The sequence below is a fragment of the Budorcas taxicolor genome, chromosome 8 (assembly GCF_023091745.1).
Source record: "Budorcas taxicolor isolate Tak-1 chromosome 8, Takin1.1, whole genome shotgun sequence".
NCBI lineage: Eukaryota > Metazoa > Chordata > Mammalia > Artiodactyla > Bovidae > Budorcas > Budorcas taxicolor.
Genome location: NC_068917.1, coordinates 72686714 through 72975071, shown reverse-complemented (window position 1 = coordinate 72975071; position 288358 = coordinate 72686714). Strand labels below are relative to the sequence as shown.

General features: G+C 48.9%; 1 protein-coding gene across 1 annotated transcript; it reads left to right on the top strand.

Annotated features, from left to right (window-relative positions):
• Nucleotides 1–52273: 52273 nt before the first annotated feature.
• On the top strand, nt 52274–273158 carry PEBP4 (phosphatidylethanolamine binding protein 4). Its single transcript, XM_052644724.1, has 7 exons — nt 52274–52418; nt 52504–52640; nt 59083–59209; nt 157524–157622; nt 257226–257271; nt 259551–259664; nt 272866–273158. The coding sequence occupies exons 2-7, from the start codon at nt 52510–52512 to the stop codon at nt 273018–273020; spliced, it is 672 nt and encodes a 223-aa protein (XP_052500684.1). The 5' UTR covers nt 52274–52418; nt 52504–52509; the 3' UTR covers nt 273021–273158.
• Nucleotides 273159–288358: the final 15200 nt, after the last annotated feature.

The following is a 288358-nucleotide window of genomic DNA, read 5'->3' as shown; positions in this document are numbered from 1 at the left end:
GTTGGTAACGAGTGAGCGACTTTCACTTAGAGCTGGATTAGAGATTAAGGATGATCGAGGGTGCTGTGTCAGAGGTCACTGTATCACAAAAGAGCAAAGCATGGGATCTCAGTATGGGTGCCAGGTAGGGGGTGGGAAGCAGGGTATCTGACACCCTAGTCCCTTTCAGAGCAGCCATTTCAGAGCACCAGCCTGTTGGCTTCACGTTTCACACATCCCGGCAGCAGGGACAGCCCCAGTGCAGCACAGAGCAGGAAAACAGAACTGACCTCTACTCAAAGTCAAGGTGCTACAGGGCCAGCAACTATAGAACCAATGCCCTTTCCCTTTTGGGAGAAAGAGGCACCAGATCCCAGCTTCTTCTCCTCATCAGGGCAGTTGAAGATTCTCAGCTTGAGAGGTAGTGCACTACCAAGTCCCAGCCTTCAGCCTCTGCCTTAACTGGCCAATGCCAGATCCTCCCACCCAACCCTGGCCTTCAGTTCACACCTCGCAGCTACTCAAGACAGCCTCGAGATGTTGGTTCCCAGGCCAAGGGTCTGGCTACCAAGTTTGCTTCATCTTTACACAGCCTGCCAATGCCAGAATCCTGGAAAACAGAGCCATTCCCTGAGGCTGGGTCCCCTCGCCAGCAACCAAGGAGTTGTCAGCGGCTTACTTTGAGCCCTGTCCCAGGCCCCAGCTCCTGGCCCTTGGCAGCATTTCATACACAGGCCGCCTCCCCCTTCCCCTCCCCCTCCCCTTGCATCCTGCCCACCCTAGCCCTGGATAAACCATTTTCCTGACTTCGGATTACAATCATTCCTTTGGATCCACCAGAGATTGGTTTTGGGAGCCCCCCTGGAAGAGCAAAACCCTCAGATGCTGAATGATGAAGTTCAATGAATACAGTTGGTCCTTCCTGTTCTCAGGTTTCCCTGCAGTGTTCTTGCCTGGGGAATTCCATGGACGAGGAGCCTTTTGGGCTACAGTTCATAGGATTGCAAAGAGTCTAACATGACTAAAGCGACTTAACATGCATGCATGCACACGGATGCAGAAACCCGTGAGTAGGGAGCCCCAACTGTGTACATATTTATTGGGGGAAAAAATCTGCCTTTAAGTGGACCTGCACAGTTGAAGCTGTTGTTGTTAAAGGGTCAGTGGTACTTTTCGAGTCAAGCCTGAGTGGGAAGTTCTTCTGCTAAAGTTCCTGGCCTCTTTTTCTCTCTGCCTTTTCCTTTCTTCTGTTACACATACACACTGCCCCCCTCTGCCTAGTTCCTGCAGCTTGGAACCACTGTTTGTCTCTTCAGAGCACTTCAGAAGGGGCTGCTGACTGCCCTACATCACTGGCTGGCTGCATGTCAGCACTGCCTTTCTGCTGGTGGCCCAAGCAAGGACGTGCATCACTGGGCTTACTCACCCTGTGGGGACACCGCCTGGCCACAGCCTGAGGGGCTGCTAGCAGCTTGGAGGTAGGTTCCATTCTAGCTTCCTGCCTCGCCATCGTCTCTTCCCTTACCACAGCCCCCTTGTGACTCCTCCTGCCTGGTGACATAAACCCCTTGAACTTGTCCCCCAAAGTCACCCTCCACCATCTATCTCTTTAACCACCCTCCTCCAGGGCACCCTGCGCTGTTGTTTTCCTGAAGCTCAGGAGCACGAGGCTGGTCTGGGGAGAGAACTCTCCATCACTTCTCAGGTAGGCACCCCTGAAGCACCAAACCCTCCTCTCCCTGTGGCTCTGAAGGTCCCTCCCCTGTGCCAGCCCAAGCTAGGCAGACCCCACCCACTGTGCCCTTCTCCAGCTTGCATGTTCCATTTGCTTCCCAGGCAGCTTCAGCCCTTCAACTGCTTGCTGGCTACTAGCCTTGCTTCTCTTCAGCCCTCGCCTGGAACACTCAAGCCTTTGTGAGGCCCACCTCACAGACTTTTTGACTTGGGATGACTCTCTTCCCAGGCTTCCCAAGTGGCGCTAGTGGTAAAGAACCTGCTTCTCCATGCAGGAGATGAAGAGATGTGGGTTTGATCCCTGGGTCAGGAAGATCCATTGGAGAAGGGAATTGCAACCCACTCCAAGTATTCTTGGAGCTTTCCTGGTGGCTCAGATGGTAAAGCATCTGTCTGCAATGAGGGAGACCTGGGTTTGATTCCTGGGTTGGGAAGATCCCCTGGAGAAGGAAATGCAGCCCACTCCAGTACTCTCGCCTGGAAAATCTCATGGACAGAGGAGCCTGGTAGGCTGCAGTCTATGGGGTTGCAAAGAGTTGGACACAACTGAAGCTTCTAAGCATAGCATGACTCTCTCCCCAGCAGTGTTCAGTGGGCCTATGCCATTGCCACCCTGTTCAGTTCAGTTCAGTTCAGTCGCTCAGTCGTGTCCGACTCTTTGTGACCCCATGAATCACAGCACGCCAGGCCTCCCTGTCCATCACCAACTGCCAACTCACTCAAACTCACGTCCATCGAGTCAGTGATGCCATCCAGCCATCTCATCCTCTGTCGTCCCCTTCTCCTCCTGCCCCCAATCCCTCCCAGCATCAGAGTCTTTTCCAATGAGTCAACTCTTTGCACAAGGTGGCCAAAGTACTGGAGTTTCAGCTTTAGCATCATTGCTTCCAAAGAACAACCAGGGCTGATCTCCTTTAGAATGGACTGGTTGGATCTCCTTGCAGTCCAAGGGACTCTCAAGAGTCTTCTCCAACACCACAGTTCAAAAGCATCAATTCTTCGGCACTCAGCTTTCTTCACAGTCCAACTCTCACATCCATACACGACCACAGTAAAAACCATAGCCTTGACTAGATGGACCTTTGTTGGCAAAGTAATGTCTCTGTAGGAGAGCAAAAACAGGCTTCTCAAGATGCAGAGCCCCTGCAGGGTGAAGGAGCTGAATCCGGAAGCCTGGAGTCTCTCAGTCTTCTTGCCCAAGGCTCAGGAGGTACCTCCAGGTCCCCACTAGGAAACAGGAATCTTCTGGGCCTTTGCTCAAGGGATTCCCTAAGCCTGAGCACCCTTTCTCTTTCCACCCTCTTCATTTGGATATTACTCACTCATCATTCCAGTCTCAGCTTTGATGTCACTTCCTCCAGGAAGTCTTCAGTGAGTATCCCCTACAAAATCTACATTCCCAACCCTTCCTCTAGACTCCCCTAATAATATCAGTCACCCTGCTGTATCATTGGTTCTCTCTGTCCCTCACAGTACTGAGGACTCTTACGGGAAGTTGTTGTTCAGTCTCTCAGTTATGTCAGACTCTTTGCGACTCCATGGACTGCAGCACGCTAGGCTTCCCTGTCCGTCACCATCCCCAGAGTTTGCTCAAACTCATGTCCATTGAGTTGGTGATGCCATCCAACCATCTCATCCTCTGTCACCCTCTTCTCCTCTTGCCCTCAATCTTTCCCAGCATCAGGGTCTTTAACTGTGCCTATTCAAAAGAGGACCCTTCATGCTCCTCTAGCACCAAGCAACAGATACTCAAGATACTCTATAAATCCTTGACAGGTAAAGAAATGCTTGAGGTGAAGAAAACAATGGCGAAGGAGTTGACATCACCCAGTGGCTACTCACAGGCTGTCCATAGAGGACCTCCTCAGGTCATACTGGCCTTTTCTTCCAGCTGCCATTGCTTGGTGCTTGCTCCAGGCTCACAGCTGGGCTGGATGGGAAGGGGGAAAGAGAGGGGAAAGGAATGAGCGCACAGTGAGGAAAGCAAAGAGGCAGCAGCAGGTCAGTCAGCCCAGAGGATCCTTCTCAGGGCCACAGCGCGGCTGCTGTTGCCCAAGCCCAGTAGGCTGAGGCACTCAGCCCCAGGGCCAAGAGAGAGGCCATCTCAGAGAGTCAAGGGGCTACTTGAAGGGCAAGTCCTGGGGTCATGGGCCATCCCATGCTGCGGGCATCTGCACATTCTAGTCTGGTGATTTGGAAAGAGGGATCCACTGGCCATCCAGAGGCCTGGAATCTGTTCCTACGCAGCCGTGTGACAGACAGTTCCTGGGCCTCTCTGAGATTCAGCTTCCTCTTGTACAGGGATTGGATCAGGTGGCCTTCGACGCTCATTCCAGCACTGACATCTGATATGAGTTCCTAGCATGGACGGCCTATATTTTATTAGCTGTTCTTTTCACTGGAGCAGCTCCTGACCCAAATTGGGACTCAGTAAAATATTAGTTGATGGCTGCCAAGGCCAAGTACGGAAGGAAGCTTTTTGAAGAGGAGGGCAGAGGAATTAGACACATGGTAAGAGGCAGAGAGAGAACCCCATTCTGCCATCATCCCCACTTGCAGCTTTTTTTTAAATGAGCTGTCATCATCTGGAGCCAGTTCAGTCAAAGAAAATTTGAGAACTTCTGGAGAAATAGGGAATGATTGAGAAAAGGGGTTGGAAGGCCTCCCTGGTTGGCTCAGCAGTAAAGGGTCTGCCTGCCAGTGCAGGAGACATGGATTCAATCCCTGGTCTGGGCAGATCTCACATGCTGCAGGGCAACTAAGCCCATGCACCACAACTATTGAGCCTGTGCTCTAAAGCCCAGGAGCCACCAACTACTGAAGCCTGAGCACCCGAGAGCTGGTGCTCAGCAACAAGAGAAACCACCGCAGTGAGAAGCCCATGCTCCACAACTAGAGAGTCGTCCCTGCTCACCACAACTAGAGAAAGCCCATGCAAAAGCAATGAAGACCCAACACAGCCAAAAATAAATAAATAAGTAAAAATTTTTTTAAAGAAAAGAAAAAAAGTCGGGCGTGGGGAGGAGGTGGTTTGGAGAGGCCAGCCATAGACCTCTGGAAGTGTCTTTAAAGGATAATGGAAGGGCATCTCTGGGATGACTCCCCAGGGGCAGGGGTGTCAAGACAGAAGGAAGCCAAGGGAAGAGGAGGGCCCCCCACAAAGCCCACTGAGGGCAGAGATGTGGACCACAGCAGCCCCAAGAGCCTAGAGTGAATGAAACCAAAACAGAGAAGGAGCTGAACTCAGTTCTGGTAGCCCCTCCATCATGGCTGTGTGACTTTGAGCAAGGAACATATCTCTCTGATCTCCCATCGAGGACAACAATGTTTCTTGCCCAAAGTCAAGGGGTTGCTAGATGATCTCGTCTTCCTGGGCTGAGATCAGAGACTGTGTGACCCCTCTAACTCTTCCTCCACTTTTGCCTGCTCCCCATCACGGCCCTATGCTGGAAAGGAGGGGCAGTCACATGTACACCCATATGCCCCCGGGCTGCCTATAGAGTGCAGACAGCACAGGAGCATGAGGTTTGGATGGGCGGGGGTGGCGGAGTGGGGGTTGGGGGCTGGAATTCTGATAATCTGACCTACCAGGGTTGGAAAATTTCAGGTCTACCTTAGCCCAGCGTCTGGTGGCCCATGGGAGTGGGGGGAAGCGGGGATTGGGAGGATGCACAGGAAGATCATGAGAAAATGAACAAAGTAGGTGAGTAGTGAATTCTGCCCAAGATCCTCCAAGCCCAGCCAGCTCTTGCAGCTTTCCTACAGCCACAGTGTGGAGTGGCAGGGCTGCATCCAGCAGGAACTAGAGTCCCCTCCCATTTGGGTCAGGCTAGGCTACAGCTTTGTTGGTGGACATCTGAGCATGCAGACCTCTCTGCCCATCCACCCAAGCCCCCTACCCAAACCCTGTCTCCTGCACAACCACAGCTGGCTGAGGCCACTATAAAACATATACTGCAGCTTTGAAATTGTTCTTCATTCAGTAGGGAAACTTGAGCACTCATAGGTTTAAGTTTTTAAAGAGCTGCAAGGACCATCAGCGTGAATGCAATGATCTACGCTGAGTATTCTGGGATGTTCATTTCTCAGGACAGTGTACTGGAAGTCACTGCTAGAACAGCCAGAAGCAGAAAGAAACTAGATGGTGTTACTTCTGCCCTGCTTTCTAGGCAAAAAAGTGACAAAAAGAGTACAAAGATGCATCCCCTACAGACTTCCTTGGTGGTCCAGTGGTTAAGAATCCACCTACCAATGCAGGGGATGCAGGTTCAATCCCTGCTCAGGGAACTAGGATCCCATGTGCCATGGGGCAACTATTGAGTCCATATACTATGGAACCTGAGCATCACGATGAAAGATCCTGCATGCTGCAAGGATGAAACCCGCCGCAGCCAAAAATAAATATATAAATATGTGCATATAAATATAAATATGGGGCTTCCCATGTGGCATTAGTGGTAAAGAAGCTGCCTGCTAATGCAGGAGACATAAGAGACACAGGTTCGATCCCTGCGTCAGGAAGGTCCCCTGGAGGAGGAAATGGCAACCCACTCCAATATTCTTGCCTAGAGAATCCCCATGGACAGAGGAGCCTAGTAAGCTGCAGTCCATGGTGTTGCAAAGAGTCAGACATGACTAAAGCGACATAACTAAAGCAGCTTAGCATGCATGCACACACACATATATAAATGCATCCCCTAGCCAGTGCATCTGGGCCCAGAATTCCACACTTTAGGTAAGCTACAGTACTTCTGAGAGAGGGCAGGCCCATTCCTGGAGTCTGTGGAGCTGCAAGTGAGAAGCTCTGAGGAGGCTGATCACCCCAAAATAGACTTGTTTTTTTTCACAACTTTTTCATGAGGCATTGCAGCACACACATAAAAAATAGCCCCAACTGTTAACAAATAAAATTATAAAAAGCCCCAACTGTTCCCCATGAGTTTCCATGTGGCTGCGGTATTTGAGAGAGGGAGAGAGGGCATGGAAAGTGTGTATCCAGAGGGCCCCAATCTCCTATCTTCTGACCCAGTTTTCTCCCTCGGTATCTTGTTGTGCTAGAGCTTACAGAGATAATAACTGATGGTAGGGATGGGAACGTTTTCTATTGCCCCTCAGAAGTGGTCTACTGTGAGCGTGTATTACTGCCTCCAGATAAAGGAACACATGGCACAGAATGGAGCGTCTTGAAAACATAATCGCGTGGCAATAAAGCTGGGTTAAATTTGGCTGCCCTACTCAGAGCACCATTGGAGAAGGGAATGGCAACCCACTCCAGTACTCTTGCCTAGAGATTTCCATGAGGAAATTGGTGGGCTACAGTTCACAGGGTAGCCTGTGTCTGTCCACAGAGTTGGACACGACTGAGCAACTAACACACACTCAGAGTACAGGGTTTGTTTAGTAAACACTCTGAAGGCTCAGTGTTCTCCTCAAGGGCATTTCAGTTTAGTTCAGTCGCTCAGTCTTGTCTGACACTTTGCGACCCCCATGGACTGCAGTGTGCCAGGCCTGCCTGTCCATCACCAACTCCCGGAGTTTACTCAAACTCATGTCCATTGAGTCAGTGATGCCATCCAACCATCTCATCCTCTGTCGTCCCCTTCTTCTCCTCAAGGTCAGTTTAGCCTAAACTTGTAATCTGCCTTGACCATTGCTGCATGTTGGTAGCCAGACTTGAGTCTGGGGTTGGAGCTGCCCTTGGCCAAGGTTAAAGGATTGTGCAGGGCTATTCAGGAAGGGACTGACCTAGTCCTCCTTTGCACCCTGAGTTTCCTCCAGAGGCACCCTGCATCTTTTGCCCCGGCCCTGGAGTCTTCTTGATGCTCGGACTCCCACAAGGCAAGAAAGAGAATCAGGTGGAGGCCAAAGCTAGATTCCCATGCCGTTGGGGTTCTGGTGGCTCAGTGGTGGAAGGTCTGCCTGCAATGCAGGAGATGAGGGTTCAATTCCGGATTGGGAAGATCCCCTGGAGAAGGAAATGGCAACCCACTCCAGTATTCTTGCCTGGAAAACTCTATGGACAGAGGAGCCTGGAGGGCTACAGAGTCAGAGCAACTGAGCACTCACACATAGTGCCAGACATTGCTAGAGACTGTGAGGATTATAAAATGATAGTGATGCCATCAAGGGATTTAAGCTTAATTATAATGATTAATAATAATAGTTTATTTTTAAAATTTTGTTTATTGGCCACACCACACAGCATATAGGATCTTAGTTTCTCAACCAGGGATTGAACCAGTGGCCCCTGCAATGTAAGCTGGGACTCCTAACCACTGGGTCACCAGGGAAGTCCCAATAATAATTTACGGAGAGTTTATTACATGCCCACTATTGGGCTACATCTGCTACTTCATTTAAACTTCAAAACCATCCTGTAAGGAGGTACTATTATTATCCCCACTTGGTAGATGAGGACATTAAAGCATCAAGGAGTGACGTGAATTGTCAGGGCAGCACAGAACAAGAATTCTATTCTGGAAGCTAGCTTGGGGCCTCTGTGAGGAGATGGCACAGCCCCTGAGCCCCTTACAACCTCATGCCCTGATTTTATTTTACTTTCATATTTATTTATTTGGCCACACCAGCTCTTAGTTGTGGCATGAGGGATCTAGTTCCCTGACCAGAGATCGAACCCAGGCCCCCCGCATTGGGATCAGAAAGTCTTAGCCACTGGACCACCAGGGAAGTCCCCTCATTCCCTGATATTAGAGCATTGACACATTCTTCTTTCACTTACAAATAATCCTCCTCACTTACAGATGTGAAAACTGAGGCCCAGAGCAGAAAACAGCCCAGGAAAGTCACCCAGAGAGCTTGTGGCCACACCAGGCTCTGGCCCCTGCACCATGCTTTCATCTCTGGGCTTCGGTCTCCTCCTGTGCGGGAGACTAGTTGGGGCTGTGAGATGAGGTTCCCCAGTTTGGAAACTCTGTGTGTTGTTATCACATGATGTTTTTAGGGAGACAGAAAGCAGAGAAGCAGGAATGGACCAGCTGAAACTTGTCTCAAAGTCCTCCTCCAGCCCATACTTATCCCAGATTGCCCTATAGGGTGTCAACAATATGGAGACATTTTCATGCCTCAAGGCATGGGTTTTTAACTCAGCTGATGGGATGCACATGTATGTGTATAAATATATATATGTATATAATCTCCAACAGCAGAACTGACAGGTTTTAACAGCTAGAGATGAGTAAGTATGCCCTGAAGCCTAAAGGTCTGGTAACACAGAGAAGACCTAAAATTGCTATGCCTTAGAACCTCGGACAAAGGTTAACTCTAAAGATGATCAGCTGAATCCTTGAATGGTTACCTCACATAGCTCCTCTTAGCCAAGCTGTGCTCATACGTGCTCAGTCGAGTCTGACTCTTTGTGACCCCTTGGACTGTAGCCTGCCAGTTTCCTCTGCCCATGGGATTTCTCAGGCAAAAATTCTGGAGTGGGTTGCCATTTCTTTCTCCAGGGGATCTTCCCAACCCAAGGGTGGAACCTGCATCTCCTGCATTGGCAGGCAGGTTCTTTACTGCTAAGCCACCAGGGAAACCCAGCTGTGCTCACCTCCACCTTTCCAGCTTACCAAGGCTCATGGCCACCCATGGGAGACCTAGCCCCTTGCCTGAGTCACCACAGCCCACACACCCATGGTCTTAGGCTAGTTGCTAAAACAAAAGGTCTCCCTCACTCTTCTGCTCCTTTGCAAGGAAGCAACAGCAGGTTAGCCCAGGGATCTCTGCTGCCCTGAAGCAATTCCTAGAGCAAGCCTGAGATTTCTTATTCATGGGCAACTAGAAAAAAAAGAGCCAAATTGGGTGAGCTAGAAGTCTGAGAGGATGAAAATGGGGTTAGGGATGTGTTTGGTTTGTTTTTGGAGAAATGGATCCCACTGCCTAAAAAATTGGAGTGCTCCTGGAGTGGGGAGGAGGCCATTAAGGGGTCACAGAGGGACTGGGCTGAGATGGAAGGAAAGGCCAGGCTCAGTGTAACTGGAGGCGTTTCTGGTATCGGCAGCGACCTTTCAGGTAGGAGAGGGGCAGAGACAGAGTAAGCCTGAGGGCCACAGTGGCCCCAGAATCATAGGCTGTTACAGCCATCCTGGCCAGTGGCTGCTTTGATTGATAAGCATGAAATGGGCTGCTGTGGGGGCTTGCCTTCCCTGCTTCCCTTTTCCTCCTGGCTAGGTTCACAGGGAGAGAGTAGGATCCAGGCCACCTGTAGACATTCCCCCCACTTCCTGCCCTGACACTGGCTGCCTCGGGTTTCTGGGCCACACACAGTCAAGGGGCTACTGCGCCTTGATGGGTAAGATTCCTAACCCACCTGCCCTTCGAGCTGCCTTCACAGCTCTTCCGCAAGATTACATCGTGAGAACCCCACATTGTCCTGAGATTGGGACAGGTGAGCACAGATAGGGAAAGATGGGGCTTGACACAACTCTTGTCTTTTCCCCCAAGCACAGAGAAAGATGCCCAGGGTGGTCTTGAGGCCAGTGAGATGTGAGTGATGGACTTACCTGCCGCCTCTTCTCTGGGGCCTGGCTGGCTTGCCACTATTCCCCGTCTGGAAGCAGTGTCCTGGGCCAGGTCAGTGGGAGGGAGGGAATGAGTGAAGAAACAACCAGAGGGATATTTCAGGGCTGGGATCCAAAGGCCAGCCTATGGGGAGCCAGGTGAGGGGCATGGTCACTGTATCCAGGGGTGGGACTTACTGGCAGGCCTCCTGGTCAGTTCCCGCCCTGCCCAGACTTCAGAGAGAAGCTACTTGGCCAGGAATGCATGATCCCATCTTTGGGCAGGTGAGCATTCCAGATCCCTCACCCAGCCCCTGACCCCAGGGCTCTGTGTGGGTCTGCCCTCAGACTCTCATTCTGATTTCTCTCTGGTCTCTCCTCCTCCCCCACGGTGACTCACACTGCTTTGGAATTTCACTCACTGGCTTTTTCTGACGCACATCCTGGGAGTCTGGCTTGGAGCCAAGGAACAACACTATTGCTCCAACCCCACTGGTGATTAGTGTTGGCTCCTTGAGCTAAAGGCTATATAGACTTGTGGTAAGGGAAGCCAGGCTGGAGAAGCAGGGTGGGGAAGGGGAGATTTGGGGGCGGGGGGCAGTGTTGCTGCTAAACAGAAAGGCTTTCTTCCTGTTTCTGCTCATCTGCATACAGGTAGAACACAAACAGCAGGAAAGCTATGGGCTTGTCATGTTCAGACATACCCAGCTGGGCAGCCAGGAAACTCAAGAAGATGGAGTAAGAAAGTTTAAAACCTGGACTGACCTCTGTGCTTTTTAGATTTCTGCATACATCCGAAATTGCTTCACTAGTGTCTGACTCTGTGAGACCCCATGGACTGTAGCCCACCAGGCTACATGGGATTCTCTAGGCAAGAATACTGGAGTGGGTTGCCATGCTCTCCTCCAGGGGATCTTCCCAACCCAGGGATTGAACTCTTATGTCTTCTTCATTAGCAGGTGGGTTCTTTACCCACTAGTGCCACCTGGGAAACCCTTTTGGATTTCTGGATCTCAGTTTACACTTTTGTGAGTCTTAAAGGTTTGAGCTTCTCTGGTGGCTTAGTGGTAAAGAATCTGCCTGCAATGAGATGCAGGAGCCATGGGTTCAATCACTGGGTCGGGAAGATCCCCTGGAGAAGGAAATGGCAACCCACTCCAGTATTCTTGCCTGGAAAATCCCATGGACAGAGGAGCCTGGCCAGTTACCGTTCATGGGATCTCAAAACGTTGGACACGACTGAGCAACTAAACTGCTGCCAGCAAGGTTTGACAGCCCCTGACTTTAAATGCTAAGCACAACAGCCTGGTTACTTCTTTGATGGAAGGTCCATATGACTCCCAACAGCTTGAACTCCCTTACCTCCCCCACTTTGAATACTATGTAAAAGGTTGACTGTGGGTGGGATTGCAGAGAAGAAAAGGAAAGGTTGTCATGACAGTGCCCTGGGCTGGAAACTGAAGATCTGGATTCATTTCCAGGTCAGCCATCACCCCATGAGGGAAAAAGGAGAGGATTCCCATGGTGATAGCACTCCCTTCCTGGGAGTCCCTCTTGTGTGTGGCAGGAGCTCACAGTGGCTCCTTGATTTTGTGTATCTCTCTTACCTCCACTCCTCCATAAGGCAGTTGCTTTTCCCATCCCCTCACTAGACTGCCCTGACTTCCAATCTCCTCTCACTGCCCCAGGAATCACTTTGCCACCCTGGCCCTTCCAGCAGTTCAGCTGAGAAGTAAAGGATTGTGTGTCTGTCTGATAACCTGACCCCTGGGAGGAGTGCAAGGCCAGAGGAGGCCCTCAGTATACTCAGGAAACAAAGCTCTCACCCTGTTATTCACCCTCAAAGAATGACTTCAGGTTCAGGGGGTTGCCCTGTCAGTGAAGATGATAGCCAGTGCATGCGTGCGAAGTTGCTTCAGTCGTGTCCGACTCTGTGCAACCCGTGAACTGTAGCCCACCAGGCTCCTCTATGGGATTCTCCAGGCAAAAATATTGGAGTGGGTTGCCATGTCCTCCTCCAGGGGATCTTCCCCACCCAGGGATTGAACCCATGTCTCTTAAGTCTCCTGCACTGGCAGGTGGGTTTTTTACCAGTAGTGCCACCTGGGATGCCCAGAGGTCTGTCCAATACCCTACTGTGGTAGGGTAGGTCTGGTCTGCAGGGAGCCCTAAAAAAGCAGGCCATCAACTCTCATTCCACCTCCTCCCTCTTAACCACCCTCAGGGACATGATCATTTGGGAAGATGCTAAGGAGCAGAGAGAGGGAATAAGGAAATGAATCTGTGCCTCAATCCCCATGCCATTGATTATAACCAGGATTTTTTTTTCTTTTTTCAAATTAAAAGCACCTTTAATAAGACAACAATACATCATGACCAGACGGATCTAAGAGTTTGTGATCCCAGGGACTTCCCCTGGTGGTCCAGTGGTTGAGAATCCATCTTCCAAGAGGCAGGGGATGCAGGTTAGGTCCTTGGTTGGGGAACTAAACTCCCACTTGGCAACTAAGCCCGCAAGCCCTAACTGCTGGGCCTGATGACTCTAGAGCCCATACTCTGCAATAAGGGAAGCCTGAGCTCCACAACTAAAGAAGCCATCAAGTGCCACAACTGGAGAAACCCCACTTGCAGCAACTAAGAGCTTGTGCACCACAATAAAGACCCAGCACAGCCAAAAAATAAGTTTGAAATCCTGAGTCAAAACTCAGTTCGTATCAAAGGAGTTCCACTTACAGGCTTTGGACATGCTACATGTTTCCTTCTATAGTTGTGATATTTTTAAATGATGTAATATACAGTATATTGAAATGTTACATGGCTTCCCTGGTGGCTCAGTGGTAAAGAACCTGCCTGCCAATGCAGAAGACATGTGTTTGATTCCTGTGTGAGGAAGATCCCCTGGAGAAGGAAATGGCAACCTACTCCAGTATTCTTGCCTGGAGAATCCCATGGACAGTGAGCATGGCAGGCTACAGTCCTTGGGGTCACAAAAGAATCAGACATGACATAGTGACTAAACAACAATAGCAGAACAAAATGGTACATATAGCCAAGTCATAAGATACAGTGAGGACCAAGACAACTGTGAACCCCTTGCCAAATTTAAAAACTATAATACAACCAATACATTGCGTGGTTGAAGCTACAAATGTGTAACTCTCCAATCCCACTACCTGTCTTTTCAACAGAGTACCCCTAATATCCATTTTGTGTTTGTCATTTTCTGGATGATTTTAAAAATTTTCTATCGTATTGTGTGGGCATTCCTAAACAATATGCTGCTCGGGTTTGCTTGTTTCAAAACTTTGGGAAGTGGTGCTATATTGTGCATATATCATCTTGTTGGGCTGGTGTTTTTCTCAGCATTATGTTACTAAGGGGCTTCCCTGGTGGCTCAGAGGGTAAAGCATCTGCCTGCAATGCAGGGGACCTGGGTTCCACCCCTGGGTTGGGAAGATCCCCTGGAGAAGGAAATGGCAACCCACTCCAGTACTCTTGCCTAGAAAATCCCATGGACAGAGAAGCCTGGTAGACTACAGTCCATGGGATCTAAAAGAGTCAGACATGACTGAGCGACTTCACTTTTACTTATGTTACTAAGACATAGCCATACTGCTGTGTGTGTAGCTGGCTTCCATCTTTTTCACTGCAGCGTCATTTCCAGGGCTACAGCATATTTTTCTCCTGTCTAATTTCTCGCTATTATAAAAACCACCTCTGAGTATTCTTGCACTTGTTATTTCATACACACGTTTGAGCACTTCTCATTGGGTAGGTAAGTAGAATTGGAATTGCTGGGTTATAGTGTATGTACACGCTGAACTTGACAAGATCACACCAAGTGTTTTCCCAAGTGGCTGAAACACCAGCAGTGTAGGAAAGTTCTTAGTAACTCACATTCTCATCACCACTTGCCTTTTCAGACTTGACCTTCGGCTCTTCTTTGTTGGATGCATGATGGTATCTCTGTGTTACTCCGATTACTGACGAAGTTGAGCAGTTATCTTCATACATTTCGGTATGTTTATCTTTCTTCTCTGAGGTGCCCAGTCATGTCCTTTGCCCATTTCGGGGACACCAGCATTAACATTTTTTTTGTTTATTTTTTTGGCTGTGCTGGGTCTTTGCTGCTGCATGGGCTTTTCTCTAGCTGGAGTGCTTGGACTCCTTACAGTGGTCTCTCCTCTTGCGGATCACAGGCTCTAGGCTCTTAGGCTTCAGTTGTTGCAGCTTCCAGGCTTTAGAGCACAGGCTTAATAGTTGTGGAAAACGGGCTTGGTTGCTGTTAGGCATGTGGGATCTTCCTGTATGGACCAGGAATCTAACCAGAGTCCCCTGTGTTAGCAGGCAGACTCTTCACCACTGAGCCACCAGGGAAGCACCCCCCCCCCCCATCATTTTTTTTATCATGAGTGATTTGTTTGAGTTATTTATAGATTCTGGAATTAATATTTTTAGTAATATAAACATTATATATCATACAGTAGTATATATCTTCAATGTAGAAAAAAATATTTCTACCAACTTTTTCAGCTGTATATGTGACAATTATTTTTTCCAGAAATATTTCTTATTTTATGAGTCTTTTTATGGTGGCTTTGGGTGAACATGCATTCTTAATTACATTGCAGTGGAAGTTATCAAGTTTACTTTCACAGCTAGTGTATGTTATGTCTTGATTTAGAAGCACTTCCCTAGCTTAAGGTAATGAATAAAGTCGTCTGTATTTTTTTTCTCAAACATGTTAAACTTCCTTTCCTTTTTGCATATCCATCTGTAATTCATTTTTGTCAAATGGATTTTTTCGCTTGTTTTGTTAAGAAAGAAATTTTATTTAAAAATTCCTGGTTCTGTAATTAACAAATTCTCATGAATACATAATAATTTCAGAAAACTTGGAAAACATGAAAAATGTAAAGGCACTAAAATTTTCACTACCAGTAGATATAACTATAGAAAGTATAACTCCAGGTATATAGCATTATATTACTTTTTATGTCTTATGTTTTCTAATCATACAGGTTCATTTAAAAAGTAGAAAATAAATAAAGGAAAAACTAGTATGTGTTTCCCCCACTTTGAAAGTATTTGATGTTACTCTCAACATCCCGACTGGTTATTCAGCAGCAGAGTTCTCCACTGGTGAGAAGATTCCAGATCATGGCCATCACTCCCACATGAACAGACTTTCTAGCCTCATCCTTCATCAGGAAGAGACTCATGTGCAGCCCCTGGAACAAGCATATTGTGAGGGGGACCATCAGCAACCCAACATAATTTGAAATGGGCCCACTCAAATTCCACAAAAACAAACTGTACTTTTGAATATCTAATGAAACCATCCAAAGTATGTGAAAGCAGTTATTTAAATGATAAATAAGTCAGGCCTCTACCAAAAACATTTCTTTTTCCTTAAGGTAGAAAATAAAAACATGGATTATGATCAACACCCCCAAAACCAAGTATTTTTCCCACCACCACATTTTACTCATGCTTTATTATGGCCGAAAGTCTCAGCCTTGGACTTTCAGCCATGTTTAGCCCTTTGAACTTGATTTCATTGGACTGGTATACAACGTAGTGTCCATAATGGTGCAAAATGCTATGTGTCACCTTTATTCCCATCTAAGCTTGTGGCAGGCAGAGCAGCTAATCAGCCATGTACCCACCATGAGGCCGGAAAGTGCCTTGCAATCCACAAGAAAGACTCCCTTTAACAATGGCTTGTACTTGGCCCCAAAATCTGAAGTCTGGTTTGCTAGGTAGTTCCACTTTGGTACACTGGAAAGACTCAAGAAAGAGAAGGAGGAAGCAGCAGGCAGCTCGGAGGAGAGCAGAGCCCTCCCTGGCAGATGGAGAGGCCAGGAGGCTGGGGTTGTTCCAAACAGAGGTCGCCATTTATCTAGACGTTGCTCTAGACCTTCTGCTGCTGGCGCCTCTGCCTAGTCCCTTCAGTAGTGTCTGACTCTGCCACCCCACGGACTGCAGCCCACCAGGCTCCAGTCTGGAATTTCCCAGGCAAGAATACTGAAGTGGAGTGGGTTGCCACTCCCTCCTCCAGGGGATCTTCCCAACCCAGGGATCAAACCTGGATCTCCTGCATTGAAGGCAGCTTCTTTGCCGCTGAGCCACCAGGGAAGCCTGCCCTAGGCATACATGATGGAAACAGGCTGCCTCCAGGCTGTAGCCTCACATTTTTCCTGCAGGTAGGTTGGGTGGAACGGTGAGAGCTAGGGGCAGTGGAAGGTTTCTTTCTTCTAGTTCTGCTGGAAATGTCTGGGCAGATCCTGGTGCTTTAGCCGAGAGACAGACATCACCTTTTATAGATTGGGGCCTGAGATCCCGGTGGGGAGGCTTGGGGTTGGGGCGTGGGGGAAGGGGGTAGCTGCACCTGAGTGTGAAGTGGTCTGGCTATGCGGCCTCTGGGGCTGAGCAGCATGGTGCCACTGCAGTGGAGCTCAGCTGACTGGGCTGGAGGCCAAGTTTAGGCCCTACACTCCCCTGCAGAAGCCAGCATTGCCCTGTAAGGACGTTCCGGCTAGAGGGGCTCACTGCTCATTTTGCACCCCTTGGAGGACAGATGGTGTTGCTTCAGGGGCAGATAGGAGGAGGAAAGGTCTGCAGAGGGTACATCTCTTCTGTCGCCTTTCACCCTTATCGCCCCTCACCCCCACCCCAGTTTGAGAGGAAGAACCTGCTGTGCCAGCTGTGAATTCCTGGCAGGGATGTGGCAGCTTATTCTCAAAGCTCAGATCTCAGAACCAGACTGCATGCATGCATGCTAAGTTGCTTTAGTCATGTCTGACTCTTTGTGACCTTATGGGCTGCAGCCCTCCAGGCTCCTGTGTCCATGGGATTCTCCAGGCAAGAATACTGGAGTGGGTCGCCCTGCCTTCCTCCAGGGGATCTTCCCAACCCAGGGATCAAACCTGAGTCTCTCAAGTCTCCTTCATTGGCTGCTGGGTTCTTTACCACTAGCGTGGAAACTGGGAAGTCCTAGCCTACCGGGAACCATCTCAAGGGGTCAACCCTAGGAGAGCGTCTCGTGGCCCCCACAAAGTAAGGCGTGAAGGTGGGGGAAGAGTGGCCATTACAGCTCAGGAGGACGCCACGGGGAAAGCAGCACGTAGCGCCCCCAGGTTTGTCCGAAGATCCCTTTGTTTCTGTCAGTGATATAATTCAGCATAATTTTGAAAATAATCATCTCCGCCAACCAAGTTACAGAGACGTTTTACTTTTACCAATGGTTGAGTCGGTTCCAGTCAACATGATCAAACATTTATGGAACTAGTTATAGCAGCACTGTGCCAAGCACTGACAATTTGCCTTTAAGATAGGAAATGAGATTGTAAGGAAAAAATATATTCTGACAAGCAGACCTGCTTTTATAGATACTGCAGTAGAATTCCAGAAAATACATTTATAAATCTCAGAGGAAGGTCGGTAGGTGGTTTAGAATTGGAAAAATTGTGACCAAGTTCTTTTGCTTTAATCTCTACAAACAGACAATGGATCACCCTTGAAAGAAGCAGCTTAGAGTGGTACAGTGTTTTCTCTTGATTGGCTATGGCTAAACAGGAAAGTTACATATAGGAGATTTGACCAAATTAAAAAACATTATTTTGGAGTCATAGCTATGGAATGAAGTGCACTTAGTGTAATCAAGTGAAAACACAAAGTTGTAATTTGGGATTGCTGAGGTATTTGAGACACCACACAAAGTCATTGGAAGATTAGCCTCCATGGAATTTGGAGCATTAATTTTAAATGCCCACAGAGTTTGTTTTTTAAAAAAACCTGGTGTTGGACTTCAGTCCAAACTTTCACTTTGAAGATATCTAGGATAACAATCAAAATTGTCCTGATTAAATAACCTGACCCTTCTGTTTCTCAAAATTAATAAGGAATTTGATGATTAAATGAATTCTTATTTCTCTTCACACTGGTAAGATAAACACACAATTTTTTCAGTCCACTCACATAAATATTCTAATGTCACAATTGAGTATTTAAGATCTGAAGGATTTTAATGCATTAGTAAATTTTTTAGCAAATAAAAGTAGGTAAAAGAGCATGCAAATATAATTCATTCAAAAAGGAAATAAATAGGGAAGCAAACAATTTTTTCTAAGACTTAAGCTCAGTGATTTTAAAAAATTGAAAATTAGACCAATTTTAATTTATCAAATCAGTAATGATTTCTAAAAATTTTAATATTTGACTCTGTTTGCTTTGTAAAAGTATCAATTAGTAAAAGAGTCCTGGAAAATAATCAGATAATACACATGAGGACCCATTCAGAATCCAGGAGTTGATATAAAAATTATTTTAAGCTGAAGACATTTGAAATGCAACAGATATAGAAAGAAGCTTCTTGGAGATCCCTGATCTGACTAAAAGCAGAGATTTCTGGGAAATAAGTCTACCATAAATTATTTCTTCAAGGTAGATTTGTTCCCCAAAGAGATCAAATAATAAAGCTTACCCCAAATCCCTTTTCTGGGGAATCTGTATGGCCTTGAAGGAAACAGAAATACATCTGATGAAATAAAATTTATATTTTAAGGCAGGACAAGAAAAACTGAACATAAAATTCTCCCTGCATGTTGTTTGGGCCTCCTCTTTCTCTCCCTAACACGCCTGCATTACACATTAACCAGAGCTCCTCGACGATGGCAGTGCCTACTCAACCATCAGTTTAGTTCAGTTGCTAAGTCGTGTCCAGCTCTTTGTGACCCCATGAATCGCAGCACGATGGGCCTCCCTGTCCATCACCAACTCCCGGAGTTCACTCAGACTCACGTCCATTGAGTCAGTGATGCCATCCAGCCATCTCATCGTCGGTCGTCCCCTTCTCCTCCTGTCCCTAATCCCTCCCAGCATCAGAGTCTTTTCCAATGAGTCAATTCTTCGCATGAGGGTCCAAAGTACTGGAGTTTCAGCTTTAGCATCATTCCTTCCAAAGAAATCCCAGGGTTGATCTCCTTCAGAATGGACTGGTTGGATCTCCTTGCAGTCCAAGGGACTCTCAAGAGTCTTCTCCAACACCACAGTTCAAAAGCATCGATTCTTCAGCGCTCAGCCTTCTTCACAGTCCAACTCTCACATCCGTACATGACCACAGGAAAAACCATAGCCTTGACTAGACGGACCTTAGACAGCAAAGTAATGTCTCTGCTTTTGAATATGCTATCTAGATTGGTCATAACTTTCCTTTTAAGGAGTAAGTGTCTTTTAATTTCATGGCTGCAGTCACCATCTGCAGTGATTTTGGAGCCCAAAAACATAAAGTCTGACACTGTTTCCACTGTTTCCCCATCTATCTGCCATGAAGTGATGGGACCGGATGCCATGATCTTTGTTTTCTGAATGTTGAGCTTTAAGCCAACTTTTTCACTCTCCACTTTCACTTTCATCAAGAGGCTTTTTAGTTCCTCTTCACTTTCTGCCATAAGGGTGGTTTCATCTGCATATCTGAGGTTATTGATGTTTCTTCCATAAGGATCATTGTTTTTCTTTCTTCTGAGGCTACCAGTGGAGCTTCTTAGGAGAGTAGCATTGACATACATACGCTGCCGTGTGTGAGATGGTTGTTGGTGAGAACCTGCTGTGATAGCACAGGAAGCTCAGCCGAGTGCCCTGTGATGACCTGGAGGGGTACGATGGGGGAGTGGGAGGGTCAAGAGGGAGGGGATATATGTATACATATGGCCGATTCATGATGTTGTACGGCAGAGAGTAACACAACATTGTAAAGCAATTATATTCCAATTAGGGAAAAAAAGACTGTTCTTTTCGGGCTTTGTAGGGGATCATGGTGACTTACTGTTCACTTGGTACCTGTTTACCTATCCTTGGTGAACTTTATGTAAAGTACCAGTATATCATTTTGATGTATGATTCTTTGTCTCAAAAATATATATGACTATACCTTTGACTTCTGACAGGCACAACAGCTCTCAGAGCTTTCTAAGAATCTGCTCCCTGGGTTCTAATCTTCAGTATGGCTCAAATAAAATTCCCTTTTTTTCCTTCTTGATAGTTAATTGAATTTTCATCTACCTGTATAGACAAATATCATCACAAACTTTATCTCTTGTTTGTTCTGAAAATCCATTTATCCCACCCAAAAGAAGCCTATTTATTCTTCCCATAGAAATATTTTACTCCTCTCTTTCTGTCCCCTACTAAGTTAGGTACATAACCCTTTAACTTTTACCATTTAATGAACCTACATATATACTAAGAGGAAAAAAGAATTAATATACTTTGATCCAAGAAAATATAAGGGCAAAAAGAGTCAGGAAAAGATATACATATAGGATGTTCACGACACTGGAAATAGGGGAGAAATTAAGAAAAAAAGACTAAGTATCTTTGTCTATTCAGGTTGCTATAACAGAACATCATAAACTAGATGGCTTATAAGCAACAGAAAAATATTTCTGACAGTCTGGAGACTGGGAGATCAAGGTACTGGCATATTCAATACCTGGTGAGAGCCTATATCCTAGTTTATAGACAACTGTCTTTTCCTGTGTCCTCATATGGCAAAAAGAGTGGAAACCTCTGAGATCTCTCCTATAAGGATACTAATCTTGTTCAGGGAGGCTCCATCCTCATGACCTAATCACCATCCAAACACCCCACCTTCACACACCATCACATTGGGGATTAGGTTTCAAACATTCAGTCTATTGCACCAAGTGTCCAACAATAGTGGAAGGTTTAAATACATGATGGTGTATCCGTAAGATGGAACGTGTGTAGCATGCTCTCGCTTTCTCTCTCTCTCTCTCACACACACACATAATACATGATTTCTTATCAGTATGACCTCAATTGAGAAAAACTCACACATGAGATAAAAGATTAAGAAATATCACAAAATGTAAGCTGGTTTTTTCCTAAAGGTTGAAAATAAAGGTCTTAAAATTTTCTTTCTGTTTATTTTAATACCTTCTAGATTTTTAACATATGTGATATCTTTTGATTGGGGATGGAGGGAAGAGAAGCACAGAAGGTAATTATTTACCAAGATAATAACTTAATTTGAAAGGAAGGAAAGAAACAAGAAAGGAAATGTTTTGCCAGGTCTTTTTTTTTTTCAATTTTAAAATGTCACTAAAGCAATAAATTTGAGTGAAATTTTTTCCTTAAGGTACAATTAGTATTTTAATTATTTTATTGCATCCCATAGGTCAGTGATAAAAGAAAATGTAATGTAACTCAAGTTGAAACATAGAGTTGAAAGTTGGTATGTTAAACAATTTGGCATAAAAGACTCTAATAAGGTAAAGATACATACATATATGTGTATATATCATAAAAATGCACAAAAGATACACAAAGTTAAGCAGTGAATTGTTTCTTGTACATAGCTTTTAAACTGTCTTCTTCCATGATTTCAACATCAGACTGGCAATTATTTTCAGTTCTTCTATCTCCATGCTATACATTTTTATACATTTTTTGCTTTTTTACTTACCAATCATAAAAGATATTACATTTTCTTATCTTTCTTCTAGCCTCATGTTGTATGGTGTCCATTATGTTTTTAAACTTTTTAACAAATACTTGCAACATATAAATACTTGCAAACACACAGAAAAAATTTTTAAAAATAGTGAAATAATAATCTCATAATCTCATTATCTCGACTTAACAATTGTTAACATTCTTCTTGTATGCTTTACTTTTCCACTAAAAGTTTTCAAAATTACTTGTAGATGTTATGGCTCTTTACTCCTAAATAATTTAAAATGCATTCCCTCAAGAAGGACATTTTTTTTTCACAACCACAAAAGCATCGTCACCCTTAAGTAAATTAATAAAAGTTTCCTAATATCACACACTACCTAGTTGTTATCATATTTCCCAAATTGTTTCCAATATCTTTTATACTTATTTTCTTATTCAGATCTTTGAACAGTTTCCTAATATTACCATCACAGGATGAAATTCACTATTTCTTCTAGAGTTGAACTGCAATTATCAAGGAGCTTCTTTCTTTGCAAAGTTGTTCTCTGAATAAGTGTTTATTGAATACCTATTGGCTTCCCTTGTGGCTCAGCTGGTAAAGAATCTGCCAGCAACGCGGGAGACCTGGGTTCGATTGCTAGGCTGGGAAGATCCCTTGGAGAAGGGAAAGGCTACCCACTCCAGTATTCTGGCCTGGAGAATCCCATGGACTGTGTAGAGCATGGGGTTGCAAAAAGTCGGATACTACTGAGCGACTTTCACTTCACTCCTTTATTGAGTACCTACCATGCACAGCAAAGTGCTAAATGCTGGAATTAAAGTCACAAAGTGGCATCTTGGGGACTCTGGGGAACTCTGGTTTCATGTCTCAGCACCGAAAGAATTCAGTAAGCGGCAAAGTGATAAGTAAGAAGTGATTTGTTAGAATAGGATGCTTGACGGCTTACAGTCGGGTGGGCCAGAGGGAGCCACTTCCTGAGAACTTAGTGAGGCACAGTTTTATAATCAAAGGAAAAGTGGGGAGGGAGAAAAAGACCACTTTCATCCTCATTCTTAGGTACCCATCAAACTTTCATCATCAGCTCCTCCTTCAGGATGGGCAGAGAGTTTTCTTATCCCTACATGGTCAGGCTAAGACTGTCATGGCACTATGGAAAAATTATTTCAGGTCTCGGTACAAGAGAGTCTTTACTTTGAAATGTCACCTTTGCATAAATGGTTGTTTTTTAAGTGTGCAGAGAGCATGTCCTAGGAGTCATGAACTTAGTGAGCTCACCAGGTAGGGTGTGGTCTCAGGCATTTGGGGGCATGTCTCATGCTTTTGTTGAATGGTTTTTTGCTAAACAGGGCTGCTTGGTTTCATGGTTAAGCAAACCTGCTTTTTTTTTTTGAATGATTATTAACTTATAGGGGTCTCCATTACATTTTTATTTACTTGCAATCCCACAGTGGGATTAACTATTTAATCACATACTTTGTCCCTTTGCATGTGTATGTGCTAATTTGCTTCAGTCATGTCCAACTCTTTATGACCCTATGGACTATAGCCTGCCAGGCTCCTCTGTCCATGGGATTTTCCAGGCAAGAATACTGGAGTGGGTTTCCATGCCCTCCTCCAGGGGATCTTCCTGACCCAGGGATTGAACCCTGGTCTCTTGCAGATGGGGAAACAGTGGAAACAGTGTCAGACTTTTTTTTTGGGGGGGGGGGCTCCAAAATCACTGTAGATGGTGATTGCAGCCATGAAATTAAAAGATGCTTACTCCTTGGAAGGAAAGTTATGACCAACCTAGACACCATATTCAAAAGCAGAGACATTACTTTGCCAACAAAGGTCCATCTAGTCAAGGCTATGGTTTTTCCAGTAGTCATGTATGGATGTGAGAGTTGGACTGTGAAAAAGGCTGAGCGCCGAAGAATTGATGCTTTGAACTGTGGTGTTGGAGAAGACTCTTGAGAGTCCCTTGGACTGCAAGGAGATCCAACCAGTCCATTCTGAAGGAGATCAGTCCTGGGTGTTGTTTGGAAGAAATGATACTAAAGCTGAAACTCCAATACTTTGGCCACCTCATGCGAAGAGTTGACTCATTGGAAAAGACTCTGATGCTGAGAGGGATTGAGGGCAGGAGGAGAAGGGGATGACAGAGGATGAGATGGCTGGATGGCATCACCGACTCGATGGACGTGAGTATGAGTGAACTCCGGGAGTTGGTGATGGACAGGGAGGCCTGGCGTGCTGCAGTTCATGGGGTCACAAAGAGTCAGACACGACTGAGCGACTGAACTGAACTGAACTGAACTGAACTGAACTGAACTCCTGCATTGGCAAGCAGGTTCTTTACCATAGTACCACCTGGGAAGTCCGCTTTGTCCTTTTACTTTGTCTCTATCAGAATGATGGGTTGAAAGTCATTTTCCTGCCTTTGGGTAGCATATGATCAGTGGACAAGGATACTTTTCTCTCATTGGAACATTTCTAAATTAGCAGAAAAGGGGGAGGGAAACTGAGTCAAACAATGGGAGTTTGCATCTTAATATGCGTATTATTGTCATTCCCTTCCCTAATCCCCACCAAAATGTGTTCATGATGGGTAGAACAGAAACAATGCTTTCGTCATTTGCTCCAACTGGAAATGACAATATCCACCCTTTTGCAATTTCTCCCTTTTTTTAAAAAATTGTTTTCTGTTTTGCTATTTCCTTTAACAAAAAACAATATGGCCTTTTCTTTGTCACTTAATGATCAAAGTGGATTTTTCTTCCCAGGTCCCTCAGTTACCTCTATTTGCTACATTTCTGTGGTCCTTTCCTTTGATCCTCTGGTTGCAGCATCCTCACTCCCAGAGCAGGCCTGCCCCTGGAGCAGAGGTGGCCTTTCACAAGCATTTACTGCGGGGGGAGGGTAGGGGAAAGGGGGAGAAGGTGGACCTGGGAGACTGGGATTTGCTGATTGACTAGGAGACCCAGAGTCTTGTCCGCAGCCCTGTCTACATTGTCTCAAGTATTTCACAGCTTCCACACCCCCCACCCCCAGAGTCCCCACAGGGTGATGGGCAGCTAGCACTCGTCACACTAAAGAGAGTGGGGAGAACAGGAAACAAGGAAAGGAAGGGGGCCACCAAGCTGGAAGGACCACCTTAAGCTGATTCCATCTTTTTCTCCTAACCCACCCTTCACCACAGTACTGCGTGGCAGCGGTACTTTGCCTTACTCTGCTCCTCGCTTTCTTAGGGCTGTGTCCCTGCCTAGAATGCACTACCCATCCTCTCCTCCAACCACTCCTCAAGGCCAAATTCAAGTTTTTAAAATCTCCTCTCACTTCTGCTCTTTGCTCTCTCCATCCTTCCCTCTCCTCCCCAACACAGCAGCATCAATTCTCCCAGGGGAGACTCCTCCCAGATGCTTCCAGCCAGCTCTGGTGGGAATCAGATGTGCAGGACAAACCCAGTGCCTTGGTGTGTGTGTGTATGCATATTCAGTCATGTCTGACTCTCTGTGACCCCATAGACTGTAGCCCACCAGGCTCCTCTTTCCATGGGATTCTCCAGGCAAGAATACTGCAGTGGGTTGCCATTTCCACCTCCAAAGGATATTCCTGGACCAGGGATTTAACCCATGTCTCCTGCATTGGGAGGCAGATTCCTTTACCACCAAGCCACCTAGGAAGCCGGATCCTAGAGATAGCCTACTTAAGAGAGGCAAATGGGGTGCTTAATGGGTGAATCACTCCTTTTGTCATTTTGTCCACAGGTTGTCATTCTGTCCACAGGCCCTCTAAGTGGTGGGAACTCTGGATAGTACTTGTTTATGCACAGTACCTGGGCCAGTGGGGAGCTTCCCAGGTGGCTCACTGGTAAAGAGCCCACCTACCAAAGCAGGGTACTCAGGTTTGATCACTAGGTCGGAAAGATTCCCTGGAGGAGATGGCAACCCACGCCAGTATTCTTGCCTGGAAAATCCCATGGATAGAGGAGCCTTGCAGGCTACAGTCCATGAGGACACAAAAGAGTCAGACACAACTGAGCGACTGAACAACAACCTGGGCCAGTGGCTCCCAGCAGCCCTTTCTCTCCCCCTGCTGGTCATGTGATTTAATTAATATCTCAGGAAACATTTCCCTATGGAGGCAATTGATGGCCAATTAAAACTCTACTAACTGCATTTCACAGGCCCAGCCCAGGGACTCAGCCTGTCCTGGCCTGGAAGATTCGAGGTCTGCAGGGAACTTAAGTTCCTCCCTGACCAGAGCTGCGGTGACTCAGGAATTCTCTGTCAGCAGGATCTCCAGGGGGAGGCTAATCAGAATTGTGAAGTGGGGCAGTGCTAGTTACAGGTGAGCTCTCTGAGTCTAGAGCTTTCTGTAGCTTGCTGCCCCAGGGAGGCCCATGGGCCCCTTGAGCTCAGCTCCCAGGCCGAAGGCACTGGCGTGTCTGCTTCCCTCACCCGTGACACTAAAAAAGTACCAACAGCAAGCAGGCCACCCTGCACTCCATGACTTGCCTCTGCCTTGTGACTGTGCTTAATATAGGTCAAATGGAAACAGCTCCCAAAATAGACCTTCTCTGAGAGGCAGCTGCACTTGTGAAAGGCTCCACAGAAAGGGAAAGGCGTGGGTGACAGCAGAGCGTGGTTCTTCTCAGGTGTTACGTAACCTGGGCTTGAAAATTGGGGCCAAATAGCTCCGGAGAAAAAGCCAGTGTGCCCCTGCCCCTGCCTTTCCCCTCCCCCCAACCCCTTCAGGCCCAGGAAGCAGCCCAGCTGTACATCAGCAAATTCCAAAGGAGCTGGTTGTGTCCTGGATGACAAGGTCACCCCTCAAAGCATCACTCTGGGGTAGCTTGTCACGCATACCAAAGCAATCACATGACCTCACCAGGAGTGGGGAGGTGACTCCCCTGGGAGAGCTGGTGCAGCATGTGGGGCTCATCTGACCCAAGCTGTGAAGTGGGGGAGGGACAGAGAGAGGTTGTGGGGGAGCGCTGCTGCCTGGGCTGAGGGGAGCAGGATGAGACTGCCAGCCCCAGGGGGTGGCCGCTTTCATGGGTTCAGAGCCACAGGAAGAGCCCCTCCTTCTGTAGACACAGCCTCTTCACCTCTGTCCACATGAGCTGCCAGTGTGCCCCGTTCACCCCTTCAGGGCCTCTTCGTTTGCTATTTTGCCTCAGCCAGGAGGAGGGATTTCTATGATTAGAGAGTCATCTCCCCCACTGTTCACTTCCCCATCCACATATTGGAGCTGCCTGTGAAGGGAGCCAGGGAGAAGATCAAGACTTCTTGAAGAAATGAATTGAGAAGAGACAGCAGGTTAAAAGGGGGCTGCCTAAGCAAGGGAAAGATGTGTACGGTGTCCAGGCACAAACAAAATACGAGCAAAGGCCCGCAGGGGAGAGGAGAGCCTATTTCCGTGAGAAACCACAGAGTCACTGGACGGCAGATTCAGAAACGCACAACGGGCGACTTCCCTGGTGGTCCAGTGGTCAAGACTCCATGCTTCCACTTCAGGGGGTTTGGGTTCGATCCCTGGTCAGAGAACTAAGATCCTGCAAACTGCGTGGCATGGTCAAAATGAAAAACAAATAACAGCCAAAAGGAAAAAAAAAATGTACAAGGGGAGATGAAGCTCCTGAAAGGAAGGTTGGACTTCATCCGAACAGAACTGGAGACTGTGAAAACAAGGGTTCTTTAACGTGTGGGCAAGTTTGGAAAGCGGGTTGTTGGGCCTTGCCTCAGATCTACAGAATCAGGAGCTCAGAGCTGGAGGCCCTCCATCTGTGGTTTAACAAAGACATTCACATGATTGTGAGTCACCCTGAAGTTAGAGAACAGCAGAGACAAAGGTGTGCATGTCTTTGCAGCAGTGGAGAGAGTGAGGAGAGGTTGCCCTTCCAGAAAGTCTGGCTGTGAAGGCAAGGAGAGCGATGGGTGATGGCTAGCGGGGCTTGCAGAGTGTCTTGGGTCAGGACCCTGGGAAACAGATTCTGAGACGGAGGTTTGCAGGCAGGAAGTGTCTTGAGGAGCACTCCTGAGGGTAGGGGCACACTGTGTGAAGGAGTGGAGCGAGAGGTTGGACTGTGATGCAAGGATCCAGGCTCGGCAGAGCCCTCTGGGAGATGCGGAGCTAGGATGGCCTTTCTGAATTGTCCCAGAATCGAGTTAAGGGGGCTTGGCCCTTTACCCCCTGTATTAATGCCATTTTTTCTTCTGTATTTTCTGATGTTTTGACATCTGGAGCCTTGCTGATTCTGGAGAGTCTGCCCCTCCCAGGACTAGCTAATTCTAGAGACAGAAAATGACTCCCCTGTAAGCATGACTTTCCTGTGCAACTCAGAATAGGAATCCGAGTCCATTCAACCCCAGCCCCCACCCCACCCTCCACCAGCCAGCTCCTTTTTTCAGGATCTTACACCTGGGTCACTAGCCACCTGCCCCAATCATCCAAGTGTCAGGCACCAGAGCTACATACCCTAGCGCCCATGAAATTGCTCTAACTGGCCAGTCCTAAACCTGCTTACACTGCCTTCCTCGTGGAAATTATAATAACGGTTTTCACATGTTCGCCTATTCTCCCCTCACTGCCTCTGCCTCCTGACCAACGCTGGTGCTTCCTGGTGTGTCCCTACAGGGCGTGCCATACCTCCTGTTCCTAAGGATTGATGAGCACAAACCTCTTGCTTCATGACAGTCATCTCTAGGTCTGCGTGTCTTAGTAGTAATAGTACTGTAGTTGCTCAGTTGTGTCTGACTCTTTCCAGCCCAATGGACTGTAGCCTACCAGGCTCCTCTGTCCATGGGATTCTCTAGGCAAGAATACTGGAGTCGGTTGCCATTCCCTTCTCCAGAGGATCTTCCTGACCCAGGGATTGAGCCCAGGTCTCCCGAATTGCAGTCATGTTGTTTACTATCTGAGCCACCTGGAAAACCCTGTCTTAGTATACCTGCTTAAAACAAATCCCAAGTACCCTTATTTTAATACCCCAGCGCCAATCAGCTGTAGGGTGTAGCCTGTCCTGGAGAATGGGGGTCACTATGGACAAGACTGTAACCTATGGCAGTTCTCAGAGGGGGTTTGAGCTGTGAGCTGTCAGCAGCCAATACTCCTGGCAGCTAGAAGGATGAATGTCTCTGCCCAGGAGGGGAAGCTGGGTTATGCACGACAGCATCTACTGCAGAGAGATCTTTTAAGGATGGAAGAAACATAAGCATGTTTTGGTGCTGGGAGGAAGAATCAAGTTGAAGGGGAGGAATTAAAGAAATGGGAAAGGAACAACTGATGGGCTGGGTGAGGGTGAGAGGAAGAAGACTGAAATCTATAAAGAGGGATAAGCGTTTGATTTCGGGAGAAACACCTTTCCCGTTATGTTGACATGGAAGCAGAGGTATTCAGGTAGTCTTTGTCTCAGCTTTTTTGGTTGTTGTTTGCTTTCCTGTAAAATCATTATACGGGACTGATGGGTTTCATGTGGCTGAGAAATAGTTTTAAGGGGAGGAAGTTGGTGAACGAGAGAGCTGGAAGCATAGGGCTGAAAAGGGATGTGAGATCTCTGATAGCAGAAGTGGAGCAGAGTTCCCTGGTGGTCAGTGGTTGGGAGTTCGCCTGCCAACACAGAGGACACAGTTTTGATCCCTGGTCCGGGAGAATTCCATGCGCCACAGGGCAACGAAGCTGGTGAGCCACAGCTACTAAGCCTGTGTTCTGGAGCCTGGGAGCTGCAACTACGGCAGCCCACACACCTAGAACCTGTGCGCTGCCATGAGAGAAGCCACTTCAATGAGAAGCTCACATACCACAACTAGAGAGAGAGTAGCCCCTGGTCACTGTAACTAGAGAAAACCTGCACACAGTAATGAAGACTGAGTGCAGTCAAAAACAAATCAACAAACTTTCTAAAAAGGAGAAAAACAAGAAGTTGAAGCAGTGTGCCCTGGGGAGAAGGTAGCAAAAACCAAATGGACTTAAAGATCTTAGAAGATAAAATAGTCAAAGAATTGAGAAACCATCTTGTTGGATCACTCAGACTTGTGATGCTAAATTGACTTACAGAAAGTTAAGACCTGAGTAGAGAAGACAGTGAGCTGGGTTTCAAAGCCCTTGGGGAATGAGGAATTGTGACTAGAAGGTCAGCACATGGCCTCCAAGGGGAAGCACAGAGAGCAGAATATCATGAGGCTGAAACAAGACCCTTAGAAGTCAGCTGTGATGCCCTGCAAGGAACTGACTTTCCCCAGTCCCCTTCCATGTCTGTACTGTTGATTAAAGAAACACACAATGTGAGAGTAAAAATGAAGTTTTATTTGGGGCAAAATGAGGACTGCAGCACAGGAGACAGCACCTTAGATAGCTCTGAGAGATTGTTCCAAAGAGATAGTGAGGGAAGGTCAATATATAAGGTTTTGGTGAAGGTAGAGTTTAACACAATCAAGCACTGACTTTATAAAAAGTTTTCTCTTAGTCATGAGGAGCTAATGTCACCATGAAAGGATTTAGTTTTTCTAGATACGAGGAGATGCAAGGTTTGGGATCATTAAATCAGTTCCTGAAAAATCTCTATCTAAAGACCTGTCCCACCAGCTTACCTGGAGCACAGAGTGCCTCACTCTGCACTCTGAACTCCCTTCAGGGTGTGTCAAAGGTCAACAGCTGCAGTAGCGCAGGGTTCAATCTCCACAGAAGCATATAGCAAATGCCCTTGGCAGGTGCCAATTTGTAGTTGACACTTCTGCCTCGTCTTGTTACCAAACTCAGGTTCAGTTGCTCACTGTTAAAAAGCCAATACTCAGGAGAAGCGTTAGTAGGAAAGGAAAAGTTGCTTTTTTCAGAAGGCAGCAACCTGGAGAGAAGGAGAACTCATGTCCAAAAGCCAACTCCTAAGATGCTTGATCACAAAAGTTTTTAAAGGGAAAATTATGTGAGGAGGAGATGAGAGTCTTTCTTATCTTCCACTTTGTGCAGATTATTTTCTCTGATTGGTTTGTGGTGAGGTAACAAGGAATCTTGCGCTCAACCTGAAGTTACCATCCTTCACTGGTAGCTCAGTAGTGGTAAAGTATCCACCTGTCAATGCAGAAGACACAAGAGACATGAGTTCAATCCCTGGGTCAGGAAGATCCCCTGGAGAAAGGAATGGCAACCTACTCCAGTATTCTTGCCTGGAGAATCCCATGGACAGAGGAGCCTGGTGGGCTACAGTCCACGGGGTCAAAAAAGAGTCAGACACAACTTAGTGACTAAGCAACAACAAACTGTTAGTTAATGTGGGGGCTTTAATTCCTGCAGAATAACTCAAAGGTATTGTTATGGTATTCCTTGCAGAGGAGCCAGGATACTGCTTTATCACTGCACTATTGTTTCTTGACTGCTTCTCCTTTGTTTCTACATGCCCTCCTTTCCCTATTTAGCAACTGTATGAATCTGTCCATTGGAATTTAGGGAAGGCCTCAGACGCTGTGCACACTAAGTTGCTTCAGTCATGTCCAAGTCTTCGTGACCCCAAGGATTGTAGCCTGCCATGCTCGCTGTCCATGGGATTCTCCAGGCAAGAATACTGGAGTGGGTTGCCATTTCTTTCTCCAGGGGATCTTCCCCACCCAGGGATTGAACCCACGACTCCTGAATTACAGGTGGATTCTTTACCACCAAGCCCCCAGGGAAGCCCCATCAGAACTCTTAACCTGCAGTAGTAGTCATGAGACTGAAACTGAGCAGGACCCTGTGGTGCTCTCCATGCATGAATCTTTGCCATGTTCCTTGTTGCTTGTTTGCAAGAAATAGGCTTCATTCAGCCTCTGAGACACAGGGGACTCAGGTCGATCCCTGGGTGGGGAAGATCCCCTAGAGAAAGAAATGGCAATTCACTCCAGTATTTTTGTCTGGAGAATTCCATGAACAGAGGAGGCTGATGGGCTATAGTCCATGGGGCCGCAAAGAGTCAGACACAACTGAGCACAAACACACATACACACTCTGAGGGTCAAGGTCCATTGGAAGGAAGTCAACTCGTCTGCCATCTTGGATCTGGTTGATTTTAATCAGTTTATGTCTAATCCTCAAGCTATGTCATTCTTTAAAGGTTGGGGCCTGCCCCATTCCTGTCTGATCTGTGCCCTTCAAATTCACTCTTTCTTTATCTGCCCTGCCGTTTGGCCCAGAGGCTGGGCTGACTGTGGAGTAGCCTTGCCCTCTGGCTTCCAGGTAGGTCTGGGGAGAGGAAGCCTTGTGGGAGATACGAGGATGGGAAGAGAATTAAGAGCATTTATCTCAGATAGTCTTTCTGTGGGGTCCCCTTGGGCTGCCTCTGGTACCCTATTGAAGATCACTGCTATCTCCGGACAGCTTTCTCTGTAGGACTCCCTTTCCAAGTTCTGTTAGTAGCTTCTTCCCCCAAGGCCAAGGCTAGGATGGGGAGGGAGGTGCCTGCAATGCAAAAATATAAAGGCACTCACTCTCATTTGCACAATCCTGAGTGAATGGGTCCTTAAGTTTTTCAATCTAGGTGCCTCACTTATCTCACCCTAGTCTCTGCCCTGCCTGTACTGCATGCCTGGAAGTCAAGAGACATTTTGCTGTGACTTTAGTCCTGGGTTATTTCACTACCTGTAATGTTTCTCCCTGGGCTTCCTTGGTGAGTCAGTGGTAAAGACCCCACCTGCCAATGCAGGAGACGTGGATTCTATCCCTGGGTGGGGAAGATCCCTTGAAAAAGGAAATGGCAGAGAGTATTCTTGCTGGGAAATCCCATGGACAGAAGAGCCTGGCAGGTTACAGTCCGTGGGGATGCAAAGAGCTGGACATGGCTTAGCGACCACAAGAAACAATGTTTTTCCCTACATCCTGCCTTCATCTTTGTAGGTAGCCCTTTGATTGCTTCCCGATAAGTTTATCCCAGGATGAGTGTACCATCAAGCTCCTCTAGGAATGCTGACTGCTATGATTGTGTACATCTTTCTATGTCGCTTAGCATTTTTACAATATTTTTAACAGTGTGCCACCTACATTTTAGTGGTAGTTTCCTCTGTATAAAATGTTATCATTTTAAAAAAATCTAATTTTCTCTTGTTAGACTTATATGATTTCCAGACTATTACTATTAGAAATAATACAGCAAATATATGGGCATTTCCATAAGGTAAATTCCTAGCAGAATTTCAGGTTTAAACTGCATAAACATTTTTAAGGCTCTGATAGTTTTTATGCATTAAAATGCACCTAGTTTCAATTTCCATTCTTCAATTGTTAATGAGATAGAACATTGTTTCAATCATATATTTATTTCTTATTTTGTGAATTATTTGTTCAGGATCTTTACTCATTTTTCAGTGGAATGATACTTTTTATATTGATTTATAATGGCTCTTTATAAATTGTGAATATTGGTCTTTTGTCACCTGTTATAAATATTATTTCCTAGTTTGTTGCTTGACTTTTATCTTTTCTGGTAGCATTTAATAATTTTATGTTTGTGCTTGTGCATTCAAAAATTTCAGATTTTTATCTCTTAATAAATATGCATTTTTTTGTTTTTTATTAATATTTTTTCTTTGTTTTTAATCTTAGCAAGGCCTTTCCCCAGTACTGTATAAATATTTTATATTATTTTCTCATTCTTTTATAGTTTTGCATTTCATATTTAACTAATTGAATTGTCTGGCCTTCTTTTTTCTGAATAATCAACTGTCCTAGTCTCTGTACTCTCCTCACTTAAATCCCAATTTTATCATATATTAAATCTTCACTCACACTTGAATTTGTTCCTGGACTTCCAGTTCTGTTTCACTGAGCTGTGATGGAGCCACATTCTTGTGACAGAACCATGTTTTACTTACAGTAGTTTTACAGGACAAATTAAATAGGACATGCTCTTCTCCCCTCCATACCCCATTAACTTTTCCTTTCCAAAGAATTCCTGGCCTATTCAGTTACACTGATTCTTCCAAATGAAGTTTAGACTTTCTTTTTAACTTGCATTAAAAATGAAAAAATTTTTATGTGAGATGCTTTATACCTATAAATTCATTTGAAGACCATTGATATTTTTAAACTATTAAATTGTCCCAACTAGACATACAGGTATCTCTCCATTGATTCCATTTTCTTTAATGAACATTTCTTCAATATTAAAATTTTATCATTTTCTCCATATACATCTTTGAGTTAATATAGATCTTATTTGTTTAGAGAGAGCTGCCTATTTTATCTTGACTCTGATGTGCTTTTTTGTTGTTTTAATTTTTAAAAATTTATTTAAACTGTAGTAAAATAATGTATCATAAAATTTGCCATTTTAGCCATTTTTCAGTGTACACTTCTGTGTCATTGAGTACATTTACCCTGTTGTGCAACCATTACCATCACCCATCTCCAGAACATTTTTCACTTTGCAAAATGGAACCTCTGTTCCCCGTACTCCCCTCCCCTCAGCCCCCAGCAATCACTTTTCTACTTTCTGTCTAACTGATTTTGACTATTTTATGTACCTCATATGAGTGAACTCATACAGTGCTTATCCTTTCATGATTGGTTTATTTCGCTTAGTATAATTTCTTCAACGTTCATTCATGCTGTAGCATGTGTCAGAGTTCCCTTCCTTTTTAAGGCTGAATGATATTCTATCCTATGACAGAATATGTATCTGTATAGTATGTTGACCATCCATTTATCTGTTGACATCCATTCATTTACTCTGTCTGGGTTGCTTCCACCTTTTGCCTATTGTGAATAATGCGTATACAAACATCTCTTCAAGGTTTTGCTTTCAATTCTTTGGGGCATATACCCAGAAGTGGAGTTGTTGGACCAAATGTTAATTCTATTTTTAATTTTTTGAGGCACCCTGTACTGTTTTTTATAAAAAGATGCACCATTTTATGTCCCCACCAGCAGTGCCCTAGGATTCCAGCTTCTCCACATCTTCACCAACACTTACTTTTGGATTATTTGGTAGTAGCCATCCTAAATGGTGTGAGTTGGTATCTCATTCTAGTTTTGATGTGCAATTCTCTGATGCACTAGTGATGTTAACTGTATTTTCATGTGCTTAGTGGAATGTTTAAGAGTTACTGAAATTCATTTATGGAATATTTTCATGGAGAAAGAAATGGCAACCCACTCCAGTATTCTTGCCTGGAGAATCCCAGGGTCAGCAGAGCTTGGTGGGCTGCCGTCTATGGGTTCACACAGAGTCGGACACGACTGAGGTGACTTAGCTTAGCTTGGTGGCCATTGATATATCTCCTCTGGAGAAATGTCTACTTAAGTCCTTTACTCATTTTTGAATCAGGTTTGTTGTTGAGGAATAGGAGTTCTTTATATTTTCTGGATGTGAATTCTTTATTAGATTTGTGATTTGAAAATGTTTTATCCCAATCTGTGAGTTGTCTTTTTATTGTTTGTAGTCTCTTTTGGTGCACAACAGTTTTTTTTTCATTTCCAGGAAGTTCACTTTGTCTATGTTTTCTTTATTTTTCTGTGTCTTTGGTATCATTTCTAAGAAATCATTGCCAAATCCAATGTCATGAAGAATTGCACCTATATTTTCTCTTAAGAGTTTTGCAGCTTTTGAGCTTACATTTAAATCTTTGATCCCTTTTTAGTTAATTTTTCTATATGGTGTTATGTAAGAGCCCAACTTCAATTCTTTTGCATGTGGATATCCAGTTCTCCCAGCACCATTGGTTGAGAAGACTGTCCTTTCCCCAACTCAGTTGTCTTAGCACTCTTATTGAAAGTTATTTGACCATATGAGATCATAAACTTTGTGTTCTCCATGGTTTCATCTATGTTCATTGATTCATAAAGTTTTCTTGAATACAAAGCAGAATGAAAGTAACTTCTTTCTCAAAAATCTGACTCTTGAAAATCGTGCACTTGGCATTCAGGCTCTGTCTTTCCAGTAAGGTAAAACCTGTCCTGAAACTCAAAGCTGAGCAACTCTACTTTCTTGTTCTACCCATAAAGTGGTGAAGGATGGATGTTGAGTTTCTGGGCCAGTAGGAGAAATCAGGAGCTACTTTTAATGAAAAAATGCATCCCTAATGTTAAATAAAATATCCTGCAATTTTAGAAATCATTTTATCATAAAATCACCTGGATCTAGTATATGTCCAAAAGATAATTCTTAGATCACATTTTCAGTTTTTCCATTGTTATTTGTCTCTTTGTTTTATTTTTTGTGAATTTGAACACCTTACATATTCTGAAAAGCAATAGGTTTTATCAATGTTTTCACATTGATTAACACAGTTTATATGTGTTACTCATTTCAAGAATATCTTTTTGTATAATTATATCCCTTTCCTTAACTAACTGGTCATTTCTCTCTTTGACCTGCATCTGTCAGGGCTCAGTTGCAGAAAATAAAGTCCTTCTAACTGGGGTAAGCAGAAAGGAAATGATGTCAGTGTGATAAATATCATACAGAATAATTGGGAAGACAGAAGAAATAGACTTAAGGTTGAACTCTCAAAGACAACTTCTAAAGACACACATAGAACTTAGTGAGTCCCTATTATGTATCCCGTCTCCCTCAACCCTACTTTTTAAGCACTTTGTAACAGTCATCTCAATGGTGTCTACCCCACAAGGTAGAACAAAAACAGACCGTTGAGTTCCTGGTTTCCATGGTCACCAACAGTCTTAAAGGCAGGGGACCAGTGCCTGACATAACTGCAGAGACCAAAGCAGAACTGAGATGTGCCACTAGCTCTTGGTGGTCCTTGCAAGCTGTTGCCTAAAAATTCAGGACCATTCGGTAGCTAATAACAAGAACCAGAATTCTGGACTGAACATCACCCTGGAACTGAATTATTTTCTTGGTAGGAGAAACCTTAATTTAATTCTGCTCTATAAAAAGTTTAAATGGCCCTAAGATGTGGGCTATGTGACGGAGACTCATGCATAGCGGGAGAATACATTATGGCTGGACAAACAGGGTGGAGACCCAGGAAGCATGTCTTGGTGGCCTGGATATCTCTCCTACAGGGCTCAAGAAGGATGAAAGGTGGATTCCCAAATCTGGAAGCCTGACGGGGTCTCAATTTTCTTCATATAGAAAACTGACCACTGCTGGTCTGGCTTGGATCTTGAGGCCATTCAAGACACACATATGTGTACCATGCCCCACTAGCTGCTGGTCAGTGTGGTTACCAGGTTTGTGGGATGTTAGCCTTCCCGACTGGGGGCCATCCAACCTAGAGGGGTGGGATGTGGAGGGAGGTGAGAGGGAGGTTCAAGAGGGAGGGGGCATATGTATACCGATGGCTGATTCATGTTGATGTATGGCAGAAAGCAATACAATGGGTACATGCATGCTCAGTCGCTTCTGTCGTGTTCGACTCTTTGTGACCCTATGGACTGTAGCCTGCCAGGCTCCTCTGTCTATGGGATTCTCCAGGCAGGGACAGTAGAATGGATGGCCATGCCCTTCTCCAGGGGATCTTCCCCACCCAGAGATCAAACCCTGGGCCTCCGGCATCTTCCGCATTGCAGGCAGATTCTTTACTGCTGAGCCACCAGGGAAGCTCAACCACCACAATATTGTAAAGCAATTATCCTTCAGATGGGGAACACATGTACACCCGTGGCAGATTCCTGTCAATGTGTGAGAAAACCAATACAATATTGTAAACTAATTAGCCTCCCCAAAAAATAAAGTTTTCTAAAAAATTAAATTAAAAAAAAATGAAATAATGTAAACGTAGCCTCCAAGCATGTGTATTTCAAATCTATGGCCTCTTGAGTGACAGATTTCAGGGTACAGAGTCCAGCTTCCTTACTTTGATTATTCATATGAGCTCCTTCAAGTTGCAAGCTCTCCTTTCTCCACCCTATGCCTCAGTTTATCTACATTTTAAGGAAACAAAAAAGCTCATATGTACCCTAGTATACATCCTCTCCTCCTCCCAGCTTTCACTTATCTGAGATACAGAAGACTAACTTCTTCAGGCTATCTTCATACTTAAAGCTGCTTCCAGGTCCTTATCATATTTTATATATTCTGTTTCCAGCTGCCTGTCTTTCTAGAGCTTTGGAGTATCCTCAGTGATACCTCCAACCTTTGGTGAGGGGCAGACACCCACGCAGCACCAGGTGAGGACAGCTTGGCTTCTTTGTGCTTGTGGGCAGTGGACAAAAGGAAAGAACACATACTGTACTTTCTCAGTTGAGTTGCCCTGCAGAGCTCATGCTTACCATCAGAAGTTATCAGTCTTATGAAGACAATGCAAGTGTGCGTTGAAAAAACAGTCCAAGCAAAATTTAATTAGAAACAGGATATTTGCATAATCTCTAAGTCAGTTCAGTTCAGTTGCTCAGTCGTGTCCAACTCTTTGCAACCCCATGGACTGCAGCACGCCAGGCATCCCTGTCCATCACCAACTCCTGGAGTTCACTTAAACTTATGTCCATTGAGTCAGTGATGCCATCCAGCCACCTCATCCTCTGTCATCCCCTTCTCCTCCTGCCTTCAATCTTTCCCAGCATCAGGGTATTTTCAAATGAGTCAATTCTTCGCATCAGGTGGCCAAAGTATTGAATTTCAGCTTCAGCATCTGTCCTTCCAATGAATATTCAGGACTGATTTCCTTTAGAATATACTGGTTGGAAAGGGACTCTCAAGAGTCTTCTCCAGCACCACAGATCAAAAGCCTCAACTCTTTGGCATTCAGCTTTCTTCATAGTCTAACTCTCACATCCATACATGACTACTGGAAAAACCATAGCTTTGACTAGATGGTGCTTTTTAATATGCTGTCTAGGTTGGTCATAGCTTTTCTTCAAAGGAGCAAGCATCTTTTAATTTCATGGCTGAAGTCACTCAACATCTGCAGTGATTTTGGAGCCCCCCAAAATATAGTCTGTCACTGTTTCCAATTGTTTCCCCATCTATTGCCATGAAGTGATGGGACCAGATGCCATGATCTTCATTTTCTGAATGTTGAGTTTTAAGCCAAAATGTGATCCACTGGAGCTGACAAAACGTGGTCCACTGACAAAATGTGGTCCACTGGAGATGGGGATGGCAAACCAGTATTCTTGCCTTGAGAACCCCATGAACATTATGAAAAGAAAAAAAGATAGGACGCTGAAAGATGATTTCCCCAGGTCGGTAGGTGCCCAATATGCTACTGGAGATCAGTGGAGAAATAACTCCAGAAAGAATGAAGAGACAGAGCCAAAGCAAAATCCCTAAGTATTTCCTCATAAAGATGTAATAATTACAAAGGGAAAAATAGTGAGTCTACAGTAGAGAATCCTGACAGAGACCACCTAACCCAAGTGATCAAGGTCAATATCAGCAGTTACAGATCAACATCCATCACATGCCCCCTGATCTGAGGCACTGAGAAGGGGGCGCTCCGCTGCCATCTCCTCAATAGTGTTGGCCTCAGTCTAACCATGAGAAGACGCTCTCCAAAATATCTGACCTGTAGGCTTCAAAAAATATCAAAATCATGAAAGACAAGGAAAGACCAAGTGTCTTAGTCCATTCCGGCTGATGAATACCAGACTGGATGACTTACAAACAACAGACATTTATTCCTCACAGTTCTGGAGTCTGGGAAGTCAAAGGTCAAGTGGCCAGCAAATTGGGTGTCTGGTGAGAATCACTTCCTAGTTCATGATAAGTGCCTTCTCATTGTGTCTTCACATGACGGAAGGGGTGAGGGAGTTCTCTGGGGCCTCCTTTATAAGGGTTCAGTTCAGTTCAGTTCAGTTGCTCAGTCGTGTCCGACTCTTTGCGACCCCATGAATCGCAGCACGCCAGGCCTCCCTGTCCATCACCAACTCCCGGAGTTCACTCAGACTCATGGCCATCGAGTCAGTGATACCATCCAGCCATCTCATCCTCTGTTGTCCCCTTCTCCTGCCCCCAATCTCTCCCAGCATCAGAGTCTTTTCCAATGAGTCAACACTTCGCATGAGGGGGCCAAAGTACTGGAGTTTCAGCTTTAGCATCATTCCTTCCAAAGAAATCCCAGGGCTGATCTCCTTCAGAATGGACTGGTTGCATCTCCTTGCAGTCCAAGTGACTCTCAAGAGTCTTCTCCAACACCACAGTTCAAAAGCATCAATTCTTCAGCCCTCAGCCTTCTTCACAGTCCAACTCTCACATCCATACATGACCACTGGAAAAACCATAGCCTTGACTAGATGGACCCTAGTTGGCAAAGTAATGTCTCTGCTTTTGAATATGCTATCTAGGTTGGTCATAACTTTCGTTCCAAGGAGTAAGCGTCTTTTAATTTCATGGCTGCAATCACCATCTGCAGTGATTTTGGAGCCCAAAAAAATAAAGTCTGACACTGTTTCCACTGTTTTCCCATCTATTTCCCATGAAGTGATGGGACCGGATGCCATGATCTTCGTTTTCTGAGTGTTGAGCTTTAAGCCAACTTTTTTTCACTCTCCACTTTCACTTTCATCAAGAGGCTTTTTAGTTCCTCTTCACTTTCTGCCATAAGGGTACTAATTGCATTTATGAGGGCTTCAGCCTCATGACCTAATCACCTTACCAAAGGCTCCACCTGCAAATACTTCAGGGATTAATTTTCAACATATGAATTTTGGAGTGAGACAATTATTTAACTGTAACATAGTTGCTAAGGAGATATGACAACAAAATACATCATGGGACCCTGGAACAGAAAAACGGGGTTCATGTGAGAACTCATAAAATCCAGATACATTCTGTTGTCTAGGAGTATAGTACTAAGGCTAATTCCTAGAGTTAAAAAAATTAATTTCATTTTGGCTGCATTGCAGCATGTGGACTTTCTCTAGTTGCACTGAGCAGGGGCTACTCTCTAGTTACAGTGCCTGGGCTTCTCATTGCTGTGGCTTCTCTGTTGCAGAGCACAGGCTCTAGGGAGTTCAGTAGCTGTGACTCCCAGGCTCTTGAGTGAAAGCACAGTAGTTGTGGTGCACGGGCTTAATTGCTCCAAGACATGTGGAATGTTCCCAGATCAGGGATTGAACCTCAACTCCCCTGCATTAGCAGGTAGATTGTTCTTAACCACTAGACCACCAAGGAAGTCCTAATTCTTAGTTTTAATAAGTGTTCTATAGCCATGCAAGATGAAGCTGGATGTGGGGTAGACAGTATATTCTCTGTATTACTTTTGTAACTTTTCTGTAAGTATAAATTCAACTTAGAAACAACCTGCAAAATCACAGGGGTGGGTTGAGGGGCTGCTCAAAGGAGAGCACTGGTGGACCCCAGAGCCCTTCCTTGCATTTGTCTCCATCTGGCAGGGCACCAGCCTTGATGGTTAGTGTTTGGCTCCTTCACCAGCCCTAGAGCAGGAAGCTCTGGAGGATGGTCTCCCTCCATATTCTCGGTATCTGGCACAGAAGGGCACGCAAAGATGTGTTGAATGAATGAGTTGAATGGGATCCTGGTATCTGAAATGGAAGCAGAATTGGCCTCCACTTCAGAAAAACTGACCAGGTGGGTCAGCCTGGTGTCCTGAGGAACCTGGGCATGGAGCCAGAGTGAAATGCAATTGGTTCTGAATGAATCTCCAGGTTATGCTGTCCCTCTGGGCTCCTTTGGGTGGTTGGAGGAGCTAGTGCTCATCTGAAAGACATCAGAGGGGCCACTGGAGCACAGCTCCCTAGAGGTCTGTGCTCCGAGTTTCTTCCTGTAGTTTTCCCCTCCTCTCTGCTACCTTATTGTTTGGTTTTTTTCTGATTTGATTTGTGTGTGTGTGTGTGTGAGTGTGTGTGTGTGTGTGTGTGTGTAGTTGCTCAGTCACGTCTGACTCTGACCGTTTGGGCTATAGACCGACAGCCTCCTTTGTCCATGGGATTCTCCAGGCAAGAATACTGGAGCATGTTGCCATTCCCTTCTCCAGGGGATCTTCCCAACCCGGGAATGGAACTGGCATCTCCTGTGTTTCCTGCACTGCAGGTGGATTCTTTACCCATGGAACCACTGGCGAAGCCCATTTGATTTGTAGAAGCTCTTTATGAACTCTGAATAAGGAGACTTTTTTGCCTATATGCAATATTTTATATCAGGTTCTCTTGATGAAAAAAAGATTTTTTTGTTTTAAATATAATCAAGTCTATCCATCTTTTTCATAGTTTGTGTCTTTTCTGTACTATTTCCTTCCACATCTTAAGTCATAAAGATGGTCTCCTGTATTTTCTTCTGAAGGTTTAAGACTTTTCTATTTTAAATTTCATTTTTAATCCACCTGAATTTTGTTCTGGGTAAAGTATAGTGTTATAATCTAATTTTATTTTTACAAACGGAAATTCAGTTGTCCTGGCAGCGTTTATTGGATAGTCTGTTCTTTCTCCATTGACTCCAAATGTCACTTCTGTCATGTAAGGATGTTTGAATAAGCAAATAAGATTACTGGGTGTCTGCCATGGAAGATTTCTTAGAGCACACTCTTGGTTTTCTGACATTCTGCCCCTTTCATGACTTGGGCTATGTTTAGAACTCCATAAACTGTAGATGATGATGTAGATAACTAAAAACAAGGCTAAATAATTCTCATCTATAAACATAGAAATAAATTCTGGATAGTGGAAGTTCATTTGATTTCCCTTGCCCATTGCATGTTCATTTCAACATTCCTGACCTATGGATGTATCCATTCTTTGGCTTGCCTTTGAACTGGTTGTAAGGTCTTATCAACTCCTTTATTAATAATGAGTTAAAATAGAAATTTTAACATGTATTTGTATCTGTGTGAGAGTGATGGTTTTCCTTTTCTAAAAAAGTATTCTTTATATATCCAAGATATATAGCTTTAAGAAAGCCCAAAGATGGGAATTCCCTGGTGGTCCAGTGGTTAGGACTCCATACTTTTGCAGTCAAGGGCCTGGGTTCAGTTCATGGTTGGGGAAATAAGATCCCACAAGCCACTCAGAGACCAAAAGAAAATAATAATAATAAAACCCAAAGAGAAACCATTGGTAGGTAGCAACTACTCACTTATACAAGCTCTTCCCATGTGAGCAGTTACAATAGGATACAATTAATAAGTGTTTAGACCCATTTCTTTAGGATCACAGCCCTAAGTTCAGAGGCATGTTTTTTGCTTATGACAGTGCTTTGGGTAGGGCTTCCCAGGTGGTGCTAGTGGTAAAGAATTCTTCCAATGCAGGAGACAGAAGAGATGCAGGTTTGATCTCTGGGTCGGGAAGATCCCCTGGAGAAGGAAATGACAACCCACTCCAGTATTCCTGCCTGGGAAATCCCGTGGACAGAGGAGCCCAGACTGGGCTATAGTCCATGGGGTTACAAAGAGTCAGGTAGGACTGAAGCAGCTTAGCACACACACAATGCTCTGGGTGACTAGGGGAAAAAGCCAAACAGAACACATATTCTGATATGTCTCATAAGCCTTACAAGGAAACTTCCCAACATTGAAATAATGGTAGAATGAACACTGAACATCTGGAATGAAGGTACCTGATTCAACAAGGCAGAAGATAATGAAGTTTCCAGAAGTTTCCATCACCCATACCTTCCTCAATAAATATTTACTGAGCACCTGCCAGTGAAACTGTTGGGTGGCATTTTGGGGGCACTCCGAGGAGCTCCAATCCTTTATGCCTCAGCACAGAGAGAATTCAGTGAGAGAAAAAGTGATAACTAAGAAATTATTAATTAGACTAAGACATTTGTGAGGCTTATAAATGGGTGGGCTAGAGGATGCCATCCCCTGAGAAGTTACTGGGCTAAAATTTTATAATCAAAGGAAAAGTGGGGCAGGGGGAAAGACCACTTTCTCCATCACTTTTGAGTAGACATTATGCCTCCATCATCAGCTCCTCCTTCACTGGGCAGAAGTTTTCTTGTCCCTACATGGTCAAGACAAGACTGTCATGGCACTATGGAAATATTATTTCAGGCCTCAGTACAATGAGGGCCTTTACTTTGAAATTCACCTTTGCATAAATGATTTATTTTTATATGTGCAGAGAGCATGTCCTAGGGATCATTAACTTACTGAGCTCACTGGGCAGGATGTGATCTCAGGCCACTATTGTTTTAATGTCTGGGGGCAAGTCTCATGCTTCTGTTGAATGGTTTTGTTGCTAAGCAGGCCTGCTTAGTTTTGTGGTTAAGCCAACCTGCTTTCTTAAATGATCATTAACTTACAAGGGTCTCCCATATTTTTTCTACTTATAATCCCCCAGTGGGATTGTTTAATCGCCTACTTTGTTCCTTTACTCTGTTCCTATCACAAGTGCTATGCTCAGTCTTAACGCAATAAACCAAGAAGTAACAGTCTTTTCAGTGGGTTGAAACTAATTTCCTAATCCGAAGTGGAACTTACCCCCTCCACCGCCCACCCATGAACTCTACAGAGAGATATGACATGAGAGGACATGAGAGACGTGACTTGGATCTGAGCAGGTCAAAGAGCCAGTTGTGCTGCCTCCTGTCCCAGCTGCAGAGACAGTGAGGGCTTGTACCTCTCCCGCTGTGGGCCAAGGACATGTGGTCCCTGCTGGCAGAGCAGAGTTGGTGTTCTTTCTGCCCCTCACCTCCACCCCTGTCATCTGTGAGGGCTCCTGGAGATGTGACTGACTGACTGTGCTACCAGGAACTTACTTCCTTGGCCCTTGGGGAAGGCCTGGTGTCATTTGTTTACCATCTGCTGCTGCTACTAAGTCGCTTCAGTCGTGTCCGACTCTGTGCGACCCCAGAGACAGCAGCACACCAGGCTCCCCTGTCCCTGGGATTCTCCAGGCAAGAACACTGGAGTGGGTTGCCATTTCCTTCTCCAGTGCAGGAAAGTGAAAAGTCAAAGTGAAGTCGCTCAGTTGTGTCTGACTGGTAGCAACCCCATGGACTGTAGCCCACCAGGCTCCTCCCTCCATGGGATTTTCCAGGCACAAGTACTGGAGTGGGGTGCCATTGCCTTCTCTTTGTTTACCATCTAGCACCTGCTTATTGTTGTTCAGTCACTCAGTCATGTCCAGCTCTCTGCGATCCCATGGACTGCAGCAGATCAGGCTCCTCTGTTCTCCACTACCTCCTGGAGCTTGCTCAGATTCATGTCCATTGAGTTGATGATGCTATCCAACCATGTTATCCTCTGTTACCCCCTTCTCCTCCTGCCCTCAATTTTTCCTAGCATCATGGTCTTTTCCAATGAGTCAGATCTTTGCATCAGATGGCCAAAGGATTGAAGCTTCAGCATCAGTCCTTCCAATGAATATTCAGGGTTGAGTTCCTTTAGGATCAACTGGTTTGAGCTCCTTGAAGTCCCAGGCACTCTCAAGAGTCTTCTCCAATATCACAATTTAAAAGCATCAATTCTTTGGCACCTCTGCTTAATTTAGGAGATAACTTGGTGACCAAAGACAGTCTCATCACCAAGTGGTATTTCCCCAGGGAGCCCAAGCCCCTCAAAACGTAGTTTTCCCAGGCTTCCCTGTGGTCTAGTAGTTAAGAATCCACCTTGCAATGCAGGGGACACGGGTTCGATCCATGTTCTGGAAAGATCCACATGCCATGGAGCAACTAAGCCTGTGTGCCATAACTATTGAGCCTGAGCTCTAGAGCCCACAAGCCGCAGCTACTGAGACCTGCACAACTTAGAGCTTGTGCTCTGCAACAAGAGAAGCCAATGCAATGAGAAACCTGCACACTGCAACTAGAAAGTACCCCCTGCCCCCCGCAACACACACACACACCCCCGGCCCCTCTCTGCAGCTAGAGAAAATCCCCGTGCAACAGTGAAGGTCCTTGCAGCTCCAGACTGTTTGTTTCTCCCTGGTCTTACATCTCCTCTCTTCCCTAATTAGCAACTGCTTGGATCTGCCCGTTGGGACTCAGGGAAGGTCATGGAGGCTAAAGGAAGTCTATTTCTTAGAATCAAAGAAATGGGGGGGTGGTGCAGCACAGAAAGGCTTTGTGCCTAGGAGCCCCACAGGACTCTGCTTAACATAATTCATCTGCCGAGTTGAGTTTATGATTAACATCTTTATTCAAAATAGTTGTTTCCTTTTCTCATCCGACATCTGTTCTTCTTAAGACTGGGGAGTACCGAAGAAAAGTGGGGGCAAGCAGTGGCTAATTAGGGAAGGGAGGGGATGCGAGACCAGGCAGAAACTGTCAAGAGCAGCTTTGGAGCAAGGTCCTTGGGGCATTTTCCATCAACAGAGACACACAACAGTCTCTTCGAGCTGTTTTGCAGATACTGAGGGGCTTCCCAGGTGGCACTAGTGGTAAAGAACCCACCTGCCAATTCAGGAGACACAAAAGATGTGGGTTTGATCACTGAGTTGAGGAGATCCTCTGGAGTAGGAAATGGTAACCCATTCCAGTCTTTTTGCCTGGAAAATCCCCTGGACAGGTTGGTTATAGCATCATACCAATGAAAATCATAAAAAAATCATTGGCATCATACCAATGAAAATCGAACAAATATGTCAGCTTGAGTTTTGTAGGTCTGAAAGAGTACTTGAGAAAAGCTTAAAGAAGGAAAGGGCCAATGGGCATTGAAGGGAGGTCAGATTTGAGAGTAGGGTGAAGGGAAGACATTCCCAGCAGAGAGGAGAGTGGAGTCCCTGGAGGGGACTTTGAAAGTGGGACACAGAGCTCAGCCAGGGGAGGTGAAGCAATGAACTTCTGCACAGCTGTCCTCACATGCTGTCTAGGAGAACCTAACAAACAAAAACACCAAATCCCAGGCCCTAGGTTTGGAAAGAATGGGTTAGGAGCCTGTGAAGGGAAAGAACAGAGGCCTACAGTCAGCAAGGCTGACTTCAAATCCACCTCTCCTCAGCCAGCAAGACCAGTAAGATGTCAAACCATCTTTAAATGCCTAAAACAAAATATATAATTAATAGCTGCCTCTTTACCCTAGCGATGCTTCTATGGCTGAATTCATCACACTGTTGACAATTTTGTGATTGTTGTTTATTTGGAGGTTTATTGTCCTTGTTCAACTGTGAGTTTATCAAGTTAAGGCTCTGCATCTCATGCATCTTTGTACCTTCGGCATCTGTAGGGTACCTGCCCCCAGTCAGGTGCCTGGCTGCTCTTTAAAATCCCATAAGCAGCACTTAAAAATGTGCTCTCAAAGATTCCAACTTATTCATCTGGAGTGTTTAAATGTCTACTGACTCCTTGAATTTCCTGGAAGAAATTTTCCAGAAGGAAACTGAGGCTGTCCACCCAGATGTGGTCATTTAAAGCACAGAAAGAAATCCAGGTCCTGCAAGCCAGGGACTTGGCCTGTTATAGGAGCATCCACTGCCCATTTTGGTAGAACATTGCCTGCTGGACACAGTTGGTAGGCCTGGCAGCACTTGACCTTGAACCAGTGTTGTTCTTCTGTGGCTCCGGGCCACACTTGCTGGGGAAGGGGGCACTTACTCCACCCCAACCAAGGGTCCCAACCCCACCTCTCTCCCATCTGTGTCTATGAGCCTTTTGCTCTAAAGCAGTCAGGCGCTATTTGTCTCTCTCAGGAACTCTGGTCTCTATGGTTTCCCTCCATTCCTCTGCAGCTCTCTTGCACATTCATAGTGCGTCTTCAGTAGGCTTTACAGTGTAAAGGTAAGAGAATTGTCTATGTGATTCCCGCAGCTTTCTGTAGAGTCCTTGGAAGGAGGAATGCCAGAAAACCCACCCAGTCTTCTTTCCTATTCTCACCCACTCTACATATTAGCTCCTCCCTGGAACTCCCTAGAACTTTCTCCAACTGCCTCCCCAACGACCAACCGTTGCCTCCTCTGCTGGCAACTCCAGGAGCCTTCCCTATACTCTCCGTTGCTCAACACTGCCAGACTCTGATCGGGCCTTAAGGGCCCAGACTCTGGGGCATCCTGGAGGGAAGTTTCTCCCCACCTTCTCCAGCCCTGAAACCTGCCAAGATTTCTCATCTCCCTGCAGCCTCCTCCCCACAGCTCCCACACCGCTCTGGGTAAGTGGCTGGACTCTACTCCTTGGCATGGAGTATGAGATGTGAGGCCAGGACTTTCCATAAGGACCAGCCAAAGAGGCAGAGAAACCTCAAGAATGAGAACTGTGGCCTGGAGGCCTTAAGGAAATTCGTGTTTAGGGTGGTATCTTCGATTTCTTCACTCTAGTGTGATTTGAGGCTTGTTATTCGTGGCTTTTCTATGCTTGTTTCTGAGCATCAAACATTTCTTTAACTTTCCCAGAAATGGCTCTTGGGTACATATATCACTCCTGGAGTTCTGTGCTGAGAACTGGCATTACTAATGGGATTAGCATTACTGATTTAGTTCAGATAGGCCTTACCAAGGAAGGAAATAACAGGCTCGGGAAGTTTCCTTTCTATGTGGAGTCCTGATTTCCCCTTCCAGAGAAAGAAGGATCTCAGGATGATCCTGAGAACTAGAACTCAAGGTGAAAGGTTATAGTCTTCTTGGGTATTTTCTGAGCATGTGTCTTGTCTGGACCTGCATATGGCTTTTTCAATTCTTCCACTTATACAGCTACTTTTGAATGTCTTAATTTCCCCGAGAGTCTCACCCTAGTTTCTGCTTAGGACTTTAGATTGTCCTTTATGGGTGGGAAGTGAAGTGAAAGTTGCTCATTCACGTCTGACTCTTGGCGACCCCATGGACTATACAGTCCATGGAATTCTCCAGGCCAGAATACTGGAGTGGGTATCTGATCCCTTCTCCAGGGGATCTTCCCAACCCAGGGATTGATCACAGGTTGCAGGTAGATTCTTTACCAGCTGAGCCACCTGGGAAGCCCTTTATGGGTATTTACCCATAATTTAATTTGGCCCTCCAGGCTCCTCTGTCCTTGGAATTCTCCAGGCAAGAATACTGGAGTGGGTTGCTATTTCCTCCCCCAGGGAACTTCCTGACCCAGGGATCAAACATATCTCCTATGTGTCCTTCATTGGCTGGAGGATTCTTTACCATGAGGCACCTGGGAAGTCCCACAAAACAACACAGACAGTATAATTCCACCTGTATGAAATGTCCAGAATAAGCACACCTATGAAGAGAGAAAGATTAGTAGTTCCCAGGTTCTGAGAGAGGAAGGAATAAGGAGTCACTGCTAATGGATTCTCTAGGCTTCTTTGGGGGGTGATGAACATATTCTGGAATTATATAATGAAGATAGCTGCACATCCTTTAGTGACTTTTATATTAAAATCCCCACTGAACTGCACATGTTAAACGAGTGAATTTTATGGTATGTGAATATATTTCAATGTTTTTAAAAATGAGGAAGGAAAGAAATGACTGAAGGGGAATTTGGTCACTGCAGTACAGAGACTCCAGAAGGCAGAGGTGGAAAAGCTGAGGAGGGAAGGGAAACATGAGAGTCTGTGTCTGGTTGGAGGAAAAACAGGTGACACTTGAGCAGCGATAGGGGTGTCAGGCACAGGAGGCCTGGAGGAAGAAGAGGGCAAAGCATTCCAGGATCACTGGTTCAGTAGACCTGGGCACCTAGAGAAACCAGGATACCTCAGGAAGCCAACGGTGAGGCCTGACTGATGGTCCTGGGAGGTGGTCTTAAACCCCGGTGCCTGAAGGAAGAGAAGGCAGCTTCAGGGGTGGGCACTGAGGGGGCTGGAGTTCAAAAAGGCAAGTCTTGTGAATTCCCCAAGGAAAGGATCAGATTCAAAACCACCAGGAGGCACTGCATTCTGTCCGATCTCTCTGTACAAAAACAAGCCAGAGAACGTTAGATAAATAAGCAATGGGGATCCAGGGCCTAAGGCCAGCGCGAGAGATTACTTTCCCACTGATATTTATAGAGAGTTAAGAGCTATCGAGTGAACACGAGGACCATCAGAAACAGAAGTGGCAAGTTTGTCGGGCATTCAAACAAGAATGTATACAGCACCTAGACCCACCAAGGGCTGCCTTGGAAAACTAGACACAGACTAGGCACTGCCTCTGAGACACTGGTAGGCTGTGGGGTGGGGAGACTACAAGCAAACTGCTAAGTATAAATAGCTACAAAATAATTTTACTAACATATAAGAACTATAAGAAAAGGGGTAAATTGCTCTGATTCTGTATAACAGCAATCTAATGGAGTCTGGGAATCAGAGGAAGTGTCTTTGAGGAAATGACACTTCCAGATCCCCCAAGGGGAAATGGGAAGTGGCAGCGGAGTACTGGAAGGCCCTGGAGCAGGAAGGAGTTTGAAGGACAGGCAGAGAGTAGAAAGAGGTGGCTAGAGAGGCAGGAAGATCCAGATCTTTCAGGGCATTGTGGGATACCTGGAAGATTCCAGACTTTATTCTAAGAACAAAGGGACTAGAGAGGAACAAGTCAGGGCACAGCAGAGCTGAAAGAGGTGTCAGGAGACTGAATGGTTAAGGAGCATGGAGTCTAGAAGCAGAAAGCAAGGGATCAAATCTCAGGTCAGCCACCTACTACCCATGTAACCCAGGTGCAGGTTCTCCAGCTAAATCTCTCTGTGCCTCACTCTCCCCCTCTGTACAATGGGATCATAATAGTACCTACCTCATGAGGATTATGGGGCTTCCCAGATGGTGCTAGCGGTAAAGAACCCCCCTGCCAATATAGGAGATAAAAGAGATTCGGGTTTGATCCTTGGGTCCAGAAGATCCCCTAAAGGAGAGCATGGCAACCCACTCCAGTAATTCTTGCCTGGAGAATGCCATGGACAGAGGAGCCTGGTGGGCTACAGTCCATGGGGCCTCAAAGAGTCAGACACGACTGAAGCGACTTAGCACAGCACACATGAGGATCACAGTACAGAATAAAATACATATCATCATGAGGACTCAGTGCTAAAAACCTGGTGCTCACTGAATAAGGAGGAATTGCTGACTCAAGTGGTCTCCCCAGGAGCAATCCTGCCCCATGGGCTCACTCCCACCTCCAGACAGCCATTCATCCTTACTGGGGTTAAAGGCTGCTGACACCCAGGAGAGTTCTGGCTTCTCTAGTGACTGTCACTTTGAAGACTGGAGCCTCTTGGTCTTGGGTGATCATTCTGGCGCTACCATCCTCTGGCTTGGGCTGTCCTGTGAGCTCCGTGAGAGCAGGGACCTTGCTCAGACTATGCCCCACAGGCACAAGGCTCGGCACATAGGAGGTGCTCACACCTGCTGGTGAGATGGGTTGGGAACGAATGGATGAAGGGATGGATGGGTCTATGGAAGAATATTTACACTATCCATTAGTTATTGAGCATTCCCTATGTGCCGGACTCCTTACTGAGTGCCTTATATAATTCATTTCATTTCATTCTCACAACCATCTTATCGAGAAGCTACTCAGAGACACTCTCCAGTAGGGGAGGCCTTGGGAAGGATCTTCCTGTGGGGGAGCCTGAGTCATACTTCAGAGAGCCTGATCACTGAGAAATGTGTTCAGTTTGTAGCCCCAAAGAAGGGCTTTTTGCTGGAAGTTGGATCCTGGAAGTAGGAGTTCAACCAGAAAGCCAGCTCAGCTAAAAATGATTTCTTCAAAGATCTAGCTGCGTAGACTGTAGAGCCATGATCTCACCTTCCTTAGCCAGGCACAGGGAATAGGTGATCATACTTGTTTTTGAAAAGAGGTACTGCATCCTAGGTGGCGCTAGTGGTGAAGAATCTGCCTCAAAGGCAGGAGGCCTAAGAGGCACAGGTTTGATCCCTAGGTTGAGAAGATCCTCGAAGAGGGCATGGCAACCCACTCCAGTATTCCTGCCAGGAGAATTCCATGGACAGAGGAGCCTGATGGGCTACAGTCCATGGGGTCACAAAGAGTGAGACACGACTGAAGTGACTGAGCACACACACACCCTAGAGAGGCTTGGGGCCCCCCAGTCATGTGGTTTAGCTCAGAGCAGAGCCCAGGAACCCTGGGTCCCCCACACCCCTCTCAAGGTGTGAGAACTGCCTTTGATCTTTCCCTTGCCCTGCTCTGGTTCCAATCAGAGCCCCATACACTCCAGCCTGCCGGCCTGTTCCCCAAGGGAATGCAGACTGCCCTGGGGTCCCAGCTGAACTGTTCAGTGCAGCTCAACCCCAAGGCCCCCCTTCCTCCCAGTACAGCGCTGTGCGTGCCACCCCCATCTTGGGCGGCTCTGCTGGCCATCTTCTCCAGGGACTATTATTTTGGGAGAATGCTGAGTTCAGCACCACCACAAGGTATAGCTGGACACGCCCCGGTGTCCTCAGCTGGCCCTTTGGAGCTGTCCTTTGGGCCAGGCAGCCCCACCCACTGGAGCAGTGGCCCTTCCTACACAAGGTCACCACGTTCAACCATGACCCCCACCCCACAGCCCTGAGGCCATCTAGACAGGCAGCAGAGGAGCTGTGGGCAGGAGAAGCAGAGCTGTACAGGGGGCAGTGCCCAGCCTCACTCCTGCTCCTAAAATCCCAGCAAAGTCAGGCTCTCAGGAGCACCCCCAGACCCCGAAACCTGGGGCCACCAGCCTCCAAAGGGTTTGCCTTAAAGCCAGAAGGGCAGGCTGGCCCTCGGCCAACTGACTGCACACGGGGAAACTCAGGGTAGGAGGTGTGTCCGGGACGAGGTGGGCCGTGTGAGAGGCTTGTATGAGCCCTCTTGCTCTGCAGTCTGCTCCGTACCCGGGCAGCAGCAGGAACGAGTGACAGCACAGCCCTGCATAGACGGAGGAGGGGCCTAGGCCACGGCTGTAAATTGAATCCAGCTGGGAGGAGGCCCAGGGCTGCTAAGGGACTTGTGTCCGGGTGGCGGATTAGCTGCTGGAGCCCAGGCTGTGCCCGCCCTTCTCCCTGGCGAGCAGAGGGCTCTCTCCCCACCAGGTGGGCCCCCTTGGGCAGGGGCTGTGGGTGGGAAGGGCACCCCCCGCAGAGGGCCTGGCAGCTCTGAAGAATCCTTCCTTTCCAGGTGCCCATGGGCTGGACCATGAGGCTGGCCACAGCAGCCCTGCTCCTGGGCCTCGCGGTGGCGGTCACTGGAGAGGAGGAAGACAATGACGTGTGTGTGTACGAGGCTCTGCCCGACAACGACGCTGTCCTTTGCAAGTAAGGCTGGGTGCAGAGGGAGGGGGGGTCTCCGGGAGTCAGGGGCCACTGGCTCCCACGGCAGTGTCTGTGGAGGGAGACTCGGATCGAGGAGAGGACTGTGAGATAGGCCTGTGCCGTCAGTCCGGAGGGTGGTCCTCTCAGCCCCAGGAGGGCACCGGGATCTGGCCGACTCCCCTGGGGCCTCCAAACCTGAGGGGCTGGCTTCACCCTCCCTGCTGGGACCCCAAGAGAGACCATCCCTCCCCTACAGCCTGGAAGGCTCCCTTTCCCCCCAACAAAGTGGCACTTTCAAGAAAAGTGGCACTTGACAGAGGCTGTGTAACCAGACCCTCCCTGTGTGAGAGGTGGTTGTTTGCTTTTCTCAAACAAAGCCCTGGAAGTGTCAGGAAAGGCTGGAGTGGGGCCACTGGACATTGTCCAGAGAAAAGGCTGGGCGTCAGAGGCTGGCTCTGTCCCTTCCAAGGGCACAAGCTTCTCTCACTCTGTGTCGGAGTCCAGGTTGCTCCTCACCCATCGTGGGTCAGAAGAACCAGTCTTCATCACCCTGGACTCATGGGCCATCCCGAGGGCGGCCCAGGCCACATTGCCCCCAACACCCTCTGCCAACCTGGTGGCCGAGGACGCTGGCGTCACACTGAGGCCATCGGAAGTAAGAGCGGGAGCGAGGACTCACCCCTCTTACTCTGTCTCCTTGAGTACATTCAAATTCTTACAAACATTAACATTACTTTTAGAGAGATAAATATGTTTTTTCCTTAAAAAGTTGGGCAGCTGAATTCTGCCACATCCCCCTCCCCCAAAATGGCACAGATTTTGTTCCTATCAGTACAGCTGTAACCCTGGTGAAACAGCGCTGGGTGAAATTTTGTGTGAGGGAAGGTGGGCAGGGCTGCTGTTCCTATGCATGCAAGGTGCTCTGCGGGGCAGGACCTTCCCGGGGGCAGGCAGGCCTTTCCCTTTGGTGGGCCAGTCAAGCCCCCCCCAAGCTGGGGAAGACAGCGGGGCCAAGGCCATGATCACAGCCCCATGCAGAGAACCTCTTTGCTTCCCATGTTCACTGTGGGACACATGGATCCTATGTATACAGTCACCATGTACAGAGGGAACCCACCGGCACCCCATCTTCCCTGGGCTCAGTGCTGCAGACATCCACAGGCTGGTCTCCTGGTGGCCTGGGGACCACAGCACGTGCAGGAGCTCCAGTCACCCAGTATGTGTAGGGAGTTCTGCCAGTGATTTAGAGTCCTTGACCTATTTCATTGCTACCATGACCCCACCAAGTACGTATTATCATCCCATTTTGCAGATAGGAATCCCCAGAGATTAAATAACCTGCCCATGGTGCTGATATACCTGACCAGTGGCAGAGCTGTGATGCTAACCCCTCCCCTCACTGCCCCTGACTACACCGTCTGACTACATTCCTACTCTTTTGCCACTCACCTTCAACTGCTGACCCTCGTCCAGGGCCCAGAGCATCTCAAGTGAAGGGAATCTGTCTTACAGCAGTCCAAGGGGCTGCTACAACACAGGGCCACAGACTGGGTGGCTTATAAAAAACAAAAATTATTTCTTACCATCCTAGAGGTCCTTCCTTGGTAGCTCAGATGGTAAAGAATCTGCCTGCAAAACAGAAGACCCAGGTTTGATCCCTTGGTCGGGAAGATACCCTGGAGAAGGGAATGGCAACCCACACCAGTATTCTTGCCTGGGAAATCCCATGGACAGAAGAGCCTGGCAGGCTACAGTCCATGGGATCTCAAAGAGTCAAACACAACTGAGCGACTAACACATTCTGGAGGTTGAGAAGTCCAAGGTCAATGTGCCAGCAGATTGTTTGTCTGATGAGATCCCACTTCCTGACTCATAGATGGCTGGATCCTTGATGGGTCCTTGCAGACTGGAAGGGGTGAGAAAGCTCTCTGGTAAGTCTTTTCTATCTTCATGAGAACCTCACCCTCATGACCTAAGCACCTCCCAGAGGCCCCACTTCCATATTTCATTACCTTTAGGGCTAGGATTTCAGCATATTAATTTTCAGTTCATTGCAAGGAGTCATTCTCAGGACTTCTTAGAAGACACTAGCAGATCCCCAGTTTGAGACCTTAATGGACTTCCAGCATTAAGCTTGCATGCTAGGACATGAGTTTTTGACTGCAGATCATCATTGCAAGAGGGAAGCTTTGACTTTATAACTGCTGAAGATTTTTTTGGTAAAATATCCAGGGGATCTTCCTGACCCAGGGATTGAACTTTACTCTCCAGCATTGCAAGCAGATTCCTTACCATCTGAGCCACCAGGGAAGTTTATTAAAAGATCGTCACAGAATGAGAACACAAAGGAATATATCAGACTCCAAAGTTGAGATCAAAAAGTTGAGTTCTATGCCCCCCATCCCCAAGGATCCTGCTCAGTTCAGGCTCCTGACCTTATTGAGAGACTCCCCTAGAGAAGTGCCTCCTCTCCCGGGTATTGTTAGAATCTAACAGGGAATTCTTGAAGTTAGCACTCAGGACCTAAAAGTATTAATCTATAAAGGAGGAATTTCTTGTGCTGTGACAAGCAATAGAGAAATATTGTTAAGAGAAAAGTTCTTCTAGAATAATACCTTACCTATGCTTGAGGGGCTTCCCTGGTGGCTCAGATGTTAAAGAATCTGCCTTCAAGGTGGGAGACCCAGGTTGAGAAGATCCCCTAGAGAAGGGAATGGCAACCCACTCCAGTATTCTTGCCTGGAGAATCCCATGGACAGAGGAGGCTGGCGGGCTACAGTCCATGGAGTCACAAAGAGTCGGACATGACTGAGCGACTTTCACTTCACTCTTGAGGAAGACAGACTAGACCAACAAAACCACTGAGAGTCAGAACTCTAGGTTCAGTCACAGGCATGAAAGAACTAAAGTCATCCAACCGCCATCCAGTGGGTGAACCCACTCAGCTCCTCCCTCCTTGCTGCCTTGGCCCCAGTGGCCCCAGTGGACTCTCACAGGGACACGACCTGCTTCCCAATGCCCTCTCTTCTCTACCGAAAACCTCCCACATCATAGAGGGCACCCTTGTGTCAAGGCTTGTGACTTGTGACTTGTCACAGTCACCCTTGTGACTGCCCTTCTTTAACTTCACCCCCATTCTTCCTAGTTTTGCCCCAGGCACTGCATCGAACAAGTCTAGTCTCTCTGTCCCTGGAGGGTCCTTCCAATGTTTGGAGACAGATGTCATGACCATCCCCCGTCCGCTGCCTTCACCTGCAGTGTTTTTCCTCTGAGCCTCCACCTCTCATCCTTCAATTCCTCCTTGGGGGTCTTGTTCTGGGCTCCTGCCTTAAGGAAGAATAGACCCACGTGTCCACACTGAGAACCACGCAGCAGAGGGTGGGGTGTCCCCTGAGTCCCCAACCGCCTCTATGAAGGCAGCCTCCCCTCCATGGACATTTGTGTCTCCCTTGCTTTGGGGGCAGCTGGAGTCTGAGCTTTTTTCATCCCCAGGGAGCTGTTTTTCTCTGATCTGATTCTTATGATGCTGAGTGACCTCCGGGAACATCCAGTCAAGGGAAGTGCAGACAAGCCTATGCACTCCTCCTCTGTTGCTTACAGCAGAGTTCCCCAAACCTCACAGCGGCACGCGTTTATCGCCTCAGTTTCTCTGGGCATGGCCCAGCTGGGCACCTCTGCCAGGTTCTTGGGAGGCTGTGGTCCAGCTCTTGGCCCATGGTGATAGCCTCACCTGAAGAATGAGACTTGGAGGCAGCATGTGGGCTTCAGACCCTGGGCTGACAGTGCCCTGTGGGTATGATGGGGGCCTGGCTGGATGGACCTAACTGTTGGTCCCCTGGCACCCTCTGGGGCTTTGCTTGCATGCTCAGTCATGTCCAGCTCTTTGTGATCCCATGGGCTGTAGCACGCCAGCCAATCCTGTCCATGGGATTTACCAGGCAAGAATACTGAAGTGGATTGCTGTTCACTCCTCCTGGGGATTTTCCTGATCCAAGGATGGAACCTGTGTCTCCTGCGTCTCACGCATTGCAGGCATATTCTTTATTGCTTGAGCCATCTGGAAGCCCCTCAGAGGCTTTAGGCCTGATCTGAGAGGCAGCAGAGAGCAGCGGCTTGCAGCGAGATCTTAGTTCCCTCCCCAGGAATTGAACCTGGGTAGCCTGGATAAAAACCAGGAATCCTAGCTGCTAGTCCACCAGGGGCTAGGGGCGAGAAGCAAAACTCCCCTGGCCCTTGCCCCCTCCACCGAAAAATGCAGTTCTCAAGGAGGCGAAAACTGTAAAACTGAGTATGAAGTTTGTTATTAGAGGCACAGCACGACAACTGGGAGAGCGCACAGATAGACAGTTTGTTAAGACAGAAGCAAGGCAGAGATGCACACCCGGAGAGAAAGGGTGTGGGGTGTCTCCCCTAGTGAGGAATGCAGTAAAGAGGCGGTTAAGTCCGTTATATAGGGCAGTTCTTCTGGGTCTTTGTTTATCTTTGGCCAATTATCTGATTTCTTTTTCTACAACTGACCTGCCCTAGGACCCTCCCCAATATCCATGCACAACTGTTCTCTGAGATGGATTCCAGCCCAGAGGCCTATGGGGGAGCCTCAGCATCACCTGCTATGGGGAGCTTTCACCTTCTTTTTGACCCTCAAGGAGGCTTCCGGTCCATGTGCAGCATCTCCCTTGTCCCATGGAGGGGACATTTGTGACCTCTTGATCTTTTACTCAAACAGGGTTTAACCCTTCTCTGTCCTGCCATAGCTGTTATCTTGAAGTATCCACAAGAGACAAAGCCTGGCTATTTGCCCTGTTTCTGTTCTTATTTCTATTTCAAAGTACAAACAGGAGGATGGTTGTAAATGCCTAACCTGGAGCCTACTTACTTCATGTCTCAGGAAACGCAAACAGGAGGCTAGTTAAGTGTCCCACCTGAAACCCGTTAATCTCCTGCCTCAGGCCCTGCCAGTTTGATGATTTTGCTTAACTATAAGAAGATCAAACCAATCAATCCTAAAGGAAATCAACCCTGAATACTCATTGGAAGGGCTGATCCTGAAGCTGAAGCTCCAGTACTTTGGCTACCTGATGGGAAGAGCCGACTCACTGGAAAAGACCCTGATGCTGAGAAAGACTGAAGGCAAAAGGAGAAGTAGGCGGCAGAGGATGAGATGGTTAGATGGCATCACAGAGTCCATGGATATGAAATTGAGCAAATTCCAGGAGATAGTGAAGGACCGGGAAGCCTGGCGCGCTGCAGTCCACAAAGAGTTGGACACGACTTAGCGGCTGGACAACAAGAACTTTTAAACATTTGCAGCAATTCTACAGGGATAGAAAAAGGAGACACTTTTGTTCCCTCTGGTCCTCAGTTTCCTTCCTCCCCACCCTTGCCCCCCACCTTCCAGTTCTGGGCTGTGGGCTGAGTCTCCATCTTTCTGCCAGAAGAGGGTCCCCTCTCTCAGCCTTAGATCTCAATGTTTGCTGTGGCAGGGGGTAATGGCAGAAACAAACCTTAAAGTCCTTAAAATACTGCCATGAGGAGAGATGAAAACCCATACTCTAAAACTTCTTCAAAAGTTATTAAGACTATACCACCTGAGGACTTCCCAGATGGTCCAGTGGTTAAGAATCCACTTGCCAATGCAGGGGACACGGCTTCTATCCTTGGGAACATCCCACATACTGCGGAGCAACTAAGCCCAGGAGCTGCAACTACTGAACCCGAGTGCTGCAGCTACTGAAGCGCACACACCTTAGAGCCCGCGCTCCACAGCGAGAGAAGTCACTGCAGTAAGAAAGCTGAGCACCGCAGCCAAGAGGAGCCCCTGATCACTGCAGCTAGAGAAAAACCCACACGAAGCAACGGAAGACCGAGCACAGCCAAAAATAAAGTAAATGAATAATAACGCTAACAAAGCACAAGGAATGGCATATCGAGAGCCTAGGGCAGGGACGACGGGTCACCCAAAGAAGGGAGCTATGCAACTACTGCTGGGATTTGCAGGCATGGAGAGGGTCTTGATTGTTTAAAGGACAGAGAAGTTTGTCCCCATGAAGAACACCTGTGATAACTTGCTAAACCTTTCTTTGTGTAATAACGACATTCCAGAAAAGCAACATAAAAATATCATTCTTCTATACCCAGCCCTACTTTAAAGACACTGACTGGGTTTGCCTATGGATTTTTTTTTTTTTGACTAGTAAACACTGACAGTAGTGAACACTTTCCAACCACTGATAACCTGCCAGGCCCTGTTGTAAACATCGGTCACTACTTTACCCCTCTCATCAACCCTACAAATAGGTATTATTAGTATTCCCACTGTACAGGTGGAGAAACTGAGTCACAAGAAGTCAAGTAACTCAAGCTCCACAGGCCAGACTGAAGCCTTATGCACCCCCCAGCTCCCCGAAAACCCAAACACAAGACAACCACCTCCCTCTCTCCACAGGGGCCTTAAGGTTTTCTACCCAGAGTTGGGTAACATCGGCTGCATGATCGTTCCTGAATGCAACAATTACAGACAGAAGATCACTACCTGGCCCGAACCAATCGTGAAGTTCCCTCAGGCCCTGGAGGTGAGCGAGCTGGCCTGGCTGAAGTGGGAGGGTCGCTCTGAGATCCGGGTTCCCTCTGAGTCTGTTCCTCTGAGTGACAGGAAACCATGTGCAGAGCCGGCTGAGCCGGGATTGGCGGCACCAGATGGCTTGTTGCCCTGAGCGCGTGCCTCCTTTAGAGTGGCCCATCGCCTTGGAGGAGGCTGGGGTGGGTAGCAGGGGCTGCAGGCTGCGAGCTTTGGCATGGTTCAGGGGGTGCTCCACCTGGAGACTGGCCAGGGGATGCAGAGGGTGGCAAGGAAAATGAGAAGGGAGGGATCTATGGGGAGCTCTTTCTCAAGGTGCAGAGTGGCAGGGTTTTCAGAGTGATCTAGATGGGGAGGACCCGATTCATAAGGAGCAGTGCTTCTCACGTGGGCTGAACAAGTGGAGGTCAGTGCCCTTGGTTCTTGGGCATCACAGTATGAGACCCGCTCAGAAGGTGGCCCCAACTTGCCCAAAATAAAAAAGAGAAACATTCTAGGAACTGTATAGAACTATTCCTTTTTCTGGAAAATGATCGGTACCATCTTGTTCTGGAAGCTTCTCTTGGTCTGGGAATGTAGTAAGCCTGGGGAAGGGCGATGGGAGGGGGAAATAGAGCTGCAGTTGTCAGGAAAGCTGCTCCAGTGGCTTAGTCGCCGTTTCTTTCTTCTTTGACTCCAGGCTGAGCTCCCAGATTGTCAGGGGGTGGAGGGTAATCCTTGTTCTGTCTGCAGGCTGTAGCAGAAGGTGCCAGTGTCAACCTAGGCACAAGGACTGTGATGTGTTCAGGACTCGAGTGGGTGGAGACGGAAGGGTCATGGCCAGGATGTGACCACAGGCACACCTCTGCCAGCCTTCTGATCCCCCTGCACATCGTGGCAGGGAGGGACTACAGAGGGCTCCCCCCCTCCGTCGGCCCAGCCTAGGGGCTGTCAGCACAGGGATAACAAGATGACAGGTTCTCGAGTGGGGCTGCGAAGACTACTCAGAAACAGAGGGAGATTTTTATTTTCTTTCTTTTCTTTTAGCCATGGCTTGTGGCCTGTGGGATCTTAGTTCCCCGATTTAGGGATTGAACCCAGGGCCCTGGCAATGAGACCACAGAGACCTGACCACTGGACCGCCAGAGAATTCCTGAGAGTCTTTTCTTTCTTTAACTGACTTTCACTATCAGGGAACAAATACATGGTGATCTGTCTCACAATTTATGAGGCTGAGAACATGAAGCTTGTGTCTGCAGCACTGACAAACATCCTTTCCTCTGGGAGGCTAAGCAAGCTAGTCATGAGAGACTTTCCGGGTGTCCTCTTCCTCAGCCCTCCCAAGCCTGTCACACACGCACACGTGTGTGCATGTACACACACACATGCTCATGTCAGCCCTCCCCGCCAGAAGCCCTCCACCTGGATCATAACATAGATAGGTGGAAGAAGTGGAGGAAGCATAAGCCTCTGTGACTGTAACTCAGGGCAGGAGCCTGTTCCTCCAAGGAAAGGTATGATGCTTATACTCCATGAGACAGGACTCTCGACTTCACCCTCAATTCACTTGTCCTTAAGGAGTGAGGAGTTTGGACCAAATACTTTCAGAGCCCAGTGACTGTCCCAAGAGGGAGTATGAGCCAAGAGCTCCATTCCCAGTGATATTGCTCCATTCCGTGTGACATTGCCACATATGTCCACTAGATGGCAGTGTAGACTTTCCTGAGTCCCTGGTGCCCTTGGCCGCAACAAGTTTGAAGCCAGTTTGGGAAGCCTTTGCATTTGACTTGGTCTAGTTGGTACTGATGGTCCTTGGGCATGAACACAAAATGCAAAGCAAATATCACCCCCTCCAGATCCTGAAATCTCCCACCCTGCCTCAGCCCAGAGTGGGGCAGGGGAGAAAACCTGGAGATTTACGAAGGAAGCAGAGCTGTGGATAAGAAATCCAAGGAAAGCAGGAATTTCACAAAGGATAGTCTGGCCAAAGTGGTGGAAAGAAAGAAAGGAAAAGTAGAATTCTACTGCTGTAGAACTATAAAGTTTACAGAAATCTGTCCTTTGAGAAGGCAGGTTCAGCTAGAGTGTCAGAAGCTGCCATTTATTGGGTGGTACCCACTTCATGTTGAATACTGTGCATGCCTTGCTTCGTTTAATGTGCTCTCAAGTTAAGTATTTATTTAGTCGAGATTGTCGATGGCAAGAGGCAAAAGTCAACTCAAACTGGCTTGTGACAAGAAGAAAGAAGGAAGGCATTAATGGTTCACAAACTGAAAACTCCAGGGATAACTTCAGGCACGGCTGGATCCAGGTGCTCAGTCAACGTCACCAGGAAGCTATCTGTCCCTTTTCTCTACTTGTTTTTTCTGTGCTGGTTTTGTGTGTAAACACTCTTTCCTGTAATGACAAAGATGACTCTATCAGCTTCAGAGTTATGTTTTACTAGTTTATTAACCCACTGGATTGACCCCATCCAACCATTAAAAGTCCCTGGATTTGTCCTGTTTGGATCCCGTGTTTATCCCTGACCCAAACGGTGAGGCTGGGCAGCCCCATTTACTCTACAAGGGCTGAGAGCAGAAGAGGATGGTACCCCCCCACCAAAGGAGCATCAAGGGGCAGGTTTTCAGAGGGGAGATAGGATATTGAATAGGAAACATGAGAGAAAAGGTACAGAGTCCCTTTAAAGTGGGGACAGGGAAGCCCGAGTCCTTAGTGAGAGAAGAAGACGAAGGCATTTCCTCTGGGCCCAGGCTCTGATGGAAAAGGGTAAGAGGTTGGTGACTATGTGGAGATGTTGCCTTTCAAAGGTGATCAAAGCAGCTTATAAGGGACACGCCCAGGAAGCCCACCCACGAAGCAAGCCGTGAAGCCCTGGAAGGAGCTGTGCAGTGGGCAGGGGGGACTAGGCTCTGTGCCCAGCAGAGGTCTTCCTGCCGGCTCAGGCCCCTTCCCCAGACTTGGACCCTGTACTCCCATACTCCCCACCCCTACCAAAATGCTTCCTCCTCTGAGAAGCTTTCCCTGACTGCCTTCCTCTGAGTAACGCTTCCCTCCCCCCAATCTTTGTTGGGTCTCTTCTTTCTCTGAGCATTTTTCACATCCCCTACCCTCCAAACCCAGCGTTTACTTCCCTTCGTCCTGTACTGTGGCTGCTTCTGCATATCTCCTGTAGCGTCAACTGATTTATGAGCTCTCGGAGAGCACGACCATGTGTTGTATTTCTTTGAACTACCCACAGCCCCTACCCAGCATCACAGACCCCACATTGGCTGACTGGGTGGCCAGGTGGCCAGATGGTTGAAGGAAGGAAGGAATGCATGGGTGGCAGGTGGACAGACACACCTCTTGGAGCGGCAGCTCTGAGGCATGTGAGCCCCATGGTTTGTGCTTCAAGCTGCCGGGTGTCCTGGGGCCTCGGCAGAACCCCAGACCAGCATTAGTCTCTCCCCTACCAGGATAGGTGCGGGGCTGGGGGTGGGTAGGAGGAAGCAGAGAGAGAAGAGGAAATAGGGTGGGCCCCCTAGAAGGCAGAGTAGTGCAGGAAAATACAGCTGGTCCCAGTGCCAACAGCCGCAGAGAGCCAAGAGAGGCGATGAAACAAGAAACTTCCCTCCCCGGGGCTGTGACAGACATTAGGAGGCAAACATCTTAAAACGCATCCCCTTCTCGAGCCAAGGAAGACTGAAAGGGCCCTGAGAAGCTTCTTGACTGTGGCTTATTCTTCACCTTCAATTTAAACAGCTGGAATCATTCTGAAGGGAAGAAATTGCTGTTAAGTGAGGAGTGTGCGTTGCATTAGAGGGAAGGAGCACAGACCACAGCCGTCCTTCCTGTGGGTCCTCGGCTTCCCAATCTGTTCTCCTCCCCAGCAAGCCAGCGACCCTGAGTGTCCCCCCTCCCTGGGCTGAGCAGGCATGTCCCCACGTCACACGGCACCTACAGCATCTGTGTGATTGCCTTTTGGGGACCACCTCCTTGCCCTCATTGGCCCAAGGCAGAGACAGAAGTTTCAGCACAAATATTATAGAGGCCTGGAAATCTGGAGACATGCACATGTGGGAGAGTCAGAGACCGTTCTCGATGAACGAGCCCTCGGAGCTCCCCGGCCCACTGCCTATCACTCTTCTTCTTTTTCTAACTTTTTACTATATACAGAAATACAGCCGATGAACAATGTTGTGATAGTTTCAGGTGGACCGCAAAGGGACTCAGCCATACATACACATATATCCACTCTCCTCACAAACTCCCCTCCCATCCAGGCTGCCACATAACATTGAGCAGAGTTTCATGTGCTGTTCCAGAAGGTCCTTGTTAGTTATCCATTTAAAATGTAGCCATGTGTACAGGCAACCATAAGTTCATTCCCTAAGTCTGTGGGCCTCTGTTTTGTAAGTAAGTTCATTTGTACCATTTCATTTTAGATTCAACATATAAGGGATGTCATAACATATTTCTCCTTCTCTATCAGACTGACTTCACTCAGTGTGACAAGCTCTAGGCCCATCCATGTTGTAAATGGCATTATTTCATTCTTTCTAATGGCTAATATTCCATTGCATAAACGGCCCACACCTTCTTTGTCCACTTATCTGTCGACGGACATTTAGGTTGCTCCGGTGTCTTGGCTATTGTAAACAATGCTATGGTGCACTGGGGTGTGTGTATGCTTTCAGATCATGTTTTTCTCTGGATATATCCCCAGGAGCTCCCATCCTTTTTATACACAGAGCAGGAAAATGGGAGCTGCTGCCATCACGAAATGATTAGGACACAGGGCTCCAACACCCGGGAGCAGCCCCTGATGGATTAGCAGATCCACCCAGCTCGTTTTCGAAAAGATGCTGAGAGGGACCGTGCCCACATGCAGGGGGCAGCCAAGCGCAGTTGCTCCTGGGACAGCAGCTGGTGCACAAGCTGTTGAACCACAGGCACCCTGTTAGTGCTGCAAACTCAAAGATAAAGGGCACCGGCCCTGAGCTCCCAGTCTAAGGTGGAGAGACGGACAGATGCATGGAGCGCAGAGATACCATGTCAGTGCTTCAGGAGAGGGACCTCAGGCACCACGAGGGCCAGGGAGGGCAGCCAAGCTGAGCTGGGGTCTGGAGATGCTTCCAGGGGGAGGTGACCCCGAGCTGAGCTGTGCCAGTGACAGACAGGAAGCTGGGACAGCCGGGTGAGGGCTGAGGCTCCCGAGGGGGCAGGACCACACTCTGAGGGGGTCACAGATGCTGCTTCATGAGCGCTGGTGTGAAATCTAGTCTTTATCTGGAAGCCAGGCTGGGGAAGTGGGAAGGTCACCATTTGATTTTCAGGCTGGTGCAGGTGATCAGATTAGCAATTCAAGAAGGTCCCTTGGGCAGGTCACCCAGGTGCCTGTGGGAGGGTGGGAGAAACACAAGGCTGGAGGCAGGGTGAGCCTGCTGAAGCAGAGGGTGATGGCATGGACCGGGGCCGGGGCCTGAAGGTATAAAGGCGGTCAAGTCCACCGGGCTTGGTAAAGGCAGAGGAATGGGTATCGCCAAGAAGGAGACAGCCGGGACAGCTGTCGGGTTTCTGCGACAGGCAGGTGGGTGGCTGAGAGTTAAGCTGGGCGTGTAATTTATCCCCCAAAACAAGACGTTTTGGAGAGTGAAGGAAAGGTGCTGTTGATAATAATTGGGAGGAAGGGCACTATCGGGCACTGTCACTAACAGCGGTGCTGTCACCAAACGAGGGACACAGGAGAAGGTTTGGATCCACAGGGACCACGGGCAGTGAGTGGCAGCAGCTTTGCATCACTGAGGCCCCTGTGTGCGCCCAGTGAGCAGATCAGTCTAATACTGGGAAGAGAAGGCAGGGCTGGAGGCCTAGCTTTGGGTCCTTGGCATCAGGGCACAGGGTGGAGTGTTCCAGGAGCCTGGGCTCCTCAGGGGACTGGGGAGGATACAGAGTGGCCAGCAGCAGCCAGCCAGCAGAGGTCAGGTCAGACTGGCGAGAGAGAGGTTGCTGAAGGGCCAGGCTGGGGAAGAGCTGTCGGATTTGTCAAATTCCCTGGCACTGCTCTCCAGCAAGCAGGAGAGGAGTTTCAGGGCAGTGGGCCTGGGGAGAAGGTCAAGTCAGGACACGGTACAGAGTCTACTGGAGGGGGTTCACCCACGTGATGCTTCACACCTGTGATGCTTTAGGGAAGAATTAATTAATGAGGTGCAACTGCAACCCAGTGCCAGGCACATGACAGAAGCATAATAAATGGTATAGCTTGTCATACAATAAAAGACTGCTTTGTAGTCTGAAGGGTAAAGGGCACAGAAGAAAGGCTGGGCTCCTGGAGGCTCTGAGAAGAGCTGGTGAGGTGGTAACAGAGAAGGGGGCTGATAGGTGGAGACAAGCCTGGGAAGGCAGGTGGGCAGACCACCCAGAACCCAGGTAAGGATGCTTGTATGGAAGACAGCCTGCTCACATGTCATTTTATCCTTTGTCCTTGGCTGAAGGCTGCTAAAATCACCCCATTCTGTCCCACCCCAGCCCAGGGCCACCCAGCCATCTTTTTGGGGGGTGCCTCTGGCCACAATAGGGCCAGGTGAAAAGAACGATGTTCATGGCTGTCTCTAACCTTTGCAGTCAGAGTCTGAGGTCGTAGAGAAACTTCCTATGCAGGATTTCACATGATCCTCCTAGCAACGCTGGGAGCTGGGCCAAGTAGGGATTATCCCCACAACTGCAGGATGAGAGGCACTTCCCAAGGGCAAGGTCAAGCTCGCCCAAGCTGGGGAGTGGAGGAATCAGCCCTGGATAGCAGGTGTCCCACCTCTCAGTTCATTGCTCTATCACCTTCAAGATGTTGCTTCTCAAATGCACCCCCAAGTCCCAGAGAAGAGTCCTGGATGTCCATGCGGGACTCAGGATGTCATGCACGCATCCACTTCCTGGAGCAGATCCTGGCTCCCTGTGGGACACTGTCCCAGGAGCCAGTTGTTGTTGTTCAGTCACTCAGTCGTGTCTGACTCTTTGCGACCCCATGGACTGCAGCATGCCAGGTTTCCCTGTCCTTTGCCATCTCCTGGAGTTTGCTCAAACTCATGTGCATTGAGTCGGTGATGCCATCCCACCATCTCATCGTCTGTCGTTCCCTTCTCCTCCTGCCTTCACTCTTTCCCGGCATCGGGGTCTTATACATTCCTGCCCACGAGGGGCATCTTGTAGCTGTGTGAATGTAAGTTACAGCCATTGCTAAGAGGATGACCTCAGGAGGAGCCCTTCCATGGCTGATGTTTTGCTCCTGGGCGCCTTCATCTCGGAGCTTCTTGGCCTTGACCTTCATTTCCAGTCCTTTTTATCCCCCACCACCTTTTCCATCATCATACTCTCTGCTCCAGGGTTTACAGAAGCCCTGGTCAGACCTTTCTATAAATCCGCCCATCCCCAGTCCACAGGGCTGTTCCTGAGAGCACCGGCAGAGAGGGTGTTTGTTCAGTGACTGAACCTCTGATGTCCGCTGAGAGCTCCCGGTCAAGTGCTGGGGAAACGGGCTCCAGATGTTTTTCAGATCAAATAATGTTCCTTTGAAAACACTGTGTGGGCTGCTTCACTGAGGGGGCAGATGGGGCCTGAAAGGCCAGTTCAGTGGGTTTGCATCCGGGTTTAAAGAATAAAGGTCACTCAGCCAGTGTGTGTTGGGGTCCAGGGTGGGGTGGGGGTGGGGGGTCGCCTCACCCTTGGGATCTGTCCTCCGTGGTCTGCTGGGAGTGTGGGCAGAAGTCTCTTGGATTTTAAAATTGCTGCACAGCCTTGATTGGAGCCATTTAGAGGGACAAAAACATGAACTTTGAACGCCCCGCAGTGACTTTTTGTAGGCTCTTGCTGGAGAGGGGGAGGTGGCTTTACAGAGGAGTTCAGAGAAAGACCAGGAGGAATTTAAAATAAGGCATAATGTCCTTTACTGTTTCTTAACGCTTGGGGACTGAGGGGTGAGGGGAGGAGGTGGAGAGGGCATCTGCTAGGAGGGATGCACCCACTGCAGTCTGCAGGGGCACCCACTGCAGTCTGAGCCCTCCCCAGGCCAAGGGCCTGAGAAGAATGGGAGCTGGGGTGGCTGCTGGGGGTTGGGGCCTGGCAATGTCAAGTGATTTATAGCAAAGGGACAGGTTGAGGGGACAGGTGGAGAAGGAAATGGCAACCCACTCCAGTGTTCTTGCCTGGAGAATCCCAGGGACGGTGGAGCCTGGTGGGCCGCACAGAGTCGGACACGACTGTAGCGACTTAGCAGCAGCAGCAGCAGCAGAGGGCACAGGGGGCATGCAAAAATGTGAAGAAATCAGGGACGGTTTGCTCCCTACCTGCAGGTCTGCCCCGACAATTTAAGGCAGGGTCAGGAGAATCCATGGGACATTCTAATTCCCAAGTCTGAGTTCTGCCTGTGACGTTGGGCATGCGGAGACCCTAGACGCCCCCGTAGCGGCGGGCAAGGCCCAGAGGGCCAGGAAGGAGCAGGACCTGCCCGGCTGGTAGGCGTGGCTCTCCAGGCCCCGCGGGTTGGAAGGCGGAGCTGGCCTCTTCCCTCTCCCTAGGCTGCAATTCCAAGAGGCGACACCAGAGGGAGATAGACGACCGTCATCCCGCCCCATCAAGGTGAGAGGGCTGGGTGGCCAGGGTCTCAGGCATAGGGAGGCAACGCCAGGGCCTTGGGATGGTGGAGACTTAACCTGGTAATGGAGAAACGGTAATGGTAATGTGCAAGCCTCCGCATTCCTTGCTCACCTCTCCTGGGCCAGCTGGCTGTGGGGATACCCTTCTATTCAAATACAAATATGTCTGGAGTGGAATTGCTGACACTAGGCACCACTAACTTGAAATGCCCTACGGGCCAGGCTGGTAGACTGGTGGGTGAAACAACCGGTTGGAAAGCGAGGAGAAGGGGAAATGCAGGCCCTCACATCCCAACTGGTAGTAAAAAGTTATTTTAAATTGTGCTGGTGGTCCTCTGTTCATCCCATTTCGCTTGCCTGCAGACTTGACCTGCAGAGTCAGGATGGTCTGGCGGGACTGAGAGCTGCCGGCTGTGAGAGTTGGTTTTTCCGTTCACAGAGCTCTTAGAGCCCCAGGATTGGTCTGAGAAGCTTGCAGTTCCCTGGCCTTGCAGAGACCTCATCTCACACCCTAATCTGTTGCCCGTAACACCATGACCTTGGGCAAGTTGCTTCTCACTGAGATTCCTTTCCCTTACCTTAAAATGGGTATGAGGTCCACTTCTGGTAAGATGAGCAACCAGTTATCCGTCCCAGTCTTTTCCGGGTCCATCAGTAGCATTTGGTCCAGGTGGTCACCTCTTCCTCGTAGATAGATGGATGGTTTTCATCTGGCTTCAGGCACCCACACACTCCTACCCGCTTCTAGTTCTTCACTTATTCAGCCCCTCTGCTGGGTGCTCGTCCTCCCACCAGCCTCTGCTTGTGGGATGCCCCAGGCCTCAGTGTCACGCCTGTAGATGTCATCTGTATGCTCTCCTACTCACATGGCCACGGGGGGGTCTGATGGACCCTCACAGGCAACACATCCAATGCCAGTGCTCCATCCCCACCCTCTCCAAACACGTACCTTCTGCCATCATCCCCGTCTCGGCAGAGCTGCCCCAGCCCCAAGTTGTGCCAGCTGGACATCCTGGCATCTTCAGTAACTGCCCCTTCTCTCCCACCACACATGCATCCCAGTCGCTGGGAATCTGTCCAGTCACTGACCACTTCTCTCTCCTCCACGGTTAACACCAGCCAGGGCCACACCCTCTCTGCCTGAATTATTGGCAACAGCCTCCTACCTGGTCTCCAGGCTACCACAGCTACCCCGAACAGCCAGCCTGTCCTCAACAGAGCGACCAGAGCAAGCTTTTACATCTCCTGGTCAGATCAGCTCACTCCTCTGCTCAGAATCCTTCCGTTTCTCCTCAGGTCACCAGAAAGTAAGAGCCAGCGTGCTCACAATGGCTTACAGGACCCCTTGTGACCTGGCCCATTGTCACCCCTCTGACCTCAGTCCTGCTACTTTCGCCTTGCTCGCTGGCTCCAGGCCTCCTAGCATCTCGTCTGCTTCTGGACCACAGCAGTCACGCTCCAGGGCCTCTGCGCAGTGCTTCCCTCTGCCTGTGTCTCTTCTCCCCCTCACATCGTCACATCCTCCCCTGCTTCTGACTCTGCTTAAATGCCATCACCTCCAAGAGGCCTTCCCAGCCCCTCGGCCTGGCACCCCGAGCCCCTTATCCCTCTCTACTTCTTCCTATCATGTTTATCACCTTCTAACCTGCACATCAGTTCTTCAGTTATTGTGTTTACGTTTTGTTTGCCTGTCCCCGCCCCGACCCCACAGCTAGAATATAAGCTCCATAAGGGCAAGAATCTTTGGTTTATTCCCGGATGCATCCCAAGTGCTAGCAGTGTCTGCCACATTGTTGTTGTTGTTCAGTTGCCAAGTCATGTCCAACTCTTTGCAACCCCGTGGACTCCAGCATGCCAGGCCTCCCTGTCTTTCACTGTCTCCTGGAGTTTACTCAAGTTTATGTCCATTGAATCAGTGATGCTGTCTAACCATCTTATCATCTGCTTCCTTCTTCTTCTCTGCTACATTGCAGACACAATAGATATTTTCTGAATGAAGATTATTGAATGATGGTTGTGAGAGATCACATATATAAAGCCTGTCAGTGCCGACACAGGAAGCATTCCAAAAATGATGATGGTGATGGTGGTGGTGACGCTGGTTATAATAATCTTCTCCAACACCTAGGTGCCTAGTGCATCCTGCAACACGTCAGTGGAGGCGGTATCTAGAAGATTTGGCATACAAGTATGGCAGAGGGTTGTAGGGGAGGTTTAAGGGTTAAGAAGAGATAGCAGAAGAGAGCTAGAGATGGAAGGGACATGTTTTATACCTCATCGGAAAGGAATAGAGCTCCATGACTGGACACAGTGCTATGCAGAGAACAGACACTAGGAAACCTTTGGAAGGGTTTCCCAGGTGGCTCTAGTGGTAAAGAACCCACCTGCAATGCAGGAGGCACAGGAGACGCAGGTTCGATCCCTGGGTCGGGAAGATCCTCTGGAGGAGGGCATGGTAACCCACTGCTGTATTCCTGCCTGGAGAATCCCATGGGCAGAGGAGTCTGGTGGCAGACTACAGTCCATAGTGTTGCAAAGGCTCAGACATGACTGAAGCGTCTAAGCACACAGGCAAACCTGTGGAATGGATGAGTAAATCCTTTGCCTTGTCATCACATGCAGAGACCACTTTAGAAGCTGGGCAAGCAGCCTCAGCAAAAACTTTGGGCAGGGGGGAGGCTGAACTGAAATAGGGACAATGGAAGGAAGGCAGTAGTCTCCTGAGGCTGGACAGAGATGGGCAGTCTGCCATGGCATCTTCTCGGATGGCATCCCTCTGCTCAGGATCACAGCGTCCCACCAGGTAGGTATTCACTGACTCCTGGGACCCTACAGGTGACTGCTGGAAGAGAAGAGCCATATCTCTGGGAAACTGAAGTTTCAGGTGCCCTCTCCCTGTTAAAACCCCACACCCTCACCCCATAGCTCTTCTTCACACAAACCTGGTATTTGGTGAAATGCAAGACCCTGATGCTGGGAGAGATTGAAGGCAGGAGGATAAGTGGGTGACAGAAGGTGAGATGGTTGGATGGCATCACTGACTCAATGGACACGAGTTTGAGCAAACTCCGGGAGATAGTGAAGGACAGGGAAGCCTGGCGTGCTGCAGTCCATGGGTTTGCAAAGTGTCAGACACGACTGAGCGACTGAACAACAACAATGCCAGTGAGACTGCCTTTAGTTCTTTCTTCAAGTAGAGTGATGGTTAATTTCAGGTTTGGAGTCGAATCCCTGGATTGCTAATGTGCTCAGACTGAAGCTGCTCGCCAGCTCCCATGCATCTGGCGCTCCCCATCCTCCACCTCCCCATCTCAGATGGGAAACAAAGCCACGTGAGGTGTGTACCTTTTCCAGCGTGTAATCGTGGAACAGCTATTTCCTCCTCCCCGTTCATTTCTCTCATTCACTAGCAAAAAACCAGGGCTCCGTGGAAAGGTGCCTACAAGGCTGAGATCTGAAAGGCAGAAGCGGCAGGTCAATTCCTGCATCTCCCTGGCAACAACCTCTGACCTGGCCCTGCCAACTCCAGCCTCAGACGAGTGAATGCAGAACCCCACCTGTACAAGAAATCCAGGTGGTTTAGAGCAGTCAGTGTGAAATCAAAACCACAAAGCCATAAAATGGCTGGGAAAGCAACATACAGATAAATGTTTGTCGGGTTGCAGGTTAGGGTGGGTCTGCCTAGGCATAAAAATCAAGACAAAGTCAGATGGGGAAAAAAAGAGGGATGTGAGTTACAATTATATTTGAAACTTCTGCACTTTAAAAAATGCCATAAACAAAATAAAAATCCAATGACAAACTGAGAGAACATATGTGCCACAAATATGGCAATGGATTATTATCTTTATTGCATAAAAAGCCCTTATAAATCAATAAGGAGAAGATGAATATCGTGTAGAAAAAGGGGGCAAAGGATGTTCATAGATGATTATAGGCAGAAGAAAGTTCATTAAAAATGTGAGGGGAAAACTCAATTCTACTTATAATTTAAAGACCCATAATTTTTTAAAACAGTACAGATTTTGTTTAAAACCTACCAAAATTTGCACTTTGGATTTTTTTTAAGAAGAGTGTACATTACAGGTAGAAATACAAATTGTTTCAACCTTTCTGGAGGGTGATTTGATAATGCATATTAAAATTATTCACATGTTCATTGCATTTGAACAATAATTTTAGCTCTATGAATTTATTCTAATCTGATTAATGAGACATGCACACAAATTGATGGAAAAGGATGTTCATTGTTGTGTTCAAAATAGCAAAAGAAAAAAGGAAAGCCATCTAAAAGTTCAACAATAGATTGGTTAAATAGAATATGTTCTATCCATATGAAAGAGTACCATGTAGCTATTAAAAAATCATGTTCTCCAGGAATATTTAAGGCTATGGGAAAGTCTTACAATATGTTTTTAAGTGAAAGAAACCAAATGATAAAACAGTAATTTCACTATAGTCCCAATTTTCAAAAATTATATCTTTTTATGCATGCATGCAAAAAAAAAGAACTAGACGTATGAAGAATACATCAAAATGTTAACATTGGCTCGTTCTGAGTGGTGGGATTAAGGGTGATTTTTATTTTCTCTTTTACACTTGTCTGTAATTTCCATATGTTCTCCAGTAAATGTGTATTACTTTAATAATAAGGGGGAGAAAAGCTATTTGGGGAGAAAAAAGAGTGAATGCTAAGAGGAAAAGGCTTCAGCTACCCAAATGGTCTGAGTGCTGGTTGCTGTGGAAACTGTAACTTTGAATTGCCCAACTTTTTGTGAATTACTTCCCTGCTCTGCAGGGTTAGAGCTAGGGCTGGATTCAGCTTTATCGGGGTAGGCGTGGGCATGCGTCCAGGGACGGGGGAGGTAAAACTGAGGGGCCCTGCCTCAGGAAAGAGCCCACGGGGACCCTGTGTTTCATCCTGGCCCTCTCTCCCCTTCCACGTATGGAGGGACCTGGAGTCCCAAGGGGATTGCCGGGCATAACCTGCCCCACAGACAGACCTGCCCAGGAACCAAGAAGAAGCCCACCGCCTCTCTGAAAGTGTCCCCAAGTGCCTTGTAGAGTGTTGATAGTTCTCATTAATCAGCCTTTCTCCACTCGCAGCCCGGCACCTAAGGGGTGGGTTCCCAGCAGTGGCATGGGGAAGTAGGGCAAAAACAGCTGATGCATCAGAGTCCCAGGGACCATTTGCTGAAGCGGGGCATCTAAGCCAAGCCCCAGCCCCAGTCAGAGCCTTGACCGTGTGCCCTCTTGCTTGCCTTCTCTTTACTGCCTGGAAGGCAATCCCTGTTCTGAGCAGGAGTCCAGGATGAAGCACTAGCCCCAGGGCCTTTCAGGAAGCTGGGGGGCTGGGTACCCCGAGTGCAAAGACACTTTCAGATGCCTATTCTCGGAACACGAATGTCTCGCTGCCATTTGTGAATCCTGCTCTGAGCTCTAGGGTGTGGAGAGCCTGGTTGGTTTATAGATCGAGGCAGCCACAAGTTGGAATTTTAAAAAGCAATGTGTCCTTTGAGCAGGAGCCCGGGCTGGGGGCTTTGCAGGCTGTCGCTTTGTCCCAGGGACCAGATGGAACTTGTTTTTCTGTTCACTTGGGGGTTTAACCCTTCATGCACTCCCTCCTCCGCAGCCCCATTCAGGAGTCGCTGCCTCTGGGGCAAGGAGTCAGCTATGAGACAGAATCCACGCATGTGAGCCTCAAAGACATTTATTGGGTATGCCTCATCTTTTCAGTCCCTGGCCTTTGCTGGATTACTTTGTTTTATTTAGCACAATGACATGTGACAGGCACTGTTCTAAGTGCTTTAGAAATACGAACCCACTTACTCTTCTCAGTCGTTATTATCCCAGTCTTTACAAGTGAGTAAACTGAGGCACAGGTGGGTTAAGCAACTCCCCCAAGGTCACACAGCTGATGAGTGAGGAAGCCAGGATCTGAAACCCAGCTACCTGGTTCCCAAATCTGTGTATTTAATCACAAAATCATGGCTGCCTCTCAGATAGCAGGCAAATGGATTTGGCTCTTAACAGTTTGAAGCTCCTGGGGTGATTCTTCCCGCTTAAGCTATGAGAGCGTAAGGCACCATCAGTGAGAGATGGAGTTCACATCCCAGGCACTGGTGCCATCCTGGGTCTGTTTCACAGGCTGCTCCTTCAGGTTTGTCCCTTGGTCCTTCTCTGTGAGGCCCGGGGAATGTAATGAGAGGTCCCAGGGTTCAGGCGCTGCTCCATTCCACTTGCAGCCTGTGTGAACCCAGTGTGACCTGGGGGCCCGGAGTTCCTGCTGGAAAAACTTCATGTCACATACAGTTTTTCATACAGAGAATGAGATGGTTGGATGGCATAACCGACTCAATGGACATGAGTTTGAGCAAATTCTGGGAGATAGTGAAGGACAGGGAAGCCTGGCGTGCTGCAGTCCATGGGGTCGCAAAGAGTCAGACATGACTGAACAACAGTAACAGCGTACAGTTTTCCTCCTGCGGAGGTCCTGGGGTCTGCCTTTGGGCAGGCTCTCTTGCCTGTTTATGGAGCAGAACCCACAGGGCTCTGTGAACCTTTATGACAGACCGGAACCCCAGGAGACGGAGCTGACCCTAGGGAAGTCCGCACGGTTCTTTCTCCCCTCTCTACAGAGGCAGGAGCTTGAACAGAGACTGGGGCTGTGACAGAGTGGCAGTCGGAGATGGGTGTCCACAGCATCCAGACTGTGTAGGGAGAGACTGCAGCGTGGGGAGGGGCTAAGAATGCCTCAGGTGGGGCTCGTCACCTCCTCATCAGGGTTATGAGTGCCCTCGGGAACACTGCCCCATGCCATGAGGGTACAGGGGACCTGGGGAACTGGGACTGCTCTACTCAGGAAGTGACGCGGGGCTTGGAATCAATGATAAACATGGCACCGCAGTTGAGGGGGGCGGGTGGCACAGTTCCCTGGTGGCTCAGGGGTAAAGAGTACGCCTGCCAATGCAGAAGACACGGGTTCAATCCCTGATCTGGGAAGATCCCATGTGCCAAGGAGCAGCTAAGCCCATGTGCCACAACTATTGAGTCTGTGCTCTAGAACCTGGTGGTCTCAACTACTGAGCCTATGCACCCTAGAGCCTGTGCTCACAAAAAGAGAAGTCACTGCAACAAGAACCTCACACATGGCAACAGTAGCCCCCGCTTGTCACAACTAGAGAAAAGCCGGCATGTAGCAACCGAGACCCAGCACAGCCAAACGTAAAGTTCTTTTTTTTTTTTTTTTAATGGCACTACAGGGACTTCCCTGCTGATCCAGTGATTAAGACTCTGTGCTTCCAATGCAGTGGCTGCTGGTTCGATCCCTGGGCAGGGAGCTAAGATCCCACGTGACTTGCCACCAAAAAAAAACCAAAAATGGCCCTGCAGTGGTACCACACTTGAGAGTGAGCTGTTCTTTCTAAGCACATCTTCTGGATAATTGAATCTTGCCCATTTACGTATTCTAACTTCTTGTTTTAGTCATTGTGTATGGCAGTCTTTCTAAAATAGATTCCATCAGTTCAGTTCAGTCGCTCAGTCGTGTCCGACTCTTTGCGACCCCATGAATCGCAGCACGCCAGGCCTCCCTGTCCATCACCAACTCCCAGAGTTCACTCAGACTCACGTCCATCGAGTCCGTGATGCCATCCAGCCATCTCATCCTCCATTGTCCTCTTCTCCTCCTGCCCCCAATCCCTTCCAGCATCAGAGTCTTTTCCAATGAGTCAACTCTTCACATGAGGTGGCCAAAGTACTGGAGTTTCAGCTTTAGCATCATTCCTTCCAAAGAAATCCCAGGGCTGATCTCCTTCAGAATGGACTAGTTGAACTCCTTGCAGTCCAAGGGACTCTCGAGAGTCCTCCCCAACACCACAGTTCAAAAGCATCACAGTCAACTCTCACATCCATACATGACCACAGGAAAAACCATAGCCTTGACTAGACGGAACTTAGTCGGCAAAGTAATGTCTCTGCTTTTGAATATGCTGTCTAGGTTGGTCATAACTTTTCTTCCAAAGAGTAAGTGTCTTTTAATTTCATGGCTGCAATCACCATCTGCAGTGATTTTGGAGCCCCCCAAAATAAAGTCTGACGCTGTTTCCACTGTTTCCCCATCTATTTCCCATGAAGTGATGAGACCGGATGCCATGATCTTTGTTTTCTGAATGTTGAGCTTTAAGCCAACTTTTTCACTCTCCACTTTCACTTTCATCAGGAGGCTTTTGAGTTCCTCTTCACTTTCTGCCATAAGGGTGGTGTCATCTGCATATCTGAGGTTATTGATATTTCTCCTGGCAATCTTGATTCCAGCTTGTGTTTCTTCCCGTCCAGCGTTTTTCATGATGTACTCTGCATATAAGTTAAATAAGCAGGGTGACAATATACAGCCTTGACGTACTCCTTTTCCTATTTGAAACCAGTCTGTTTTTCCATGTCCAGTTCAAACTGTTGCTTCCTGACCTGCATACAGATTTCTCAAGAGGCAGGTCAGGTGGTCTGGTATTCCCATCTCTCTCAGAATTTTCCACAGTTTATTGTGATCCACACAATCGAAGGCTTTGGCATAGTCAATAAAGCAGAAAAAATAGATGTTTTTCTGGAACTCTCTTGCTTTTGACCCTGCTTTCTTAAACAATGTAACGAACATAGTTTAACCTCTGTTAAATGATTCCAGGTCATCATTGTAAACATCTGTCACAGAGGATGCCCCTGCTACCTATCAGTTTTTCTTCCGTGTGGCAGAGGAAGTTACTGAGCCCCTAGCAAGGCTGTTCAGGATCCTAGCAGTTAAGGTCATGCCCCTGTGGGCAGGTCCAGCCTGGCCCTCCCAGGGAGGTAGCGCTGATGATCAGTCCTCCAGGACATGGAATAAGAACCCTGGAAGCTGCCCCAATGGCCAGGCAGTGTTTTCCTGTGCTTCTGACGCCAAATAGGGGGTTTGGGGCTTCCCAGGTGGCACTAGTGGTAAAGAATCTGCCTGTCAGTGCAGGAGACATAAGAGACTCAGGTTCAATCCTTGGGTCAGGAAGATCCCCTGGAGGAGGGCATGGCAACCCACTCCAGTATGCTCACCTGGAGAAACCCAGGGAAAGAGGAGCCTGGTAGGCAAACAGTTCATGGGGTCACAAAGAGTCAGACACGACTGAAGCAACTTAGCATGTGGGGATTTTATCCACACTGACAACCAGCTCTCCATCTATCCAACATAGAGTCCTACAATTCAATTCAACACTCACCTAACCACCCAGACTTAGTATCAGACTCCGCAGGTTAAGGGCTTGGTCCACAATGTTATCCCCCACTTCAGACGTTCATCACAAGCATTGTTACCAAGGGCGCCCACACTTCTCTTTACCTTACCTAGAGAGTTAGAGTCCCCGCTACATATCCTCACTTCAGGCTCAATAATCTGCTAGGAGAGCTCTCAGAACTCTGCAGAGCAGGGTTTCCTCCTGTTGCTAGTTATTATAAAGGATACAACTCCAGGAACAGCCCAGTGGGCGAGATGCCCAGGGCAAGGAAGTCGGGGGGCAGGGGTTTCCCAGGGGCTTCCATGCCCTCCTCAGGAGCACCACCCTCCTCCCAGCCCCTTGATGTGCTCACCAGCTCAGAAGCTCTCCAGGTCCCATCGTGTAGGGTTTTCACCGAGGTCGCATCACAGAGGCGTGATTGGTGGAATCATTGGCCGTTGCTGATTGACTCAATCTGCTCCTCCTCTCCCCTCCTTGGTGATCTGGGGGTGGGGCTGAAAGTTCTCACCCTCTAATCACACCTTGGTCTTTGTGGGACCAGTCCCCATCCTGAAGTTACCTAGGGGCCCTGGCCACCAGTCATCTCATAAACACACAAAAGACACTCATCACTCTGGAGATTCCAAGTGTCTTTTTCTTCTTTTTATTTAGCCTCTCTGCTGGCATACCAGATCTTAGTTCCCTGACCAGGGATGGAACCCTAACCCCTTGCAGTGGAATTACAGAGTCCCAACCTCTGGACTGCCAGCTGTGCTGTGCTTAGTCACTCAGTTGTGTCTGACTCTTTGCAACCACATGAACTGTGGACTCACCCCCAGCCCCCACCAGGCTCCTCTGTGCACGGAGATTCTCGAGGCAAGAGTGGGTTGCCATGCCCTCCTCCAGGGGATCTTCCCGACCCAGGGACTAAACCCAGGTCTCCCACATTGCAAGCAGATTCTTCACCGTCTGAGCCACCAGGGAAGCCCCTGGATGGCCAGGGAAGTCCCAATTTCAAGTGTCTTAGGAGCTCAGTGCCAGGCACCAAAGACAAAAGACCAAATATGTGTTTCTTATATGGCACAGTGTGTTTGACAATGTAGGGTGGATAAGTGGTATTGCAGGTGACTTTATATGCAATCAGGCAGGACCACACACGGACACATCCCTCTCCAGGGGTCAAAAGCTGCCAATCAACAAGACACACTCCCTCCAATGGCACAGGCAACTCCAGGAGGGCAAAGATCAGAGTGAGCCAGTTACTTCACAGCTGAAAGCCCTGAGCCCAGGACTATCCTGGCACCTGGTGGGTATCTGATCAATAGTGACTAATTATGTAATTGACAAGCAAATGGCTATTTTGCAGCAGTCACCTGGTTTCATGTTAACATCTTCATCAGCTTCCTTTTTGCTGTCCCCAAGTCTCCAGTGAATCTGCATCGCTCATTTCACAGTGGTCCTGAGCACAAAGGGCTTCCCAGGTGATGCAGTGGCAAAGAATCTGCCTGCCAAGGCAGGAGATGTAAGAGACATCGTTTCAATCCCTGGGTCGGGAAGATCCCCTGGAGGAGGAAATGGCAAGCTGCTCCAATATTCTTGCCTAAGAAATCCCGTGGACAGAGGAGTCTGTCAGGCTACAGTCCATGGGGTTGCAAAGAGTTGGACGCTGCTGAGGGACTGAGCACAGCACAGCACAGAGCTGAGAACCAAAGCCTCGGTTCTGTGTCTGTAAAGGTGGAACAGGACCAGAACAGGGCTTCAGAGAGGAGAGCAGGGATCTTGAGAAACAGGAGTCTGAGCTGCTTGTGGTCCCACTGCCCCACCCAACACAGAGCTTCTTTCTCTGGAGCCAGTTCTGCCTTAGCAATATAGGCTTTATTTTATTTTATTTTCATAAGGAAGGCTGACTTTTTTTTTTAAGATCACTCACAAGTGATAGCTATAGGGAGCAAAGAAATTTGTAGGGTTATTTGTTTCTACACAAAACCACCCAACCCTGCTAAAATTACTTTTATATTTTATTTTCCTCCCATCATCTGTTATTTCTTGCTCCTGTCAAAGATGATTGGTATCCTTATGTCCTTTCTGATAGGCAGCAGGATGGGAAGGCTGATAACCAAGCAGGTCAGGATGAGTTCTAAACCAAGAGTAAACAGGCTAAAGTGAAAACGTGGGTCAAGTGGCTTGGGTCTCCGAGCCACCACGACCTACGTAAGATGCCTCTGTCTGCGTTTTTTGGAGGCGAGCGTGGGGGAGGGTAGGGGCGTGGGAATCAGGAAAGCAGCCTGGCAGGGTGGGGGCGGGGCAGGGGCAGCGCATGAGCTTAAGACCCACAAAGACAGGTATGCTTTCAGATTCCCGTTCTGGATCCAATTAGCTCCACTAGTCTTTCCACCTCTGAGCCTCACTTCCCTCATCTGTGAAAGCAAATGATAATGTCTACTTTGAGATGGTAAAAGGGGAAAATGGTCAAAGGAACCAATTAGAGTGCAGGGAACTTTCCCACAGTAGGCGCTCGTCCTTCCTTTTCTTAAATTTTGTTTTTAATTGTAGGATAATAGCTTTATAATATTGTATTGGTTTCTGCCATACATCAACATAATTCAGCCATAGGTATGCATACATCCCTTCCCTCTTGACTCTTGCTCCCACCTTCCACCCCATCCCACCCCTCTAGCTTGTTAACATCCTTCTCTTTCTGTTGCTCCACCATTTCCTGGACACTTGGGCCCCTGGGAGAGGTGATCTCTCGAGAATTCAATTTTATTGTCTCTCACGTTTAAGGAGCCTATTATACTCTTCGTATTCCTCATCCTTGTCTCATTGTGAGGTCCCATGGGGCTCTCTCAGTTGGTACCATGATCCTCTGCTTGCAGATGAGAAACCTGAAGCCAAGAGAGGTAGTTAAGGATCTTGCCCAAGGTCACTTGGCAGGTGGGGATGGAGCCCCAAGAGAAGCCTGCTCTCCTGACCTTCTCCTGCTTTCTCGGTGCCTCGCCCCGCCTGTTGCCAGAGGTTCTCCTCCCTGAGTTTTTTACTTCCTCACATGCAGCACGAGCTCATAAAACCCCCTGGCTGTCCCTGCAGTCTCTTGGGTCCAGGATGAGATAGATGCTATTCCAGGCCCCCCAGTGCTTCAAGAGACATTATGCCCAAGAAAGCTCTTTGAAAAAAGTAAAAGCGGTAAACACAAGGATTCTGCTATTTTCATGCAATATTTTAATCCCTTTCTAATAACTCTGGGTAGGTGAGATGCCTGACACCCCTCCTCCTTCCCTCCATCCCCACCTCTCTCTTTGTCCCTCCTCCACAATCCCAGAGGAAAAACAACAAGGAGTCAGAGCAGCTTTTCCAAGAGGAGTCTCTCTCCACAGAATCCGGAATCTCAGGGGCTCAGCACCAGGCCCTACACGGCAGGGTACACCCAAAGAACCTTCCAGAGGAGAAAGCTAACAAGCACCAGTTTGTTTGATTTTTTTTTAATTATCTGTAAAAGCAAGTCTTCCTCATGCCTTTCTCGGCTCTTCAAAATTATTGATTCTGAGGGCCTAGCTACTTCCTGTGAGCCCTTGAGGCCCCTCAGACAGGGAGTGAGGCTAAACAGGAAGGGGCTGGCACTTGCCTGAAGGGCTTTGAGTTGGGGAAGGGCAGGGGAGGGGGACTGATGGCCGAGATGCTTGGCTTTGCACGTCTGCTTGCTGAGGGCAGCTCTCGGCTCCGGAGGGCAGGGTGAGGTAAGAGCTGACTGGTCAGGCGAGGTCCTAAGTTCTTCATGTGCCGCCATCATCCTTTAATCTTCCTGGCAGTGTTGTGAGGTGGGTGCTCTCATCATCACCATCTTCCAGATGAGGAAACAGGTGTGTAGCAGGTTCGAGCTGGTGGGCTTCAGAGCTGGCCTTCGCACTTGGTGATCTGGCTCTTGAGGCATGTATTAACCACCATGCTTCACTGATGGTCTGGGTCAGGGGGCTGCAATTCCAAGCCACATTTCTGTGGAAGCATCCACAGGAGCGACCAGCAAAAGGGAGACTTAGAGTCCGGTTTCTAAGCCTCGTCTAGTTTCCATGGTGAGGCCCACCCCTCTCTGCCTTGCTCAGCTCCTCCCCTCTCCCCTGTGGGAGGAAGGGAGCCTCCGCAGGGCTCAGGCTCTCAAAATGTGCCCCTTTATTACCGTCAGGACCTCCAGTCTGCCCCACCCTTCATTCAGGCTCCTGTATTTCAACCATAAAGTTCCTCCTACAAGTAGTGTCTCATGTACCCTAGACCCTCGAGGACTTTGTAACTCCAGAGGAGAAAGAAAAAAGGCAAAGAGGAACTGACAGATATCTCAGGGCTTACCTCCTGGGGAAGCAGAGCATGAGGGAAACATCTAATTCCCCCAGACAAGAACATCAGTGGTTGTCTTTCAAAACTTACCCTAAACCAGAGGTTAGAGCACTTAGATTGAGGCTCCCCATGTTAGATTGAACTATTTGATGACTGGGTGGATGCTTCCCATTTTCTGAGAGGGTGTCAGTCAGCTTAGGCTGCCATGACTGGATGCCATAGACTGACCTGAAAAATAGAAATTTATTCCCATAGTTCTGGAGGGTAGAAAGTCCAAGATCAAGGTGCTAGCCAGTTCAGTTTCTGGTGAGACCTCTCTTCTTCTTTCTAAAATATTTCTTTATTTAGCTGCATCAGTTGCAGCCTGCGGGATCTTTCACTGTGGCGCTCAGACCCTCTAGTTGTGACCCAAGGGCTCTAGAGCGTGTGGGCTCAGTAGTTGCATTGCTCAGGCTAGGTTGCTTCACAGCATGTGGGATCTTAGTTCCCTGACCAGGGATGGAACCCACATCTCCTGCATTGCAAGGTGGATTCTTAACCACTGGACCACCAGGGAAGTCCAGAGACCTCTTGTCTCTTCTGCAGACAGCTTTTTTTCCTCTGTGTCCTCACATGGAGAAGGAAAGAAGAGAGAAAATTCTCTGGAGCCTCTTCTTATAAGGGCACAAATCCCATCATGAGGGCCCCACCCTTGAAACCTCATCTAAATCTAATCACCCCAAAGGCCCCACCTCCAAATACCATCACATTGGGAATCAGGGCTTCAACATATGGATTTGGGGTGGCCACAAACATTCAGTCCAAAGCAAATTGGAAAGACTAAGGGAAGAGCACGTTTAGAGGATGGGTGTGAGAACTTCGTGATCTGATCTGAACATGCTCAGTTTGAGGTGCTATCAGACATCCAGGGAGATATGTTTTTTTTTTTTTTACTGTTTGCACTTCTTATTTATTTATTTTTGGTTGCACTGTGTCTGCATTGCTGTGTGCAGGCTTTCTCTAGGTGCGATGAGTGGGAGCTTCTCACTGCGGTGGCTTCTCTTGTTGTGGACCCGGCTCTAGGTGCACAGGCTTCAGTAGTTGCAGTACTTGGGCTCAGTGATTGTGGCACATGGGCTTAGTTGCTCCAAGGCATGTGAAATCTTTCTGAACCAGGGATCAAACCCATGTCCCCTGCACTGGCAGGCAGATTCTTAACCACTGGACCACCAGGAAAGTCCTGGGGAGAGATGTTAAGTGAGTTTTTATACAAAAGAGTTTGATGTTCAAAGGAGAGGTTCAGGCTGGAGATAGAAATGGATTTGAAACTTACTTCCCCAAGCTATAGCTTTCTCAACTATAAAATGGGGTGAATAATTCCCATCTGGTAGGGTTGTTGTAAGGTTTGAGTAAGAAAAACAAAATGCTTTGGGATGTTTCTATGCATGCTGAAGCCAGAGCGCTAATTCTCAGAAGTTAAATGCAGAGACAAGCCTGGCTAAAGTCATGACGTGATTTGGCTTTGGTACCTCAACCCTTCGAGTATCCTTTCCCACATCTTTTTTCCCCTTGGACATGGCAACATCCTCCTTTTTCTCCACCCCACCCCCCATCTATGTCTGTTCTCAAACACATCACATCACAGTGTGGTGACTGATAGCAGCTTAAAATGTTATCTGCCTCAAGGGATTTTGCATGCTAAGAGGCTGAACTGATCTTAAATTTGAAGAAGAGGGAGAAAGAAAAGGAGGAGGAGGAAGAGAAGAAGGATGGGGAAAGGGTTATATTTTCTCAATTCACAGAAAAATGTAGGATTTACTAAATACAAAGTTTTTATCCCATACTTTTGTTGTCTTAAGTCTTTTTCTTTCCTTATCAATGCCTACATTAAGCTTTGGTCTATTTATTCAGGCTATATAATAATATATGTATTTTAGTATATTTATTATGTTTGATATTTGATTTAAATATGTATTTTTCATATCTATCCATGTATAAAGATCCCTATATTGATCTAGTGAGTGTATATAAATACATACATATATATACATATATATATAGAGAGAGAGAGAGAGAGAGAGATAACCATTATATACTGTACATCAATATTACTTGAGAACTACTGAGTCTTTTCCCTTAGTCTTTTTTATTCTGTTTTTCATTTTGGATAATTTCTATTGCCATGTCTTTAAGCTCACTACTATGTTATTCAGTGTGGCTAAGCTTCTGCTAATTCCATGGAGTATATTTTTCATCTCAGACATTGTTTTTTGTTTTTAGCCCTTCCAAATCAATTTAGAATTTAAAAAAATATATGCTCCATCTCTCTTGGGATATTTAAGCATCCCTACCTTCTTGAACATATGGAATATAATTATAATAACTTTTAATGTCTACTGTTTTTATTTGCGTCATTTCCGGGTCTGTTTTATTGATTGATTTTTGTCCTCATTTTGCCTCTTTGCATACCTGATAATTTTCTTTTTTAGGTGCTAGACATTGTGAAGTCTACTTTTCCTTTGTTGAGTGTGAAATATTTTTTCATATTCTTGTAAACACTCCTGATTATTGTTCTGGGATGTAGCTGTGTTCACTGAAAATAGACTGGCCCTTTTGGGGCTTGCTCTTAAGCTTTGTTTGCTGGACCAGAGCAGCCTCTTTTTAGGTTTGTGTTTGCTCTACTACTGAGTATTCTACTACTCCATGAATTGTGAGGCTTTAAAAAAAAAATTCTGATTGGTATTCTTAAACTATTCTTAATCCTATGTGAGCCCCAAAGATGTTTCCCTCTGTTCTTTTCAGGGTTCTTTCCCTGGACTCACATAGTTTTCTCACATGCAAGTCCTAATCAGTACTCAACTGAAGACTCAAGGAGGACTCTGCAACTTCCAGAAGTCTCTCTCTGTACAGCTCTCTCTCTCTCTGCCCTGTGAATTCTGGGTACCTTGACCTCCATGGACTCCCAGCTCTAGCTCCTCAACTCAGAATAACTGTAAGATTCCACCTGGGTTCCCCTTTCCTGCACTGCAGTCTAGAAACTCTGTTCAGGTGGTAAACTGGGGGTGATCATAAGATTCTCCTCATCTGCTTCCCCTCTCTCCCTGATCACTGTCCTGCACTGCCTGATGTTCAAGGTCCAAAAACCACTGTTTCACATATTTTGTTCCATTTTTTAGTTGTCTGGAGCAATAGGGTAAATCTGATCCCTGTTACACCATCTTGGCTGGAAGCAGAAGACTTTTCCCTGTCTTCTGACTGAATCAGACAGATGACCAACCCCAATATGGGGGTCTATTGCTTGCAACCAAGGCCTTCCCTGGTGGCTCAGACAGTAAAGAATCTGCCTGCAATGCAGGAGACCTGGGTTCAATCCCTGGATTGAGAAGATTCCCTGGAGAAGTGAATGGCTACCCACTCCAGTATTCTTGCCTGGAGAATCCCATGGATAAGGAACCCTGGTGGGCTACAGTCCATGGGGTTGCATAGAGTTGGACACGACTGAGCAACTAACACACACTGCCTGCAACCTCTTCTAGCTCCAGAACACTAACAACCATCTGTCAGAGCTGAGTTGTAGAAAACTGAGACCACACTCTAGCTATTTTAAGCAGAGAGGGCCTTACTACAAGGAATTGGGTGCTTACAACTTTGTTAGATGGTCTGAGGAGTGGGCTCTAGTTTCAGCCTCCAAGAATGATTCCCCCAGGAATAAAACCACTGAGCTGGCCTACCAGAGAAGCTGCTTTTTCTGCCCCAGTGAGGAAGCTGAGGAATCAAGAAGTTGTCTCTGGAACTGCTGACTTCAGCACACACCACAGCCACTGCATCCAGGGATCGGGGAGCTCCCTCCATCTCTGAAGGGCCGGTTAGCTTCTGTGAAGTCAGTGACTAGACTTGAGAACAGTGAGTCTGGAGGTCTCTGTCACTGCATCTCTCTCCACCAGTACATCAACCCAGGAAGTAGGAGATGACCCTCTGTCTCACCTTGTTGTGTAAGCATGTCTCATTGGTGAAATCAAATTTGCATCCAGAACCCTAACTGCAAGGAAGTCTGGGAGATGTAGTTTTTAGATTTCAGCCTCTGCAGTTCCGATGGTCTACTTGCAGGAAGTTGCAGATGACGTCAAGTGACAATCCCCATGTGGTACAGAAGAGCCTGATTCAGGAATGGGATGAATGTGGGAAGTTGAACTGAAATGTACAGAATTATGATTTATCAAGACAAAACTGGATTCCTTTTTTACCTTTTGTCCTTTGATAGTCTCTTTGCATGGAGTTTATAATCTGGTGCATCCTCACTGTCGTGATGAGGAAGTCTCTGGGCTCTAGAGTGTGGGACTCTTGCTGACTGTGAGATGTTCCAGGGATGGAGGAGGTCTGTGGGCCCCATGCCTCCACCGTGGGGTGGTCCCCAAGTCCTCAAGTGGTGACAGCACAAGTGGGGACTGCATCTACAGCCACAACCATCAGCAAAGAGTTCAAGTGACACGTTTGCTGAGTTCCTATCTTATCCCCAAGCAGTGACATTAGGAGTCAGATGAAGGCCTAGAGCAAGGCTCAGGGGCTGAGGAGACAGAAGGAAACTAACATTTCATGAGCACCTACTGTATACCTTAGTGTCATCTAATCACAATCCTAGAAGGAGGCTGAAATATTATCTTCAGTTCATTTATCAAGAAACTGAGGCTCAAAGAGGTAAGTATCTTGTCTGAATCAATACATTTGCGAATCATGATAACAATCCATTAAAACATCAGCCTGAAATGGAGTGGGGGAGAAAAACATACAAAACCTCAGAAATTTAATGCAGAAAATATAGACCTGTTTACATGTTAATAAATATTTTATTCCTGTTAACCTTCCTTGTCACTCTTCTTAAAAATGTAACCTCCTAAATTTTGGAACTTGAGATTGACATTTCGTTGCTGTGGTCACAGCACTAATAGTAAAGATAATATGAAAAACATCTACATTAAAACATAACCTATGAAACTTATTTTCTCGCTGAGAAATAAATGTTCTAGTGGGCAGAAAGAAAACCATAACCTAGGACCCTTGCCCTATACCATATACAAAAGTTAATTCAACATGGATCAAAACATAAGAGCCAAAACTACAAAACTCCTAGAAGAAAACAGGGGAAACCTGGGTTTAGGCTATGATTTCTTGGATATGACACCAACAGCACAGGAAACAACAAACAAAGTAGATAAATTTGACTATATAAAAATTTTTTAATTGTCAAAGGATATAATCAACAAGGTAAAAAGGCAACTAAAGAATGAGAAAATATTTGTAAGTCACATACTCAATGAGGGACTAATATCCAGAACATATAAAACACTCCTGCAACTCAACAACAACAATGACAAAAACAGTCCAATTTAAAAAATGAAAAGATGAATTGATATTTTTCCAAAGATATACAAGTGACCAAACGAGCACATGAAGAGATGCTCAATGTCACTTATCATTAAGTAAATGCAAATGAAAACCATAATGAGATGCCACCACACACCTATTAAGATGGCTACTATTAAAAAAAAGAGAGAGAGGGAGAGAGAAAAGAAAAGAAGATAACAATTATTGGCAAGCATATGAAGAAATTGAAACCTTCATGGATTTTTGGTGGAAATGTAAAATGGGGCAGCTACTATAGAAAACAGTATGGTGGTTCCTCAAAAAATTAAAAATAGAATTGCCATATGATTCAGCAATTCTGCTTTTGGTTAGATATCCAGGAGACAACATGGATGAACGATGAGGACATTATGCCAAGGGACACACATGCTTAGTCACTCAGTCATATCTGTCTCTTTGCGACCCCATGGACTGTAGCCCGCCAGGCTCCCATGTCCAGGGACATCAGTCAGTCTCATATACCATAGGATACCTCATAGGTCTGAGGTACCTAGAGTGGTCAAATTCACAGAGACAGAAAGTAGGATGGTGGTTGACCAGGGGTTGGGTGATGGGAGAACAAGAACTTGTTTCATGGTCTTGGACTTCCGGTTTGCAAAACGAAAAGTGTTCTGAAGACTGGCTGCACAACAAAGCGCCCAACACTATGATAGCCTGAAAAAATAGTTAAGATGGCAATTTTTACGTTAGGTGTATTTTACCACTGTTTTTAAAATAGATCACCAATACATGGCACTTAGAAATAATTCGGAAAATATGTTACTTGGGAAATAACTTTTAACTATTTTAGCACTAAGTAGGCTGACTGCTTAATTTCCATTGATCACAGTACCATGCTTACTTGCTCAATCGTGTCTCATGTCTGACTCTTTGCAACCATTTGGACTGTAGCCCACCAGCCTCCTCTGTCCATGGGGTTTCCAAGGCAAGAACACTGGCGTGGTGGCCATTTCTTTCTGCAGGGTGTCTTCCTGACCCAGTGATCATACCTGTGTCTCCTATGTCTCCTGTATTGCAGGCAGATTCTTAATCTACTGAGCCGTTGGGGAATCCTAATTACACTTTGATTTAATTGTGACTCTTACTTTCTACTTGCTTGGTTTCTTCCGATATGAGAGGCTGTGATGTATGGTGGATAAAGATGATGGAAAGACCCAATTGTAATCCCAGCCTTGATCCTGCTTGGCTGTGTGAGACAGTCCCACCTTTCTGGACTTTATTAAAGCCTGAGTCTGCTTTCTAAATCAGAGACTCCCAACTCCCCTGGGGGCAGTGGACAGGTACCAGTCTATGGCCTATTGGGAACAACAGGAGGTGGGCTGCCCAGTGAGTGGAGCTTCACCTGCCGCCCCGCCCCCCCCATCACTTGCCATCACTTGCATTACTGCCTGAACCATTCCCCCAACCCTGTCCTTGTAAAAATGGAAAAAATTGTCTTCCATGAAACTGGTCCCTGGTGCCAAAAAGGTTGAGGTCTGCTGCTCTAAATGACTCTAACATTTGCCTGCATAGCCCTGAAGTCTACATGAGCAACACCCCATGGCAATACCATTCCTCACCAGATTGCCATCCCCACACACAGACTCCTTGTTCCCCCAAATAACTTTGCTCTCTCGCCAGTAGATTATTCTTGCCACCGTTATTTATTATCTCTTGCCACACCAAGAGACCATGTGAGTGTTTCATGCATCTGCCACTTGGGTTTCTTTGGAAGGGGGGAGTAAGTAGGGCATTGGAGAGAGCAGGAGGAGCCAAGCTGCATCCCTGTGGCCCAGCCTTCTGCCCTGACTTCTTCCGACTGCAGGATCTGAGATGAGCCACTTACACCTTGTTTGCCTCCTAAGTACTCATCCATCCATTCATCCATTAGGTAAGTGTGTGCTGAATAAATACAAAAGGAAACTGGCCCTTTTAGAACAGCTGATTGTGTCAAGCTCTTTATATATGTTATCCCGTTCAATAAGATGGGTAGATTTTGAGGAATAACTTTATTCCCAGAACTTTATTCCCAGGAAGCTGAGGCTCAAGGAGGTAGAGTAATTTCCCTGAGATGAAGCATGATGTCAGTAAGTGGTGGAATCGCAATTCAAACCCATGCTCTGCTGCGTGCATGCTAAGTCACGTCAGTCGTGTCCTACTCTTTGTGACCCTATGGACTGTAGCCCACCAGGTTCCTCTGTCCATGGGATTCTCCAGGCCAGAAGACTGGAATGGGTTGCCATTCCATGGGTTGCCATGGGATCCCTTCTCCAAGGGATCTTCCTGACCCAGAGATCAAGCCTGTGTCTCTTATGTCTCTTGCATTGGCAAGCGGGTTCTTTGCTACTAGCACCACCTGGAAAGCCAGAATCAGCATCTACATCTTAGCAAAATTCCCAGAGCTCTTTGCTGTAGCTGGATGTTCTCTAACCCTTCACCTTTCATCCCCTGGATGTTCCAGAGCACAGTCATTGCTGGGTTCCCAGGCCAGGAGACTACCTCTTCACCGTCGCCATCTCCTGCCAGGGCGTTCTGTCTCCCTGCCTGTTGAGGGTAGTGCATAAGGGCTGGCGTCTCCCTGTACCTCCCCAGAAGCATGAGGTCTTCCAGGTAACATCTGGTAGTGCTCAGCTGCTTGCTCAGAGACCTCAATATTGCTTGGCTCAACCAAAAATAAATTGGAAAAGAAAATTGAACATTGCATCAATTTGGAGCAAGTTTATAAATTCTGCAGCTAAGCAATACCAATAGAAAATGATAGATGGCTGCAGAGCAGGGCGTCTCTGCGGTGATGTATAGTCACATTAGCTGAAATACCGTATTACATGATTCTGCTTTATTACCAGTGTTGGTGGCAGACAGAAAAACAGATTACACTTGAGTTCAAATCGATAGGAACTTTATTTACTGGCCTTTTAAAAACATATTTCTGCACTTTATAAAAACATACGGTAGATGCTATTGATAGAGCTTGTCTGCTTGTTAAAAAGCAATTTGCCCAAAACGAGGCTTTTAAGCTGTAATTTACGGCATTACCTTTTACCTTTTTTTTTTCCAGGATTCTGTTCGCCTGGCTGTGCTTTGACGACTTCCTTAGACTTCTCTTGCCTTTAATTTTCTCTCCCACTTATCATCTCCCTAAACTCTGTGCTCCCCAGGGCCTCGGAGCAGAAAGGAGAAAGGAGCAGAGTCTTCTCTCAGTGGAGACTGGGGTGTGTCCCCAAAGCCCACCTTCCTATCCTCAGCCCTCCTCCGTTGTTCTGGTTTTTGAGGGGGCTCCTGGGGGTTCAGGTGGTCAGGCCTCCTCCTCCTGCTGTTTCTCACTGCCATGGACCCTCTTTCTCTCCCTTCTCCCTCTGAGAAAAGCACATCTCTTTTCCCCAAGCCCTGATTTCAGTCATTCTGTTATCACTGTGCCAACTCAGGCTCAAAGAGCTCAAACCCAGATCTTCTGACTCCAAGTCAAATTAAGTAATTTTTTAATTTATTAATTTATTTTTAGCTGCACTGGGTCTTCATTGCTACACTCAGGCTTTCTCCGGTTGCACTGAGCAGGAGCTAGTCTCTAGTTGTGGTGCGCGGGCTTCTCATTGCAGTGGTTTCTCTTATCTTGGAACTATGGCCTCGAGGGCACTCGGGATTCTGCCGTTGCGGCTAGTGAGGGCTGCAGAGCAAGGGCTCAGTAGTTGTGGTGCATGGGCTTAGTCGCCCTGAGGCATGTGGAATCTTCCTGAAGCACGGATTGAATTCCTGTCCCCTGTATTGGCAGGCGGATTCTTAACCACTGGACCACCAGGGAAGTTCAAATCAAGTCTTTCTTGAGGTTGGAAGATGTGCGTGGCAATAAGTGGGTGCTGTGGGGATACAGAAGAAGGCTAATGCATGAGTTGGCTTGCCCAAGAAACTGTGATCCAGTTGAGGAGACAAATCAAAGCTACTGGCAGACTTTGGAGTTACTGGGTTTGGTTCCAGCTGTGCTCAGTCGTGTCTGACTCTTTGGGACTCCCTGGACTGTAGCTTACCAGGTTTCTCTGTCCATGAGATTTCCTTGACAGAAATACTGGAGTAGGCTGCATTTCCTTCTCCAGGGGATCTTCCTGACTCAACACCAAACCTGTGTCTCCTGTGTCTCTTGCATTGGTAGGCAGATTCTTTACCACTGTGCCACCTTGGAAGCCAGACCACCATCAAAAAGTGAATACCACAGTGAAGCGAGCCACTCAAACTTCGTGGCTTCCCAGTGCATATGTTACATTCATACTATACTGTAGTCTATTAAGCAATAGCATAGCATTATGAGCAATAGCATTATGTCTACAAAAACAATGTATATCCCATAATTTTAAAATGCTTTCTTGCTAAAAATGCTAACCATCACTGAGTGATGTTGTAATCTTTTTGCTAGAGAAGGGTTTGAAATATTTCAAGAATTATCAAATTGTGACACAGAGACACAAAGTGAGCAAATGCTTTTGGAATATGGCACCAAGAGACTTGCTCAACGCAGGGTGGCCACAAACTTTCAATTAGTAAAAAGGTCTCATATCTACGAAGTGCAATAATGCAAAGCACAGTAAAGCCGGGTGTACTTGTCCTTTCCAATAAGCAACTGGAGGCATTTATCTGTGGTTGGATTGAATAGTGACTGACGCTCGTGGGAGTTTGAGGAAGAACAGGACAGGCAGGCAGAAGTCGGGGAAGGAAGCTTCCTGGAGCAGTGAGGCAGCCTGGAGGGATGGCAGGGTTGACCCAGGTCAGCCAGGAGAGGAGAGAGACGAAAGTGCTCCCGGCAGGTGGGTGGTGGGAGGATAAAGGTGCAGGAATGAACGTCAGCAAAGTGATGCCCAAGAGAAGTGAGCCATCAGCCAAGGGCGTGCATGAAGGGCGTGGCGGCCCCTGACTCCCAGGAGAGAGCTAAATGGAACAGTGAAACAGAGGAGTTGTAGGTTCCTGGGTGCAGGAATAGCTCAGAAATAATGGTGCAGGGAGATTTAGGCCACAGTGATACGTGAGACCCTGGTTAGAAATACAGGGACTCAGAGAAGTGCCTGCAGCTGTGCCAATGGCCCTGCTCAAGCCAGTATAGCCCTGCTGAGAGGGTCCCAGGCAGGCTGGGAGGAGGTGGGCAGACCTGACGGTTCTTCCATAGCTCATTTTTTAACAATTAATTTATTAATTAACTTTATTTTTGGCTGCACTGGATCTTTGTTGCTATGCAGACTTTTCTCTAGTTGTGCTGAGTGGGGGCTACTCTCTGGTTGCAGCCACGGCAGTGGCGTCTTTTGTTACGAATCACTGGCTCCTGGGCTCTAGAGCAAGAGCGCAATAGTTGCAGTGCGCAGGCTTAGTTTTTCCTCGGCATGTGGAATCTTCCCCAAGCAGGGATTGAACCTGTTTCCCCTGAACTGGAAGGCAGACTCTTAACCCCTGTTTCCCCCATAGCCTATTTTTTAAGAAATGTCAGCGGAAGATGTATTGCATGGGAAAGACAATTAAATGTAAAGAAGCAGAAAGCAAACTTAGAGCACTCACTCCCTTTCTATTGTTGTCATCGTCATGGTTATTAAATGTTTTGAGTTAGAGGGTATATACAGGTCATTGTAAAAAGTGATTCTCCCCCTCTGCTCTCAATCTCTAAAGCAACCACTGTTACCCGTCTTTGGTAACCACCCTTAACCATCCAGGGGTTAAGGATCCAGCTTCCAATGCAGGGGACCATCCCTGGTCAAAGACCTAAGGTCCCACATGCTTCAGAGCAACTAAGCCTGCTTGCCGCAACTAGAGAAAGACTGAGAGCTGCAGCGAAGACCCAGCACAGCCAATAGATACATATGGAGTTTCCTTTGGGCCCAGAAACTTGGAAGGAATAAAATAAACAAATACATGTCACAGGGAGTAAAATAGGAAAGACAAGTCACAGTTAGACTAACAGTTACCCCAACTTCACTCTTCCTGATTTGATCACTTTGGGGGGATCTCTGGCCTCCTCTAGGCCCTCTCATAAGACTCCTGCCACAGCGGATAGTGTGGCTGACCGCACTCTCCACCACCCACTCGTGCCCCGTCTGAGGAGCCCAAGCCCCCACTCTAGTACACTGCCCAGTGCTGGGGCTGTGGCCCTGGGCCGACCCATCCTCCAGGATCTCAGCCCAGTGCTCCCCGCACCTCCATGTCAGATCTCTGCTGTTGTTCCTTTTGCCCTCAGGTAAGGAGGAGCGGATCTGAACATCTAAGACCAGAGTGGTCAGTGCCACTGCCAGCCCCATACTACCTTTTTCTGGTAACAAATCCTGCACATCATTCCACATGAATGAGTACATTCTTACCAACTTCAATCTATTTAATAACTGCATAGGATGTGCTGTAATGTTCTTCCATTGACAAATGTCTATACTGCTTCCAGTTTTCCTTATTAAGAAAACATTAGGGACTTTCACTTTCCTGTGGCTAAGACTCCACACTCCCAATGCAGGGGGCCTGTGTTCAATTCCTGGTCAGGGAACTAGATCCCACATGCCTCAACTAAGACCCAGCACAGCCAAATAAAAAAATTGTTTTTAAAAGATGAGAAAATCTGGGCTCTGGGAATTTAAGAAACCCTCAGGGTTCCCCAACTACCAACCAGGGAGATCAAGGCCATGAAACTGAGTGTTAGTTGCTCACTCGTGTCTGACTATTTGTGACCCCATGGACCATAGCCTTCTCTGTCCCTGGAATTTTCCAGGCAAGAATACTGGAGAGGGTTGCCCATTTCCTTCTCTGGGGATCTTCCCAACCCTGGGATCACACCTGTGTCTCTTGCGTTGTCAGGCGAGTTCTTTACTGCTTAGGAAATAATAAAGCAGATTCTGGGACACAAAAGGCCATTCCCAAACACAGGCGTTCCCACCCTCTTGCACCCTGGCGGTATGCCTGGGACACAGGACTGACATACCCAGAGGACCCAGGGATACTACTGAGGAGTGTTCACTTGGATTCACAAGTCCTGACTTCATTCAGAAAAAAATTTTTTTTTAACCCTTAGACCAGAGAGTTCAGCTTCTTTGCTTGAACAAAAGGGAAGGTGTCAACTTCCTGGGGGAGAATAGAGAAGGGATCACAGTTGTGTCTTGACCTGGGTCTGGGGTGGTGGACGAATAGGGTCTAGCAGCTGGCATTCCTGAACTCAACACTCCTCTGGTGGAAGAGACCAGTGCCAGCCTGGTTTTCATGTTTAGTCTCAGAGGAGAAGGGAGGTGGCTGGAGTCAGCTGGACCTCAGTTCGGATTCTGATTTAGCCCCTTACTATCTGTGTAACCTTGAACAAGTCACCCAAACTCAATGAGCCTCAGTTTCCTCATCTCTAAAAGGGGGAAATAAGAGAAATCACCTCACAGTGTTGCCAGAAAGATTCAATGAGACAATTTGTAAGAAGCACTCAGCTTTTATAAGCTCTCAGTATATAAGGGCTATCTTATTAAGAAGCATCACACGAGGATGACACATTTTCTGGGATGGCGTGGTATCTGCTTACACTATTAATTCCAACTCTACTCTCAATGCCCACAGCACCACCACGTTCAGAGATGTCACATTCCATTCTCGCTTCCAAGAAGTGAGAGCACTCATCCGGGAGCATGCCATGAACTCTGTAGATGTAACTTGGTGATTATCTAACAGTAAATGCCACTGTGACTCAAGACAAAGATAGCACTGCAGGGTGGGGCTTTCTGGAAGAAGCGAGCCTGGGTAAGACTTCCACAAGCAGAGAGAAAAGGGAATAGGACGAGCCAAGACATGGAGGCAAAAATTCCCATTGGAGGGCTGGGAAAAATTAAGGAGAGGATATTGGGAGATTTGGCCTTTCCAGATGGCTCAATGGTAAAGAATCTGTCCGCTAATGCAGGAGACGCGTGTTTGATCCCTGGGTTGGGAAGATCCCCTAGAGGAGGAGATGACAGCCCACTCCAATACCCTTGCCTGGGGAATTGTAAGGACAGAGGAGCCTAGTGGGCTACAGTCCATGGGATCACAAAGAGTCAGACACAACTGAGCAGGCCCATGCACACAGGTGGCTCAGTGGTAAAGAATCTACCTGCCAATGCAGGAGACTTGAGTTCGATCCCTGGGTCAGGTAGGTCCCCTGAAGGAGGAAATGGCAACCCACTCCAGTATTCTTGCCTGAGAAATCCCATAGACAGAGGAGCCGGGGTTGGGGGCTAGAGTCCACAGGGTTGCAAAGAGTTGGACCCAGCTGAGTGACTAAACAACAACACTGGGGGAATAGGGTGACAGCATGGACTGAACTGGTCATGTGAAAGCTGGGGATAAGTGAGAAGCAGCCTCGGAGGAGAAAAGAGAAAGGGAAATGTCCAAGTCAAGGGAACAGATGCTGATCCTCGGAACGAACAACCCACCTTCTCCCTCCACCCCCTGCCAGTATCCTCAACAGTTGTCAACAGAGTGGATCTCGTCCGACGATTGGCCCTTTCCTTGATTAACCTCCCTCCTGGATCCTGAGTCCTATTTTGTATCTGCTTCCACCTAATAGCCAGTGCGCCCCCCAATCCCACTGGTATCTGAGAACACGTGTGCTGACATTATAATAGGCTCTGCAGAGAAGGAAATGCTATCATCCGTGTTGGTGACAGCAGGCTCCCAGGCCTGCCAGGTAGCTTTAGCAACGTCCTAGTCTTCCTTGTCTTGTTAATTAGGAGAGCCTAGCTCACAGATTCGGAGACGCATCACAGGTAGCAGCTCTTCAACCTTCGTAACTGCTTCTAACGAGGTGGTAGGACCGCGTGCATTTTGTCCTCCTTCTAAGGAGACCTTGGGGTTTGAGATCTGTGTGTGAGCCCTCTCTGTAGCACAGGAGCGAGAGAACCATCTGCGATGGGGAAACAGAGGGACGTTCGCTGCATACCTGTCCAGTTGCCTCCAAACTTGCTCCCTCTTCAGCCCCTGAGCCAAAATAGGTCTACTCCATCCCCTTTCCTTCAAGGATATGCGTCTGGGTGTTGGGGAGCATTTGAAATTCAACATATATGCTTGTGAACACCTGAGCAGAAAACTGGTGAAATCAGCTGATGGTGGCGTTTTCCCCGTCTTTTTGTATTCCCCGTAAATAGTATACAGTAATCAAAGTTTAAGCTGCCCAAGATGAAATAATTGCTTAACAATCATATAAGATAAAATGATTCAACAAATGACAATGAGGCCCCGTGATATACAGAACAGATGCATTCAGTGTACCATATTATAATGTGCTAATACAAGATTGACAGCTCAATAATAGGAGTGAGCAGCCATTCAGCCTATAATTCCGAACCAAATGTAAGGCTGTCCACAGAACTCAAATCCTACCAGGCTGCAAAATGAGAGGTAACACCGCACAAGGTTCAAGACAACTCATTAGCAGGTTGGCAGAGTGTTTCAGGAGCAAATTTGTCTGTCGAAGGAACTAATTTTGTGCCATCTTCAGCTCAACTTTTTTTTTTTTTAAGTGTGCAGATACAGCCTTCCCTGGAGAGAAATGCAGGGGTGGGAGCTAGAGATCTGGTCATAGCCCCTGGGGCACAGTGAGGTTGCTGCTGTCAGCTTTTGAGCGGGCAGTATTGAGTGTCATCAAGGTGTGTTGAAGGGTGTACTGCGGAGCTGATGGCGATGACGGTAACAAACGCTATTGAGATCAGTCTCAATGCAGAAGAGTTACGAGGTGTCCTGCTGCCTCTTGGGGGGCTGTTCCCACATCAGAAAGGGTTTGGATTAAGGATGTAATCCAGGGGGTGCTGAGGATCCTTCCAGGTCCTGACCTTCCATATATGTGTCATAATGACTGCTTTGTGCAAATACCTCTAAGGATATTTGAAGCAGGTGTGGTCAGACACTTTATGACTGTCATAAAGTAAGAGGTTTTTATATTCATTGGTTCCCAGAACTGGAGGCAGACCAAACGGGGGTGCCATGCAGGGAAGCACCAGAGCCTGTCATGGAGTGAGAGAGTGAAGGGAACTGTAGGCAAGCGCTTTTATTGTAGTTTCCATAGGTGAATAGGTGAAGCAGGGTAATCAGGATTCACCTGTTGGCTGTTGTGAATAATTTCACAGGCTCTGGGTCATAAGGACTCTCCCTAGTTGACGGGTGATTAGGCAGGGCATAGTGGCCCAGAGTGTGAGAGCAGATAAAGGATTGGGGAGTAGATAAAGGAGGAGAGGACTCGGGGCTGTCTGGTTAGCATATGAAAGGCATGCTTTCCTAATAGTAGAATTAGCTAGCCCTGGGAGGGGTAGCACTCACCCACCCCTGGGGTTGGTGAGATGCCAAGATATCAAAACATCAGAATACAGAATAAAAAGACATGGTTGATGAGCACACTTTTGTAACCATACACCATCAGTTTCCTTCTCTTTCCTGCCAGGCTGAGGCCTCCCCCTTCCCTTGCCCCAGACCCCTGATGAAAACACAGCTGTTGACACCACCAGCTGCACATAATTGAAAGCCATGGTAGGTTAGTCAACACCACCCCAATCCAGGATCTGTGGCCTCATGAAGAGAAGACTTCCACCGCCCTTTGACCAGTGGAGCCCTTGCCAGGCTTCTCCCCATCTCTCCTCACTCTGGGGCCATCTGGGTGTGGACAGCAGCAGCCACATCAGCAGGCTGACTTAGAGTGTGACTCAGAAATCCTTTGTTGTTGTTGTTCAGTTGTGTCTGACTCTTTGCGACCCCATGGATTGCAGCACACCAGGCTTCCCTGTCCTTCACCATCTCCCAGAGCTTGCTCAAACTCATGTCCATTGAGTCATTGATGCCATCCAACTGTCGCATCCTCTGTCACCCCTTGTTCTCCTGCCTTCAATCTTTCCCAGCATCAGGGTCTTTTCTAAGGAGTCGATTCTTTGCATCAGATGGCCAAGGTATTGGAGCTTCAGCTTCAGCATCAATTCTTCCAATGAATATTCAGGTTTGATTTCCTTTAAGACTGACTGGTTTGATCTCCTTGCAATCCAAGGGGCTCTCAAGAGTCTTCTCCAACACCATGGTTCAAAACCATCAGTTCTTCAGCACTCAGCCTTCTTTATGGTCCAACTCTAATATCCATACATGACTACTGGAAAAATCATAGCTTTGACTAGTTGGACCTTTGTTGGTAAAGTAATGTCTCTGCTTTTTAATATGCTGTCTAGGTTTGTCATAGCTTTTCTTCCAAGGAGCAAGCAACTTTTAATTTCAGAAATCCTACAGCTCCTAATTCCACCTGTAACCACCCGTGTGGCCATGGCAAGTCTGCCTCACATTTCTGGCTATCAGTTTCCTTCCCTAAAGAGAAATAGGATTAATCCCAGTTCTAAATGCTTCATTTCTCTAGAAAATTAGGGGCAAGGAAGAGGAAATGCAGCAGAAAAGCTAAGGAGATGGGTGGGGCTCTCTAATCCTCACATAAAATCAGTGATGGCCACAAAACCAGAGAAACTGCCCAGGGACCCTCAGCCCTTCTCCTTCATCCCTTCTGTGGATTTGAGATTCTCCCAGTGACAGTGACAGGCTTCCCTCATAGCTCAGTTGGTAAAGAATCAGCCTGCAATGCAGGAGACCCCAGTTCTATGCCTGGGTTGGGAAGATCCGCTGGAGAAGGGATAGGCTACCCACTCTAGCATTCTTGCCTGGAGAATTCCATAAACTATATAGTCCATAGGGTCGCAAAGAGTCGGACATGGCTGAGCGACTTTCACTTCACTTCACAGTGACAGTGATGATGGTTATTATGATAATCAGGATAACAGGAATTCAGCCCCTGCAGGTTAGCCAGGCTTTTAAATAAACTGCCTTATTTAATTCTCACAATAGCCCTAAGGTGGAGCAGACCCTCTCAGCCCATTTTACAGCTGGGGAAACTGAGGAGTAGAGAGTCACTGGCTGGGTATCTCACAAGCAGTAGGTGAAGAGCCAGGTCTCAGGTGCAAAGCCTCATTCCTCATCACTGCACTCTGCCACTCCCTCTGCCATGGGCAGCTTGGTCCAGAAAGAACTCAATGGATGCATCCCAAGCAGCAGTAGGTATTAATTCCAGGAGGAGGAATCTCTAAGAGGGAGAATGAACCCCCAAGGAAAGACATTGCCCCATGAGGAGAACTCTTTAGAACTTGGAGGTTCCGGTTCTTTCTATTTTGTACCCTTCAAAGACCTGGCATGGCTCTGGGCATTGAGGATACATAGCTGTGAATGAGACAGGGAGCACTCAGCCTGGTGGAGGGAAGGAGGAAGATGGGAGAAGCGAATGGATAAATACAGTGGCTGTAGAGGGGCCCAGCCTAACAGGCTCCCACCCTTCCTATGTTAAGCTCTGTAAGCTGGAAAACTCCAGACACCAGAGAAGGCACAAGGCCTTCATCAGAGGCCAGATCTCAGTGACCAGGTCAGCTTCCCTCAGAACTCAGGGAGCCAGCAGTTGGGTCCAAACAGGAAAAACATAGCCCAGCTGCTGGCTTAGTGGCACCTTTCCCCTCAATCCCCTTCTCAAGCCCAATTCTGGGTGCAACTAATTCCAATTTGCAGCCAAACTTAAGCGGATGCAGAAATCAGAACAATATTTTCAACAATATTATCAGCTGCAGGAACAAAAAAAAATGATGTTTAGCACCCCGATTTTGTGCAAATGCAACATGCTTATCTGAGTGAAGTAGAATTTCACCATACTTTACAATGAAGTAAGCATCCCAGAAATTTTATTTTTTTTTCTTTCCATGGGGGAGGATGAAGAGATTTTGGTAATTAAAACTCCCATCGATCACTGCTTAAATCTCAGAGATAATTGCACGGCTGCTACAGATGTGTGTTGAATCACACAGTTTTGTTTTTCAAGGGTGTGTGTGCCCCAAGGCCTGGAATCACACCTCCCCCTGTGTGAGGTGTGAAGCACCCCTTTGCCATGCTCACTGTCCTCCCCCACCAGTGCAGGGTGACACTTAGGGGGCCGTCCTGGGCCTGCCCTGAATTAGCCATGTAGAATTGTGTATGTGGCTTAACCTCTGTGTACCTCAGGTTTCTCTTTTGTCAGCTGAAGAGTTGGAACTCAGTTATCTCAGGGTTCTTTACACCTCTTTTGATGCTTCCTAGGGTTGACATTCCCCTCGAGAGCTGCTGGCTGCATGGTAAGCCAATCAATCAAGAGATATGAGCTGTCAGAGCAAGGAATAGGGACTTTATTTGGAAAGCCAGCAGACTGAGAGGATGGTGGACCACTGTCCGAAAGAACCATCTTACCCAAGTTAGAATTTAGTACTTCTTTTGTACTGGAAGGAAAGAGGTTGTGGTTCATGCTGCAAGTCTCTGGTGCTGGAATCCTTTATCCTTGCGGCTGTCTGTGTACATCTGGCTATAATGTCCCTATAAAGCTCCAACAAGACAAATCTTATTCTCTGTTCTGCAACTTTTTATCTCTATATGAATGGAAAAGTGTTATACCTTTAACGGTCAGAGCCTTGAGAATGGGCAATGCTGCATATTTCAGGCTATAGGCAGCATTCTTGTAGCCAAAGCAATAGCATACAAAGTTTAAGGTTAAAAAAAAAAAATCCAATATGGCATCAGATTTGTTCTTCTTTATTACAATCATCTCTCTACACTGACTTATTTTTCCCCTCCCTCTTAAGCCTCCCTCCCTCCCCTGTCCCACCCCACCCCTCTAGGTCATCACAGAGCACTGAACTGAGCTCCCTGTAACAATGTATTAGGTTCCTGCTAGCTGTCTATTTCACACATGGTAGTGTATATATGTCAACACTACTCTTTCAATTCATCTCATCCTCTACTTCCCCGGCTTGTGTCCACAAGTCTGTTTCCTACTTCTGTGTCTCTATTCCTGCCCTAGAAATTGGTTCATCATTGCAAATTTTCCTGATTCCATATATATGCCTTAATATATAATATTTGTTTTCCTCTTTCTGACTTGGTTTCACTCTGTGTGACAGACTCTGGTTTTATTCATATCACTACAATGGAATCAGTTCTGTCCCTTTTTATGGCTGAGTACTATTCCATTGTGTATATGCACCACATCTTCCTTATCCACTCCTCTGTCAATGGACTTTTACATGACTTCCATGTCCTGGCGATAGTAAATAGTGCTGCCATGAACATTGGGGTACGTATGTCTTTTTGAATTATGGTGTATGTCTCAGGGCATATGTCCAGTAGTGGGATTGCTGGATCATATGGTAGTTTTATTTTTAGTTTTTAAAGGAACTTCCATACTGTTCTCCATAGTGGTGATATCAATTTACATTCCTACCAACAGTGTAAAAGGGTTCCCTTTTCAACACTCCTTTTTCCAGCATTTACTGTTTGTAAAATTTTTTCAACGATGGCCATTTTGACCAATGTCCACTCTGAGTTTTAATCTCATCTCTGCTACTGATTCACATGTCCTTGACACATGAATGCCTTGTGTGTGCCAGGCCCAGTGCTGGGTTTGGAAGCACAAAAATGCCTAGGGTCTCCCCTGACTCTGTGGGGCTCACTGTTTGGTGAACTGGATGGCCCAGAAGCAAACACATCACAAGAAAATATGCTGTGTGCCTTTCACACTCTCATTGTGTGGCCGGCCTGCCCTAGGGCACCCTCGGCTGTAGTAAGACCTGGATGGATGTTAACTTGTAGTAGAACATTTCCCCTGGCACAGGACCCATCCTTTCCTCCTTCCCCAAGAGATTGAGTACACAGAGGAGATACCGTGGATGGACCCAGAGCCACACTCAGGAGCATGAACCATAATCTGTAGCTCTTGCTCTCACCCATGGTTCTCTGTTAGGAAATCAGATCAGCACCATTCTAAATGTTCCTGGCAGCCCCTGGGATCTGCCCGTGGCAACTTGACTGTGACCACTACAGTGAAAGAGTGAGAAACCTTAGGATGGGAGGGATATTCTTCCCTGGGCATCCAGCATGACCTGGGTCTGAAGTTTGCTGTTCCATTCCACTCAGAGGAGCGCTGAGCTCTCTAATGAGACCATGGATGCACCCCTGTTGGGCATGTCACCCCTATACACATCCTGGAAGAGGAAGGCAGGAGGCCCTCTTCCCAGCTGGCTCTGACTCCAGGAGCACCACTGGGCTCTCCTGTCTACTTTGTGATCAGAACTCAGCAACCAGATGACTCAGAGCTTCCCCTGGCAGCTGCGACAGCACTAATTTGGTGTGTCAGGTACACTGACAAGCAGAAAAGTGCAAAAGCTCCACCCAGGGACAGCAGCCTTCTGTGGTACCACCCAGTTCTGCCACCTCTCAGAGGCCTCTCCCTGAACATCCACATTTTGCATATCGACTTGACCTATATAGGATGTGGGGTCCCTGGTGGCTCAGTGGTAAAGTATCTGCCTGCCAATGCAGGAGACACAAGAGATGCAGACTTGCTTGATCCCTGGGTCAGGAAGATCCCCTGGAGAAGGAAATGGAAACCCACTCAGTATTCTTGCCTGGGAAACTCCAAGAACAGAGGAGCCTGGTGAGCTACAGTCCATGGGGTCAAAAAGAGTTGGACACCACTGAGAACAGCACGTACAGGATTTAGGTCGAGGCCCCCAAGTCTCCTCTTAGTACTATATTCTCCAGCCTTCCATGCCAGGGACTGACTTCGCCCCTTCCTTCCTTGCCATCCTCATCCCCCCTCTACCTCACCCTTCCTAGGAGTTGCTGTGCAGTCAGCCTCCTGGGCCTATAATGGATTCACTGGTTAACACCCAATAGCACTAGAGACCCCTAAAGGTCCTTTCCCAGCTAAGTCTGGTTTGGAGGAGAGTGTGGGAGGAGATGGGGCACTGAGGCCCCTTGATTTTACTGTCTTCTTCCCTGCCTCCCAGTTCCTACTGAGCTGGTGACAAAGCTTATGCATGTGTGCCTTGGATGGATGGATGCATGGATGGATGGATAGACATCTCCTCTGTAGCAGGGTGGGCTTTTCTGGTGGCTCAGATGGTGAAGAAACAGCCCGCAAGGTAGGAGACCTGGATTTATGCCCTGGGTCGGGAAGATCCCCTGGAGAAGGAAATGGCGGCCCTCTCTGATATTCTTGCCTGGGAAATCTCATGGACAGAGGAGCCTGGTGGGCTGCACTCCATGGTGTCGTGAAGAGTCAGGCAAGACTGAGTGACTAACACACAAACATACTGTAGTGGGGTGGAGAAGCTGTCCTCTCTGTATTTTCTGCCCCTCCCCCACTCCATGCATCCCCCCTTGCTGGTGTCTCAGAGGCAGTGTTTATGCAAGCAGCTCGTGTTCTGCAGGGTTACGGGATGTTGTTGTCAATTTGAGGAAAGCCCATGAATGTGGTTGTCCCTGACAGTTGTGTAACAGGCCAGGAAGCAGGATGGGTGGGCTCCCTGGACTTGAACAACTGGGCTAGGAGCCTCCCTCCTGCTGCCTACCATGTGTCTGCAGCCTGTTGGGGCCTCAGGCTTCCTGGCTCGGTGTCTGGAGCTTCCACCCCTCTCCTGTAGTGTCTTCCAGCTCTAACTAGCTACACACTGGAGCCCAGTACCTGGGTTGTATTAGGCTACTTAAGTAAAGGCAAAAGACCTGACTATCGAAGGCATGACAGTCCCTAGGACAACCAACCCACCCAGCAGGCCGAGATGAGCTCTGCATTGTCCCTTAGGGTTTGATTCTGCGTCAGGAAAAGTAACTCTTTAATGATATGTTCATTATACACTAATAGTCCCTTTCCTCCCAAGTGCCTGACCTCATCCGTGTGTCCAAGGATAGGAAGAGAGCAAAAAAAGTTTATGAGCCACCAAAACAGTTGAAATGGCTCAGAAACATTATCCCTGACGCTGAAGCGCTCAGTTTAAAGATTCCCAACCAGCATAAAGGTATCAAGCCTTGTCAGTTCTCAGCTGTTTTCTGACTAAATAAGAGAACCTGGTTTGGGAAGAAAATTCTGAAACAATGATGTCCATTTGATACAGGTGTAAGAACAGGAAAAAATCCTTGAACCCAAACCACAATTAAAATAGCTCATGTTGGGCTTCCCTAGTGGCTCAGTGGTAAAGAATCCCACAGCCAATGCAGGAGACACGGGTTCAGTCCCCATTCCAGGTAGATTCCCACACGCCCCGGAGCAACTAGGCTTGTGGGCCAGAACTACTGAGCCTGTGCTTTAGAGCCTGGGAGCCAAAACTACTGAAGCCTGCACGCTCTAGAGCCTGTGCTCTGCAACCAAGGAAGCCACTGCAATGAGAGGCTGGAGCACTTCAACTCGAGAATGGCCCTTGCTCACTCCAACTCTAGAGAAAAACCTGAGCAGCAGTGAAGATCCAGCACAGTCTAAAATTAATAAATAAATTATTTGAAAAAAATAGCTCGTTTATGAAGAGCTTCTCTGTTCCAAACACTTGCTATGAAATTTACATTTAGATCCTCACAAGGGCTACATGAAGGAGATACTCTTATTACTCCCATTTTATAGATAAGAGAGGTTAAGTAACTGGCCCAGGGTCACACAGTGGCTGAAGAGAAGATCATCGAAACTCAGAGTCTTTTTTTTCTACCCTTCACATTACAGAAATGTGCTTACCTGGTTGGGTCAGCAAGGAAACGTATTGGCTTTGCTTTGGGGAAACTGATGTCCCACCTGATAAGCAGCTTTGTTCAAATAGAAAAGGAAACAATTCCTAGCTCATTCATTAACTTCTAATTTATATACTTCAAGTACTGCTCATTTACATGAGCCAGGCACTATAAACACACACTCATCAGTGAAACAGGTTTGTGGCGTATCCCTGGGTTGTAAGCTGAGGTCGGGATGGGATGGGTCACCACTGCCACCAGAAAATTTCCTCACTGCCTGGTAACTTCTTCCCTGAGTTTCTGGCTTTTCAAGCGCTTCTAGGTAATCTCATGCAAATCCTTTCCTGGAATGGTATCTAGAGGGACAAATCCTAAGAAGCTGAGGAAGGAGCCAAATGCCACCTCTTATGAGTAATGCATTCATTCCATCCTTCCACAAACCCAAGCAGAACTTCACCGTGGACATAATGTACCCGTGACGCCTAGTGTCCTAAGACGCCATCTCTGCCCTGGAGGAACTTGGCAGAAAGAGTCAGCAGACACATCACCATAGTACACGTGACAAACCTAAACAGCGTATTAAGAAGCAGAGACATCACTTTGCCAACAAAGATCTGTGTAGTCAAAGCTATGGTTTTTCCAGTAGTCAGGTACAGATGCGAGAGTTGGACCATAAAGAAGAGTGAGTGCTGAATAATTGATGCGTTCAAACTGTGGTGTTGGAGAAGACTCTTGAGAGTCCCTTGGACTACAAGGAGATCAAACGTGTCAATCTTAAAGGAAATCAACCCTGAATATTCTTTGGAAGGACTGATGCTGAAGCCCCAATACTCTGGTCACCTGATAAGAAGAGCCAACTCATTGGAAAAGACCCTGATGCTGGGAAAGATTAAAGGCAGGAGGAAAAGGGGACAACAGAGGACAAAATGGTTGGATGGCATCACCGACTCAATGGATATGAGTTTGAACAAATTCTGGGAGATGGTATAGGACGGGAAAGCCTGGCATTGCTGCAGTCCAGGGAGTCACAAAGAGTCAGACACAACTGAGCCACCGAACAACATAGTACTTATGGGATGAGGGGAGCTGCATGATAATAAAGAAAAAAGGGGGTTCCAGAGGAGAGAACATTTGAGCTGACTCTTGAAACCTAAGACCAAGTCTAAAAAGTCAGGAGTGTTCTAGGTGGAAGGTGAAGTGTTAGTCACTCAGTCACATCTGACTCTTTTGTGACCCCATGAACTGTAGCCCACCAAGCTCTTATTTCCCAGGCAATAATACTGGAGTGGATTGCCATTTCCTTCTCCAAGAGACCTTCCCGGCTCAGGAATCAAACCCTGGCCTCCTGCATTGCAGGCAGATTCTTTACTGTCTGAGCCACCTGGAAATCCCCAAACTCTGGGACTTAGAGGGAGTGGAGGGAAGAGTCAATGCAATGACAAGAAGGTCTGGAAAACTTGGGAAGCATTTTAAAGCACAGCATGAGGCTTGACGCTGGTCTCGGGACAGTGTGAAGGAGAGAGAAGCAAGAAAGATGGGAGAGGGGATGACCTGCAAGCCCCCCACAAACTATCAGCAGGGATACCAAAAACTGTGCTACAGACAAGAAAATACCGAAGTTCATAAGCAGTTTTTTAAAAGCCAATAATCTCCTATTAGAGATTATTAGTAAAATACTATCCAATATGGTTTCCTGGCCAGAAAGGAAAAGGGGTGGGGTTAGCCTTTGTGGGAGGAGAATATGTATATTAGCCAGTGCCCTGGCAGAGGGCTGGCAAGAGCTTGAGAATCACTTTGCAGGAGAATCTCCCTGGTGTAAAGGCTGGGCACAGCTGGCTCCGAGGGATAAATCCATTATTTTACTAACAAGGTTGACTCCCAAGGTGACAAAGAGAAGAGATTTCTAGGTTGTGGGTATATAGCCTGAGTTGGGGAGCAGGGACGTAGCCAGAGACCCCACCTAGACCACCACATGGGGAGAAAGACCACCAAAACCTCCATTTCTTAAAACCCCAATGAACAGCTGAAAATTACTTGCCCCTGGGGAAAAAAAATAACAAATTCCACATTATCATTTCAATGGCTCCTCACATAAATACCAAAGAATCAGAAAAGCTGGTGCCTCATGTTGCTCCCAGAACCCAAGAAATGGTATCTTTCAGTTATCGGATTTTATTTCTTTGCAGTGTTACATTTTATACATATTTATTCATGCAGAACAGAAGCGCAGCGTTATTGAGGCTGCCATGGGAGCGGAAGGAAAAGCTGTTATACATAAGAATGCACCGCATTTACATCGTAGCACTTTGCGACAATTGAACTATATGCAACTGTTTTTTTTTTTTAATAATAATAAAAAAAAAACTCTGGTTTCCATTTAATTTGCTGATTTTTCCCCCTTTCTTCCTCTTGCATTTTCATATGCCAGAACAGTGTGAAAGGGGGAGGGGTCGAGACCATTGAGGATATGGAAGGTTGGGGGCTAGCGAGAGGCAGCTTTCATGGGGAGGGGTAGGGGATCCAGAGCAGGTTTATAACTATTTCTTTTTTAGCAGATGCAGTTAACTGAATGGCAAAACATTCATCTTCCAATTTAATAACTCCTCCTCCCTGCATGGAGATGGGGGTATTATAGTGTGGGATATTGCTCTTCAGGCTCTTTGAGTGTCAGTGATGAATCCCCATCTTCTAATAAAACACATTTTCATAGTAATTGAAATAATAATTTTTTGGCCCCTACATTTTCCCAGGGACTTCAAAAGGGGCCTTTGACTTCTTTCTCTTTCGCCTGCTCTGACCTTATTTTTTTTTCATTGAAATTCCTCCAGCCCCTGAGAGGCAGAGTCTGGGTTTCTGGGATGTGTGTTCTGATGGCCTTTATCCTTCCCCCACGGTCATAACCACAAGATGGGCTCCAAATCTAGAGAGTCAGGGGCCTGTGACCTGGAATTCTGGGCTGGGTTTAGCTTTTCACCTCCATTTGCTTAGCAAGCTGAGCATCCCCAGGGAGGGACGAACATGGTAACCAGGCAGCTGTGGGGACCCCAGAGAGGGGCAGAGAAGGGCCTCAACCCCCCTCCCCCCCAAATCCTGAAACTCATGCACTATGCCAACACATAAGTCTCCCCTACCACCCCTGAGGTCAAAATCTAGGGCTGCAGCTCCCCATTGTACATCTGCCTCTTAGGCTGCACAGGACCTCATCCCTGGGAATTAAAATAAATATCAGTGTGTTACAAGAATCAAGTTTGGGAGGGAGAGGGTAATGGGAGCAATGATAATATTGCACTGAGTGTAATACATTTAATCCACAGGTTACTTTAAATGCTTGCATTCCAAGAACTTTGGCGCCAGGGGTGGGGGCACCAACAGCAAGTCTCTTTGTCCCCGCCCTCATTGTCTAGTTGAGCAGGAAGTAGACAAGTCCAAAGTATCTGTAGAGCCTCTTCCTAGATGAACCCCCCATACCCCTACCTAAGGCCATTCTTGAAACTGAGTTTTTGGGGGTTTTTTGAACTGTTTATTTTGTTTTGAGGGTATAGCCAATTATGGAGAAGGAAATGGCAACCCATTCCAGTATTCTTGCCTGGAAAATCCCATGGACAGAGGAGCCTGGTGGGCTACAGTCTATGGAGTCACAAAGAGTCAGACATGACTTAGTGACTAAACAGCATAGCCAGTTAACAATACTGTGATGATTTCAGGTGGACAACGAAAGGACTCAGTTGCACAATACATGCGTGCATTCTCTGCGAAACTCCCCTCCCATCCAGGCTGCCACACAACATTGAGCAGAGTCCCCTGTGCTATACAGTAAGTCCTTGTTGGTTATTCATTTTAAATATAGCCAGGAGTTGGGGTGGACAGGGAAGCCTGGCATGCTGCAGTCCATGGGTTGCAAAGAGTCGGACACAACTGAGCGACTGAACTGAACAGAAAGAACATGTCCATCCCAAGCTCCTTAACTATCCCTTACACCCAGCCCACATCATCCATTAAAAAGAATGAACTAATACCATTTGCAGCAACATGGATGGACCTAGAGGTTGTCATACTGAGTGAAGTGAATAAGACAGAGGAGATATATCTTATGGCATCCCTTATATGTAGAATCTAAAAAAAAAAAAAAAAAAAAAAAACATGATACAAACGAACTTACTTGCAAAACAGAAATGGACTCACAAACTTGGAGATCAAACTTACGGTTGTCAGGGAGGAAGGCTGAGGGGAAGGGATAGTTAGGGAAGTAGGGATGGGTATGCTGAGACTTTTGAGCTGAGTGAGGGTTATTCCAGAAAAAAGCCCTATCTCTGGCAGAGGCCAAGGGATTCTTTGGAAAGGTGAGAAGAAGCCATTCAGAGCCTCAGGCCTAATGTTGGAAAGACCGGTGGCTTTTTAGTAGACTTTGATTTTTAGAATAGTTTTAGGTTCAAGCAACGCTGAGCGGAAAGTACAGAAAGTTCCTGTATACCCCCTGTCTATGCACATGTGTTACCTCACCTCATCAACATCCTAGACAAGAATGTTGCATTTTGTACAGTCAATGAACATATGTGGAGATATGGTTATCACCCAGGGCCCATAGTTTACATTAGGGTTCACCCTTGGGGTTGTACATTCTGTGGGTTTGGACAAATGTATAATGACATGTATTCATTGTTATAGCATCATACAGGAGAATTTCACTGCCCTAAAAATCCTCTTTGCTCCACTCGTAAATTTATCTCTCCCTTTCTGGAAACCACTCATTATTTTAGCTGTCTCCATAGATTTGTCTTTTCCGGAATGTCATTTTGGAATCACACAGTCTGTAGCCTTTTAAGATTGGCTTCTTTCACTTAGTCATATGGATTTGTCTTTATCCATGATTAATATGCATGTCTTTTCATGGCTTGATAGCTCATTTCTTTTTAGCACTGAATAATGTAGTATTGTCTGGATATAACACAACTTCTTTATCCTTTTATCTACTGAAGGACATCTTGGTTGTTTCTAAGTTTGGACAGTTATAAATATAGCTGATGTAGATATCTATATATAGGTTTTTGTGTGGATATAGTTCTCAACTTCTTTGAGTAAATACTAAGGAGCATGTTGTTGGATTTTATGGTAAGAGTATGTTTACTTTTATAAGAAACTGCCAAACTGCCTTCCAAAGTGGTTGTACCATTTTGCATTTCTATCAGCAATAAATGAGAGTTCTTGTTGCTCCATATCCTCCCCAGCATTTGATGATGTCAGTCTTCTAGACTGTGGCCATTCTAATAGGTATATGGTGGTTTCCCATAGTTTTAATTTGCAAACCCAAAATGATATGATGTTGCATATTTTCATACGCTTATGTGTGAGGGGTCTCTTCAGGTCTTTTGCTCTGACCCTGACCTTAGGTTTTTTGTTTTCTTATGGTTGAGTTTTAAGAGTTTTCGTATATTTTGGATACCAGTCCTGTATCAACTATGACTTTTACAAAGATTTTCTCTGTCTGTAACTTGTATTCTCATTCTCTTGACCCTGTTCAGCTTTGTTCTCTCTTCCTGTGTGCCCAGCGGACCCACAGCTCCTTTTCTCTGAGCTGCTGGGAAGCCCAACCAACTGTGGAGGGGTAAGGCTTCCTAGGGAAGTGGGTGAGCCTGTCACCACCATTCATTTCCAACCAACACATATTTATTCATTCCTTAAACACTTACATTGTGCCAGACACTGTTCTAAGTCCCAGGAATGTATCAGTGAACAAAAGAGAAAAAGCTCTGATTCTTTCAGAGCTCACTTTCTGGTAGGAAAGACATGTACTGAAGAATACACATAGAGACGTATCTGGAAAATGTGCATAAGCATATTATATAGCTTCCCAGAAGTAAGTACAATATGAAGGAAGATGAGCAGAACTAGGGAGGTTGGAGGTGGTGGCATGCGGGAAGTTTGCCATCTAAATAAGGTGGCAGCGTGGGCTCCATTGGAAAGGAACGCTTAAGCAAAGAGGATGCATGAGAGATCAGGCAGAAGGGCCCGTCGGTGCAAAGGTCATGAGGCAGGCGTGCACCTGATGAGAGAGAAAGTCAAGGACGTGGCTGGAGTGGAGCAGAGGAGCAATCAGAAGAGGAGCTTCGAATGGACTCAATGTGGGGATGAGAGGAAGGAGAATCGCAGATGACATTAAAATTTTGACCTAGGCCATTGGAAGGACATCATTCACTGAGATGGGGAAGAGCAGGTTTCTGGGGGTGGAAAAGGGGTGGGAAGCAGATATCAGGAATTCTGTTTTGGACACGATGAGTTTGTCCTCTTAGACATCTTGGTGGAGACGTCAGGTAGACTGTTGGATAGGTGGGCTTGGAGTTCAGGAGAGTTTGTGTGTAAGACTCTGGGCTGAGAGCTATGAGGGACAGAAAGAAGAATAAAACTCAATTCCTCGACCCCTACCTCTGTCCAGGTATCACTGGACAGTGGGAGTGAGTACAGGAGGGCAACACATAAAAGAGGCACACCCCTGGAAGGCAGCTCCTGCCAGCTCCCCTTGAGGCTTGAAGGCAGGTGGACACAATCCAAGCTCTCCCAGATTATACTAAAGACAAATCAGATGAAGGACAGCCCCCAAACCCCTTGCCTGCTCATTTCTAAGAAGCTGGCAAGAAAGGGAAACGAGGGTGGTGTTTTACCTTGCCCAAATGCAGTAACCTCAGATTTTTTTGTTTTATTTGAAGATTACCATAAGGGTTCCTCCTAGTTCATCTGCCTTCCCATTCACCTACAAGGCAGGTAAAGGCAGAGAAGGAAGGCTGAGAGGGGGCCCACCAGCTTCAGGGGCAGTCACTTTAGCCTTCCTACTCCCTTAGCTCTGTCCTCCACTGCGTGTCAAACCAGGCTTGGTCCTATGATCTGTGGCCTGTGCACGCACAGAGCTCGCTGTTTAAAGGGAGGAGAGCTGTGGCTATGGGTTCAAGCCCACAATAGACCAGTATTAGGTCAAATCCCTCATATCAGTAACCCAGGTCCCAGGGTTAACCTGCTAGCTGTGGTCCTCACCCTGAAATAGTCAATCGCCCAAGCAAGAGCCGTGGTTTTCACTTTAAACATCCCTGAGTCTCTCTTGCTCAAGTGGCAGATGGTGAATTTCATGCAATGACGTGAGCAAAGGCCCCTCTATTTCCAGCCTGGAACTCAGAATCTGCAGAGAACCTGCATCTCTGTATCCTGTATTCCTAATGTTGCAGCTCTTGGGGTGGGGGGTGAGGGGTTTAGGATGTGTCTGAAAGGACTGGGGCCAGGAGGGGGAAGAGCAATGAACTGGCCTTTGTCCCAGATTCTCCAGCAGGGAAAGGGGAACCTGGACTCTTTGGGCAGCCTGGGCTGGATCCAGAGGACAAGACCTGCCATCCACAACCTGAAAATCTAGTGCTTTAATAAGCCAAAGCTGATATTAGAGCTGGTTCACCCAAGTGCAGGGTGAGGGGTAGTTACTGATGTAATGTCTTTGCAAGCTTGGATCTGAGCGAGAGTACAACTGTTATGAAAAAGGGCCAGATTAATGAAAATGTGCATGGTAACAGCCATGCAGCCTCCAAGATTTCCACCTGGCTCTTTGGCACCTTCTGACCCAAATATGTTGACCTGAGTCTAATGCCCCACACCCAGCCTTTTCACTTCCAAAAACAGAAACAGATTTATAATACAACAATAACCTTCAGGAATCTCAGCCCACTCCCAGACTGCTCTCTTAGGTCCCCAAAGGAATTAACCCTTCGGGAAAGGTTTTAAGATAATATTGTTGTAGTTTAGTCACTAAGTCATGTCCAACTCTGTGATCCCATGGATGGGAGCCTGACAGGCTCCTTTGTCCGAGGGATTTTCCCAGGCCAGAATATTGGAGTGGGTTGTCATTTCCTTCTTCAGGGGATCTTCCTAACCCAGGGATTGAACCCGAGTCTCCTGCATTGGCAGACAGATTCTTTACCACTGAGCCACCTGGGAAACCCTTTAGGATAATATTAGGGGTTTGGAATTCTCTATTTGAGGGATTTGCCAAGAAATTCGACTGAGGCCTCAGCACCCACACTCTGGCCCCCTCTTTACTCTTATCACAAACTTCCTGGCAGTTTCTTCAGCCAGCCTGTCCTCTGGCCAGGCCTTTGATCCCTGGGGCACACTGTCCTCTCCCCAGGGGTGCTCTTTCCCACACAAGCATCACCCTCTTTTGGAAGCTTTGCAAGCAAGCTGTATTTTAATACCATTTATTGCCTTTTTTTCTTATTATAAAATTCATGTTCAGTGCAGAAAATATGGAGCTTATAAAAAAAGTGAAGAAAACAAAAATCACCCATCATTTTGACACATATTCTTCTGGTCTCTCTTTTTTTTTCCCCGAGTGTTTATATGTATTCTAACTGGGAGCATCCTGTACATGCTGTTTTGTGATCTGCTTCCCCCCCTCCTCGCTTAAGGGTACATAGTTAACCAAAAAAGGTGGGGCAGTTTAGTATAGTGGTTATGTGTGGGTGGGCTCTGGAGTCAGAGTGTCTGGGTTCAAATCCTGGCTGCACAACTACAGTCCTAGGACCTGAGCAAGTTACTGACTTTGTTTCCGTGTTTAGAACAGTGTGGTTTACACTGCATTTTAATCTCTAATTTTGTTTTCTCGCTTTCTCACCCCACTGTGAGATCCTTGAGGTCAGACAGCGACTCTTCCTTTGGTTTTTCTGTTCCCAGCATCTTGCTCGCACATAATAAGCATCTCCAAAAGGTTAAATGCATGAAAGACCCCAAAGGAGAAGGTTTAGAGCTGGGAGACAGATAAAAGTATCTGAAATAGAGAATCAAAGATCTGCGAGATGGGCGGCGCAGATGCTGGGCCTTATCTCTTTTAGCTAAAGCAGGACCATGCATTGCTTTCTGAGGGTTGTTTCATCATTTGTCAAATGGAGACGCCAGGGTGATTATGAGACAAGCAGGACAACTTCGTAGACCTGCTCCGCAAACTGCAGAACTTTGCTAGTGAAGTTGTGAGCCCTTAATTTCCTCTCCGGCTGTTAATGGGGACTGGCATGGACCGATGTCCTCAGAAACAAGCAGGAGGACGGGCTGTACGTACCGCGGCTCAGGGCTTCTCCGCTCCCTAGGTCAGCATGCGGGCCCCTGGGCGCATCCTCTGGTCCTGAGTCGGAGGAGTGGGTGTTGGGGCACCCGAGCCCGCCGGGCCCACCTGGACGCCGCCACCGCCTCTGGGGGCCCCGGTTCCTCACCACTCCCTCTTTCTCCCAGGACCCATCCTCCCCCGCCCACCAGATCCGGCTAGGGGGAATCCTATTACCCCCCGCACCCCCCCCGCGCCTTCTCCGGGATCCGGGCGGGGAAGGGAGGGTGGCGGTGGCTAGAACTGAGTCTTCCTTTGCCTCCTACTCTCAGGCAAAATCCGCTTCTTTTCTGAGCAGGATGGGGCGGGGGCGGGGGGCCGCGTGTGCGCAGGGCGGAGGGAATTCCTTTCCCGGCGAGCGAGGCGCCGCCACCCGCCACAGCGCCTGCCCTTTTTTTAGCTCTTCCCGGGGGCTCCTTCTTGGAGCGGCCGGCGGGGGGCGGGGGGAGAGCGGGGCGGGTGGCGGCGCGCTCCGCCCCGCAGTGGGGGGACCGTCCCCCCCGCCATTCCCGCCCCGCACCCCGCCGGGCGCCCGGGCTGCGCGAGTGGAAATCGGGAGACCGCGCGAGGGTCCCGCCGCCGCCGCCGCCGCCGCCGCCGCCGCGCCCGTGGGTGGGCAGCCGGGAGACTTGCTGGAGGGAGACCCGGGGTGATTCCCATCCGCCCGCAGCTCTTCCAAGGCTGCCCTGAGCATGGAGTTGTTTCGTCATTTTGAAAAAACACCTTCCCCCGCCCCCCGTCTCAGAAATGGCATTGAGTCAGACCTGAGTCACAGGAGAACGTGGGCCCCCTCCTGGTCCCGCTCGCAGCCCCGCTCTCAGCACACACACAGACAGACAGACACACACACACACACCATGCCAACCGTGGTGGGGCCCCAGACGCCGCGGCCCCCGACCGCCGCCTCCTCTCGGTGTCTGGGATACCTGTCCCCGCCGCCCCGGCCCAGCCCTCCACCCTGCCCGCCTCTCCACCCCATTCCTTCCCTGTTACTGCAAAGGCAGTTCTTCTAGGGACAGCGACCCCGTCCTCAGACCGTGTAAAGGTCACAGGCTGCCCCCCTGCCTCCGAGTAAGACGGACCACCTGCCCTTGACCTTCCCGCCGCCGGGTGTCAGGCTGAGCAGGGGCTGGGTGGTGGCCATGGTGTCCTCTCCTGCGATAGATCACCGCGGGGCTGACCGCCCTATATGACCTGGTCAGTTTCTTCCACCTCTGGCTACCTGTATTCTCACCCCTTCCACCCTTCCTGGAGCTTCTGCGGGGAAGGTGCTACACAAGCCTATTTTTAGTCCTAACAAGCTGCCTGCCTGTGCAGCTTCCATCTGCAGCTCTCCAAGCCCTTTACAAATGCTAATGAATGGGAACTGCTGCCTCCAGAGTAACTTGGATTCCTCTTCCTCCCTCTTCCCCACCCCCAAGCTTTCCCCGGGGGTAAATTGAGGCGGGAGTTAGGGTCCCGGAGATATGCTTAACCCTGGGTCAGAACCGGAAGTTTCCTGTAGTCTGCTGTGGTCCTGCCTTAGCCAGGGCATTCTGCCCCCTCTTACTTCACACTCGGAGGATAAGATGGTTGGATGGCACCACCGACTAATGGACGTGAGTTTGGACAGACTCTGGGAGATAGTGGAGGACAGGGAAGTCTGGTGTGCTGCAGCCTATGGGGTCGCAGAATCAGACAGGACTTGACAACTGAACAACAACAAAACTTTACATTTAGTGCCAGGTCCTGGATTAGGTTCAGGGATTAGACATTTTCTGTCCTCAGTAAACCGAAGTTCAAGGGGAGAGAAGAGCATAGAAGTTGATCGCTATAGCACAAACAGGTAGACTCCGAGAGTTGTTTCTGCAGAGAACATTGTAGGGGCACAGAAGTCTCACCCAGCCTGGTGGGGAAGGAGGGTAGCGGGGGTTAGTGGAGTTAGTGGCTTATTTTATAATCTAAAATGGCAACCCACTCCAGTATTCTTGCCTGGGAAATCCCATGGATAGAGGAGCCTGGCGGGCTACAGTCCATAGCGTCACAAACACTCAGACCTGATTGAACGACTTTCACTTCACTTTATAATCTGGGAAGGCTTCCTGGAGGAGATGACTCCCTGAGCTGAGTCTGTAATTGAGAATTGGAGTTAATCCAGAAAAAAAAAAAAGAGGGCATTCTGGGAACAAACACAGGGTAGGAAAAGAGACAGATCAGAGTTGCTGATGGTGGAAATGTTCCATGTGCTGAGGTGGGAGGTGAGGCTGGGAAGGATCTTGGTGCAAACAGGAAAAGGACCTGGTCAGGTTGGAATTTTAAATACATCGTTCTGGAGGAGGGCAAGCTTGATGGGATAAGAGTGGAAGCCAGGAGACCAATTAGAGGTGATAAAGGCCTGGCCAAGGTGCTGTGGAAAAGACAGGGTACATGAGACATGTTTGACAGTTACCTAATGAGAAATCCGGGGCGACACGATCTTTATTTTTTTTCCTCCCCCTCTGGCCCACTGTTAGACTGGCAGGGCAAACATCACCCCAGGAATTGAACCAAATGTCACTGCCCAGGTGGCACCCTTCTCTTTTGAGCAGGATGTCTGGACCCCCTGGAGGGCAGGACCTACCCTCTGTCTCTGCCATGGCAACTAGCAGTGCTGCAGACAAACCTGTGTTTGAATGTTGGTTCAGTGACTGGTGCTTTGATCAGTTAAGCGTAAACAGGAGTGGGAAATTACCTCTCTGCAACAGTAGGTATAGGACCACAGGACCCTAACCACTGTTCATCAGAGTTCAAGCCGCCAGCACACTTCCACAGAAAGCTAGCCCTCCCTCTCCAGCTTTCACCCTGAATCAGAAAATGCTGCCAACTGCTATGAACACAGCTTCAGAAACTGCAGGAAGTCTCCTTACCAGTTTCAGGGCCCTCCTTTCCAACCAAAAAATCTTGGAGCACCTAAAATGCATTTCCTGTTGGAGCAGGAAGATGCGCTTGTGTGCTGGCCCTGGGGATACACAGACCAGGAGGGTGTCATGCAGGGACTTACCCATATCAGCAGTTTTATATGGTGTGATGGCAGGAGTTCAAGGCAACAGGCCTTTGCTCATTTAATTCTCCAAGTTGTCTGTGTCGTGCTGGAGAGTCCTACTGCTGTACGTGCGTGCTCAGTCGTATCCGACTCTTTGTGACCCCATGGACTGTAGTCCACCAGGTTCTTCTGTCCGTGGAATTTTCCAGGCAAGAATACTGGAGTGGGTTGCCATTACCTCTTCCAAGGGATCTTCCTACTGCTGCCTTTCACTGCAAATAGCTTCCTCCAGTCACTTCCCAACATTAAATCCCAGGAGGTCTGCTGTGGCAATAAAGGTCAGCATCGTAGTTAAGAGAGTGGACCCTGGTCCAGACTCCAGTTCTGTCTCCTCCACTCCTACTACCTATGTGCCCCTAGAGAAGTTAAGTGACTCAACCTTTTGAAACCTCAGTTTTCTCATCTGATAGATCAGGTATAATGTTAGAGTTACTGTGAAGTTTGAAAGAGTTGACACCTGTTTAAGGGCTTAGAACAGTGTCTGGTACATGGTAAGCCCTCAGTAAATATTAATTCCTATTAATATTGCCAGAGTCCTCTCTCCTCTATCTGAGATGACTGTACTTCCAGCTCCTTTTACCAGCTGATCAACCCATGTTGTTCTTTTTGAAGTCTTCCCTCCATCTCGTCTTCTATTTTAAATCCTGGATACTTAACCATTGACTCTTTAATTGCTGACTCACTCTTCTGGGGGCAAGAAAATATATTTCATTTAGTAGAAAAGACCTATATTTTTTGTTTGTTAGTTTTTTAATTTTTTCAGCAGTGATGCACAGCATGTGTGATCTTTAGTTTCCTAACCAGGGAACCCACACCCCCTGCCTTGGAAGCGGAGTCCCAACCACTGGATGGCCAGGGAAGTCCTGAAAAGACCCGTTTTTTTAATTGAAGATGAGATGTTGTTGTTGTTGTTGTTGTTTAGTTGCTAAGTTGTCGTGCCCAACTCTTTGTGACCCATGAACTGTAGCCTGTCAGGCTTCTCTATCCATGGGATTCTCTGGGCAAGAATACTGGAGTGGGCTACCATACCCTCCTCCAGGCGATCTTCCTGACCCAGGGATCGAAACTGTGTCTCCTGCGTTGGCAGGTGGATTCTTTACCATTGAGCCACCAGGGAAGCCCCTGAAGATGAGAAACTCTTGTAAAAATTGACTGGGATATAGAATCATAGAATGTTAAAGGTGGAAGCCATTTGGGAGGTACTAATTCAAGCTCACATTTTTCAGAGATGCAGAAAGATGGAGTCACTCATGTAATCAGTGACTGCTGGAGGATGGGAACCCTGGCTTCCTGATCCCACTTCTTCCCCACCATAACTGCTGGCTTTCCCAGGTTCTCTCTCACCCACACCTTCAGGCTGCCCAAATCTTTCTGGCCTTTGCTCTCTCCTCTCTCCTCTCTGCCTCTGGTCAAGCCTTCTCTTGTCTAGTTCAGACCACACTAGTGGTCTGTCCCTGTGTCAGTCAGGGTTCAACCACAGAAACAGAACCAGTAGGAAATATATAGCAGGGGGGTTATTGCAAGGAATTGGCTTACACAATTGTGGAGCCACCTAGGCAAGTCCCATGCGTGGTACAGGCCATCAGGAAGGGTGGGCAGGGAACTCTTGGTCAGGAGCTGAAGCTGGAGTTCACAGGTAGAATTTCTTCTTCTTCCGGGATAATTTAACTGATTGAATCAGGCCCACTCAGGTTGTCCCTGATGCTCTCCTTCACTTAAATCAGTTGATTATGGACATGAATCACAACTACAAAATACCTTCACAGTAATACCAATATTTGATTGAGTAACTGGATTCTGTAGCCTTGCCTACCTGTCTTGCCTGCTTGCCTGTGCGTGCTGAGTCCTGTCTGACTTTTTGCAATGCTATGAACTGTATCCTGCCAGGCAAGAATACTAGAGTGGGTTACCATTTCTTTCTCCAGAGGTTCTTCCCAACCTAGGGATCAAACCTGCGTCTCCTGCACTGGCAGGTGGATTTGGTACCACTGAGCCACCAGGGAAGCCTGTAGCCTTGCCAAGTTGATACAACACCGACCACCACAGTCCGCTAGTGGACTTGCCATTTCTCCTCCCACTTTAAACCTTCCATTCTAGATGAACCTGTCGACTTAGCCTCTGAACCATAACCATCCCTGTATCCTTCCCTCATCCAGTTGCTTCCCATTGCCCTAGCCCCACCCCTCCCTTTAAGGCCATTTTGTTTGGTTCCTGCCACAAAGCTCCCCATCCACGCCCCTCATCACCGCGACAGCCCTTCCATCTCTCCTTCCAGCACCAGAGGCATCTGTTCTCTGCAGCCCTCACTTGCTGCTTAGCTAAACAAGCAGGAGAGATTAATTTCAGTTGCAGAATTGGTAGGGAGATGGGGAGGGGGCTCACTATCACTGCTCCTCCTTCCTCCCAAACCAGTCAGCATTCTGGTCCAGCCCTAACGTTTTGCTCCTAAGATCCAGGCTATTATAAGTGGCAACTGAAACAATTTTCTCTCCATTTCTTATTTCTCCTGCCCACTACCTGCCCCACACCTTTCTGTCAAGAGAAGTTCTTGATATTTTTTCATAAGCAAGTTGCTATCCCTTGGACGTAAGGAAATTCAGAATGCAAGACTCTGGACCAGCCAAAACAGAAAATAGGTCCCTGACATAAGAAAGAACCTCCTTTAATGTTCTAAGAGATTCTCCAGTGGATTCTGCTGAACATAATCTATATAAAATCTTTTTTTTAATTGAAGTATAGTTGATTTGAGGGGCTTCCCTGGTGGCTCAGCTGGTAAAGAATCCACCTGCAATGCAGGAGACCTGGGTTTGATCCCTGGGTTGGGAAGATGCCTAGGAGAAGGGAATGGCTACCCACTCCAGTATTCTGGCCTGGAGAATTCCATGGACTATACAGTCCATGGAAAGAGTCCATGGGTCGCAAAGAGTCCACAACTGACATAGTTCACTCACATAGTTGATTTACAATGTTAGTTTTAGATGTACAGCAAAGTTATTCAATTATACATACATAATACCTGTTTTTTTTTTTTCAGATTATTTTCCCTTATAAGCTATTACAAAATATCTATTACAGTTCCCTGTGCTATATAGTAGGTCCTTGTTGGTTAACTGTTTTATATATAGTCGTGTGTATATGTTAATTCCAAACTCCTAATTTATCCCTCCTTCCCCCTTCCCCTTTGGTAACCATAAGCTTGTTTTCTGTGCTGTGGGTCTATTTCTGTTCTGTAAATAAGTTCATTTGTATAATTTTTATACAATGCTTATCTTTCTCTTTCTGGCTTACTTAGTATGATAGGCTTTATGTCCATCCATGTTGCTATAGATGGCTTATTTCATTCTTTTCTATGACTGAATAAGGTGAAAGTGAAAGTCTCTCAGTCGTGGCCACCTCTTTTCGACCCCATGGACTATACAGTCCATGCAATTCTCTAAGCTACAGTACTGGAGTGGGTAGCTGTTCCCTTCTCCAGGGGATCTTCCCCACTCATTGCAGGTAGATTCTTTACCAGACGAGCCTCCAGGAAAGCCCTAGAACATTGCAGTGGGTAGCCTGTCCCTTACGACTGAATAATATTCCATTATTCCATTGTATATATGTACCACATCTTCGTCCATTCATTTGTTGATGTACATTGAGGTTGCTTCAATGTCTTAGCTATTGTAAATAGCGCTGCAGTGAATATTGGGGTGCACATGTCTTTGCTAATTATAGTTTTCCCTGGAAATATGCCCAAGAGTGGGATTGCTGGATCATATGGTAGTTCTATTTTTAGATTTTTAAGGGACCTCTATGCTATTCTCCATAGTGGCTGCACCAATTTACATTCCCACCAACAGTGTGGGAGAGTGACTTTTCTCCACATCCTCTCCTGCATTTACTATTTGTGGACTTTTTGATGATGGCCATTCTGACTGGTGTGAGGTGATACCTTGTAATCTGCACCATATCTTGGCAAAGCAAGATGTCCATATCAGCAGTGTAGTGTGAAGAATTTGCCTACCTGGGTTTGCAGGCAAGTTTCTGGCAAATCTGATCATTTCCTTGTGGATATGGGCTAAAGTATTTAGCTTCTCTGTGCCTCAGTTTCATCATTTGTAAAACGGGGATAGTGATAGATATTTGCTTATCCTACATAAAACGTATCCCTTGAGTTTATGGTGGGGATTCAGTTCATCTATGGAAAGCACTGAAAAAGCCTGGCACATAGAAAGAACTCCATACATCTTGCTGCTGCTGCTGCTGCTGCTAAGTCACTTCAGTCGTGTCCGACTCTGTGCAACCCCATAGATGGCAGCCCACCAGGCTCCCCCGTCCCTGGGATTCTCCAGGCAAGAACACTGGAGTGAGTTGCCATATCCTTCTCCAGTGCATGAAAGTGAAAAGTGAAAGTGAAGTCGCTCAGTTGTGTCCGACTCTTAGTGACCCCATGGACTGCAGCCCACCAGGTTCCTCCATCCATGGGATTTTCCAGGCAAGAGTACTGGAGTGGGGTACCATACATCTTAGCCACCACTATTATTAGCTACTGGGCTTCCTGGATAGCTCAGTGGTTAAAAAAAAAAATCTGCCTGTCAAGCAGGAGAAGCAGGTTTGATCCCTGGTCTGGGAAGATTCCACATGTCACCAGGCAACTAAGCCCGTGTGCCACAACTACTGAAGCCCGTATGCCTAGGGCCTGTGTTCCAAAATAAGAGAAACCACCACAATGAGAAGCCTGCTCACCACAACTAGAGAAAGCCCACAGCAACGAAGACCCAGCACAGCCATAAATAAATAAATAAACAACAGCAAAAAAATGGTTACGATGGCAAATTTTATGTTATAAGTGTTCTAGCACAATTGAAAAAAAGGAAAGATGGGGAGGGACCTGTAAGAACAAAGTTGTTAGGAAAAGTAGAGGCAGAGAGTGAAGGATGTGTTCAAGGAAGGATGTGGCAGGAGGTGAGTTCAGATGGAGGCCATGTGTGCCTTGAATGCCATGCCAAGGTGTATGGAGGCCAACATTTTGACTTTGTTTTCATATACTGCTGAGGTGAGTCTTCTAATATCCTCTTCAGCCTCGACTGCCATGTAGATCATCATGGGACTCTATGGGCCCATGTGCCACACTGTTACCCCAGTTCTACACTGACCCACCTATTTTGCTAAGCAGACTCAGGCTCAGCTCATCTGGGTCCCCATGGCACCTAGGTGCCTCTGGGTGCTTCCTCTGCTGCTTTGGGTTTGGACTGATCCTCTTGGGAGTGTTTAAGCTCCAGCTGCTCCAATGGAAACTCAGTGAGATCCCAGTCAGATTTAGCTGACTTCTTTCCAATTGAATATTCATAAGCAACCTCAGTGCTGCAGGCACCACACTTGGTCTGTCCCTGGCTCTGCATCAGAAGACATTTGAGTTTCCTACCCCTGACTTCCTCCCATGGCACTGGCTCCACAGGGAGGTGGGGTGGGCGGGGTGGGGGGGTGGAGGGCAGGCAGCAGCAGTGCAATGCCTTGTAATCAGGTTACCTGGAGAGGCTGCCTAATTTTGTTTTGTAGGCTGAGCTCTTCTCTAAGATAAAAAGGCTTCCTTGTTGAAAGTAGAAATGAACCCACCTAGAACATTTTGAAGTTTAGTTTGTTGTAATATTTAAGTGTTTGGATGTCACAGGCACACTGGAGCAATGCTGATTTCTAGATGGAGCTGTGACCTGGATGGCTCAAGACAGCCCTTTCAGTGTAGCTCTGTGACTTATTTGACATAAGATTTTAAAGCTTCAGTTATCTTCTCGTGTGTGTGTGTGTGTGTGTGTGTGTGTGTGTGTGTGTGTGTGTGTGAGTGTGCTCAGTCGTATCCAACTCTTTGTGACCCCATGGACTGCAGCCTGCCAGGCTTCTCTGTCCATGGAATTTTCCAGGCGAGAATACTGGAGTGGGTTGGCATCTCCTACTCCAGCAGATCTCAGTTTTTTCATCTAAAAAATGAATGCACTAATCCCTTTCCTGCTTTCTGAGGATATCCGGAAGATGAATGGATGACATATTTTGAAATCTGAATGACAAGGTGAACACATGATACTATGCATTCTCCAAGAATGCTGGGACTAAACCTTTGCCAGTGAATATGTATTATGTATGCTCCTTATCCCTGTGTTTACCAAATGGAAACAGAAAAAGGAGATTCTTGTTCTGAGGTTGACTGTAAGCCTTAACCTGAGTGGTTATTCATTGAAAGCCAGGCTGATTCCCTTCTTGGGGCACAGTGCTAGAAACAGTTCAGCTCCTTGGACACCCCAGCTATTTTGCTGCCCAACATCTGAGAAAGGAACTTGGTGGGAAGAAATGCAGGAATCTAGATGATTCCTTTCACCATTTCCTTACCTACACCATCCTGCTTTGATAGCTGTGTCTGTTGGTTCACCTGAAGCTTTGCCTTCTCCCTGGGAGCCAGAGAGGAACCCTCCTTAGTTATACTAGCAGCAAGAACAAAGAATATCATAGGCCACCCTGGTCACCTCAAAGAATTCTACCACATGGGCCCCCATGCTCCACAGAGCAGTGTTTATTTTCTTTTCTTTTGATGCAGAGGGATTATCCATTTTTGCATAATCTACTCCATCACTTTTTTTTCACTATGATTTCTATTTTCATGTTATTATTGAGAACCTTTGCAACTCATTAGAACATTCTTTCTTGTTCTCTGAATCCTTGGAAAATAATACTTCAGGCTATTTTATCACCAGAATCCTGGCCTTCAGGGCTGCATTTCCTCCCAGGGTTAAAAGGGAGGAATATGGAAAGTGTAGATCTGAACACAGACCCCACATCTGATAGCATCTCTGAAGGCCAGGAGGGGAATTTACAGCTGTCCTATTCTCCTGGTTACAATCTGACAAGTCCAGACTCTGCTTGAACATCCCTAGTTCTCTCACCTGTGGACTTAACCTCTTAACCAAATCTTTAGACGAGGTCCCTGGGTTCAGAATAACATCAACGTCTTCCCAAATGCCCCTCTCCCAGGAACTCCCGGTGCCATCAAACTGGGTGGCCTGTGCTCTGAAGTGTCCACTAGGCCAGAAGTCACCCGACATAATTACAAGAGGGAAAGAGAATGAAGTGGGTGATCTCTTCACTGTGAGGGTGGCAATGCTCTGCTATCAGCTATGGAAACCACTGACCCCTGAGTGTGTGTGTTATCCACACCTGGGCTGTGACACCTCTTCCAGAGTTTGAAAATGCCTTTCTTTCCTGTGTGTGTGTAAACACACATGTTCATACTCACTCACACAAGCTTGCAGACACACTTTCTAACTTCACTCTTCTGCTGGTTAATCCTACATGGGAAAAGCCATCTCTGTAATTTTAAAGAGGAGAGTAGGGGCAGGGGAGTGAACAAAACCCTCAGTAGAAAAAGTAAGAAAATGATGGGCATTGAGCATGTGCAGAGTAATTTTTCCTCTGCATGCTTTATTAAAGAATTATATGACATAATTACACGTTATAATGTCTTTACACATATTTATGGTAATTACATCAATGCACACTTGATGTTCTGTAATTACAGTAAATATACAACAATCCTGACAAATCACTTGATCAAGAATTCAAATTCCCTAAATGAAGACTGGGAGGAAAGACATTAACCCTTCCGCTTCCTGATGGCCCCAGCGCCTGAGTTTTCCTTGGGCTTTTCCCAACAGTGTTGAGGGTTCTTTTTGTCCCTGAGTATCACCAAGGAACAGCTGCATTTGTTTCCACCAGGAATGTTCCTGAAATTGGTCCCTACAGCAACACCACTTATTTCTATCGTTGTTTTCCCTACAGTGAGCTTGTGTATGCTGTTCATGTAAGAGTGGGTGCCAGGCCCTTTGGAGCCTCAAAGGCTGGTAGGTGGTGAATGTGTGTTGGTGAGTCTTTAGTGAAGAGAACTGTCCTAGGAGGTATGGGGAAATCCAAAGAAAATCGCCAATCGGGCTTCATCTTCTTTCTTTTATTTTTTTGGCCATGCTGCATGGCTTGTGGGATCTTAGTTCCCCGACTAGGGATCGAACCCGTGTTCCCAGCAGTGGAAGTGCAGAGTCCTAACCACTGGACCGCCGGGAAGTCCCAGGATCCATCTTCTTATGGAATCAGGGCCCCATGGACGAGCAATGAGGATGAATACCGTTCCGTTACATATAGGCTATTGTTAATCTCCAAGCCATTTTGTCACTCAGGAAACTCCTAATGAGCCATGTTTAATTCTCTGGTGCCTGGAGTCATGCACTGGGATTTTTCCTAGCAAGGCCCTGATGTGTGTGTGTGTGCTGTGCTCAGTCATGTCCAACTCTTTTGTGACCCCATGGACTCTGGCCCATCAGGCTCCTCTGTCCATGGGATTCTCCAGGCAAGAACACTGGAGTGGGTTGCCATTTCCTCCTCCAGGAGATCTTCCTGACCCAGGGATCGGACCCGTGTCTCCTGCATCTCCTGCATTGGCAGGCAGATTCTTTACCACTGAGCCACCAGGGAAGCTTTAAACAAATGTCAGGAATTTGTGGTAAATTCTCCCCTGTGCCCAGCATTGGCCTCCCTTTGTGTGGAGTAGGAATAACCCTCCCTGTTTGCATCTGCTGATTTTATCCCACCTCTGTGACCCAGAGAAGCTAATTATCCCTGGCACAGGTGGTCCTGAAGGGAAATTTCACTTGCTCCCCACAGGTAGAAATAACAAATGTTACACTGGTTCAGACCAGTGTGGGGCTGGCTAAAGTGAGGGCTGACTAATGACTCCTATATGTAGTCAACTTATTGACTAGTATAATTCTTAGTCATGAAGCCACCACAGTCCATACATCCTGAAATCAAAGCAATTACAGATTTCAATGAAGCTGGAGTCGTTAGTGCAGAAAATGGCTTGTTTGAGCCCAAGATAGGGGCTTGAGGTGAGTGATCCCTTACTCCCGCGGTAATGAAAGCGCCTTGCAGCCAGCAGGCTTCTCAGAATGGTAGGTGCTAGGGGCTGAGGTGGGCATCTCACCGCACTAATGAGGCCCTTTTGTTTTTTTTGAGATCTCACTCCACTTTTCACGTAGTGTTTAGACTGCCCAGGAACGCAGCACATCTGAGCCTTTTGCATTTTTCAGAAACGTTGCCATCATCTTTGTCTTCTTCCTGCCTTTGTTTCTCCTGCCCTCCCCCTCTCCTCCCTCTCTCCATTTTCTCTCTTCTTCCTTCCCTCCCTTCCCTCCTTTCTTTCACTGTTAATCATTTGTGTGTGTGCATGCTAAGTCTCTTCTGGCATGTCTGACTCTTTGTGACCCGATGGGCTGTATCCCTACCAGGCTTCTCTGTCCGTGGGATTCTCAAGGTAAGAATACTGGAGTGGGTTGGCATGCCCCCCTCCAGGGGATCTTCCCTACCCAGGGATCTAACCCGTGTCTCTTATGTCTCCTGCATTGGCAGGCGGATTCTTCACCACTAGCGCCACCTGGGAAGCCCGTTAATTGTTTAGGACCTGGTAAATTTAGACCGATGTCTCATCCATGTATTGAAACATGTGAGCGAGTGAAATGGAAACAGATGCAGCATTTTCTTTCTTCCTTTTTTTTTTTTTCCTTTTTAGTGAGGACTTTGCATGGCCGGGAACCATAATTCATATTTTCTTCACACTCACAGAAGACTGTGCTGGAACCAAGTTTGTGTTGGGAAACAGACTTTCCTAGGCTCTTTCTGGTTAGGCGTTGCAGTAGTGTGTTTTTAAGTGCTATTCATTTACCACCTCCCAGAAAAGGTCGGCGCAGAGGGAAAGTGGACCAAAGCTTGCCTCTCTGTACATGGGTTCAGAAAAGAAATCAGGAGGCTTGTGCTCTTGCGAAGATATTTGAAGGTGGGGAGGAGGGGACCTCACAAGATGTATTCGTGTAAATCAGAGCCAGGCCATTTCACAAAAGCAATTCGTTGCCTTGGCACATCAGGTTGTATTGGGTTGGGGGGTGAGGTAGGTGGGAAAGAAGAAAGAAAGAAACTCAGCTCTTATACTTTCTAAGGGTTGATGCTTTTGGAGGTGGAGGGCAAGAGTTTGAAATTAAATATTCGGAAGAGAAAAATCAGCAAAGGGCAAAGTCTTCAGCAAAAGATGTCCATTAAGTTTCAGTGATGGGATTGCTGATAAAGTCCCTTTCAGCTTCCCCCTCTTCCCTCCCTCTGCCTCGGTCCCACTAGCAGGTTTTGGAGTTCAATAACTACCCCCACCCGCCCCCCACCACAGGGACCACATGCTGTTCTCTTCAGGTCTGTATAATCCTTGGCTGCTGAGCCACCGACTGCAGTCCCTGGGGATTGAAAATTAATTTCTTTCCCTGCCCCACGCGGCTGATCCCAGTTGGCCCGTGGCTCAGCTGGGAGCTGGGGTCAGATGCACGAGACCACCGGGTGCTTGGAGTAAATGATCAGGCCTTGGGCCGAGAAAGCTTCTAACAATACGGAAATGGCAATTCCACTTAACTCAATTGCTGTGCGCCTGGCTGTCTCTCGGCACCAAGATTCAATTATCAGGACCGAGGCGTGTTCCCCCTTCCCCCGCCCATCCTCACCTTGCTTTCTGGGGAGCTGTGTCATGTCCTCTTTTTCTGGCAGCTGTGGGTGATGGGATTCCAACAAGCAAGAAAGAGAGGGTTTCCTGCTGGTTGTCAGCTTCAGAACTGACTCTGATGTGCAGAGGGTGGCACCGTAGAAGAGCACTGGAGTGTTGTAGTTGTGTGGCCTTGGGCGAGTCACTTAACCTTCCTGAGCCTCCATTTCCTCCTCTGTACAACAATAAAGTTATACCAGATGAGCTTTGGTCAAAGGGTCTAATTCTAAAATCCCAAGGCATCTATCTTAGTGTATTTCATTGAAGGGCCCAAAGTACTTCCTTGACCAGGAGTGTGTTCAGTCTCAAAAATTAATTTAGAAGAATCTAGAATACAAAGCCACAAATAAAGGGCATCGTGGGACCCAGGAAGTGATGCAGCTGAAACTCGAGCAAGATATTCTAGCTTCTAGTCAGAGTCTTCTGCATCCCTGTCCTCAGGCGGCCCAGTGGTCTCCGTGGAGTCCTGCATGTTAGAACTTACAGCTTCCTGGGTAGTGCTAGTGGTAAAGAACCCACCTGCCAATGCAGGAGACATAAGAGACACGGTTTGACCCCTTGGTCAGGCAGATCCCTTGGAGGAGAGCGTGGCAACCCACTTCAGTATTCTTGCCTGGAGAATCCCATGGACAGAGAAGCCTGGCGAGGGTTACAGTCCATGGGGTCACAGTGTCAGACACGACTGAAACACCTTAGCACAGCACCCAACACAGAGGCACCTTGGAGGCGAGACCTGGATGGGAAGGAGGAAGTGGAGACTGTCACTCAGGGCACAACTCACTTGGCATCACCCCCTGGAGGCTGCCTTCCCAGGTCCACAGCCTTTCGCTCTCCAGCTTGCGAAGCTTTCAATGGAAACCAGATCCAAGTGTTGCTGATTCAATGATGTTTGCCCAAATGCTTCAGCTTCCCAAGAGCTGTTGGATGCCCAGGATGCCTTCTGAGTCTTTTCTTTTTCCAACAAGCCCGTTTCTTTTCCTGGAAGTGGGACGTGGCATGGAGCCGGTGGAATTCAAACCCCAGTCTATTCCAGCTCCTTTCTAAACTTGGATCCCATTGCAATGAGAGGATCTGGGAACCCAGCAGAGTCCCCTTCCTCCTACCCCTCCCCAAGGGTCCTTCAGGCAGAGGCTGTTCGTATGCACCCAGCAGCCTCCCTGCCTATGAGCCAGGCACTGCTCCATACATGTGTTCACATCACCTTCAAGCCACATTGGGAGGAAGGTATTAGAGCCTCCATTATACAAATGGCAGATGCTACCTTCAGACTTAAGCCCATAGCCCATGCCCTTTCTAACATCACACTCACACCACACACGCTGTGAAGGAGGTGCTCCTTTTTAGACCAAGGAGAACCCCTTCTAGGTGACACAGCTTTGAATCGCTTTGTTAAAAAGGCAACCCCAAGTCCTGGGCCAGATCCGAGCTGCTGTCTCATCATTGCTTATCTTTCTGGCTGTTTGAACACAACTTTCTTTTTTGGCTTCGCACTTCTCCCAAGCAGCCTGGCTCGATCCAGGGAGGAGACCCTGGCTTTGCTCCTTTCCCCATTCCTATTCCTGTCCCTTCCCACTGCTGGCCAGTCTCTTTGTCTCATTAGCCTTATTCGAACCACTGGCCAATAGGCTCAAACCCCCGTCCTTCCTGGGCTTCCCTGATAGCTCAGACGGTGAATGGCAACCCACTCCAATACTCTTGCCTGGAGAATCCTGATGGACAGAGAGCCTGGCGGGCTATAGTCCATGGGGTCGCAAAGAGTCAAACATGACTGAATGACTAACACACACACCCCCATCCCTCCCGCCCTTCACAGATGCCATCATTTTCTGTTGGGCCCATCCACCCTGACCCTAAACCAGGGAGGCTTTGGAGCAAGAAGAGCAGCGATCCCAGCTTTATCATTCAGTGGCCCATGTCTTTCTGACCACTGCTTATCCCTTCTAAGATGCAGACCTCTTTGTCTTCAAAGGGGATAACCATGCCTCTTCTCTCAAGGGTTTCTGGGGAAGTCAGTGAATCAGCATTCGTGGAGGGACTTGTGTATGTGTGTGCTTGTGTGCTCAGTCATGTCTGACTCTCTGCAACCCCATGGACTATAGTGCACCAGGCTCCTCTATCCATGGGATCTCCCAGGCAAGAATACTGGGATGGGTTGCCATTTCTTTCTCCAGGGGAGGGACTTGGTGAACAGCAAAGCACCAGGCCAGATCAACTCCCTCTGCACCCATTCCCCCCACCCTCTCTTGTTCATTCCCTGTTTCTTTCTATGCAGCCTTTATCAAAGGGACACCCATGCCACCCCTTCCTGAGAGTATACTCTCTCCCAGTCCCCTGCCCAGGCCAGTTGCATCCCACGACAACAAAAGATGGACTAAAGCCACAGACACGTGGATGTCTGGGGTTGGCTTCCTGCAGAAGAAATCAGAAACACTGGATTTTGACATCTTTAAAAAAAAAAAAAACTTTTTATTTTGCATAAAAAGTAGATGTGAAGAGTGAAAAGTCATAGTAACACCCCAGGCCAAGTAGCACATTCAAGACAATGTGGCAGGTGACACGCAGGATGTCAGAGAGCGTGACAGCAGCTCGGGGAATGTGAGTAGCATAATGTCACACGCCAGCATCACCTGCGGAGCCAGGGTGGCTCCACAGCAGGCCTGGAAATACCGTCTGGGTCAGAGAGGCTGGGAAGAGCCCCAGTGTATGAACCTTAGCCCAGCAACACTCGGAGCTGCTCATGTTTGACCCCCATCTCACTGCCTTTTCGTTGTCCCCAGGTTGGTGGGCTTCTTTCTACCCCGCTCATGTGGTGGGATTCCCACCTTCATATTCACACTGTGAAGCACTGTGGGGGCCTTTGGTCTCCACCAGGCCCAAAATATGTCTGTAAGTAGAGGACATGAAGTACCTTTTAACTAATCAACAGCCATAGTCTTTTTTTTCTTTTCTTTAACTCAGTGCCTCAGCTTCTCTACTTGTAAAGTGGGAGGATAATTCCAATCCTCTTTTTTTTTTTTTAAGTTTATTTATATATTGGCTGAACTGTGCAGCATGGGGGATCTTAGTTCTCTGACCAGGGATCGAACCTGTGCCCCCTGCATTGGAAGCATGGAGTTTTAACCACTGGATCACCAGGGAAATCCGCCCAGCCCTCTTTTAAAGGAAAAATGTAATATCCATGGAGTGTGTTGAAGCCATCTATTAGCCCTGCCTTGAGCTCATCTTCATTTTTTCCTTTTTTTTTAATATTTGCTTTATTAATTTATATTTGGCTTCATTGGGTCTCAGTTGCGGCACATGGGATCTCAGTTGTTGCTTGTGAGCTTCTCTCTAGTTGCAGCTCACAGGCTTAATTGCCTCAAGGCATGTGGGATCTTAGTTACCCAACCAGGGATAGAAACTCTAGTCCCCTGCATTGGATGGTGGATTCTTAACTACTGGACCACAGGGAAGTCCCTTGTCTCCACTTCTGATGATAATATTACCCATCCACTTCTGCACTGTCGAAAATGAAGACGTTTGGTCCTTTCCCGATCTCTGCCTATGGACTGTGTTAGGATGAAGGGGAGTAACGAAGATCTGACTCTGTGACACTGGCTAGAGCTTCTACAAAGAGACTAGGGATGAGGTGGGACACATTTGTCTTTAAAGAGACAAGATTCCACTCCCTCAGCCGTCCCACCTTTTTGCCAAACCTCAAATGGCAACCCACTCCAGTGTTCTTGCCTGGAGAATCTCAGGGACAGGGGAGCCTGGTGGGCTGCCGTCTGGGGTCGCACAGAGTCGGACACGACTGAAGCGACTTAGCAGCAGCAGCAGCTGCTTTCTTGGTGACGCTCATCTTTTCTTCCCTAAAAACACAGAGGATGAAAGGAAATTTCTCCTTCCTCCCTACCTGCAGTTGCTACCACCCCAAATCCACTGTCTCCATCTTCTCTTTTTTCCACCTTTTTTCTCTGGCTACCAGGCATTCGAGATTGATCTGTTTCTCATGGCTTCGAGTGGAATTTGACTCTGTGCATGGAAACAGCCAGGCAGAGCTGACAGCGCTGTCAGACAGTGAGCACAGCTCCTGACATCCGTGCATGGGAGTGAGTGCATGTGCACGTGCGTGTGTGTGTGTCACACACACACACACTTCCCCATAGGATTCCCTCTCCATCCCTCTCTGGCAGGTCCCACCTGCTCATCCTTCTCTGGTCCAGCCTACAGCACCACCATGGGGCCCAAACTCCACTCCACGCTGGCAGATAGCCCTCCGGCGCCTCCCCCCTCCTCACCAATCCAGTCCGGGGGGCCAGGAGAGCTGCACTCGCTGGATAATGAATTGAGAACTTACAGCCCCTAGTCTCTCTCTGGCTGGTGACTGACACAAATGGAATTCATCTTTAATCATCTGTTAACTCGTTGTCTATTATAGCTCTTTAATAGCACCATAGATATTCTTAATGAAGCATGATTTAAGGTATTTACAGCCCATGGACCGACAGACATCACTCACGGTGTGCAGGTAATGAGCCATAAAACGGCTTTTGAATTCCCCCCAAAAGAGAAAGTGACAGAGAGAAAGCTTTAGCACTGGGGCAAAGAAAAGAAAAATTAAAAGCCTTGAGTTGTAAGGTTTGTTTTAAAATGTTTAGGCATTTAGAGTCATTTTAGCTCTTTTGAGGTGTTTGGCTCACAGAGTTCAGCAATTTACCCCCACGGAGAGTGCAGACTCGGGTCTCAATGGTTCGCTGCAGCCATCTCTGCCCAGGCCTCATGCCTGGTGCATTGCAGGGGTCTGGGGGTGGCGCTCAGGCCCCGAGTTTTCCTCTGTATGTGAAACTGGGCCTTCATCTGATTTCCTGCACTCAGCCCAGTGTTCGCTGATGGTGTTCCGAGGTGCTGCTCAGTTGGAAGGAACAGTGGTAGAATGGGTGGTGGTTGGCCCCACAGAGAAGGGGACAGGCTGTGGTCACCTTCCCACCTGGTAGACAGGCTGCCTAACGCTGGCCCCTCTGCTCTTGCACGAACTTTGAAGTCAGGCCTGGGACTTCCCTGGTGGTCCAGCAATTAAGACTGCGCCTTCCAATGCAGTGGATATAGGTTTGATCCTTGGTGGAGGAACTAAGATTCCTCATGCTGCATGGTGCAGCCCTCAAATAAAATAAGTTGCTTTAAAAAAAAGTCAGGGGACTTTCTTCATGGTACAGTGGATAAGAATCTGCCTTCCAATACAGGGGAAGTGAGTTCAATCCCTAGTCTGAGAAGATTCTACATGCAACTAATCCCATGCACCACAACTGCTGAGAGCAGGCCCTGCTTGCCACAACTAGAGAAAGCCCATCACAGCAATGAACATCCAGTGCAAGCAAAAATAAATAAATAATTTTTTTAAGTCAGGCCTAAGACAATAGAAATAAAAGAAAAAAACAAATGGGACATGGTCAAACTTATAAGCTTTTGCACAGTAAATTAAAACCATAAATAAAGCAAAAAGACAACCTACAAACTGGGAGAAAGTATTTGTAAATGATGCAACTGACGAGGGCTTACTTTCCAAAATATATACAGAGCTCGTACAATACAATACAGAGCCCAATAACAAAAAACCTAACAACCCACTTTAAAAGTGGGCAGAAGACCTAAATGGACATTTCTCAAAGAAGACATACAGATGGCCAAGAGGCACATGAAAAAGATGTTCAACATCGCTGATTATCGGAGAAATACAAATCAGAAACACAATGAGGTATTAGCTCACACCTGGAAGAATAGCCATCATTTAAAAAAGGAAAAGGTTTGCAAATGGTGGAAATGGAAATTGGTGCAGTCACTACGGAGAACAGTATGGAGGTTCCTTATAAAACTAAAAATAGTTAGACTTTCCTGGAAGTCTAGTGGTTAAGCCTCCATGCTTCCACTGCAGGGAAAAAACTAAAATTAGAGGTACTATATGATCTAGCATATCCCACTCCTGGGCATATATCCAGGTAAAACTAATTCAAAAAGCCACACACACCCCAGTGTTCATTGCAGCACTATTTACAATAGCCAGGATGTGGAAGCAACCTAAATGTCCACCAACAGATGAATGGATAAAGATGTGGTGCATATATAGAATGGAAAAATGGAATATTAGTCACAGAAAAGAAAGAAATAATGCCATTTACAGCAACATGGATGGACCTAGAGATTTTCATACTGAGTGAAATGTCAGAGAAAGCCAAATATCACATGATATCACTTATATATGGAATTTAAAATATGATACAAATGAAGTTATTTACAAAACAGAAACAGACTCACAGACATGGAAAACAAGCTTATGGTTACCAAAGGATAAGAAGGGGAGGGATAGATTAGGAGTTTGGGATCAGCAAACACAAACTAGTATATATAAAATAAACAACAACATCCTACTGTATAGCACAGGGAACTATATTCAATATCCTGTAATAAACCATAATAGAAAAGAATATGAAAAAGAACATATACATGAAACTGAGTCACTTTGCTGTATACCACAACACTGTAAATCAATTGTGTCTGTGTGTCAGTTGCTCAGTCTTGTCCAACTCTCTGCGACCCTATGGACTGTAACCCACCAGGCTCCTCTGTCCACTGAATTCTCCAGGCAAGAACACCAGAGTGGGTTGCCATTCCCTTCTCCAAGGGATCTTCCTGACCCAGGGTTTGAACCCAGCTCCTGAATTGCAGGCAGATTCTTTACCATCTGACCCACCCAGGGAAGTCCAACTATACTTCAACTTATAAAAAAGTTGGGCCTGAGAGATGAGGAGGACCTATCCTATCGCCTCATTCAACCCTTCCTTTCACTGATGAGGGAGCTCAAAGTTATCCAGACTGTTAGTGACCAAACCAGAGTGAAAATGAGGTGTCCTCTCCCTGGGTGATGGATGCTCTGTCCACCACACAGCCATGCTTTGCTGTGCCTGCAGACAGACCCCATGAAACCAGAAGACAATGAGGATTTAAAGACAATGAGGGATCGAGTGGGGTGGGTGACTTTGTTTCCAAGGATATGGGACTATGTTCTAACTATGTTCCCAAAGTTAGAAATCCCCAAAGCAAAAAAGACCCCGTCGGAGGGCTGTGTGCCAGAATCTGACAGCATAGAAACTATAAGATCGGGCTTCCAGCTCTGAGTTTTGTTTCCCTACAAGGCCTTTGAATGGACTTCCCAACCTTCCCTCTTCCTTCCTCTCTGCCCAGAGGAATGGGCCCAGACCACCTTCCCTACAGTCAAGCTACTACAAAAAGAAAACCCATGACCTGGGGGACTTCCCTGGTGGTCCAGTGGCTAAGACCCCTCACTGCCAGTGCAGTAGGGCCTGGGTTCAATCCCATCCCACATGCCACAACCAGCCCGGTGCAGCCAAAATAAGTAAATATATTTTTTTTAAAAAGAAAAGAAAATACATGACCTGGGGGCTAAGGGGTGGAGATAAATGCTCACAGGGGTAGAAGCTGTGTTACCTGTTTGTGTGGCCTTTCTGCTTTCCACCGTCACTGTCACCCACTCACTGTCTGAACTTGGCCTCAGCCCAAGACAAGGGCTGAGCTGGCACTCCATGTCCACATCCTGCGTGCCCCGTCCCCTTTCTGCAGCTGACAAGTGTCGGCCACTCAGGTCACGGAAGATACTGGTAGGGGACAGGCGCCATCAGGCCCAGCAAATTCCCCTCTTTTGCTCCGGAATCAGTTCCAATCCCTTTATCTGGCTTTGGAGGGCATTGACTGGGCCTCCCCGCTCCTCTAGCCCTCTCTCGGAGAAATCAAGCTGTGAGAGCCACAGTGGGGGCTTTCAGTTACCCCTGACTCAGCAGCCGGAGGAGAAGGTGGGCCTGCAGTGGGGGTGGGGACAGGACACATTTCCTGGGATGGGGTGGCGAGGATGCCCATGGCGGTTTGACTAAGGTTACCAGATTCTCTTCCCACTGAACCAATCTGCCTCTGCGTCTGCTGCCGCTTCCCATGCCTCTGAGGAGCCGGTGACCATGGCAGTGAGCCAGATACCTTGATCTGTGTGTGCGTGCGGTGCAGTGACACTCTGAGGACACAGAGAAGGGAGTCCCTGGTGCCCACCCAAGGGCAGGGTCCACGTCAGAGAAGGGCATTGAGCTCAATTGAAAGGGCTTTTGTCTGGCATTTCTACCCATTTCCATATGGTCCTCCCTGTCCTAGCCTCTGTGATCTGAGCAGGGAGACTGCGTACCCCGAACCTCGCTGACTCCACCTTTACCAGTGTGTGGATTCATGCCTTCATTCCATGCCCGGCCAGCCATGGTGCCAAGTTCTGAGGGTAACTGAACGGCTTGCCTAGAGGAGCTCAGAAGACAAAGCCCTACACAAATAAGGTCTCATGATGGCTTGGAAGTGGTGGGGGCAGTGACTTCCCAGGTGGCGCCAGTGGTAAAGAATCTGCCTGCTAATGCAGAAGACACAAGAGATGCCGGTTCGATCCCTGGGTCGGGAAGATCCCCTGGAGGAGGGCATGGCAACCCACCCCAGTATTCTTGCCTGGAGAATCCCATGGACAGGGGAGCCTGGCGGGCTGCAGTCTATGGAGTTGGAAAGAGTCAGAGAGCAGTGAGAGATGTTTCATGGGACAGCAGAGCAGAGTGAGTCTGGGTGGGATAACCATGATGTTTAGGATGGGTTCTCACCCTTAAGGATGGCAAAGCATTTTCACCAATAGGGAGCAGAGCTGGATCCAAATGAGACCAGCCTTGCAATATGTATAGACTCATGGGATGGCAGGATGGGAGGATGTCCCCTAGTTTCCCCTAAGACATCTCCCCATGTGATAGTGAACTTACACTTTTCCCCTATCCTACCTCTGCTCCCAAGCAGCCCATTCCATGTCCGCCCAGCACTTACTCTAAATATTCCTCCTTCAGCCACACTGAAATCTGCTCCTCTGGTCACTAACAAGCCTGCTTCTACCCATCAAGTAAACGAAGGCTCACACATGGGGATTCATGAGGACCAGACAGGGAATGGAAGGCTGGTGGGCCCCCCGGGTCCTGAGCTCCGTCTGTGCCACCATTCTCACCCGGGTCATTCTGGCCCCTCAGGAATCTCACCCACATATGACTCTGATAAGCCATGACCCTGACCTCTTCCTCCGTCTGTTCATGCCCCTTGGTTCAGAGTACTGCTCGGGAAGAATAGGAGCAGCCCAGCCCAGCTTTTCTTGTGCCAGAGCACACACTGGCCAGTTTATGGATTGCCTGCCCCAAGTCAGGCCTGCCCCAACCCACCATGGTCCAATTGACTAAGGACCAAGGCTTGAAACCAGAGAGGAATCAGAGTCAGGATTCAGACACACTGGCCTCCTGCTGAAGATTAGGGCAGCAGACCCACCAGAGGGTGAGGAGCATGCTTCCAGAAACTCTTGGTTAGAAAGGCCTTCTCTCCCTCTGAACACTTGGAGCCAGTCTTTGTTGTTCAGTCACTCAGTTGTGCCCAACTCTTTGCAACCCTGTGGTTCAGCACTCCAAGCTTCCCCATCCCTCACTGTCTCCTGGAATTTGCCCAAGTTCAAGTCTATTATTTTCATGTACAGAAGTCAGTAGTATCCCTATCATTTTCCAAACAGAACAGAGAAGAGAGCAGAACACAATTCCCTGAAAAGGGAGAGAAAAACCTGCACAAGTTCATTGGAATGCTTGAAATTTTCTTTTTTGAAATATTTATTCATTTATTTGGCTGTGTTGAGTCTTGTTTGCGGCATACGTGATCTTCACTGTGTTATGTAGAATCTTTTTTTTTTTGCATGTGGAATCTCTAATTGTGGTGCACAGGCTTAGTAGCCCCATAGCATGTAGGATCTTAGTTCTCCAACCAGGAATTGAACCCGCGTCCCCTGAATTGCAAGGGGGATTCTTTACCACTGGACCAGGGATGCCCCTTGAAATTTTCTATTCAGGCAAAGCTTTATGATTTGGGACTGCCTTGCGGCATGGCCTCATTACTTAGAGTAACTTCTCTCAGATGAAAAACACCAGTTGATAGCTGTATCATTGTCTGTGGAGAATTTCTGGGGGCTCATCTTGGTTTTTCTTCTGTGATTATTTCTGGAGCAATGTGAGTGACTGAAGTTAATGATTTCTGTAGTATTTTTTTGTTCTTTCCCCACCGTGCCAGTAAGGACTCTGCCAAGAACCTTTCCCTTTGTGCTTTCTAAGGAGGATTTGAGATAAATGGCTCTGAAGATGGAGAAGCCGAGGCTCCCAGGAGTGAAGTGATTGTTAGAAATGTCATGTTAGCGTGGTGATGGGAGAGATGAGAGGCTTGGAAAGGCACAGCCCGGCCCAGGGTTCCTAGGAGTATCTGACTGTATGTTTCTCCTCTAGTATCATCCTCACCCTTGAATCAGAATCTAGGCTCTTCTTGCTTCCCAGAGAACTCAGGAGTGCCCTTGTCATAAGCGAAAGTCATTACTTAAGAATGTTTCTGAGAAATACAAATAAATGTCTGGGAGGAAGGGAGAAGGCTGCTGTTCGACCCCAAAACACCTCCTTGAGACCAGGCCCACGAAGCCTTATTTTTTCCACTTCTCTAGATGATTCTGCTAAGGGGATAGCCGAACAGCAGGTCTTTGAGCAACTTGAAACACGCCCCAGGCTCCCCTGGGCCCGATCGCTCTTGTTTTAGTCCCTGCCATTAAGAAATGCTTTTAGCAAAGCATGTGTGTGACACTTAGATGGAGCAACTAGTTGCCTAGGAAACTGTCCATTTTACATGTGTTCCACTTCCTGGTGTCGTTTGGATCCAGCTGCCTTGATTGGCCTTCTTCCTCGACCTGCCTTTGACACACCCGCCCTCTCCACATTGTTAGACCAGCTGAGTCACTCCCAACAGGGACCAACTACGTAATTTCTGGGCCCAGAGCAAAATGGAAACACAGGACCCCTAGTTGAAAATCATGGAGAATTTCAAGACGGTGACAAAAGAGCATTAAACCAGGCCCTGTATTTTTCAGTGCCCCATGGGTCACAGACCCAGGATGCTATAAGAGGGGCCCTGGGTAGGCTTCCTCTGGCTCCGGAGAATTACTGGGGTCCTGGTCTGATGACTGAGCCACCCCCTTCCACTTTATCATAGTAGCATTCCAAAGCATCACGCACACAATCCCCAGATTTTTAAGGCTCCCCCTGCTGACACCTGAAAAGCAGGGCTCATATAACTGTAGAAACCAGGAATGACTTAAAAATATATATACTTATTTATTTGGCTGCACCAGACCTTAGTTGCTGCACACAGGATCTTCGGCAGCATGTGGGATCTACTTCCCTGACCAGGGTTCAAACCCCGGCCCCCTGCATTGGGAGCACTGGACCACCAGGGAGGTCTCAGGAATAACTTTTTGTAAACCATACTCAGTCTACTCAGAATATAGGCATAACATTTCTGACCTCCTTCAACCCAAAAAGAACATCAGAAGTGGCACCCTGGGTGGAAACAAATCACCCTCTGGGCATGTCACCTCTGGACTCTGCCCTCAGAGACTCTGAACACTCCCAGTTCTCCTCTCTGCCACTGGGACTTAAAGATCTTGTCCTTAAGTCACAGTCTACCCAAGAAGCCATTGTAAAGCCATAGCCCACAGGTTTCTCCACACCTTTTCAAGAGTAATTTGTGTGTTCAACCTTTCTCACCTCTTGGATAATGAGGTAGATGAGTTCAACACTCAGTGTGTAAGTTAGCAATTGCTTTACTTGGTCAGAGCTCTTGACAAAGAGTTGCTTTCTTTGAATTTTGCCTTGTTCCGCCTTCTAGGATTTGGTGACCAAGACTGTGTTTGGACATTTGTAGTCTTAGTCATTTGAAACACTTTGCTCGTTTCTTCTCCTGCCCTCCCCTGGCCTCTCCGTCTCTCATGCCTTGTATTGGACCATTATGGTGGCCCCTTTCTGCAGCACTCAAAACTGAGGACAGCGCCCCCACGTGGGTATATGATGGCTCTGCCCCAAAGCCCAGAGCTAATTTATGCATATTTCCAAGACCCCCTGGAGTAGGAAATGGCAACCCAACCCAGTTTTCTTGCCTGGAAAATGCCCATGGACAGAGGAGCCTGGCGGGCTACAGTCCATGGCGTGACAAAGAGTCAGACATGATTGTGCAGACATGCCTCACACCTTGTAGTTAAGCCTGACCTTTGTTGTTCTGGGTCACAGCAGGTCTCTAGGGACCAGTCTGTAGCAAGTATGATATCCTTTTCTGAGCTGTCCTTCCAGAAGTACCCAGGATTTTTTCTGCCCAGGCCTCAGCCTGGCCTGGACCTTCCCAGGAACGCATGTGCCCATATATCTGCCCTCGTATAGCCTCCCATGGTCAGCCTGGATTTGTCCCCATCCGGCGGCATTTCCAGCTGCCCAAGGATTTCCTGATCATCTGATGGCCTGGGAGTTTTATTGCACACTTTCTCTCCCATACAAGTCATGTAAAGGTGCAGAATACAAGGCCTAGAATTGAGCCCCCAAAGAATTTAATTGAGACGTGAATGTGAACGGAAAAAGAGATCCTTTCATGGCTTTGTTTGTGGCTGTCTCTAAGCTGCTCCCTATCAATGGCAAAATATTTGGCACCAAAGGTTTTTGATTTTGAAAGCAACCTTGTCAAAAGCTTTTGAAAGACTAAATACAATTTTCCTTCCTACTAATTTTTGTGCCCCCTCAAAGAACTGTAAGAGACTAAAGAGGCATGATTGCACTTTATAGAAATCCCATTTCTTTCCCTCAAAGGGCAGTAGAACAGAAAGCTTTAGAGCCCCAGCTTTGGAATCATACAGGGTTTGGTTTTTGCCTTTGTCACTTACTAATAATGTGTCCTTGGGCAAGTTACCCCATTTCCCTAAGCCTCAGTTTTCTCATCTTTAAACAAGAATAATAGTACTGACTCCATATGCTGGCTGTGGAGTTAAACAAAGCAAGGGATTTGGAGTGGTAGGGCTTCAGTTAAGGATAGCTATAATTTGTTTGATAATCTTTTATTACCAGTTATATCAGTTTGTACATCCAGGGTTTACTTTTTCTGGAAAGGCATCTAGTTGGTAAATTTCTTTGCTGTGTGAACCATTAGTCATATATTTCGCTCATGTATTCTGCATCACTGCACATCTCATGTATGTAAAGGGCAGTGGGAGCCAACTGCCAGTCCCCAGCCTAGGGGGGTTTGTAAGATGATGGTGGGAGACAAGCACACCATAAACTAATATAGTGTAACTAAGTGGCGCTGGTGGTAAAGAACCCGCCTGCCAATGCAGGAGATGCAAGAGACACCGGTTTGATCCCTGGGTCGGGAAGATCCCTGGAGGAGGGCATGGAAACCCACTCCAGTATTCTTGCCTGAAGAATACCATGGACAGAGGAGCCTGGTGGACTACAGTCCATGGGGTTGCAAAGCGTCGGACATGACTGAGGTGACTTACCATGCACACTTACCTGTCCCTCAAGGAACTGATTCACATTCTTTCCAAACAAGTCTGTGGCAGAAATAGCTCAAAACTCTTCCCTTCCCAGTTTCTTAATATTCTCTTATATTAAAAGAGCTAGCTACTTTGAGGACATCCCCTTCCCCAGCATATGAGGTCACATTTCATCCACACCTTGGGACTTCCCTGATGGCTCAGATGGTAAAGAATCTGCTTGCCAGTGCAGGAGACCCAGGTTCGATCTCTGGGTTGGGAAGATCCCCTGGAAAAGGAAATGGCAACCCACTCCAGTATTCTTGCCTGAGAAATGCCATGGACAGAGGAGCCTGGTGGACTGTAGATCACTGGATTGCAAAGAGTTGCACACGACTGAGTATACCTGCATGTATTTTGAAAAATCTTAAATAAAGGCCCAACAATCTCTGACTCACTGGATCTAGTTCTAAAGTAGATCTAGAATATGCTGATCCATTCTGAGGGTGATGTGAAGTGAAAAAGCTCGAATCTATTCAATACCTGAAAAATATTTTAGACTAGCATCATTGTCAGAAGATGCTCCCTCTGAATCTCCACCTCAAGCCTTTCCACAATTTAAAAAAAATTCATTTTATGGATTTGGAGTATAGAATCCAGCGAAAAAAAATTCTTTTCCCCAATTCATGTCTTACTTGCAGCTGACCAGTTACAGTCCTTGGGTTTCTTTTCAATGAAAATACTTCTTAGAATTGTGAGAAGACTTGGAAATCACATGGCTGTATTCCCTTCATTTACTGTCTCCTTTCACTGCCCAGTTCACCCTTTCAAAAGCTCAGCAGTGCCTTCTTCTTGGCCATTCCAATGGGGGCTTAGCCTAGGGGGTCAGGGTGCCATTTTCAGTTTCACAGAGTGTGATGTGACACTCCATGCTGGGCCCCCACATGGATGAGCTGGGTAGTGAGAAGACAGACATGGGAACAAAGACCCAGCCAGTCGTTGTCGTCATAGACGTGCCTCGTTCTGTACCCCGTGAAAAGATGAAAACCCCACACACAGCCTTCCAAATCAGAGGCTTTGAATCCACAAGTAGTGCATTTGCACTTTTAATATTGGGTTGGCCAAAAGATTTGTTCGGGTTTTCCATAACAACCTACAGAAAACCCTGAATGAACTTTAAAAAAAGAAACCTGCAAACTTTTTTTATTTTGTGTTAGGGAATAGCCGATTAACAATGCTGCTGCTGCTGCTAAGTCACTTCAGTCGTGTTCGACTCTGTGTGACCCCATAGACAGCAGCCCACCAGGCTCCCCCGTCTCTGGGATTCTCCAGGCAAGAACACTGGAGTGGGTTGCCATTTCCTTCTCCAATGCATGAAAGTGAAAAGTGAAAGTGAAGTTGTTCAGTCGTGTCTGACCCTCAGCGACCCCATGGCCTGCAGCCTTCCAGGCTCCTCCATCCATGGGATTTTCCAGGCAAGAGTACTGGAGTGGGGTGCCATTGCCTTCTCCAATTAACAATGGGTGGAATGTAAAAAGAAATGATACAAATAAACTTATTTACAAAACAGAAAGAGACCCATAGACTTAGAGAATGAATTTATGGTTGCCAGGGGAAGGATGAGGGGAAGGGATAGTTAGGGAGTTTGGGAAGGTCATATATTAACACTGCTATATTCAAAATGGATAACCAACAAAGACCTATTGTATAGCAAATGGAACTCTGTTCAATGTTATGTGGCAGCCTGGATGGGAGGGGAGTTTGGGGGAGAATGGATACATGTGTGTTGAGTCCCTCTGCTATTCACCCAAATGAACTTTCTGGCCAACCCAATAGTTATTCTATTTCATATACCACGTCTTAATTGTCCTTTGTAGTTAAACCCTCTTTCAGAAGAATTGTTGACATTTTGTATAATCCACTCGTTCTCCTGATAGCCCTTCAAGGAAGGAGGTCATTAAAATCATCCCTTCCATTTTGTACATGGAGTAACCAAGGCCCAGAGAGAGCCAGCCATCGGCTCAAAACCTCCACCTCCTCACCCACCCTTCTCCACTCCAGCCTTTTTCCTCCAGGCCTTGATACCTTCTAGTGCCCGTGCACAGGACATGCCGCATCATCAAAATGCCAGCACCCCCCCTTTGGGTCGCCTGTCCAAGGGGCCACCACCTCAACGGGGGCCAAATCTCTGATGAAACCACAGCACCTCCCAAAGCCTGAGCCATCAGCCCAGCCACTCACCCCCATCTGGGCTTGGTCACCCAGAGCAAGTGCGAAAACGCCACCTTTGCAGGCCGGAATCCGCAAAAAATTGGAAACCTGCTGTCCGTTCATTCCCACTTCTCTTTTCATGTTTGCTGTTATTTTTTAACACTTTTTTTTTTTCTCTCATAAAAGCACTATCCTCTTCCCCAGAGCTTGCCTGTAGCGAAGGCATGGTCTGTACAACTGCAATTATTTCAGAGAACAGATGGAGTGAGGAGCAGAAAGTCTGTTAATAGTAATAGAAATGCTACATGTTAACCTGGGCAGCACACGATGACAGTCCCATGACTACCCGTTCTGTTCCCACCAGCTGGGCCACCAAAGTAGAAATGAGATATTCACAAACACAGCCATCAGCCACGTAGCCACCTAAAGTTAGAACTCGAATTCCTTCACACCAGGGGCTTTGGTGGCGGCAGCGGCTCCGGCCGAGAGAAGGGGAGGCCAAGCCCCCACTCTGCACCAGGCGGAGCACAATTGGCCCTGTTTAGCTTCAACTGCCCAGGCTTCCTGGGTCAGCCGAGGTCCAGGCCCAGCTTTCAGGCAAACTCTGAACTCTCTGGTCTCACCCACGAGCCAATCTAACCAGCCCTTTACTTCAGTCTCTTGGACGGAAACATTCAGTCCGACTGAGCTGATCTTGATTTCCTAGGGGCCAGTGGGTGAGTGGGAGGCCTGGCTCCCCCAGGCAGAGGCCCAAAAGACAAAGGCAAGGCTCTATGGTAAGCGATACAGCATCAGGGCTAGCAGGACAAAGGGCTTGTCCATCTCTGGACCAGAAACCTCTTCCCCCTTCTAGAACATGGAACATAAACCTATGTCTTATCCTGACAGAGAAAATGGGTCACTTTGCTTCAACCGATATTTCTTAAGCATCTCCTATATGTGCAAAAACATATGCCAGGCGCTTCAGGAACAACAAAGAAATCATAGTCCCCACCTTCAAAAAAATCACGCTCTGAGGGACTTCCCTGGTGATCCAGTGGTTAAGAATCTGCCAAGGGGTTGCGCCTTCAATCCCTGGTCAGGGAACTAAGACCCCACATGTCTCTGGGCAACTAAGCCCACGTGCTGCAACTAAGACCTGATGCAGCCAAAAATAAAAATAAATAATTATTTTTAAAACAAGAAAAAGAAAACATACTCTAATAAGAAAGACTAAGAGATTTCTGCCTGAGGATAACTAGATACATAACAGATGTTGACAAGCACCCCACTAAGGTACAAACAAAATATGTTCTCGGGGTTCAAAAAGGAAGGATATCATGTCTGGTTCAAGAGGTTCAGAAGTCTTCACAGAGGAGTTAGGTAGTATTTGAGGTATGTCTTAAAGAAAGGAAAGGATTTTCCAATGAGCAGGGAGACTGGTGGCAAAGAATTTGCCTGTCAAGCAAAAGATGCCATTCAATCCCTGGGTCAGGAAGATGCCCTGGAGAAGCAAATGACAACCCCGCTCCAGTATTCTCGCCTGGAGAATTCCATGGACAGAGGAGCCTGGTGGGCTACAGTCCATGGGATTGCAAAAGAATTTGACATGACTGAGCAACTAAAAAACAACAGAGAGAACAGTACAGATAAAGGTACAAAAGTAGGGAAGGGGAATCACATGGGAGATGGGGAATATGCCCAGTTTGTGTACCCATGTCTGGCCATGGTGGGATCAGCTGGGCAGGATGACTGACAGCAACCAATCAAAGGTCTGATGCCAGGGTGGGGAGTTTGTGTTGAAGTCATAAGTCCGTGGCAAGCTGTTCTGTAGACAGATGTGTGCTAGCCAGAGCCAACTCTGTGCTCCTCTTTCCAGTCTCATTTTGGCAGCTTGGATGGGCCATGGTGTGAATATTTACCATGGAAATGGGCAAGAGCTGCAAGCCAGGGCTTGCTTTTGTTGGGCTGTTTGTTTGTTTTCCAAAGAACTGGTCTACCAAGTCAGCACTGGCTTGCTCTAGTACAAGCCAGCAGCACATGAGTAGAAAGGGAGACAGAGAGGGAAGAGGGCCAGTTAAGAGACTATTGAAATAGTAGAGGCAAGAGCTAGTTTCAGGGACTTCCCTAGTGGCCAAGTGACTCCGCACTTCAAGGGCAGGGGCCGTGGGTTTGATCCCTGGTCAGGCAACTAGGATCCCACATGGCTGGGGTGGCCAAAAAAATCAATCAGTCAATCAAATCCTTTCCTCACTGAACCTTTGAGGAAAAAAAATAATAAAGCTAGTTCAGACCTTACCCAAGGGTGTCAGAGAGAAGGAGGAAAAGTGAGCCTGGGTTCTAGAGAGAACCTAAGCTTAGAAATCAGAAAGAATGGGGCACGGTCAGAGAAGGAAGAGGCAAAAGATGATTCATCTTTTTCATTTGGTGGCTGACAAAATGTCAGGGCCATTCATAGAGAAACAGGCAAGTCAGAGGAGGAACTGGTAAGCAGGATGTAGGTGAATGTGGCTTTGGAGATGAATATGGTCGTCCAGGAACCAGTTTGATTGAAGAAACGAGCCACCTGCTCGGTATTGCTTGTGAGCCCTCCTTCTCATTCCCTCCCTTCAGTTCCCTTCTCTCCCTCCCACCCTCCCTCCCAGGCAGCTCAGATAATATCTCAATTCATCACTCAACAGGCAGGGATCTCTGTTCCTGCTTCGCTGCGTGTGAGGCTTTGAAATTCAAATAAGTCCCTCAGCTTTACAAAGACAGAAAAGTGTCAGACCACAGTGGGGGCTTTGGTCAATGGGTAGAGTGCAGTGAACTGGTCAGGATTTGAACTCGCCCCTCGGCACAGCACCAGGATCCCACGCGCCTCCCCTCCCCCAGCCATCTTCCGCGGGCAGATGCTGTGGAGGGACTGCCGTCCCCAGAGGCCTGGGCAGCACAGTGGCAGAAGGCCCTTGATTCAGAGATGCCAGAACGCGTTGCCAACAAGCACATCTTTGTAGTATGTATGTTTTAAATTACACAAGCGTCCAGAGGCCTAGGTGCAGAGGAATCTGCAACGTGCAAACAAGTACCGTACTGTTATGAATAAAAGTCAACATCAAATCTATACCTCTTCCTCCAGACCTGTGCCTGCCCTTTTGCACAGGGAAAAGAGGGTAGAATTGGGAGGCAAGGGAGATGGTTTTAAATCCCAGAAAAACCATTCCATGGCTCACAATGACTGGCATTTATTGGTCGATTAATTTGTGCCAGCTACTATTCTGGGCCATTTAACTCACTTAATGTGCATAGCAATCCAAGAGAAAATCACTGTGATTATTGCGATCTCTCTTTTAGAGATAAAGCCCAGAGAGTCTAGGCAACCTACCCAAGGCCACACAGCCATGAGTAGAATTCACATGGCTAAAACATATTTCCTCAGACAGATGCGCTTAATCTTTCTGAACTTCATTTTCCCATCTGTAGACTCAGAACAATAATCTCTGTTTAGCAGATGTTCCCTCCAGTGGCTCCTTGTTCCTAGTCATGTGACTCTGGCCACAGCAAATTATGGCCTTAACCATCTGCGTGCATGCTAAGCCACTTCAGTCATGTCTGACTTTTGGCGACCCTATGGACTGTAGCCCACCAGGCTCCTCTGTCCATGGCATTCTGCAAGAAAGAATGCTGGAATGAGTTGCCAGGCCCTCCTCCAGGGGATCTTCCCTACTCAGGGATCGAACCTGTGTCTCTTACATCTCTAGCATTGGCAGACAGGTTCTTTACTGCTGGTGCCCCCTGGGAAGCCCATGGTCTTAACTGAAAGAAAGAAAGTGAAGTCACTCAGTCATGTCCAACTCTTTGTGACCCCATGAACTGTAGCCCACCAGGCTCCTTCATCCGTGGAATTTTCCAGGCAATAGTACTGGAGTGGGTTGCCATTTCCTTCTCCAGGGGATCTTCCCAACCCAGGGATCAAACCTGGGTCTCCTGCATTGCGGGCAGACTCTTTACCATCTGAGCTACTTGGACCCATTTCACTCGCCGCCTCCCATCTCCACATTCGGCTGCTGTAAATCATCCTTTCTTTTCCCTCACTGACTGCCGCCTTCTCTGTGAAGACTGACCTTCTCACCACCACCCCACTGGGCCTCGACATGCTTGGTTCCCTGTTCTGTGTTGCCAGAGCCCTTTGTGCAAGTGTGTATCCCAGCCTGCCATGGTGTAATGTAGCTGTTTACATGTCTGTCTCTCGTGGTGTTTTGTGAACCATCCAAGGGCATCTCTGTAGACTCAGTGTGGGGTACAGCCCCAGGTAGCTGAGGAAACAGGGCCCTTCAGCCTGAACAAAAGGTCATTGTGAGACTGTGATCCTTGCCTTCAAATGTCTGAAGGGCAGCCATGTACAAGAAATACAGGACTCATTTCATGCCAGAAGGAAGAATAGCTGTGAGTTTTAAGGGCAGTTTTTGGCTCCATGAGCCCTTTCTAACAATCTGAGCTGTACTTGAATGAGTCGCACCCCCCAACCCGGTGAGTGAGGGACACCCACTGCTGGGAGCGCCATGAATTTGTTAGATGTTTGCTGGCTAGATTTGTTTAAGGAAACTTGGCCCATTTCCTGCTGCATTCCAGGGTTCTGTAATCTGTCCCACTCCCAGGCAAACTTAGTCCCCTTGGGAACACAAAAAGAGGGAGAGTTAGAAGGAACAGTTGTCTCTATACGCACTAGCGTCCCCGTCCAGAGCTAGATATGCGGAGAGTTCAGCCGCTCTGTCTGCAGACAGTTGGAGACAGGCCTTGAGGAAGCAGTCTTCTAGCTGTCAGGGTAACTGCCACTCCAGGGGCCGCTGAGAACAAACTCTGAGACCTTTTGTTCACAGTAACAAAACTTGACCCATGGACATTGACTTCACGGTCTTAAAAATACTTTCATACCTTTAACTCATTTTATTTTTAGAATAACCCCATGGTGTGCGACACATATTATTGCCATTTTGCAGATCCATAAACTGCACCTTGGTGTGCATAAATGACTTACCTCCAAGCACACAGCATGTACAAGCAACGACTGGGGCTACAATCTTTGTCCTCTATCATTTACTTGAGTAATCTTTTTACAACATCAGGATGCCTCTCTGAAATTCAGCCTCTGACACTCACTTACCAAAACCAGTACCAACAACTGATGTGCATGTCAGGTAGGAATGTGTTTAGGTACAAAGAAGAAAAATTCATACCATGTGAACTTACAGGGTTTATTTGTTTTGCTCAACAGGAGGTCTAGGGATTGGCAATCGTGGGCTGATTCAGCAGCTCAGGGACCCAAGTTCTTTCTGTCTCTCTACTTTGTCATCTTGAGCCTATAGGTTGAAGTAACCTCATGTTTGTCCCCTCCTGGCCACAGAAGAGCTGCTACACATACAACATCACATCTACATTTCAGGCAGGAAGAAGGAAAGGGGGAAAGGGGGAAAGGCAATAAGGGTCTTCTCTTAGTAAGTCTTTGCCTTTTTTTCAGGAAGAGATCCCTTTCCAGGGACTTTCGTCTACCTCTTCCTGGCCAGAACATGCTCCCTTGGTGCAGGAGAAGCTAAGGGATCCAGTATTACAGCTTTCCAGCAGGAGAAGCTAAGGGATCCAGTACTACAGCTTTCCAGCAGGAGAAGCTAAGGGATCCAGTATTACAGCTTTCCAGCCTCTGTAGTAGAGGGGGCAAGGAAGAAGGACAGCTGATCCACAGTGACTACACAACACCTCCTCCCGAATGTGTCAAAGCATGGCATGAACCCCAGCTGCCAGGTGCATGCGCCTCTGTCCACACAGTCCGGGAAGTGTCTTTGTCAGCACCTCTAGACAGAAATGTTGTTCTTCTGGATGCCAGCCTGGGATGTGAGTTGGTCCTCAGGGATGAAAGGCTTTAGGCTCAAGGGGCAACTCCCAGGCTGCATCCTGGTGAGCCCATCAGCCCTGGTGAGGAACAGCTGTTACACTCAACCTCCCCCAGGAAGAAGGCTCTTAACTAGATTTCCCATACAGAACTGTGTGGAGGAGGTTCAAACACAACCAACCCACCATAGGCTATATTTGTACTCCAACCAACCTCATAATGAATAGTAGGAGACTCGTGTTTGTGACTTCAGCTTCTTGATTCGGCGCTCCAGCCCCTCAGTCTCCAGGGCCCCAGGCACCAGGGACCCCGGCCAGGATCAGGGGAAGCCCGCCCTCTGCATAGAGAGGGCACGTGGTCTTCCTTGAGAGTACACTAAGGAGAAGGAGGGAAATCTGGGTTTCTTTCAGTCAGTGACTGATTTGGTCAAGGACTTGGGGGAACCAGATTTCAGGGCTATGGTTCTCACCTTTAACTCTACATCAGTGTCACCTGGGAAACTTCCACATCGATGCTAATGCCGGGGCCTCTCTCCCTCAGGCCAAGGATCCACCTTGGCAGTTTGGAAAATCCCATTCAACTTGACTGTGAACCCTTAACCTTATCAGATCAGCTCAGTCCTTCATTCTAGGACAAGTGAGGGCTGTAGGCCACAAGCCACAGACATAATGAATGAAAGTCGCTCAGTTGTGTCTGACTCTTTGCAACCCCATGGCATAGTCCATGGAATTCCCCAAGCCAGAAGACTGGAATGTAACCATTCCTTTCTCCAGGGGATCTTCCCAACCCAGGGATAGAACCCAGGTCTCCTGCGTGACAGGCGGATTCTTTACCATCACAGCCACCAGGAAAGCCCAAAGCCACAGACATAATCATATCAGAAAATGAGAAAAATGCAATGCTAGCTACTCCCCAGTTTCCTATAGTCTTCAAATGGGCTTGGTGGATATCTGAGTCACAGGGAGTCAAGGGCCCCACTCTAAAATGTACCTGGGGTTTGTCGGTTTGTTTGTTGAATATTAATTTATTTATTTGGCTGTGCCAGGTCTTAGTTGCGGTATGCAGAATCTTTAGTTGCAGCTTATGAGATTTTTAAAATATATATATATTTATTTATTCATTTATTTATTTATTCATTTGGCTGCCCCAGATCTTAGCTGCAGCACGTGGAACCTTTGACCTTTGTTGAGGCATTCGAGATTTACTTATTTTGGTTACAGCATGCAGGATCTTAGTTGTGGCATGTGGGATCCAGTTCCCCAAGCAGGGATTGAATCCCAGTGCTGGCAGTGCAGAGTCTTAGCCACTGGACCACCAAGGAAGTCCCCTGGGATTTGTTTTCATTGGCTAAGATAAGATACGCAGATGGAAACAGTGGTCATGAAGGGAGCAGATTATACTCACATGTCCCTAGAGTCACGACTCACCACACAGGGCCACACGGGGAAGCCCTAAGGTCCATCAGGAGGCAGAGGGAACAAGGAGAAAGCATGGGTGAGAATGCTTATTATAGTGATTTTTGTGGCAAAAAAAAAAAATTGACAAGGGAGGATAAGCAGGGTAGACATGCTCGGGACTGGCTGGTTTGGAAAATTCTGGTTGACCCTGAAGCAGAGGAGTTGCCTCTGGTTGTCTGGAAGCTGACCCCCAGATGAGTAGGCCTGAAGGATAGTGGCTCAGCCCAATAAAGGAGAGGATGTAGGCTCTGAATTAGTAGATTTGCACTTGAAGAGCCTGCTCTCAGTTATGTGTGTACTGTCTCTGGGAACCAACAGCCTCTCTAGGGACAGCAAGGCGCCACAGGTCAAACCATCAGAAAATAAAAGATGTGATTAATATCGGCTCCACCTTCGTGGCACTTCTAGGACTCAGGACTGTCTACTGAAATCCTATCATATTCTGTCCAAAGAATACTTTCCAATCCTCCTCTCTGGGAACGGCAGGCACGCACAGATTCCTCAAATGGCGAGGGGGAAAGAGGGGTCCTCAGAGACCCCAGAGCACCCCTGCACATCAGGAAGGCCCCTCTGCCTGGGCATCTCTGAATTCCAAAAGGTATGGCACGCTGGCCTGCCTCTAGGAATGACCACTCTTGTGCCATGCCGTGGCCCATCCCTCACATGAATCAGCCTAATCAGCCCTCACTGGATGGTGCTGTACCCACTAGGATCCACCCCTCTCCCCACCATCTGTCTCTAAGTCACCCCTACACCCCCATTCACAAGCCTCCTTGGCATATAGGACCTGGCCCATCTGCACTGTCAACCCCCTCTGGCCCCCTCCACTGCCCTGCTAGTTCTCTGTCCCTCAGCCTTGGGGACTCCGTGCTCAGACACAGAACGACTTGCTATTGCCTTTCATGTCTCCATGGCTTTGTACACGCTGCTTCCTTTGCCTGGTGTGGCCTTCCATCCTGGGCAGACTTCCATTCATCAGGAGCCAGCTCAGAGGTGCCATTCTCTGTGAGGCTTTATTCAGTCACCCCATGGCAGAGTTGATAACCTCCTCCAGTTTGCTTCTGCAGGCCCAGCAGTGTGCCTGCTGAGAGCCCCAAGGGTGCTCAGATTCTTTGCATGTATATCTAGCTCCCCACTAGGCTACTGTCTCCTCAAAGGTAGTGGCCACGTCCATCTCATTTCTTAGCCTCAGCAGCCCCTCTCATGATGCTTAACGCATGATAAGGGCTTAGTCAGTGCTTGTGGAATGAATGAATGGGTGAACAACTGAACCCCTTGGGCCAAGTGCAATCGTCATTTCAATTACTCATTCAAAGATATTTACTGAGTGCCTTCTAAGTGCAGGACCCTGTAATCTGTGCAGGTATAGAGGTAAGCAGAAACAGACACAATCCACACACTCAAGAAGGTCTTAGTCTTGTGGGGAAGTGAAGTGTGAGTCCCTTAGTCATGTCTGACTGTTGGCGACCCCATGGACTGTAGCCTGCCAGGCACCTCTGTCCATGGGATTCTCCAGGCAAGAATACTGGAGTGGGTTGCCATTCCCTTTTCCAAGTGTTGTGGGGACACAGATGTGGCAACAGGGAGCAAGGACAACTCCTGGGGTTTAAGGGGCACGAGGGAACACATGCCAACACTGGAGGGCGCCAAGGGGAAGAGGCCCTGAGGGGAAAGGCAGGCAAAGGCAAGAAAGTAGAGCAATTTACGGACAGACAGAGGATGACGTGGCTTGTTAGTCAGCGGCATTTCCAGAGGGCAGAGTGGAAGGGTTTGGAGGTGGAGGGAGAACAGAGGAACTCTTTTCCTTGACTCCAACGAAAAGGGAAAAGAGCATCTGGGACATGATGGTGTGGTGAGGACCGAGGGCTGGGAAGGAGATAGTGGGGAAGGGGTAGTCTTTGAAAAGATCTGGATGGCAGGCAGGGAGATTAGGGCGCAACAGTTTCCCTGAAGGAGGCCAGTGGGGCTGTGGCCCGAGAGCCTGGGGGTGGAGTGTCCATGGGTGCTGTCTGCTCGCCTGAGTTCGTGGCTATCCCTGTGGTTGATATCTCCCTACTGGAATAATCAGAGTCATGGTGAGCTACAGGAAGAAGACAGCCCCAAGTACAGATGATGGTTGAGGGCAGAAGCCAGTGGTTCAAGGATGAGGTAAATCCAGCTCTGGCCACCTTCTTTCCTTCCTTTCCATTCTCCCCACCGCTTACATTTTCCATAACTCTCAATAGGGATACAACTACTAAAATTCCTTCTAGAACAATAAGAAGATACATTTTAAAGGGACAAAAGATTTATACAGTCATTTCACCAAAGAAGACATACAGATAGTCAATTAAGACATGAAAAGATGCTCAACGTCACTAGTCAGGTAAAGAATCTGACTTTGATTCAGGAGACCCATGTTTGATCCCTGGGTCGGAAAGATCCCCTGGAGAAGGGCATGGTTACCCACTTCAGTATTCTTGCCTGGAGAATTCCACGGACAGAGGAACCTGGCAGGTTATAGTCTATGGAGTTTCAAAGTCAGACATGACTGCGCAACTAATACACTGTCATTAGGGAAATATAAACAAAAAACTCAGTGCAATGCTACTTTACACTTGCTAGAATGGCTACAATCAGACAGACGGATGATAACAAGTGTTGGTGAGGATGTGGAGAAATTGGAACCTTTATACACTCCTGGTGGAATTGCAAAATGGTGAGACCACTTTGGAAAACAGTTTGGCAGTTTTTTTTAAAATATTAAACATAAATTTACCATATGTCCTAGCAATTCCACTGTAGGTATTTTCCCAAGAGAGCTGAAAACAAATACCACACAAAGACCTGCAGCAAATGTTCATATCAGCTTGATTCATAATAGTCCCAAAGTAGAAACAACCCAAATGTCCACAAAGTGGATAAACGAAATGCATACTAATATCCAATCAATGGAATACTGTTTGGCAATTAAAAGGGATAACCTGTTGATATATGCTACATGCAAAAATGTTATGCTGAGTGAAATAAGCCGGGCACAAAAGACCACATATTCTATGATTCCACTTATCCAAAATGTCCAAGAAAGGCAAAACGGAGATTATAGGGACAGGAAATGGATTGGAGGTTGGCTGAAGATAGAGGCAGACACAGGTAGTGATTGCAAATGGCACCGGGATTGTTTGGGGGGTGATGAAAATGTTCTAAATGTAGTGATGATTGCACCACTCTATTAATTTACTAAAAACTGTTGCAATCTGTACTTTAAAGGGGTGAAGTTTGTGTTAGGAAAATTATACTTCAATACAGCTGTGTAAAAACCTCACTTGGACAAGCACAGATCTAATGCTCCTTCTGTGTTGTCATGATCATGCCTCAGCATGTGATCTGTTGACAAGGCTTCTGGTGTCTCTCTTCAGAGCCCAGGATGCTGATCTGCCCTGCACCTAACTGACCTCCAAATATGCAGTGGGGATTCCCTGAGCTCTCCCTACCATAAAGACAAAGCCATACCTATTTACCTCTCAGCCAGATAGAGGGAGATGAGAACTAACATCTCTAAGATAATACTATATGATTACTATACATTTCATTTTGATTTTATCTTTTCAGTTTATTTTTAGCAGGTAATACATTCACATGGCTCAAAAGTCGAAATGAAAGAATAGGCACATCAGAGAGATTTCCATCCTACCTCTGTTCCATCCACCCATATCCCACCACCACCCACATCTTTTTTTTTTTTAAGTATCTTTCCAGAGTTTGTTTATGCAAATACAAACCAATGTGAAGAAATAGTTTATTTTTTCTTTCTTATGTAAAAGTAAGGTGCTAGATTAAACTGTTCTGCACCTTGCTTTTTTCACTCATTTATCTTAGAGAGTCTTTCAGACCAAATCTGAGAGATCTTCATTTTTTTCCCAGCTATAAAGTATTCCGTTGTGAGTGTGTATCAGTGTTTATTAACCAATCCCCAGCTGATGGACGCTTGCATCATTTCCAACTTTTGCTATTATAAACATGGCTGCAATGAATACCTTCTACAAAAGTCATTTCATAAATGTGCAAGCAATCTTTTGGGGAAAATAGTACAGAAATGGGGTTGCTGAGTCAAAGGATAAATTGGCCTCATTTTTGCATTCCCATGGAAATGTAGGAAGTTTCCCCACAGCCTCACCAGCAGGGCGTATTGTCCAGGTCTGGGATTTGCAGAATGCTTGATAGGGGTGTCGATTCCATCCTGCTTTCTTCAAGTGGGATTACTTTCTATTTTATTTCATTTTGGCTGGATTACACAGCTTGTGGGATCTTAGTTCCCTGACAAGTGATCAAACTGGAGCCCCTGGCAGGAAAAGTGCCAAGTCTTAACCCCTGGACCTCCAGGGAATTTCCTTTCTGTTTTAATTTAAAATTTTATCTTTTTTTTTTTTTGCGGTAAGAACATGCGAGCTACACTCTGAACAGATTTTGAAGTGTACAATACAGTGTCATCAACCGCAGGCACAGACTTGCTCAGTGGACCTCTAGCACTTTTCATCTCATGTAATTCTTACTTTGCACCTATTGAACAGCAACCCCCCATTTCCCTCTTCCCTCTGCCCCTAGCCACCACCTTTCTGCTTTCTGCTTCTATGAGCTTGACTATTTTAGATACCTTGTGTAGACTGAAGACTTCCCAGGTGGTGCTAATGGCAAAGAAGCCACCTGCCAATGCATGAGATGTAAAGAGACGTGGGTTTGATCCCTGGGTCAGGAAGATCCCCTGGAGGAAGGCATGGCAACCCACTCCAGTATTCTTGCCTGGAGAATCCCCATGGACAGAGAAGCCTGGCAGGCTACAATCCATGGGGTCCCAAAGATTCAGACATGACTGAAACGATTCAGCACACACACACACACACACACACACAACCTTACTACATACCTATGGTATACTCAATTTCTCGCCTCCCCAAATGACTACTTCACAGCTTCTCTGTTCCCAAACTTTCTATAATCCCTCTTCACTGATGATCTTGCCTCTGATTCATTGAGAAAATAAAAGTAACCAGAATCCAATTTCCTCATTCCTCACCACATCTCTCATGCCCTAACATCTGAACCTGTGTCTTCCACCGATCAAAGTCTAGGTCCTACACTTTTGCTCTGGATCCTGTCCCCTCCCACCTTCCCAGAGTCTTGGCTCTTGCAATAAACCCCTTTCTTCTCTCTGACATCTATGCCTCCCTCGCCACTGGATCACTTCCATCAGTCTGCAGACACGCCTCACTGTCATCCTTCTCTTTAAAAATTTAAAAAGAAATAAATCTCTTGACTCTTCCTTCCCATTTAGTAACAGACGCTTTGCATCTCAGCTGTCCTTCACACTATGGTTTCTCTTTTTATCATCTTCAATAACTAGCTTCAGTTCCTCACCTCCCATCTCTTCACCACTTGTTCCAATCAAACATCGTCCTTTCTACTCCACTGACACTGGTCTTGTCAAGATAACAGAGATCTCCATGTTGTCAAGTCACGTTGCCACATCTGTGTCTTTGTCTTGCTCTGCCTTTCAGCAGCATTCAACACAGCTGATCAGTTCCTCCTCCTCGACACATTTTCTGTGTCAGCCTTCATGATACCTTCATTTCAGGTGGTTCCTTGTCTTCCTGGCTACAGTCTCCTTTGCTAGATCCTTCTCTCCTCTCAGTGTTAGTATGTTCTAGAGTTTACTCATGAGACCTCTTTTCTTCCCCAAGTCTAATCTCTCCATGAATCATCTCATTATTCTATGATGAATTTAAGGGCCACCTTCAGTCTTTGGGATTCAATGACTTCAAAATTCATATATCCATCCTGACCTCTCCTCCAAACTCTTAACTCTGACTTAGATACTTGTTTGACTTCAAGAGGCATTTCAAACGTAACATGTCCAAAACAGAACCCTCAGGATCCCCCTTCAAGCAGTCTCCTCTGCAAGTCTTCTCCATGACCTTAAATGGCTCTGTTCATCCAGTTGCCCAAGCCAAAACCCCGAGTCCTCCTCCATTTCTCTTTCCCTACCCACTCCTCCCTGCCCTACTGTCTAGTCCACCAGCAAGACCCACTGATGCTCCCTAAAAATACTTCCCCAGTCCACCTACTGGCTTTTTTCTCCATTGCTACCATTCTAGTCCATAAGCCATCATCTTGCCATTTACCACTGCAGTAGCCTCCTGTCTGGCTTCCTGCCAACCATTCACTCTCCATCCAGCCACCAAGACTACTTTTAACAGTGTAAACCAGAGCATATCACTGTCCTGGCTGAAAAATACCCTCCAGTGGTTCTACATTGGACTTGGAATAAAACCCCCGCCTCACCCAAGTCTGCAAAGCCTTCTGTGGTCCAAACCCCATCCACCTCTCCAACCCCATCCACCCTTCTGGCTTGCCTCTAGTCACATGGCACTTTTTCTGTTGCTAAACCCTCACTCATTCCCACCTGAAGGCCTTTGAGTGGTTGTTTCCCCTTCTTAGAAAGCTTCCTCCCTCCATGCTCATGCTCAGTTGCTCAGTCATGTCCAACTCTTTGCAGGCTTAAGCAATGCATGCATTGCATGAAGGCCCCCAGGTGAGAAAGGGGGGCATGTTGTTGTTGTTGTTGTTTAGTTGCTAAGTCATGTCTGACTCTTTCCTGACCCTATGGACTGTAGCCCACCAGGTTCCTCTGTCTATGGGATTTCCAGGCAACAATACTGGAGTGAGTTGCCATTTCCTTCTCCAGAGGATCTTCCCAACACAGGGATCAAACCCATGTCTGCTGTATTGGCAGGCAGATTCTTTATCACTGGGCCACCAGGGAGGCTCTTACTCCCTCCAACCCCACTCTATTTTATTTTGTTCATAGCACTAATCCCACGTGGGCATTTCCTTGGTATTTGTTATTCAGTTTGTGTGTGTGTGTGTGTGTGTGTGTGTGTGTGTGTGTGTGTGTGTGTCTTACCTAGAGTAAAATCTTCCTGAAAGTATGGGTCACACTGTTTTGTTCTCTGCTGGACTCCCAGTACCTAGAACAGCTTCCGGCCCATAACAGGTGTTCAGAAAATGTTTGTTGAAGGGATGAATGAATCTGAGCATTCCTTGCGATCGGTACAGCTCCTGACATGTACTAAGCTCTAATGTATTTGCTGAATTAATGGACAGGTTGCTCCAACTCTGTGTGTGAGCTTCTTGAGAACAGAAGCCCTATTTCCTTTGTTTCCTCCCCAGCTCCTGGCATGATGCTAGGGACTTCCAGGTGCTGGGTAAATTATGCTTGCTTGCTTGATTCTTCTTCATAAAGGGAAAGCCAAACTATTAAGCTGCCTACTTAATAGACCAATTCTCTGAGAATCAGCATGTGACACAAGAGGAAAGTCATAAGAACAGGGCTGAATCGAGTAGAAAGCTCCAGGGGTGGGTCAGCCGCTGTCGGCTGGAATTGAGGTAAAAGGAGTGTCCGCACCTTGTAGATTTCCTATCCGAATTCTAGCCGCGACACTACACTTGTTTCTGGTGAATGTGTTACAGGATGCAGCCTACATCCTGGTGATGGTGGACCCGGATGCCCCCAGCAGGTCTTCTCCCAAAGCTCGATTCTGGAGACATTGGCTGGTGTCAGATATCAAGGTAAGCAGGCCAGAAGGCACTTTCAGACTCAGCGGGCACTGGGGCCAGAAGATGGTCATTCTCAGCTCTCACTCGGGTTCTCAGCTCTCATTTGGGAGGGTCAGGGACCCTGATAAGCCAGGACTTCTGTGTCAGGCTGCCCCCAGCACCCAGCTGTCACAGCCTTGTGCACGTTTTCTAATAATTTCAGAAAACATCCCAGGATCAGTGATACATAGGTAAGCAGGTTCTCAGGATGAGTAGGGGTGGAGCCCCAATTTGTACTGTTTTCCTGATTTCTGTATTGTAAAGACTCCCATTGTCACCAGTTTCAAGTTACAATGATTTCATAACTGAGTCGCAAATTTTCTGAGACTGTAGCAATGGCTTCAGCACACCACTGCCAGGGCCCTGGGTTTGGGAGGGCACCAAGTGATTCTACGTGGTCCTCATGGCAGGAGACTCCTGCAGGATCTGCTCCTGACGGGCCAAGGGGCATGGAGGGGGCCTGGTGATCCATCTCTTTTTCTTCGTACAGAAACAAATGACCTTCCCTTATTTTTCCTTTTGTCATCAGCCATAATTAGAAAGGTGGTTGGCTCCGCCTTTCCAGAGTTGGTCTGAGGAACACAAATCCAGTGGCTTGTTAAAGGGGCATTAGATGAAAAAATCAAAACCAGAAAGGCTCTATTGCCAGGCAAGTTTTGGAGACTCTGGGTTAAACTGCATTAATCCCATTCCTCACTGAAGGGCTTTTTAGAGCTTTTAATATCCTGGTATGCGTTATATAACATGCATCTATTTTCCCATCTCACTTGACTGTTGAATCTTTTGTTCACAAGCACGTGGCAGTGCACTAGGGGAAAATCCACACTATCATCAGACATCCATGTATTTCTGCCTGGAAAGCCTGTCGATGGTGTTTGCATCACGTGTGCAAAGGCATCAGCCCCGTAAGATGGTGGGAACCCAGGCCTAGAAAGACTAAGTCTGGATCCAGGCTGGCTCCCGACTCAGTGATCTTCATCATGTCGTGGAGACCCTCAACGGCATTTCATCTTTATCTGTAAGATGGGAACCATGTTAACTCTTCTGTAGAGTTGTCATGATCCTCCAGTGAGAGGGTGTATTAAGAGCAGTCTCTAAAACACAGCACACACCACAAATATAGGGACTTGATATTTTTCCTTCTAGATCTGTGGGGCAGAGGAAGGGGTATCTGTCTGAACTAGCTGTCGACTCTCCTGGTCAAGGCAGGGCTTTCACAACCACTGGAGTGGGGAGGTGGTGGGAGGGTTACCCTGGCAACCAACCTCCACCCAGTGACCACAGATCCTTCTCAGGATGCTCAGAGGATAGCCAGTTCTCAGGGGCAGCTCCGGTGACAAGCTAGGTAGTGGCTCCCTCCAGGGAGACTTGCAACAGCGACTTCCAGAACAGAACCCAAGCAGGGCTGAAGAAGGAGGGCAGGAGCAGTGCTCCCACACCCTCCCCTGGCCAAGCCCTGCTCTCCAAGAGCCTCGGAAACACCACAAACCTTTGAAAGGGGAGAGCTAGGGGAGATTCCTGCCATCAGGGGAGGGAGGGGAGCTGAGAGCACAAAAGGGAAAGATACTGTATCCTGCCGCAAACTAGAGCAGAGGCTCTGTGTGTGCTCAGGACTCCCCAGCAGCCACGAGAAACTCTCAAGAAAAGACCATCACACTGGTCATCATATTTACAGTCTGCCCCCCATGCACAGGGCTGCCTGTAAGAAGGTTCTATGGGCAACTCTGAGGCCCAATTTCAGAAGCTGGAATGTAACGGAATGTGATAATGCATGCGTGTTCAGTCGTGTCCAACTCTTTGCGACCCCATGGACTATAGTCCTCCAGTCTCCTCTCTCCATGGGATTCTCCAGGCAAGAATACTGGAGTGGGTTGCCATGTCCTCTTCCAGGGTATCTTCCCAACCCAGGGATCAAACCCATGTTTCCAGCATCTCCTGCATTGGTTCTTTACCCGCTGAGCCACATTTCAGAGTAGAGGGTTCCTTGAGGTCATGAGGTTGTCTCTTTTCCAAGCCTGAAGTCTTCTCCTGCCCACTCCCCTCCCCCAGTACAGGACAGGACAGTTTTCTCACACCAGCCTTGTGGTGCAAATGTGGTTTCAGCCTTTACAGCCCAGCTTAGAAGCAGAACAGGTGGCAGGTGGCAGCTGGCCGGCGGGACTGCTAAGCCATAGAGCTTACCAGGGCCACCTGCCCGGGTGCAGCCCTCAGCCCTCTCTCTCGGGCTGGAGGAAGCTTGGTTTTCCGCTGCATTGTCACCCACTTGCCCAGATGCAAGGGTCCAGCAGGAAGCAGCAGCTCTCCCCAGTTATGTCCACTCAGCCTGACCGCCGGCCCCCATGTTCCGCCAGCTGCACAGCTGGTATAAAAACCAGACTGGAGTAGATCTCGGGCCGTGGATCTCAGCCAAAGGAAAAGAGGGCGCTGATCAAGCTCAGAAGCACTTCCTGTGTGTTCAGCTACAGCTGAGTTGGTCCCCAACATTAAAGCACATTTAGATCAGCTAGCAAGCTTGTTAAAATGCAGATTCCTGGGCACCCCTTGGGTCAGGGTGGAGGGAACAGGACATCCACATTCCACAGGCATCCAGGAGGGGTTTAGCAGCTGGAAGGAAGACTGCAGAGCTCAGTGTCAGAATGCCCAGGTCCTTGTTAATATCACCCATTTGTGCAGCAATTGGCAAGTGAAAAGCACTTTTAGAACTTCCTATTTGTTCAATTCCTGGGTCAGGAAGATCCCCTGGAGAAGGAAATGCCAACCCACTCTGGTATTCGTGCCTGGAAAATCCCATGAACAGAGGAGCCTGTTGGACTACAGTCCACGGGGTCAAGAACGTCAGATATGACTGAGCGACTAACACTTTCACTGCTGGTTTTATTTTCATTGATCCTCTCAGTCACTTTGCAAACCAGACATTATCCCCATTTTACAGATGGGGAAACAAAGGCTGCAGAGGGGAAACGATTCCAGTCTCTCAGCTATGAGTGGTAGAGGTGGGTCTTCAATCCTGGTACCTCAACTCCAAACCACCATCCCATATGGTCAGGGTTCACATCACATCTCTTGCATCAGCTTCACTGTGGCCAAAGGCATGTCACCATGCCCTCCCTGTATAATGGGAAACATAATCTCTGTGGTTCCCTTGTCATCCTGGGGCTCTGTTTCTGGTTACGTTTTACAAGTGGATGCTTCCAGGGACCTTCCTGAGGGAATGCTGTCTTGGTAAATAAAACACACCTGATAAAGATCTTGAACCCCATAAAAGTAAACCCTATGTGTTATCATAACCCTCAGCAACAAGTGGCGTCAGCAATAAGGCATGCCAAAACGTGTCACTGCAGATACAGAAAGACAGTAGCTCTGTGATTCACAGTGACCACAGAGGCAAACTTGGTGGCACCTAGGCTGGCCTCATCAATAGGGCATGCTGCTGCTGCTGCTGCTAAGTCGCTTCAGTCGTGTCCGACTCTGTGCGACCCCACAGACGGCAGCCCGCCAGGCTCCCCCGTCCCTGGGATTCTCCAGGCAAGAACACTGGAGTGGGGTGCCATGAGTGTATGCCAAGTCGCTTCAGTCATGTCTGACTCTTTGTGACCCTGTGGACTGTAGCTCGCCAAGCTCCTGTGTCCATGGAATTCGCCTAGCAAGAACACTGGAGCAGGTTGCCATGCCCTCCTCCAGTGGATCCTCCTGACCCAGGGGTCGAACCTGCGTCTTTTATGTCTCCTGCACTGGCAGGCGAGTTCTTTCCCACTAGCGCCACCTGTGGGACTCAGACCTAATTAGGTGGTGGGGCTGCACCGTGGCCATGGGAGCCCCTCAGTAGAGACAATTTTTTGGACTGTCTGTCCAGGTTGAAACAAGATATATACCACTTCTTAGGAATATGTGAAATATTAGTGAGAGGCTGGTGGGATCTGGGACAGAATAGGATAAAGCTTCAGTCCTTAAAGAAAAACTAGGAGCTAGAGAGAAGTCCATCAGAAAGGACTAGGCATTCAGAGTACTCTTTGTTCATTCAACACATATGGATTGGCCATTATTTGCTATGGCCTAGTGCTTCAGGGCGAGAAATCTGGAGCCAGACTTGTGGTTTGAATTTGAATCCACCAGTGTTAGCTTTGTGATTTTTGTGTGGGGGCTGCGGTGCAGGGAGACACATGTTCTTCAACCTGTGTTTTTACTTGCTCTCTTATAAAGTGGGGATCCTGAATGTTCCTACCTCACACTGTTGTTTGTTGCTGTTACTTAGCCACTAAGTCGTGTCTGACTCTTTTGCGACCCCATGGACTGTAGCCCGCCAAGCTCCTCTGTCCATAGGATTTCCTAGGCAAGAATACTGGAGTGGGTTGCCATTTCCTTCTCCAGAGGATCCTCTCATCCTAGGGATGGGACCCACATCTCCCGCTTTGACAGACAGATTCTTTACTCTCTGAGCCACCAGGGAAGCCCCCAAATTGTAAACAGCAGGTTTACTTACTGAAGGGTTCTTAGAACAGGACCCAGAACTCTGTATAATATTTTGCTGTGAGGTTATCATGATTGCTCCAAGTCAGGCCCTATACTAGCCCTGGGGTTGCAAACGCAAACAAAACAGGGGGCCTCCCTGTCATCTGAGGGTTTCTGTTCTAGAGAGACAGAAAAAGGAGGCAGTAGTGGGGTTACGAGGGCCTCCAGAAGTTGGCTGGGTTCAGAACTCCCTATACCTGTGGGTTCCCGTTTGCTCAGGGACAAGACTAGACTTTAGTCCCAAACCTGCCCAGACCTGGGCGGGCAGAGACTGATACATAAACTGTACTGTCCTTCTGAGTCCCCTCTTTGAAAAACCTCTCATTGAGCGAAAAATATTTTGAACAGACCGTTGATACATAACATCCTTTCTCCTCCACAGTGTTACATCCCTAGCTTTTCCTTTAAGATGCTTTTAGTTCTAACTCAATCTAATTAATAATCTTTGTGCTCAAGCCTAATTAAGGTATTAATTAATTTGCATCATTCATTTCAGAAAGAAATGCTTATTGGTGGTTCATCTTCTATTTGTCTCCGAAATTAGTGCTCAGGGCTTTTCAGGCAGATACTTTCATTAGGTTTATTTTTATTGTTAATGGGAATATTGAACACAGGGAGATGGTATGCTAATACTTTCCACAAAGACTATCATGACTGGTGACAAAGAACACAAGAACAATTAAGGAGGCAAGGGTACCTTTCTTCTTCCAAAAAAGAAAATCTTCCTAGAAACTGTCAATGATTCTAAAATCTGTCCTGAAAATCATTTTGTTTTAAGAAAGAAAAGGAAATGGCAAGTTCACGTTTCCCTTTCATTCAGTGCCCTCGACCTTTGGCAGCTGTAAGTACAGGCAATTCTGGGCTGAAGTGAAAGGGCTTTAAGGGTTCATTATTCTGTCTATTTTTCTGTAGAATCAGATTTTTCCATAATGAGAGGTGCTTTTTTTTTTTTAAGGACCTTTTAGTGTGTTTGGTGAATAAGATAAATGGGAAACCCAACAAACAGAGCTGGGATCATAGCCCCTTGCTTTCCAGTTAGGTGCTTAGCACGTGTCAGGACTCCTCTGTTGGAATTATTGGTCCAGCTCCTGAGAAATCTCAGTCAAGTTACTTGACCTCTCTGATAACTGTGGCTTCCTGTCTGTAAAGCTGAAACAAATCCTTCCTCTTCAGGATAGAGACAAGAAAAGGGAAATTACATATGCAAAGAGGTGAAGCCTCCCTAGAGAAAGGCACTATATAAAGCGGCAGATTCATCTTCGTTCCTAATCAATTGAGCAGTAGATTCTGTAAAAATTTTAATATATATGTAATTATATAATCTAATTTTCTACACACTCGGAAACCAGCTAATGGTAATAAAGAGAAGAATAAATGATCTCTATCAGGACCTCAAGTTCAGGTGAAGAGCTCAAACCAAGGAAATAGGATTCATTCATTAGTTTCTTTATTTAGACCTATATTTTTAGTTCTGTTGCTACTATTTGTGCACTTGTCCATGTATGCTTTGCCCTGCCCCATGAGGGTCCATTTAAAGTAATAAATACCTGCAAAGCATGGCTTATGCTCCCTAAGAGCATGTTGGTTTGGATCTAGGAGCCCTAAAGAGTATTTGGTGGTGCGGACAATGCAGAGGCCTTGGTTATAAACCAGACTTATACATGGCCACCATGAGGCAGGCAAGAAAGAGCCTTCACTTTGGGGTCAGATGAACTGGGGGAGGCTCCAGGCACTGCCACTTCTAGTTGGGAACCTCTGAGCTTCAGTTTCTCCATCCTTAAAATGGGCATGACAATAATATCTATTTCCCAGTGTTTGATGAGTTTAAGTTTCATGACACAGAACAAAAGACTGTGTGACTCTCTCCCCCACCACTCCCAACTTTGAGATCTGACTGCAGCGGCTACTTATGATGTAGCAACTTGCCTTAGGCTGTTGGGGTCCTGTTTTGCAAAGTAAGAATTCTAGGCAATGCCCCAACACACAAACCATGTGGTAAAAGCAGCTCATCTTTTCACCTCTCAGTCTAGAGGGGTCCAGGCGCAGCCTAGAGGTACCAACCTGACCCAAGCTAGCTTTGGTGGAGGAAGTAATTGAGGGGAAGGATGTCTGTCCCGTCATTCGTGTGCACTAAGTTGCTTCAGTCGTGTCCAACTCTTTGTGACCCCATGGACTGTCGCCCACCAGGCTCCTCTGTCCATGGAACCCTCTAGGCAAGAATACTGAAATGGGTTGCCATGCCCTCCTCCAGCAGATCTTCCTGACCCAGGGATCGAACCCGTGTCTCTTATGTCTCCTGTATCAGCAGATGGGTTCTTTACCACTAGTACCACTTGGGAAGCCCATCTGGTCATTCAGCCTCTGGGAATTGCCCTGTGACCCCCCTGGACCAGACCAGGGGCTCCTGGAGTCATCACAGACCACAGCCTGCATACGGGCCTTGGCTGCAAGCATCAGACAGGGCTATGATGTGCCTCCCACGGTCAGGGCTACACTTTATCCCCAATACTTCCTGCTTTCTATTTATTATTTTTTATTTTGTGTGCCTTGCAGCATGCAAGATCTTGGTTCCCCCACCAGGGATCATACCTGTGCCCCCTGCATTGCGAGCATAGTCTTAGCCACTGGACCACCAGGGAAGTTCCCCCACTTTTATTTTTAACATGTCCCAGCACCCCTCACCGTTTCCTTATCGCTCACCATCCCCACTTGGCTGTCATTGTCCCACCACAGGGACGCCTTGCTTCCCATTCAAAATAATTTAAATAAACTGTTGCTACAAAGTAGAATATTATCTTCTGATGAATGTTTTTAAAGCCCTTAAGGTTTTCATGGTAATTTGTGGTGTAAAATTATTTGGAGATAAGAGCCAAATTAACTCTCGGATGCCGAGGTCGCTGTGTCCTGTTATCCATGTGAGCACTGTTTAAATATAATCAGCCCTTAGACTAATGCAGCATAATTGTTCATTTGAAATAGCTTTTTTTACTCCATTCAATGAGTCATTAAAATATTCAAGGGATAATGCAGTGAATTGGAAATGAATTTATCATATTATCCCATACATACTGTAGTGCTTCAGGTAACTAAGGAGAAAGGGGGAGAGGGAAGGAGAGAGAACGTGAATACAATGTGCACAGGCAGGAAGGGGGCCAGGATATGCAGGGATATGGGAAACAAAGCTTTTGGAGTGGTTTATGGAAAGTGTGTATAGAGAAGCTGACCAGGAGGGGTGGGAAAAAAGGGAAACGCTGTCCTTTGAGGAGCTCACTGACTCTCTCTCTTTCTCTCTGCCCTCTGAGAATCTGTGCTCCACCACAGCTCCGCTGTTAACTTATTTTTATCAAATATGTTTATATCAGAAAGTCGTTATGGAAACCAATTCTGCCATCCAGGAGAATTCCTGGATCAGGCAGAAAACTCTTTCTTTCTCTCTTTCTCTCTCTCTCTTCTCTCTGTCACACACACACACACACACACACACACACAGACACACACACCACTCACGCACGTGCACACACTTATAGACACCCCAAAGGGAACAGCAGTCTTGCTCACCCAAATCTGAACTCAGCTCTGACACAGTCAGTGGGTGGCACCCTGGCTCCCCTTCGTGGGCAGAGCTGTAAAGTGGCTGAGACTGAGACCAGCTGTCCAGCCTCACCCCTTGCCTTGACCTTGGGAACCTGGGCTGTGGCATTACTTCCTCACGGTGCCCCAGACCCAGCACCCCCACCCTAACCCCGCGCACTAAGGAGAGGCGAGAGGGCGGCAATGTATTTGACGGGGCAGGTCTTCCTGGACCCAGGGAAGGTCCCATGGGTGTGCGTGGCTTGTGCTGCACCTGGAATACCATCTTCTGTTCTGGTCACAGCATTTCAAGAGAGACAGTGAGCAGCACACGAGCAAAGCAACCAGAGGGGCAAGGCTCTGCAGAAACCAGGAAAGCAGGGCGGGCTGGCCTGCCAGAACCCCCAAGGGCAGCCATGAGGACTGACTTTAAGGAGTTGTTAAAGATTTCTTGTAAAATTGGAAGAACTCTATTTGGAAAACAACAGGGAGGGCCTGCTCTCCTCTTCTGGGGAGAATTATGTGGAAGTCAGTTTGGGCGCACTTCCTAAGAATTTGAATTGCTTAAGAACTGAGCACATACTCCACAGAGGAGGGAGTACTTAGCATGGAAGGTACTTATTCACCAGTGACTCAGGAATGTTCCCCAGCACAGGAGGTAGACCAGATGATCAGTTAGATATACCCTTTGACATCTGTAGTGTTTCTACCTGCTATATTTCCCCTCCTGGCTAAAGATACTCTTCTTAGAGCTTATACCCTTACATTAACAATGACAATAATAATTTAAAAAGGAAGAATAAATGGAAAGAGAAAAAATGAAGAGGAAGAATGAAAAGAAACAAAACATTTATACACTAGCGTGTTGTGCTGGGCACTGTGTTTCATGAATTTCTCATTTCATCCTCACAAAAGCCCCAGATGAAGGTAATCTAGACCAGAAAATTAAGATCTAGAGGGGTTAAGCAGTTGTCCAAGATCTTCTAGCTGGTGAGCAACTGATTGGGATTTGAACCCAGAGCATGCATGTATAATCATGATGCCGCATTAGGTCTCCAGAGTTTAGGTAGATTCTACCCCTTGCCACCCATGCCCAACAAAGGTCCATATAGTCAAAGATATGGTTTTTCCAGGAATCGTGTATGCATGTGAGCGTTAGACCACAAAGAAGATTGAGTGCTGAAGACGCTGAAGAATTGATGTGTTAGAATTGCGGTGCTGGAGAAGACTCTTGAGAGTCCCTTGGACAGCAAGGAAATCAAACCAGTCAACCCTAAAGGAAATCAACCCTAAATATTCCTTGGAAGGACTGATGCTGAAGCTGAAGCTCCAATACTTTGGCCACTTGATGCAAAGAGCTGACTCGTTTGATAAGACTCTGATGCTGGGAAAGATTGAGGGCAGGAAGAGAAGGGTGTGACAGAGGATGAGATGGTTAGATAGCATCACTGAGTTAATGGATATGAATTTTGAACAAACTCCAGGAGATAATGAAGGACAGGGGAGCCTGGTGTGCTGCAGTTCATGGGGTTGCAAAGAGTCGGACACAACGTAGCAACTGACTGAAGTGACCCAAGCCTGGATTCTGTGACAGCTTTTGTCAGGACCAGGTGTAGCCACTGAGAGGAAGCGGTGCTGGTATGAAGGGTGCAATTTGAGCTTCCTGGCCTCCTGCCCTTTACCTCCATTCTTGGCTATGCCCACCTCAACCACAGTGCAGCCCTGACCTGGGCCTTAGAGCAGGGGCCTGTCAGGCAGCTTCTCCAACTTACTGTGAGCAAATGATTCCCCACCCCGAGTCTATTTCCTCAACTGTAAAAGAAGACTTTAAAAAAAATTTTTTTAATGAAAAGGAATTTCATAAGCCACATAGTTCTTGTTTTGTTGCTAAGTCATGTCCAACTCTTTTACAACCCCGTGGATTCTAGCCCACCGGTCTCCTCTCTCCATGGGACTTCCTAGGCAAGAATACTGGGTGGGCAACCATTTCCTTCTCCAGGGGATCTTCCTGACCCAGGGATCAAACCCACATCTCCTGTATTGCAGGTGGATTCTTTACCATTGAGCCACCTGGGAAGCCCGAGACACATAGGCATGTATGAAAAAAAAAAAAATTAAAAAAAATAAAAAAGATGAATACACTGGCATCAAACCACAGGAATGTTGTTGTGTGGACACAATGAGATAAAATGTGCAAAGTATCCAGCACTTAGATGCTACCTATTTGCTATTTCGCTACTCCTTCCATCTACTATCTCCCTAACTCCTCTACTGGAAGTTTAGAAAATTGAGCCTTTGATGGTAAGGAGCTTACAACACTCCCAAGAGGCAGGTCGGAGCCTGGCAGGAGAATGAGCTGTTCTCATGGTTACCACTTAAAAGACCCTAAGGGAAAAAGCCACCACAGACATAGGACTTAATCAGGAGGTGTTGGGACCAACTCTTTAACCTGCACTGTGCTCAGCACTGCGGCGATTAAAAAATAATCATGTAAGACCTACAGATGATAGATAATTTGATGAATAAATGTTGGGTGAATTTAAAATGTGTTTATTCTGTTCCCCAGTTGGAAAGACAGGGCTAATGTATAGGAAACAGAGAGTAGAACTCATGGGATATTAGCATCAACTCTAACTGGGCCCTTTGGACTCAGATGGCTTTGAGAGCTCAGATCACTCTCCCCTCTGCAGTGAGGTAATGCCTCCTCCTTCAAGGCTCAGCTCAAATGTCACCTCCACTGAAAGGCTCTCTCTGAGGCCTCCAGACTGAGTTAGTCAGTCCTGCCCTGAGCTCCTACTATGCTCAGTCAAACCTCTGTTAGTGTCTTTATCACATGGGTTTGTTATTATTTATGAGTCTCTTTTCTCTGTTAAGACCACGAGTTCCTGGAGGGTAGAATTGTGTCTTATCTCCTGAGCGTTTAGCACAGTGCCAGGAACACAGAAGACCCTCAATCAGTGTTGAATGGATCGGTGAATGAAGGCATAAAGGAATGAATGGATAGAAGGATGAAGGAATAGATGGATGGATAGTGGCTGGGCAGGTAGAGGGATGGATGTATGAGGTGATAGTACGTTGTGACGGCTTCACAATGGAGACAAGAGCTGTGCTGGGGCTTGAATTATGAGCAGGCCTAAAAAAGTCAAAGGATATGGGATTGTATTTCAAGAACAGAAGAGAATAACTAAAAGTTCAGACATGTGAATGGCGTAGAAAGAAGAATTACAAACATAGAATTAAAAGCCAAGACGGCTGAGTTAATTAAGGCCCCCTTTACCACCTCTCCCTGGGTGGCTATTGCAAAAGCCGTCTAACTGAGCCACTTCCTGTAACCTCATCCCTTACAAAAGTATCTACCTGTCACGCGAGTGTATGCTCCTCGTTTTTGTCTCGGCACAACAAAGATTTGGAGTGACGGACATTAAGGCCCCTTCAGCGTGTCATGGCTCTCGGCTCTTGGATAGACCATGTTATAGCTCTCAGGTCTCAAAAGGACCGTGTTATAGCTCTTAGACAAAGCAGTGTTACAGCTCTATTTTATTTAGAAGATAGCAGGAAAATCCATCTTCGAGGTGTGAGGGCATGTCAATCCAAAGACGCGAAGAGAAGAGCACCCCAGCGCGGAGCGGGGCCGGGGAGAGAGAGAGAGAGAGCGAGCTAGCTTTGGCTCCTCTTTTTATATGTTTTTCTCTCCCTGGGCCTGTCCTATGTAAATTGGGCCAGGCAGGAGTGTTGTTTGTTTTACCTGAGGTCCTCACTCTGGTCCTCGGACCTTCCTTCGTTCTATTTTCCTGGGCTTTTCCCTTCCTTGTCTTTTAGCCACCACCATTTTGGACTTCTTTTCCCTATTCTACCTACCTAACATATCTTTCCTTCACGGGTTGATGTTTTCTAAAATTGAAATACGATCATATTACTTCCCTAGTTGAAGCCTTCGGTGACTCCTCAGTATCTCAGGACAGACTCCTATCTGGTCAGTATACTAGATATTGTTTATTTTAAAAATTTTATTGAAATATAGTTGATTTACAATGTTGTGTTACTTTCTGCTGTATAGCAAAGTGACTTGGTTTCATACACACACACACACACACACACATATATATATACACACAAACATTCTTTTTCATCTTCTTCTTTTTAAATTTATTTTATTTTTTGGCCACATGACATATGGGATCTTAGTTCCTCAACCAGGGATCAAACCCATGTCCCCAGCAGTAGAAGCCCAAAGTCTTAACCACTGGACTGCCAGGGAAGTCTTCTATTCATCTTCTTTTACATTATGGTTTAGCACAGGATATTGAGTACAGTTCCCTATGCTATACATAGAACCTTGTTGTTTATCCATCCTGTATACAACAGTTTGCTTCCTGGTCAGCATATTATTTAAGGCCTTTGGCTCTGACCCTTCCTGCCCCATCAGCCCTGCATGGTGGGTGCTCCTGCCAAGTTGCATGCAGTGTCTGAAACCTTCTGTGTGTCTCAGGCCGCTGTGGACCATTACTAGCTCTGGTCCCTCTCCCTAGGAAGCTGTTCCGCAATCTGAAAACATTTAGTTGCTTTATAGAAGTTAAGATCTCTAGATGAATGACACCTTCAAGGTCCAGAAAAAGCTGAGACTTAGGATCACAGAGTCACTTCCAGAAATAGGAAAGGAAAATGTGGATTCCTGAATTTAAGATGGTGAGTATAATATCCATCCGCATCAAAATTCCATAACAATTAAAAAGCAGATGGTCTGAGACAGCAGAGGAAGCATTGAACACTGTGAGTCTGCATAAGCTCACTGAAAACAAGTCACTCCTGACCACTCAGATGTCTTTGCTGATGAATGTACTGGTCCAGTGGACCAGGAGAAGGTGCTAAGTAAGCACAGCATAGCTTAACTGACCAAGGCTTTAGACCAAGTCAGTCATGGTAAACTGTGGGCAAGGAGGACAAATATGGCTTCAATTTCTGACTATTGTGTTCAGTGGGTTTGTGACTTGTTAGCAAACCATTCCTGAAGTGACTAGTAGATTGTGCTTCTCTGGTAGCTCAGATGGTAAAGAGTCTGCCTACAATGCGTGAGACCCAGGTTTGATCTCTGGGTTGACTCCAGGGAAGATACCCTGGAGAAGGGAATGGCTAACCACTCCAGTATTCTTGCCTGGAGAAATGCTGCTTCAGTTTATGACTATTGTATTCAATGGGTTCAGGATTTAGTTAGCAAACCATTCCTAAAGAATGTTGACTAATAGATTCGCAGCAACTTCCAGGGCAGTCCCTAGTGACATGCCACAGGATTCTGCCAAAGGGGCTACCTTGTTCAATATCTATATAGATAGCATGCTCGCTGAATGAAGGGCACCCAGTAAGTCTCAAGGAATTGCTAACACGCGGAGTGACACAAAACAGTTAATTTTGGCAAATTTGGAAGGATGGGCCTGCAATGAAAAAAATTAAACTTAATAGAGATTAATCTCAAATTCTATATTTAGGTTCCAAATCAGTTGCACAAACACCGAATAGGGAAGACTTGGCATAGCAGGAGTTCATGAAGGGAAAAGATCAGAGCACTTTTCATTAATTTTTAAGGTAATTTTAAGCTAATAATAGAATGTCAAACCATAATGCAGGAGTTAAGAAAGTTATTATAATCTTAGATCCATCAATAGAAGTAGAGGTTTTTAGATGATTGAAGATTATAGATCCCTTTTTTCTGCATCAGTCAGACCACCTCTGCTCATTCATTCATTCAGCATGCATTCAGCACACCTTAGGCCATGTTTCATTCAAGCACCACACATCAAATGTTTATAAAGTCAGATCCTTCCAGTGAGGAGTGCCCGGTCTGATGAGGGGAGCAGAGAAGTCAATCAATGATTACAGTACATAGTGAAGAGGGTTAGGATGAAGTTCAGTCCCAAGAACCATGGGAGAAGAGATGATAGGCAAGGGGGAGGTCTCCACAGAGGAGGTGACCCTTGGACAGACCCTTAGACAGAGTAGAATCCACCAGGCAAGCAAGTGAGGAAAGGGCCTCTAGGCAGAGGGAACAGCAAGAAGCCCAATGCAAGCTGGAACATAGTGGTCAAGGGGGCATGCAGGGGAGATGAGCTCAGTGAGGGCAACCAGGAGGCTAGGGAACATGGAGGCTCAGAGCCCTGACCACTCACCCATTAGAATCACCAGGCAGCAGTACCCAGACCAGCTAGGTCAGAACCTCTGGGAGAGGAGCCCAGGTATCAGCTTATTCAAGATTCCCAGGTGATGCAGATGATATGCATATGGGTAGCAGCAGAGGGAAAGAGGGAGTTGTCTTTCAACAAGTACATGGTTTTAGTTATGCAAGATGACTCATTTCTAGGGATCTGCTGTACAACATCAATACTTTAAAATTTTGTTAAGAAGGTAGATCTCATGGTAAGTGCTCTTGTCACCATTAGAAGAAAAAAGAGAGAGAGGAGGAGAGGAAGGAAGGAAAGGAAGAAGGAAGGGAGGAAGGAAGGAAGGAGGACTTCCCTGGTGGTCCAGTGGTTAAGAGTCAATGATTGCAAAGCAGGGGGTGCTGGTTCGATCCCTGGTCAGGGAACTAAGAGCCCACATGCCATGCAGCACAGCGGGGAGAGGGGAGCACACATACACAGAAAGGAAGGGAGGGAAGATGCATGTGGGATTGACAGCCACTGTTGTAGGGCCTGGTGTCCAGGCCTGGGCAGAGAGTTTGGTCCATGGGCTGTTGGCGGACTATAAATAGGAGGATGAAAACTGTTTTGTGTTTTTAATGACCACTGCCTGCTGCTAGGGTGGTTACAAGAGGCCCTTTGCTCCTCTGGGAGGGACCAGAATGACATGTACCTGTGAAGGTACATGTACATGTGAAGGCTGTGGACCCAGAGAGGACAGCACTGGGTCTTTATTGATGCTTAGAGTCAACAGGACCTGCTGATGGATTCAAAGTGGCAGGTGAGAGCTCTTAGATCTGGAGCCTGAGTGAAGGGCAGAGCCTTCACTTAGATGGGGAACACTGGAGGGTGGGGTATGTGGGTGGAAAACTGGAGGTGTATCCTGGGACTTCCCTGGTGGCTCAGATGGTAAAGAATATGCCTGCCAATGCAGGAGACCGGGGTTCAATCCCTGGGTCGGGAAGATCCCCTGGCGTAGGAAATGGCAACTTGCTCTAGTATTCTTGCCTGGAGAATCCCATGAACAGAGGAGCCTGGCAGGCTACAGTCCATGGAGGATACAGGTATCTCCTAGACATGTTAATTCCGAGACGCTCTTTAGGTCTCTGAGTGCAGATTTCAAGTAGGAGATTGAAATGACTCTGGAAGTCAGGAGAGATGCCCAGAGAGGAGGCCTGGCTTTGGAGGGATACTTCAGTTGGCAGAGGGTGGAGATTGACAGACTTGGGGCTGAGAGGAGGGAGGCGATACTGAAGAAGAAGCCATCTGCCGGGGACTGGGCAAGATCTTGGGTGTGACGGTCTCTTGGATGCTTCCTCCAGCTCTCAGCTACTGGGCTTTTATACATGAGTCTGACACCAGCCGGCCTGGAGCAGAGCATCACGGGAGGAGAGGAGACAGGCAGCGAGGCCGGGGTGGGGGAGTGCGGTAGGGGGCCATGAGGAGTCTGTTCTACAAAGCAGGAGACTGGGCGACACTTTGGAGACAGTTTGGGACCAGGACTCAGAAGACTGGCCTGCTAGTTCACTTGCTGGCTGGGAGACATTGCTCCAGGGTCTGCCCGTCTTGTGGGTCTCAATTCTCTCATCTGCAGGATGAGACAGTTAGATGGACAATAAGGACCATAAGGCTATGATTCCACACTTGATCCTCTAATCAGCAGTCCTCAACCTTCCTTTGTGTCAAAATGTTATTCACATGCCTCACACAGTCCCCTGGGCCTTCTCGCATGTAAAACAAGCTCCAAGTTCCTCGCAATTCCCAGAGCACTTGCCCCCCTAGTCAACAAAGTGTAGGAGAGAGTAGCATCATTAGAAGGGGGATGTGGAAGCTGATCCCATTTATTTTAAAAGGTAGATCACTCACGGGAGCTTTCTCATTTGCAATGCCCACTTGGGACCTACTTCCCTGTGATTTATGACCTGAGGTTGGGATCCATGTCAGGTGGGTGTTGCAAACCTCAGCTGCACACCTTAGGGACCTGCGTGGGCTGGTGACAGGGTGGGGCCCAAGCAGCTCTGGTTGGGGCAAGTCAGCCAGTGGCCTGCTCCTGCTCCAGGAGGAGGATGGCCGTGGCAGGAGGCTAGCTGGTGGCGGGGGTGGGGGGCGGCACCTGCAGGAATCCAGGCCCCAAGGTGAGCCACAGGCCCTGAGCAGCGTCAGCGGGAGGGGAGGGGAGGCTGGTGCGTGTCCTACAGCTCTTCTGCCAGCCTTGGGCCAGAAGGACATGGTGGAGTCAATGTGATGAGATCAGAGGCTGAGGGGGCAGGAGAAAGCAAACCCCCTCCCTGCAGTGGGCTCTGTCACTCTCCAGAGAGATGAAGAGGAGGAAACACAGTCCAGAATCCTGGAGAAGTCAAGCAGCTAAGCATTAGCTTTCTCCTTTCAAAGAGAGTGGAAGTCACTGTTTTCTTGTCTCGGTTTGATGAACAGATTCTGGGTGGCAGGAGTCACCATAGAAACAGGTGCTATCTTAAGCAAATGAGCCTTATTAACCTTAAGAGTGGTGGAGTTTTCACAAGATTGCACATATAGGGTAGGAGGGAGAGCGAGGTTTGGTGGGGGAGGGCCGCCGTGGCTGGGGAGCCAGGCTGCAGTGGCTCTGGGCATGGATGCAGGTATGCACCTGTGGGCATGTGTGCATGCGATGTGGGCGCAGGCCTACTTGCGCTTTTGCGAAACTGCCTCCCAGGGAGTGAGCGCAGGTGCTAGATTGGCCCTGAGACATAAACACACTGCCCCACAGGAACCTCAGCCTCCTAGGGGACTGGCCTTAGGGGAGCAGAGAGAGTCCTGCCTCAACCCTTGACTATCTCAGGGCTGTTTCCCGTCCCTGTGTATCAGGGGCAGGTGCCTCCCTGAGGGCCCTCCGATGCAGGAGGCAGTGTGGTGCCGCCGTGGAGCCAGGAATACAGGCCCGGGGTGGGTGGGCCTGGGGCCATAAGGCTGCTCTGGAATTCTGAGCCAATGAGACTACCCTCCATGAACCCCAATCTGTGAAAAGCAAAAAAAAAAAAAAAAAACCCACACCGGTTTCCCTGGTGGCTCAGCGGTAAAGAATCCTCCTGCCAAAGCTGGCAATATTTATTTGATCCCTGATCTGGGAAGATGCCACTTGCCTCAGTGCAACTGGGCCCACATGCCACAGTTACTGAGCCTGTGCTCTAGAACCCAGGAGCCACAGCTACTGAAAGCCTCGAGCCCTAGAGCCCTTGCTCCGCCACAAGAGAAGCCACCGCAATGAGAAGCCCGAGCACCGCGGCTAGAGAATAGCCCCGGCTTGCCGCAGTGAAGACCCAGCACAGCCAAAAAAAAAGAGGCAAAAACACCACACACCTCATCGGGCTGACGAGGGGACCTGGGTTGACACAGAGCGTCTCCTCCAGACCTCCCCCTCCCTGTGCGGACCTCCTTTCTGGGGTGAGGAAAGGGATGTCTCCCCCAGGCACAGCTGTGACCTGGCGAAGGTTTTCCAAAGCCAAGGTTAATCTTTCGCAGCCTCCTCTCATCCTGTTAAGTTTCTACGCCTACCTGCTGTGGTTTTAGGACAGAGAGCCTGCCCTCAGGGAGGCTACCATCTTTTGGTGGGGAGGGGAAGGATTTTTAAACTAAGAAACACCACCAGGAAGTAGTGGATTGGGTAGACGAAGAGCTATTTACTACTATTGCTGTTGTTCACTCTTTGGGACACCGTGGACTGTAGCCCGATAAGCTCCTCTGTCCATCGAATTTTCCAGCAAGAATACTGGAGTGGGTTTGCCATTTCCTCCTCCAGGGGATTTCCCCAACCCAGGGATTGAACTCATGTCTCCTGAATTGGCGGGCAGATTCTTTACCACTGTGTTACCTGGGAAACCCAGAGAGAAGAGCTACAACAGCTCAAAGGGAGCAGGCAGGGAGAGGGCAGCCCAAGAGGATGGGTGCGGGTTTGAAGGCCTAGTAGGACCCAGTAGCAAAGAGGAAATGTCCAAGAAAACAGAGTGCATATTCACCCCTGGAGGCAGACTCAGCCAAATTCTGGACTGCTTCTACGACATGGAAGGTAAATAGGAAATTGGCACTCTCCCTCTGGATCCAGAGCTATGCATATTGGCTCCACGAAGCTTGTCTGCTGCCCTCTGCAGCCCCGCCTTGGGCAGGACACTCAGCCAAACCCGGTCTGGCTCCAGCTCCAGGGAGTAAACCTGAACCACCATCCCACGGGCTCTGAGGACCAGTCAGTCCCTTGAGACCCCGCCACATGTAACCTCCAGGCACAGAGTGGAGCCAGCCTGCCCCAGGACTATGCCCTCCTAAGGACAATTTTCCTCTGCCCAGAGGAGTAAAGGGTGCTGACAGAGGTCTGAAGCTGGGTGGCAGCCTGGAGGATGGACTGTTGCCTGCTTCATAGATTTCTTGATCTCCAGCGCTGGAAGGGCCCTCAGATTTATGTGGTCCTGCTTCTCCATTTTGGGCTTCCCGGGTGGCTCAGTGGTAAAGAATCCACGTGCAGTGCAGGAGACGCAGGAGACTTGGGTTCAATCCTTGAGTCGGGAAGACCCCCTGGAGGAGGGCATGGCAACCCACTCCAGGATCCTTGGCTGGAGAATCCCATGGACAGAAGAGCCTGGCGGGCTACAGTCCATGGGGTCGCACAGAGCTGACACAACTGAATCAGCTTAGCAGGCACACTCTTCCATTTTACAGATGAAGTAGCTGAGGCCCAAAGTCATCTAAGCTCTATGTTGCAGAGTGTGGACCAGAATTGGAGAGTCCCAACTTTCAGTCCCACTGCTCTTTCCTGTCACTGTCACAAGCTTGCTGAATGAGAGAATATCAGCGCTGGAGATCAATGAGAGACTGGCAGGTGCCTAAGTGGTTGTGTTGGGTGACTAACCGAGTCCAAGAAAGGAGAAAGAGAAGCTTTACACTGCACTCCTAGCTCTCACAGCCTCTCTGTCTCAAAACTAAAGTTTGGCATTTTGTGAGCTTCACCTGGCCCCAGCCAAGGACCACAATTTTAGTAGTTCCAAAAACATTCTCTCAGTCCACCCATCCCTTCCTCCCAAATTTTCTTCCCCATTGGCTTTGCTGTTCAGTCTTTGCAACCCCATAGACTGCAGTGTGCTAGGCTTCCCTGTCCTTCACAATTTCCTGGAGTTTGCTCAAACTTATGCCCATTGAATCAGTGATGCCATTCAACCATCCCATCCTCTGTCACCCCCTTCTCCTCCTGCCCTCAATCTTTCCCAGCCTCAGTCTTTTTCAATGAGTCAGCTCTTCATGTCAGGTGGAGAGGTACCTGAAATTCCTTAATAGCAGGGAAAGCATCATATCACAATCGAAGGTGAGGCTGAAAGGACTGCTTATACTGGGACTGACTTAAGGCTCAAGTCCCAAGTGGCAGTAAAAAAAAAAACAAAAAAACTGAAATTTGACTGGGCCACTTGGGAAAAAACAGAGCAAGAGGTCACTGGGCAATGAAGGAAAATGAGGTAAGGGGGAGATGGAGCAGGAGGGAGAGTCAGAGGAAAGGAGGGGGCTCTGAACCTGGCTGAGGACCCCCCACCAAAGACCATGCCATTTCCTCTGCACCAGCTACCCAAACGCGAGGGCTAGCCCCTTTCCTAGTGTTGAGGTTGTTTCCAAGATCTAGTATATAGAAGTGACTGAGGAATGATGTGCAAAGATCAATGCCATTAAAGGAAGTTTTATTACTCACAGTTCCCAAGAGAAGGGGGCATGCCTGGCCATGCAGGGCCACATGGGGAAGCACCAGTGTCAGTCAGGAGGCAGAAGGAGTGAGAGACAAGGATGGCCCAGGGCCTATACTGTGGTTTCTGCGGGAAGGAATGGGTAGAGAGGGTAGGCAAGTTTGAGCAGTTTTAGGATTGGAGAGTTTGAATAATCTCAGCAGGCTCTAGGCTCTTGGGGTGGTCTCCAGTTGCCTGATACTGGCCCTAGGGTAATTAGGACAAGAGAATATTGACTTGGTGTTGAAACTGAGATATAGGAAGTGGCCATATAGGATATGGCCTTGGGGTTGGTTGGCTTGTAAGTGACCAGTGTATTTTCAAGCTAGTTGTTTGCTGTCCCTGGGAGTCGTGGAGCTAGTTGTAAATATCTGTCAATACAGGAGACGTAAGAGACATGGGTTCAATCTCTGGGTCCAGAAGTTCCCCTGGAGGAGGGCATGGCAACCCACTCCAGCGTTCTTGCCTGGAGAATCCCATGGACAGAGGAGCCTGGAGGAACTACAGTCCATGGGGTGCACAGAGTTGGACACAACTGAAGCGACTTAGGAATTGGCTAGCCCTGGAGGGGCAGTCTCTCTAGCATCAGCAAGCCCTCAGGGTGTCAAAACGTCAGAAAATACAAAAAATGAAAGACATGATCAATACACCCCTCTTCTCTCTAAAAGCTGCTCTTTTTTAAAAGTTCTGCTCAAAATCCACCTTGTTCACCATGCTTCCCTTTGACTCCAAGACCCCTCCCCGTCTCTCGTCTCCCACGTAGCACTTGGTCTGTGCTGCACAACTGAGCACCGGATCCCACGCTGTCTTGTTTCCTAGTGGTCCCAGGGCATGTGCCCTAGTTTCCCAGCCTCCTGGGGAGACTCTGCTTGCCCTCTTCCTGCCCTGGTACACATCTGGCCCTCAGCCCAGAGCACAGCCACTCTTCTCAGCTTCAGTCCTTCCCAGCTGCCCTCCTGGCCGAGGTACACACACTCACCACCTCACCTTTCATGCTTTTATCCCCTGGCCAAGTTGTCATGCCACGCTATACCATCCCACCCACAGCAGCAAAACTCTCTTCCTCTGGTCCTCTGACCACAAAGACCCCGCAGCTGTCTGCAACCACCTCCTCCAGCAAATACACACCCTCCACTGACTGCCACTCCTGCTCACCACTGGTGACATCCTCCCACCCTGAAACCTCTTTCTTCCCATCCTCCCCATGAGAAGGATCCTCTCTGTTCTCCTCTCCCAAACCAAAGCCTCCTCGATTCCAAACCCTGCTCAAAGCCCAGCATATCAGCTCTGAATCACACTGAACTCACTGACTTTGAGTAGAATCATTCATCTCCCTGGACCTTCGTGCCCTCCCAGGTAAAATGAAGATGTGGCCAGCATGATCCCCTAGGTCCCTTCAAGCTCTTAACCATCTGGAGTACTGACATTCTTCATAGAGCCATTCCTTGATACATGGCAAGAATTTCTTCTTGGGAGACATGTAGGCAAACAGGGCTCTTATGCCTAGAATGTCCTTTCCACAGAGCAAAATCCAGAGAAAGCTTTCTCAGCGGCTTATTAATAACCAAACTGTCCATTGTTACAATAGCTAGAGAATTCTGTTCAACTCAACTATGATTTACTGAGCTTGCCTTCTGAGTTCAGCTCTCTGATGGGCATCCTGAAAGCTCTAAAAGAATAGGATTAAATTTCTGCCCTCAAGGAACTCAAAACTCAATGGGGAGATTAATTACACATATGCACACCTACACATGCGTTTGAGAATTGCCAAGGGAACTGGGTGCGTTTATAGGTTAAAGAGCCAACTTGAGTCACTGCTTTAAATCCATACTTTTAGATTTGCCAATACTTGACTCTAAATATCTGACAATAGGCTGATGTTCACATACATGTTCGTATAAATATTGAGTGTCCACCATGGTGTGGGCACTGTAGCGACCACCTCAGGCTCAGAGATCACACCTTTGGGATATCCCCACCTTCTTGCTGTCTTAACCATAAAAATGTCAGGAATTCTCACATTTCAGCACATAAACCGTACCTCCCTAGTGTGTCTGTGTATATGTGTGTGTGTGTGTACATACATATACATATATATACACATACATACGTATATATACATACATATATGTATGTATGTCAGTTCAGTTCAGTTCAGTTCTGTTCATTTGCTCAGTCATGTCCAACTCTTTGCGACCTCATGGACTGCAGCATGCCAGGCTTCCCTGTCCATCACCAACTCTCCCGGACCTTACCCAAACTCATGTCATCAAGTCAGTGATGTTATCCAACTATCTCATCCTCTGATGTCCCTTCTCCTCCCACTTTCAATCTTTCCCAACATCAGGGTCTTTCCAAATGAGTCAGTTCTTCGCATCAGGTGGCCAAAGTATTGGAGTTTCAGCTTCAGCATCAGTCCTTCCAATGAATATTCAGGACTGATTTCCTTTAGGATGACTGCTTGGATCTCCTTGCAGTCCAAGGGACTCTCACGAGTCTTCTCCAACACCACAGTTCAAAAATATCTATTTTTTGGTGCTCAGCTTTCTTTATATTCCAACTCTTACATCCACACTTGACTACAGGAAAAACCATAGCTTTGACTAGGCAGACCTTTGTTGACAAAGTAATGTTTCTGCTTTGTAATATGTTGTCGAGGTTGATTATAACTTTTCTTCCAAGGAACAAGCGTCTTTTAATTTCATGGCTGAAGTCACCACCTACAGTGATTTTGGAGCCCCCCAAAATAAAGTCTGTCGCTGTTTCCACTGTTTCCCCATCTATTTGCCATGAAGTGATGGGACCAGATGTCATGAACTTAGTTTTCTGAATGTTGAGTTTTAAGCCAACTTTTTCACTCTCTTTCACTTTCAGCAAGAGGCTCTTTAGTTTTTCTTCAATTTCTGCCATAAGGGTGGTGTCATCTACATATCTGAGGTTATTGATATTTCTCCTGGCCGTCTTGATTCCAGCTTGTGCTTCATCCAGCCCAGCATTTCTCATGATGTACTCTGTATGTAGTAAGTTAAATAAGCAGAGTGACAATCTACAGCCTTGAGGTACTCCTTTCCCTATTTGGAACCAGTCTGTTGTTCCATGTCCAGTTCTAACTGTTGCTTCTTAACCTGCATACAGATTTCTCAGGAGGCAGGTCAGGTGGTCTGGTATTTCCATCTCTTGAAGAATTTTCCACAGTTTGTTGGGATCCACACAGTCAAAGGCTTTGGCATAGTCAATAAAGCAAAAATATGTTTTTCTGGGACTCTCTTGATTTTTCTATGATCCAGTGGATGTTGAAAATTTGACCTCTGGTTCCTCTGCCTTTTCTAAATTCAGCTTGAACCTCTGGAAGTTCACAGTTCACGTATTGTTGAAGCCTGGCTTGGAGAATTTTGAGCATTACTTTACTAGCATGTGAGATGAGTGCAATTGTACAACAGTTTGAACATTCTTTGGCATTGCCTTTCTTTGGGATTGGAATGAAAACTGACCTTTTCCAGTTCTGTGGTCACTGCTGAGTTTTTCAAAATTGCTGCCATATTGAGTGCAGCACTTTAACAGCATCATCTTTTAGGGTTTGAAATAGCTCAGCTGAAATTTCATCACCTCCACTAGCTTTGTTTGTAGTGATGCTTCCTCAGGCCCACTTGACTTACCATTCCAGGATGTCTGGCTCTAGGTGAGTGATCACACCATCGTGGTTATCTGTGTGGTTATATGTGTTATCATAATGAACAGTATGAACAGTATAGAAGTGAAAATGAAGTCGCTCAGTCATGTCCGACTCTTTGCAACCCCATGGACTGTAGCCTATCAGACTCCTCTGTCCATGGGATTTTCCAGGCAAGAGTGCTGGAGTGGATTGCCATTTCCTTCTCCAGGGGATCTTCCCGACCCAGGAATCGAACCCGGGTCTCCCACATTGCAGGCAGACACTTTACCGTCTGAGCCACCAGGAAAGCCATGAACAGTATATATATAGTTTTATATCTGTATCTGTGTGCATGCTAAGTCACTTCAGTCACGTCCAACTCTGCAGTCCTATGGGTTGTAGCCCACCAGTCACCTCTGACCATGGGATTCTCCAGGCAAGAGTACTGGAGTGGATTGATGTGCCCTCCTCCAGGGGATCTTTCTCACCCAGGGATCAAACCCACATCTCATGTCTCCTGCATTGGCAGGTGGGTTCTTTACCATTAGTGCCACTTGGGAAGCCCATATCTATATCTATCTATCTATATCTGTGTTAGTATTTCTCTGTTCTCAAGATAGGAAAAGACTTTTTAACACATATTTGCCAAAACAGAAGTGAAATAGTTGATCAATTTTGCCTCATAAAACCTTGAAGTCTCCATGGATCCAACTTCCTCAGACAGAATTAAAATGCAATCAACACATTAGAAAAATTGCGATATAGACAACGAAAGATTACTATGTTTAACTAATGAGTCACTTAAAAATCAGTAAGATAATACTGCAATTGTATGTTACTCATGAGCTGTTGGAAGGTATAAAAGAAATAAAGCAGTGTAGAAAGTACCCAGGGCGATGCCTGACACACCCTCAATAAATGACATACACTCAATAAATGTGAGCTGTTATTAGTTTATTTTGTAATAAACAGAAAAACTGGCAAAAGTACAGAAATAAAAAGGTCTTTAAAAAGAAACACAAACTAGACATACGACGAATGAAGATCTACACTGGTAGTCAGAAATGCAAATGAGAACACGAAAGTGTTGACCCCTCTTCTTCCCCCATATCAACCAAAGCCTTTATTTGGCAATATTTGGAATTCATTTCTTTTTAAACATTAATAGTGATAATAATAACACCAGTGTCCTCTTACATAGTACTGATAAGAGTGTAAATTGTTTTAAAAAACTCTATTGCGGGGTTATTTGCCAATGTGTATCAAACATCACATGCCTTTTAAAATGTGCATAGCCTATGACCCAACAATGTCCTTCTAGAAATTTATACTAAGAAAATTACGTCATATGTGAGCAGAAATTTATTCACATAACAGTGTTGCTTATAATAATGAAAAGTTAGAAGCAACTTATTTGTCTAAGAAGCTATGCTTGGCACATATTAATAAATTGTGGTCTGTGGAATATTATGCAGCCATTAGAATGACTGGAGATCAATGGGTAAAGATATCAATAAAATACTTGTGCCAGTTCTCACATGACATGGAGAAGAAAACTAAAAATAATTATATAGTGCTCAATACAAAGTTCCCCAAGAAATTGGAAAGAATGCATACCAAAATATTCATAGAAGTTAGTTAGGTCTGGGTAGTAGAGTTATGAGTAATTCTTATATTCTTTTTTGAGTTTAGTTCTTTTTCTAAATTTTCTATTGTATGTATTTTTTATAATCAGATGTTACATGCTGTTTTGTTTTGTTTTTTAATTACTTTGGCTGCACTGGATCTTTGTTTCAACTCATGGACTTTCTCTAGTTGTGACTCACAGGCTTAGTTGCCCATATGACCAACCTAGACAGCATATTAAAAAGCAGAGACATTACTTTGCCAACAAAGGTCCATCTAGTCAAGCCTATGGTTTTTCCAGTAGTCATGTATGGATGTGAGAGTTGGACTATAAAGAAAGCTGAGCACCGAAGAATTGATGCTTTTAAACTGTGGTGTTGGAGAAGACTCTTGAGAGTCCCTTGGACTGCAAGGAGATCCAACCAGTCCATCCTAAAGGAGATCAGTCCTAGGACTGATGTTGAAGCTGAAACTCCAATACTTCGGCCACCTGATTTGAAGAGCTGACTCATTTGAAAAGACCCTGATGCTGGGAAAGATTGAGAGCAGGAGGAGAAGGTGACGACAGAGGATGAGATGGTTAGATATCATCACTGACTCAATGGACATGGGTTTGGGTAGACTCCGGCAGTTGGTGATGGACAGGGAGGCCTGGTGTGCTGCAGTTCATGGAGTCGCAAAGAGTTGGAAACGACTGAGGGACTGAACTGAACTGAAATGAACCCAACCAGGAATCAGGTCTATGTCCCGTGCTTTGGAAGGTAGATTCTTAACCAGTAGACCACCAGGGAAGCCCCTAAATTCTATATTTTTAAAAAAATTTAATCACAAGGCAAGAGAATATGATTATCCCAGCTATGAGGAACATAAAGAGAGTTAAAGTACAGTCCCTATTCCAAAGAGTCTGTGGCTTCTTTGGAGAACATTTAAGCATCACCTCTGATGCAGAGCCTGAGAACCTCCTTGCTCCTCTGCCATTCCCCCACTGCCTGCCCCCATGGTTCCCAGTGTACACTTCTATCATATACCTGGCCCTCGTAAAGACAGATTTGCTCTCCTCTCCTCTTACTAGGTTTCGAGCTCCTCCTGGGCAAGTCCCGCATCTTTCATCTGTGTGTCCCCCAGAGCACAAGGCCAGACACTGAGTAGAATTACCCCAAGTGTTCTTTGAAAGAGCAAAATAAGCTTAGAACAAAAATGATAGCTATCAGCACAAGACATATTAAGTGCTAGTGAATTGTGTAACAGTATGCATTGGAGAGGGAAATGGCAACCCACTCCAGAGTCCTTGCCTGGAGAATCCCAGGGACAGTGGAGCCTGGTGGGTTGCCGTCTATCGGGTCACACAGAGTTGGACACGACTGAAGCAGCAGCGTAAGACCATACGAAGGAACTTTGGTTATGATTGGGGTGAGCATAGAAGACTTCGCGGAGGAGAAAGATGTTGAAAAACACCCAGAAGCATGGATAATTGGATATGCAGGTCCCATCCATGGGTCCTCCCCACCCTGCCCCTGGCTCTTTCACCTCTACCTTGAAACCACCCAAAAGTACTCTACTAGGGCTTCCCAGGTGGCGCTAGTGGTAAAGAACTCGTCTGCCAATGCAGGAGATGTTAAGACAGGAGGGTTCCATCCTGTGTTGGGAAGATCCCCTGGAGAAGGGAATGGCAACCCACTCCAGTATTCTTGCTTAGAGAATCTCATGGACAGAGAAGCCTGGTGGCCTATAGTCCATGTGATCACAAAGAGTCAGACACAACTGAAGCAACTTAGCATGCACGCAGGGCATGGCTTTGCAACCATGCCACCCTTCCTTGCCACTGTTCTACTCAGACTGTCTCTCTGGTATTAAAAGGACACTGACCTATTGGCATATTCCACTTGATGACTGTCATACAGATTTCAGCACATTTGTTGGAAACCAGTGAATTTGAATGTTAGCCTATCTGATTTGTTTATCACTTAACCCCCAGGGCCTAGGATAGTGTTTAGTGAGTAGGAAGTGCTAATTAAATGTTTGTTGAATAAATTGAATATGATAGCTTAAATACTGGCATACAGGACTCTGTGTATTACACATATATGTGATAAATACACACACATATATATACATTTCCATAGCTGCCTTGTGAATATGAATTATGTGTTTGTACATCAGATAAGTAGAGAACCCTAAAACAAATGTGCACACATGAGCACACACACGCATGCGCACACACATGCACACAGAATTTGGGAAAATATCAAAAGGAGAAGCCCACAGCTTTCTCAGGAGTCAATCGCCTCCTTTGAGAAGAGGCTTCCAATAAAATAGAATTTGGATGGTGTCATGGATAAATTTGCCTTTCTAAAACCTTCCAAATTAAAATTTGAGAGAGACTTGAGCACGATAACAGGATGGCAATGACTCGATATGAATTTGCTTTATTTGCGTGGCTCAGAAAGCCTCTCCATACCCTTTGGGTTGAAGAGAGAAAGAAGCAGGTACAAAGTGCCGAGGCTCTCCTGCCCCCAGCCTCCTTCTCTGCTCTGCTGCCTAAGGTTCTTGGGGAGCCCATGGGAATGCAGTCCCTTCCTCACCCTGCCCCACAGCCCACCCCCAGAAGCCCATGGAATTCAGCCTTCTCTGTGGAGTGGGGGTGGGTTGGGAAGGCTGGTTGTCTGCATGAAGGCAGTATTTTAGGTTAATGGTGCCTGTGAAATTACCCAGCTTAGCTGACTATTCTTCTGGGCCTCTGGCCAATCAAAGGGCGCTGCCTGCACCCTCCTCCACCAGCCCCCACCCCCGACCCTACCCCCAGTAAAAAAAAAGTCATTGCCGTCATATTGTTCCAGCATCTTAAGCCCTGGGGATCATTTTGTGTCCCAGTCACTCACAGATCCCAGTGCCTCCTGCTAAAGACTGTATTTAAGGGTAATATAAACAGTTTGATCTTTAAAGTACCCTGGATGCATAATATCTATACATAGTTCTTGAATTTTTATTCTAAAAACAATTAGCCAAAAAGCCCTTTTTATATGATATTTGCAACTACACTGACAGTAACAGCAATTAAACCCCGTCTGTTGGCTGAGAAGAGAGCCAACTCTCCAATTCTCCAGAAGCCTGTAAAATGTGCAAATTCAGAGCTAGAAAACTCAGCCTTCAAAGGTAGCTGTGGGACCCTTCAAGGTCAGACTCTAGCCCGGTTTTATTTCCCCCTTCAACCCCCACTTGAGCCTGTCATTCTAACCAGCCACAGGCACACTTTAGTCCCAGCTTAGTCTTCGCAGAAATGTTTTCCTTCCTCTTGCCTCTCTTAACCCACTGATCCTTCAGGGCATTTTTCAAATGCCCCCTGACTTATGAAGACGCCCTGGTCCACTTCCTCTGATTCCCATGCCTGCCCTTTTCGAGAAACTTCCACATGCTTGCAGAGCAGTCATTTCCACGCACGCCCACTTCCCTCTGAGCAGCAGTCTCCTTCGGGGGCAAAAGTAGATTAGGCTTTGTGCTTGCGTGTGTGATGAATAAATGAATGAGTGAATGAGTGAATAAATGAATGAGTGAATGAGTGAATGAATGAATGAGTCATCAAACAGTCCATACAATAGAAGGCTACACTGAAGGCTGACAGAAGGCGGCTTCCAAATACGTGGAATGAACACTATGCTTCCAAGGCCGAGAGTCAGGGATGGAGGTGAGGGGCAGGCAAACTTTAGACTTCATTCATGGTTTGTTGTCCAGTCGCCGTGTCGTGTCCAACACTTTGCGACCCCATGGACTGCAGCACGCCAGCCTTCCCTGTCCTTCACTATCTCCCAGAGTTTGCTCAAACTTATGTACATTGAGTCAGTGATACCAGCGTGTTTACCCCTAAACATTCAGGTGCCTCTCACTGAGAGCTATCTTAAATTTCCTCTGTGTGCTTTCCTGATGGGGGAATGTTTCCAAGTTCTCCACATTTACCCATTTTTTGCTTTCATTCCACAGATACATTTTAAGTGGTTGCACTGCATCCCTCTGCGGTAGGCACTCTGGAGGCAACAGTACATGAAACTAAGATCCCTCTCCTCGTGGAACTTATTTTCTAGAGGAGCGGGACCAACAAGCGACAATAAGCTTCATATATAAATAAATGCTTTGGTGCTTTACAAAGCACTGGGCTTCCCTCGCGGCGCTAATGGTAAAGAATTCACCTGCAGTGCCGGAGACCCCAGTTGAATTCCTGGGTCAGGAAGATCCCCTGGAGAAGGGAATGGCTACCCACTCCATTATTCTTGCCTGGAGAATCCCATGGACAGAGGAGCCTGGTGGACTACAGTCCATGGGGTCACAAAGAATCGGACATGACTGAGCAACTAACACTTTCACTTTTCATAAGTACTCGGGGAGAAACACAGAACAGGATTGTGGGGTGAAGGCGATGCACAGTTTGCAGGATTAGATCTGTGCCCAGGAAGGGGCTCATGGAGAAGGTGAGATTTGAATGAAGACTTGGGGGAGGTGAGGGAACATGACATGCAGAAATCTGGGAGGAGAATGCTCCAGGGAGAGGGACCAGGAGATACAAAGAGCCCAGGGCCCGTGCACACCTGTTGTGTCCAGAGGAGAGCTGAGAGGCCGATGCGGCTGCAGGAGGGCAAATGAGGAAGCCTGGGAGAGGAGTTCCGGGAGGTGAGGGGACAGACAGGCAGGGCCTGGTACGGGCTCAGGTTTGCTCCATGTGTATTGTATACGTGGAGGCAGTGAGCGGGGCAGAGAAGCAGAGCAGGAGCGTGTTTTATTTGGGTTCAAGCAGAGTCTCACTGGCTGGTCCAGGTGAGGGGTAGTATCAAGGAGACTCGTCAGGATTGTATTGCAATAGCCTGGGCAAATCAAGACCATGATGGCCAGGGGGTCATGGGGCCAGAGAAGAAGCCAGACCTGCCCGTCTCACCTGTATTAGAAAGAGGGTGTGGTGTTACTGCATTAACATGAACAGGGCACGTGCAGTCATTTTCCCCCAAGTTCAGCTGGGTGACAATGAAATGCTACCGAAGCTCAGACAGCCCTGCACCCCTCGAGCAAACTTGAGCTGGCCAAGCCCCCAGGCTTGCAGAGAATGGAGGAGTCCATGACACCTACCCCCGGAATATGTAGGAATGCAGTCACCTCATAAACCTCATTGTGGGGTGGGGGCTGTCTCTGAAGGCAGCATGCAGCCATAAACTGGAGGTTGTTCAAGGCCTGGCCTCCCCAACCCCATCCCCGATTAGTGACTGTCCTAGATTTCTCACTCAGCTTGAATTCCTTCATCTGAAAAGTGAGGCGGTTGGGCTCCCTGATCTCTAGGGTGAATCCCACTTCTAAAATTCTCCCATTTCAGAATATCTCCACTTCCTTGCTTCTGTGACAGCTTACTTTCTATCTAATGACTTCCAAATTCACATGAACACACTTGGTGTACAACTCTGTCTTTCTGTTTAGTTTTTTTAGTTACATTATTCCAGATAATACTCTACTCGCTTGCCAAGAGAAGGAAAAAATGACATTAATTAAAGATTTGGTCTGTGTCCTAATCAAAAATTTTAAAAATGAATGTATCATACTGTACATTCTGTAATGTAGCCTGCTTTTTTACTTAGCAATATATCATTAACATTTTCCCATGTCAACACATATTCTTCTACACCATGATTTTTAGTGCAGAAGTAGTTTACCATATGGATGTACTATAATTTACTCAGCCAATTCCTTACTATTGGACATTAGGTTGTATCTTTCTTCATATATATATATCTATATGTTATCACAAACACTACAATGAACAAAGTTGTGAATACCCACTGAGTTTATTTACCTTGATTGTGACTTTGTTAGAGTGAATTCTCAGGTCAGAGATGTCACCCATTCAAAGGCTTTTTGGTAGCTATTATTGAACACCACCCAGAATTTAGAATTTATATCAATTTGGAATCCATAGCATATGAACAAGCATCAGGACAATCCAATTCAAGAGCTGAAAGGAGACCTAGTACTGCCATGGTCCAGGCCCTTCCTCTTCCGGCTGAGGAAACTGGGGCCCTGGTGGCTGCGGCAACAGGTACGTGCTCCAGGCATCACTGCAAGCGTGTGTGAGACTTTGGACCCAGCTGGGAAGCACTGGTTGCTATGTGTGCCCCACCCCAGCCCTGCCAACCTCAGTCCTCACCTCTGGAGGCTCCCAGAGACCCCCAGCTCCAGCCACAGCCACTCCACCTCTCACCCACCTTTCCCAGCCATGCTGCTCCTGAGAGCGGGCTCCATGTGCAGTCTCTCCTTCACCCGCACCTCCTGTTCCTCTCATGGAGGCTTGTCGGTTCTCATCCCAGTGGCATCTCTGTGACTGTTAGATGACATCTCCTGTTTTTTCATTTTTGTTTTAAACAATTTTATTTATTTATTAAATGTATTTGGCTGTGCCAAAGATATTGCAACGTGCAATATCTTTAGCTGTGGCACAGGGGATCTAGTTCCTTGACCAGGGATTGAACCTAGGCCCCCTGCCTTGGGAGCTCGGAGGCTTAGCCATGGGACCACCAGGGAAGTTGAACATCTCCTGTTTTAAAACGCGCCTCTTCCGTGATTTTCCTCCCTAGTTCTCCTAGCATCCCTGTCTCATTAGGCCCAGGAGGAGCCAGTCCATTCCCACCGCCTCCAGCATTACCTCTTCCTGAGTCCAGCCCTGGCTGCCCATTACCTGTGTGTCTCTCTGGATGCTCTGCAAGCTCACTCTCGATGCATTCAAAATGAATCTGAGTATCTTCCCCCCCACCCCCACTAGTGGTGAAGAACCTGTGTGCCAATGCAGGAGGCATAGAAGATGCAGATTTGATCCCTGGGTTGGAAAGATCCTCTGGAGAAGGACAGGGCAACCCCTCCAGCATTCTTGCCTGGAGAATCCCATGGACAGAGGAGCCTGGCAGGCTACAGGCCATGGGGTCACACAGAGTCATTCATGACTGAAGTGACTTAGCATGCACATATGTACGTATCCTCCCCCTCGACTCGGCCCTCCTGCCCTCCCCTCTTCTCTACAGCATCACAGCCACCCCAGGCAGAAACTGAGACTCGGCCTGGAGCCTCCCTTCTCCCCAGCCCCTCTCATCCTCCCATCCAGCCACTGCCTCACATCTCCCGGGTCTCAGGAGTGAGGCACTGGCTTTCTCACTGGCTATCTGCTTCTGGTCTCTGTCTCCCCAAAGTGTTCTCCAGAGAATCTTCCTAAGCATGGCTGCTCCCAGCCAACCACTCCCCCTCTAAGCCCCTTGATGGTTTTTGTTTGTTTTTAGAATTTTAAAAAATTATTTATTTAGTTTTGATAGCGCTGGGTCTTCGTTGCTGCATGTGGGCTTCCCTTCGTTGCTATGTGCGGGCTTTTCATTGTGGCAGCTTCTCTTGTTGTGGAACCTGGGCTCCAGGTGCACAGGCTTCAACAGTTGCAGCACGTGGGCTCAGTAGTTGTGGTGCACAGGCTTTAGATGCCCTGTGCATGTGGAATCTTCCCAGACCAGGGATCAAACCTGTGTCCCCTGCATTGGTAGGCGGATTCTTATCCACTGCACCACCAGGGAGGTCCTTAACCCCTTGACTGTTAGATACATACATCTTGGCAAAGCCAGTAGGGCCCTCCCTGACCTGCCCCTCCTCTTCTTCAGCCTCATTTCTGAGCAGTCCCCACACAATGGCACCCCACTCCCATCCCAGCAGTATCAGCCTTCCTGTTCTCCTCCCAAGCAGATCATTTGGGTCTTCCCTTCCCAGTCCTCAGCTCAGGCCCATCATTTGCCTAGGTTATCTTTTAAGGCTGAGCTTAAATGCATCACCTTGTACAAGTTCTTCCTGTGCCAACCCTAAGTCCATCTCCTCTAGGAAACCACCATGGCTCACCGGTTCCTCCATCGGGAACTTAGCTCAGGAGTGCAAATAGCAGCAACTGTAGTAGCAGTAGTTTATTTCTCTGACTCTCCAACTAGACTCAAGTCCTTGGGAATAGATGCCATGTTGAATCCTTGTCTCCAGTGTGAATTTGTTGATTAACTAGCTACAGATATTATCAATTGCTAGTTAATGCCTCTTAGCCATCACTGGTCAACTTGGAATCTGAACAAAGCATAATTTCTGGCTAAAAGGAGAGGCTATGAGTGCTATTGAAACAAGTGACATAACAAAATGCTGGTATCTCCACTTCAACCACTCCTGCCAGTTCCCAGACCTGTAGAATGTCTGTCAGTCAAGCTCAGTTTGAGATTTTAAGCCTCTGTGTCATTCTTGCCCTTCTGACTGTGTCTGAAGTGCAAACACTGCATGCTAACTTAGCTGACTTATCTAAAAACAGGTGCCAACTCTTTACATCCACTCACTGGATTCCATTCTTCTAGAATCCTGCCCTTTCTCCCACCTGTGCAGATTCTGCACCCCTGCCAGAGAGGCGTCTGGAAAGGGTCCCTGGATAGAATCACCCTTGAATTAGGCAGCAATCCCCAACCTTTTGGGCACCAAGGACCGGTTTCATGGAAGAGAGTTTTTCCAGGGACCTGGGAGGGGGAATGGTTTCAGGATGATTCAAGCGACCCCATGGATAGGCTCCTCTGTCCATGGGATTTTCCAGGCAAGGGTACTGGAGTGGGTTGCCATTTCCTTCTCCAGGGGATCTTCCCAACCCAAGGTTTGAACCCGGGTCTTCCACATTGCAGGCAGACGCTTTACCATCTGAGCCACCAGGGAAGCCATGATTCAAGTACATTACATTTATTATGCACTTTATTTCTAATCTAATGCCACTGCTGATCTGACAAGAGGTACCAGTCTGTGAGCCAAAGGTTGGGGACCCCTCAATTAGAGGAACCAGCCCTCTTCCCTTCACGTGACTCCCAGGACATCGGCCTTCCACTCTCCCTATTGGCTCTTTTCCATGCTGCCTGCCATGGAGCAATGTAAGGAGTATACACTCGGATGAACAACCTTTGATTAGTGGGTTGAAGACCTAAGTGCTAGAGGGACAGGACAGAAAGGCATTGCTCTCCCTCTGCACCCTCAAACTGCCATGGCCACTTTTAAAAAGCCGCAAATAGATGGGCTTCAAGTTCAGGATTTTATCCAGCCTTTTCCCATGAAAAATGAACGTGTTAGTTGCTTAGTCATGTCCAGCTCTTTGGGACCCCATGTACTGTAGCCCGCCAGGCTCCTCTGTCCATGGAATTCTCTAGGCAATAATACTGGAGTGGGTTGCCATTTCTTTCTCCAGGAGATCTTCACCCCGCCAGGGATCAAACCCGAGTCTCCCATATTGCAGGCAGATTCTTTACCATCTGAGCCACCAGGGAAACCCACATAGGTGGGCTACTTATTAACTTGCTACTTCTAAGCATCCTACTTCTAAACATGCCCCGAGTATTATAATGTGTTCAAGTACTCTTTCCTTGGTAGCTCTAATCCAGAACCCTCCAGAAGGGATGGTTTAGCTGTTCTGCTGTTCTCTTCCTGGGAGACAAAGATGGATGAAGTGGGTGGGAGGGAGAAAGAGAAGGAGAGCCAGGATTTATTCCTTTTCTACTCCGTCCTGGGCACTTTCTACACACCCATTATCTCATTCCATCCTTACCCAGCACAGGGAAATGAGCACAAGTGCTAATGGACACATGAGGAGACCAGGGTTTGGAGGAGTTAATTCCCTTGTTCAGGGTCACATAGCTGGTAAACAGCAGCTCAAATTTTAAGTTCAGCTCCAGGTCAACTTAAAGCTGCAGCGAGCCTAGAAAACTCCACTCCTTTTTTGCCAAACCTGTCGCTGCCTTCTCTACACACTCATCAATGATTTACTGATGTCAGACAGAATGTGTCAAAGTTATCTCTTAGGGTCCTCATAGGACCCTGTGTGCTAGCTATTGTTCCCATTTTATTTTATTTTTTTAATATTCATTCATTTATTTGGCTACACTGCGTCTTAGTTGTAGCACGAAGGATCTTCAATTTTCACTGTGGCACACAGGATCTTTTTTTTTCTCTCTTGGTTGTGGCATGTGGGATTAGTTCCCTAACCAGGACTCGAAACTGGGCCCCCAGCATTGGGATTGAGGATTCTTAGCCCCTGGATTGCCAGGGAAGTGCCTGTTCCCATTTTAACCTTTTTTTTTTTTTTCTGGCTATTCTGGGTCTTCATTGCTGTGTTCAGGCTTTCTCTAGTTGGAACAAAAGGCGGCTACTCTCTTGATGTGGAGCACGGGCTCTAGGCGTGTGGGCTTGGCTCAGTAGTTGTGGTATTTGGGCTTAATTGCCCCACAACATGTGGGATCATCCCAGACCAGGGATAGTACCTGTGTCCCTTGCATTGAGAGTGCAGTCTTAGCCACTGAACCACCAGGGACATCCTTTCTCCCATTTTAAATGAGGAAGTGGGCTCAGAGAGGACATATGACTTCCCCTGGTTACCCCACCTATACCACTGCCCAGCCCCCACTCCTTAACCAGGCTTTCCTCTCAATCCTCTGCCCAGATACATAGTGTCATGTCCATGGTGGGGCATCACGCTGCAGACTTGTCCCAAACCACACTGCACCTCAATGCTCAACTGCATCCTTGCCTTTTTGGTCTTACCCCCTGCCAGAGATGTGGCCTTCTTTAAATGTCTCATTGGAGGGTGCTTGGGATCTTCATGGGTTCCCAGGTGGCACAGTGGTAAAGAATCCATCCACCTACCAATGCAGGAGACTCGGGTTCAATCCTGGGTCGGGAAAATCCCCTGGAGAAGGAAATGGCAACGCACTCCAGTATTCTTGCCTACAGATTCCCATTGACAGATGAGGCAGTGGGCTATGCTCTATGGGGTTGCAAAGAGTTGGACACAACTGAAGTGGATAAAACAACAACATTGAGATCTTAACATGGCCCTTGTTTCTGGGTGCTGGGCAAGAGGTACAAAGCAAAGGTCGGCGACATGTTCCCGAAGGTGCCCCAGCAGGACAGGGAATATAATGTGAGGACAGGGCAGCTCCCAATTCCGTAGCCTAAGGCCTGGTGACCTTGGTAGTGGGCACTTGCAGGTCAATGGCTTTATTCTCAAAAAAAATAAAAGAGTAGTCAAGACATCACTGACTCAGGCCCTTGCTCCTACTTCCCCATAGATTGAGGGAAATATATAGAGACTTTCCCTGATTAAAACTGATTCCCTGGGGAGGCTGGTTCCCCATGGGTCTATGCTAAACTGTTCTTTCGTCCCAGAGCAGAGCCAAAGGGGGTGACAAAGTGTTCTGAGCACACTGGAGCCCTGAGGCAGAAGGCCGAGCCGCGGCTCGAGCCCCCAGGGCTTGTTCGTGGCCGCAGGCTGATGCCCCACGGCCCACGTTGGCCCCCTGGCCTGGGCTGGGTCTCCAGCTCCCCTCAGAGGGGATAGAGCCTCAGATGGGATTCAGAGCATCTCTAACGGCTCCTCCCTTCCCCGCTCCCTGCCTTCCTCCTGGTGTCATCGCTATTGACAGAGGATTATGTAACCTCCAAGGAAGGGAGGCCTGGAGTTCTCCCCAAAGCAGGCGAGTGAATCTGTTCTCGCTGCCGTCATTTTCTCAGCAGGAACCTGCTCCGTGCAGACTGGATTTAGGGGTTTTTCCTGGATGCTTCTGTTTCATTTAACATGCAAGGGCTAATAACTTGTCACAATTCAATAAGGCGGTGGTTACAAACACCCGGGCGGCTGCTTATTTAAATGCAGGTTTGTTAATTAGCTTCTCTTAACAAGGCGTGCGCTAAATCAAGCACCCGGCTGGCAGCACCCAAGCCTGGCATGTCTCCCGGGATGCAAGGTTGGCTACAGGGGTCATGTACAGTGGCTGCAACAAGGCAGAACTCAAGCTAGGAGGTCCATCCTGGCCACTCCTCTGCCTCAGTTTCCTTAAAACAAGACACTGATGAGAGATCTTTAAAAGCAAGTACAGGGTAGCACGGTCTGCCTCTTCTGCCTGCTCTGGTCCTTTTTTCAGCCTCAGAGTCCTGAGTGCATCCTTCCCTCCGGGTGTATTCTTGTCTTTACTCCTGTTGTCATCCTTCTTGGCTACCACCTCTCTGCCAAACCTCCCGTCACGTGTTTCCCAGCCCTCTCTGTCACCCGTCTCCCCTTATACATCCCTCAGTTCTCAGTTTTGGTGGTGGGGTCCCAGTGATGGGAACAGGAGAAACAGAGCAAAGCTGGAGTGCCTGCTTCATGCCAGATGGACATGTCCCATGACCCATCTCTGTCATTCTCACCCCAGCGTAGAGATCAGGGGTCCTCATCCTCCTGGGTCCCAGAGAGGCTACCTTCCCAAGGTCACTCAGCAGTGAGTTGCTCTGGGCCTGTCCTTTCAGGCGTGGCTCTGAGACCTCCCCCTCTCTACTCCCGGTGCACACGACATGCTCTAACTGCAGGTAGTGAAGTGAGAGGTCCTCATGCCTGCATATCGGTGACGTCTCCTCTGAGATCCCATGGAGCACCCTGACCCTGGTGGAATCTTGGAGTTTGGTTTTACCCAGAGCCTTCTGGCCTCTCCTGGGCACCAGAACACCAGCCACAAGGAAGCTGAGAGAGTCCACAGGAGCAGCAAGGCCACCACTCTTGGAGGGCCCAGCCCTTTGCACACCCCTCCAGAGCTCCTCGGGGGCACCTTGGCCTGGTGAGGAAGCTGAGGTGGGGCCGTGGTCAGAAGGAAAGGGAGTAGGCATCCCAGGAGACACTACTGTATACTCCAGCCCTCCTGATTGGATGGCCACGCCCATCTCTCCTTCCAGGGAAAAAGGATTCAAAAAGCACAAAGAGAATTGCTTGGCATCATTCACTTATTCTCAATAAAGGACTGAGAAAAGATCTAAATATAGAACCAAAGCCAAAGTGTGGTTAGAACGGGGAAACAGAGCCTGGAGAAGTCCCAGGCTGCCCAGCCCTTCTCCAGAGAAGCAGGAAGTCCAGCCCACTTCCCCGGACCAAAACCTGGGCAATCCTGGCTCAGTGGAGAGCCCGGGTGTGCTTGGTTTATGAAACGCCCAGCCAGTGCTGCTGGCTGAGGTTGGATCTGGGGCCTGAGCAGAAAGGTTGGGGGAACCAGGGGGGCTTCCCATGGTCCTGGCAGAAGTGAGCACCAGGATCGTGGAAGCCAATCGCTAGGACATAGGCACTCAACACTGACGCCAGGTGTGCTGTGGCAGGGGACTGTCACTCTCAGACGCCCTGAAACAAGCTGTTTCCACTGCTGGGTGGGCCTCTAATAACAGAAATGATCCTTAATCCTTGGAGCATCATAGACCCCAATCTTATGAAAGCTCTGGGCCTCTCTCTCTAGAAAAATATGCAGGCAAGGATGCACAAAGGTATTGTTGTTGTTCAGTCGCTCAGTCATGTCCAACTCGTTGCAACCCCATGGACTGCAGTACACCAGGCTTCCCTGTCTCTCACCACCTCCCCAAGTTTGCTCAAACTCATGTCCATTGGCTCTGTGATGCCATCCAACCATCTCACCTCTTTTGCCCCCTTCTCCACAAAGGCATACAATTTGGCAATCTCTGGACACTTACAGACCTCCATAAAGTGGTCCATGAATCCTAGGGTAAGATCTCCTGCTTAAAGAAGTTCTAAGAGACTTTGCTCCTAATTAAGACTCCTGTGTGTGAGGATAAGCTTTTCTGTATGTGGTCCAAAGAAACCCTGTCTGACAACTGAGGTGCTCTAAAACTGCCTGGTGGATGGTGTGGGTATTTTCATGCCTTGAAAGCAGAGGTCTGGACCTGGCAGTTTGCACAATGCTTAGGGCATAGTGCGTTCTCTGCAGATCTGTGGTGAGTGAATGAGCGAAAGTTTCCTACCTGCTGTGTGATTTGGTACCATGTGGTTGTTATAACTCAAACGATCGTCCTTCAGAGGTGGTACTGAACCCACGAATCAGACCTTTGTATCATCAGGACTGACATCAGGGTCTTTGAAAGGGGATGTGAGAGGACATGCTGGCACCTCTGCCTGGTGTTTCCAGTTCCCACCTCCAGAGACACCCCACCTCATCTCCATCACAGTGGGGCATCTCTGTCCCATGAAGGCTGACCTGTGCAGTGTGGAGGGAGTCAGAGGGGACAGAAGGACATGACACCCCTGCCACAAGTCATGGAGAGCAAGCAGGGTACCCTGGCCCGCAGGCCCCGGTCTTAGGACGCAGTGGTACCCGCCGGTGTCCTGGGCCTCGTTAAGGTGGGCCACCTGCCCCACCACCACCCAAGGAGAGCGGTGAGGAGAGCCAGCCATGTCTAAAGTCAACATGGCGCTGCCAGAAACGAGCCAGGAACTCTAAGCTGAGCCCAACCTCCAGGCCTGAAAATGTGAGGGTCTAGAGCTAGAGCGGGGGCTGACACCAGGCAGGGCGCTCAGTCTCCCAGATTTCTCCGGGTGGCTGGGCCACATGACATCGCCAACTGAGGCGGGGAGTGGCTGTGTGGGAGGCCTGGGTACAGGGGGAGGGAACTCCTACCCCCGCCCAGGCCTTGGATCATTTGAAAGGCAAATGTGCTGGGTTGCCTAGGGAACGGAAGAAAAGGGACTTCCCTAGCACCGGTGACTAGTAAGGGATAGAGAAGAGAGCTGTGATGCTGAGAAAATTGTTTCCAAAAAAAAAGTAAAAAGCGGTGACTAAGCAGCCCTGGTTATGTAAAGCGATCCCTGAGGAAGTGTAGGGAAAAGCCTGGAACCCACCCCCGGGGCCCTCCTCCCCTCTCCCAGCCTGGTTCCTGCTGCCATGGGGAGTTTCCACCAGCCTCTGCCCCCTCCCCTACTCCCCGGAACTCCCTGCTCCTCCTTAGGACCCAGGAGGAGCCAGCCCCTAGCCTGAAGCTGGGCTCTCACTGCCAAGGGCAACCAAGCCTGATGGGTGGGACACAAAGAAGGGGATGCCTTCCTTGATCCCTTTGGGGCAATTCTGGCACCTCTGCTTAGAACAAAGCACCCCGGGTCAGCCCAACAGGTGGCAAAGGGTCATTTTGCCAACCCAGAATCAGGATCAATTCCACTCTGAAGACCAGAGTTCCACATTCAAGCCCCAACATAGCTAGTTGCTCGCTGGGAACCTGGGCAAGTTACCGAACCTCTTTGAGCTGGTTTCCTAGGTTGTACATGGGAGCTGACATCTACCCCCAAAGCCATTGGAGTAATAAACTAGGACAACCCTTGTGCAACTCCAGGCACGAGGCGGATGTGTGGTGGGCACTCGACACATGTTAATTTCCCATCCCCCTAGACAGGAACCCTAGAGACCCTCCTGTCCTTTCCTGGAAGTCTGCATCTGGTCACTAGATTTACTGGGGCTCCAAGGAGTCCAGCCAGCCCTTCAGTGCCTCTGTCCGCTTTCTTCCAGCTGATGAAGGGCCACTGACCCAGACACCTTCTCTGCCTGGTGGGTATGTGAGAGGTGATCCTGTACCTTCAAGCCTCATATCTCCCAACCTGGATATTCTTCCAATTCCCAGGACACTCCTTCTGGCTGCCTGGGGAACATCCTCTCCAGAGCAGCCCCAGGAAATTAGCAGAACCTCAAATCGTTGATGTTGAGAAGGAAGTGGCTATCCACTCTAGTGTTCTTGCCTCAAGAAACCCATGGACAGAGGAGTCTGGCGGGCTACAGTCCATGGGGTTGCAAAGACTCGGACAAGACTGAGTGACTTTCACTTTCACCTTCAAATCATTGAGATGTTGACACCCCTAAAATCCCCACCTGTGGTTGAGATAGAAAAGCAAATGCCTCTGGCTCCCCCATTCTCTCTACTGTGCGTCCTTGGGGGTGAAGCAGACCTTTGCTCTGGACAAATGGATTTCAAGGCATAAACTGCTGTGGGTCACAAAAAGCTAGGGTAGGGTCTGAGGAACAAAGCCTCTGTCACCAGTGAAAGTGACCAGGCCTGAGCGAGAAAGGAAGTGGTAATCCATCAGCTCCCTTGGGGCACACAGGAAGTAACCCCACTTTTAACTCCACACAGCAGACTGCTGTGTTGCACCCACTCTCAGGAGGGTCACAGATCCAGTTGAAATACCCTAGCCTGTAGTCCAAGCCCTGTATCCTCTCACGTTTCCTCCTTGGACAATAATAGCAGCTCACCCCCTTCTGTAGGCTTATATTTCATCAGTCCAAACTATGAAGAAAAATGTCACATAGGGATCGAGACCTGAAACCAAGCATTTCCCCAGAAGCCCAAAGGGTTGAGAGGGCCCTTCATTCCTTTTAAAACACTGTCCCCAGCGCTTCTTTTGGATTGATCCTTGAAAGTTCCCTTGGGTCATGGAGACAGAGCATCGGGCCTCTGGAGCCACTGGGCTGACCCTACAGCAGAAGCCCAGACCAAAGAGCCGAGACCCCTCAGCAGAGGCTGTGGCCTCCTCGGACCCCTACGGCCCTCCCTGCAGCTCCTCACTGCAGGTCCTATTCTGCTCTGCCCCACACTGTACTTATGCCCTAGAGTTGGTCTCAAATGCACCTTTTCCCAGGCCCAGCGAGGCCAACGTAGGATTTCTTCTGGAATCCTTAGTACCTCTTCTGCTTGCTGTCAAATTTCAGCTGAACCTCTCCTTTTAGAGCCCAAGCCTTCCTCACCTTTCTCAGTTCTAAGTGCTTCAGTTCAGTTCAGTTCAGTCACTTAGTCGTGTCCGACTCTTTGCAACACCATGAATCACAGCACGACAGGCCTCCCTGTCCATCACCAACTCCCAGAGTTTACTCAAACTCATGTCCATCGAGTCGGTGATTCCATCCAACCATCTCATCCTCTGTTGTCCCCTTCTCCTCCTGCCCCCAATCCCTCCCAGCATCAGGGTCTTTTCCAATGAGTCAACTCTTCGCATCAGGTGGCCAAAGTACTGGAGTTTCAGCTTTAGCATCAGTCCTTCCAATGAACACCCAGGACTGATCTCCTTTAGAATGGACTGGTTGGATCTTCTTGCAGTCCATGGGACTCCCAAGAGTCTTCTCCAATACCACAGTTCAAAACCATCACTTTTTTGGCGCTCAGCTTTCTTCACAGTCCAACTCTCACATCCATACATGACCACTGGAAAAACCATAGCCTTGACTAGATGGACCTTTGTTGGCAAAGTAATGTCTCTGCTTTTAAATATGCTACCTAGATTGGTCATAACTTTCCTTCCAAGGAGTAAGCGTCTTTTAATTTCATGGCTGCAATCACCATCTGCAGTGATTTTGGAGCCCCCAAAAATAAAGTCTGACACTGTTTCCACTGTTTCCCCATCTATTTCTCAGGAAGTGATGGGACCAGATGCCATGATCTTAGTTTTCTGAATGTTGAGCTTTAAGCCAACTTTTTCACTCTCCTCTTTCACTTTCATCAAGAGGCTTTTTAATTCTTTACTTTCTGCCATAAGGGTGGTGTCATCTGCATATCTGAGGTGATTGATATTTCTCCCGGCAATCTTGATTCCAGCTTGTGCTTCATCCAGCCCAGCGTTTCTCATGATGTACTCTGCATAGAAGTTAAATAAGCAGGGTGACAATATACAGCCTTGATGTACTCCTTTTCCTATTTGGAACCAGTCTGTTGTTCCATGTCCAGTTCTAACTGTTGCTTCCTGAACTGCATATAGGTTTCTCAAGAGGCAAGTCAGGTGGTCTGGTATTCCCATCTCTTTCAGAATTTCCCACAGTTTATTGTGAAAATGAACTAAGTGCTTGCTGCTGCTGCTGCTGCTGCTGCTGCTTGGCCTGCCAGAAATAATTGATAAGTATTCCAGTAGTCATGTATGGATGTGAGAGTTGGACTATAAAGAAAGCTGAGCACCAAAAAATTGATGTTTTTGAACTGTGGTGTTGGAGAAGACTCTTAAGAGTCCCTTGGAATGCAAGAAGATCCAACCATTCAACTCTAAAGGAAATCAGTCCTGAATATTCATTGGAAGGACTGATGCTGAAGCTGAGACTTCAGTACTTTGGCCACCTGATGCGAAGAGCTGACTCATTGGAAAAGACCCTATTGCTGTGAAAGATTGAAGGCAGGAAGAGAAGAAGATGACAGAGAATGAGACAGTTGGATGGCATCACTGACTCAATGGACATGACTTTGAGCAAGCTCTGGGAGTTGGTGATGGACAGGGAAGCCTGGTGTGCTGCAGTCCGTGGGGTTGCAGAGTCAGACATGACTGAGTGAGTGAACTGAACTGAATTTGGTGGGCCAGTAAACATTCCCAGCTGGGACTCTGCCTGGCCTCCTGAACAACTCCTTCTCCCAGTGGAGAGGTAGTGGATGCCAGAGTGTAACCCAGGCCTCACCCCTTGGTTTTTCAGTCCCCCTCATATAATGAGGGGGGTGGTGGCGGGGGGGGAGTGGTGCTTCACAGATGACTCAGTGGTAAAAGAATCCACCTGACAATGCAGGAGACTCAGGTTCAATCCCTGAGTTGGGAAGATCCCCTGGAGGAGGAAATGGTAACCCACTCTAGTGTTCTTGCCTGGGAAATCCCACAGACAGAGGAGCCTGGTGGGCTACAGTCCATGGGCTCACAAAAGGGTGGAACACAACCTAGCGACAAAACAACAGCAACATATGATGGGTCGGGGGGAGGCTTGCGGCCTGAGCCCTACATGAGTGGTCTGCAGGGTTCTTTGTGCAGTCCTGAGACACACATGAAAACACACAAGTCTTGCAGTCAGAGACACACATGCACCAAGTCTGACCTCCCTCTTACCCAGCTGACCTCTAGCAAGCAAGCCCTTTCCTTCTCTGCTCCTCAGGTTCTCCATCTGTATATTGAGGTCAACACCAGAGACCTCAGGGTTGTGGGGAGCAGGGGTACCTGAGACATCTGAAGGCCTCAGAAAATATTAGGGCAAATACAGGGCACGTTGGACCCCGCGGTCATGTAGAGTTCTCCTGCAGGGAGCCTGGGTCCCCATGGTTCTTGTCCTGGATCACGCGCACAGGCAGCCAGGCAGCTGACTCGGTGAGGAAACCCCGGCCCCCGCCTCCCCCGCCTCCCCTGCCCACATTCCCACCTCCTCCTCCCCAGAGGCTCATAATTGGTGTTGTGAAGATTAGTCACCGAGACAGCGAGAGTCTGCCTCCCCCGCAGCCCGGGCCCCCTACACAGGCAGACGGGCTGAATGCTTAATTGGAGTTCCTCACACCTCCGAAGACAGCCTCCCACCAGTTGACAGGGACACAGAGTCGTGCTCAGGCCCCGACCCTGGAGGAGGGCCAATGAGGAGCCGAGGGCTTCACTGCCCCCCTCCCACAAAGGCCCCCTCCTGCTGACCTCACCAGAACTGGGAGGGAAGGCTAGGAACCTGTGTCAGTGCCCTGCACCCCAACAAGACTGTGCTTCCAGAACCTTCTCCTAAGAGGCTAGCTGGGAAGATCTCTACCCAGGCCTATTTATCTCAGCAGAAAGGGTGGCCCAGCCCAGCTCCATCAGCAGGATCACAGGAGAGGAATGGGACAACAGGAAGGGAGGGAGAAGACCTCATGTGCAGGGCCCTGGGTGAGGGCGGCTGGGGGCCTCCACAGCTGCCCCCTGCCCCCAAGAAGCCTGAGAGAGAGTCTCAGGGGCAAAACTTGGAGGATGCGGGCTCACTGACTTGTCTGCCCCAGATGGTTGGAGGTGTTGATCCAGGGGAGTGAGGTCCCTTTGTCACCTTATCGGTGCTGACCTGGGTGAGGTGGACACTCTCTGGAGATCTCACTCAGAGCAAGCAGGAGGCCCAGGTTCACATGGGCAGCAGCCCGGAGGGGTGCAGGGAGCCACCAGGTAGAGGACAGGAAGAGTGGGGGCTTCTGCCCTGGGGGTGCAGCTGCCAGAGGGGGCTGCATCAGCAGGACTCTGTTTCCCCAAGGGGGAACTGTCCTGCCCTGAGTTAGGAGGGGCTGGGGAGTAGGGCAGTGAGCGGGGGTGGGGGGGAAGGCACGGGGCTAGAATGAAGGATCCAGGCTGTGATTTCTCATGGGGAAGCCAGAAAGCTCCAAAAAATCTTCTTCTCCCACACGCCCTCAGCCTCCCCATCTAATTGGATTTTCTCGGCCTCCCACAAGGTTATCCTTAGCACCAGGAAAATGCCTCGTGGTTGGATTCTCCCCCCAGTCTCCCCCCCAACCAAAGGAAGTCTGGGGCTCAGAACAGCTCTGCCATTCAGAACATTTTCCCGGTGGTGGTGGCGCTGCCGCAGTCACCGCCCCCAGCTGTGAAGGTGACAGGAGTGCCCGCAGGGAGGTGAGAAGGGGAGCTCGGGAGCCTAGAGGCAGGGCCAGAGCAGGCTGGGAGCTGGGGATGAGCTGAGACCCAGAGGCCCTGCCCATCTCCTTCAGGGTCCGCCTCTCCCCTGAGGGTCCTGGGGCCACATTCCCCACTCTCCTCTCTGCCCTCTAACTCCCCAGGCCAAGCCCCCCTTCCTTGGCTTCAGTAGCTCTCTGAGCCTAGAAGGATCCTACCCATGGCCTCACCCTCCCCAGTTTAATCCTTGTCTTCCAGTTCACTCCTCCCCAGAATCCACAAAGCCAGGACCACAGCTTCCTGATGGATCTCCTGCAGCAACAGAGGGCTTGGCCCCTGCTAGAGAGTTACCCTGAGCACAGGGCCACGCCCTGAACTCTCTCTCAGACCCCTCACGGGGCTGGGCTCAGGGGAACATTTAAGGGGTTGGTCAGGTGCACTATTCTGGACTCAAGGCCTAGACTTCTGCCCAAAGGGTCTGCTTAGCCCTGCATATCTCAGAGATGTGGAGTTGAGAGCCCATCTCAGGCTGGGGGCCAGCTCCTCCTAGGTCCTATGGGGAAGCAGGGAATTCTGGGGAGAAAGGGAGGGGGCAGGGGCTGGTGGAAACTCCCCAAAGTGGAGCGTCTTCCTATTGACAGGCATCTTGTCTAGACTAGTCCCAAGAGGGCAGGGCAGGTGCTGGGTGGGGTGCGCCTGACACCTGATGTCATGTATCAAGGGTTCCACACAGAGAAGGTAGGACCTTGCTGCCCCTCTGCCTTGTGGTCCTCCCAGTGCGACTGATATCCACGAGGACCACCAACCTCAGTCAAACCTCTGGCCAAGCTTGCCTTTCCCCCAGTATAGCCTGGTGTCGTGTCCCCCCCAACCCAAGAGGGCCCTGCATGGAGCAGACCCAAATGTTTTCTGGAAGTATCTTCCACAGTCTCTGGTCCAGAGAAAAGGGTCAGGCAGAGGTGCCAGCCACGCCCAAGCCACACGTCACTCCCTTGGCCCCGCTCTGCCACCATGAGGCACTCACCCGTCTGAACCCCTCAGTGCTTCCAAGCTTCTGGTCTGGCAGTGTAAGTTCTGATGTATCCCCTGGACTATCAAACGTGCCGTTTGGGCGAAGCCTGCCCCACATTTTGGTCTTCACCCTCCTTGCCTTACAGCTAATTTAAGCAAATATTGTTTAAAAAAAGAAAACACCAAGATGCTTGCATATGGCCTGATTTTACCATTTTAATATTCTCATTGCAGACCCACCTCTCCCTCCTCATGTTCTCTTCTCCTCTTCTCCTCCTCTGATCCCTTCACCTCTCTGCCTCCCCTTCCCCTCTAGCCCTTTCCTCAAGCCGCTCTGTCTTCCTTGCATTCTCAGTGGCAGCTGCGGGGTAGGAGGGGCAGGGGCATGTGAAGTAGAGGAGAGAGAGGCCAGGCTCTCCAGCAACCAGAGCACAGCCACCCTATCCTCTTGTGCAAACCCATGTGGTCCTTGTGGTCCACCGAGTGGTCCTTGTTTTGGTGTTCTGAGGAGTCATCTGGCTGGGGTACCCTAGCCACCACCTCAAGGGCCTGGATCAGAAAATATGCCTTGCCAAATACCCTATCTGTCTCTGGTTCCATAACCAGTTCCTAAGTTCATGGCCAAGGATGGTGTTTGAACCAGTTGGGAAATAGATGGTGGGATCCAAGCTATGGAGGAATCAGCATTTGCAAATGGGGAAAGAAACAGCATCAAGAAAGGATAAGAGAAAAATGCAGAAAGGACTGGACTGATGATGGAAGTGGTGGTGAAGGAGGGTGCGGGAGGATGGAGCGGCCGCCGGGATGAAAGGCCAGAGGTTTGCAGGCTAAGGGCAAGGTGGCTGGCTCAGATGGTAAAAGAAACCTACCCACAATGCAGGAGACCCAGGTTCAATCCCTGGGTCAGGAAGATCCTCTGGAGAGGGTAATGGCAACCCACTCCAGTATTCTTGCCTGGAAAATTCCATGGAAAGAGGAGCCTAGTGGGCTACAGTTCATGGGGTTGCAGAGAGTCAGACGCAGCTGAGTGACTAACACTAATTAACTAACTAAGATGAGTGCATCCAGCCCAGCTGCTGTTCAAAGGGTCTCATGCGGGGCCAGGAAAAGCCCCCGAAAGTGTTGCTTTTGAAAGACTGTATCTTTGTACCTTAGAGAACTTTCATGTTTCCCATCATCCATGAGAAACGGGAGTGATGAAGGGATGACACAAGGCCTGCAATGGCTTCTCCAGGCCCAGGTACCCCTCACCCGGAACCCCTTGGTCGGGGGGATCCCTGCACCCAACACCTGAGCTCCAACTTCAGCGTTTCAGCATCCAGTTCTTCAGAGAAACCGCTGCCCATGAGGCTCTGCAAGTGCTGCTCTGGCATAGGGGTGAAGAAGGGTGGGCCCCAGGCCCTGCTGAGGGAGGCGATGGCATCTGCCCTAGGCAACCCTGGCCACTGACCCACCTGCCTCCCTGGGTGGAGATGCCCCGGGGGTGTCTATGAAGCCCCATTGTTTTGGGGATGCACCCAGATGACCCCGGTCATCCCCTATGGGGACAGATGGGTGGGAAAATCTCCCCGCCAGAGCCTCCAGAAAGGGAAACCCCGCAGGAGCCTAGGAGTCAGGCAAGCCTTCCTGCCCACTCAGAGATTCCGGAAGCCCTTCAAGTCGGGAGAACCCGCCTCCCCAACCTCTCTCTCTCTTCTCGCTTCCTCTGTCTGTCTCCTTCCCGAGACTCCTGTGAGTGCACAGGAGGGCTGAGGGAAGCCCCGTGAGCCTGTGATGAACGGAGCTAATTTCTAGTTTGCTGGTATGCCGCAGAGAGGCTGCTGCCTCCGTTCCCCTCCTTCCCAGCAAACCCTCTCCCACACACAGACAAATAGGCTGCATATTTAATTGGAATTCCTCACACCTACAGGGTAAAGCCTTGTCAGTAGAAATAGAGCCCACAGCCAGCTGGCTTCCCCCATTCCACCCACCTTGTCTCTTAAAAAGAAATCCCCCCCCCAATACGTGAACACCCACCCACGGTCCCTTACACGTCCCTCCCAGCATGGTTGTAAAGGAAGGATTCATTGGCAGTGACGCTCCTTTTCTGGGCGGATACAGCTGGGCCCACCCGGCAGAGACCACCCAGAGGCTCCTTCCTGGCAGATGGGCCCTGGCTGCCTTGTCATCACCCACCTCAGGAACCCCTTGGCCAAAGCTCTTAGAGCTCTGGGGTCCCTGGATGGTGCTGAGAGGCACTGGCTGCTTGGGTATCAAAGATCTGGTGATGTAGAGAAGGAAGGGAAGCCAGGAAATCCTAGAACATCACCTAGAAGCATGTATATGTATGCTGAGTCACCGCCAACTCTTTGCGACCCCATGGAGGGTAGCCCGCTAGGCTCCTCTGTTCATGGGATTCTCCAGGCAAGAATACTGGAGTGGGTTGCCATGTCCTCCCTTAGGGGATCTTCCCAACCCAGAGATCAAACCTGCATCTCATGTGTCTTGCATTGGCAGGTGGATTCTTTATCACTAGCAACACCTGGGAAGCCCCATCATCTAGAAGAGACCCAGCCAAACCTGGTTCTCCATTCCCAGGACACTGCCTTGCCTCTTTCTCTGTGGAGTCTCTCCCCAAACAGGGTGGGGCTGGCACACAGAGGCTGGCAGGACTGAGGAAGATGGGGTCCAGGGGAGGAGAAGGGGAGAGACGGGAGGGCCCAGAAGTGCTGGGGACAGAGAAGGGATGAAAGACCCCAAGGAGTCCTTCCAGGGGAGAGTCAACTTTGTCTATTTCCCAAAGATAAAGGCAGAGACCTCCTGGGGAGGCCACACTCCTCGGGACAGCCTCAGAGATGCCCCACCTGAGCTCTGCCCAGGAGCCGCATCTTGATGGGGACAGATGGGCCAGAGCTCACCACCAGCACCCTCAGAACAGGAACACCCCTCTCCCCACCGAAAATCCCGGGTCAGCAGCCTCAGCCGAGTTCGCAGGACCTCCTCTCCATTGTTGGGGTTTTTCCCCTTGGCACCTATTCCTTCCTCCCCTGGCGCCCGGCCCCACCAAACCTGTGTGTCACTGAGCAGACAGCTGCCTATGGGGTTTGGAGGAGCGCTGTGACATCCTCTTTCTCCCCCACAAAATATCATCTCAGTTTGCCTGAAAGTTCACCATTAGTGACTCATTTCTTTGGGTTAAACATAGCCCTCCCTTTTGAAATGCAGCTGCTCGAGGAAAGGGTAACTCATTGAGTTCTCAACATTCTAGCGTGAATGAGGATAGAGATGCTATCTCCGAGTCTGCCAGGAAGGGCAGAAGAGGAAGTGGAGAAGGAGTCGGAAAGGAGGAAGGGAAGCTATTGAAGCAGAAGGGACCAAAGAAAGGACTGGCAAACAGCAGCTCTGTCCTCTCTTGAGCGCCAACACTGTCAATAGTGAATCAGAGAAGCCCCTTTGTTTAGGTGGTCTCCCAGGTGGCTCAGTGGTAAAAGATCCATCTGCCAATGCAGGAGATGTGAGCTTGATTCCTGGGTCGGGAAGGTACCCCAGAGAAGGAAATGGCAACCGTATCAAGTATTCTTGTCTGGAAAATTCCATGGAAAGAAGGAGCCTGGTGGGCTACTGTGCATGGGATCATGAAGTGTCGGACACGACTGAGCAACTGAGCACACACACACTGGTTTATCGAGGTAGAGCCTCTGTGATTAAGTAAAGGCCTCTCACACCCATCCCCAGTCCATCCTCACAGCTTCTGTGAAGCAGCAACAGGGAGCTTGTTGCGCCCATTTTCCAGTTGGAGAGACTGAGCCTCTTGGACTTTGGAGGACTTGCCATCCAGCCAGTGAGCAGAGGAGCTGAGCTCTCTACCTCCTTTGTACAGAAGCTGCCCTCACTGAGTTCACCTTCTCCCTAACTCACCGACAGTCTCTGATCAGAACAGGAAAGGTGCTGGTAGAGGAACAAGAAGGGAACTGGTGCCAGGAAGGGGTCAGGGGATGGAGGGGGCAAATGCAAGACAGTGAGGGCAGAGAGCGTACCCCAGGTCCTGAAGCCTCTGCCCCAACCTAGAGAGGAGATATGGATGGAGGGCTCAGCCCCACCCCCCCACCACTGGTGACAAGTCTGATGCCAACATACGGGACATCCCACACATCCTTCAGTTGGCAGCTTCACTCCCCAAGCCTACACACAGGGGCCAGGAAGGCCCGAGAAGGGCTTTGCTGGCCTTAGGGGTGAGGAGGAGGCCAGTTGTGGACAGAGGGGTGTAGGCTGGACCCAGGAAGGGTCCCCAAGGAGACAGGGAAGCAGGAAGAGACCCCAGGAACCCTGCCAAGACCACGCCTCCACCCAGGGGCTTCCAGGCTCAGCTTCTCCTCCCTTCCTGTCCCTTCTTCTGTTTCCGCCTTTTTCCCTCTCACAGTCCTGTCTTCAAGACAAGTCACAGTTGTGTCCTCCAACTTTCCACCCTGCAGGAAGTGGTTGGTCCGCCATATTGAAACTGTCCCCCGTGTCTCCTTCTTAATGAGCCAGGTTAAATATGCTGTAATCAGAGTAATAATACACCTGGGCTGGTTCTCCAGAGAACTGCCTTTTGTACGGCAATAGGACATTAATAGCAATTATTCTGCTTTGTAATTGGAGCTTTAAATACTAATTCAAACAGCCAGAGGAAAACCAATTAGTGCTAATTTATCTCTATGTGTTTTCCAGAGCTGGTGTCTGTCACACTGTGAAGAAATAGGTTGGTAATTAGTACAGTTGGGTGGTAGATAGAAGTAATTATCAGATTCTTTCATTTTTCTTTGGAAAAAAAAAAAGTGGGTGGGGGTGGGGAGGGCCGGGGTAGGTTCTGTGAAGTCTTTGTTCCCTTGGAATTTAAAGGGAGGGCCTGAGCTGATTCTGAGGTGCCAGCCCTGAGCATCTCAGCTGTACAGGTATTTCCAAGGCCGGTGGGTTCCAGTAGAGGTTGCCTTGAAGGCCTTGACCAGGAGCCTCCAGCTAATAGGCTTGTAGAAGTTCCGCTGGCAACATTACAAGAAGCAGAGCATTTCCAGGAAAGGGCTGATGAGACCCAAATCCAAGCTGACCAAAGAAATAACGGGACAGGGGGACCTGGGTCCCAGGCCAGCTGTGTGACCTGGGTGGAAGCACTAAACCTCTCTGAACGTTGGTCTCCCCATTTGTAAAATGGACAGAATAATGCCTATCTCACAGGGTCATTGTAAGGATTGAATCAAATAAAATAACGTCTGTAATGAGCCTAAAACCCAGTCACAGTAGGTATGAGTTACTGAATGCAAACCATTTGCCCAGGATTCTTCTAATGATTTTATATATATTATTATTATCTCTAACCCTCCAGAGCCATGGGTTGACTCACTCTGTTAGTTTAGATCCCTGTTTCCTCTCCTATCCATACCTTTCACCAAACATGCAAGAAGAAAAGTTATTAGTCTCAATAAGCCTCGGTTTCCTCATCCATGTAATGGGGGTGATAATGGTACTTCCCTTATAATGTAATTATGACAATTAAAGGAGACAAAGATTCTAAAAGCTCTTAGCAGGGGTCTATTATCATTATCAATATTATTTTTAAAATATTTTTACTTAGTTATTTGGCTGTTCCAGATCTTAGTTGTGGCACACAGGAACTTCCCTCTTCGCTGTGGCTTGTAGGATTTTTTACTTGGGCCAAGCAAACTCTTAGTTGCAGAAATCAGGATCTTTAGTTGCAGGATCTTTAGTTTCCTGGCCAGGGATGGAACTCAGGCCCCCTGCACTGGAAGCATGAAGTCTTAGCCACTGAAGCTCCAGGGAAGTGCCAATTATCAATATTATTAAATTATCATTTCATTGCTGGTAGTTTTGTCATCACCTACACAAATTCTCTACTGAAAGATACAGCACTATCAGTACATTTCATTAACTAATCCTCGAGGACTCACCAAATGTCTGATATATACTCGCTACTGTAGCAAGCCTGCTCACACCATTTCAAAACATAAAGTTAACACACCCTGAACAAGATGGGAAGACAATGGCATTTCACAGAGCTTCACGGTTTATACAGCGCTGTCACGTGTATCATTCCAGTACCTTTTCACAAGCAAGTAGGTGGAGATTTACTTAATTCCCATTTTACAGGTAGGAAAACAGGGCTCAGAGAATTTGTGACTTGCTCAAGAAAGTGGTAGAGTCAGAACCCACACCCAGGCTTTTGGCAGCATAGTCTACCTAGTCACTCACTAAATGCTTGTTGAATGAAAAAGTCTGTTTTCTACTAAACCCTATGGCCTAAGCTGCCAACTTAGGGATATCTCGTTCCATTGGGTGAGAGGCAAGGCCGATCAAGGAGAGGTGAGACAGGGGTGCAGAAATCTTCAGGGGCAGGTTGGGCCGTGGCAGGGCTGGACAGCTTTGCTCCACCTCAACCAGGCTTCTGAACGTGTTGAATTGGCGTTGTTGTTGTTGTTCAGTCGCTAAGTCATGTCCAACTCTTTGAGACCCCATGGACTGCAGCACGCCAGGTCTCCCTGTCCTTCACTGTCTCCCAGAGGTCACCCAAGTTCATGTCTGTTGAATCAGTGATACTATCCAACCATAGTATTGAACTAGTGGGTAACATTAAAAGCTAGGGAGACTGTGTTTAGTGACCTGGGAGAAGATCTGTCAAACTAGGCCATCTCCTCTTCTCTCAGATAGCATCCCACCCACACAGGGGACCTGCCTGGACCCTACAGGCACATGAGGTGTGACCGGGCTGGGCCTCTGTGCACAGCCATGTGAGGTAGGGAGAGGGAGCAGGATGTAGAGCGTGTGGCTTTGGCAAAGACCCCAGGAGCGGCCAAACACACGATGTTCGAGAAGCAGGGGCTAGACTGGCCAAACACACGATGTTCGAGAAGCAGGGGCTAGACTGGCCAAACACACGATGTTCGAGAAGCAGGGGCTAGAGTGGCCGAGCAGCTCAAGAGGGTAAGTGCTGGGGAAGGGAGGGGCTGTGGTTGGTAAGATAGAATTTGCCATCACACAGCAGAGGGCCCTGGAGAAGGAAATGGCAACCCACTTCAGTATTCTTGCCTGAAAAAATTCTTGCCTCCATGGACAGAGAGGAGCCTGGCAGGCTACAGTCCATGAGGGTCTTAAAAGAGTCGGACGTGACTTAGTGACTAAACAATAGAAGAACAACGGCAGAGGACAAGTGTGACCAGGGCTGCCAGCTAGTTATTCACAGCTCCCGTAGAAGGGACAAGTGGGCAGCCTGCACCCTGCCCATCAACCACTCACTCGGTCCAGGAGCTGCCTCCTCCTTGAAGAAGGGGATGCCTTCTTTCTTCTTATATTTTTTAAAAAATATAGTTATTTATTTATTTTGGCTTCACTGGGTCTTAGTTTTGGCAGTCAAGATCTTTAGTCGCAGTAAGTGAACTCAGTCGCAGCATGTGGGATCCAGTTCCCTGACCAGGGATTGAACCTGGACCCCCTGCATTGGGAGTGTAGAGTCTTAGCCACTGTACCACCAGATAAGCCCCAGGGAGTCTTTTTTCTAATCACTCACAGGCACCCACAACATGCTCGTCAAGTTGTGGGCTTCCACTCAGAGGGACACTGGTTTCCTATGGGCAGTGGCTGACCAAGGTTAAACGTGTTTCAGAGGCAGTGCTTGAGAAGGTGGCAGGGTAGACAGAAGGCGGGTCAGAGAGGCTGAGTAAAGGCAAGCATAGATGACGTGATCGTGGCAGGAATGGGGAGATGTAAAAAAAAGAAAAGGGTGTGGGCATGTGGGCACAAGCAAGAGACGACCTGGACATATATGACAATAATATATGCTATGACTGGAGGCTGATGGATAATTTTAATCATATTCTTTTTGGTTATTGGTGCTTTCTAAATTTTCTACATTGAGCATAGTTCTCTGTCATACTAAGAAAAACAATGAAACTTTTTTTTTTTTTTAAAGGAAGGGACATATGCTGGAGACATTCGGAAGGAAGAACTGACAGAATTTGATAAGTGATAAGATAAGGCTGATAAAGCAGAAAGATGAATCAAAAATAACTCAGAGGTTTTGAGACTGGGTGATTGCGAGAATGTCAGGGAAAGGAAGTTAGGTGGAGGGTTAGAGAGTGTGGACAGTACCTATTCAAGTGAAGCAGTGGAGGGTTTTCATTCTTTCGGCAGAGGGGCCATGCTCACAAGCTCCAGGCTACCCTGGGGTCAAGAGAACTAGGGACACCCTTACCAGTGCTCCTTCCAGAGCTGCAGGCAGATCTGCCTTTTTAGAGAGGCACCCAGGGACTTTCCTGGCAGTCCAGTGGTTAAGACTCTGAGCTTCCACTCAGAGGGTGGGGGTTCAATCCCTAGTCAGGGAACTAATATCCCACATGCCATGTGGTGTGGTCAAAAAGAAAAAAAAGCACTCAGACAAGACCAAAAATAGACCTGCCCACAAGCAGCAGGCCTTCTCAGCCGTGGAACTGGGCTACTTATGTCATAGGGGGCCAGGACAAACTTAATACACAACAGGGAAGGGGGCTGGGGAGTGGAGGATGTTAGGCCCGAGACGCTTCCACCAGAGGCTGCAGAGGATGGAGCAGGCTGGCAGAGAAGCCCCAAGAGTCCAGGTGTCATTGGTGACAGCTGGCTGTGGAGGAATGGAAAGCGGGGGAGCTCATCTCTGTATTCCAGAGCCAGTCCCTACATGCAGAAGGGTCCTCCTGAATCTTAGCTCCCAGCCACTGCCTCACCCCCACTTATCCACAGACACATAGTTAGCCCCTAGAAACCCATTCTCTTGCTCCTTCCTGACTGGTCTGCAGGGGCTTGGGGCCTGCCAGAGCCTCAGAGACCAGCTGTCCCAGGCCCCACAGACACCCAGGACGGGAAAAGACTGTTCCCTGTTGTCTTGAGAACCATCTGCTTCGTATCTACTGGCGACTCTGCCAAGGCTGGGTCTCCTGGGGCTCTAAGGGAAGACTCGCACCCTGACTAGCATCCCCCCAGCCAGCTCGCAGCGAAGCCGCCCCCTCTTCCATTGGGATCACTCCCTCTCCCCCTCCCCAATTGGCCCTACCCCCTGTACCCCGTGTGCCAGCCCTCCCGGCTCCAGGGCCAGAGCCGCCTCACTGAACCACCATTGCCTTAAAAGACTCCAAGCTGACTGAGCCCAAGGCCCCACCCGAGGCTGCGTCACTGTTGCCTTGGCAACTGAAAGGGGTGGGTGAAAAGTATCACACAAAGCAAACAAAATGAGCTCCACATTGGTGGCCGGGAGAGTCACCTCAGGATCCGATGGCAGGCAGTGTCTGCTGGACTCTCTCTCGCCGAGGCTGCTCTGGGGGTCGGGGGGAGCTGACAGCCCCCCAGATCCTAGGCCAGGAGCACTTCACAACATACCATGGCCACAGGCGTGCTCTCCCTCCACTGGGAGCTGTCTTTCTAGGAGAAATGAGATTATCTGGTGAGGGTCCCACCTCTGCGCACACTGGGCGCTAATGAGGCTGAGATGTCAGCCCCAAAAAGTTGTCTTGTCAGCCCGGAGGAGCACAGAGCCGCCGGAGAGACCTCGTGGCCAGTCGTGGCGAGTCGTCTCCCAGGACTCCTACAGTAAAGGTCCTTCTGAAAGGTGCTATAGGAAAACAGGTGTATGCCTGCAATTCCAGAGTGCTTTTCAAAAAAAAAGTTTGAGTTATAAATGTATCCATCAGCTATCCAGATCTTCAGTGTAAAACTTCATGGCTTTTACTCATTGTCTTAGCTCTGGCCGCTAGGACAGAATACCATAGACTGGGGGGCTTATCAACAATAGACACTTATTCCTCACTGTCCTGGAGGCCAGAGGTCTGAGATTGGAGTGCAGCATGGCAGGTTCTGGTGAGGGCCCTCTTCTGGGCTGCAGACCGCTAACTTCTCCAAAGTTTTCTTGGAGACTAAGGAGGAGGAGAAGCCAGGGCTCTCTGACTCTCAAAAGGGCACTAACCTCATCATGGAGGCCCCACTCCCCTGACCTCATCTAATCCCTAATTACCTCCCAAAGGCCCCACCTCCTAATATGTCAGGTGGTAGGTTTTCAACATATGATTTTAGGAGGACACGCACATTCAGTGTATAGACAGCGTATTAAAAAACAAAAACATTACTTTGTTGACAAAGGTCCGTATAGTCAAAACTATGGTTTTTGTGGCAGAGTTAGACCATAAAGATGTCTGAACGCTGAAGAATTGATGCTTTCGAATTGTGGTGCTGGAGAAGACTCTTGCCTTGGACAGCAAGGAGATCAAATTAGTCAATGTTAATTGAAATCAACCCTGAATATTCATTGAAAGGACTGATGCTCAAGCTGAAGCTCCAATACTTTGGCCACCTGATGCGAAAAGCCAACTCATTGGAAAAGACCCTGATGATGAGAAAGATTGAAGGCGGGAGGAGAAGGGGATGACACAGGATGAGAAGGTTGGATAGTATCACCAATTCGATGGACATGAGTTTGAGCAAACTCCAGGAGATGGTAAGGGACAGGGAGGCCTGGTATGCCGCAGTCCACGGGGTCAAAGAGTCAGACATGATTTAGTGATTGAACAACAACACATTCAGTCCATAACACCATGTAACCACCACCAAGATCAAGACATGGAGATTTCCTACGCCCCCAAATCCTCCCTTTTCCAGTCAGTATCCCCATCCCAAAGGCGACAGTATTCTGACAGCTGTCACAGTCCGTTAGGCTTGTTGTTGGCTTCAAGTAAATGGAACCATGTAGAGTGGGTGCCCCTTTGTGCCAGCCTGACTGCTGACATGGTTTTCTATCTTGGAAGTCACCCATGTCAGGGCAGAAGTCAGGGACCCGTTCTTTCTCTTGCTATGCAACATACCTAGTGATTCTAAACGTCTCCAGGGCTTTTTTTTTCAATCTCTATTTATTTGTTTATTCATGGCCATACTGGGTCTCCGTTGCTGTGCGAGCTTTTCTCTGGTTGCAGTGAGGGTGGGCTACTCTCTAGCTGAGGAGTGTGGACTTCTCTTGTTGCGGAGCACAGGCTCTAGAGCACACAGGCTTCAGTAGTTGCACCGCATGGGTGCAGTAGTTGTGGCTCCCGGGCTCTAGAGCACAGGCTCAATAGTTGTGGTGCACGGGCTTTGTTGCTCTGTGGCATGTGGGATCTTCTCAGACCAGGGACTGAAGCCATGTCTCCTGCATTGGCAGCCAGATTCTTTACCAGTGAGCCACCAGGGAGGCCCTCAAGGGCTTTCACATTTGCCTTCTTCTCCAGGTCCCTAACTTGCCACTGTTATTTCCACCAGGCCACGTGTGCCTGGGATCACCCATGCCCAAACACACCCAGGTGGTGCCCAATCCTGAGTGCACCTTTCTCTACCCCACACGAGAAGTCACATAGGAATGAGCGTGTGTATGACCATATCCTGGGGACAACCTTGTATTCCCCAGAAGTGGCGGGGTGTGTATGGGGGGGTGGTATTCGAAAACTGCAGCACTTCATTATTAGTAACATATTTGTCTGCGATACATCACACAACTGCCGGTACCACACCAGCATGTCACAGCTTTTAGGCTGAGAACTGCTAGTCTAAGTGGTGTGATTTCAGAAGTAAAGGCAGGCCATTTCCTGCCCTCAAAATATCTCTTTCCCCTACCCCATTGCTTCTCCTGAAGTTTCTGCCCAGTCAATTTATTGTGCTTTATCAAACAGCAAAGTGTCCTCTTTTAAAATGCAAGGACTCCTTTGGGGAGAGAACCATTAAACCCACAGCACCTTAGAGTACTTACAGTTGGGGAGCCCTGGAGAGGCACGCATGCTGGGGGCTGACTGCATGCGTGGCGCTCTGGGACCTTTCCCCATCCCTCTTCTCCCCAATCCCCACAATGAGCTCGGGAGGAGGGGATTCTTAGTTCCATTTCACAGATGAGGTAACAGGGGCTAGGGGAGATGGAATAACTGGCCTAAGACTATACGCCTCTTAGGTTGCAGAAGCAATCATTCCAGCCCAGTGCAGTCCCCTCTAAAGCCCAGCTGAGTAGGTGGAAAGTACCGGGTATTTGTGAGCAAGGAGAGAGAAGAGCCTAGAAAGGAGAAGAACCTGATGCTGTGCTGAGGAGAGAAGGGACACGCAGGCTGTAAATTACAATGTCAGAGGGAAAAAGAGAGTCCTTTCATATTGGACTCCACACCCCTGGGCACTGCTGGCCCAGAGCCAGCATCACGTGCACCCTCGAGGCAGTCTGGCCCCATCGACCCCAATGCCTCCTCCAGTCTGGGTGACCACCAGGGGATGTGTCACAGGCACCAGGTCACAGCCCTCCAGAGGTGAGCACAGGCCTTCCTGATTCCCAAAGGCCAGGAAGGCCTTTTATTGTTAGTGACTGAACAACAACAACAACACAATCAGTCCAACAATAACACCATGTAACCACCACCAGGATCAAGACATGGGATATTTCCTACACCCCAAAAGCCTCCCTCTTCCAGTCAATATCCCCACCCCAAAGGCAACAGTATTCTGACTCGGGGTGCAGAAGAACACCCATTTAGAAACTTCAGGAAGCGTTAACTCCCTGCCAAGTACCACATATGCACTGTTTCAGTCCACAGAGCAACCCCATGGTGTGGGTATACTGAGGCCCTATCTGTAGATGAGAAAGCCAGTGCTCAGAGGTCAGTGCATGGCCACAGTGCTATAAACTCCATGCGGGCAGAGATCATGTCTCTACAGGGCATCACCTCCTGCCAGCACTCACCACTTTGTCTGGAGTATACAGAGTGCTTTTCTCCTCAGCACAGCATCAGCCCCTATTACCTATGAGTCCTTCAGCAGTGTATGGCTGGGTCTTCAGACCCTAAAGAGGACATCCTATCACCGGATGAGGTGCCCTGCAGCAGGACTGGTCAGAGACCCAGGGGAAGGAGGAAGAAGGCCTGACACTAGGAAAGGAGGCCTGGACTTCAAAAGGAAGAGGGTATATTAAGGGAAATCCCATGGACATAGGAGCCTGGTGGGCCACAGTCCATGGGGTGGCAAGAGTTGGACACAACTGAGTGACTAAAGGGCTTCCCAGGTGGTACCAGTGGTAAAGAACCTGTCTGCCGATGCATGAGACGTAGAGACCGGGGTTTGATCCCTGGGTCGGGAAGATCCCCTGGAGGTAAGCATGGCAACCCACTCCAGTATTCTTGCCTGGGGAATCCCATGGACAGAGGAGCCTGGAGGGCTACAGGCTATGGGGTTGCAAAGAGTTAGACATGACTGAAGCAACTTAGCATGCACACATGAGCAACTAAATGACCACCATCAAGTTAGGCCCAGAGCTGGCTCCTGTATCTGCTGGTACAAGGCAAGAACACATCCTCAAAAATAGCAGCCGTCATCCCACCGTGTGTGTGTCTTCACTTCCTCAGGTCTCAAGCCCCATGTTAGGCTGTGAGAGGATAACAGGTGAAATGTAGCAGTGTCCTGCGGGTCCAGAATAGGAGGGGTGCAGAGCACACAATGGCCACGGGCTGTGGAGGGAGCTCTCCTGGCTGCCGGCTGGCCCCTGCAAGGCCCTGAGAGCAGCACCAGGCACGGAGCCACGGTTAGACACGCACACGCTCACAAGCACACGGGCCGGGAGCTGGCCTAGGATCATGAAGCAGACGGGGAGTCTCATGGGAAAGAGTGCACAAGCGAGTGGCATGGTCCCACGTATCTCCCATTGTGCTGACTGCAGCAGCATCAGTGACGGAGGGATCGACCTGTGGGGTGGGCAGGGGGACTGATGGTGACACTGGGCATTCTGGAGGAATCACGCAACATTGTTGGCACCCTCCCATAGCGGGTAATACCTCAGCCAAGAACACCCTGGGTTTGAGGAGGGATGCCAGGAGGAGGGGGGAGTCAGTCCCAGGGACAAGGCATGTCCCTCCTCAACTTACCCAGGGTGGGGGGCTGTGGGTGTGCCGTTGTGGGGTGCATACGAACATACACACAGATGCCCCCCCCACACACACACACACATTAGATTTAAGAATGATGAGCTTTATCAATGTTACATGGTAGCCTGGAATGGAGAGGGGTTTGGGGGAGAATGGATACATGTATATGTTTGGTTGAGGCCCTTCACACTGTTCACCTGAAACTATCACAACATTGTTAATCACCTATACAACAGTACAAATAAACAGTTTTTTTTAATTGAAGAGCTTTAAAAGAAATAAATAACAACCCAGAGTGTTCACTAGTTTCCTAGTGGTTAGGATCCACTTTCACGGTGGAGGCTCAGGTTTGATCCTTGGTTGGGGAACTATCCTGCATTCCACAAGACTTGACATGGCAAAATTCGGGAAAAACAACAACAACAACAACAACATACCTGGCGGCCATCCACCCAGTGAAACCCCAGTCTTGTGTGTTTGGATTGTGGACACAAGGTGTGCCTTGGACTGAAGCTCAGATTTGCTGCTTTTTGCCTTCATCCCTGGCATATATATATATTTTTTGATGATTTTGCATAAGGCAAATGAGGTGGTAAAAGTTAAGCAAGGAACATACAGAGAAACTGAAGAGCACATGCCCTGGGCAAGAGAAGCACTGAGGAGAAATTGTAGATTCTTCTGGGTTGTCAACTCTGTGAGGTCGGGGTGCAAGCTTTTTCCGTGTCTCTGACCTCTCCTGTCCCTAGGTGCCTGGCATGCAGGGGTCATGCAAGGATGGCTGAGCAATGAATGAATGAAAAATGGTTGAAAACAGTCCCACAAGGAGCAAAGTGAATCTTATTGCGTGGGTCACCAGGCAAAGCTACAACTGTGGCAGTTATGCCAGGGAGCTTGACGAACTTCCTAACAATAAAATGGCTAAGCTTGATGAGTTTAACAGGGTGGGCACTGCTTGACATGTACAGTAAATCTCCTACATATGAATCTTCAAGTTGCAAACTTTCAAAGATGCAAACATGTGGTCCATCAACATCAGATGTGAGTGAACCTGCAGCTTGCCCTCTGTCTCTTGTTGCTGATGATCCTTCAGCTCTACCATCTCCCACCTCCTCTCCCTCCTCCACTCAGTAACTTCTCTTGCCTTCACTCGATGCCAGCCCCTGTATGCCAGCTGTTGTACTGGACTACTGTACTTTTCAAAGTACTCTACTATAAGATTAAAAATGGTGTTTTTTTTATTTTTGCTTTTATTTTTTATTGTTTGTTTTTTATGTATAATTTGTGTGAAAAGTATTATAAACCTATGGCAGCATGGTACTCCATAGCCAATTGTGTTAGCTGGGCACCTAGATAACTTTGTTGGACTCACGAACAAATTGGACTTGCGAATTTGCTCTTGGAACAGAACTCATTCATATGTAGGGGACTTACTGTATCATCTGTCATCCTCAAGAAACCCATAAGCCTGCTGCTGCTGCTGCTGCTAAGTCACTTCAGTCGTTTCTGACTCTATGCGACCCCATAGAGTGTCCGACTCTGTGTGACCCCAGAGACTGCAGCCCACCAGGCTCCCCCGTCCCTGGGATTCTCCAGGCAAGAACACTGGAGTGGGTGCCGTTTCCTTCTCCAATGCATGAAAGTGAAAAGTGAAAGTGAAGTTGTTCAGTCGTGTCCGACTCTTAGCGACCCCATGGACTGCAGCCCACCAGGCTCCTCCATCCATGGAATTTTCCAGGCAAGAGTACTGGAGTGGGGTGCCATTGCCTTCTCCAACCTATAGGGCAGGCACTCATATTTTTCTCATTTTACAGAGGAGGAGGAGACAGAAGCAAAGAAATATTAAGTCTACTATCCAAGATCATAGACCTGGGACTCAGCAATGCTGGATTTGAACCCAGACACTCTTGCTCCAGCATGCACTGTTCTTAAACACTTACTTAACCATGAGAAATGCACAGAGATGGTCTGACACTACAGGAATGGTCACCAACCCTCCATCCCTGGAGGAGGAGCCAGAACCAAGAATGAGCAAGTCACGGTTGGGGACATCATGAAGGCAATTCAAGCTGCAACAGAAGGGTTGGACTAGATGACTTTCCAGACTTCTTCCAGATCTCAGAGAAGAAAATTCTGTGTCTCAGGCCATTTGGACTATTGTAACAACTGCTGAAGACTGGGTGGCTCAGAAGACAAACATTTATTTCTCTAAGTTCTAGAGGCTGGGAAATTCAAGATCAAGATGCCAGCAAAGGGACTTCCCTGGCGGTCCAGTGCTTAAGACTCTAATGCAAGGGGCATAGGTTTGATCTCTGGTCGAGGAACCATGATCCCACAGGCCACGAGGTATGGCAAAAAAAAAAAAAAAGTGCTCCAGATCCAGTGCTGGACAGTTGCCCTCTTGTTTTATCACATGATCAAGAGAGCGGAGACAGGACGCACACTCGATTCCGTCACTCAGTATCAATAGAAGGGCATTAGTCCCATCAAGAGGGCTCCGTCTTCACGACCAAATGCCCCATCCCAACGTACCACCACATTGACCCATTAGGTTTCAACATGTGAATCTGAAGAGAACACAAGCGTTTAGTCCATAGAACTCTGTCGTTTGACTCCTTTGCCCTTAGCCATTTTTCTGAGGGAAGAGTTCCTTGGATTACTCTATTTGAAGTAGAAAGAGTGCTAGCTTGGGAGTCAGGACCCCAGATTCCAGCTTGAACTGCCGGCAGCTCTGTGCTGTGAATTATGAGGTTCCCTCAGCGGAGGTTCCTTAGCTATAAAACAAAGATGGCGGATCTCTAACGCCTTCAACTCCGAGATCCCACTTCTCTGATTTGGTGTAGAGGAGGAAAAAGAAGACCACAGAAGGGAAAGGGGACCCTGCTTCGGTCCTGCCATAAAATTAATTCTACCTTTTTGGGTCCCCTTCGTCATTAGAGGTATAATTAGAGGCCTGGCCAAGAAGAAACCAGTCAGGTCAGTATCAGGCTGTCAATCCCTGTGGAACTTGGCATTTTTCTCCCTTCAGGACTGAGAACCTGACAATCCAGGGCATCTCAAATTTGATCTTGCTTTTTCACAACCATGGGCAAGGGCGATGTCAGAAATGTCCAGAAAAACTGCTGGAGCAGGATTCTGGCTACATCTGCACATAGGCATTTTGAAGGGTCACCCTGTATTTTGGCTGGACTGCTCCCGATCTCATGGTTTTCCACCTCTCTGCTGCTTTCAGAGATGTATATTTACATACATATAAATATCTCTTTCCCTGAGGGACAATGAAGCTCAGCCAAGTGGGAATTCATTGTGATCCAGTAGCATTTGTTATGAAGGAATTTCACCAGGTCGGGGAGCAGAGACTGTCTATTCAGGACATCACCTGCTTAATAAAATATTGCCCAGAAACTCGGGCAATTTCCTTTCCTATTTTCCCCCTTCAAATTAACAAATGGTATGCTGTTTCCCCCATTTTTGCCAATCTATATTGCAATTTTTTTTTGAGACAGTAAGCAAACACAGTAAGGGTTAAACAATTTGTTAAAGGGTCGGGGGGTAAAGAGGAGTTGGGGTTTGGAAAGGGGGTTGGGGGGAATGAAATCTACCAGCAGCAGCGATAGAAGCAGAGTTGTGCCTCAGGCATAATATATCAAAAAATACATAGAATGCATCCAGCTTAAAACTAATGATTGCCATATAATTAGATGAGAAGCATTGTGCTATAAATGTGTATTCTTTAGCGTGCTGTGATTTTACTGTAAAAAAAAAAAGAGAGAGAGAGAGAGCAAGAAAGGAGACAGAAAAACACAGAGCCCAGCAACATACTATAAAAAGAACCTTCTGTTGACTTCTCTACTGTTTAGTATTCCTTGGCTGTTCTCCCTTGGGAGTGTGTAATTAGTACTTTATGCAGAGTACATTTAAAGCAGTTTAATATTCACCTCATTCAATCTGAAACAATGTGATCCATGCTTAGACAAATCAGTGCTCCTTGCTGACATAAGCTGTCAGAACATTACCTCTGAAAAGACCTTTCAAGAGGTTTGGATGTTAATTAGTTGTCTATCATCTATAAACAGAGCAGTGAGCAGAAGGGGCTCCGACAGGCCAGAGGGATACGTCGGGAAATGCATTTTGTATGAACGCGGCTTGCAGGGGGGTCTTCTCGCTCTCCCCGCCTCTCTCCCTCCCCCCCGCCCCCATGTCAGCAGCCATGTATGCTTTGGACATCTTCCGGGCAAGAAAAGAGCTTTCTGGTGGCTTCCAGGGGCACCACCAGCCCCTAGAGGACACTGGGGATTTAACAGGGTTCCCCACACACCACCCCTGCCCTTGACACCTGCTGGAGCCCCAGGACAGGGCCACCTGCAGGTGGGGCAGGAAGCGTGACCTCACCAGCCCACCTGGCTTGCTGGGAGGCTTTGGGGCCTGGCTGGTTCCGGCCTCCTGTGGGTGGGGAGAATGCCGAAAGCCAAAAAGTGACGGAGGATCCGGTGTGCTCATGCCCATCTCCTCACTCACCTGAACACTCTGTTCCTCTGGTCGGCAAGTCTGCTATAAACAGAGTTGCATGCCACAATAGAGGACTCCCCCGCATGGGGATTCCCACAACTTCCTTTGACACCCTAGCTTCTCAAGGGGCCAGCAAGGTTCAAAACCTGCAGGGCATGGAGTCCAGACCCGGCCTCCAGCATGAACTTTCGCCCAAGCGCATCCTGCAAGGACCAGTCAAGACTGCCTTCATGAGCAGTCCAGGGATTTGAACTAGCTGTCCTTTATTCCAGACTTAGAAGGCCCTTGTGTGAAGCGCTTCCTGGCATACTGAAGGTGCTTGCTAACTAGTGTCAGGACATCAGGCTCGTGATTCCAAGATGGCGTGGCAGCTGGCCGCAGGAACCTCCTTCCACGCTAGGGTCAAGCACCCCCTACCCACTCCCCTGCTTCCCCCACTGGTCTTCCTTTCCCCCTTCCCAGCACCCTACCTACCTTCAGTGGCACCAGCCCCCGCAGCCTCTGCATTCAACATTCATTCCGTCAGCAGCCACTAAATCCCTAGTATGCACATGGCACTGTGCTTCATTCTAGGGGATCAAAGATGAGTAAGTCATGGTCTCAGCTCATGGGGCATTTACAGACCCATAAACTTATTATCACAGTTTGGGGTAATTATAAATAGTGTTAGAGAGGCAATATAACTCAGTGGTTAGGAGGGAGGGCACTGGGATCATACTGCCTGGATTCAGATCCCAGCCTCACCCCCTTAACACCTTGGGCAAGTTTATTTAGCTGCTCTGAGCCTCAGTTTCCTTATCTGTAAAATGGAGATGAGACTATTTTGTAGGTTTTTGAATGTTAGATGACATAATTCAGTAAAGTGCCTAGCATAATGATGTAATAAGTGTTCCATTAAGGTTTGTGCTCCCCTCCAACACCCACCCACCCCGCTCCTGCAATAGAGTGCTATCAAAATTCCTGAAGGTGGAAGAGAGAGATACTAACTGTGCCTGTAGTCTTGGAAGGCTTCCTGGAGGAGGTGACATTTGAGCTCTGTTTTCAAGCAATGAGTAGAAGTTTACCAGGTAAAGAAGTAATGGAAGGACTTTCTAGATACAGGAACAGTGAATTATAGGTTAAAGGGGGCACAGGAATGAGCAGGGTGTTTGAAATATGAAGACACAGCCCCTGTGTGCCGTGTCACACCGCTGAGTTCCAGACTGGGAGGCTGGTCCCATGTGACCCTTCAGAATCAGCGAGTGGATGGCACAGGTACACAGCAGAGCATGCTCCAGGTTCCACAGCTGGGTCGTGATGGAGTTCCTTTAATATTCATTTTTATTTATTTATTATTTATTTGACTGAGCCAGGTCTTGGTTGCAGCACACAGGCTCTTTGATCTTCGTTGCGGCATGTGAGATCTTTTAGTTGCAGCCTGCAAACTCTTAGTTCAGCATGTGATATCTAGCTCCCTGATCAGGGATCAAACCCAGGCCCCCTGCATGGGAAGCATGGAGTCTTAGCCACTGGACCACCAGGGACATCCCCTGGTCACTTTTATTATTAATGGAAAAATAAAAGTGTGGGGGTGGGGGGATGTTTCCTTCTCTAGCTTTTAACTTGACCAGAAGCCAGGACTCAAGACAATCTGGGAGTCCCCGGAGCCCTCTCAGCAAAGCCCCCTTCTGTGTGTGGTGCCCTCTTCTAGACCCCCAGACTCCCAGGCCACCCTCCCTCGAAAACAAAGCTGGTGATAGAGCCAAGGTCTTTCACCCCCACAACCAGCTGCTCAACATGACCCCAGGTCTTCCTTTCGTCATGAAACCTTGGGCCCCTTCCTATGGAGCAATGCCTTGGCCACCTTATAAACGATCCCAGATTCTGGGAGGGTGCCATCTGCCCTGCCACACCCAGGACAGGGTGTGAGAGGGTAGAGAGCAGGCAGAGAGCAGGCACCTCATATGCAGAACCCTCACAACAGTTCTCCGAAGTAAGTAGGCATATTACAGCCGTGGGGCAGACAGTCCAGTAACTCTGAGGGAGGTTACGACATGGTCCGAAGGCCTGCAGGCAGGCAAGCAGCAAAACTGGGGATCTTAACCTTGCTGGGTTGGGAAGATCCCCTGAAGAGGAGAATGGCAATCCACTCCCATATTCTTACCTAGAGAATCCTTAGACAGAGGAGCCTGACACTCCATAGGGTCGCACAAGAGTAAGACTAACACTTTCAAGCCTTTTCTATTTCCAAACTCCCTCACCCCAACACTTACACTAGGCCAGGGCAGCAAACTGCAGCCCATGGGCCACACAGGCTGTTTTTGTAGGACCTGTGAACTATGAATGGTTCTTACTTTTTTTTTTTTTTTTCAATTTTTGGTTGCATTGGTCTTTGTCGTTTCGTAAGGGCTTTCTCTGGTTGTGGCGCGTGGGACTATTCTCTGGTTGTGATGCATGGGCTTCTCATAACAGTGGCTTCTCTTGTTGCGGAGCACAGGCTCCAGAGTGCCTGGGCTTCGGTAATTGTGACACAAGGGTTCAGCAGTTGTGGCGCATGCAGAGTTGCCCTGAAGCCTATGGAATCGTCTCCGGCCAGGGATCAAACCTGCATTGGCAGGCAGATTCTCAACCCCTGGGAACAGGAGGGAAGTCCTCCTGTTTCTTACATTTTTAAAGAAAATAAAGATGGAATAGGAAATAATAATCCACTCCAGGATTCTTGCCTGGAAAATTCATGGACAGAGAACCCAGAGGACTACAGCCCACAGGGTTGCAAAGAGTCAAACACGACTGAGCGACTGAAGTGCACACATGCAAGAAAAGAAATAAATAGAGAACTTGTGACCAAAATCACATGTCACCCATGAAGCCTAAAATATTTATTGCTACATAGACCTTTGCAAAAAATTTTCCAACCCTGCACTGGAGCCCATGAGGCCACCCAGGGGACATTTGATTTGGTACCAGATATTGGGTACCAGAGATTCAAGTTGAAAAGCCACAGTATAGAGAAGGCAGATATTTGATCAGTACAATTTTGCTCTGTGATCCATCACTTCAAAGCCATTTTTAAAACATTTATTTATTTTTATCTGTTTGTCTTCACTGGGTCTTTATTGCAGCACTCGGGATTTTCAGTCTTCACTGCAGCACCAATTCAGTTCAGTCTAGTCACTCAGTCCTGTCGGACTCTTTGTGATCCTACAGATTGCAGCACGTCAGGCTTCCCTGTCTATCACCAACTCCTGGAGCTTGCTCAAACTCCTGTCCATCGAGTCGGTGATGCCATCCAACCATCTCATCCTTTGTCGTCCCCTTCTCCTGCCTTCAATCATTGCAGCATGTGGGATTTTTAGCTGTGGAATGTGGGATCTAGTTCCCTGACCAGGGATTGAACCCGGGCTCCTGTGTTGAAAGTGTGGAGCCATAGCCACTGGACCACCAGGAAACTCCCCAGAGCCACTTTTTAAAGCTGATTTTATTTTGTTTTTTATTCTTGGCTGTGCTGAGTCTTCATTGCTACACAGGCTTCTCTCTGGTTGCCGTGAACAGTGGTCACTCTCTAGTTGCGGTGCTCACGGCAGTGGCTGCTCTTGTTGTGGAGCACAGGTCGGCTCCAGGGCATGTGGGCCCCCTGTGGGCTCAGAAGTTGCAGCTCCCAGGCTCTAGAGCACCAGCTCGATAGTTAGGCTTAGGGTTAGGGCATGTGGGATCTTCCCGGACCAGGGATTGAACCCATATCTCCTGCACTGGCAGGCAGATTCTTTACTACTGAGCCACCAGGGAAGCCCCCAAAGCCATGTTTTAAAAGGTCTTTAATAGCGATGAGACAGGGCTGAACGGAACACCAGTCATTTCTCTCTCTGCACAGCCTTTTTAGTTGATGATGAAATTCTTCACACACAACATCTGTTTTCTGTAGTTAGTATTCCCACTTTTTGAGTGAAAAAAATGGAAAAACTGGGAGGGGAAAAGGCTGATTTAGGGGTACCTAGGAGAAGGCAATGGCAATCCACTCCAGTACTCTTGCCTGGAAAATCCCATGGACGGAGGAGCCTGGTGGGCTGCAGCCCATGGGGTCGCTAAGAGTCGGACACGACTGAGTGACTTCACTTTCACTTTTCGTTTCCATGCATTGGAAAAGGAAATGGCAACCCACTCCAGTGTTCTTGCCTGGAGAATCCCAGGGACGGCGGAGGCTGGTGGGCTGCCATCTATGGGGTCGCACAGAGTCGGACACAACTGAAGCGACTTAGCAGCAGCAGTGAATATCCTCCCCAGGCCCCATGACCTCAAGGTCAATGTTCTTTCTGTCACACCAGGGCTGCTTCTGAGCCCTGAGGATCTAGAAGAGGAGGCAGAGACAGTGCCAAGGCTGACCAGAAGGGAAGCAAGAGTGATGACCATTGGTCCCAGCGTCTCTCACTTGGTGTACAGAGTGCCTTTATATGCATCTCAGTTCCCTTTGTAACACAAGCCCAACTATCCTGGAGCTGTTTCAACCACTGAGTCAGCCCTCAAGAAGAGTACCCCAAGTTGCTGAGCCTTGGGGGTGATCCTAGCCCACCACTCATCAAGCTCAATAAACTGCCCTCGAGGGTGGAGATGATTTCCTGTCCCACCTCTCCCACCAGCAAGCTGTGTGACCTAGGACCAGCCACCATCCCTCTCTGTGCCTCCCTTTCCTTCCTGGGAAATGGAGTCAGTGATCCCCACTCCCTACTCAGCCCACATGCACTCTGGGAGAGCATGTGAGATCACGTCTGTGTGGGGCTTGGTGGAAGGAAGCAGCAGGAGCACAGCAGTATTATTTTCTGGCTCTCACTGGGCAGCTGCGATGAAGCTGCTGGGACGCACAAACCTTTCAAAGGCCTTGGAAACCCGTCCCAGGAATGCCGTGGGAAAGCTGTGTGTCAGCACCAGCATAGGCTTCCAAGTCACTGGGTAGTGATTTCAGAGCCCAGCTCAACCACTCACCAGCTTTGGTAAACCACCCAATTGCTTTTGGCCTCAGTTTCCCCACCTGTAAAATGGGAATAATCCCAACCACAGAGGACTGTGTGGTTAAGGATTAAATCAACTGATCCCCGGCACCCATGACCATGATTGCTGTGGACCCTGTCAGGACACCTCTTTGTGTTTCTCCTGAACTATCTCTAAATAAACATACATACCCTACCCCTGTGATGCCCCTCAGGACGGCCTTCTGCAGCAGGTATAGGCTGGACTTACCAAGAGCCTCCTTTTTAAAAAAGAAAAGTGAGAACTGAGGCAGCGAGCACAGGCCTCTCCTAGCATCACCCAGGCAGCCTGTGAACCTCAGGGCCTGGGGTCCAAGGCCAGGGGACTGGAGGAGGCCAGATGTCCTCCAGGACCTTTCCCCCTTGAGCAGTGGTAGAGAGGGGCCCCGAGTTCTAGGCCCAGTAGTCCTGACCTTAGCAGCCAAAACTCTGGGCCTGGCCAGCCACCCGAGGAAAGCAGGCCACAGCGCCCTTCCCTCATCAGCCTCACCAGGTGCAAAATGAAGGGCCTCGCTGAGCCCTGGAATAAATGAGCTGGCTTGCGGCAGACGTGGGCTTCCCAGGTGATGCTCGTGGTAAAGAACCTGCCTGCCAGTGCAGGAGACATAAGAGACGTGAGTTCGATCCCTGGGTTGGGAAGATTCCCTGGTGGAGGGCATGGCAACCCACTCCAGTATTCTTGCCTGGAAAATTACACGGACAGAGAAGCCTGGCAGGCTGCAGTCCACAGAGTCTCAAAAGAGTCAGACAAGAGCGAAGTGACTTAGCATGCATGCACCCACAGGGGCAGATGAAAATGAACTCTTCCTGGGCCTCTTTTCGTAGGGCAGGAAGGGACACAGAGGTGGGGGATTAGATGCCTACAGAAGAGGTCTCAGGTGGGGAGGAGCAATGATGAAGTCGTGGTTGAACTTGGCCCAGTGAGGGAGCTAAGAGATCCTTCCAGCAGAGGGTGTGAGAACCAGCCCCAAACTGACTGAGGCCTCCTGCAGCTCACACCAAAGCTGTCGAGCCAATCGGCCGTCTGGATTAGTCACCAGTTTTGACAAGGAGTTAAATCGGTTACATAACAGCCTCCCTTGCTCTCCTCTGGCTCTCCAGAGCTGGGCTCTCTGTCAGGGTGGAGGGGCTGGGGCAGGAAGGGGGTGACATTCTGGGAGCAGTGGAGCTGAGGCTCCTGCAGGGGCCCTCCCCCTGCCTGCTTCAGCCCTCCAGGGCCAGAAGGAGGCGCCAGCTGTTCACCGCCTGCCTGAATCTTGGCCACCCTGCCTCCCCCACAGCCCACGCTGGCCTTGCAACCCACTGCGCTCTGCGCTGAGCTCCAGCAGGAAGGGTGCCCCCGCTGAGGGGGTCAACTGTCTCTCAGCTCACGGCAGCTCAGAAGCACTTGGAGCGCCCCTGGGCCCACTTCCCTTGCTTAATTTGTTAGAAGATATCTTTATAGTAATTATTTCCATCAACATTTAGTAACACCTTTGGTCGTGCCCTATTCAAGGCATTGTAGGAGCGACAAATGTGAATAAGACACAGACACGCGGTAGCAGAAGTCACTTGGAATTATAACACCTTTCCTCCAGAGAGAGCACTTTCAGGTAAAGGAACTCAAAGCCGTGGGCCCCATTTCCTGCTGAGGGTCAAATTAATTTTTTTAATTTATTTTTGATTGACTGATTTGGCTGCGCCGGGTCTTCTTTATGGCACTTGGGGCTTCTCTAGTCTCGGAGCACAGGCTCTAGAGCGCAAAGGGCTCAGTAGTTGTGGTGCGTGAGAGCTTAGTGGCCCTGTGGCATGTGGGCTCTTAGTTCCCTGACCAGGAATCAAGACCGTGTCCCCTGCATTGGAAAGTGGATTCTTAACCACTGGAACGCCAGGGAAGTCCCTGAAGATCTGGTTTAATCCCTGCATACAGGCAGGAGAAACCAACCTTGACCTGAGAAATGCCTGGGACACTGCAGGCTTCTAGAGGCCGGAGTTTCTGGCTGATTAACTCACCCACTGCTTGCTCATGGCTGAATGAAGAATGTTCAACAGTATTAATAATGGACAATGAGGATGAGGACAATGATGACAAAAATAATGTTAGAGAAGAGTACATGTGTCCCATTTTGGCCCCAAGCCCGTGGGACTTTAATCCTTCCTTCCTCCCTATTGGCACGTCTCTTACACGCGCAGGATAATAGAAAACAGGAGCAGAAGTTTGGGAAACGTTTCAGAGTCATTCACACAGGCCTCTGACTCCAAGCAGGACTTGACTAACTCATCCAGGAAGAGTCATCATTGCAGCTAGTGGGTGAATGCAGGAGTCTGTGAGTGGGGCGGGGCCTCTTGGACCCTTCTTCCCCTTCCCAAGCGTGAAAGTGAAAGTGTGAGTTGCTAGTGCTCTGCTGTGCTGTGCTTAGTCCCTCAGTTGTGTCCAACTCTTATCGACCCCATGGACTGTAGTCCACCAGGCTCCTCTGTCCATGGGATTCTCCAGGCAAGAATACTGGAGTGGGTAACCATTCCCTTCTCCAGGGCATCTTTCTGACCCAGGAATCAAACCCAGATCTCCCACACTGCAGGCAAATTCTTTACTGTCTGAGCCACCAGAGACACATAAGTGAAGGGAACGTCCCCAACTCAGACTCTACAGGACTGTGATAACACCAAGGACCACGTTCCCTCCTCATCGCCCTACCAGATTTGTGACAATTAGGAACTGGCAGAGATCTCAGAGATAGCCTAGTCTAGCCTTCCCATTGTACAGATGAGAACACAGAGGCCCAGAGAGGAGAGATGACTTACCTGGGGCCACACAGCAAAGCTGGGACTCAAACTCCTATCTCCTTTTTAAAAAATATTTAGTTTTGTTTGTTTATTTTTTTGGCTTTGCCAGTCTTACTTGTGGCCTGCAAGATCTCCAGTCTTCATTTCAGCATGCAAGATCTAGTTCCCTGAGCTGGGATGGAACCCAGGGCCCTGCATTGAGAGCAAGGAGTCTTAGCCACTGGACCTCCAGGGAAGTCCCCCATCTCCTTTCACTATGCTGTGAAAACCAGACAGAGAAAGGCAATGGAGGAAGCTATTCAGGGAAGCTGTTATATTAGGTGCCCCTTCTTGCAGAGATCCACATGATCCATAATTCCTGCCTCTCTGGCTCCATAGCAGGCAAGTAACAGCTTTGCACAGAGGAGCAGCTGTGCTCATGCAAGTGATCATGATGCCACGTCAGTGTGTTTCCAGAACAATGAGCCTTTCCCCTGTGCTCAGCTACCTAGAAAAGAGTCTAAAGGGGTAAACGACCCTCCAGCCCCCAGGCAAATTCCTGATGAGAACCTGATCCAGCTTTTAGCTCCCAAAGATCTCTCTGAGTGTCTACTTGGTGTAAGCTGTCCCAGCAATGTTTACAGACAATTAGAGACAATTAAAGGATTAAGTGGGAAACCTTGGGCTGATGTAGGCCACACAATCACGCACTCATTCAACAAGCTTCTAATAGTGTCTACTCTGAGAGGATTCAGCAAGGAAGAAGAGTGGGTCTTTGAGCTTAATATACCCTCAGTCTAGTAGATGAGACAGAAAAAGGAGGGGCTTTAATTGCTACAATGCAAGACATTTAGGGGCTTCCTTGGTAGCTCAGTGGGGAAGAATCCACCTGCCAATGCAGGAGACTCGGGTTCAATCCCTGGGTGGGGAAGATACCCTGGAGAAATAAATGGCAACCCACTCCAGTATTCTTGCCTGGGAAATCCCATGGGCAAAGGAGCCTGGTGGGCTACAGTCCATGGGGTCACAAAGAGTCAGACATGGCTTAGCGACTAAACAACAACAAAGACATTTGGGAAGCACACGGAAGGTGAGGAGTCAGGCAGCTTTGCAGAGGAGCCATCAGACCCTGGGAACTCAGGAGCCATCTCAAAGCCCATCCTGGCCAATGCGTCTGATCCATCTGCTGTCAGGTTTCTCTTTGCCCTTCGTCCCTCCCTGACCCCAGAGCTCAGACATTCTGTTTTTCATGAGAATGTAGACCCTCACTAACCCCTAGCTCCAGCCTCTGCCTTCAGATTTTCCTTTTCCATCATTTTCCCCATTTGGGACCCCAACCAAGCCCACACCCTACTGATGGATGGGTAGACTCGGTGTGGAGATTGCAGGGAGGGGCCCCACCAGACTTACCCCGACAGATGTGCTCTGTCCCCCGCACAGCTGTCCAGCCAGCCCATCTGCACTCACTTCCTGCCTCCCAGCTCCAGCCCCTCACACCTCCCACGCAGGGGTGGGGAAGTCTGGTCCAAACGCCAGTATCGAGCCCCACCACCCTCCCACCCACCAGCACACCAAAGCCAGTAGGCCAGGAGCCTGGCTCCCACCCTCCGCCCTCCTCCACAAGGAGTAGTGGCCTGGGAAGGACTTTGGCAAGGTGGTCTCTCTGAGGGGCTCTGCCTCAGGGTTCAACATAAGGCACTGGGCAGCTGTGGGAGCCCCCCAGCTTCTCCAGTGCTCCCAACACCGACTGTCCTCATGAAACTCACTACAGTGTCACTGATCTGATTTCATTATTTGGTCAGAACTAAGGAGTCTGCTTCTGTCTGGCTAGGTGTCTCCAAGAGAAGGAGAAACTATTTTCAAAACAAGTTTGATGTGAAAAGATGTCCCAGCTAAAAGTCTGCCCTGATGCCCTTTACAGTGCATTCAACAGATTCATTGTTGAAGTGCATGCAGTGACCCCAGTTTTGATGCTGGGAGATGGGAGGAAATGGGAAATCTCTCGAGGAAGTGACTTCTCTGGAAATCTGTGTGTTCCTGGGATGCTATCAGTTGCCTCCTGATCGCTGAACAGAGCACATACGTTCTCTGGGATGATAGGGATGGTTCAGGCAGCTCTGCAGCTCCCATGAGCTGAAAATTATTTAAGGACAGGAACTGCAGCCCTGTAGCCCCAGCCCTAACTCCGTCCATGGTAGGCACTCACTAACAGTGTGCTGAACCAGGCTACCAGGCTATTCCCTGGCCACCTGCCTCTTGCGTCACACAGGCAAGTGGGGAATCTGATTAACCCTCATGGTTTGCTCTTAGGAAACTCAAATTGGGCAATACCATATGTCTCCATGACAGAGAATGGGGACAGGAGAGTACTGGAGTAATGAGAAATTTGACTGTAAAATTAACAGATATCTTCTGCTCAACCCAGACTCTCTTCTTTAATACTATGTCCCAGTGCATTGGGAGTGAGGGAGAAAGATGATAAATTGTTCCCTTTTCCTAGAAACAAAAAATGTCTTACAAGTGTGTGCAAACCCCAGGATCCTGTATCTCTTGAACGGGATTACCTGGGTAGGAACAGGTTTCTCCAGGCAGAAATGAGCCCCTAGAACAAGGGCTGATGCCAAGAACAAAAGCTAAGGGTTAACCCAACCTTTCCAGTTGCAAGAAGGGGTTTTCTTCTTGACCGCCATTTTTGAATGAGGGGAAATTCCAATTTTCCCCACTGTTCCCACCACAATCACAGACACACCCAGCCTTTGTATATGACTTTAAGTGAGGGGCATTGCTAGCCTTCCTGCCCAGCTGGAAACCCATTAATGTGGACATCCATTCAAGTTTTTCAAACTGCTCACTCTCACAGCCTCAGATGTGACCAGACAACTGAGGAGTTCTGTTATTTTATTTTCAAAGTGTTTTGCTAAGTATCTAAGAAAGAACCTCTCTTTCGCAAAGACATCCATGTCACCGTTTTTCCACTTTACAAATCTGGCTGCCGTAACCATGGCAGAGTCCCTGAAAATTCAGGTCCCAGCCTGAAAACTCGGATCATCTGATAAGTTTGAGCCTCTTGTAACAGAAAGAGAAGGTGGATGAGAGATGGCTGATGACAAGAGGGATGAATGACAGCTGGGCAGGAAGGCAGGCTGATAAGCCCACAGCAGGCAAGGAGCCCCGTCCCCACCCAGGGCGTTTGAGGCAGGCTGCTTGGCAAAAGGAGACACTCCTTTGTTTTAGGAATGGTTAATTTATGCCTCTGTGGTTTCAAACAAGAGCAACCCAAAGTTTTCTTTAAATACACACACACACATACACACTCCCCTTCCCTCTCCTCCTACTCTCCTCCTCTTCCAAGGCGAGGCTCCTCTCCCCTAGCCCAATGATATGGGGCCTCTTTCCTTAAGAGAAAGGGACAAACCATATTCACCAGTTCACCCAGATTATTCCACTAGTTCATGGCAGTAGAGAAGCCCTAAGACCACACAGAGGTTCCTGAGTATCAGACCCAAGTTCTCCAAGGCAACAGGATGATGGAAGGAAGGGAAAGAGCTTCATTCTGACCACCTGCAAGGGGCGAAAACAGTCTTGTGGGCCCTCAGAGACCCCCAGGTTTTACAACATAACAGCCTCTGTAGGCCTCTGAATCGAGGACCCTAACGTTTGCTCTCCTAATCTAGGGACCTCGGTTTAAGGTAGCCACCCTCACCCACCCCAACCCCATCTAGAAGCAGGAGGCTCAGCCTTGGAGCCCCTGCAGCATGGATTCCCTGGACCAGATTTCACAACCCAGCACTGAATTTTACTACAAGTTTCAGACAAAGAAGGTGTGTCAGAGCCGAGAGCATGCTTCTGCCCGCTGCGTGGGCGTCAAGTTCAATACCTTCTTGTCAACACTTGAATGTGTTGAACATCACTCACAAGGGCATTCTTTAAGAAACCTATTAACTTAATTACCCAGGCGGGTTTTTTTTTTCCCCCTCTCCTCCCCTATCCATGCATCTCATATAAAACTTTGGCTTTCTTCCTCTCTGAGATACTTTTGATGTTACTCCTCTCCCCTTGGCACAATACCATCTTGTTTATTTCTCTAACAGTTAGTCAGGGTGGCTGCACTGGTTAGTCTGATTCCTTGGCTCAGGTCTTAGCGCTGTAGGGAGCTGAGAGGGAGCAAAGTGTGACTCTAGTGGTGGAGGAGAGGGTTGTCTGGCATCGTCCTCTCACTGCCTGATTGCAGTGGGAATCCAGAGGAAGAGGGAAGTGAAGGTATAAACCAGTTTCTACAGCATGTGCCTGCAAATGCAGGAGATGCAGGTTTGATCCCTGAGTGGGGAAGACCCCTTGGAGGAGGAAATGGCAACCCACTCCAGTATTCTTACCTGGAAAATCACATGCACAGAGGAGCCTGGCAGGCTACAGTCCATGGGGTCTAAAGAGTCAGGCACAACTTAGCGATTAAATGACAACAAAGGGTGTGCCCCCTCCTTCTCCTAGAAGGGGAGAGAGAGGATGTACCCAGAGATGCAGGTCAATCAACAGGCAATTAGTAAACACTAGCCATGTGCCTGGAACCATCCACTTAGATCTTGAAAGAAGAGAAAACTCTGCCCAGATCAGTTTCTCCAAATCCCAACCCCATGCACATCTCAGTCCCTGGGAAATGAAAGAGTTAATTTGGTAAAAGTCATCTCACATTAGAAATCAGGAAAACTAGGTTCCAGAGCCATGCTGCCTATAAGCAGTCCCCTTGATACCAGGACCCTGAACTGGTTCCTCTAGGAAAGGGAGAGAGTAGACCTCAATAAGGGGTCTCTGGACTCTCTTCAGATCTCATCAGCCACGGCTCATCTGAGCTCCCATGGGCTGTTGGCAGCTGCCCACCCACTCGGGGAATCCGCTCAAAGGAAGAGAAGGAGAGGTGATGTCCAGATAGGGAGGCAAATGGCGACCATCTCAGGGAGTTGATCCATGTGCTCTGTTTGGTGGCCAGGCCCTGGACAGTGACTTGCCTCTCAGGGAGGGAGGAGATGAGGAGGGGCAGGGGCTGGAAAGGGAAGACTTTCTGCTCTAGCAGGGTCGGTGGAGGTCATGAGCCCAGGAAGGCAACTGTGCTCCTAGGGCTGACATCACATAGAGGGGACCTCTTGCCCACCAATCTAAAGCCAGAAAAGCTACACAGAGGCCCAAGAGACATGTCTGGAAGGTGCCAGCCAGCCAGACCTCAGGCTCCCATTCATTGTATTGTGGGAAATCCGGGCTGCCAGCTATGATAAAGGCAGGACACACCCCGCAGCTTTCTTGCCAAACCCATGAAAAACCAAAAAGCAATTTTCAGACCTTTCCAACCATCCCCATTCTCTCTCCTCCTTCCAGGGAAGCAAGAGCACTGGAGCAAATTCAGAAACTCCAGCAGAGCTCTGTGGGATACCCGCTTCTGTACCCGCACCTCAGATTGTCCTTTCCCCAGCCCCAAGAGTGGGCCCCCTAGCCTCTCCGCGGACCAGTGTGGGTCTGCAGAGCCAAGAGGCATGGGTGTGGTGAGTCCTCTGTGTGGAATTATAGAGTTATAAGGGACCTAATGGGCCATCTGATCCAACCCCCAGCCTCTGGACAGGTCTGCTGCCCAGTCACTCACTTGCTGTGAGTGGTCCTGAGTGCCCGCTGATGGCAAGCGGTCAGTGCCTCACGGCTTCCAGGCAGGGAGGGCTCATCTCCCGGGAAGCACTTGCTTGTGGGGAAACCGGAGACTACCTGATGTTATTCCCACCCACCTCCCTGACTCAGGGATGATTAAAGCCTGGTGACCTCTGCTTCACACCCCCCCTTCTTCACTCACCCCTAGCAACCCCTCCACGCATGTGCAGTAGTAGAGGGGGAGGGGTGCTGGTGCAGGCCGAGGTTTTGACCCTCAGCATCCTCTCCTCCAAGGCCTTCCAGCCTGCAGTTTCACTCTGATGCAACTCTCCGCCGGGCGGGTTCCGTGACCCAAGCACCCTGAGGCTCAGGTACCTTCCCGGACAGAAAAGAAGGCACCTCCTTCTGTCCACATTCTGGCCTTGTCCTGTCACTCACTGGCTGGTGGGCTTCTCTCCCCACCAGAGGGTTCCTCTCAGTGGTCCCTTCCACCTCAGCCATAGGTTTGGAGACTCCATCATACCCAAAGAGCCTAGGAACATCCTCTTTCAGGGGATCCCCCCTTCTCTAAAGGTGTGGGGGGATCTGCTGTGGCTGAGGCTTGGCAGGAGGGCAAAGCAGCAAAGGCTAATTTATCTCCCTTCCATACCTCCCTATGTGGTGTATGCACACATGTGTGTGTGTGTCCAAGTTGTTGGAGTTGACTAAGAGTCTAAGCATTGCCTAAGCCAGGGCCCCGGTCCAGGTGAAGCCCCTCCCCCACCCCACCCCCAGGCTGGGACCGACATCCCCTCCAATGCCAGGGCCCCCAGCTCTGTGGGAGAGAGCACTTGCAGCCCAGGGCTCCTGCTCACACGCTCACACATTCCCTGAGAAAGCCCCCTGGGGCCTCCATGGGAAGGCTTTCCAGGAGACTTTTATGGCAAGAGAGGAAGTCTGGGGCAACATTGAAACAGCTCAGGCCAAGGAGTGGGCAGAAGCCTAGCAGTAGAGTCAGGCCACAACCTTCCCCATCTAAGAAGCCTTGAACTCCTTTCCTAGTCTCAAGCTTTTCAGTTAGGCAGGATCCCCATGGTCTCACTGCTGCCCCTCAAACCACCCACCATGTGCACACATCTATGTGTATGCACGCACACACACACATGCATAGGTGAATCACACACACACACACACAGAAACACCTGACTTGCTTCTCATACTGACTCACCCAGATCTTACCATCGCAGGCTCCAGCCCAAAGAAGCACTGAACTTAGAGCTGCAAGTCTATAAGCAGGAAGCTCGACCTTGGAGCCCCTGCAGCGCTTAGAGCTGGGAGGAAACCTTGAAGCTTGGGCAACTTCCTCAAGAAATTATCTTCATTATTTAACAGAAGAATGCACTGATTGGCTCCCAGATCCAAGGCCCAAGGTCACCCAGCGCCCAGTCCAGAACTCCATGGCCTCTCACAGGTAGCCTATCAGGAAGCTGAGCTCAGAAGAGAGGCTGGTTCCCCTCAAAGGCTTATGAAGGAGGCAGGGCATGGATGAGGCAGGGGACCTCCAGGGAGTTCAGTGCTAGGTATCATTTAGGGGTCTGATGTCCAGCTCAGTAGGTATTAGCCACATGTACTGATTTTAATTAAAATTAATTAAAATTTAATAAAGCATTTAAAAATTCAGTTCCTCAGCAGCACTAGCCATATTTGAAGTGTTCAAGCCACGTGTGGCTACAAGTTACTGTATAAGACAGCATGGATCTGGAGCATTTTCATCATCACAAAACGTTGTATTGGATGAAGAGTGCCAATCAGGAGAAGGTGAACTAGGGAAGCCAAAATGAAGAAATCAGTTTCCTGATAGAAGGCTGAGGTCCATGTGGGAAGGAGAGGAGAAGAGAGCAGAAGAGAGGGGTGAAGAGGAAGAGACTGGAGAGAGAAGAGAGCACGGAAGAGGAAGAGGCTGAAATAAAAGAGAAGGGAAGGTAGGCCAGAGAAACCCTGCGGCCTAGAGCCGACCAGCTGCTCCTAGTCTAGGAGACTGACACTCTCCCGCATCCTCCTCCGTAAAGGCCGGAGAACAGAACCACAGGCCCCGCAGCCAGGGGCCACAGATAGGCCATCTGGTGGTTCTCCGGACTGAAAGAGTTCAACCCGTCCCCAAATGGATCAGCCTTCAAGTCCAGGCCTCTCTCCATCCCCCAGGGTGGCTTTCCCACCAGGACAGCTGGACTTGCAGAGATGGCCCCGCCCCTTTCCATTGTCAGGGGGTGGGGGCGGGGCACATCTAACAGGGATGGCCCTGAGGCCCTTACACATATCACTGCAGCAAAAATGTTTCTTGGGAAAAAAGAAGGAAGCAAGCAAAGTGAAATATTAATGCTTCTTCTGCCATGAGTTGGGTGCACTGTTCAAGTCAAGGGACAACACCTTGACTCAATTCCATAGACAGATAAATCTATCATGTCATGTTTTTCCACACTCCTCTGATGTTTGAAAGACTGTATTGAGCTGGATAAAGAGCATCACGCCTGCGATCAGCATTATCTGGGTTTAATCCCACTTCTGCCACCTAATGACCTGGACAAATGGCTGCCCTCCCCCAGCCTCTTTTTCCTGCCTTGTGGAGTCGTCAGAGTGACCAGGTGCACTGATGAATGTGGAATGCCTGGACCAGGCCTGCACTGAGTGTGTGCCAGTCCCGCTCCTTCAGCCCCAGCCTCTGCTGGAGGAGCAGGAGAGAGAGCAGCGGGGGCACAAGGTGCTCTGGCAGAGCTCGGGGCCAGAGAGATGCAGAAGAGCCAACAGCTGTGGGTCTAGCCCAGGCTTGGAGTTGCGGGAAGGGGGTCCAAACCACAGAGGGGAAGCACTTGGGAGAGAGCCCCTGAGGAAGGCTTCAGAGTGGAAAAGAAGTGGGAACCAGTCTAGAAAGATAAGGAGAATCAGAAGAGGACACCTGAGACAGAAAACACAGAGCCAAGCCCACAGAGAACCTCAACTCTTATTAGTCAAGCTGAGGGCCTGAGAAGAGCTCTCAGCCTTCATGGGTAAATCCTCCAGTCACAGGGTCCCAGGCCCTCCCTGAGTCGCCTGCCTACCCCAAGGCCCTCCAGGTCCCACCTCAAAATCAGGTTGCCAATGCCTCTGCAGAACCTAAGGCTAGTGAAGTGTTGACCCATCAGAGCCCAAACCCCTCTCAGTGCTCCCACAGCAGCACTCAGTATCCCCTGACTCCAGAGGGCACTGGAGAAAGTGACCTGCCACTGCCGAAAAAGTTTCCTGCCCCCAGGCTGGAAGGGGTGACCCAGAGGAGATTTAGGAAGGTCTGCACTGGTCCTTCAGCCCAATTTGAGCTCATCCAGGGTGGCCCAAGAAATTCCAGCAAAGGGGAAAGGAATCATCTCTTCCCTTTCGCGTTGATTTCCTGAACACAGGCCCCCTTTGTTACAAGGTGCAGGCAGAGTAACCTTGGACTCTGAGTCAGGAGGCTTAGATCATGGGCCAGGACACCTGGATTCCATTCTGTAACCTCAGGCAAGTCACTTCACCTGTTGGGAACTTGTGTTCCTCACCTGCAGATTGGGGTGATAAGCCTTGTCCTTCTACCTTCTTGGGAAGAAGAGTTAAATGATACTATGGCATCAAAGTGCCTGAGAGGCCTCTGGAGAGGAGAGTGGCCGCCAACACATGTATTGGATGGTGGTTGTTACTGCCTGCTAACCACGACAGCACCTCCAAGTGACTCACCTCACCTGTTGGCTCTCTGAGACTCTTTAAAGGTGTTTTTCCTACTGCGGTGCCCCCTGCTGAGAGGCCACGTGGGAAGTGAGGGCAGTGCTGTCCTGCAGTTGTCAGGGGGCGACTTCTCCAAGGCGAGGACACTGAAAATGGGAGGTCGGTGCGGGGCCCAGGAATCTGCCTTCTTGGTATCCTCTGCCCTCCTCTGACCCCAGTTATCTGCAGATGGCCTGGAGGCAGGGCTAGGCCAGTGACCAGATGGGAACACTGAGGCTTCGGGCTGACTCATTCGAGTTTCTTGCCACTGGCAGACCTTGTCATGATGGCCTGTGGCTCTCATCCAGACGCTGACCAAAAGACCACAGTTAGGCAGCTCCGGAACTCTGGGAAAAGCAAATTGGCCTGTCCCTCCATCCTCTGGGGCGCGCGTGGGGACTTCGATTCTGCTCATCCCACCTGCTTCAGATGTTACCAGCCACCAAGGCCCCATGGCCACCCCCAGGGGCTTGCCCAGGGCTGGTGGGTTCGATTGTTGATTGTTAATTGTTTTGCCACTTTATCCCAAGTGACTTCATGTTCACCTGACCAATTCCTATAATCAACCTAGGTTGTGGGGCGGCGGTGGGGGGGGGGACTCAAATAACAGCGAGAATCTCTCCAGGAGCTAATCCTGGGAACACAGGGGCAAGTATCTCTTTAAAAATATTCCCTGCCTGGCAGGTCACACTGGCCTGCAGCCACAACACCCAGGGCTGTGATCTCACCAGGCTCCAGGAAGCCAAACAGGGTCAGGCCTCCCAAGCAAAACATAGGTGTTGCTGGTGATTCAGCAGGCAAGCCCCGCCCTCCCAAGTCTTGCTCTTTTCAGGTGAAGGAGTTGATGCTGGGATGATTTGGTGAGCTCCTATGGGTGGGGGGGCGGGGAGGGGCGCAGAGGAAGGGGCTGTGGTGCCACCAGCAGCTGGTTGTTCGGTGCTCCTTCTCTGCAGCCACATGTTACAAGAGTCGACGGGCCGCCCTCCGCATCCCCTGCCCACTTCCTGAGGCTAGTCACTGGCAGGCATCTCCCCAGACTCCTTGGGCTGTTTCAACCAGATAAGGGATGGAGGAGGAAAACAGAGCCGAGGAGGAAAACAGAGCCTCGGAGGCACAGGCGCAGGAACCCAGGGACCACCCCACCCACCGCAGCTGAGCCAAACAGCTGGGGTCTGTGGCAGCCACAGGGCTCCAGACCTCAGCCCCTGGGACGGTCCCTTCTGGTTTGGGAATAAGTGAGGATAAAAGGGGTCCATTAAATGAGGGCAGTCATTAGTCTGTTTTATGAGCACGCAGATATTCATTACACCCCAACCCCATCATTAAAGGCTGCAGCGAGAGTGAGCTTGGGGCCCCTTTTTTATTGCTATAGATACTGAGGGCGTTTCTCCCCCAAAGGGATCATTGCTTCTGCTTCCCAAGAGGGATTCCTGCCCAGGACAAGGCCAGTGGCCTCCACTCGTGGCCAGATACTCACTTCCTTTCAGATTCCTTCATCCCTAGTCCTCAATCCCCCAGCCACCAGGCAGCCCAAGGGGAGGGTCAAGCAGTTTAAGGAGGAGGTGATAAGAGCCTGGGCTTCTGATAAGGAGGCTCTGGAAGAGCCCAGGCCTCACAGCTGGAGTCCAGAAGTATCCTCCCCCTTCCCTGTCAAGCACCACCATCAGGTGGAGAGGAATTCATACCTCCTCCTGGAAGCTCTCCATGCGCCACTGTAGGCCCTCTGCAAATCCTCCTAGCACTCATGGCACCTGTCATTACCTCTTTTCTCTCGTGTCCCCGTCAAACTGTAAGCCACCTTCCCGTGGACACGGCACTTGGCACCTAGCAGGAGTTTAGTCAGTGTGGGCTTCCCTGGCATTAGCCTGGATCCAGGGCAGGTGAACTGGGGTAGGAAGCGGGACTTTCCCCTAGCCCCAATTCTCCCTCTGCCCTCTCCCCCAGTGCGAATGATCCAGTGGCCTGACTGCTTTCTCAAGGCCACAGTGAGCAACTGAAAAGCCAGCTACACGTCTAGCCGTGCCCCCACTTACCTTCTAAATGTAATCCCTTCACAGCAATCCCACTGGGCCACTCTCTGCCCCCTTCCCGAGGGGTCACCAGGGACAGCCTCCAGAGGGACCAAGCCCTCTCCTCTAGGGCCAGCCCCTCACACAGGACAGGACAGCTGGCTCAGGAGGGCAGAGGAGGCGCAGGAGCTCGCCCTCTCCCCACTGAGGGCTGGAAGCGCCAGTGGTAATAGACTGGAGCCCACCCTGCTGGTGCAGGCCATCGAGGCTATGGAGCGTGGCCAGACCCCACAGGGAGGAGCGGGGCTAGAGCTGGCAGATTAATCAGCTGTCATTTGCTTTCATTAAAGGCCCCTTGCTTGTGTACTGCAGTCTTGGATGCCAGGGCAATTAACTGCTCACAGCAAAAAGTTCCAGGGAGAAGTTTATCTCGGCTTCTTGTAGCATAACCTAGGGATTGGCCTGGTGTCCCGGAACCCCAGACTCCTAGGGTGGAGGGCCTCTGAGGTCCAGACTCATGGGTGGGGGCCAGAAGGAGGCCCTGGGAGAGCCCAGGAGCCTTGGGAGTCAGAAGTTGTGGAGGGCTCCTTGACCCCCTTTGGGTGCCTTCCCAGCTGTCACCCCATCCTTGTTCCTCCCCTCTCCTCATGGCCGTGGGCACTGTCACCTGGAAATGCTGGGCCCTCCTCAAGGTTGTGCAAAGACCATTTCAACACACTCTGAGAGCAATGATGATCCTGATTGGGCCCACAGCCAAGCGCCACAACTGCCCCGAGCCTGACTCTCCACCTGCTGGGGAGGAGGTTGGGCACCCATTCCATAGGCGGCCAGGGTCCTCCACACAGACCTCCCACCCAATCAGCCTCTGGGGCTGAGTGACCCTTAATAGGTGACACCACTAAAGGGGCAGCATAGTGACCCGGAGCACTTGGCCTTGCTGGAGGGAATCATAGCTCTCCCTTCCTCTCCCTGGGGTCATGTTTGTTCCCAAGCAATCCAGAGACCGATGGAACCAACCAGGAGGTCAGGGTGGAGTTCATTAAGCTCAGTCTCGGGCATTTTTTCATCATGATTGCCAAGCTCCCCAGATTGGCATTTGCCTGCCAGGCACTGTAAAAGGTGACACAACAGAATGAGAATAAACTCTGGACTGGGCTGACAACTGCTTGTCCCCAGTGGGCTGTGTTCACTGTTCCTTGGCCTTGACACAGGAGGTAGGGACAGAAAGATGAGGGTAGCCCTGAAAGCTGGTCAGTGATAGCAAGTTTGCTTGGGTATCTGCAAAGGAGAGCTGAGGGGGGCACTTAGCTGTGGGCCTGCTTCTAGGACCAGGGAACCAGCGCAGACCCCCACCGGCCTCCTGAGCCACCTTACACACCCGCCTCTGGTCCTCAGACCGCAAGAAAGAACAATGCTTGCTCTCTCTCTTTTTCAAAATTTTTTGAGTTGTTGATTTCTTTTTTAAATTTATGTATGTATTTATTTTATTTATTTTTGGCTGCACTGGGTCTTCGTTGCTGTGTGCAGGCATTCTCTAGTTGTGGTGAATGAGGGCTACTCTCTAATTGCGATGCACGGGCTTCTCATTGCGGTGGCTTCTCTTGTTGCCAATCAAGGCTTCTAGAGCACATGGGGTCAGTAGTTATGATGAATGAGCTTGGTTGCCACACGGCATATGGAATCTTCCCAGACATGGATCAAACCTATGTCCCTTACACTGTCAGGCGGATTCTTAACCACCAGACCACCAGGGAAGTCCATGAGCAGTGCTCTCCTGCCTCCTCCTTCCCCAGAGATTTCTAAACACCTGCAGAGGGACTTCCCTGGCAGTCCAGCAGTTAGGACTCTGCGCTTTCACTGCGAAGGGTCCAGGTTCTATCCCTAGTGGGGGAGCTAAGAGCCAACAAGCCTCACGGCCAAAAACATAATAATAAATAAATAAGCACCTCGGGAACAAGCATTCCCCCCTCCTCAAATAGGGTTGGGAGTGGGGAGCAGGATGGGAAGAAGGAAGCACCAGTGGGTGTGTATCCAACACCCTGGGGAGCACCTGGCTAACAGTGCACCCAGATGTGGCTCCTCAGGGCCCCCTCCAGTAGGAGGGGCTGTCTTGCTCAAGGCCAGAAACTCAAAGATTCCGAATAGTGAGTGACACCAAGACTCACCAACTGGGTCTGCTTTTCATGGCTCCAAGCAGGGGTGCAGGGAAGAAGCGGTGCTTACCAGGCCTCGTGTCTCCCAGTGCTGGCAGGGCCCCAACCCCCCTCTACCTCCTGCGACCACTCAGGAGCCCAACCAGTCCAAATAGTCTGCCTTGAGAGCTGGGGTCACCTCGGCACCTGAAGGTCAGGCAGATCCAGCTCTGGGAAGTATGATCTCCTCCCCTGGGAGGGGGGTGGGGGTGCTCCTGAGCCTGGAAGAGACCAGAAAGGGGACACTGTCAGGGACAAGGGCTCATGTCACCGTTGCTGCCACCATAGCTCTGATTCGGACCCTGCGCACCCGGTCCAGAGATGCCAGGCTCTGGGAGCGGCTTCCGGGGCAGTGCTTCTCAGTCGAGTGTGCATGCAAAGCACCACAAGTTCTTGTTAAAAGAAAGATCCTGATTCACACCATATCTGGGGTGGGGCCCCAAATCCCGCCTTTCTCACAAGTTCCCACGTGATGCTGCTGCCTCTCTGAACAGCAAGGGGCCAGGGGACCGGGGCTAAGTTCACTGTCAGTCCCTCTGGAAAGAGTAAGACGTGATTTGAATGAGACAGACTGTTTCTTCTTATTGTCACCCTCTCTAAGGAGCCTGGGGTTTCTCAGAGCCTCCATAACTTGCCAGCATCTTTTCTTGCTTAAAAGTCTTGATCCCCAAGCTTCCTTCCAGAAAGTCCTTCTCTCCTTCTGTCCTTACCTCTCTCTTTTCTTTTCTCCTTCTTTTCTCCCTTGCTTTTCACAAGGCAGCCCTGGGCCTGGGCCCTTTGGTGGAGAAGGAGAGAGAGACCCCAAAGTATAGACAAAGGCCTATCTTTCTCCTGAAGCCAAGTGTGGAACTGAAAATAGGGCAAAGGAGGGGGACACAGCTGAGCTCAGAAGCCTGACTGAGGACCCACCAGCCTCTGGGGCCTGGGTTCTAGGACAACCGCATCCCAGAGCTGGTCCATGGCCAGGACAGAGGAGCCCAGAGACAGCTGGCTGTTTCCTGGTTGGTGGTAGAGAGCAGAACAGTCGGGGGAGGGGAGGAGGGAGACATAGGCAAAATGAGAGTAGATAGAAGGGGCAGGAAGACCAGGATCCAGAGGAAACTGCTGAGCCAGATGCTATGAGAAGCCTCCTTGGCCGTCAGTGATCCCTACCTGGTGAACCTGGGGGAGCCCCCACATAGCTCTCACAACCACCCAGGAAGTGTTCTATACACCAGTGCTCCCCCTTACCACTCACAAGCCCTGGAGCACTCCTCACTGGGCCAGGGGACAGTTAGGGGGTTGCTGGACCCCCTCTGCCCAACTGGGGCTGGGGAGAAAAGGTTTGGGCAGGTCGCCTCCTCCCAGCTTACTGGTCTCCCCAGTCCCTCTTCTGGGGTTGCAGCCACCCAGCCAGAAAGACTAGATGCTAGAGATTAGAGATGCGGTTGATAAAGGCCGGCCTGAGGAGGTAGCCCTGCAGCTTCCTCCCCTCAGGCTGGCTGCAGTTTCTCAAGCCCTGTTTGTTTCAGGATTAACTGTAGTGTTTCCTAATTGTTCTACTGCTACAGGCGGCAGGCCAGCCTGCCACATCCCACCACAACAGGCAGGAGGGCAGGGGGCAGAGCCGGGGCACCCCCCACTCCTAACTAACCCCCTCTCCTGCCCCAGATCCCCTTCCTTCCTGTGTCCCCACCCCTCTGGCCCTCAGACTCTGGAGAGTAACAGAGAACAGCTCAGTTCTTACTCACAGCCCTCAGTCCTAATCAGTCATCTCTCAGTCCTGGTCTCCTGCCAAAGGCCTGGAGATTCCCACACCCTGCTTCTCCTAGTCCCACGGTCCACACTGTAGCCTCTCCACCACCAGCCCCCTCCCCAAATACCCCCCACCGTGATGCTCCCTTCATGTTCCACCCCTGACATACCCACCAGTGAGAGGCTGCCTGGGAGAAGGGAGTGTGTGGAAGGTTGTCTGTGTGTGTGTATGAGTGCCTTGCAAATGTGCTTGTGTGTGAGTGTGTGTGAATGTGTGTTAGGTGTATATGTGTGAGTGTGTACATGTATAAGCATGTGTGAGTGTGAGTGCATAATGCATATATATGTGTTGGATAAGTGTGCAAAGTGGAGGGCTCTGTGTGTATGACCGTGTATATGTGAGCCTGAGTGCGTGTACCTGAGGGGGGTTTGTGTGGGCATGTGTGAATACATGTGTAGGTGGGGGAATGTATGTGAGTGTGCATTGAATAAGCATGTCATATGTGTATGCCAGCATGTGTGTGACTGAACGCATGTATATGTGAGCACGTGAGGGCATGTGTGATTGAATGTGCACAAGCATGTGTGTGAGTTGAAGGCTGTGTGAGCATGTATACGTGAGTATGCATGCAAGTGCACATGTGTGTATGAGTGTGTGTGCATCAGTGGGGGCTGTGGATGTGTGTGGCTGAGTGAACATAACTCACAGATCCCCCTCCTCTGGCTCTCGCCCCTCCTCCCACGCCCCACCCCTGCCATCCCAGCCCCGCCTCTAGTCTCCCTCCCTCCAGCTCCCAGCCAGGGCCAGCCCCTCCCCAGCTCCAGTCTCCTGTCTCACACTTGCCGCTCCCCATCCTTCCCACCAGTTTTGGAAAAGTCTTGCCACTGTTTTGTTTCCCTTGCTCCCATCACCAAGCACTTTCTGGCCAGATTCCCACCTGACCCCTGAGCCAGCAGCACCCTACTTCCTCTCCTATCCTGGATCCTCTGTCTGACCCCTGTGACTGGACCCCCATCCCAGCCCCTGCCTTCCTGGGGTGTGGGGGACAACTGTGCCTTCTGTCCCTCCTCCGAGGGCCGACATCTCTATGTGAGTGGGTGTGTGTCTCCACAGGAAGGGGAAAAGAGAGGAACAGGAGAAGGGAGGCCAGGCTCAGATGGTGTCATTAGTAGACACTAATGCTCCTCATCAAGGCATATTAATAAACATCATGTGCCACCCGCTCTGCACAGCCAGGCGAGTGCCAGCCCAGCGGGACAGGCCCCACATTCACAGCTGAGTAATCTCTGAGCCCACGGTGCACCATTAGCCTCATGAGGCTGACCCTGCCAGGAGGCTTCCTGAGTTGATCACAGCGAAAGAGAGCCAGTGGGATGGGTTCTGAGCAAGCGGCAGCTGGGGGCAGTCTCCCCTCCACGCTCAGCCTGGGCAGCAGCGACCTCGGCCCTCTTCTTCCGTGCTGAACCCCGGGGACAAGGGGCCCGTCATGACCCTTACACTCAGATGGCACCACAGGATCTCATACTATCCCATTTCCTAATTTCTTCTTCACAAGCCTGTGAGGAAATCAGGGCAGGTATCATTATCGTCGCCACTTTACAGATATGGAGACTAAGATGCTGGGAAATTAAGTGTCTTACTCAAAGTCATGCAGCTAATAGGTAATGACACTGGATCAGTGCCCAGGTTGTCCTTCGGAACAGCTGTGTTAACAGCTCAGTCACTGATCCATGCTTTAACCCCATGGCACCAAATCCCTGGTTCTTGCAGCGCCAGACACTAGACCATGAAGCGCGGCTCTCTCAGCAGGATTGAGGACTTCCATTCTCCCAATGGTGGGGGGTGGTCTCCTTAGCAGCAAATGGGCTACAAGGCAGGGACTGGAGTGAGCTAACTTGCACCAAGATGCTGGCAAAATGCCTGCCTCATTGTAGGTGCCCCGCAGGAGGTGGTTCCCCTGTCTTTATGTACTGACCGTGACATCTATATTAAATTATTGGACCTAGAGGAGGTTGGAGCAGGCGGAAGGCTGAATGGCCCGTTCTTTGTATTTATTTTTGAACATTGCAGTCTTGTGTTGTTGCACGGTGCAAAATTGTTTATTCACTGTGAGTATACCACCATGGTGTTTAAAATTACAGAAGGTATTCTCCATGTGTGTGTATGTGTGCATGTGTGTGTTGAAGAACACGAGAACTAGTGTTTTAATAAGATCACTATCCAAGATATAATAGTTAAAATGAAAGGAGTTGGGGAGTTAAAAATATAAGATCTGAGAGATCAGGGAAATGTTCTTATGAAAAATACCCAATTCCCTACATGAGTTCAAATAAATGAAGCGTTCTGGCAACCTGTTGTTGGTACCGAAAGCTTCTGTGTTTGTTCTGTGTGTCTGGGAATGGCAGTCTTTAGCCTAAGCTGACACCGACGCATAATAATTATATCTAGCTATCAACTCATGATATTTGCTCTCGCTCTCAATCTGTCTTAATATTTCTTGACTGGTTCTAAGTGGGACAGGTTCAATGAGACCCTACATTGAGTTCTTTACTTGTTTTTTCCTTCCCACTCTCCTCCTAACCCTACCTTGATGCTACATCCAGAGAATGGGTGACCTGTAGCAGGCCAGGGTCACAGAGGGGGGCAGTCCACCATCTCCTGAGGTCCAAAACAGTCTCTGAGCTTCAGAGACTCAGAGCAACTAGGGAAATTTTCCCCAAGGAGATGGGCATCCAGCCAATGCCGACCCCAGAAGGGACACCAGGCTCGAAGCTGACACTTGTGTAACAAGAAGCTTTGGGACCCAAATGCAAAGAAGGGAGCCCTGATGTTCTCAGGGCCATTATCTCTATGCAGAGTGATCCCAGGGATTCTTTCTCACTCTAGTTTTTTTTTTTTTTTTCTTTTTTCCTGAGTGTTAAATTTTTTTTGTAAGGAACATATTATACTTTCAGGACCTGAAACTGAAAAAGTAACAGTCTGCAATGGGGATGGGCTGGAGTTCGAGGGTCCCATACTCACCTGCTCTGAGTGAGGCCATGGTCACAGGGTGCAGCTCCAGCTAGATCTGACCTGCCATGTGGGCCATGTCCCAAAGCCTAGTCCCACCCAGATTCTTTCTTGGCCAGAGAGGCAGCTGACCAGCCCACTTCAATGAGGCTCCTGGGACACAGTTGCTGAGTATGCGGAAAACAGAAAAAGTCTTGCCTGGAGTCTGTGGACCCAAAGTTTGTGTTGCTGATGGCTTCGATTCTCAGATATCAGAAGCATTGCCAGCCACTGAAGTTTAACCCCAGCCTACATTTCAAGCCTTAACTTGAGCTTCTTCCAGACCCACCTGTTCTTTTCATGCCTTATTTACATATTTATACATTGCTCATGCAACTTCCCCAACTTAAAATGCCCCTTTCTTCCCCTATCCAGTCCACTAGAAAATTAGAAAACTCCTACACACCCTTCAAAGCCCAGGTGGAGTACTGCCTCCTTTCAATAGCTTTCCCTGATCACTAACCCAAGCAGTTGCAATTTCCTTCTTCTATCCTCTTCCAGGATTTCCTATAGACTGCAATTATTTAGATGTATAATACAGTTATTTCTTTGACAGTATGTCTGCCCCACTAGATCATGTATTCCTCAATAACATAAAATGTGTCTTAATTCCTATTTCACAGGCCTTCTCATTCATTGAATCTACCCGTCTCCCCAGCCAGCATCCCTTGGGGCCAAATCTATGCTCAATACTGTCACATACACACAGGTGCAAGACAGCGTGGCTTCTTTGGAAACCACGTGCACCTCCACGTGACCTGGAACAAAAGACTTGGACAACCTATACTTGTTAGACACAAGCAACCTTGACCCTGGCCTTGGGAAATCTTGCCTCTTAACCCAGAGACGTGGAGAGAGATGAAGTCCCTCCCATCCGGGTAACTGCTTACTCCAAGAAGCACACCAGCCACACCCTACCTCGCCCCAACCCATTTTGGCATCTGGAGATACAGGAAAGTAACTGACTCCAGATTTGAAGCCAAACTAGAAATCAAAACCCAAGGTCCTGTTGCCAGTTGGTGTGATATACCAGAATTTGCTGGCCATCTGTGGGCATTTTCTAATGATGAAATTCGTCATACAACCGCCCTATCCTTAAAGATGCCAGAAAGAAGTCTATCAGGTTCCTGATGCTGACATTTCTTGAGGGAAACTGGTGCAAAGAAAAATTGGCCATCCTACACCCTCGAGTCTGTAAGCACTTAGCTCCCTGGAGGGCTCAGGTCTGTGCTTCCTTCTTACCACTTCCCACGGATTCCACCCACCTCAATGGCCAGCCCGCCTTTTCCCAGCCCCAGGGCGAAAAAGCAGGCCACAGGATTAATGGATCGCAGGCTTCTCCTTGGAGCAGGCATAGTCTCCCTGGCTAGGTCCTCTCCAGGAGGGTGTTAGGAGGCCTGGCAGCCACAGCCCTGGGGGACCTTGGATACCAGGAGCTGTCAGTGCCTACCACTCACTTACCACTTGTGGACTGCAGAATCCATAGATTGCTGGGTAGCACTTTCCAATCTTGCGCCTTTTCTTAGATCGCTTGCCATTTGGCAACTTGCAGGCAGCTGTGCAGACAGCAAGGAGCATCTCGTTCGGTGCCAGTGTCAGAGCCTGGAACTCTGTCCTATTTTCCCTTCTTATCCATTCCCCCGTCCGCACCCCAAGTGCTCTGTTTTGCTCGTTTCTCCCTCTGCTCTCCCTTATCTGCATGACACCCTTCTATACCTCACCTTTCAAGTTCAGGACCCTCTCGATGGGCACTCCACCCTCCGACCCAGAGATCACAGAGTAAAACTTCCTACTCTGATGGAGATTTGAAGCCAGGCAGGAGAAGTGCATCCTCCCGCCCTGATGGGAAGAGGTGGATGAAGAGATTAAATCATCATCTCAGAAATGTGCCGTGGACCCTCTGCTCAGGGGTTCAGCAAGCCCGAGTACCTGGGACCTCCATGGATGCCCAGTTGGGTGGGCGGTTGCCTGGAGGTCATTGAAGGGAAGTGAGGAAGTGGGACCAGCTTCCCTCCTAAGAGCAGCGCTGAACCAGACTCCTGCCCCACCCTCCAGACCTCACTACACAAATCTGGCCACCATGCCTCACAGGGCCCTTACCTAAGGGGCTCGCCTGGCTGGGGGAGGGGGCGTCTCTGGACCCTCCATTCTCAGGGAACGTGGCTCTCTGGCTGTACCCAAGGGGACAAGAAACAAAGGACTGAGGTGACTTTCATCTAGACGGCTCACCTGCTTGTGGCTTTCCAAGGGTTTAATATTTCAGGGTCCCATCCCTGCATTGGGAAAATCCACTGTAGGAGGAAATGGCAACCCACTTCAGTATTCTTACCTGGGAAATCCCATGCACAGAGGAGCCTGGCGGGCTACAGCCCACGGGGACGCAAGAGTCAGACATGACTAACGTGACTTAGCACGTACACAGTATGTCAGGGACCAATTCTGTCAGGGAACTCTGGGGCCTGGCCTGAGAAGGCAGGATCCAGGTCCAGACAGTAGCAGTGTGGTCTCATCAGAAGAGGCTAGGATCGAGGGACTTCCCTGGTGGTCCAGTGGTTAAGACTCTGCCTTTCAATGCAAGGGATGAAGGTTTGATTCCTGGTCAGGGAACTGAGATCCCACATGCCACCGAGCAACTAAGCCTGCAAGCCACAGCTACTGAGATGGCACTCCACAACCAGAGAGAAGCCCACGTACCACAACTAAGACAACACCGCCAAAAATAAGTAAATAAAAAAATTTTTTAAGTCAGCCACCTCTGAAAGACAAAGCCTTCATTCATCTCCAAATGTCTATTGGACCCTTAAAGCTGTCTTAGCTTGGGGTCCCCCAGAAGCAGAGCCTGAGACAAGTATTTTAGCACAAATAGTTTATTTTGCTGGGGACACAAGAGAGCACTAGTTAGGCAGTGGCTTAAAGGTCAACATTCAGAAAATGAAGATCATGGCATCTGGTCCCATCACTTCATGGGAAATAGATGGGGAAACAGTAGAAACAGTGTCAGACTTTATTTTTTTGGGCTCCAAAATCACTGCAGATGGTGACTGCAGCCATGAAATTAAAACACGCTTACTCCTTGGAAGAAAAGTTATGATCAACCTAGACAGTATATTCAAAAGCAGAGACATTACTTTGCTGACTAAGGTCCGTCTAGTCAAGGCTATGGTTTTTCCAGTGGTCATGTATGGATGTGAGAGTTGGACTGTGAAGAAGGCTGAGTGCCGAAGAATTGATGCTTTTGAACTGTGGTGTTGAAGAAGACTCTTGAGAGTCCCTTGGACTGCAAGGAGATGCAACCAGTCCATTCTGAAGGAGATCAACCCTGGGATTTCTTTGGAAGGAATGATGCTAAAGCTGAAGCTCCAGTACTTTGGCCACCTCATGTGAAGAGTTGACTCATTGGAAAAGGCTCTGATGCTGGGAGGGATTGGGGGCAGGAGGAGAAGAGGACGACCCAGGATGAGATGGCTGGATGGCATCACGGACTCGATGGACATGAGTCTGAGTGGACTCCGGGAGTTGGTGATGGACAGGGAGGCCTGGCGTGCTGCGATTCATGGGGTCGCAAAGAGTCGGACATGACTAAGAGACTGAACTGAACTGAACTGAAGACAGGAAAAGGAAGATTCGTGAGCACGCAAGTTCCACTGTAGATTCCTGGAGCACTTATACACCAATTCCCATCAGTCATTGGTTAAGAGCTATTGCCAGGGAACTTTAACACCCCAGCACATCTGCCCTGATGCATGGGGGCTGGGGGTGAAGCAAGCTCTGGAGGCTGGTGCTGGCCCTGGGACCAGGAGAAACAGGTTGAAGGTGGAGCCAGCGAGCCAGGGCATGGGCCAGGGCACTGAGAACATCTAATACCCCTCCTATGTGCCAAGTATCTTGAGAGCTACAAAGATGGAAAGGATACAGCCCCTGCCCTTGAGAAGCTGAAGCTTCTGTGGGTTTCTCTCCAGTCAAATGGGGAGACCAATCTCTGCCCTTCCCATGCAAGAGCTGCTGTCAGATCCATTGATTGGACAGTACCCTGGAGAATAAATACTAAAAGCTCGTTACAAATGTAAGATGGGATGGGGGGCAGCTGTCAGCTTCCAGCACTGTGTGGGTTTTTTTAATAATTTTATTTATTTATTTAGGCTGTGCTGGGTCTTTGTTGCCGCTCAGGCTTTTCTCTAGTTGTGGCGACCAGGGGCTACTCTGCAGCTGCGGTACTCGGGCTTCTCACTGCAGAGGCTTCCCCTGTTGCAGAGTACAGGCTTACTCTAGAGCACACGGGCTCAGTAATTGGGGCTCCCCGGCTCCAGAGCACAGGCTCAGCAGTTGTGGTGCTCAGGCTTAGTTGCTCCATGGCATGTGGGGTCTTCCTGGATCAGGGATCAAACCCGTGTCTCCTGCATTCGCAAGGTGGATTCTTTACCTCTGAGCCACCAGGAAAGCCCAGCACTGTGTTCTTTACTTGCCCTGAGACAAGCCCCAGTCAGAACAACCCTTGCTGAGACAGCCTGCATCACCCTGGTCCGTGAAATGAGGTTGCTGCAACTCCCTGCCGAGCCTCAGCTCTTCTTAAACATCTCACAAGTCAGTTTCAAACTAGCTCAACAAGACACGATGGGTTCTGAGGTGGGAGAGAGCTGTAAGGAGAGTCTCTTGTTCTATAAACCAGGAAATTCCTCCATAGGGTCCACAGAGTTGAGCTTCTTCTCTGTGACTAGAATAGTATGTGTTGGTTTGTATGCCAGCCAGCTCTGTACACACCCTTCATGCACACACATGCACATTTACACACACATGGATGTAGATATGCACACATCAAGCACCAGAATCTAAGAAAGAGGGGAGAGTGTCTTATATCCCGAGCATTCAAGGGTCCAACTCAGCAATTTCCCACCTCCTGCTCCCCTCCCCCTGCTAAGAGGATGCTGAGTGTTGGGTTCCGCATTTCCAGAGGATACTGATGAGGAAAGAAGCTGCTGTCCCAAAGCCACCGGTTCCCTGTGACTTAGAAGGGCCCAGGACATCCTCCTAAGCTCACTGACCAAACACCTCTGGTGCTCCCATACTGAAATCTCAGAAAACCCATCCCGGACTTCTCAGTGTTCTTGAAGATTAGCAATCCAACTATTTTCATGCTGTGTGTAATTTCTGTCATTATTTCCTTTTTAAGAATCCACATCCAGACAGGTTCCTTTTGAAAATGCCCACCTGTCTTAGCTATAGTTAAGGAAAGGAAGTTGTGTCTGTGCCAGTCTTAAAGAGGAGCAGCACGCCTGGGGGCCGAGAGGGGGGTAGTGGGGAATGAAAGGAACCCCCTCCCCTCCTGAGGCTCTCCTGCCAAAGCTCTGCTCTGCTCAGACTCGACAGGTGTGGGGTTTGGCCCTCAAGTGCTGAGCTTGTTGCCACTCTCAGGGTACTTCCCTCAGCCCCATCTCCTCTGGATAATAGAGTTCCTTCTTCTCTTCAAAATTGCCCAGAATCTCCTCCATCTCCAGAGCTTTCCAGGTGTCTAAAGTGATTTTCCAGCTTTCTAAGGTGACGTGCAACACTGCAAGCCATGATGATGCTGTAGGAGAGTTCATAGTTACACATGGGATGGGGGTAGTGTTGACGGGGTGCGTAATCATTGCTACAGGAGCCCCAGTCCTCCAGGTAATGTTGTTCAACCACTCAGTCAAGTCCGATTCTTTGCAGCCCCACGGACTGCAGCATGCCAGGCCTCCCTGTCCTCCACTAGCTGGCTAATATCTGTATACATTAATAATGATCTTCCTGGGACTTCCCTGGTGGTCCAGTGGTTAAGACTCCATGCTTCCAATGAAAGGGGTGCATGTTCAATCCCTGGTCAGGGAACAAGGATCCTGCATGCCACAGGGTACTGCCAAAAAAAAAAAACACATAATGGTGGGTGGCTCAGATGGTGAAAAATTGCCTACATTTCAGGAGACCTGGGTTCAATCTCTACGTTGGGAAGATCCCCTGGAGAAGGAAATGGCTACCAACTCCACCTTCCTTGCCTGGAGAATCCCATAGTCAGAGGAGTCTGGTGGGCTAGAGTCCACAGGGTCACAAAGAGTCAGACACGACTGAGCAACTAAGCCTTTCACTTTTCCCAAAAAAAACACCTCCTAGAGAAGGAATGGGATTGTCACAATGTCTTAGAAGAGGTACTGTGGGCCCACGTTCAAAGGGTCTGAGGCCCCCTCCTCCTAGAACCTTCTGGCTTTCGCTCACTCACTCCTGCGGTGCTGGACATATTGTCTGACCTCTTCTGGGGACTCAGCTTACTCACCCTTGGATCTGGTTTGCTAAGGCCCCCACCAGGTGTTAGTTCTGTGGTAGAAACGTTAAGCCCCTGAGGACAGAGCAGTGAGGGAAGGTTGATGGCCAAAGGGGAGCTTAGCCAATTCCCAACCCAACTTGAGTAAATACCAGCTGAGCTGACCACACTCAGGGGCCCTTCTGCTGCCTGGTCCTTTCTCAGAACTTTCCATGGTGATTTTCCTGCCAACAAGGATCAGCATCTGTCCAAGGAGGGTCCAGAGAGACCCTCTAGGCTCTTCAGGCCATCAGTGCCATCTGCTCACGGCCCCTGGCAGCTGCCTCTGCCGATCTCAGGGGCAGTGGGCAGGGGAAGGCAGGCAGGAAGGGCCGCCAGTGTTACTAAGGGTTTGCACGTGTCCTTGCCAAGCTGGCCCCTGCCGAGGAGAAAAAGACTCCCCAGAGTGAAAGGGAGGGGATGGAGAGCCTCCCCACCCTCATGGAGGCTGCGATCAGACTTTCCACACTGCTCTGACCCTACAGGCCCAGGGCCTACCGCGCCCTCGCCCCCTCCCTGTGCTTGCACCAGGAGAGAGGCCTGTTTATCACTCTGGGTGGGACCCAAGCCTGTGGGGAATTGAAACAGCCGGCCTAGGTTGCTATTGTTTTGTTTAAACAAATCACTGGCTGGGCTGACTTGGGAAGGAATGAGGGGGAGGCTGGGAGGAAGGGGAGGCCAGGCTGGGCTGGGCTTCCCTGGCCTCAGCACCCACCTCTCAGTCCTGCTAGAGAGGCCAGGGAGCTATTCGGAGAGAGCAACTGGAAGACCTCAGGTCCTCCCCACCTCTCCTGGGAGAGAGAAGGGTATCCAGGGGAGGGGCCTCCGTTTCCCCCACACACCCTGCCACCCCAGCACCTCAGCTGCTGGCCACACCGGGGTCTCAAGCCAGCCCTGGATAAGGCCTGGCCTGATACTGGGGGAGAGGGGGTAAGCAGAGCTTGGGTCCATCAGGGCTGAATTAGAAGGCTACCTGGGTGCTACTGAGCAAACAAGATGGGGTGAGGGTGAGGGCAAGGACATCAAAAGACACACAGGAAACAGTGGAAGTGGGGCTCAAAGATGGGCTCCATCCTTCTGCAGTCTCCTGCCCCTTCTTCCCACCACAGGTGACCTAGCTGGACACGGAGAAGCAGGGGGAGCGGAGGGAGAGGGATATTCTGGCACAAACTTGGACAAACTGCAGCCTAAAGGGGAGAAGAGGAGGGGGATGGAGGGTCTGGAATGAGGGAACGGGGCTTGCATTTCCTAAAAAGGAAACCACACTGGGGTTTGGGTCACTCAGACTCTGAGAAGCTCTGCAGAGATCTGAGGAGAAAGATCGCATGCTCCCCTGGCCCCACCCCACCCCCACCTCCTCTCATGGGTACGGAGCAGGGGCCGCACCAGCAGGGCTGGGTGGAAAGGTGGCTAGGGCACAGTTAGGTGTTGGCAGAAGCAGCGAACAGCCACACTAATCACCATCATTAAGGCTATAAAACCCCACACCTAGGGGCCGCAGGACTCCCTGGCATGGCCCGGGGCCCCGAGCCATGGCACGGACCCAGGGGCCCAGCTCCAGTGCCTTTCATCTGAGCATCTCCCGGCCCTGCACAAACAGTAATTAGCACCCACCCCCAGGATCACCTCATTATCTCACAGACACTGAGTGGAGGGGAGAGGGAAGGCAAAGGGAGCAAGGGAAGGGGAAAACTGAGGCTGTCCCAGCCACCGAGCATGGTGGACTGAGTCCCCTCGAGCCTCAGAATCAGGCGGTCCAGCCTCCTCCGGCTCTCCCTTGCCCTGCTGGCTGCTCAGGCAGCCGTTGGCAGAGTATTCTGAAGGTCCCAAAGAGAGCCCGAGAGAATGGGCAAGCAGTGAGCATGGTCAGCCCAGGCACTCAATTTAACCAGACCCACAGACTGAGAGGTGCATCCTGGGCTCAGCCTGGGGGCACGGAGGGTGAGGGGGGGGGGATGTCTCTTCCAGAAGGGTTCTCTCAGGCTCTGCATAGATCAGGGGGTCCGTGCCTCGCCAGCAGGTCATCCCCAGCAATGTCTGTATCTGTCCTCCCTCCCAGAGCCCCTGAGGCACCATTCTAAACCCCACAGTCTGTCCTAGCAGCATCCCCCAGGACAGTCAGACCACTTCTTCCTTTCCCATCCTGCTCTCTCAGAGAGAAAGACTGAACTCAGCAGAGCCCACTGGGACTGAGTGGATGGTGTGGCCTTCCGCTGCCCTGGGAGTAACTCTTGCCCGTGCCTGTCTCTTATTTTCAGGGCACCGACATGAAGATAGGGAAGATTCAGGGCCAGGAGTTATCGCGTGAGTGACACCCTCCAGGGCCCCTCCCCCCAGCCTGGGCAATGACAAGCATCATAGCAATACAGCTTCATGGTGTGGGAAGCACCGATCCCCAAGCCCACTTGGATGTTCTGATTTAATCTTCACAACTGTCCTTTAAGGTCACTGCCATCAACATCTCCTTTATAAAGAGGAGGAAACTGAGGCATAGACCCACCTGCCCCATGTCACACAACCAGTAAGAAATAGAGCCCACATCAACCTACAGGGCTCTTCTGAGACAGAACCCGGAACCAGAACTGCCCCCCAGATGGGCTTGGTCCCCTCCCTGCTCTCTCCCAGCCCTACTGTGTAGCTGCATGGACCTCCCTTTTCTCCAATCCCCTCTTCTTCCCACCCCCATCCTCACCACTAGCTCCCCGCCTCCCTTCCCTCTGGGATCCACCAGCAAGAGCAGGCCCACCACTCAGCTTGAAGCAACTGCTCCAGGGGTGAGCTGGCCCCTGGAAAAGGGTTGAGCAAGAAAAAAACCAACCGAGTTTCATGGTTTGGTGAAGCAACACAGACTTGGGCACCAGACAGGCCCGGATTCAAAGACCAGCTCCACCACTGACTGTCAGCCGGACTTCATCGCTCAGAGCCCCAGTTTTCTCATCTAGATAATGGCCATATTACCCGCCTTCCCGAGTCGTGAAGAGGATTCCAGCGATGTGACAACCCACTCCAGTATTCCTGCCTGGAGAATCCCATGGACAGAGGAACCTGGCGGGCTACAGTCCACGGGGTCGCAGAGCTGGACACAGCTGAGCAACTAACACTCGTGACTAGTGACATGGGAAAGCACCTAGCCGGGGCCCGGCCCCAAAATGCAGCTCAACAAATGTGTCCCATTCCCTTCCTCCTCATGACTCTCAGCTCTACTTTTAGAGGGAAAGTTTCTTCAGGAACACCCTAGTGAGAAGGGCTTCCATCTCCATCTCCCCCTAGGACAAATTCCCAGCTGCACGGAACCACTGAGATCCATCACTGGTCAGCAGTATTTGTAAAAAAAAAAAAAAAAAAGCGTCAATGTACCCACATGCACACACTGGCAGAGACCCTCCAAAATAGCCTGGGCACACATGCCCACCAGTTCCTGCAAAACCCATACCCACCCAGTGTAGACCCTGGTTCACACAGCTCACATGACTTGTGGCAGACCTTGGGTTCACACACACACACACACACACACACACACACACACACACACATCTGCTCTGCAATGTAAAAACCTAGGGAGGAATGAATAGTCAGGAATTCCCCTGGCTGCGAGCACGCCAGTGGCAGGAAGTGCACCATGAGGAACACTTCCACCACTCCGAGAAGCAAGTGATTCTTGTCTAACTGATGATCAGGAGAGGGAGGTGGCCATTGTGTACCAATGCTCCATCCCACTAGCAGCATCCTTGCAAACACTCCATCCCCACCCACCCCTCGGAAGATGCTTGGTTCCTTGGAAAGAAAGATGAAGGGAGCAGAGGGGTGGGAAAGAGACACCACACTCTTGGAAGGAGGCCCAGCTGGAACAGTCTGCAGAAGTCCGACCCGCAAAACCCCGGGGCCCTGCATAAACTTAGGGGAAGGATGAGAGATGTCCCCACACCACATCTCCCCCTCAACAAAGAGTGCCTCCCGCACAAAGACCAAAAGGAGGGGAGATGGGCACTCTCCTCCGGAAGAGACTGAGTCAGCTCCCGGTGCCCCAAGCACCCAGATCCTACAGCTTCCATGATCAAACCTTTGAACCGAGTCCCACCCACCCCCGTAACCACTTCCAGATCCTCCGGATCCAGCCAAGAAATTGGCTTCTTTGGGGATTGAGTTCATAAGGAAATGCTGAGAAAATAAATAAAAATCCCCTGCCAAACACACTCACAGAGGAAGATGGGGTTTCTCTTGAGGCAGGAAATCCATCAGGATAGACCAAAGCAGAAAGGGGACAACACCAAGACCCACTGGTCCGGAAAGGCCCGAGAGTCCGGCCAGCACCCAAGACTTTCAACCTGCCCGCACGTCCTCCTCCCCCAACCACCCCAAATAATGCGCTTCTTAAATGAAGCGACTGAAGATGAGATTCTGCCCAAGATAAAGCCTGATGGTCTGCAGTATGTGGACCCACACACACAGCTGGGGCCTCAGGAAGGTCAGCAAGGACCATGAAAAGGACTAAGACTGACTCTTTGCCCCCTGCCCAGAGCAGCCAGGAGCCCCTGTGTACTGGGGCACATGGAGCCCACCCTCTCTCCTTTTTCTTCCCGTAGCCTACCAGCCTCCCTCCCCACCAGCACACAGTGGCTTACATCGCTACCAGTTCTTTGTCTATCTTCAGGAAGGAAGGACCATCTTTCTCCCTCCCAAAGAAAACAAAACTCGAGGTAAGACCTTCCCATTCTTCAAAACTGGAGTGAATTCTGGGATGAAAGTGAATGGTTCGAGTATTTGTGGGCAAGTTGGGACTTTAACTCTACCCATGCGCCTTAGAGTGTTAGTTGCTCAGTCATGTCTGACTCTTTGCAACTCCATGAACTATAGCCTGCCAGTCTCCTCTGTCCATGGGATTCTCCAGGCAAGAATACTGGAGTTCATTGCCATTCCCTTCTCCAGGGGATCTTCCCGACCCAGGGATCAAACCCGGGTTTCCTGACTTGCAGGCAGATTCTTTACCATCTGAGCCACCAGGGAAGTCCATGAGCCTTGGAGGCCAGCCAGAGTCAAAGGCTGTGGTGTCTCTTGAGAATAAACCAGGATGAATGTCCTAAAAGAGATGACATCAGACATGGTCTCCCCCTAGAAGCCAGTTCCATCATCCCTGATGGAGGCTTTAATTGGGTAGGTGGGTCTATAAGGCAGGGTCCCAAAGTGGGTAACCAGAGTCAGAGAAAGAAGCATCTCCCCCAGTAGCTTCAAATGGCATGTGCGGGCAGCTACCCCACAGCACTTCTGCATTTAATTGTACCCGGTAATTGAGTCTGATCTGGGCAAGAGGGCCCTGGAATGCCATCCTGCCGGTCTGTCTTCATCGGTCCTTAATTGCTCTGTGCCATCTCAGTGGTGGGGCAGAGACATCCCTGGCCATGCCCCCTCTTTGGCTTCTCTGAGCAGCCCTCCCAGCACTCTCCAGAGGACCCAGAACCCGCAGCTCCCCGGTGGTTAGCCCAGCCTGCGTGGCCTTGGTCCTCCTACCACCAGAGCTTGGTCCCTGAAGGAGCGGGGGACATCTGGCTACTGAGATGCGATGTCACAGGTGACTCACCTGACCCTGTGAGGGCCACGCCCCCTCTCTGGACCTGAGATTTCTCTTCAGGAATGTGGGAAATAATGTGATCCCTGTGTGCTGTGTGTCTCACACCCCGTTTTAGGGAAGGGAAGAGAATGTGGAATGCACGAACGCCAACTTGGGAGGACAAAGGGCACATCCCCCAGGCTGACAGAAGAGTGAGTGGGTGGGTGGGTGTCATCAGCCATTTCCTCTCACCCAGTGATCCTAACCAACCTCCACCCACTGGGAAGAGAAGGTATTGTCACAAGCCTCCTGCCTCAGGCCCCAGAGGAGAGGAGGGGAGTGTGGAGCCCTTCAGATGTGCCGAGCAGGGTCCACCAATCACAGGCGGCTCCAGGCCGCCCTGGAAGTGGAGCTGGTACAACCTTTCCACCGGTGAACCTTCCCCAGGTGCCCCCAGCGCCTCACCAATCTGTAAATCTGTTCAAACAGCTTTGCCAGAGACACGGTTTCAAGTTTGGATACAAAGAGAGAAGGGAAAGGAAAATGTTTCTTGCCCAGGCCAAGATCGGTTTCTCCAGTTCCCTGTTTCATCACGAAGCCTCTTCCACCAGTCCTGCACTGGGATTTTCCAGGGGGGCTGGAAACCAGCATCTCAGCCTACAATGTTTATGCGACACGGGAGTCGAATAAAGGAAAACAGTGCCTTCGAGGTCCACATTAAACATCAGGGCCTCAGTGCCCGTGTCCTGGACAGGATAATGCTCAGACAGTCTCCTGAGGGGGCCTCCAGCAGACCAAGTGCTCTTCCAGGGTGAGAGAGGGATGCAGCTGGGAGGAGCATTAGGCAATGCCCAGAGGAGCTGCGAAAGGGGCGAAGGAGGAGGACAGGTGCGCGCACCAAAGACCTTTGCCACCCCTTGCATAGCTTGTCCTCCAGAGCCATCGGTGCCTTTCCTAAGACAGCAGCAGCAGGCAATGAAACTGCAAGCCCATTAGGCCTGAAACTCATTATCTGTCTGTCCCCTTTGGATCTTTGCCAAAGCCACGGTTTTTTGTGTACTCCCACCGAAACCCCCCTTCCATCTCTGTGGAAACTTTGGAACCAGACTTGCCACCGGGCAGAATCCCTTTGGCTTCCAGATGCTGTTTTGTTTGCTGCCAGCAATGGAGACAGTAAAATTATTCTGGCAGATGAAAGTTTCCAGGTTCCAGTCCCACCATGTGATGTCTTCCACGTGCCCCGTGCTAAGGGCTTTGGAGGGATAACGATCCAGGGCACAGGGAAAGTTCCCTGCCCTCAAGGGGCTTACAATCTCCTTTGGAAACACTCAAATAACAATGCAGAGCAGCCTATAATTAAGCACTTTATTGTGTGTTTCTGGCTGGAAGGACAACCGGAGCTCCAGTGGACTTAGGGACAGTCCTGTCCCTTTCCAGTTTCCCTTTCCCTCCAGGATGACACACCTTCTTCAGCTGGGAGGATTGAAAAGTATTTCACTGCAGGGTGAGGAAACATTGATTTTCAGTCTCTACCTAGTGATTTGACTTCTCAGCAAATCAGCTAATGTCTCTGGGCCGTGATTTCCTCATCTAGAAAACAAAGGGTTGGATCTTCAGATTCACAGTGTCCTGAGGCCGCTTGGAGGAGGCCGAGAGTAGGCTGGGCCTGGAGAAGGAAGAGATTCGAATCCTTGAGTGAAGGGAAAAAGGGTGCTCTGGACTGGGGAAACCGCAGAGGCAAAGCTCATTTTTAAAAGTGAGAAGGGCTTCCCTGGTGGTCCAGTGGTTGGGAATCTGCCTGCCAGCACGGACACAGGTTTGATCCCTGGTCCGGGAATATCCCACATGCTGTGGGACAACTAACCCGGAAGCCACAACTACTGAGGCCTGTGTTCCCTAGAGCAACAAGATGCTGGATCTTACTCTGCTCCAAGCAAGACGAGCCGCCACAACGAGAAACCCACTTCCCACAACTAGAGAAAAGCCTGAGCAGCAGCGAAGACCCAGCACAGCCAAAAATAAACAAATAATTTTTTTAATATAAAAAGTGAGGAGGCCCCCTGTGATGGTGATGAAAGGAGAAAGTGGGAGGTCATGGAGGGTCTCCAAAGCCCAGCACAGGCAAGACTTTGGTGGGGGCCGTAGAGAACTACTGGAGATTGCCCATGTGAAGAATAACACACAAAAGCCACTCTTTAGAGAAGACCACGCCAGAGTAGCGGGCAGCACAGACTAGAATGAGAGGACAGGAGGCCACTGGAGGCCTAGAGGTGTGTGGTGCGGATGAGCCCAGGGTTGACTGCAAAAGCAGAAGCCACTTGTGTGCATTTCCCAAGGCCAGGCAGTCTCTAACATTCGCACAGTGCCGGGGGGTCTCCCGGCACTCAAGCTGGACCAGCCCTCAGGAGTCCAGGACAAGAGGCCTTGCCCATGAGCACAGTCCCTGGGGCTTACTTTAATCTAGTTTTCTTTCCATTGAGGGAGGTGGGGAGTCCCAGGGTACGTGTGCCATAGCCAACCCTGGTCAAGTGACCCCTGGATGAACAGACAGCATCCAGAGGCTGGAGGGGAGAGGTCAGTATCCAAGAGCCCATGTAGAAGGGCATCCACAGGAGATGGTTAACATGACTCAGTCCTTTGGGGTTGCCTCTCACACTGGGACTTAGCTGTGAATGACAAGATTCAATGAGAAGGAAGCATGAGATTATTCTCCTTGAACCTATATGACTGTTTTGGGGGTCAGGATTGGTGGGGGAGGTGGCATTGTTCAGGGTCAGGGGCCCAACCCTCTCCAGGATTCCTCTTTGTCCTGTGACTCCAGGATGATATACGAGGGGTCAGCAGACAGGAAATCTCAACATCCAAATGCCCACTGTCTGACCTTGGACAAGCCACCTCACCTCCCTGGGCCTCAGTATCTCCATTATCAAGACAAGGGGTTGGTCTAGCTGGTCTACCCCTGAATGACCCTCAACAGATTTGCTTCTGGCTCACAGAACTGGCCCACCTGCCAGTTTCAGTGGACAAATCTGGGCGCGACGCCCTCCCCCACCAGTCCTGTGGGCTTCTGGACAGAGGCCTTTTATCAGATCCAGGACCACCGGGACCACTGCTGGAGGAGGATCTGGGCCCACCTCGCTTCTAGTGTGTGAAGTCCTGCCTTTCCACAGCTCCCTCCTCCCTGTGCAACTTTCCACATCATGATTCAGCAGTGCCTTCTGCGTCCACTCAGGTGACGCTTGGTGTCAAGTGTGTTTGGGGCCCCATTCTGGGTGCCGTGGGTACGGAAGTACATCCCTGCTACTGCGGATGTGTGGAATAATCCGGAGAATCTCTGCAGACACTAGGAGTGCACAGAGAGAGTGGAGGGAGACAGTCACATCACTTAATCATGTTGTTGTTGTTGTTGTTCATTCTCTAAGTCATGTCCAACATTTTCATGACCCCACAGACGTAGCCCACCAGGCTCCTCCATCCACAGGGTTCTCAAGGCAAGAATACTGGAGTGGGTTGCCATTTGACCACACCCTAAATGGAGGAGAATGCTGAGGCTGATAGAGCCTGAACTGGTGCCCCTGACAAGGGATGACCCAGTTTCACTGACATTTGTCCCAAAGGCCACACTTCACCTTTTCAGATTTGGAACTGGCGTTATCTTGGGTCTACAAGACACAGGACTTGCCCCCTTGGCCCCCCAGTTTAACTCCCCTCCCCCAGGTCTAATCTCCAACGCCCCCTCCCCATCCTCTTCACCCAAAGCCTAGAATCCGGTCTCTGGGCTCATACGGGCTTCATGATGGTTTCTCTGCACATGGTCCTCATGGCAGCCTTGGATTTGGCCCTAGACTTCCAGGTACTAGAGGAACCAACCGAGTGCTTTGAGGGGCCTTGTCTGCAGAGGGCCCACACTCGATACCTTGTTTCATACCCTTTTGGACCACATGCTGCCAGAACACCCATTAACCCTGCTTCTTCACGCATGTCCACGTGCCCACCAGCTCACCCAGCAATGGATTTGCCTCTGCCTGCCAATCTGGGCAGAACATTTTCCCCCTTCCCCCATAGCAGGACTGCCTTTAAGCCTTCAGGACACCAGTCCACGGCGCCTCTCTAAATTCCCCCAAGGGCCCGTCTTCATTCAGTCAGTGAGAAGTCCACCCCTGTCAGTGCCTCCTCCGCCCTCTCCTGCTCCTATTGCCTACTCACATGCTCACAAAACACCTAGTTTATGTCCTCAGTCACCTGCTTTTCTCTCTTCTGTATTTTTTACATTTTCCTCTTGCTGGCTCCAACATCCACCACTCTTAAGAGCCCCTTGGACTGCAAAGATCAAACAAGTCAATAATAAAGGAAATCAACCTGAATATTCATTGGAAGGACTGTTGCTGAAGCTCCAATACTTGGGCCACCTGATGCAAAGAGCTGACTCATTGAAAAAAAAACCCCAGTGCAAGGAAAGATTGAAGGCAAAAGGAGAAGGGGCAACTGAGGATGAGATGATTGGATGGCATCACCAAGTCAATGGGCATGAATTTGAGCAAACTCCAGAAGATAGTGGAGAACAGGGAGGTCTGGCGTGCTGCCGTCCATGGGGTCACAAAAAGTCAGACACAACTGAGCAACTGAACAGCAACAACTTCCACCCCAAGACTCTCTAGTCTCTTCCTTGAAGAAAGAGTTCAGGTCTGTCCTACATTCCCTTTCACCACCTATCCCTGGGCGCAGCCCTCTGTGAACTTTGAATCAATGAGTGTGTTTGTATAGGAGACACACCCACGGATGACCATTCACACACACACACACACACACACAGGGATCTGCACATTCTCACACCCCCACATTTACAAACACACCTCACGTTCAACTTCCTTTAACGCTAAGACAGCCGCTTCTGTGAGCACTGTGCCCACAAATGACCATTTCGGTGCCCACACCCACCCTGTCCCAGCCTCTCTATCAGCCTGCCCTGCCCCTCCCCCCCACCCAACCATGTTGGGTGGGCAGCACAGTGACCACATGCCCCCTACCAACCCCAGGGCAGAGGAGGAAATCAGGGCCCAGAATGGTGAGTGGCTTGCTTGACTAAAAGTCTGCAGTTCATAGCAAGATCATCTTCTGCTTTCTGGGCCAAGGATCTTGGCAACAGTTCACCCACATTCCATCTCCCCCGAACCAGACCACCAGAATTCTGGGCCCTGGTGTGGGGTCTGAGAGGGAGCAAGGCCATCCATTGCCCTGGGCGTCTTGGTGATGCCCCCACACACCCTACCTCTGGAGGAAGGCTGCGACCCAGCACCACGTGCAGACTTCGGCTCTAGGAGCTGTGGTCTGTGCCCTGCCACACCTTAGGCACCTTGCCCAGGGGTGCCACAAGCTGGCCTCGCATGCCTCAGGGTGATCCGGGGAATCCCCTCTGCCACAGCTGGCTCCTCAAGCCTCTCCAAGGCCATGGGCCCAGAATTGTGCCGTGGCACCAGGGGGACTAACAGGCCACGCCAGGCTGGGTCTGCCTGACCACGGAAGCCTGGGGGATCTGCAGGGAGACTTCTTGCAGAACAGAGTGGGAGGAGCAGAGGAGGGTCCCTGGGCTCCAGACCAGACAGCCAGAATCTTGCTCCCCAGCACCACAGGTGGCTGAATGGAGCCGCCTCTGGGCGAGCCACCCACCCACAGGGGTCAGAGAGGAGGGACAGGCAGAGACTTGCCACACCGTGGGGTTTAAGTCTTGCTCGTAGCATCTGAAGGCCTGTGGAGTTCTGTGGGTGAATGAGGTAAGGGCGCTGTGGGGAAATGTTTGAAAGCCCAGGGCCGAGGGTGCAGAGGCAGCATCCACAGTAGGCAGCATCCATGGTGAGGGCCCGAGGCTGGCAGGGGGTCCACCAGGCCTGGTGGCAACGAGGGGAGACCTCGTGCAAGCCAAGCAGCAGCGAAGGGAGTGCTGCCTGGAGAGCAGCCCAAACACACAGACAGACACAAACACACACAACCCACTGCAAAACAGCCCCTCCCCGGCCCCCATGACCTCCCATGGTGGTTCACCTGGCCAGGTCCCAGGAGCCCGGGGGCCCAGCCCCTGAGTCACTGTGTGGGCTTGTGTCAGGCAGCCCTCTTCTGCCTCCAAAGGGCCCCACCCACCTGGCAGAGCGGGTAGGACTGGGGGCCTGGCAGCGGCCCAGGTGAGGCCATGCTGGGCAACTCTCAGACAGGCACCCTGGCTCAGAACCACCTGCCACCACCACAGGCCCCAGGCACCCTCTTCCAGAACACACCCCAGTCAAGCCCAGCATCAGCCGTCCCAAACTACTGAACAGATCATCCGGAAACCACAGATAATCCCCTACTTTCACCCAGAACTCCAGTCAGCCATCCATCACCATTACCAAGTACTATAATTGATAACTGGGGGCTCAGTGGACCGTTCGGAGTCTCCCCTCTTCTCAGTCTCTTACCCACACCTACCCCCCACCCTCAAATGCACGATGGAGGGAGGAGCCCGGTGATCCACTTACTGGGTAATTAGGAATCGCACTTCCACTTGCCAGCTCTCAGGGGTTCTCCTCTCTACCTTGGAAAAACCCCCTGACATCCCCACCCTCTCACTCCCGCCAAAGTCATAGTGGTCCCCTCTGCCCTGAGCCTCTCAAGTGAGCAGGATCAGCTACTCAGCAACTATTCTCCAGGAGTAATTGGATATGATGGAACGAGGGCTTTTCAGCTCCCTAGTGGAAGTCTCTGGATGTCATTTAACGGCACAAAAAAATAAAAGGCTCAGGCCTCCCGCCCACCACCGCCAGGACATCATTAATCTCATCAGAAAGGCATCAGCGCTCCCCTCACGGCAGCCAGCCCCACGCAGAGCCAGACAAATTACAGACCTGAGCCAGGCACTCAGTGGGACGCTTATTAGGCTGGTGTTCAATTTTTGTCTTTCCTTCAGGGCCACTGTCCCCTGACAGGAAAGCACTTGTGTCCCTGAGCAGAGGGAGGGCAGCCAGAGGCTGGGGAATAGGGTGGCTGCCTCAGTTAGACGCAGCTCACCAGCCTGGGGTGACAGGGTGTCTCTGAGACAGGCATCAAGAGGTCATGAGTGCCAGAAGAGGCTGAGGGGGGCCCATGCCAAGGTTTAGAGCCCTGTCCCTTTCCCCAGCCAATCTGAATGGGGCCGTCCCTCCCAGAGAGAGGGGAACACCTGAGGGTCTACTGAGGACCAAATGACGAGGCAGGAGGGAGCAAGGACACACAGGGAGCGCTGCTCCATGCTATTGGGAAGTCTAAAGAGTGAGTCTGGTGGAGAGACTCCGGGACACTGTGGGGGATGGGAACTCGTCCCCTGGGGCTGCACACTGTGCAACGGAGAGGCTATCCCACAAAGGCCTAGCTTGTTATTAGTCCAATGGCTTTTTTGTTTGGTTGGTTTTGTTTCATTTTTTAAAGCAGTTTCTTCTCTTTCTTTTAAACTTTGGCTGTGCTGAGTCTTCCTGCGGCGTGTGGGCTTTCTCTACGTGAGGCACCTGGGCTCAGCAGCAGTGGCATGGGCTTAGTTGCCCCTCTGCACGTGATCCTAGTTCCCCGACCAGGGATGATACCTGAGTCCCCCTCCGTTGGAAGGTGGATTCCTAACTGCTGGGCCAACGGGGAAGTCCCTAATACAGTGCTGATCATCCTGTTATAAAGTTGTCAAGGGCAGGAGTGGGGCCTGGATCAAGTAACCCTCCACCACTCCTGGCAGCCCCCAGAAGCAGCTGTCAGTGTTGGGGGGCCTGGATCCCAGGTCTGAGATTCCCTTCAGCTCAGAGCTTCTGAGTTCTGGCCCAGGTGCTGTCTGCCCAGTCCTCCCAGATCCTAGGGGTGGTGTACTGGACTAGTATAGCACCCCTTTCTCAGTCTCCTGCACAGGGTTCCGTCTCTCTGTCCTGTACAGCTCTGTGTGACCCCATGTATCGCAGCCCACCAGGCTCCTCTGGCCATGGGATTTCCCAGGCAAGAAAACTGCAGTGGGTTGCCATTTTCTTCTCCAGGGGTTCTTCCCAGCCCAGGGATCAAACCCAGGTCTCCTGCATTGGCAGGCAGATGCTTTACCACCTGCGTCTTAAACCCTGACAGGCTGGATTGGTGGCAGGGGTGGGGGAGGGTCCATTCCCTGTGGTGAACTACTCCCAAGCAGTGAGTGGCAAGCCAGCCCCACAGATCTGGAAAGCTGGGAGTGAAGAGATGGACTGTCAAGACCTGCCTCAGGGCCATTCCCAATTTGCCATCCCAAAGACTCAAATTCATAAGATGAGCCTCTGAAGCCTGGAGCTTGTCTCCCATTTGTTGAAGACAAGGGTCATTCATCCCCTCCCAGTGTTTGGTAGAGAGGCTCAGAACACCCCCTCCCCGTGGCTTTAGATTAGATGACCTAACTCTCCCCGCTCCCTACCTCCCAGCCCAGGTCTGGAACATCTCTAAGGTCTATTATTGTTGAGTTGGTTAAGTCGATAAAGTTGTGTCCGACTCTTTCCGAACCCATGGATTATAGCCTGTCCAGGCTCCTCTGTCCATGGAATTCTCCAGACAAGAATACTGGAGTGGATTGCCATTCCCTTCTTTAAGGGATCTTCCCAACCCAGGGATCAAACCTGGGTCTCCTGCATCAGCAGGCAGATTCTTTATTACTGAGCCACCAGGGAAGCCCAACATTTAACCTATCTCATAGCTAACATCTTTCCCGTCAGCACCACCCAATAAGTGAGCAAACGGCCTCTGTGTGTAGTTGTGCTGGATGAGAACAGCACTCCCTAGGGTTGTGCAGGGACCACCCTGCACATCCTCTGCCACAGCCCCATCCTGAGGAGACCAGGGACCCCTGTGTTCCAGCCATTGGCTCGGGAGCTGCCCTCCTCCTTTCTCCCTGCAGCCGGAGGCCTCGCGCCACAGAGACCTGAGAAGTGCACTGGCCAGTCCTGTCGGCTTCTCAGGCAGAGCTGGTCCAGGGTAGGTCCGGGCACAAGGGGCGTGGCCTGAGCAAGCCGGCTGCCGGCCCCTCCCTGCAGGGCAGCCCTCCAGAGCTACTACCATGCAGGATGGGGCTTTCCTCCAGCGCAGCAACCACAGAAGCCACAGCCTCCCAGCTCCTCACACAGCCCAGAGGGCCTGACTCACCCCCTCTTCCTCCTAGAACTTGCACAGGGTCAGTTCCTCTTGCCTTCTGTGGCAGGAAACGGAGGTGTAAGGAGTCACGGCCAAGCCAGGGGAGGAGGCCACCAAGGCTAGCAACCCAGCACTGGGTGCCTCTGCCGAGGGATGCACCTGGTTTGAGAAGCTGCCCAAGAAACCCGAGAACCCCAGGGATGTCGGCAATGGGACCCGGAAGGCGCACCCCCGCCCCAAGCTCCATCAAGTGAGCAGATTGCTGGGAGAGCTGAGCAAGGTCTCCCTGAGTGCAGGGGGATTTCTTTCTGCCAACTTGCCCTGATCTTATGATGAGTTTCAATTCCTTCCCTGCCACGGGTTTCCTTCCTGCTGTGCTCTGTGGGGAAGGTCCCCTTGTCTCTGTGCCAGCCACATACCAGTTCACCCATGACCCTTTCCCTGGTGCATACATATACACACATGCAAGCTTGCATGCACACGTACATGTACCTACACACCCCTTCCCAGGGTCATGATACTACAGTTCTTTTCCAGCCAGCCCAGCTCCCTCGGGGCAGAGGCCACAGACAGGCGAGCACCTGCTCTCTCCTCACTCCCTCCCTCCCATCCTAGTGTAAAGCAGCTCCCCACCCCACCCCCAAACCCCAGCAGTGGGTCTTCATCTCAGGCCACTGCCCCCCCAGAAAAGAAGTCCTGAAACACCTGTTTTCTAGCCCTCAAAGGCCCCATTTGAATGTGCACAGAGCCAGATGAGACTTGGGGGAACCTGTGGTGACCCTTCTCCTGAAGTGTGTGTGTTAGTTGCTCAGTCATGTCCAACTCTTTGCAAACCCACGGACTGTAGGCCACCAGACTCCTCTGTCCATGGGATTCTCCAGGCAAGAACACTGGAGTGGGTTGCCATTCCCTTCTCCAAGGGATCTTCCTGACACAGGGATTAAATCCAGGTCTCCTGCATCAGCATGCTGATTCTTCACCATCTAAGCCACTAGGGAAGCCCTCCTTTCCCCCATCCATTCCCCTAAAAGCTTTTTCACCAAATCTGGTCCTATGACCCCATTATCCCATCTGTGCATTGAGAATAAAAACAGTCTTCTCCCCTTGTGGGGCTTCCCTGATAGCTCAGTTGGTAAAGACTCCACCTGAAATATAGGAGATCCCGGTTTGATTCCTGGGTCAGGAAGAACTGCTGGAGAAGTGATAGGCTACCCACTCCACTTTTCTTGGGCTTCCCTTGTAGCTCAGCTGGCAAAGAATCCACCTGCAATGCGGGAGGCCTGGGTTCAATCCCTGGGTTGGGAAGATCCCCTGGAGAAGGGAAAGGCTACCCACTCCAGTATTCTGGCCTAGAGAATTCCAGTATTCTGTGTTGCAAAGAGTCAGATATGACTGAGCAACTTTCATTTCACTTTTCTTTCCTTGTGAGGATTAAGTGAGTATATGTGGAGTTCCTAGAACTGTGCCTAGCACATAGGAAGCACTATATTGGTGTTCTTGCTATTATTTTTTACTTGGTTGCACCAGGTCTTAGTTTTGACATCCCTTAGTTTCCTGACCAGGGATGGAACCCAGGCCCCCAGCATTGACAGCGCCAAGTCTTAGCTACAGGACCATCATGGAAGTCCCCATGTTATTGGTATTATTTACAAATCATTGTTTTATTTGGATTAAAATTGTCCTCTCCTTGAGAACATCTTTGAAATGCCAACAGCTGGTGGAGGGCAGGTGGCAGAGAGAGGGACTTGCTCTCTTCATTGCTGAAAATGGAGGTAGATGCAGTCAAGGGGCCACAGGTGGGTGAAGGGGCGGCTCAGGGAGGAATTCTAGGCTGCCAGCCCCCCACTTCAGCCTCCTGGTGTGTTAGATGTCTCCTTTGGTTCAGGCTGTATCAGCCACTGTCTAGCCCTGCTCCAGGCAGGGTCTACCTGCAGTAATTCCTCTAGCCAGGGGGGCGTGGGGAGAAGGGGAGCGGAGATAAATAAATATTGGGTCGGCCAGAAAAGTTCGTTCAAGTTTTCTGTATGAGCGTATGGAAAAACCAGAACGAACTTTTCAGGCCACCCAATAAATACATTAAATAGGTAAGTGAATGTGTGCTCAGTCATGTCCAACTCTCTGCAACTGTATGGACTATAGCCCACCAGGCTCCTCTGTCCTTATAGGATACTCAATTCAATCTGAGTTTCAGATAAACAAGGAGTAATTTGTTAGTATAAGTCTGGGCCATGCAATATGTGGGACGCATTTGCACTAACAGAGGATTCGTTGTTCCTCCGAAATTCAGATAGAACTGGGCAACCTGTATTTTATCTGGCAACCATCCACCAAGGGTGCCTGAGGCCCGGGGTTTGGGAAACAAGAGCGTGGGAATATGCTGCTGACCACTTCCCTAAGCCCCTCCTCTGTGCCCAGGGCCTTGCCCTCCTTGCCCTGCTGCTAGGCCTGTTCACACTTGCTCTAAAAGATTCACCTCCTTCCCCCCCATGGCCTTGCGTTCTCTCCCCCGGGAGAAGGCCCCCTCTGACCTGGGCACCCATTGGACTTCCCCAGGGTCCAGGCTGGGACGTCTCGTCCACTCTCCACTCCCCTTCAGGATCTAGGTCCTCAGGGCAAGAAGAAGCAGCCTGGCCATGTGCCTGCCTTTCATCTGGGTCACCGCCGGGGAAGGAACCCTGTCGCACGAGGTCTCTTGGGACTGGGGAGGAGGTGGCTGGGCTGGCTTCTGAAGAAGAGATTGGAAGAAATGGCATAGACACTTCTGCCAATCCTAGCCTTGGCAACGGGGGTGACCAGGAATGAAGAAAAGCAGCCTTCAGACCACAGTCGCGAGGTCAGGGGAACTTGCAGGAAAAGATGGGTGGGAGGCAGAAGTGGGCAGCCCACCTGACCAGGCATTTCCTTTCTGCACATGAATGGGAAGGCAGAGTTGTGCCAAATAAAGGCCTGAAGAAAGAGACTAAAGGCAGTCCTTGACTCAGTCCAGACTCTTGGTCCCCACTGTCCTCTGGGAAGTATCCTTTCCAGATGCTGCTAACGTCCAGGGCTTCCCCTGCAGCCAGGAGCCAGCGGGCACCCCAGACACCTACTGCCTTCAGACCAAGGGCCAGGGTCACCACCTGCTACCCCTATTCCCCAGAGTCGGCCTCCCTCTCGAGCCCCTGCCAGTTCTCAAGTCCACAGTTCTGTCTCATCACCTCCCTGTGGTCTGTTTGTCCTTCCAGGCTCTTGGAAAATGGACAAATTTCTGAGCCACTTCCACCTGACTGAACCTGAAGCCAGCACCCAGTTCATGACCCAATATTACCTGGATGCGCTAAGTCCCCAGAACCCGGGAGTAGTAAGCAATGCGACCACGGACAAACCTGAACCGAAATAACTGCCTGCCAGACCTCAAGCTTCACACTGCCGGTGTGTCCACAGTGCGCACCACCCATGGTCTGGGTACGGACTCCCCCTCTCCGGGTATAGAACCCCCTTTCTCTTCCAAATTAAAAAAAAATCATCTAGGGCTTAATGGTTGGATGTTTTGTTTCCAAACCTGTCCTCCTTCCAAAACCAAGAGGTGGAAATCCATCAATATCCAGCACTGGGGCTGGGGGCACTCCTGTAAAATGCAAGTGGTTGGTGGGGAGTGGGGTGGGATGGAGCGACAGGCAGGAGGTGGGAGTTTCTAGCCCTGAATGGTCATTGAGGCACCATGTGACCTTGAGCAAGTCACTTACCCTCCGTAAAATTCCACTTCTTCAGTTGCAAAATTGAAGGAGGAAGAAGGGACAAGAGGTGGTTGGTTTACCACCGTGGCCCTTCCCAGTTCTGAACACTCATTTAACAAACACTGTTGGCACATGGTGTGTGCCTGACCTCGGGCCAAGGTGCTGGGGATCCACATGTGACAAAGGCAGGCCCAACATGAGGCTTGTTTCATGGAGCTTCCAGTTCAGGACAGGAGGGCAAACTTCTTCATCAGATGACCACAGGCAAATTCCAGCAAATGTGGCAAGTGCTATGAGGGGGTAGAGGGGACCTGATTTGTAACGGGGGGTGGAGGGTGGTCAAGGCTTGGGAATGCCTCTCTTTCCTGAGGAAGTCATGTTTCACTTCACAGCTGAGAAGTGGGGTAGGGATTAACTATGAGTGGAGACAGGGACAGAGAGGAGACATGACACCTCCCAGCTCCCGTGGCTGATGGGGCAATGAAAATCCAAAACTGTGGCCACCTGGACAGATGGACAAAGACCAGAACAGGGCAGGCTTTGCAGTCATGTTCACATTTTGGATTGTACCCTGGAAGTGATGGGTAATCGTGAAATGACAAATAGATTGGAGGGGAGAAAGCGCATGATCTGATGTCTGCTTTTAGGAAGCTGTGAAGAAACTCGTTGGTCTGCACAGGAAGGATTTCCGGCATCTTGACAGCCCCTGGATATCCTCTGAAAGCCTCTTAGCTTTCTCACCCCAATATCCCTTGGAGGCACCTCTGTGCCAAGGTCTCATTCACAGGCTGAACCCTGGTTCCTAAACTCCCCCACCCCCAACTCCAACCCCCCACCCTCTCAACAAGACCCTCTGCTCAGTTTCCCTCCCAAGAGTTAATTACTCCCCCCTCCTTGGCTAGAATACAGCAAGATGGGTGACTCATGCATGCAGAGTGCCTGAGAGCCCCAGATGAAAGGGGCAGGCTGCAGCCAGGCCCTGGGTTATTACCTTCCTAAAGCCTGGCCCTGCATTAGCCAGAAGGCAAGGGGCCCTGGCCAACGGCTCGGCCCAGCACACTCTTGACTAGTGGGAAGATTTTAGTGATTGTTGTTGTTGCTCAGTTGTAGCCAACTCTTTGTGACCCCATGGACTGCAGCACACCAGGCTTCCCTGTCCTTTACTATCTCCTAGAGTTTGCTCAAACTCCACTGAGTCAGTGATGCCATCCAACCATCTCATCCTCTCTTGCCCCCTTCTCCTCCATCCCTCAATCTTTCCCAGCAGCAGGGTCTTTTCCATGGGGATCTGAAAAACACCAAGAGGTGGGAGACTGAGTGTGTGATGGGAAGGGACTGGATGATGTTCCCCCCAACCCCTCCCTGCCCCCACATCTGTAGATTCAGCTCCCCACCCAGGTGATGGACAGCAAGCTCTTGTTCTATAGAACAGCCTTTGTTTGACACCATCGCAGGTAGTAGGAACTCCCCACTCCATCCTAGGCCACCAGGCAGGCTTGTCAGCAGAGCTACACGAAGCAGCCAAAGGAAACGTCCGTTTGCAGTGTCACAGAAGGCAGCCCTTGAAGGGACTCTATGGATGTGTGTGAACCTCCCTCTCTCTGGGCCCTTCTCCCCACAGCCCCCACCCCCACGAGGCCCAGAGTGTAACTGGCAGCTCTGGTCGGTGTCCAGGGCTGGCATAAATAGCAGGTCAGCTTCCTAGAGCAGCCTCAAATTGAGACACATCCTCCTCTCTTCTGCTTTTAATTCCTTGTGGCTAGCATGTTTATTTTGGGTGAGGAAAAAAATCGGATGTTTATCCTTCGAGGAAATTATCGGCTTGCTTTCCTTCCTTCCCCCCGCCCCACCTCTTTTCTCTTCCTCTGGTGTTTTGGGCTTTTAGTTCAGCTGCTGGAGAGACCCCACTCCCCTGGCCCCAAAACTGAAAAAAGAACAAAACTAGCCCAGGCGCTAGACTGAAGCCAGCCTTGCCAGACGTCCCTGAAAGCCACAGAGAAAGAGCTCCCAGGGGTCGGCAGGGAAAGTCTGGAGGCCAGGAGACCTTGGGGAAGCCCACCTGACTCAGCTCTCTGCCTGCAGAAGGCTTTGGGCCTCTTGCCCCTTTTCTTTTCACTGCCTCCCCCAGGAAGAAACAAAACAAGTATGGAGATTGCTTCGAAATTGCCAGCAAAACAGTTTAAAAAAGATGTAAGGGAGGACTGCGTGCGTGTTCAATTGTATCCGACTCTTTGCGATTCTATGGACTGTAGCCCACCAGGCTCCTTTGTCCATGGGATTTCCCAGGCAAGAATACTGGAGGGTGTTGCCATTTCCCTCCTCCAAGGGATCTTCCCAATTCAGGGATTGAACCTATGGCTCCTGCACCTCCTGCATTCACAGGAGGATTCTTTTTACCACTGAGCTACCTGGGAAGCCCCAAGGGGAGTATTAGTGACCCCTTTACAGACAGGAGAACTGACATTATCATCATCATCAGATATCATTTGTTGAGTGCTGTCTGCATACCAGGCACCATGCCAAATGCCTGACATGTAACATCTCCTTTAACGCATTCATTCCTGCCTGGCTTCCCAGCCTACCAGGCCTTCATACATATTCTCTCATCCAATTGTCAAAACCACCTAATAGTGTAGGTGTTGCGATTGTCATCTTATAGATGAGGAAACTGACATTCCGATAAGTTAAGGGACCTCCTCCCTGTTCTGCAACTAGTAATGGTAGAATCTGGTGTTAACTTGGGCCTTCTCACTCTCAGTACTCACAGGTAACGTCCATGCACGCTAAGTCACTTCAGTCGTGTCCGACTCTTTACAACCCTGTGGACTGTCGCTCGCCAGGCTCCTCTGTCCATGGGGATTCTCCAGGCAGGAATACTGAAGTGGGTTGCCATGCCCTCCTCAAGGGGATGTTTTCCACCCAGGGAGCGAATCCATGTCTCTTACGTCTAATCTGCGTGGAAAGCGGGTTTTTTATCATTAGCACCACCTAGGAAGCCCACTCACAGAGTGCTCTCATTTTACCCTCCGGGCTACATAAAATAAAGGCCAGATCTTCTATTTATCCCGAAGCTGGGTAGGCCAAGAAGGAAAGGTAGAAGTTCTAAAAGAACCTAAAGGGAGTCTTCCCTTCTCCTAGCCTCAAGTTATTCTAGACTAAGTATGATTTGTGGGGAGGGTCAGCTCCTTGACACTGAGAGCAATGGCCTGGCCCAGCTCAAGGCCGTTACCACCCACCTCAACCTGCACAAGGCAAATACCCCAACAGTTCACCACCCTCAATCCTTTGCATCACCCCTCTGCTTCTTGGAACCTTGTTTGTGTAATAACTGCTAAAAGAGAGATGGAAAAGGACATATAGGAAAAATTCCTAATGATGAAGATGATAATGATAACGTTGATGGTGAAGATGGTGGTGATGATGGTGGTGATAGGGGTTGATAGTGATGGGTTCAGGTGTTAGTGCTAAGTACCTATGGAATAAGAAGAAAGCCAGCTAGATGGATGAGGTGGTGTAATTTAAAAAACACAACCTTTCTTAGCACACCTAAGTTTGCACAGTCTCCACCACTTGATAGTTCTTTGACCTCAGGGAACTTACTCAACTGTTCTGGACCTGTGTTTCAACTGCAAAAAGAAAACAGTATAATGAGAAAAAATGGAAATACACATGCCTTCCTTAAAGATCTGTTGCAATGGTTAAATGAGATGGCACGGAAGGCGCCCGGCAGAGTGCCTGGTATGCAGGCTGTTCAGTAAATGTGTGTTCTCTTCTTCTTCTCTGCCTGCACCTCACCTGCTCTGCTCCCCAGCTCAGCTGGAGCAAGCATTCAGGCTGAGGGTAATGGGAGGGCTCACCCTCTCCAGATGAGTCTTTCCCAAGAGACTCATCAGAGTGTCGGCAGCCCCAGGGAGAGGGCCAACTGCCAAGGGAGCCTCAAGCCCAGCCTAGCATCCCCCTCCCAAGCTTAGCAAAACACTGGGAGGCTTGGATCAGGAAAGACAACCCAGTTCCTTAGCAACTAACAAGCATTTCCCTGTAAAGACAAAGACCCTTCACTCAGAACGCTCCCTCCCCCCACCTCTCCAGGTATCTGATCTGCTCGCAGGAGTAGGGCTAGAGGCCCGTCCACCCCTGCCCCAGGTCTAGAGGCCTTTAGCCCCACCCTCCCAGCTGTCCTAATATTACCTGCAATTATCCCACTGCATCTTTCATCCTGGCACTAATTAACTTTCCTATTTTCCCCAGAAGCTGCTGGGAGACACATGAGATGGGTGCAGTGCACACACACACACACACACACACACACACACTTGCATGCACACACGTACACAAATACCTATAGTTCCCCTGCAGAGACCCTCACTCCATTTTAGAGATCTGGAAACTAAGGTTCAAGAAAGGAGAAAATTCCTTGAGGTTCTCATCTGCCTCCTGGGTACTTGGAAGGAGAAATAGAAGCTGAAGAGTCTGGCTCAGGAAGAGGGGAAGACAGAGACAATTCTGAGGGATGTAGGACCAGGAAGGAGAAAAATCTTTGGAGAGGACAAATGAAAGCTATGCCAAGACTGAGGACTTAGCTCTGAGTACCACCTTAGTGCAAGCCATCCCACTTAACACAGAGAGGGCATTTCAAAGAATAAAAAGGAACTATTTCAGTCAAATAGGTGAGGAAGACAGAGTCAAAAAGAGATGGGAATAGGAAAGAAAGGTATCGCCATCTGCTCTGATGAACCAGACCAGGTTCATCTGAAAGAATCTCTGACCAGAACTCAAGACCTAATTTTAACACCAGGGCTACCCTTCACTGCTGTGTGACCCTGGGCACATAAACTGCCCTCTCTGGGCCTCAGCTTCCTCATCCATAAAATAGTTTGGTATGAATGTTCTCTGAGACCCCCCTCCAGCTGAATGTTCTTCAACTCTGTGGTTATCTGGGTGCATGGTAGAGAAAGCCACTACCACTATCCCTTTGGCAGGGTGGAGCAGGGGTGTCAGAGGAAGCCACTAGAACCGGAAAGAATGAGTATTCTTAGGATCAAGAATGAAAAAGAGCCCAATGCATTTGGCGGCAGGAGCCAGAAGACTCTATCAGGAGGTTAAGGAGAAGTCTGCAAATGTGGGGAGCCGCAGACCCTAGAATTTCAGGAGAACCCTCTCCCAGGCTCAGTGGCCAGCAGTAGAGCTTCCCATCCCCAGATCCTGGCCTGGGGAGACCCTTCAGGGACCTGGAGGAGGGAGGACGGAAGGGCACAGAAGGTAGAAATATGACTTGGGGGAATTGCCTGGCGGTCCGGTGGTTAGGACTCGGCGCTTTCACTGCCAGGACCCAAGTTCAATCCTGCGTCAGGGATTGAACAAGATTCCACAAGCTGCATGGCATGGCCAAATGAAAGAAAGAAATATGATTTGGGATCCTCCTGACCTGCCCTGAATGAGGGCAGGACACAGAAGTTGCCCCCTTTATTCCTTGGGAGCTGGAATCCACACCACTGCTATCTAGCAACCCAGCAGGAAGCTGAGAGCTCAAAGGAAAGAGGCTGAGCCTGTCAGAAAGGCGGGCACAGCAGGGCCCTGGGTCCAACTTTCACCTCCAGTATCATGAAAAAAAGCAGACAGTAAGCTGAGGGGGCTTCCTTTAGGGCCTGGGCATAAGGACAAGCCCGGGCAGTGCCCAAAAGGAGTCCAAACACCCTCTGCCTACTCCCACACTCATTCACACAAACTCAGACCTCCCGTACTCACTTCCATACTCACACATCAGCACACTCATTCATTCACACACACACACAGAGAAACAGCTGGACGTGGATACTCAAGACACCATAAGGCAATAGATTGCCTCCACTCGCTGTGACTGTGAAGCCAGAGCCCCGACACTCCTTCCCCAGTATGGATGGAGGCTTGGCCAAGTGCTAAGAATTGAAGGGATTACAAAAGAAGCCTGGAAGTTCTCTGTCCATCCCCCACCTCCTCGGAGCAGAAGCTGCATTTGCTCACAAGGATGCTGGTGACCCCTATCCAGAGTTCGCCTGTCTTCCTCCCCGCAGCACCCTGAGAATCAGGCCCTACCGTCCACACGTCTATGAACGTGTGTGCACACACTCACACACACCTCTACTCTACGCATCCTGCACACATACTGTAAATATACCAGCCCACACAAAATCACATGCTGTACGCACCCGCTAGACACTCCAGGGTTTTGCCTCTGCCAAGCTCTTTCTAGACATCCATGCTAGATGCATGCGTGTGCACTGTTCAGCTCAGGAAGTGGAGAACATAGGATTTGCATACACAAGTGGTCTCCATGTGTGCATGCCCACTTCATTCACAACCCACTACCCACTGACCCACCAGTGACAGGAACACACCATCCTTTAAACTGAGATCAGACCAAGGCCTAACCCCAATTCTCACTTTTCAGACTCCTGATACAGCAAGCGGATTTGTGGCGGCAGCTTTGGAGGTTATGTGTGTGTGTGTATGTTTATGTGTGTGTGTCTGTATTTGTGTGTGTGTGTGAGTCTGTGTGTGTGTGTGTCTGTGTTCGTGTGAGTCTGTGTGTCTGTGTGTGTGTGTGTGTGTGTGTGTGTGTGTGCAGTTTTGGGTGGGGGGTGTGTGGAGAGGGGTGAAAAGAAGGTCTTGGCTGAAGAAGGGAACCAGGCCTTCCCCTGAAGGCCACAAGGAAGGTACTGAGACACACGCCCTCCTCCCAGCAGCCCTACCCACTCCCTGTGCCCTAGCCTGCTGCCAGGCCAGGGAAAGGAGAAGCTAAAAGTGGCCAGTCTGACTTGCTAAATTGGTCTTCAGTGGAGAAAGGGAAACGCGTCAGTTCCCTGGGGAAGTGGCCGAGCCCAGGGTGGCCACAGGCCCCTGGGCTTCTACTCCGATGGAAAAAAAAAAAACTCGCTCAAATAGATCTGACGCTTTGTTTTCGAACCCAAAATACCCTGTGGCGGCTGCCGGAAGTGTGACCGCGGGAGGGAAGTGGGGCAAGAGGGGAGGTTAGTTTGAGTTTCCATTGCAGCAACTCTTTCTTTCATTTGGGGTCTAGATGAAACTCTCCTGCCCATCCACAAGAGGGTTGGTGCAAGAGGCAGTGTGGGCTCTGAGATTCAGGCCTGAGGTACTCACAGCCACAGTCACCCTTGGCCCACTGCCATCCTTTCCCCAGAAGCCGCTAAAGAAGACCGCATCAGAATTTTCTCTCAGGCCACCTGGTGGCAGGCAGGAAAGCTGACCAGGGAAGAGGGGCTGTGCTAGGGGTAAGGGGCCCAATCACAGGTGACTCTGCCTTCAGAGACGTGACTTTCCTTACTGAACTTTGATGTAATCTTTTAAAAAAACAAAGATCTTATTTACCCAGAAATTTTCAAAGAGTATCCAATGAATCAGCTGGACTAACAGCACAGACCTCAAATATTCTGAGTCAGTACTTTAGTCTGTGGCACTAATGCTGGCTGCAAATGCAAGCATTGGGGAAGAATGACTGACTACATATAACAAGATCCCAGTGCGCACTCCCCATCACCCTGCTATCCTCATTTCTTTTTCCTCACATCACTTACCACCACCTTGTATGAATTTTCTTATAGCTCATTCTCACCCTGAATCCTCATTAGGCCCTGAGTCTTCGCACAAGCTCTTTTCATCACAGCTGTCTCCAATGCCAGACACACAGTAGGTGCACAATAGATAAATCTTAAATGCTGAAGACAATCAGGTAGAGGGGCAGTCACCAAACAGTTCTCTTGCCTCATGAGAACTTGTTAGCTCACAAATGCTGAGGCCTACGGGGCTTGCCTGGTGATCCAGTGGTTAGCTCCGAACTTCCACTGTAGGGAATGCAGGTTCAATCCCTCCTCAGGGAACTAAAATCTCGCATGCCAGGTGGTGAGGTCAAAAAAAGAAGAAGAAAATGCTGTGGGCTGCTGTTACACCAGACTGTAGCCCTAGGTGGGGATGGGGTGGGTTGAGAAGGGACTGTATCATGGGAATATGTAAAATCAGAAGTGGCTCCTGCCTTTCTGGAACTTGGGGCAGGAGGGTGAGAGGCAGACATCCATCAAAGAATGACACAGACTCATGTGAAAAGGTGGGTAGGACCAGGGCAACCCAGGAGGGCTGTTTGGTGCAGTGAGCATTTAGCACTGGACTGGTAACCACTGGACTGGTAACCACTGGACTGGTAACCACAGGACATAGCAACCAACACATGGACCGAGGGTCTCAGAGGAAAGGCTTTTCTGGGTGAGCGGTGACTGAACTGAAGGAAGAATGTCCTCCAAGACACCAGGGTCCAGAGAAAACGTCACTCTAGATGCGGGATGGCATTGGGGCCGCCGCAAGTGGTTCCGATGGATGGCGGGGTTAGGCGGGCCGTGCTGCCCACCTCCTGGGCCTGCGAACCCCCGGCTGCAGTTAGAGGCCGCTGCGCGCCCTTGGTCCCTGGGTAATGTTTACCGGCTCTTAATGATGGCAGGGTAATAATCACCCTAATGAAAAACTCCCTCCGGGCGCGGGCCAGCCAGACTGCGATGAGGAAACCGGGAGGCATTTCGGAGCCGCCGGTGACTCAGGCTGAGTGTGCAGCGCGCGGCGGCCCGAGGGACTCTCGGGTCGCCTCTCCTGCTCCGCGCGCCCTTCCAGCACCGCCCCAGGAGCGCGGGGAGCTGAGGCCCCCGGCCGGCTTTCCTCCACCAAGCCACCGGCAAAGCCAATCGCCCACTGCCACCCTCGGCCAGGCCCTCGGCTGAGACTTCTTTCTCTGCCCCTGCCCAGGTCTCCAGCGCCCCCTCCCCATCATTTTTGACCTCGACTCCCCCGCAGCCTGGCTTTGGAAGCGGGTAGCGCTCTGTGGTGCTCAGGGCACCCCTGCCGACTCCGCCGGGATCTGCTGGCCTTGGCATCGACTGCCGCTAACGGCACTTTCTCTGTCAGTGCCTCAGTTTCCCCGACTGAGCAGCAACAGCAGTTCAAGTTTCTCCACACCACCCCCACCCTGCCCCCGGGTGGCGGGAGCATTAATTACAGTTCTTTCCTGGCTTTGAAGATGAAAAATGCCAAGGATCATTACCACTCAATTAACGGAGCTATTACCACTTGAGTTTATGTCTGATGAATCCTACCCCGCCCCTAACCTGGGATCCAGGTTGCCTTGAGACTCCTCAAGTACCTCCTCTCTCCTGGAGTCCACACCTGGACTTAGGCCCTTTCCTGTCCCTGCTAATAGCACCCCACACGGGACATGGTAGACAGTCTAGCACATTCATTCTCCCACAGATATTACAGATACAGATGGAGCACCCACATTATGGAGAACCCCCATAAGCCAGGGTCTAGCTGGGGGTACAGCGGTGCAGGTCTGGACCCCAGCCTTTGCCTCCCTGGACCCTATGTTCTAGTAGATGCTCCAGTGTCTGCTGGCATCTCCAGATCCTGCCTCAGAGCTGGCTTCCTTCCCTTCCTCTAGGATTCCTCACTCATCCACAAACGAACAGAAAAGTTCTGAAAGGACAGTGCTAACGGGCTCTAGCTAGTTTCAGAGATTTTTTTTAAAAAATTAACATGAAAATAAGGGGTGAATCACAGCTCCTTACACAGACTGGGCTTCCCTGGGTCTCAGATAGTAAAGAATGTGTCTGTAATGCAGGAGACCTGGGTTTGATCCCTGGGTCAGGAAGATCCTCTAGAGAAAGGGAATGGCTATCCACTCCAGTATTCCTGCCTGGAAAATTCCATGGAGAGAGGAGCCTGGAGGGCTACACAGTCCATGGGGTCGCAGAGGAGGGTCCTGAGACTGGGAGCTGATCCGAAACACCAAGATCTAGAGACCACAGCTCTCCAATCCTCCAACGGTTGTCTTTCCAGGGCAGAGAGGAAAGGAACCTGCCAGGCTGTTAGATGCTTGACCTGTCACACGCTTGAAGCCTGCAGCCAGCAAAAGGCTGGCTGTGCGGGCAAGTGGTAGGGGGCCCCTGTTCTCATCTGTGCTCTCACCTCTCTCTCCCTCCTTTTCTGTCTCACTCCCTGTGTGCTCCCTCTACTGCCTCCCCCACCCCACCCCCACACTCATACCTTTTCTGGTTCACTTCAGATGACAAAGTTCCTCTTTCCAAAAAGCCTCATCCCCCGAGAGTCTTCACTGCAGAGACATCATCCCTCCCAGCTGAGAAGGGGGCTGCCCCACTGTGGCCCCCAGGGGCAACGGCAGACCCCTCCACCCAAGCACATGACTCCACTTACCCTCCATGCACCCCTGAGCTATGACAGCCAAGTTACCATTACAAGCCCTTACCCCCTGACCCATCCCTCTTCCTTCCTGGGTCCTAGAAGCCCAAACTTGGCTGGGAACATGCATCTCTTCCCAATACTTTGTGCAATAGAATCCAAAACTCAAGGACAACATTGCTGGGAGGAATTTATTCTTTTTAATGCCACAGAAGGTATCCTTTATTTTTTAATTTAAACTTTTTGTTTTCTGGTGGAGTATAGCCAATTAGTTAGTTTCGGGGGAACAGTGAAGGGACTCAGCTATCCACATACATGTATCCATTCTCCCTCAAACTCCCCTCCCAGCCCTTTCCAAAATAGAATCCAGAACTGGTGAATCAACACTACTAGGAGGAATTTAGAGGTAGGTTAGCCAGTCCAATCCCTCCCAAAAGCCCAGGAGTCAGAGGGCAGCCTAAGGTCACACAGATAACTGATAGTGGAAACCAGAAGTCCTGATTCCCAGGCCAGGGCCTGTTCTTTCCACATCCCCGTACAGTACACTTTTTCCATGTCTTGCCTTCTATCTAAGACCGGCCTTCTCTCCCTTCCCTAGCCCAGCCCTGCCCGAAATCTCAACCTCTGGACCCCCATAGCAATTACAGCCTGGAACGTGTCTGAGGAGGGATCTCCAAGAAGGCTTTATATCCCACCTCACCCCCCAGCAAATGTAACTTTGTAACAAGACTTTCTCCCTTCAGTCACTAGCTTCTCCCCATCATTGCTTGAAGAGTAAGCAAAAACACCCTTATTCAACACAATTATAACGAGTTTGTTCAAATTGGCACAGCAGATGTTTCAAAAGAAAGTGTGCAATTGGCCTGTGACCTCTGCGACAGCCTAGGGCAGTGGGACCCGAGCTCCAAGGGGAAAGATGTTCTTCTGCCTACTGGGAACCCTGGCAGAAACGCTGCTCCTCCCTGACCTGCCTGTGGGCTGGAGTCCCTCCTCTCCCCTGGGAAGGGGCTCCTCTCCTCTCTGCCAGCTGGGCCCTGAGGATGCTAGGAGGCCTGGTAGGCCTTCTTCTATTCATTGCGTCCTCCATAGGTTTTACACCTCTCCTTCCTCTTACCTGGGCTGCCCCAGCGGCTCAGTGGTAAAGAACCTACCCACAATGCAGGAGCTGCAGGAGACGTGGGTTAGATCCCTGGGTCGGGAAGATCCCCTGAAGGAGGGCATGGTAACCCATTCCAGTATTCCTGCTGAGAAAATCATCCCTAGACAGAGGAGCATGGTGTACTACAGTCCATGGGGTCGCAAAGAGTAGGACACGACTGAGCATGCACTCACTTCCTCTTACCACACCTGCCATTTCCTTTCTTTCTCCTGACAGCCAGAAAGGCTGGAATTAAGAACAGTATCTTTGGAGTCACAAGACCCTGAGTTCAAATCTCAGCTCAGCCATTTCCTGGCCAAGTACCCTCCAACTAACTACTCAGATTTCTTCCAACTCCTTAAATCTTTCATGAAGGGGGGGAAAAAAAAAAAAAAACTATTGAGGGGCAGCCCTTAAAGCTTCCTCACAGAATTGTTGTGAAGAATGAAGCTGGTGTACCTCCACAGGCCACCATCTTTTGTGGGTACAGAAGATCAGTGAGCCGGATGCCTCCAGCAATCCCCACACAACACTTAACCAGGACCACCTGCCTCCCCCAAATTGTCACTACTGTCAAGTTCCCTCCATGGGCTTCTAGACCAAACCCATCTCACCTCAGAGCTGGCTGTGTGTGTTAGTCGCTCAGTCGTGTCCTACTCTTTGTGACCCTATGGACTGCAGACTGCCAGGTTTCTCTGTCCACGGGATTTTCCAGACAGGAAGACTGGAGTGGGTTGCCACTCCAGGGGAACTTCCTGACCCAGAGATCGAACCCAGGTCTCCTGCATGACCTCTGAAATGCCAAGGAGGGTTGTCCAGGTTGATTCCAAGGATGAACAGTCCATCTCTCGTGGGGTGCCCCAAAACAGACAGCAATTGGAAGCCCCTGAGGAAGTTATCATTCGGGAGCAATCTCACCAGGGTAGGCTCTCTACATGGGTGCATGGTGTGACTTGAGGAATGCCAGGTGTTCTCTGCACCCCAAGCTTCCAAATCCTTGTTACTGGGTCTGACATCCCACAGTCAGACCTCAGCCCATCAGCGTATCTGAGTTCCTATCATTTTCCAGGCACCATGCTTAACAGTGGGCTAAATTCCTCTGGGTTACACACTACCCTCTTCTAAGCATTTTCTGATAAAAAAGCAAATCTTGTCTGAAATGGTAAGGCATTAACTCACCAGCACCCTAGTTTGAAATAATTGGGGCTTCTTAATTTTTTTAACTTTTTGTTTTATATTGGAGTGGAGCCAATCAATAATGTTGTGATATTAATAGGTTCAGGTAGACAGCAAAGGGAATTAGCCATACACATACATGTATCCATTCTCCCCCAAATAAAGGCTTCTTTCTTATAAGACAGCAGAGAAGTACTGGATATCTTTAGTAAAGAGGAGCTCAAGTTCCGAGGGGAGAGGTGACTAAGGAACAAGACAGAGTTCCAACCTGGCCTTTTTCTGTGATGGATTTGTAGGGCCAAGTCCCCTCCTTCCTCCACTCTTTCACCAAGACAAACACACTCGTTGCCCCCACAAGCAGCAGCAATCCCAGAGGTAAGCAGAGAGGAATGGGTGGCCTTGGCCCTGCTGCAGAGCCGCGGGCCTGCCTCTCACCATCTCCAGGGTGAAGATGCCCTGAACCAGTGCCTACTCGTTCCCCAACAAGTCCAAGGCTTCCAGTTCAAGTAATTAGGCCCTTGGCAAACTCACCTGAGCCCGCCAATAAACTGAGACAATCACCCTCAGCCCCTGTTCAGGAGGCAGAAAGGCGAGAAAACAGGAGGGAAGGGAATTTTTTTTTTTCTATGCTGAATTCAAGACGGAGCAAGCAGAAGGGAGAATGCTGTTAGTCTCTAAGGGGCCACTCCATACCTTCTACCCCAACTCTAATAGGCAGGGTTGCCCGTGCCCACCATAGATCCCTGGCCTCTGTTTGCCACCTTCATCCAGATTGACAGGGGACAACTGTGTGGGCTGAAATCAGACCAGCACTCAGGCAGTGAGGACCCATGCTTGCGGAGGCGGGCTTTCCCCAGCATGGATCCTTCCAGGATCCCCCACCCCATCCTGAAGTCACAGCCATCCTCTATAACATGTCTAGAAGGACGCTCCAGAGTGTTAAAGAGCAACTGAATGACTGCTTGGTATTCTACTTTATGTCATCACCAGCTACCAAGGGCTCCATCCTTGTCTGGGTTCTCACAGAGTAGGGACCATTCCTTAACCATCTCTGTGATGATGTAAAGCTCACACATGAAAACTTCCTATATATGATCACACTGATATGTGTGATGAAGGGTATGGAGTTTCCTACCTGGCCCTTTTTACTCCCTGTGTCAACTACACTCACCCTTACGATACACAAGGGGAATGGGCTTTTCTGTCACATGGTAGGGTGGGGGAAAATAGAGTTTACCAATAATAATTGCCATTTATTGAGTGCTGCTACTGATCTAGCCAAAGTGTTCTATGATGTTATCTAATTTAGTTCTTCCTAAGGGACTGTTGTTGTTGTTCAGTTGCTAAGTCCTGACTTTTTTGCGACCCCATGGACTGTAGCCCACCAGGCTCCTCATCCATGGGATTTCCCGAGCAGGAATACTGGAGTGGGTTGCCATTTCCTTCTCAAACGGATCTTCCCAACCCAGGGAACAGAACCCCCATCTCCTCCATTGACAGGTGGATTCTTTATGGTGAGCCACTAGGGGACACCGTCTTAAGGGGTAGGTACTATTATTATCCCAATTTACAGATAAGAAAACTGAGACCCAGAAAGAGATTCAGAAATTTGCCCAAGATCACACTAAAGTTTTAATGAATACTTATTTAATTGAAGGCTCCCATTCTAGGTCACAGACAAGCAGGAAGAAGGGGACGGGCATTTGCTCAAAAAAAGACTCCTACCCATTCTCACCAAGCAAGCAGGTCTGGAGCAGGCCTGCAAACTCTACTTGTTCTCCTTGTATGCAACAGGTCCCGTTGGCCTAAAAGTGTGTGCGGCCCACCTCTGGAATGGCTACACTCCTCTATGGTCTTTGGGGCCCCGGAAGCTTTCAAGAATCCCAGATTCTCCCACCGGCCTCTGCCTTTCCTAATGTGGGTGCCTTTCAAACAGGCCCAGGGTTTCCAGCTCCTCAATCTCCTTCCTCTCCCGGGTCTCAACGAGGGTGGCGGGTGCATCATGGTAGGGTCCTCCCGAGTTGAGCCGGCCGGCCGGGAGCGCTCGCACTTCCTCCCCGCCACCCCCGCGGGCTGAGCTGTGCCTCGCGCGGGGAAACATGGGCACTGCAGACACCACTGGTCTCTGCGGCTCGCATGAAGGCCGCGAACCTCGCGGCGTCTCTTGGCCCCGGACAGGAATTCACAGAACCCCTCTCCACCTCCGGGTGCACGCGCAGCAGAAGCGCCGCGGAGAGGCCACGGCCGGAACTGGAGCGGCCGATGCTCGCCGGGGGTCGCTGCTCCCTGCCTCTCGCCGTCTCTCCCCAGTTGCCAGGCTCCGCGACCAGAGGCCGGAGCCGCTGGCTAATTTTTCACGCCCCCCAGACCGCCTCCCTAGGTGACGCTACAGCCTGTGTGGTTCCTTTAAAGGCTGCGGGTTCCGTTCTTCTTTCCTTTTCCACTGGATGCCAA

Coding starts and splice junctions, on each gene's coding strand:
- PEBP4 (XM_052644724.1), top strand. CDS start 52,510: ATGGGCTGGACCATGAGGCTGGCCACAGCAGCCCTGCTCCTGGGCCTC. Junction 59,210..157,523: donor AGTTCCCTCAGGCCCTGGAG/GTGAGCGAGCTG, acceptor AATGTGTTACAG/GATGCAGCCTACATCCTGGT. Junction 257,272..259,550: donor TCAGGGCCAGGAGTTATCGC/GTGAGTGACACC, acceptor TTCTTCCCGTAG/CCTACCAGCCTCCCTCCCCA.